Source organism: Macaca thibetana, chromosome 3, assembly GCF_024542745.1.
Source record: "Macaca thibetana thibetana isolate TM-01 chromosome 3, ASM2454274v1, whole genome shotgun sequence".
Lineage (NCBI taxonomy): Eukaryota > Metazoa > Chordata > Mammalia > Primates > Cercopithecidae > Macaca > Macaca thibetana.
In genome coordinates this window covers 117,605-405,962 of record NC_065580.1, presented here as the reverse complement: position 1 = coordinate 405,962, position 288,358 = coordinate 117,605, and the positions used below count along the sequence as shown (strand labels likewise).

The 288,358-nt window shown below is 48.0% G+C and overlaps 1 protein-coding gene across 2 annotated transcripts; it reads right to left on the bottom strand.

Annotated features, from left to right (window-relative positions):
* Positions 1–85,784: 85,784 nt before the first annotated feature.
* VIPR2 (vasoactive intestinal peptide receptor 2) lies at positions 85,785–201,792 on the bottom strand. Of its 2 annotated transcripts, XM_050784881.1 has the most exons (14): positions 201,789–201,792; positions 194,494–194,745; positions 192,208–192,307; positions 162,327–162,434; positions 157,125–157,222; positions 114,122–114,219; positions 98,429–98,570; positions 92,326–92,476; positions 91,527–91,587; positions 90,131–90,200; positions 89,762–89,853; positions 87,211–87,340; positions 87,101–87,142; positions 85,785–86,069 (listed from the first exon to the last, which is right to left on the bottom strand). In XM_050784881.1, the coding sequence occupies exons 2-14, from the start codon at positions 194,542–194,544 to the stop codon at positions 85,896–85,898; spliced, it is 1,317 nt and encodes a 438-aa protein (XP_050640838.1). In that variant the 5' UTR covers positions 194,545–194,745; positions 201,789–201,792; the 3' UTR covers positions 85,785–85,895. The 2 variants fall into 2 exon arrangements, with proteins under 2 accessions (XP_050640838.1, XP_050640837.1); XM_050784880.1 differs by lacking the exons at positions 192,208–192,307; positions 194,494–194,745; positions 201,789–201,792 and having other exon boundaries at positions 91,318–91,587; positions 162,327–162,423.
* Positions 201,793–288,358: the final 86,566 nt, after the last annotated feature.

Below are 288,358 nucleotides of genomic sequence, written 5' to 3'. Positions count from 1 at the left end.
AGTCATGTTTTTGTTATTTAGAAAACATTTTTCTTTCAACATTTGCCACATCAGTAGAAGTAAAATAAAACGTTCCTTTTCTCATGTGTGGTATTTGTGTAATGACGACGCCCTGCTTGCTGCGCTCTACTGAGCTCTCGAGGACGGAGGCACTTCTGTTTTCTCACGGTCGTCGCCCCTGGGGGCCTCGGACACAGAAGGTGGTCAGTGAACGGTGGCGTGGGGGACGGCTGAGTGGCAGTTGTGTCTGTGGGGCAGAGTCCTATCGGAATGTACAAGCATGACTGGATATGCAGACTTTTATTCCTGGAAGCTATAGTCTGGTCCCTCAATGACCCCATGCCCTCCACAATTATTTGCAAAATTCCATTTGATGTAAACTGGAGTCAAGAGGGGGTCTAGTCGCAGCTTACCCAGTGATATTCCCATTCCCAGGTATGGTAAAAGCCCAACTAGGAAATTCAAGTTTTGGGGCCTCACAATAAAATGGCAGATGGTTAACAGCACCAGCTCTTCCAAATCTCACTAAAACGCTCAGGAAGACGCAAAGAGGAGACACGGCCTCCTACTAAAGGTGGTTCCGCTCATCTCGGAGTGACTCCGAATGAACAGATGGCTGGTCCTGGACCAGAGAACAAGGCACAGAACCGGGCAGCCTCTGCGCCCTGAGGCCCACGTCTGCCCCCGAGAGAGCAGCTCCTCCAGGCAGTGGGTGCTGCCTTGGGCGACAGCACCCCCATCCATCCTCCCATCCTCTTGGCGACCCAACACCAGGAACACCACGCAGGAGGTGAAATGCTAAAATGTAACTTCGCCAGAAATAATCTCTGAAGATACAGAGATTAGCATAGTCACACACAGTGCTGACTGGGGAAGTAGCCTTTTTAAAATAGTTTATTTAGAATATCTGAGAGAGAGTGAAGCCCGGGAGAGAAGAGGCTGTTTTAGCTGAGCTGATCTGTCCTGGAAAAGCATCTGCCTGTGCAGGACTGTGGACAGTCTCCACTCGCTCCAGGGTGTAGACGAGAGGAAGGGTGCACCCGGCCCTGTCCCCACTCCAGTGTGTAGACGAGAGTGAGGGTCCACCCGGCCCTGCTTGTTGGCAACCAGTCTGGAGATGACCTCATGACAGCAGAGTCGGTGCCGCAGAACGAATCCAATCGGCGCCTAGTAAGCAAAGGCAGGAGGGGCGTGGCCAGAGCCGCACAGACGGCAGTTCGGCGGCGCAGGAGGCGCGGTTCGGCGGCGCAGGAGGCGCGGTTCGGCGGCGCAGGAGGCGCGCAGGAGGCGCGGTTCGGCGGCGCAGGAGGCGCGGTTCGGCGGCGCAGGAGGCGCGGTTCGGCGGCGCAGGAGGCGCGGCTTCTGGGAAGGGAGCGGAAAGCTAGAGGGCACGGGAGCAGCATCAAAGGCCGGGAGAACGGGGCAAAGCAAGACAAGGACGCTTAAGAACCAAGGAAATGCCTTTCATTTTTCCTTTTTTTTTTTTTTTTTTTTTTTTGCCTTTTGCGTAAGTTGAGCGTTTTTAAAAATTTATTTATTTTTGAGACAGAGTCTCACTCTGGTGTGATCTTGGCTCACTGCAGCCTCTGCCTCCTGGGTTCAAGTGATTCTGGTGCTCCAGCCTCCCAAGTAGCTGGGATGACAGGCGTGCACCACCACACTCGGCTGATTTTTGTATTTTTAATGGAGATAGGGTTTTGCCATGTTGGCCAGGCTGGTTCTTGAACTCCTGACCTCAAGTCATCTGCCCACCTTGGCCTCCCAAAGTGCTGGGATTCCAGGTATGAGCCACTGTGCCCGCCTCTCTCTGATTCCAGGTGTGATACACTGCACCTGGCCCAGCCGCTATATGATTCCAGGTGTGAGCCACCATGCCCGGCCTCTCTGTGATTCCAGGTGTGAGCACTGCGCCCAGCCTCTATAGGATTCCAGGTGTGAGCACCATGCCCGGCTGTATATGATTCCAGTCATGAGCTACTGCACCCGGCCCAGCCCATCTGATCTTGCATGTTGTCCATGTTTTCCATCACAGCCTTTAATGTGTCAGTCATAGTTATTTAAAATCCCCTGCCAAATAGTTCCAACATCTGAGTCATATCTGTGTCTTTTTCTGATGGTTGTTTTGTCTCTTGAAAATGTGATTTTATTCTTGCTTTTTTCTGTGCTACTTGAGCATTTTGGTTGAATGCTGGACCTGTTTTATGGACAGTAGAGAGGGAGGTAAATCATTGTGTTTTATTTTTTGGCCTGGAAGTGGCTGTGGCTTTCCTTCTATTTGGCAGGGACCCCGCCCCCATCATCAGGCACAGCCGGGATCCTGACATGTCCCTGGGTGATGGCACCAAGCCAGGTCTCAAAGGACAAGTGGGAGTGAAGCAAAGATGGGCAGGGAGTCTGCAAGAGGCACAGGGAGAGAGGATGCCCAGCCAGGCCTGGAGCTGCAGGTGCCGGAGTGTGAGCCGGAGGCCCAGGGCCACAAGGAGAGACTGGGCGTGTTCCCACCAGCCACAGGAGGGTGCCGGAGCCCCAGGGCATGCTGGCCTCTGTCCTGGTACCTGCATGGAAGGCGCACAGTTCGGGGAGCGCCTGGGTACTGAGAGGTGTCGGTGAGAGGGCAGGGAGCAGAGAAGTGAACTGGTGGTTCTTCCCAGGCTCCTCTGAGTCCTCACCTCCCTAACTGCCCCTGGGGGCTCACCTGGCATTGGGGCTGCCTGCGGTCGAGCTGGCACTGGTTCTGAGGAGCTGAAGGAGCGTGTTCTTCTCCAGTGGGAAGCTCCTCCTGCTCCCTCGTCCAGGGCCTGGCCTTCACCCTGGGTGCTGTGCCTCGGGGCACGTGAGGGTTTCCAGGGAGCTTTAGGGGGATGTGTTCTGGAGCCTCTGTGTTCACACCCCCTGGGAATAGAATTGCCCTGGGGTGAGGCATCCTCCAGACCTGCCTTTCCTGCTGCAAAGCTCTCACCACCACCAAACCTCACGGGGGTTCAACGCCCACGGTGGGTGTGAAACTCGCAGGGCCCAAAGCCATGGCACATGGCAAGGTCGCGGTGGAAATCCATGTGGCCCAGCAGAAGAGCCCCAAGGGGCTGGCGAGGAGGGCGCGGTAAACACGCATGCTGGCACCTGTGGGATGCGCTAGTCACACATTGTGGGGGATGGGAATCCTCCAGATGGGCAGGTTCCCCCGCCTGCCGTCCAGAGCAGTTTCTGAGGAAGTTCCTCAGCGAGCGTGGGAGGAGCAGCTCCCATCCCAGTGCGTCCAAAGGGTCCCCAGAAAAAGCGGACATCCCACCTACCTGAATTGGTATTTTTCGTTTTTCTTCTCCATGGCTAAGGGGGTGCAAGAAGCTTCCTAGGTCTGGGTTAGAGGAGGCCACTTCTGTGGCTGAGATGGGGTCTCCAATGCCAGTTGGATTTTTCACTCCTTAAGGAGGTGGTTTTGGTAGGCTCTTTACAGCCTATGACAGCAAAAGCAGAAAAATAAACTAGATACTTAAAATCCCAAGGGAATAAAAAGGAGCCTTGAACTGTGGACAGGGAGAAAAGGAGGGTGAACCCCCAGCCGCATCGTAAGACAGAATCCACACCTTCATATTGCACAGCGTGGGCTCAGCCTGAGGGGGCTGTCCTCAGCACCCTGCAGGACCCACCGCACCTTCCACCTCCCAGGCTATGCCCCCTTGAAACTCTGTGAGCCTCAGCGCCTCCTGCGCACGGTGGCGAGTCCAGGGGCCACCACCTCGGGCTCCTGCCCAGCCTCTGCCAGCATCACGCTTCCCTGTCCTTCCCTCCCACTTGTGCAATGCCAGCCCAGGTGGCATCCTCACCCATGGGCTGGCGGGACAGGGCACCCTGTGGCCAGACAGGCCCTGGTGGGAATTCTCAGCACCTGCAGCTGCTCCTACCCTCCTCGCCCTCCTCTCCTGAATCAAGTGACACTGAGCTGACCCCCATGTCTAAAGTCACCTGGCTTATTTTACTTATGCAGGTTAGAATAAAGTAATTCTCTTAAATATGATGGTATTATTTAAAAACTATGAAGTGAGATCATAGTACAAGGTTCCTGCTCGCATTGTACTTGGATACAAATAGAACCTATCATAATCCCAGCACTTTGGGAGGCCAGGATGGAGGGTTGCTTGAGCCCAGAGTTTGAGACCAGTCTGGGCAACATGGCAAGACCCCATCTCTCCAAAACATTTAGCTGGGGGTGGATGGTGGCACACACCTCTAGTCGCAGCTACTCAGAGGGCTGAGGTAGGAGAATGGCTTGAGCTGAAGAGGTCGAGGCTGCAGTGAGCCATGATCGTGCCACTGCGTTCCAGTGTAGGCAACAGAGCAACACCTAGTCTCAAAAATTAAAAAAAGAAACACACACACATATACATATGTGTGTGTAAATATATGTTACATATGTGTGTATGTCTCTCTATATGTTACATATATATGTGTAATAAGTACCTGATGCATGATAGGTTATATATATGCCTAAAAATTGGCTTGGGGAAGGTGATGAATGGCATATACACACAAGCATACATGTATATTTGTATAAAACCTATTGCTATGGTTTGGCTGTGTCCACCCAAATCTCATCTTGCAGCGTATCTTCTATAATCCCCACGTGTTTTCGGAGGCACCTGGTGGGAGGTAACTGAATCATGGCGGCAGCTTTTTCCTGTGCTGTTCTTGAGATAGTAAGTCTGACGTGATCTGGTGGTTTTACTAAGGGCAGTTCTCCTGCACACACACTCCTGTCTGTGCCGTGGAAGATGTGCTTGTGCTTTTCCTTTGCCTTTGGCCGTGATTGTGAGGCCTCCGCAGCCACATGGAACTGTGAGTCCATTAAACCTCTTTCCTTTATGAATTACCCCTCTCCAGTGTGTCTTTATTAGCAGTGTGAGAACAGACTAATACACCCATCATGCATCAGGTACTTATTAAGACCAGGGCATTGTACATATTCTTTTAAAAATTACATTTAGTCCGGGTGTAGTGGCTCATACCTGTAATCTCAGCACTTTGGGAGGCCAACATGGGCAGATTGCTTGAGTCTAGGAGTTCAAGACCAGCCTTTCGGGAAACATAGAGAAACCCCATCTCTCCTAAAAATATAAAAATTAGATGGGTATGGTGGTGTGTGCGTGTAGTCCTAGCTACTTGGGAGGCTGAGGTGGGAGAATCGCTTGAGCCCAGGAGGTGGAATTTGCAGTGAGCTGAGCTCGTGCCAGTGCCCTCCAGCCTGGGCGACAGAGTGAGACTCTCTCTCTAAAAAAATTACACTTATTTCCTAAATTCTAAAAGTAATATTTATATATTGAAGATAACTGAAAATATTAAAAATAAATAAGAAAAAAATTATAGTCTCACCATCCAGAGAGAATGCTCTGAATATGATAGCATTTCTAGAGTCTTTTTAAAGGTTTATACAAATCAGGACGTGCATAGTAAATCTGTTTACGACAGGAAAATTCAGCTCATTTCGTCCCTCCTGGTGGAAGGTGGTCCCTCCCCACACCCCCACCGTGCTCCGCCCCCCACAGGCCTAGACAAGCCCCACCTACTGTTAGTGTCTTTAGACAGCCTTCTCCTCCCTCCAGAGAAAGTGTCCATTCTAGCGGGACAGTAAGTTCTCCTTCACTGTTGGGTATTTTGGGGTGAATATGGAGAGTATGATTTTAAGATGTTTCCAAAGGCTCTGGTTTCTAATACAAATCACTGAGGATACCTGAAGAGGCATGTTGACATGTTGTTGCTTCCTTTGTTTTCTTTTTTTTTTTTAGACGGAGTCTCACTCTGTCGCCCAGGCTGGAGTGCAGTGGCCGGATCTCAGCTCACTGCAAGCTCCGCCTCCCGGGTTCACGCCATTCTCCTGCCTCAGCCTCCCGAGTAGCTGGGACTACAGGCGCCCGCCACCTCGCCCGGCTAGTTTTTTGTATTTTTTAGTAGAGACGGGGTTTCACCGTGTCAGCCAGGATGGTCTCGATCTCCTGACCTCGTGATCCGCCCGTCTCGGCCTCTCAAAGTGCTGGGATTACAGGCTTGAGCCACCGCGCCCGGCCCCTTTGTTTTCTTAAGAAAGAGACCGTCAAATAATGTCAGGGGAGCGTCCCTGGACGTACCACCTTACTCTGTGTTCATGCCGTCTCTGCCCACACTCGTGCAGGAGAGCTGCCGCCGGCTCTGGGCCATGCCTGCCCTTTGGCTCTTTCTCCACGAGCGCTGAAGGATCTGCACGGATCATAGCCCTGACCCTGCCGCACCTCTGCCGTCTGCTGGCCCTGAACCGAGGCTTCATTCTGGGTGGGGGCCAGAGCCTCCAACAGCTGAGTTAATCGGCCCCAGATTTGGAAAAAGGTCCCCTGGGTTCTCACAGAACACGTCTACTATTTCACAGTCTTGGGGTAACAGCCTATAATTCACCTCTGTTCAGTTCAACAAACACTGCCTCAGCATCCACTTACGAGCAGAGTCTGTGCTAAGTGCTAGGCGGTGGTTCTGGCCCTGCCCTGTGGGTGGGCAGAGAAGCCCAGCCCTAACATAAATCAGAGGTCCTGCCTGCAGGCGTATTTTGTTTGACCCTCGTGATGTTTTACTAGTGTTCGAACTTGCATATTTTCCGTGGGAAGGGGCCTGTGAGTTCCCCACAGCTCTCCCCACACACCGCTTTTTAATGTCCTGCCCAGTTCCTGTAAGCTCCAGAGCCTGTGACCTCCAAACTGTGCGGTGATCACAGAATAAACACAGCCCTGTGGGGAGCCACAGAGCTGGAGAAGCAGGAGGGGTGGGAAGGTCAAAGGCAGAGAGGGGAGAAGTAGAAACGTGTGTCCTCAGCCTGGTGTCGCCCTGGGGGTTGAGCGCTCTGGCAGGTACGGTGGAGCCTCGCCTCTAAACTGTCTTGCAGATTTTTCTGTAGTGTTGGAATAGGCCTTACTCACGGCTGTGCTTGCCCAATTTGGCCTGTCACTGGATTTGTGAAATGGCCTTGAGGCAATGGCTTAAATGATTTTTTAAGTCTGTTTTTCTCTCATGTGAGAGTCTAGACCTGGAGGCAGCCAGAAGTGGCGGCAGCTGCAGAGAGTTTTCCTGGGACACAGCCACGTGCCCTTGTCTCCGTCTTGTCTGTGGCTGTGGCTGTGGCTGTAGGATCCACAAGGCTAAATCCTCATAATCTGGCCCCGTGCAGAACACGTGTCCAGCACGACCCTGAATCAGGGACTGGCCGGGAGCGTGTGGTGTGGGGACCCAGGCCTCCTCCCTTCGTCTGGGAGCAGCTGTCCTCCGTGCATAGAGCTGATGCTGCGATACCCTAACTTGTATGAACTTGATTGACTCTGTCTTAGCTGAAAAACCTGGACGGACTCCATTCGGCTCCTTCATTTGCAAGACATTAAGGGTTCCTCACCCACCCCCTTCCTCAAGGACTTAACTCGTGCAAGCTGACGCTCAGCACATCACAGGGTGCAATTAACTGATGAGGCACCGGGCAAGCTAATCGCTTGGGCAATAGTACTGTAAAGGCCCCGCGTTTGTGTCCGGAGCCCCCACACCCATCACCTTGTGATGAATTTAAAGCCTCTGGACCTGGAACTGTTTGTTTTCCTGTAACCATTTGTCTTTTCAACTTTTTTTTTTTTTTTTTTTTTTTTGCCTGTTTTACTTCTGTAAGATTGCTTCAGCTCAATCCCCCCTCCCCTCTTTAAACCAAAGTATAAAAGAAAATCTAGCCCCTTCTTCAGAGCCGAGAGAATTTTGAGCTGTCTCTTGGTCGCCGGCTGATAAAGGACTCCTGAATTAGTCTCAAAGTGTGGCATTTCTCTATAAGTCTCCTGGTTACAACACCACCACCGTTCCTGGAGGGGCCACCTCTGGAAGGCCGCTGGCCGCCACGTCCACAGTTAAAGCAGCAGGCGGAGACAGCGTGGTGCTGAGGCTGCCAGGGAGGCTGGAAGTGGCTCTGTAAGCGCCGGGGCCTGCACTGTCGTGGGAGGGGACCTGTGTCGGGAACCTTCCGGCAAGCCAGGACGAGAGCGCTCCCATCCTGAGCAAACTGCTTTTTCCTTTTTGCTTAGGCTGTGATGCCACGAAGCAAATGAAGAGGCGAGAAGGTGACAGGGCTTGGAGCCAGAACCTCAGCTTGATGCCTAGATCTGTGGAGCAGCCCTGTCCCCAGGCAAGTTGCTGCTTCAGATCCCAGTGCCCGGTGGGGACTGTATGTGCCCTGCTTACCTCCCAGCCTGTGGTGTAGGTGAGACGGTGTGAGTGGAAAAGGCAACACAGATGTGAAGTTTTAGGAAAATGTTAGGCCTGACCCCTAGGGCTGTGGGCAGCTGCCCAGGCTCTTCCTCTGTGCAGCTGTGGGCTGAGCTGTCCCCCTCTGTGGCTTGAGCAAGTGTGGCTGGACCAGGACGGGCACGGGCAAGGCTCCCATGAGCTGCCGTCCTCACTCTCCCAGCATTGGGCTCCTTGGCGATGGCCAAGTTCTTTGTCGATCTCTGTCCTCTCCAGCCCTGAACTGGGTCCTGAACACCCTGTTGTCTGCTTATGTATTTTGCTACTGCTGCCGGCCTGCGTCCTACCTTGCTCTCCACCACTTTAATCACACTCAGTGAAGGGTTTTGCCATTTTCTCTGAATCTAAGAAATCAACGCTGTTGTAAATAGGCATCCAAAATGCATGTGCTTCTTGTCTTCCTCATGTTATCCAGACTCACCACACGTCATTTTGGAGGATGCCTTCCTTTCCGGATTCCGTCCTCTGCAGCGCTGGCCTCAGGCTCCAGGTCCCAGCTGCTGGGGCTGCTGTGGGGCCGATTCTCGCAGGACTGAACCCACTGCTGCCCGGTCCCTGGGAAGTCTTTTGTGGACAGACTACTTCTTAGTTTGTTTTGTTCCTATACATTAGAAATATAGACTCATATTCTTTGAGAATTAACCAAAAAACCTACCACATAGCTCCTGAACAGAATATGAAAGTGGGTAGCAGCTGGAGGAGCGTGTTTGTGGTCCCCAGCGCGGGGTCCGTGCCGGAGGACGCATCCCTCCCACGTGCCATGGGCCATGCGGAATCAGTCCCTCTTCCTCCCTAATCTCAGCTATTCCAGCTGGGCTGCAGCCGCACGGAGCTCACCAGAGGTCACTGGGTGAGCCTCTGCGATTACCTGCTGCAGACGCTGAGGCCTGGAGTCCCTGAGCCTTGAGCCTCCCAGGGGGCAAATGCACTCGGCACTGGTGAGGTCCACCGCTGACTCCGTAACAGCGCTCCCAGGGAAAGAGCAGTGCTGGGCATGTCACTTTTTACACAAGGGCGATTTAGCCACATGCTGTATCAGACACAGGGGACCCCTCCCTGCCTGGGGGCTTTAAATGCCACGCGCTCAGGCAGCCCTTCCTGGCATGTCAGCCACCGCCCGCCAGTGTCTGTGGGACCCTGAGGGCCCCTCAGCCTTCCGCTCCCAGGAGCACCTCAAGTGCCTCAATTTACTCACTATCTGGTGAGCCATGAGACAGCCCTCAAATCGACAGTGTCCGGCATTTAGTGATTCCAGTGACACTTTGGGAGGGGCCCATGGCCCTCACCGGCCTCCTGCCGTCTGCCCCCACTTCCCTCCCGTCTTCTCAGAAGCAAAGGCCTCCCTCCACTGGAGAGCCTTGCACCAGCAGGCCTCCGCGGCGCGGGCCTCGGTATCCTTCTCTTCACAGATTAACAGACAGAGCTGGCCCCTCCCTGAAGGGACCCTGAGCCCTTCTTCTCTGGGATCTTCCAAGTCACAACCAAAGCTCCTAAGCCGCCTCCACATCCCCAGTCTCTCCAACCTTCCTTAGTCTCTTCTCCAAAAGTCATTCCTGAAAACCTTGTCGTCCTTGGCACCCTCAGGACGGGGTGTAACGGGAGGAACGCCGGCCACCACCAGGCACCGTTGCGTTTCTGTTTCTCTTGCAGTTCCGCGTATTTCTTACAGGGAATTGCCCGGGAGTTAACAGCTCTTGTCCAAGTCAGCAGCAAGCTCTAGCAGCTGCTCGCGGTGGAAATGTGGTCTTTGCTTTCCGTGAACCTCTCACACAGCTTCTTCCATTCTGAGAATTTTGTGACGTGTTTTCAGAGATGTGGAAATTTTTACCCTCTTTATTTTTATTGTCTGGCACACGACAGGCAGTCAATTGCACGCCCAAAAACGTACTTTAATGCATCAGACTGAAGACGTTCTGAAGCCACTTAGTCATAACTGGGGATGGAGGTGGTGGTTAACGTTCCACTGTGTGCGGTGCCGGACATGCAAGAATTCCAGCAGCCAGACAAGGGGGCGGGTGTTCGCGGAGAGGCTGTGGTCTGCACCTGCCCGTCAGCCACAGCCACGCCCTAGGTCGCGGAGAGGGTGTGGTCTGCACCTGCCCGTCAGCCACAGCCACGCCCTAGGTCGCGGAGAGGGTGTGGTCTGCACCTGCCGGTCAGCCACGGCCACGCCCCCACGTGATTTTCCTTGGTGTTGCTTATGAGGTGCTTGTTGATGCCAGAAATATCAAAGCAGCAAAGCTGTGGCTGAAAAGCAGGCAGAAGTCTGTGCCGCGTGGGAGGCTCGGCAGCGCCCGCACCGACCCGAGATCTGAAGGGGCGCGTTCTCTCCTCCTCACCGTGGCCAGGGTCCTGTTCCGTGCGCGGATCCGCTGCTGGTGTCTGCGGGAACACGGGCCCCTGAGCCACTGCGGAGCAGAACTGATGCCCGTCCTGGCTTCTCCCCGTTTTTGTCTCTTGCTGACTTGTTCGGTATCTTGGCTTCACACACTAGAAAGCTCACAATAGTTCAGGGATGCGGTTTAAATACATCTGAATCCCACCTCTCCGCAAACTACACATTAGTTCAATAGAATGAGTTTCTAGTTTTCAGCCAGAAAGGCTACCTTTGCCTCTTGAATAAACTTTTACAGATAAAACTCCTCCTATAACACTTGCTCAGAATTTAATTTTCCCACAGCAGGAAAATTCAATCCTGCCGTCTGGGCACGTCCTCCCACGTGCCTGCCGAATCGTGCGGGGAGGTGACACTGCAGCCTCCGTGCCCTCCAGGAGAGCAACCCCCAGAGGAAGTGAGGCGGGGACACGCCGGGGAGCACAGGCTGCTGAGCCAGAGCCTGAGCACAGTGGGAGCCGAGAGCATCCGGTGGGCTTAAGGTTTCTTCGGACTCAACGCCTGTAACTTACAACTGCCCACACCAGGCACAACACAAACTTCTGGTCAACCCAGGAGAAGCCAGTGCAATGCTGGCGTACATGGGAGACGCAGTGAGGATGAATTAAGCCCTTTCCTCTGTGGCCGACCCCACCAGGCTCCTCCGCAGGGGACAGTGCCTTGAGCTGCAGCACAGCCCATTCCAGGGGGAGGGGCCCAAAGCTCCGTGCCCACAGGGCCCAACCTCAGCCAGAGCAGAAATTTGCTGGGAGAGCCCCTCCAGCTCCTGCAATAGCCCTGCGGCTGCCTTGTGCTTTGTTTGTTTGTTTTGAGAGAAGGTCTTGCTCTATTGCCCAGGCTGGAGTTCAGTGGCATGATCAAGGTTCACTGCAGCATCAGCCTCTTGGGCTCAAGCCATCCTCCTGCCCCAGCCTCCAGACTAGCTGGGACTACAGATACCAGCCACCATGTCTGCTAATTTTTAATTTTTTTTTTTTTTTTTTTTGTAGAGACAGGGTCTTGCTATGTTGCCCAAGCTGGTCTAGACCTTCTGGCCTCAAGCAATCCTCTGGCCTCAGCCTCCCAAGGCACAGCCACCTTGTTCTCTTAGGAGCCTTGAAGGCCTGGGTCTTGACGTTGGCCCTCAGAGGTGGCTGTTACCTTCCCTGCTTTACAAAGAACGGACACAGCTGATCGGGAGCACGTAACTGAGCAAGATCAGCCAGTGTGGCTCTTTCAAAAAGCCCAGCCTGCCTCTCTGATGTAAATCAGTACAAAAATGACTGTGTAATTTATGCAAATGCTGTTTGCAGAAGGGTTCCGTTCGAGTGCTGGGAGCACAGTGCTTTCTTCCAGGGCCACCCTGCACCAGGGACCCTGGACGCGTCACCTCCCTGGGATGCTCCTTCAGCAGCAGGAGCACTGGCTGGGCCCCTCTGAACGCTCCTGTGAGGACGTTCCTTGGGGAATCACTTGGAAGTGCTTTCATCTCAGCCTCCATAGCCCTGTAGACCTCAGTGAAGTGCAGGCTTAAGTGGTGAGACGCCAGCCACACACCTGACGTTTGGGGGCAATTTACAAACGCCTTGGAAAAGCGCCCTAGGGGAAAAGTAAAACTCAGATAAAGGAGGAGGAAAATAAAAATAAAGGGCCGAAATCTGACAAGTAGCTGTTTTTAAAAACCTCATTCACCATCACAGCAGGCAGAGTCATTTGTATTTACTTTGCTTCCCATTTATAGGCCAAGTAGCTAGCGCTGAATTGATTGCGGTTTCATTTCAGTGGGTTCTCTGTTAAGGCCTCTTGATGATGATGGTCCTTAAGGCTTAACACTACTGAAGCGTGGGAAGTAGGTAATGAGGACTGAAAGGCGTCATTTTCCAGCAGTTTTGTAGCCACAATAGAGTCAAATGGTTGGTTTCTTCATTTACTGCATAACCTTTTCTAGTTAACCAACGCCCGTTTTCAACTGTTTTGCAATAAATTATCCACAAAATGAATTTTTCCCCTGCAGAATCTCAGAGCCCCTGGTCTGTGATTTGTGAGCTCCCACAGGGCTGGAAGGGGAATTCCCAAAGCTCTGAGGAAAGATTCTTGCTCAAAAGGTGCTGAGGGAGAAGGAATCTCTAAGAGCACTTGTGTCTATTAATAATTATTTATAAAAACCGATTTTCCTCGTTATCCTTCTCAGGATTTTGGATCTGTCTGTGTCAGTAACATGCTCACTCTCAACAAGAAGCTGGACTCATTTTTTTGTGTGGTGTCTTAAAAAGTTCTTTTATTCTGTCAGCCTAATGCCAAATAATTGGATGACTGAAGTTTTCACTTTTTAGATTTTTTTTTTTTTAATGTGTCATGTTTTCTTAACTTTTTTTTTTGTAATCAGCTTTCTCAGGTTGAAATGTTTTTCTGTAAGTTCTAAGTCAAGATTTCGGTTCCAAACCATGCAGGCAAAGCCTAAATTATATCCTTAACAGCATCCAACTCAGATGCTCTCCCTAGTCAGACCAATGATTGCGTTTCATGACATGGTATGGGTGATTCTCATCAGTTCACATTATTTTTTTTTTTTCAGTTTCAGCTAAAAAACAAAACCAAACAAATTGCTTACCCCCCACATAAGGTGCTTGCATAGTTGATGGCCCTTGAGATAATGGCCAGTCAGCGTTGTCCTTGCAAACCAAGAAGCTCATCCAGGAAAGGATCCCCTACGACAGGGAGATATGGGCTGGAGTTCATGCAGATGAGAATGGGCCAAGACAGGCTGAGCACCGGCTTAAACCAGGCCCTGGCAGTGAGCCCAGCCAAACCAGGCCTTTCAGGTCCTTACATGGCAAAATGTGGTGATGGCTAATTTTCTGTCAGCTTGCCTGGGCTAAGAGGTGCCCAGGTAGCTGGCAAACGTGTCTCCGGGGTGTGTCTCAGGGCATATGGATGAGATGGGCGTCTGAATTGGACTGAATAGCATCTCACACTCCGGAACGGGAACGGGTACCATCCAACCCGCTGAGGGCTGGAACAGGACATGGCGGTGGAGAAAGGGAGACTGCTCTCTCCTCTTGAGCTGGGACATCATTTTCTCTTGCCCTTGAACATCTGAGTTCCAGGTTCTTGGGCCTTTGGGTTTGGACTGGAATGACACCACTGGCTCTCCAGGGTCTCTAGCCTGCAGATGGCAGATCATGGACTTCTCCATCATTGTGTGAGCCAATATCTGGGAAGAATCTCCCTCTAAATCTCTATATTCATCCCATCGGTTCAGTTTCTCTGAAGATCCCTGACAAACACAATTGCTGTCACGTGTCATGAGCACTTTGGGTTCCAAAAAAGATCCAAGTAATGCCCAGAATAGCACCCTGTGAACTGACCAAGGGAAAAGCCAAGCAACTTGCTTTGCCATCGCTAAATGCACAGAATATCTGAAGAATTAGGCCCCCTCACTGCACCAGTCAGCGGTGTGTGGTGCTGTGGTGCTACCAGCTCACTCCTGGGGCCTCTGAGAAACTTTGCTGAGGCACACATTTGAAGGTGTCACAGTGACATGAGGGACCTGTGGCCTGTCTTGAGCCTCATTCCCAATGTTCTGCCCAGAAGGTGCCAATAATTCTGTCCCCAGATGCTAAGTGACCAAGGTTATTTTGAGAAATGTCTTGTGCATCAAGAGAGAAGTCGGTATGTGTATGTATGTGTATGTGTGCATGTATATGTATTATGTACATTCATGTGTGCATGTGTATATGTGTACGTGTGCACGCATGCACATTGTGTGTGTATATGTGCATGTGTGTTATGTGCTTGTGTTTATGCACATGTGTGCATGTATGTGTATTATGTGCATGCATGTATGCACGTGTGTGCATTGTACATGTGCATGTATGTGTAGTGTGTGCGCACAAGTGCACATGTATGTGTGCATGTACGTGTATTATATACATGCATGTATGCGTGTATGTGTACGTGTGCATGTATATTATGTGCGTGCATGTGTGTTTGCATGTGTATTGTGTGTATGTATATATGTGCACACATGTGTTATGTGTGTGCGTTTGTGCACATGTGGGTGCATGTATTATTTGCATGCATGTATGCACGTGTATGTGTACATCTGCATGTATGTGTATTGTATGCATATGCATGTGTGTGCATGCATGTGTATTATACACGTGCATATATGCATGTGTGTATGTGTACGTGTGCATGTATACTATGTGCATGCGTGTATGCATGTTTGCGTGTGTGTATTATGTGTGTGTATGCCCGTGTGTGTGTGCATACACATGTGACTCTGTTTTTTCTGAAGCCTGTTGTCCTCTTAGGGGCAAAGTTGGACTCTTAATGGGGTCAAAATTGCTGACCACTAAATTCCTGTTAGTTTTTATGAACAAGATACTGTCTTACATATTCTGGCCCTTTTAGCAGATTTTCCTTCCAGACGGTGTGGGTGGGAGGTGACCTCCTAGGACAGGACTCAACTACCTTTCTCATGTGTGAACTCTCACAGCATTTCCTTTGTGTGGATTTGCACATGCAGACATTTATGTGTTTGTGTGTGCATGTCTTACTCAAGACTGGCTGTTGGAAATGTCCAGAGTTTTAAGTTCATTATGATGCATCTGACAAGTTTTCCTTCTTGCAGGGTGGAGGGGCATGTCATACAGCCCCAGGACTTTGACAAGCCACCCCAACCCCCACCATTTTTCTTTCTTTCTGATGTTTATGGACAGATAAACTTCTCTTCTTGTTACCCTTCCTGCAAACATAACATCCATTCATTTCTATTGGAATTCTACAGGGAAAGTGGCACTTGAGGAATTTGTGAATACCTGTTTTGCTCCAACTCTCCATTGCTCTAAAAATGATGGCATTAAAGGGCATTTAGACAGAACGCTGGTTAAGAGTGTAGGGTCTGGAGCTAGACAAGGGGGTTCAAGTCTCAGCTACCCTAGTCTGGCCGTGTAACCTGGGCGAGGTGTTAATGTCTCTGTGCCCCATGCCTGGGGCTCCGTCAGCAACTGGGACAACACGCCTCCTTCACAGAGTGGCTATGTAGGGTAAATGAAACAATCCACACAAAATGTTTGGCACAATTCCTGGCTTGGGGTAGGAAGGAAATAAACGCATGCCTTCATCTGTGTCAGTTCTGAAGAACAGTTAAGTACATGGTTAAATTATGGATGAATTGGTGGTTTAACTTGAAAAAAATCAAAGACCAAATCCATTAGCATGTTTTGGCTGATGAAATCCATTTATTAGTAAAAAAGAATCCAGGGTTTTGGTGTTTCCATAGCAACAGAACAACAAACAGTGACCCAGAAATAGGATAAAAGTCTAAAATAAAATTGTCCTTTTAAGGCATCTTTGGTTATCTTCTCCAGGCATGGGCAGAGCCAACGCCTCCTCCCAGCGGCCTGCCCCGGCCACTTGGCCTCTCTTCTGTCCACCCGGTACCTGCCCTCCATGGCACTGTCGCCTTCTGCATGCTGAAGACTCACTTGCTGGTGGATTTTGGTTTGTTTATGGTTCACCTTCCGCTGCTTCCTGCCTGGAACAGGGTCTGGCCCATGGGGGATGCTTGGTAAATAAACCAATGAACAGAGGTCAGTGGCCTTGGCCATGGCATTGACAGGCGCCAGCTGGTGTGCACAGACCTTGTAGACACAGCATCATCAGATGTCAGAACAAGGGGCTATTTGAGAAAAATCAGAAATGAAGGAAAGTTCTGTGTTTCCAGGGTGACCCCAGAGGGAAAGATTTGTAATTAATCACCTCTTGGCCTTGTGGAAATGTCTTAGTTATTTAGTGTAAGAATTAATAGTTTGTAAGGAATCCAGATGTTCTCCTAAATTAAAATAACATACCCTACTTTTGGGCGTAAAAGTAACTATTTTTCCTCAGAGGAAAAGTTGAATTTTAGATAGTTTCTGTGTAGGATTTCTAAAGGAACTACTTTGTAAAAATTGAGATTTACCACTTTTTGGTATGTTTGTGTAGTCTCTGGAATGTAGTACAAGGGCTCAAGAGAAGCCTGCATCCCACACTGGTGGCTGTCAACACAACTAAAAATGACTGTGTGCTTGGCATGTACACAGGCTGACGGCTTCAGCTGAGGAAGTGAGTGAGGGCAACAGTGTGATACGAGTGCCTCCAATCGTGGCTCATCTTACTTGAGAGCAGCAGCTGTGCCTGAGGGGACTGGTGTGGATAACCGGTCTTGGGGCTTGCGAACATATACACGTCCTAAGTTGTGAATAAAAATGGTCACAGCACCTGAGTTGTGGTGCTGTTCGTTCCTCTGGGATCTTTCATACAGGACTCACAAGAGTGCTATGTGAGAACAACCAGGAATGCTGCAGAAACACTCATGGGATTTCTTTCTCTCCTCCCCCCATCTTATTTTCTGCTTTTATTTCCTCAAGACACTTTGTGAGCATTTGTTATTGAAAATAGTGTTCTCCAAGATGGAGATGGTCAGCTGTGGACACTGGCGGGGGTGACGCACCCCATGTATTTTCCATATAATGTAAAAGTCTGAGCTTCCGACAGTCTCGTAAGATCTCCTGTGGACTGATGATTCTTTTTCAAAACTGAAGTATCAATACATTTGTTTGCAGTTTTAAGATAAAAAGATCATTGCCAAAAGGTGTTTTTCACTAATATTATCTGGAATGAACATTATGACCTGGCAGGGTAGGACAGCCACGTTGCATCCCTGGCTGCCTTGGGCTCACCTGTGCTGTAGGGGTGTGAAGGAGGTGGAGCTCCCATGAGCACCAGGGCTCACTCCGCACCTTTCCTTCCTGTGGATGCCTTTCCCTTCTTCTGGGGATGTACTCTACTGGTTTGTATAATGGTTTGCATGTGTAAGTGACGTTATAATATTTAATATGGGGACAGGGTAGGGTGGAAACTATATACCTACAATTATCTTTATGTTGCCTTCATTTTTGGGAGATATGTTCTTTAGACGTTGAATTCTAGATTGGCATTTTTCCTTTCAACTCTGTAGAGGTGCCTTCGGTGGTCTTCAGTGTCCATTGTTTCTGATAAGAGGTTTTGTAGAAAGTAAAAAGTTTCCTCTTCAAAGTTTCTCTTGTTGTTAAAGAATAAATCATAAATGTTAGAAGTAATAGTTTCTTTTAAAGACTAACTTCTTTCAAGCCTCCTTGCTTTGTGCTAATAACTCTTTGTTAAGCCCTATCCTATGTAGCTGTTGGACCTGCTCACAGGCATGTTCCAGCTGACAGCCTATGCCCTTTCCTTATTTGGAAATTTAATTGCTTTTTTAAAACTTTCCTAAGCAACTTCCTCTTTTCTTTGTGCTTCCTTGTGTTTACCTATTTAAGAAAGTTTTAGGTTGTTAGCAAATCAGGCAGCAGTTTAGACTGTGCGGTCCGGCTCCAGCCGATGGATGCAGGATACAGCAGTAAGGACCACCCAAATGCATAAGGGATACATATGTCTGCCTTTCTTTTGTTCAGTGTGCTCTCGTGGCAAAACTGCTGGTGAGAGTACCCTTTCTGCAGAAAGTAAAAATTGCCTTGCTCAGAGAATTAAATTTATGTTCAAGTGCTACTTCTTTGTGGCACTGGGGAGCAAGCATTTCTAACAGGTTTCCTGTTTGTCATTATTATTGTTTCCCTCTATGAAATGCATCTTTTTTTCTGGTTAATTGTAAGCTTTTGCTTTTTTAAAAAATTTTTATTTTCAGTGGTTTGACCATGATGAAGATGTTTTATTTTTTGTTGATTTGTCCTTGCTTGGGATTTTCTGAGCTTCTTAAATATGTTGGAAACCAAAGAGCATCTGAGACAGTCTCAATCCAATTAGAAGCTTATTTTGCCAAGGTTATAGGTCATGACCCATCACACAGCCTCAGGAGGTCCTGAGAACATGTGCCCAAGCTGTTCAGGGTATAGCTCGGTTTTATACATTTTAGGGAGACATGAGACATCAATCAATATATGTGAGGCATATGTTGGCTTGGACTGGAAAGGCAGGACAACTCCAAGGGAAGGGACTTCCAGATCACAGATGGATTCAAAGGTTTTCTGATTGACAGTTAGTCAAAAGAATTATTATCTAAGGACCTGGATTCAATAGAAAGGCGTGTCTGGGTCAAGATAAAGGGTGTGAGGACTCAGGTTCTTATTATGTAGATGTAGTCTTGTAGGTGGCCACCCAAGAGACAATAGATGGCAAATGGCTCCTATTCAGACCTTAAAAGGTGCTAGACTCTCAGTCATTCATTTCAGGATTGGAAAAAGATCTTGAAAAGGAAAGGGATTCTGTACAGAATGTAAAATTTCCCCACCAGAGACAGCTTTGCAGGGCCATTTCAAAATATGTCAAAGGGGCTAGGCATGGTGGCTCATGCCTGTAATCCCAGCACTTTGGGAGGCAGAGGCCGGTGGATCACCTCAGGTCAGGAGTTGGAGACCAGCCTGACCAACATGGTGAAACCCCGTCTCTCCAAAAATCCAAAAATTAACTCGATGTGGTGGCATGCTACTTGGGAAACTGAGGCTTGAAAATCATTTGGACCCAGGAGGTAGAGGATGCAGTGAGCTGAGATTGTGCCAGTGCACTCCAGCCTGGGAGACAGAGCGAGACTCTGTCTCAAAAACAAACAAAAACAAAAACAACACAACAAAAGCAAAATATGTCAAAGAAATACATTTTGGGGGTAAAATACTTTGATTTCCTTCAGGACCTGCCATCTGTCATGTGATGCTATACTTGAGTCGGTTGGGAATTTGGTATCTAATTGCTACAAAGCATCTGTTCTGTCAGTTTTAGGATCTCTGTTTTAATATGAATGCTGGTCAGTTGTGCCTGAACTTCAAAGGTTCAGAAAGTGAGTAAGAAGAGAGGGGCGCCAGCTGAGAACACTGTTCTGGCTGCAGTACCGGCTACTGCTGAGGTTATACTTGAATGACTGAGGGATAAAGGCAGATGAAAATTAGCCACACTGACAGAGGAGAAACAAACCCACTGGGGCCGGGCAAACTGTCCAAGGCAAACTGTCCAGAAGTAACAGCTCCTCGCTTGATCCCAGGAGTTCAGGACCAGCCTGGGCAACATGGTGAGACCTCCCTCTACAAAAAAATCTAAAATGAGCCATGTGTGGTGGTGCACGTCTGTGGTTCCAGCTACTCGGGGCTGAGGTGGGAGGATTGCCTGAGCCCAGGAGGTTGAGGCTGCAGTGAGCTGTAATTGCACCACTGCACTCCAGCCAGGGTGCAGTGCTCCAGACAGAGCAAAACCCTGTCTCAAAAAAATAAATACATAAAGAAGTAACAGTCCCCCCTGGACTTTAAGGATGTGACTTCTTTCCCATTCATCCCTTCTGACTGGCTTGGTAACTGGATCTAAGAAGGAAGTGATATATATGTATTTTCTTTTTTTTCAGACCTTCTTACTCTATCGCCCAGACTGGTGTGCAGTGGTGCGATCTCAGCTCATTGCTACCTCTGCCTCTCAGGTTCAAGCAATTCTTGTGCCTCAGCCTCCCAAGTAGCTGGGGTTACAGGTGTGCACCACCACTCCAGGCTAATTTTTGTATTTGTAGTAGAGTCAGAGTTTCGCTATGTTGGCCAGGCAGGTCTCAAACTCCTGGCTTCAAGTGATCTGCCTGCCTTGGCCTCCCAAAGTGTTGGGATTACAGGGGTGAGCCACTGCGCCCAGCCGATATTGCTGTTTTCAAGTTTGGCAGGCCAGAGGCTTGGGCTAAGGCACTCAGACAAGCCCCTTCCTTGCCCACCTGGTCACCAGCATTCATAGTGATCATTCATCTGTGGTGAGAGGTAGGCAGCAGAGGAATCTGTAATGGAAATACTTAATGCATAACTTTCTGGAGGTTTTTACAAAAGCAGACACTGTGGCCAGTGCATTCAACAAATTTTTTATTTCAGATACTGTATTTTTCATTTCTAGAATATCCTTTTTAAAGAAACGTTTCTAAATATCTTCTAAAATTTCTTAGCATTATATCTATCTTTTCCTGTAGAATCTTCAACATATTTATCATTGTTATTTCAAAGCTCTTTTCTACTAATTAGAACATCTTGGTCATTGGTGGGTCTCCTTCTATTGACTGATTTTTCCCTTATGTATAAGTCACATTTTTCTATTTGTTCAGGAATTTACATATTATATACTGTATATAGCGCTTAGGATATCATAGAGACTAGATTTAACTTCTTTTAACTTCATGTCTTGTTTTTTAGGTTTTAATATGTTTCTGGCATCAAAAATATTGTATCAGAATGTCAAGTTCCTACTAAAGACAGCTTTTTCTTGATTTTAAGCATCACCAGCCTAACTTAAACAGAAATGAATTTATACCGAGGACCTGGGCAGCCTGCAACATCCATGGGAGAGCTGCAGAGCAAGAGTGGTGCCAACAGGCGGGAGCCAAGGGGACTGGGAGGCAGGAAAACTTGACCAGTGCATTGCAACTCACTTCACATTTACAGACATCTCTTACTACCTCTGGACACTGACCACTACCAATGCCCCTGAATTCTGGACACAAGTGGTATAAGTGGAAACTTGCCACCCCTCTTCCACCTTTGAGCAATTTCCTAACTGTCCCCACAGAAGCATTCAATTGACAGCCCAAGTCATATGACAACCCCGAGTGCCAGAGGACAGGGAGCTGGATGGTCTGATTTCCACCTAACTGGCACTGCAACACAGGGAGGGCTTTCACGCACAATCCCCTTACCTAGGGAGGTGATCCGCCATATCCCGAGTCTGCATGTTTTTGGTGGGTGTGTCAAGGATTCAAGGCTCTGATGATCTTTACTTGGGCCATTTTTCTGGGGGCAGCATTTGTAGGGAACAACCCTGACGAAAGGGATAATATCTCCCTCTGGACAAAGAACAGGCCCACTTACTGCTCCCTGTAAGGGAGCAGATTCCCCAAGCCCACTGCCCCTCAGCTACAATGCTGACCTGTGTGTGTACAGCATCCCTGGGGGCCCTCCATGCCATGCTTTGGGCTGGGGCCTAGGGAACTGGTCAACACAGTGCTAATGCTGCCCATTGCGCTGTGGGGCATAATGAAGTCCTTTGTCTCTGATCCAGGAGTCTTGTGTCTTCTGCCAGTCTCTGTGGAACAGTGACAAGTGGACTGTGAGCTTGTGAGCAGGCAAAATGGAAGGCCCTGACATCTCTTTGTCCAATTGTCTCAGGTGTCAACAGCATTGCTAAATACATATCCATCTCATCTACTTCTCAGTACTGAAGATTCAGTCGTTCTCCAGGAGATTAATTTCTAAACTATAATGCATGAAATGTTAAGAGATGTCTTAGGAAATTTTTTTAAAGTTTGTGTGTGGAAAGATGACAGCGACAATCTCCCATCTGTCAGCTTGCCCCTTTGCAGTGCGACTTTGCCACTCTTCCCATCGAGTTTATTTCTTCACCCCTTGAGTCTGATGTGTCCCTGCAATTTGCTCTTAGCTAATGTGATGTTAGCAAATTTAACCCAAGCAAAGGAGTATACAAGCAAGTATAAAAACCCAAGCAAAGGAGTATACAAATACTGTATTTGGAAATACAGTATTTCCAAAACTGGATTTTATTGAGTTTAAGAAGCCATTGATTGAAAGACGTGTACTAAGAAAGAACAATAATCACTGCTAATAAAACTATGGCATGCCATGGAATTATAAAACACATCACGACTTTAAAAGCATTAATATGTTCAAATGAGCATCTTAGAATCCATTGAAATTTGTTAATTTACCTTGCGTGTATTATCCATTGCTGCAAAACACATGATACTAAGAGGAAGGGGCATAAAACAGCCACTTTATTTGCTCCTAAGTCTGTGGGTCAGCAATTTGGGTTGGGTTCAGCCATGTGGTTCATATGCTTTCTAGCTGGGACATTCTCACAACTGCAGATGTACCCAGCTGGGGATGGCTGGTTAGGGATGGTCTGGTGAGTGAGACTTGCAGGTGCTGGCAGGGGAGCCACAGCTCTCCAGGCCTCTGCAGCAGAGGAGATCATAACTGCTCACATCATGGTCTCAGGGCCCCACACAGAACAAAAGGAAGACAGCCTCAGTGTGCTGGCATTTTTCCAGCAGTGGTGAGTGCAGTGGTGAGACCATGGCCCACTGCAGCCTCGAACTCCTGGGCTCAGGTGATCCTCCCAGCTCAGCCTCCCAGACCACAAGCACTGCCACCATGCCCGGCTAATACTTTAATGAAAAGGTGGGTTTTTGTAGAGATCGGATCTGTTACGTTGTCCAGGCTGGTCTCAAACTCTTGGCCTTGGGCCTCCCACATTGGCCTCCCAAAGCCCTGGGATAACAGGGGTGAGCCACTGTGCCCAACTACCTACTATTATTTCTAAAGCACTCAAGATCTTTATGGTAATATAAAATATATTAAAATCTCAGAATATTAGTATTGGAAGGCGCCTGGTAGTCAGCTGGTTAATCTCTTCCACTAAAGCCCTAGTGGCCCTGGCCCCCGCCATGATGCGAGCCCCCCATTTCATGACATAACATGCCCTCTTTAGCGGATGTTTTGTTCCTAAGTGCAACTTACATTTTAAAAAGTTTACCGTTTTTCCATTTCTAAAGTAATCCATGGTCATTAGGGGTAGAAGCAGGAGGAAGAGACCTCCGGGCCGACTCCCCGAGGGCGCGGTACGTCCCTGGCTCAGGTGTCCCCGCGGGGCTGCACGCGGGGTAACCGCGCACCCATCACCTTCGCCATGGACGTCTGACGGGGCTTCCCGGTTACCGCCATCTCGCGCCACGCCTGCTCCTGCCCCGCTCCTCAGAGGCCTCCGAAGGAGCCTAGAAACCGTGAGCTCAGCGCCTGGGCAGAGTTCCCTTCCTCAGGCCGCGGCCCTCGCGCTGCACAGCAGGGGGCGGGCTGTTCCCTTCCTCTGGCCGGCCCTGGCGCTGCACAGCAGGGGGCGCGCTGTTCCCTTCCTCAGGCCGCGGCCCTCGCGCTGCACAGCAGGGGGCGGGCTGTTCCTTTCAGGCTCGAGGAGGCACCTGGCTTCCCGCGCCGACGTCTGACGTCTGGGAGGGACCCGGTTAGCGTTTCTCCATCTCAGGCCTCGCTCCTCTCCCCGTTTGCTGTGCAGACACCGTGGCTGGGGGGCCACGTGGTTGCCCGAGATCAGGCGCCTGGCGGGACCCTCGCTCAGGTCCAGCTCAGTCTCGGGCAGGCGCAGTCCCTCGCCCAGGCTCCCCGCCCGCCTCTCCGCGCCCCCCATCCGCGCCCAGGCCCCCCGCCCGCCTCTCCGCGCCCCCCACCCGCGCTCCTGGCGCTGCCCGCGGCGGCCTGACCTGGCTTCTGGAGCTCCGGGAGCGCCTGTCCTCCCAGGGGCAATGCCGGCGCCTGCCCTCCGCGTTCCCGGCGTTGAGAGCGTTCCCGGCGTTGAGGGCATGTCCAGGAGCGCAGGGCCCGTGGGTGCGGTCTGGGGACCCGGCCCTGCCCTTGCGCACCCTCCAGACCCGCTACTTCTTGGATAGAGAGCGGCCGCCTCCCCGCCCTCCTTCCAGCCATGAGCTGGGCGCAGCGGTAGGCTCTGCTGACTCTTCTGGAGGATTCTGGAAGGTTCCAGAGGGCGTGAGGCCGAGGCCTTGCCAGGGAACGTTCCTTGGGGAGAACATTCCAGAGCGAGGTAACATCCATAAATGGAAGCTGAAACGGCCTGAGACGTCCTGGCAGTAACGAAGACCGCAAGGCGGCCCCAACTGGAGCAGGGTGAGGTAGGAGAAATGGGAGGTGGTGGAGAGACGGGTAGACAAACGCGCTGCTTTTTGGGGACGGACGCTCCTTGGGGCCGCCGTGGAGGCCCCCAACGTGGAGATGGGGGAGGCCAAGCGGGTGGGGAGGAGCCCGCGGGGCAGTCAAGGGGGTCCAGGCAGGGAAGGCGGCCGTGGCCTCCGGGCTCTGCAGCACCCAGGTTTCTTTTTTTCTTTTTTTTTTTTTTTTTAATGGAATCTTGCTCTGTCGCCCAGGCTGGAGTGCAATGGCGCAATCTCGGCTCACTGCAACCTCCATCTCCCGGGTTCAAGTGATTCTCCTGCCTCAGCCTCCTGAGTAGCGGGGATTACAGGCGCTGCCATCACGCCTGGCTAATTTTTGTATTTTTAGTAGAGACAGGGTTTCACCATGTTGGCCAGGCTAGTCTCCAGCTCCTGACCTGAGCGGATCCACCTCCAATCAGCCTCCCAAAGTGCTGGGATTCCAGGTGTGAGCCCCCATGCCCGGCCGGCATCCCCATTCTGACGTTGCCTGGCCCCAGACCCTGTAGGTGGCCCCTTTGGAGACGGGACTCCACAGATCGTCGGGGTGGAGGAGGCGACTCCAGATGTTCCACTTGGCCGTGGGCACAGGTGGCGGGGCGTCCCGTCCTCCTGGCCACGTTCAGCTTCTCTCGAGTTTACTGCGCCTGCACTGCGTCCCTCCCAGCTCGGCGACTCCCAGTAGCGCACGGCACGGCCCACGCGCGAACAGCTGCGGGGAACGGCGGGGAAGAGCGGGGACACGGTGGAGGCGGCCGTGGGTCCTGTCTCCCTGACAGCTCGGGGTGCAAGGAAGCAGAACGCACTCCCCGCGCTGTTGGAGGGGGCCGGGGCAGGGGCGACCCCCGGGCCGCGAACCTGCGGCCGCTGCTGTTCCCCAACGCTTCGATTTGGGGCCTGCTCAGCTGTAGACATGCCGGGACCCCGTCAGTGGCCGTCAGTGGCTGTGCCGCGCCCCTGGGAGCTGAGAGCCAGGTGGCCACTGGACATTTCCCATCGGCGCCTCCGGCTTATCAGCCGCCTCCATCCACGGTGACCTCAGGGTCAGGACTGCAGGCAGAGGGGCGGCCCCTGCGACCCGGTCTCCAACCCCTGCCTGTCCTTCTAGGGCGAGCGTTTAATGTCTCCGTGCTTCGTCTCAGAAACTAAGGGTGAGAGGATCCCTGATTCATCGGATCGTGGCGAGGATTAAAGGAGTTAATGTAGAACGATTCCTGGCCCTTCCTGGCGAGTACCGAGGAAGGGGGCTCCAGGCAGCTTTTCACCGGGCTCCAGGCTCAGTAGGGGCCACTTACAAACGTTTACCTTACTTGCTTCTAGTAACTGTGCTGCACAGAAATCTGTCATCCCCCAAGTCACCATAGGCTGGGGTAGGCGCAGTTGCCACTCCATTCACCAGTGAGGAAACTGAGTCTAGGACCTCCCATCTAGCTCTGCCCGGCAGCCTGGTCCTCACACAGCCGCCTCACAACCTGGGCCCCAGTGCCCAGCCACACACATGGTGAAAAGTAGTCCACTGAGAAGTGGGCTGTGTTGCTTCAGGCAGTGAGCCAGCGTCAGCAAAGCGAGGGCAGGGGCGGGGCTGCGCTTACAGAGACAGGGGACACCTTTTCTCCAGTGCGGGCTCCCTCCCTGCTCTGGGCTTTTCCAGCCCCTCCCAACCTCTGGCCCACCTGGGATCTTTCCGCTGCATGGCAGCCAGGCTCTCCCGGAGCTCACGGGGTCATCTGCCTGGGGTCCTGAACGCTTCCGTCTCTATGTGAACCCACTTACTTTGGGCCACCTCTGACCACGCTGATCTGAGAACTTGAATCATCACGAAGGGACAAGTAACTTAATGAATTGATGTTTTAAACTTCAGGTTTGATTTTGTTCCTCCCTTGCCTGGACTAGCTTCCTGCTGTCTTTGGAAAAAACCCATTCCTTACTCACACAGACCGTTTTCCCACTCCTTGGGCATCCATACAGGGCCTTCCCACATGTCCTGTTCCCTCTGCTTGACGGCCCCTCAGCATGCACACACATGCACACGTGGACACACAGACACCCCCAGACACACATGGACACACAGGCACCCACATGCATGGACCAAGCTCCGAGAGTTTGGAGCTTGATGGATTTTTGTTGTTGACCCAGTACCTAGAAGAGCCTGGCACACGGGACATTCTCGATAACTATCTCCTGGCATGCAGTCAGTGCAGTTAAACCCACTACATTGAAGACTACAGGCCAGTAGGTAGTTACGTGCTCTGTTTTCACAGTGTGTCCTGGAAGCAGCGAAAACATGGTTCGGTTTCAGGGACCGTCATCTACAGAAGGAAACCATGGCCTTTATGCAACAGTTGGGACGAGCTGAAGCCCTGGCCCCTGCTCTGTTGAGAGCGGATGGTACTGACTCTTCACGGGCACTTGGTGCCAGCTACCCCCTTTTCAGAGGCATCTGATCTTTGTATTATAAATGTCTTTTCACGTGTGCATCCTTTAAACTCTAGATTAGTTGTAAATGTAAAACTTGGCTGTGTGCAAGTCTAAAGAGCCCTAGAGAATCCTAGAGGATGGAGATTTAGATTTAGTGAGAGTCATTGTTTCACGAGGTTTCCGTGATGTGATGCACGTTCTCTGGGGCAGGTGAGAGAGAAGTAGCTGGAGACTCCTGGGCTTGGCCGGTCCTCCAGCGCCCACAGACAGCACAGCCTCTTGTTGCTCATTTTGTTGATTAGGAGTCTCTTGCATGCTTTATTCTTTGAGAGGAAACAAGTTTATTTGGGGAATAAAACTATTTTTTTTCTGGCGTCTGGTGTCTTCTGCTATACACATTAGTACCACAGCAATGAATCATTCGTGGTTTAAATCATGCTTACTTAACCCAAGTGCCCCAGGCCTCCCCAGCCTTGAAATATGGCTCAACTTCCTTCTAGCCAGGCCTGGCCGACCACCAGAGCGCAACGGCTGCTGGCTCCCTTGCCTCTGTGAGAAGCCGGCTCTCTGCACCGGCCTTGGGCTGTCAGTGCCCTGATGGCTCCAGAACGCTCTCCCCAAGTGTCATGAGAACTCAGAGGCCTGAGGCCCAGCACAGGTGAGCTGGGGCTGGGGAGGGATGGAGCCGCCTTCCCACTCCCTGCAGGCCATGGGGCCTCCCAGAGCAGTGCCTCTTGTGCCTACAGCCTCTGTCTCTCTGGAATAGTTCCAGCGACTTCTGTCCATGTGAGGCCACCCCACCTCCACTCTCCTACGAAATTGTCAACAGGGTCTATGCTGCTCACCAGTCATTTTACACAAACAGTCACTGTGTAGAAATTGGGAAAGAGCCGTGCCCCGTGGCAGGGTAGGGATGGGAGGGAAGCTGGCGTCCGTGCGAGACATGGCAGTGCACTCATTTTGTTCCTCTCATCTCCTCATTTTATTCCCTGATTGGCAACTTAGGGTGACTGACCCCAGCGCCTCTAATGGTCCAAGCTGAATCCACATGGAGGACAGAGGAGGGTCGCCCACCACCCTGAGATGCACCTGTGGGTTACCAAGGGCACCTGCGCCCCTCACTTTGGCCTTCATGACAGTTCAGGTGACTGTCTGGAAGCGTGTTGGTCATGTGTTTGGAGGGATTAATTGGAAATGGCATTTTCTCTAAATTTTTCTCTCTCAAACCTTTTGTTAATGTGTGTGATTACATTGGGAGGATTCCATGGGGGAGGGATGTCTGGTCTCCAGGATGGGAAAATGCCTGCTTCTCTAAAAGAAAAGTCCATGCTTGGCTTATCAGGCTGCAGAGCTAATTAAGCAGAGGCCTCTCCCTCCCCTAGAGAGGGGATAATGGCCTGGCCCTGCCTTGGGCCCTCTCCTGTGGCTGACATAGGACCCTCCTCCTTGAGGGACGACTGCCTTTTCTCCATATTTCACAATAAAGCCCCGGCGGGAAGGGATTGTGTTTTACCCTGTGGTGCTATCTGAGCTACAGATGGAGTTTCCCTAAGGACTAAAGAGTGACTGGACTTAACATATGAACCAGAAGGTGAAGTTGGGAGTGCAGGGCATGGAGAGATGGTGGCAGGCGCTGGGCCCTAGCTGGAGGGAGACAAGCTCCTGGGAGACTCAGCATCAGGGAACTCTTGGGCCCCGCAGGAGGATCCATCCATAGTCTGACCCAAGAGAGATGGAAAGAACCCCATGCTGTGGTGTGTGGAGTCACAGCCACTCTGGAGTGAGGAGGGAGTTGGGGAACTCTGGCTGGAAGCACCTGCTGATTTTCACGGTGTAAATACTCCCACCACCAGCGTTCTGCTGCCGACTGCTTAGTTGGGAAGAGATGTGCGCAATTGACTTTCAATGATCAGAATCTGGAAATTAACATTGATTCAATGTCTTTATTTATCTACATGCCTTGAGTTTAGTTTGCCATCTCTTTTGCTCCTTTCTACCTGGAACAGTTTCTCAGTCATGTATGTATTCTTTCAGAAGAACTTAGAATTTATTTATTTATTTATTTATTCATTTATTTATTTATTTATTTTTTGAGACAGAGTCTTGCTCTGTTGGCCAGGCTAGAGTGCAGTGGCGCGATCTTGGCTCACTGCAAGCTCTGCCACCCGGGTTCCTGCCATTCTCCTGCCTCAGCCTCCTGTGAATTTATTTTTAAGTTCCCCGGGGGATGGAATAAGGACCTCTTTGGCCTTTTGTTTGGAATCATGTTAACTTAGTAGACTTCTTAGCTCTGTTGGACATTTTTAAAAGAGAAGAGACTGCCCAGCTGTGAATATTTCATTTCTTATGATGCTCATCCATAGTCAGAAGAACCAAGGCAGAAATTGAGGATGCCTGTTGTAAAGTTGGGCTAAGAATACACCCCAGAGCCATGGTAGACGTACACTCTGAAAGAAAAGCAGATCTAGAACCACCCCAGAGCCATGGTAGACATACACTCTGAAAGAAAAGCAGATCTGGAACTAATAAGCAATTATAGCAAGGTTGTAGGGTACAAGGCTAATATGTAAAAGTCAGTCACTTTCCTATATAGTAGAAATGAGCAAGTGGAATTTGAAAATAAAAATATACCATTTTCTGAAAATGAAATACTGAGGTATAAATCTAACAGAGTATGTACAAGAGCTATATGAGGAAAACTACAAAACTCTGATGAAATAAGACAAAGAAGGACTAAATAAAAGGAGAGAGATTCCATATTCATCGTCAAGAAGACTCACTATCATCAGAGGTCCGTTTCTCACAAATTCATCTGTAGATTTAATGCAACACCAACAACGATTCCAACAAGTTGTTCCCGAACACCAGGGGTTTTGTCCAGGTCATGTTGCCCACTGCACAAAAAGCCCCCAATCTCTGAGACAAAGAGAGCTGCCAGGGAAGAAGGCTTTGTTATATCACAGGTGGTGTCAGCTGGAGAGACGGGAGCCAAAACTCAAACCATCCCCACTTCCCGGCTAAAGTCAGGGGTTTACATAGCTGGGAAGGAAGACAGGAGGCGCAAGGAGGGGTGGTGCATGGGTGTAGCACAGGATATTTTTGGGACGGTGGAACGGCTCTATGATACCGTAATAGAGGATGCGTGTCATTACACATGTAACCAAACCTACATTCACGGCAGTGGCTACTGCCATCATGCTGGCTGTAGCAGGGAAGTGTGGCTGGGGCCACATACTCCATGGAGCCAGTGGGAGCCCCGCACCTTCTGCTCTCCATGCTCCCCATGCTGCTGCAGCTGCCCAAACCACAGCTGCAGACCCAGGCCTCCTGCTCTATGGAGCTGCATGGATATGGGCCTCCCTGTGCACTTGAGGGAGCTGGGAACATGCAAGATCTGCCTTCCCAGGTACAGCTGCAGCTGTGGCACCCATGGCTGCAAACCTGGGCCTCCTGCTCCAAAATGCAGGCAGGAGTCAGACATGAGTGGGACCCCTGTGCCTTCTGAGTTGGTGGGAGCTCCCAGGTACAGCTGTGGCCACCCTCCCAGGCACAGGACCCGTGTGTCTCTGCAGCCTACACCCTCAGGGGCCCCATGAAGGACCCCCCATGTCCCTGCAGGCTTGGGGGTGTCTTCTACTGCCTGGCCTCTCTCCACTCCCAGCACCTGCTCCAATCTCAGAGCTGGGGTTGGTGCCAATCCCAGGGGCCATGAATGGCAGCAGGAGGCAGATTGATTCCTGGGTGGAAGGGGGCAGGTCCCCAGGAAGGCCCCACCTTCGGGCCAGGGAGGGACTGAAGGCTAGGGGCTGGGCTGCCAGTCCTACAGACAGGAGTGGGGACTCTTGGTGCCTCTTCTGGGCCCACCCATGACCACTTATGGACCAATCGGCATGCACTTCCTCCCCTCAGAGGTCCATAAAAGCCCTGAGCTCAGCCAGAGCAGGGCAGAGAAGGGTCAGAAGATGGAGAGGGCTCAGAGCAGAGAGATGACTGGATGGGATGACCAGCTGCAGAGAGGAGTACCCTCTCCACTGACAGCAGCAGAAGGCAAGACAACTTGCCCACAGAGAGGAGCTACCCTCTCTGCTGAGAGTGTCAGAGAACTGCAGAGATGTCTGAATGACCTGCCTGCAGAAAGCCGCCACCCTCTCCAGGGCCTCCTCTCTGCTGAGAGCTGAACACTCGAAGGACTAACTGCCTACAGAGAGGAGCCACCCACTCCTCTGAGCTGTTCTGACACGAAATACAACTTTTCTTCTTCACCCTTCACTTGACTGCATACCTCATTCTTCCTGGATGCAGGACAAGAACTCGGGCAAAGGCACTATGGCCACAGAGGTTTCCAGCCAGAAAAACCAGCATCCCGGAGATCCCATGAGAACATCACCTACAATACTGAGACAGAGGCCTGATGGAAACCGTGGCTGTGGGTGACAATGACATATTACTTCCCATGAGAATGTCACGTACAGCACTGAGACGGAGCCCTAATGAAAACTGTGGCTCTGGGTGACAATGACGTGTGACTGTGGGTTCATCAACTGTAGCAAATTCACCCTCTGCTGGGGGTTGTTGGAAATGCAGAGGCTCTGAGGGGTCATGTATGTGGGAGCTCTCTGTGTACCTTTGTTATAATTTGATGAGAACTTAAAGCTGCTCTAAAAAAATAAGATCTTTAAGAAAAGCGTAGAAAAAAAAAAGGAAGAGAAGAAAAAATGACAGGCAGAAGGTCACGCCTAGCCCCTCCGGGCACGTCCTCAGGCCTCTGCTCCCAGCTGAGGGTAGCAGGTGGCACCCACCACAGCTTTCAAAGTTGGAAGGCAGGCAGGATGGAGGTGAAGTCCGGACAGAAAGGGGAGAATTAAGGGAGGGCGAGCCCTGACTTTGTTTCATTTTTCTGAGACAACATTCAGTGCTGCTTCCTGGGTCCCCAAGCCTGGCTCTGCTGCACCATGAACCACACGTCCACACCCTCACTGTCTCCCACTGATGACACCAGCTCACCCAAGACTGTCACCGAAGGCTCTTTAACATAAAATGAGTCATTTTAACTTTTTAAGTACATAGGTCTGTGGCATTAAGTGCATTCATTATGATGTGTGGCCATCACCATCGTCCACCCTAGAACTCCTTCATTTTCCCAAACTGAAATTCTGTCCCCTTAAGCGAGTGCTCACCACCCCCCATCCACTTCTACCTTTTGTCTCTGTGAGTCTGACCACTGTCGGTCCCTGAGCACAATCATACCATCGTAGGCCTTTTGTGTCTGGCTTATTTCACCGAGCATAATGTCCTCAGGGTTTATCCGCATTGTGGCATGTGTCAGAATTCCCTTCCTTTTTTAAAGGCTGAATAATGCTTTACTGTATGGATAGACCACAGTTTGTTTATGCGTTCATCTGTAACGGACACTTGGGTTGTGACCATGTTTAGTGGGTGTGAATAAGGCTGCCCTAAACACGGATGCACAGGCACTTGCCCAAGTCCCTGCTCTCAGTTCTTTTTGAGAAATACTCAGAAGTGAAATTGCTGGGTCATATGGCAGTTCTATTTTTAAGGTTTTAAGGAGCCGCCAAATTGTCTTCCCCAGCAGCTGCGCTGTTTTACATCCCCTCTAGCAATGTAAAGGCTCCCGGTGTTCCCACATCCTCCAGTTTCTCCACATCCATAGCACTTGCTGTCTTCTATTTTTGATACTTTTTACTCTGATGGCTGGGATGTGGCACTTCATTGTGGTTTTGATTTGAATTTCCCTAATGACCTGTGATGTTGAGCATCTTTTCATGGATTTATTGGCCATTTGTATGTCGTCTTTGAAGAAATTGTCTATTCAAGTCCTTTGACCATTTTTGAATCAAGCTGTTTGTTTTTTTGTTGTTGAGTTGTGGGGGTTCTTTATACATTACTGAAGGCTTATTTTTATGGTCCAATAATTCTTTACAGCACTGGGTGCGTGCTAGCCAGATGCCGCGATTATTTGTGGCCTGGGGCTGCGGGTACACATGTTTCCATTTGGCAGCTCAGCCAACGTTTCTAGGTCCGTTAACTTGAATTCATCTTTTAAAGTGACAAAAGATTTATTTTCCTCCTTACGGCAGTCAAATCTCTGCCTTTCATGTTTCCAGGGCCAAGTACTATCCGGGGGTAAAATGCTAAAGCTCAGTGAGAAATCTCTGGATACACGGAGGTTACATTTCAAAGGCCAGACCCCTGGTGAGGGCAGAATAATAGTGTCATAAATGGCGATGTTGTATTGTGCAGTCGATAAACTGAGTAAATATTTGCTAAAAGCCAGGAAACCGCCACAGCAATAAGGACAAATGATGTTCATCAAAATGGCAGCTGTTTACTCAAGAATTAGGCAGCACTTGCGGCGGGATGGACACTTGGACGTGCTCTCGGGACAGGGGCTGGCCAGGAAACCGGAGCTACAGATAGAGCTGGGAAGCTCGCCCTGAGCTGAAACCCACGGGAAAATCAGGCTCCGAGGCACCGGTTGCCCTAAACCACCACAGACGGGGTGTCCACCTTCCGAGGAATGAGTGGAATATGTCCCCGGGGGCCGCAGCTTCTCCTTCTGTGCAGCAAGGGGCAGCGCCGACGTTTCCCTGAGATTCTCAGCGAGAGACCCAGGGCGCGGCCACCAGCGTCCTCCTGCCTCCCTGGAGCTCTTACCTCCCACTCTCTCCATCCGGGAGCTTACATCTGGGAACTAATCACTCAGTTTATCTGATTTTTACTTTTAAATCCCTTTCAAACCGTTGGTGCCCTTACAGCTTATTGTAGCCACCTTCAGAGCCAGGCAGCAGAGGAAGAGGAGGCTTGGACTGTGGTGCAGAAACCCCATCCAGCCTTACTTGCCTTGGGAAGGCTTTGAAAAGATCATTTATACACTGGAGGATTCTATGATGACTTTTCTTGGCTACCATGAATGGTTCAAGGTTCACGCTGTCTTTGTGGCTCGGCCTTGCCTTCTTTCATCAAAAGAAAAACAGAAGCCAAGGCTGAGGCCTTGCGGACCAGTCCCTCCCGAGTCTCTTCCTGAGTGGAAATGGTGATTCAGTCCAGAACTTCGCCTGCTCAGTCCCTGCTGTAAACTTCGTGGCTCTCTTTAAGTGCTGCTCGATGCCAAGCCATGGAGAGAGCCTGTATCATTCAGTGCAATCGCCCTGGGATGACACCAGGGAGGATTATGTAAATTCTCATAAAACCCACAGGCAAGTTTTGCTGAGGCCAGGCCTCCAGAGTCCTCCTCATTTTAAGGGAAAGCACAAACTTGAGTGTGAAGTCTCCAAAGCAGAAAAACAGCAGAGCTAAGGAGGAAGCCCGCAGGGAAGGCCAAACCCTCCTGTGTGTGGAGCGGAGGTCAGGCTGGGGCCGGCCGCCAAAGCTCCTGTTCAGCTTGAGCGGGACTGGGTGTGGCCCTGGGCTATACCCCAGTCCGCAGATGACGGCAGCCCCCGCCAGCCCCACTGGGAGCAACATGCTTTGCCTGAAGCCGCTGGTGTCCACCGCCTGACAGATGCAGGCCCCACTGCACCTGACCGTGCCGTGCACGGATCGCCCACTCAGCAAAGACAAATAGGTGACATGCCGGCACCAGGCACCTTGGGCAACGCGTGGGGAGCACCGAGCAGGGCTACCTGCAGACAGCCTGGAAGCTCTCCTTGGGCCGACTGGCAACAGGTTACGTGGCCTCTCTTAATTAACCCAGTTTCCCACAAGGCAGCCAGGGGTTATCCCAGGCAACACCTGTATTCCTGTGTGGTACCTCAGGTGCCAACATCTGCCCGTGTAAGTGGTGTCCAGGCTGAGCCCGTGGAGCCCAGCCCTGGACCCCTTTGGGATGATGAGACCCTGGGCCTCACCCTTCTCACCTCTGAGTGAGGCTTCTCCCCTGAGCCTGTTCCTTGTACCCTACCTGGATGTTTTGGTATTTTTCTGTACCCATATCTCCACACACACAGTGGCGCTTCTCACCACCGACTTGTAATCACAGAAAGCGATGAACAGAGGCAGACGCAGCAAGAATGCTGGGAGCTGGCGGAGAAGATGATCCGGGCTGCGGGGGCACTGCAGAGCTGGTGACGTCACCTCAGGATCCAAGACGTGCTTCCTAGGGGCCCCCTGGTGGTCTCCAGGATGAGGGGTGAGCAGTGTGGGAGACTCCCAGGCAAAGAGGTCATGGGAAGGGAGGGGCAGACATTGACAGTGGAGGGTCTGCAGGGATATGGGGGAGGTGGGCCAGGTGGGGAGAGGCTGTGGGCAAGGCCACGGTGTCTGGATGGTCCTGTGGAGGAAGGGAGCCCCCAGACACACTCACGTAGGGCAGCGCTGTGGGCAGATGCGAATTTTCAGAACGTTCGCTGGAGATGGAGGGGGTGGGACCACCCCTGAGTCTCAGGAGATGTCATGGGGAGGAGACTCTGGGACTCTGGGTTCAGGTAAGGACTTTGGGTTTGGCACTGATGCTCCTTTCAGGACATCTGTAGACTGAGTGACGTCTGTCCCCCTGTCCACTCCCCTCCCACCCTCGTGATTATGCATCAGTATTTATGGGCCTGGCTGGTCATACCAGGCCGGCCACAGCACAGCATGGAGCTCTAGGCCTCTGTGCGTCTCTGGTGTTTGGATTCCCGGACCTGAGGGTCCAGGGAAGAAGTCGTCTGGGGGGTTGGGAGGCTCAGGAAAGAGGCTCTTCCTGCTGTGGACTTGATTAGTAGCCCCATGGACAGTCACTGGACTGTTAGCAAGGTAGGAGTCCGGCGGAGCCAGAGTGACACCATTTTAAAATCAGCGCCGTCTTAAACTAACAAGGCACACTCCTTGCCATGCACAAGACATGGTCCTAAGATGTTTATAGCTAAGGAAGCAGCTTGGTGACGCCTGCAAAAAACTCCAAGAACAGAAAGTCCAGACGTCCAATACCCATAATTAGGTCTATGCTTTCAAGATAGTAAGAGTCATGCTATGATGACTGACACGCTCAAATGTCAAGGATGATTTTCTTTAAATCAATAGAATGATACACTTTGTCATGCTGTCTGCTCAGCCGCACGTATGCACAGCTTCGCTTAGCTTTGCAGACGAGACTCCTGTGTAAGAAAAATGGAAAACGAAGTTGGTGTGTCCTCTGCTTGCTTTCTGCCCCGTGACAGAGTCGTTTCTAATAAATGTGCCTCTTTCACTGTGCTCTGTGACTGGCCTTGAATTCCCTCTTGTGTGAGATCCAAGAAGCCTCTCTTGGGGTAGAGACCCCCTCTTCCAGGAACAGGACCACCTCTCGCTTCCCCCAGACCCAAAGGGCAACCAAGGGACCGGCTCCAGGGCTCGTATGGGAAAGTCTTCTGTTTGAGTGAGCCTGGGAGTAAACGCTCCTGCTTGAGTGGCTCCCTCATGGGTTTCTGCAAGGAATGTCTTTGAAATATTTGGCAGATCTGAGGCTGAATACAGACCATTCACCAAAACACTTTCCAAAACCATCTACTTCAGATTTTGTGAATACATTTGAAATGGCGTTGCAGAGTCCTGACCACAGAATATTGTTTTAGAAGCGAGTTTTGAGCTTTGGTCTCGTGCTCATTTTTCCAGCAAGGACGTGGAAGCCACATTTGTGATGAACTCCGAGCCACGCCCACCCCTCTGGGGCCAGGCCAGCCTGAAGCCATCTCACTGGCTCTCCAGCTGCCAGAAATGTCAGCTAACTTCTGATTCCAAAGTTCCATGCCAGGATATTGACAGCGGCCCTGCTTACAGTAGTGAAAAATTAGGAGTTATGTGTCCCACACTGAGGAAAGAGGTGAACTCCAGCACGAGTGTATTAGTCTGTTTTCATGCTGCTGATAAAGACATACCTGAGACTGGGTGTTTTGGTGTTTTTCTTGTTATAAAGAAAAAGAGGTTTAATGGACTCACAGTTCCACGTGGCTGGGGAGGCTTCACAATCATGGTGGAAGGTGAAAGGCACATCTTACATGGCAGCAGACAAGAGAAAAAATGAGGGAACCAAGTGAAAGGGGTTTCCCTTTATAAAACCATCAGATCTTTGAGACTTACTATCACGAGAACAATATGGGGAAACCACCCCTGTGATTCTGTTGTCTCCCACTGGGTCCTTTCCACAACACATGGGAATTATGGGAGCTAAAATTCAAGCTGAGATTTTGGTGGAGACACAGCTGAACCATATAATTCCACCCCTGGCTCCTCCCAAATATCATCTCTTCACATTTTAAAGCCAATCATGCCTTCCCAACAGTCCCTAAAGTCTTAATTCAGCATTAACTCAAAAGTCCACAGTCCAAAGTCTCATCTGAGACAAGTCAAGTCCCTTCTGCCTATGAGCCTGTAAAATCAAAAGCAAGTTAGCTACTTTCTAGATACAATGGGGGTACAGGCATTGGGTAAATATATTCATTCCAAATGGGAGAAATTGGCCAAAACAAAGGAGCAACAGGCCCCATGAAAGTCCAAAATCCAGCGGGGCAGTCAAATCTTAAAGCTCCAAAGTGATCTTCTTTGACTCCGTGTCTCACATGCAGGTCACACTGATTCAAGAGGTGGTTCCCATGGTCTTGGGCAGCTCTGCTCCTGTGGCTTTGCAGGGTGCAGTCTCCCTCCTGGGCTTTCACAGGCTGATGTTGGGTGTCTGCAGCTTTTCCAGGTGCACAGAGCAAGTTGGTGACTACCATCCTGGGGTCTGGAGGATGGTGACCTTCTTCTCACAGCTCCCCTAGGTAGCACCTCAGTGGGGACTCTGTGTGTGTGGGTGCCTACCCCACATTTCCCTTCCACACTGCCCTAGCAGAGGTTCCCCATGAGGGCCCTGACCCTGCAGCAAACTTTTGCCTGGACATCCAGGCATTTCCATACATCCTTTGAAATCTAGGCGGAGGTTCCAAACCTCAGTTCTTGACTTCTCTGCCCCTGCAGGCTCAACACCAAGTGGAAGCTGCTAAGGCTTGGGGTTTGCACCCTCTGAAGCCATGACCTGAGCTGTACCTTGGCCCCTTTTAGTCATGGCTGGAGTGGCTGGGACACAGGGCACTAAGTCCCTAGACTGCACACAGCAGAGGGACCCTGGGCCCCACCCATGAAACCCTTTTTTCCTCCCAGGCCTCTGGATCTGTGATGGGAGGGGCTGCCATGAAGGCCTCTGACATGCCCCGGAGACATTTTCCCCATTGTCTTGGCAATTAACATTCAGCTCCTTGTTACTTATGCAAATTTCTTCAGCCAGCTTGAATTTCTCCTCAGAAAATGGGACTTTTGTTTCTATTGCATTGTCAGGCTGCAAATTTTCTGAACTTTTTTTCTCTGCTTCCCTTATAAAACTGAATGCCTTTAACAGCACCATAGTTACCTCTTGAATGCTTTGCCACTTAGAAATTTCTTCCACCAGATATCCTAAATAATCTCTCAAATTCAAAGTTCCACAAATTTCTAGGGCAGGGGCAAAATGCTGCCAGTCTCTTTGCTAAAACATAACAAGAGTGACCTTTGCTCTAGTTCCCAAAACAAATTCCTCATTTCCATCTGAGACCACCTCAGTCTGGATTTTATTGTCTATGTCATTATCAGCATGTTGGTCAAAGCCATTCAACAAGTCTCTAGGAAGTTCCAAACTGTCCTACATTTTCCTCTCTTCTTCTGAGCTCTCCAGACTGTTCCAACCTCTGCCTGTTACCCAGTTCCAAAGTCGCTACCACATTTTTGGGTATCTTTACAGCAGCACCCCACTGCACTGGTACCAATTTACTGTATGAGTCCGTTTTCATGCTGCTGATAAAGCCATACCCGAGACTGGGTAACTTATAAAGAAAAAGAGGTTTAACGGACTCACAGTTCCACATGACTGAGGAGGCCTCACAATCATGGTGGGAGGTGAAAGCCAGGTCTTATGTGGCAACAGACGAGAGAAAATGAGGGAACCAAGTAAAAGAGGTTTCCCCTTATAAACCCATCAGATCTCATGAGACTTACTCACTACCACAAGAACAGTATGGGGGAAACTGCCCCCATGATTCTGTTATCTCCCACCAGGTCCCTCCCACAATACATGGGAATTATGGGAGCTACAATTCAAGATGAGGTTGGGGTGGGGATACAGCCAAACCGTATCGATGAGTCTCTGTGGGGTGGGCATGCTTGGAGGTCAACGTGGGCCCTTCAGGATGAAGGTCCATTTTGTGTTTTGCTTGTTCACAGATATACCCTAAGTGCCTGATGCAGAGCCTGGCACATAAGAGCTGCTCAGTAAGTTTTTATTTCGGATAACATGGGGAGAAAGACTCTGGGTGGTGAATCTTTCCAGAACCTAAAGTGTGAAGCGTCAAAAAACAAGGGAGTGGACATGGTGTGGGTCCAAGTACCTTTTGTCTCCCTCTTTTCCTCTGTCTCGTCCACCTTGGCTGCATAGCCGCATTCCTGAACCTTGTCTGCTGCTCTCCAACAATAGGTCAAGAGAGGATGGAGGAGGTGCAGGGAGTGAGCTCATAGCTGACACATGGGAATGGGTTTTAGTCTCCAGGGAAAGCTGGGCTGCTCACTCAGTGCTTGTCCCTAAGTGCCTATGCTGCTCCCAGGCCATATGAATGGTCCATGCCCTCTTCAGAGCAGATTGTGATTCCAGCCCTTAGCTTGGGGGCCAGCCAGCTGCAGGGTCAGATCTTCCCAGGAAGAAGGTGCTAACTCCACTGGGTGGCACTGAAACCCACATGGCACTTTAGCAACGGTGGACACCTTTGCTCTTCTCACTGGGATAGCCCGGGGCTCATTGGTCAAGGGCGGTCAACAGCAGTTCCCTGTCCACACCTGCTCCAGACTGCCACTGGGGATCTTTACTGACATTTTCCTCTGCAAGGTAACTCTTGAGGGCAATTTTAACTTGATGTAATAGAAAGGATGATATTGGCAAAAAAAAAAAAAAAAGGTGTGATTTGTCCTGGGCCTCAAAAACTACTGTGGTCAGTACCAAGTAGAGGATGGGTTTGTTCAGGAGCCTGTGAGGGGTGGTGACCCCACTGGGAACTGCTCCCAGAGTCTACAAGCCAGAACACATCTCTTGCAGGCACAAAAATGTGTTGGTTCTCCTGTAAGCCAGTGTCACTCTCAGGACTTTCCTTTCCCATTTTTTTTCATCAAGGCAGGTCACAGATTGCACTTTGTCCTCTGAAATGAAGGCTGTGTTTTAATTACTCAGGGATTATGTCCACATGAATGCCCAGACACCAAAACTTTAATGTGCTCCTCTAATTGAAAATTAATGAGGCCGGGCGCGGTGGCTCAAGCCTGTAATCCCAGCACTTTGGGAGGCCGAGACGGACGGATCACTAGGTCAGGAGATCGAGACCATCCTGGCTAACACGGTGAAACCCCGTCTCTACTAAAAAATACAAAAAACTAGCCGGGCGAGGTGGCGGGCGCCTGTAGTCCCAGCTACTCAGGAGGCTGAGGCAGGAGAATGGCCCGAACCCGGGAGGCGGAGCTTGCAGTGAGCTGAGATCCGGCCACTGCACTCCAGCCTGGGCGACAGAGCGAGACTCCGTCTCAAAAAAAAAAAAAAAAAAAAAAAAAAAAAGAAAATTAATGTTACCAGTTTAATTATGTGTTCATAATGAACATGCAATTAGAAAAGCTCCTGCAGGCTTTGGGGAGCCTCTGCCTGAATTGCATGCTGTGTGCACTCACATTTTCTCCAAGAGATACAAAACAGGTAGTTCAGAGTTCAGGGTCATACTCAACATCTTCTTATCTTCCTGAATGCTGGTCAACTGCTCCAGTGTTTCCAGAAATGGCATCTTGCTATTTATTTAACAAATATTTATTGAATTTAGTGGTGTCATTTCAGAAGAAGAAATGTAATTATACTTGAGTAATGGTCTTTGCTAAGTGGATTAACTAGGCTTAAACTAAGTTGGTGACAGTTCAAAATTATTTGACTGCTAGTGATATTCTAATAGGTTATGGGAATTGTAGTTGGGGAAAGACATTGCCTTTAGTACACAAGGTAGATTAGAAGTGTACATCATCAATTTCCATAGAGGAGAGGAAAAGAGAACCATTCTGTCCTTCCATGCATCCATGCATCTATCCATCCATCCATCCATCCATCCATCCATCCATCCATCCATCAATTTATGCATGCATCCATCAATGCATCCATGTACCTATGTATGATTCATCTATCCATCCATCCATCCATGTGTTCATTCATCCATTCATCCATCCATCATTCCATGCATTCATCCATTATCCATGAATCTGTCCATTCATGCATCCATTAATCCATGCATGCATTCATCCATACATGCATTTATGAATCCACTCATACATCCACTCATGAGTCCATCCATTATCCTTGCATCTGTCCATCTATTCATCCATAAATCCATGTATTCATCCATCCATCTATGCATCCATCCATTATCCAGGCATTCATCCATGCACCCATCCATCCATCCATGCACACATCTATCCATTCATTCATCCATTCACCCATTATCCATGCATCCATCCATTATCAATGTTTCCATTCATTCATGCACATATCCATCTATTCATCTATCCATCAATACATTCATCCATCCATGCATCTATGCATCCATACACTATCCATGCATCCATCCATGTATCCATCCATCTATTCATCCATGTACCCATTCATCAATCCAACCATCCATAAATTCATGCACCCATGCATGCATTCATCCATCCATCTATGCACCATCCATCTATCTATGCATCCATTCATCCATCCATTCATGCATTCATCCATGTATGCATCCATTCATCTGTGCATCCATCCATCTATGCATCATCCATCTATTCATGCATGCATGCATCCATCCATCCATCCATCTGTGCATCCATCCACCTACCCATCCATCCATCCATCCATGCATGCATCATCCATCAATTCATGCATCCATCCATCTATGCGTCATCCATCTATTCATGCATCCATCCATCCATCTGTGCATCCATCCATCCATTCATCCATGCATCCATGCATCATCCATCCATCCATGCATCCATCCATCCATCCATCCATCCATCCATCCATCTATGCATCCATCCATCCATGCATCCATCCATCCATCCATGCATCATTCATCAATCCATCTATGCATCTGTTCCTCTATCCATGCATCCATCCATCTATCCATGCCTCCATCCATCCATCCATCCATCCATCCATCCAAGTATCCATCCATCCATCCATCCATGCACTCATCCACTCATCTATGCATTCATGTATCCATCCATGCATCCATCCATCCATGCATGCATCCATTCATCCATCCATGCATGCATCCATTCATCCATCCATCTATGCATTCATTCATCTATTCAGGTATCCATCCATCTATCTATGCATTCATCCATCCGTGCATCCATCCATCCATCCATCCATCTGTCCGTCCATCCAAGTATCCATCCATCCATCCATCCATCCATCCATCCATCCATCCATCCATCCATACACTCATCCACTCATCCATGCATTCATGTATCCATCCATGCATCCATGCATCCATCTATCCATCCATCCAACCATCCATCCAACCATCCATCCATCCATGCACCCATTCATCCATCCATCTATGCATCCATCCATTCATCCATCCATGCACTTATCCACTCATCCATGCATTCATGTATCCCTCCGTGCATCCATTCATCCATTCATTCACGCATGCATGCATCTATCCGTCCAGCTATCCATTAATAATGCATGCATTCGTTCATCCATTCATGGAGCCACCCATCCATTCATCCATTCATGAATCCTTCCATTCATGCATTTACCCATCTATCATCCATGCATCCTTTCATCCATCAATCCTTTCATGCATCCATCCATTCATCTGTGCATCGTTCATGCATGCATGCATCCAACCATCCCACATTTACTGAGGCAGCAGTAACCCAAGAGGATGGAATCCTGCTGTCATGGACCTTGCCTCTAGTGCTTAGAGTTATGTAAGAGTCAAGATAAATAAGTGAAATATAGAAGATGCCAGCTGGGGAAGGTAATGGGGAATGTAAATAGGGTGACTGGGGTCATAGAAGACCACTCAGGAAGACACCTGAGCCATGAACCTCAGGCAGTGGGGGTCTTCTTAGAGGAATGACTCTCCCTGGAGAAACGAATTAGAATCAAGAAAGGGAAAGCAGGCACTGGGCCCTCAGAAAAACTTCCTCACCTCAGAATTTGGTGTCAGATCACACTGAGCAGAGAACAGTCACACTGTCTCCAAATCCAAGGCACTGTCACGTGGGCTCTGCTCCTATCCATGACTCTGAGCAGCCACTCACCCTCCCTGCATCTCCAAGTATGATGCAGAGATTAGGCCGATGGACTCTGGAGCACAGAGTGTCCCAGCACGGGTCAGGACTTGGTGGTGATGATGAGACTTTGGGTCTGAAGGATCACGGAACTCATGAAATGGGGAGTGGGCCAGGACATTCCCACCGAGCAGTGTGAGCTCAGAAACGATAATATGTAGAAACTGATTGAGGAACAGAGTTGGCAGGTGGCTGGAACAGGGTTCACAAAGAAGAGTGGGAAATAGGCTGGGTGTGGTGGCTCATGCCTGAAATCCCAGCACTTTGGGAGGCCGAGGTGGGCGGATCACCAGAGGTAAGGAGTTTGAGACCAGCCTGGCCAACATGATGAAACCCCATCTCTACTAAAAATACAAAAATTAGCCAGGTGTGGTTGTGCACGCCTGTAGTTCCAGCTACTTGGGAGGCTGAGGCAGGAGAATCACTTGAACGCTGGAGGTGGAGGTTGCAGTGAGCCAAGATAGCACCATTGCACTCCAGCTTGGGCCACAGAGCCAGACTTCATCTAAAAAAGAAAATAGAGTGGGAAGAGAGAGGTAAAGGTCGATGTCAATTATAGGGCCTTGGAGGGCTTCATAAAGGGTTTAGAGTTCTTTTTATCAGCAAAGAGAGCCAGACAGGGTGGCTAGAAAGAGCTGTTGGTCTCGGCAAGTAGGGAGAGCCATGTGGTAAGACACACTGTTAGACTCTTTTTTGAAGTGATATGGCAACATCTGCCAAGATAAAGAATACGCATATTTTCAACATATCAGCTGCACTCCTGGGAATATGTGCCATGGATACAGGAGGGCCAGTGTGCCAGCTCAGGTGTCTGAGGTGTGTGTTTCAGCAGCATTTGTAGCAAATGTCCAGAAAAAAAGCCAGCGCCTCACGATCTAGAAGTGATTCAGTGAATGATGGTGCATTCACACGGTGGAGTTTCAAGCCGCCGTTAGGAAAATGAAGTCGGTCTATACCAGTTAACTTGCAGGGATTTCCTTGAGGCATCATTGAAGAAGAAAGATAAGATGCAAGGATGCATTTATAATGCGATTCTATCTTTATAAAGCAAAAATGGCAAAATACCCCCACATACATGTATTTAATTTTATATATGTCTATGTATATGTACATAGATACACATTTGTATATAATTCTCTGAACGTGGATACAGTGTGGAAAGATGCACAGGGTTGTGAACAGGTGGCGAAGAGGCAGTGGTGGAAAAGTGTGAAGCAGAGTTGAGTAGAAAAGAAGAAAACAAGGAACAAAGTTTTCATTCCTAAAACCCAGAATGCATCAAGAGAATGAGATGACAGGGAGAAAGTATTTGCAGAACACACATCTGATACAGGACTGGTATCCAAAATACATAAAGAACTCTTAAAACCTAACTATAAGAAAACAACAACCCTATTAAAAATGATGTAAAGACCCTAACAGATGCTTGCTGAAGATCTGCAGATGGCAAACAAGCACATGAAAAGATGCGCCAAATTGCATGTTCAAGGAAACACAAAACAACGAGATGCCCCTGTACACCTATTAGAATGGCCAAAGTCGGCCAGGTGCGGTGGCTCACACCTGTATCCCAGAACTTTGGTAACCAAGCAGGATGGATCACCTGAAGTCAGGAGTTCGAGACCAGCCTGGCCAACATGGTGAAACTCTGTCTCTACTAAAAATACAAAATTAGCCAGGCATGATCATGCACACCTGTAGTCCCAACTGCTCGGGAGGCTGAGGCAGGATTGTTGCTTGAACCTAGGAGGCGGAGGTTGCAGTGAGCCGAGATCGCACCACTGCACTCCAGCCTGGGTGACAGAATGAGACTTTGTCTCAAAAAATAAAAAATAGGCCGGGCACCGTGGCTCACGCCTATAATCCCAGCACTTTGGGAGGCTGAGGTGGGCAGGTCATGAGGTCAGGAGATCGAGACCATCCTGGCTAACACGGTGAAACCCCGTCTCTACTAAAAATGCAAAAAATTAGCCGGGCGTGGTGGTGGGCGCCTGTAGTCCCAGCTACTCGGGAGGCTGAGGCAGGAGAATGGCATGAACCCGGGAGCCAGAGGTTGCAGTGAGCCGAGATCATGCCACTGCACTCCAGCCTGGGCAACAGAGCGAGACTCTGACTTTAAATAAATAAATAAATAGAATGGCCAAAGTCTGGAACACTGACAACACCAAATGCAGGCCAGGACGTGGAGCAGCAGGAACTTTCATTCATTGCCGGTGGAATGCAAAATGCTACAACCACTGTGGAGGACGGCTTGGCGGCTTTTCCTGAAATTTAACCTCCTATTACCATATCATCCAGCAGCCACACTCCTTTGTATTTACCCAAAGAGCTGAAACCTTACGTTCCACAAGAGTCCGCACGTGCGTGTTTACAGCAGCTTCATTCACAGTTGCCCGAACTTGGAAGTAACTGAGATGCCCCTCAGTGGGTGAATGGGTGAGTGGACTGTGGTGCATCCAGACCAGGGAATATTCTTTGTTGCTGAAGAAAAACAGCTATTAAGCCATGAAAAGACCTGGAGGAACCTTAACTGTATATTACTAGGTGAAGGGGCCAATCTGAAAAGGCCACACGTTGTGTGATTCCAACTCTATGACATTGTGGAAAAGGTAAAACCATGGAGACAGTAACGAGTGCAGCGGCTGCCGGGGCTGAGGGAGGGAGGGGGGAGGGAGGGGGAGGGGAAATGCCCCCGGACACAGATTTAACTGCACCTTGATGAAGGGTTAATATGCGACCATCTGCCAGGAAGGCTCATCCGGCAGAGGGTAAGGGGCAGTCTTTGCAGCAGTTAAGCTGAGAGAAAGGAGGGAGACCCAGCGCTTTGCACAGGTCACAGAAGAGAGGCTGCCCATCCGTCCCTTCTGCTCGGGGTCCCACGTACCGGTCCCCAGCCCACGCCCCTCGGCCTTCCTGCGGTTAGCTCTGACAGGAAGACAGGGCTCTGCCCACCCTCGCTGCCAGCTGCACACCCACGGTCGAGCTTCTGCGTATCAGCCTCTCATGACTTGGATTTGGGGACCTCCTGAGGAGTGCGAAGGCTGGTGGATGAAGCTTGAAATGCGGACCCCAGATGGAAATCCCAGTGTGGGGACCCCCCTCCACACCCCCACCTTCATCCACACTCCCCTCTCCTAAGGGGGGATCCCCCTCCACACCCCCACCTTCATCCACACTCCCCTCTCCTAAGGGGGACCCCTCTCCACACCCCCACCTTCATCCACACTCCCCTCTCCTAAGGGGGGATCCCCCTCCACACCCCCACCTTCATCCACACTCCCCTCTCCTCAGTGGGGACCCCGGGACCCCGTCCACACTCCCGACCTGTGTCCACACTCCCCTCTCCTCAGGGTCTTGTTTTCTGCCCAGGGCCGTTTCCTACGGAGAGGGAACGTGTCAGGAATCAGTGATTCCACTCACGCTCCAGGTTTTCCTGACTCACCCAGACGCTTAACATCTTTTCCTTGGCTCTTATTTGTAGCATCTAACAATGTCCAGATCACCTGTAAAACGTGCAGCCTCCCCGCTGCCTTCAGGAGGCGGCTGAGGTCCTGTCTTGGGTCACTGTGTGGTTCTCACGAGGCCTCCAGGAGCCCCTCATGTTGAAGACACCCAGAGCTTCCTCCACGAACAGAAGATGTTTGTTTCCCCACATTTTCCCTAAGTTCTTATGAAAAATTTAATCCTTAAAACTTGGCTTTTTGCTAATAAAGAAAGAACAAACTCCCTAGGTATTTTAAGAGACAGTCGAAGCTACTTGCTTGCCAGTCTGAAATTCTTTCAACATATATACATAAAAAGAGAATTCTTCTTTGACCCAGGACCTTCTGAAGCCAGGCGGGTGTGGAAAGGTGTCCTCTGTCCTGACAGCGGCTCCTGCCCGGGCTTCTATGTCTGGAGTGCTCCTGGTTCATCTGCCTGCCCTCCGCAGCTCTGTGTGCTACGCGTGTCTTGAGGTGGAGAGACTTGGCATCTGCCTTCGTGTGTTCGTGCTGTATTTCCACGCACAGGTGGAAGAAGAAGAAGGGTGAGGCCGCACAGTGCTAAGATGCAGGCTCTGGGATCACAGTATCCAGACCCAACGTGCCAGGCTGCCCCTGGGGCTCTGTCCCATCTTCTCTCCTCAAACCACCCTGTGCTGGTTCCTCCCCTGGGCCTGTGAGGAGAACCCCTGGCCTAGCATTTCTGACCAACGCCAGAAACCAGTGGGTGGCCAGCTCCGTCCTACCCAGTGCTCCTGACTGACCGTCAGCAGCCACCGAAACCTGTTGTTGTCCTGGCTCAGTCTCGAGGGGATTGTTGCTGAGGTGATCACTTCACATTCTCATATAATATTTAAGAGTCCTCCGCTCCCCGCCCGGCAGCCTCGTGAGTCACATTGTCACAGAGAACACGACTGCTGGGAAGTCTCCTGCTGAGCTCAGATGTCTCACTTGGATTCTTGTTAGTTCTGATTTCCAATCTTCAGAGGTGGCATTTTCGATTTTTCCTTCATACAGTGTATTCTTTCATTTGGCAAATACTTGTTGAGTACTTACCATGTGACTGGCACCGTGGACAGACACAATAGGGAAGCAAGATGGAATTCCAGGTCCCAAGAGGGTGAAAGAATGGAGGACGGCCTGGCGATCATGATGCCATCCATGGTTAGGTCTTCTTAGCAGGGTCCGGGAACGGCTGGCTCCCTGAGCAGGGAAGAATGCCAGCGTAGCCAAGACGCTGAGAGTCCAAACCCCTCCGCAGACAGCGGGAGGAGGTGGGAACTGCTTTCTCTGAGACGAGGATGAAATGCCAACATCCACGCGGATGCACTGGAGGCAGCCGGAATCTCTGCCTGCCACCTGTGGGTTTTCTTTTCTCTCTTTAAAGCACTTTTATTTTTAATTTTTGTGGGTACACAGTCGGCATATATATTTATGGGGTACATGAGATGCTTTGTTACGGGCATGCAATGCATGCCGATCACATCACGGATAATGGGGTGTCCGTCCCCTCAAGCATTTATCTTTTGTGGAACAAGCAATATAATTACACTCTTTTAGTTATTTTAAAAGAGCTAGGGTCTTCTTCTGTTGCTCAGGCTGGTCTCAACCTCTAGGCTCAAGCAATCCTCCCACCTTGGCCTCCCAAAGTGCTGGGATTTCAGGTGTGAGCCACCATGTCCAGCCTCTTTATTTTATCTTTTTCCCCTTATTATGGGTTGAAGCTGCAAAGTCTTGTCAGTATCATGTGCTGGTCAGTGTGCAGGAAGTAACACCCCCAGGGAAACGTGGAGTCCTGCAACGGCCCTGCTGGCTTTTAGATCACGATGGGCTGCGTTTGGAATGAGTATAGTGGGGATTGCTAACCTGTGGTTTTCTCTCCTCTGACAGGGTCACCAGGAAACTTGGTACAAAAGGTAGGAGACAACTTCCAGCTGAGACCTTGTCAGGAGGAAAACGCAGGCATCGCTTCTCAGAGACCCCCCTAGAGCTCAGCAGAGTAAAATCGTCCATTACAGTTTCTCAAATTCGCCACCTACATGAAGACACAAAATGCAAACCCTAGAGACCCCGCCAGGCCCCCATTTCCTTCTCACCCCCAAGTTCGTCCCTCCAGGACATGCAGCCAGGAAAGCTGGCACTTGGAGCCTGGCTCACCCGCCGCGGAGCTGGGGACCTCGTGCATGTCACCGAGGCTCTCCGGGGCCGTTTCCTAATCTGTGAAATGCAGTTCTTCACTTGCAGGTCTGTTCTGAGAAGTGAATGACAGGATACCCCGACCCCTGACAGTGTTCGGCCACTCAGCAGATACAGCGTCCTTCCTGGCTCAGGGCCTCTGTTTCTTCTGGAAGGGGCTGTGCTTCTTGCCATATCCAATGAGGCCTGTGTTGTTCTTTCCTAACACACCTGCCTCACCTCTGAACAATATCATTTTTCTGTTTTGGAACTGATGTATTTTTGGCACGAGGAAAGTGAGAATGTTTACGACCTGTGCTGAGAGCCGGCCGGCCTGGCAGCGGCTGAGGATGCTGGAGAGAGCTGCTCTCAGCTCTGCTGCCTGGAGTGAGTGGAGTGAGACTTAGAATTTGGGCGGCTTTATGCAGGTTGGAGCCCACAGAGGCTGGTTCCTCCTCCTCACCTCCACTTGACACGTGCCTGTGGCTGTCCTGAACAACTGTCCTAACTTTGTCTGTGGAGTCAGAATTCACTTCTCCAGATGACGCTCTGTTCTCAGCACGAGACTCTGGGGTTTGCTCACTGAGGTGGTTGTCCTCTGTCCTGTGGCCTATGGCTGATGCCCTTGCAGGGTATCAGTCCCTGGTGCCTGTGAGCTCCCCAGGGTTCCAGGATTCCTCAGTCCTGAATCAGAAGGGGGTAGGAAAGCCCATGCGTGTGGGTGGCCTAGGCCCCAAGCCCCGACCTCCAGGGCTGCCCGTCCTCCGTGTGAGAAGGGGCGGCTCAAGGGGGTCCCTCGGTCTCTCCTGGTCAAGGTGCCTGTGCTCCCGTGACTGCAGCCGCTCGTCACTGAGTTCTGAGCGTCCACAGGCTCAGCCTCCACCACGGACCCTAGTGTCCCTTCTCTGTGGCACCACAATTCAGAACTTTTGTTTCAGAAAGATGAGAGACTGTACGACCTAGCACTGGGCGGATACTTCAGGTTTGTGAGCCGAGCGCACAGATTGTAAGTGACACCTCAGAGGCTGCCAAACTGAGACAGATAATTAGCTACACCAGTTACTTTTGAAAATTCAACGGTATGTGATTATCACGTGTTGGATTATCACTGGATGAATACCTTATTCACATGTATAAATGGCAGTTTATCTACAAGCCGATGGTTAAGTCAAACCACAGCCCACACAACAGTTCTAGACAGGTTCTCACCGGAAGCTTCTGGGGGGCTCATTTGACGGAACTCCACGTCTCTAAGCACACATGCCTGAAGGTCCAGACCCTGTGGCTGGAGAAGCATGTGGAGCAGGGCTCCTCCCTCGCCCCGTCTGCTAAGTGCAGTGGAGTCTTTCAGCTTTTCTTTATCCTCCAGAGGGGCTTGCTTTTGCCACCATGTTGTAGTTGTTTAAAACTCATACGCACACGCACACCGTGTTGTAGTTGTTTAAAACTCATACGTACACGCAGACCGTGTTGTAGTTGTTTAAAACTCATACGCACACGCACACCGTGTTGTAGTTGTTTAAAACTCATACGTACACGCACACCGTGTTGTAGTTGTTTAAAACTCATACGCACACGCACACCGTGTTGTAGTTGTTTAAAACTCATACGTACATGCACACCGTGTTGTAGTTGTTTAAAACTCATACGTACATGCACACCGTGTTGTAGTTGTTTAAAACTCATACATACACGCAGACACACGGTTGCTGAGGTAACTTGATTCCTGGTGGAGCCAGGAACCCCCTTCCTTGTGCAGTCAGGCAGGGTTCCCATTGCTTTGGTTTGGTCGGGTGACGCTTCTGTGCCAGATGCACTCTCGGAGGTGCCTGCAGGGCCACGGGATGCTGGTCAGTGCTCTAGAGAAGAGGTGAGGCGGCGTCTGTGTGCAAGTTATGCTCAGGCCTTCAGACAGCACAGCCACGAGGAGCAAACTTCTAGGGACAGGCCACAGGTAGGCACAGCTGGGGAACGTTGCAGGCTCACTTGCAGACCCCCGCAACAAAGCCAGACACACGCAGTTTTGGGTTTCCCGTTGCATATGGAGGTTACGTTTATACTGTACTGTTGTCTGTCTATTAAGTTTGCAACAGCATTATGTCTAAAAGACAACGTGCCTGTCTTTGTTGCTAAAAATGCTGATGATCATCTGAGCCCTCAGTGAGTCCTAATTTTCTTGCTGGTGGAGGGTTTTGCCTCAGTGTTGGTGGCTGCTGACTGATCAGAGTGGTGCTGCTGAAGGTTGGGGTGCCTGTGGCAATTTTAAAAAAACAAGACCACGATGAAGTATGCCACATTGATTCATAGAAGATTTCTCTGTAGCATGCCATGCTGTTTGATGGCATTTTACCCACAGTAGAACGTTTTTCAAAGTCAGAGTCATCCTCTCAGACCTTGCTACTCCTTTATCAGCTAAATTTATGTGATATTCTAAATTGCTTATTGTCATTTCAGCAATGTTTGCAGCATCTTCACCAGGAGTAGATTCCATCTCAGGAAACCACTTTCTTTGTTAGTCATAAGAAGCAATTTCTCATCCTTAAACTTTGATCCTGAGACTGCAGCAATTCAGTCCCCTCTTCAGGCTCCACTTCTAACTACAGTTCTCTCGCTATTTCCATTCCACCTGCACCTCCTTCTTCCACTGAAGTCCTGAACCCCTCAAAGTCATCCATGAGAGCTGGAATCAACTTCTTCCAAACTCCTGTTAATGTTCATATTTTGTCTCTTCTCACGAATCACTGGTGTTTTCAATGGCATCTAGGATGGTGAATCCTTTCCAGGAGGTTTTCGACTTACTTTGCCCAGATCCATCAGAGGAATCACTGTCTCTGGCAGCTATCGTCTCACAAAATGTAATTCTTAAATAATAAGACTTGAAAGTTGAAATTTCAGGCCGGGTGCGGTGGCTCAAGCCTGTAATCCCAGCACTTTGGGAGGCCGAGACGGGCGGATCACGAGGTCAGGAGATCGAGACCATCCTGGCTAACATGGTGAAACCCCGTCTCTACTAAAAAATACAAAAAACTAGCCGGGCGAGGTGGCGGGCGCCTGTAGTCCCAGCTACTCGGGAGGCTGAGGCAGGAGAATGGTCTAAACCCGGGAGGCGGAGCTTGCAGTGAGCTGAGATCCGGCCACTGCACCCCAGCCTGGGCGACAGAGCAAGACTCTGTCTCAAAAAAAAAAAAAAAAAAAAAAAAAAAAAAAAGAAAGTTGAAATTTCTCCTGGATCCCTGGGCTGGAGAATGGATGAGGTGTCAGCAGGCAAGAAAACAGCATTTATCTCCTTGTACAGCTGCATCAGAGCTCCTGGGTAATGAGCAGTAATTGTTTGAAAGAAATCTTCTTAGGTAATGAGCAGTAATATTTAGAAAGAAATCTTTTCTGAGCAGTATATCTCAACAGTGGGCTTAAAACAACAGGCCAAGTAACTTTAGCATCATTCTTAAGGGCCCGAAGGTTTTTGGCAAATGAGCACTGGCTTCATCTTTGTCACCAGCTCCACCAGCCCCTAATGAGAGCGCCAGCCTGTGCTTGGAAGCTTTGAAACCAAGCATTGGCTGCTCTTCTTCAGCTAGGAAAGTCCTAGATGGCATCTTCTTACAATAGAGGCTGTTTCGTCTACGTGGACAATCTGTTGTTTAGCGCAGTCACCTTCACTGATGATCTTAGCTGGATCTTACAGAGAGCCTGCCACAGCTTCCCCGTCAGCACTCTTCACGGCTGCACCTGCTCTCCGTGCTCCGCAGGCGACCTTTTCCCTTAAACCCCATGAACCAGTCTCTGGGCAGGGTTCCTGATGGAGGGTGGGAGGGACACCTGCTCTTTTTGTTCATACTCCTGCTTTAAAAGATGCACATATTCTATTATTTTAAAAAATTACCATTTTTGTTTTGAAGAGATTTGAATCTCCAAACAAAATTTAAAGCAAATGCAGAGGAAAAACCAGTCAGAGGCTTATGACTCTGAGGCCGGTACTGACAGGTTCCATTCAGGGCTCCCATGTCCTGTTCAACCAGATGACTGGAGCAAACACGAGCAGCAAGGAAACCAGGTTCTGCTTTTCAAAGTTTTCTTTATTTCTTCTTTTCAGCTGAGTCTATGGAGGAGTAGATAGTTAAAAACTTTGAAATAATGTCAGATTTACAGAAAAGTTGCAAAAAGAGTACAGAGTTCATGCACACCCTTCACCCGGCCTCCCAGAATGTTAACATCTTGCAGCACCATTGCACAATGGCCAAAACCAGGAAGTTAATATCGGTGCAACGGTATTAACAGAACGCTACACCTGTTTGAACCGCGCCATTTTTCTAGGTATCCTTTCCTGATACTGGTTCAACATTATTAACAGAATGCAACACCTGTTTGAACTGTGCCAGTTTTTCTGGGGACCCCTTTCCTCGTCCAGGAGCCGGTCCCAGATGCTGCCTGGCGTTGTCGTCCTGTCTCGATTCCTTGGTCTTGCCTTGTGTTTCATGACCCTGGTGCTTTGGAAAAGTACTGTTCCGGTGTTTTGCAGGTGTCTGTTTGAGTTTGTCTCATATTTTCTCATGCATAGACTAAATTAGTGTCCTTTAAAGTATCCAGCAGAGGCGACGCTGCTGCTTCCCACACCGAGCCCGTGTTCCTCCGTCTGCCTGGGCCCCACGTGGGAAAGCACACAGCTCCTTTGCAGTTCAAACAAGGCATCAGTGACGCATCCCATGCACGTGTATTTCTGTGTTCTTGGAGGTGTGTTTTCCAGAAGATTCTGAGAAGTGGGATTGCTGGGTCAACAGCAAGTGTGTGTAGTTGTATCAGGTGTTGACACAGCCCCGGCTGAAGGGTGGTCCCAGTTCCAATCCCCCCGTGCTGGTCTCCTCAACTTCACCAGGAGAAAGTGTCATCACACTGTAAAAAATATGACTGAGGACCATTTTAACGTCTTCTTGGTGAATTGTTTACCTTATTCCATGGTTCTGTTGGGGTTTTTCTGGCCCTTTGATCCTCCGTTTATAAGGATTCTTGCTATGTTGGCTATATTAGCTCTGCATCTGTGGGATGTGCTGTGACTGTTTTCTTCTGGTTTGTCAACTGCCTTTTAACTTTGTATATGGTGGTTTTTAGTGGTGTTAAACATTTTTTGTGGGCAGATTTGTAAATATTTTCTTTCATTGCCCTTGGATTTTGACCGTAGTTAGCCAGTTTCCCCGTGGTTAGAGGGATTCACCCAGGTCTTCTGGTACTTGAAAGATTTCTTTTTTCACACTGGGGTCTCTAATTGATTTGAAGTGTCTTCCCGCGTAGGGTGTGAATCTAAGTTCGTTTTCCACCCGGCTGACGCGTTGTTCCTGCACCGGTTACGAAAGAGTTGTGCTTAAGGGTGGAGGCGCCACTTTGTCATTTCGGAAGTAGCATTTTCACTTTGAATATGTTTGTTAGCACGCGCATTGCTGAAACGTACGGGACTCTACACCAAAATGTCAGTCTTACCATGTGATAATTTAAAAATTATTAAAAATCAGTTTTCAGAATGGTAGGTTTTTAAAGGACGTCAAAGCTTCCACAGGAATTTCCAGATGGCGCATGTTGGGGAATGAACCGAATTGTTGGTTGCGTGTGGTCATCTCTGCAGAGTGGCATTGTGAGCACCTGTACGTCTTATTCAAATGTTTATGTTTTTTAATTAAAAATGCATTGTGAGACCAGGTGCGGTGACTCACACCTGTAATCCCAGCACTTTGGGAGGCCGAGGCAGGCAGATCACTTGAGGTCAGGAGTTCAAGACCAGCCTGACCAACATGGTGAAACCCCGTCTCTAGCAAAAATACAAAAATTAGCCGGGTGTTGTGGGATGCCTGTCATCGCAGTTGCTTGGGAGGCTGAGGCATAAGAATCTCTTGAACCTGGGAGGCAGGGATTGCAGTGAGCCAAGATTGTGCCACTGCACTCCAGCCTGGACAACAGAGTGAGACCCTGTCTCAAAAAAAAAAAAAAAAAGCACTGGAACTAGACATGGACAAATAAGCTAAAACCTGACTAAGGGCAGGAACCGCAACATGATTGGATCCTTGGAGACCACGTCACCATCTGCCACCAGCAGGGTTTGAGCTGAGCCATTTCACTCCCACTGTTCCTGTGCGTTTGCATAAATCCCTCCAAGCCTCTCATATGCACCACCCCGTGGCACAGAAGAAAATATGGCTGGAGTTAAGGTTTGTAGCAAGATGTGGAATCATTTTTCTGGTGTGTGGAGTCCACAGGCCCTTGTGGCTGCAGGGTGGGACTAGGTCTGGTCCTGGGACCTGCGGTTTTCTAGGTGTGATTACCTGGGCTTTTAAACATGCAGGTTCACGTTTCCATCCACAAAGAGCCCACCTGTCCTTTGCAAATTCAAAAAGGACTTTAAAAACCTGAGTAACTGGCCGGGCGCGGTGGCTCAAGCCTGTAATCCCAGCACTTTGGGAGGCCGAGGTGGGCGGATCACAAGGTCAGGAGATCGAGACCACAGTGAAACCCCGTCTCTACTAAAAATACAAAAAAAAAATTAGCCGGGCGCGGTGGCAGGCGCCTGTAGTCCCAGCTACTCAGGAGGCTGAGGCAGGAGAATGGCGGGAACCCGGGAGGCGGAGCTTGCAGTGAGCCGAGATCGCGCCACTGCACTCCAGCCTGGGCAACAGCGTGAGACTCTGTCTCAAAAAAAAAAAAAAAAAAAAAAAAAAACGTGAGTAACCAGTGAAGTGTCTGCTGATTTGGGGGCAGGATGAAGAACTGAAAGCTGCCCTGGGCTCCTTCCTGGGAGAGGCACGCATTCCTGCCGGGTGGAACCCAGTGTGGACTTGCGCACTTTTCTGTGTGTGTTCTCTTTCACAAATCAGCCCGAGCAATTGCAGTCATATTTTGACCCTTGAATGCCAATCAATGAACAAAAACAGCAGTTGAAAATGTGCACTCAGATGTCATCCACGTGGCAGCTGGGCTTTGAGATAAGGGGATGGCCTTCTGCGCTCTGGTTCCTGCAGCCGAGAGAAGAGGACGGCTTTCTGCACGCTGCCTGCTTTGCTCTGGGCTCCTGAGACTCTCCTTTGAGTGTCATCACACAACCCTTGCGACTCCTTCCCGCCACGGAGGGAGATTGGTGGCGATGGGTTTTGTCTTCATTTTGCCCAGGAAGACATGGAAAAACCAAGTTAGATCAAACGGAGGAAAGCAGTCCTGCCACCTGGGTGGGCTGTGTGGCGTGGGCCAGGTGGTCCGGGCAGGCAGGGCTCCGGGCGTGTGTCTAGGGCTGTGGGCGTGTGTCTAGGGCTGTGGGCGTGTGTCTAGGGCTCCGGGTGTGTGTCCAGGGCTCCGGGTGTGTGTCTAGAGCTCCTGATGAGTCAGCCTCACACGTGGTCTGCTCGGGGGCCCGGGGAAATAGAGTCAGCGCCGCACAGTCAGGCACGAGGACCCTCGAGTGTGAGTCCACGACCTTCAGAGGGGTCAGGTGGGAGGACAGAGTTTGCTTCTGAATGACTTTGACCACCGAGGTGGATAGATTGTGTTCACTTAAATGTAAAATAGTGAAATTTAAATGTTTTAAGGAAAGAAAATGTTATTTGTATTTAAAATTGATTAACAGTGAAAGATAGATAAATGGTAAATGGAACAAACATCCAACAGACATGAGAAAGAGCGAAAGATGGGGATGACGAGATGAGCCAATGAGGAGCCTGAAAAGAGAAAGGGCCAGGCAGGTGCAGAGACAGAGGACCCAGCCACGCCAGGGAGGGCGGGTACAGAGGGGCCAGGTGAGAGGGCCAGGCAGGCACAGAGACAGAGGATGCAGCCTCACCAGGGAGGGTGGGTGCAGAGACAGAGGACCCAGCCATGCCAGGGAGGGTGGGTGCAGAGACAGAGGACCCAGCCATGCCAGGGAGGGCGGGTGCAGAGACAGAGGACCCAGCCATGCCAGGGAGGGCGGGTGCAGAGGGGCCAAGCGCTGACAGGGAGGGGGTCTTTCTAGTGGCTTCCCCTTCGGAGCTTGCACTCACACTCACTTTAGTCCTTATAAGGCCCTGTGAGGCAGGCACCGTAATAATTGCTGCATAACCAGCTGGTGAGAAAATCCAAGCTCGTAATTAGTAATCGTCACGAAACAGCTGCCTTGGCTAACAGCACAGAAACCAACACAGTAGATGGGCTGGTTCCGGCTGCTGGGGGCCGGGGTCTGCAGACCTGCCCCGTGAAGCTTACATGGCCTGCCAGACTTCACGCTCGGCAGGTCCTGTGGCCTCCTGGGGCTGTTTCTTTGAGGTAAAAAGAGGGTGGACCAGATGCAGTTGCTTCAAAGTATGTTCTGAGGGTCTCCCTGCTGGGATGGGCTGGACTAGGTCAGGGGCTTTCACCCTCCATCCGTCAGGCCAGCAAGTCTATTCTACAAACCACGATCCACATTCAGTTTTATTTGAACAAAATGTTCCATCAGCCTGAAAACTGCTGGGAAGGTCTCTAAGGCCATCTGGCTCTGAGCCTGCGATTCCAACGCTTGTTAGCGGATTTGTTTGTCTGGCTGTTGGTGTCTCTTCTTCCTGGCTTTGCTGCTCAGCTCTGGGCTTTCCAGAGCTTTCTAGGGGTCTCCTAAGAGGGCAAGCGGGTGGTACTTTCTGTATTTCAATTTTGTGTTAGAATCTGGGACATCCGATTGCTGAAATTGGATGTTAGTTGGCACAGGTGGGGGTTTCCAGGACCCACACGCCCTTGCGGAGTGCCTGCCGGAGGGAGCCGGTGGATTCAGGACGCCCTTGCGGAGTGCCTGCCGGAGGGAGCCGGTGTGTCAGCGAGATGGCTGTGCCCCTGGGCAGCTGTGTCGCAGGTTTCCTCAGTCTCTAACCCTTTGTTCTCACAGGGGATGGACTTTTGCTTCTTTTCCCAACTCCACCAAGAGGGACCGTCCCAGGACGTCCTTCCCCAGGCACCCGGCCCTGCGGCTGCCCGAGGTCTCCATCATCGTCAGTGCCGCCAGTCTGCTGTGCAGCCAACTCTTGGTTTCGAGAGCCTGAAGAACTGCAGCTCATGTCTCATCGAAAGGAGCTGAAATACTGCAGCTTTTTCTTTTGGTTGTGTGCAGCGAGAATCTGGGAGCTGAAACTGTTATCTGCGTGGTCTTCAGAAATCAGGCAAACTCGGAAAATGCCAACCCCATAAATGCTGGTGGGTGACAAAGTGTCTCAGGTGTGATGCATTAAAAATCTCAGGACTTTTGCTCACTGGATTTGAAAGGTCAAGCTTCACAGGAAAATGATGAAGTCCCAAAAGACCAGAAATATATTTCAGAAGACGCCAGTTACTGCTTTAAAATGTCAAACCAACATTTCAGAAACAACTTTCGATGGCGGCAGGAATGATTATTTCCTGCCAAGAAGGTGAACGCTGGAGACCGTCGTGGTGAAAGATGGCGTCTTTTCTTGCATTAAGCTGACAACTTGGCTTCTGTCTTGTGAGGACCTCATCCTACCTGGCGGCGAGGATGTCTGATGCCCTCAGTCACTGCAATTACACTTCCCAGCCTGGCGGTCAGTCTCCTGGGGTCTGTGTGTTAACAAACCATCCACTGGGCAATCCCAGTTTTCCTTACACAGGCTTACTTTAAAAAGCCTCTGGATTTTCAGAAGAGAAGTTGCTTTCCTCCCTGATTTAGACCCGTCCTAGTGGAGGAGAAGGGCTGATCATAGGAACTTGCCATTTCCTTGACCCCATCATATCTGGGGAAAAAACAACAGAAAGGTCGTTATATTGTGCCTGTATCCGTTTTCTTAAGCTGTAGGCTCACGATGTCAAGGGCTCTGTGTGACGACTCAAGTGGTTACAGACGTGCCACCAAGTGGGTGGGTCACAGTGAATTGGCAGCGGGGTTGAGATGACCCTGTTTTACAAAATCATGGGCAGGATGAATTCTTGAGATGATCTGGGTCTTCCGTGTGATACGTGGATGCTTGGCCTTCCGGGCTAATGCAGCAATACACCTGCCTCTGCCACCTAGTTTTGGCACCTCCAGTGATGGAGAGCTCACTTCTTCTTGAGCAGCCCATTTAGTTTTGTTCAGCTCTAATTGCAAGAAACAGCTTCTGTTTTCCACACTGAAACCTGTCTCCCTGCGGTTTGTATCCACAGGTCCTAATTCTTCCTCTGGGACAAGGACAATAATAATCTCTTCCTAGTAACAACTTTTCAACATACTTGAGTAGTTAATATGGTTGCTCCTCATTCTCTCTCCTGAAAACACAGGAAGGGCTTTTCTTTCCTCTTGAAACTTCCCCAATTCCATGAATAATCCTTTGGGGGAGTGGGGTTCCTGTCCCACAGCGTTCCGGATGCCCCCCTTTGCGGGAGTGGGGTTCCTGTCCCACAGCGTTCCGGATGCCCCCCTTTGGGGGAGTGGGGTTCCTGTCCCACAGCGTTCCGGATGCCCCCCTTTGCGGGAGTGGGGTTCCTGTCCCACAGCGTTCCGGATGCCCCCCTTTGGGGGAGTGGGGTTCCTGTCCCACACCGTTCCGGATGCCCCCCTTTGGGGGAGTGGGGTTCCTGTCCCACAGCGTTCCGGATGCCCCCCTTTGCGGGAGTGGGGTTCCTGTCCCACAGTGTTCCGGATGCCCCCCTTTGGGGGAGTGGGGTTCCTGTCCCACAGCGTTCCGGATGCCCCCCTTTGGAGGAGTGGGGTTCCTGTCCCACAGCGTTCCGGATGCCCCCCTTTGGGGGAGTGGGGTTCCTGTCCCACAGCGTTCCGGATGCCCCCCTTTGGGGGAGTGGGGTTCCTGTCCCACAGCGTTCCGGATGCCCCCCTTTGGGGGAGTGGGGGAGTGGGGTTCCTGTCCCACAGCGTTCCGGATGCCCCCCTTTGGGGGAGTGGGGTTCCTGTCCCACAGCGTTCCGGATGCCCCCCTTTGGGGGAGTGGGGTTCCTGTCCCACAGCATTCCAGATGCCCCCCTTTGCGGGAGTGGGGTTCCTGTCCCACACCGTTCCGGATGCCCCCCTTTGGGGGAGTGGGGTTCCTGTCCCACACCGTTCCGGATGCCCCCCTTTGCGGGAGTGGGGTTCCTGTCCCACACCGTTCCGGATGCCCCCCTTTGGGGGAGTGGGGTTCCTGTCCCACAGCGTTCCGGATGCCCCCTTTTGGGGGAGTGGGGTTCCTGTCCCACACCGTTCCGGATGTCCCCCTTTGCAGGAGTGGGGTTCCTGTCCCACACCATTCCGGATGCCCGCCTTTGCGGGAGTGGGGTTCCTGTCCCACACCGTTCCAGATGCTCCCCTTTGGGGGAGTGGGGTTCCTGTCCCACACTGTTTCAGATGCCCCCCTTTGGGGGAGTGGGGTTCCTGTCCCACACTGTTTCGGATGCCCCCCTTTGCGGGAGTGGGGTTCCTGTCCCACACTGTTCCAGATACCCGCTGATGTGGTTGTTGCAAGCGTCCTCACAGCACAAAACTGACACGTTCGAGACAGTGAGCCAGCCAGGCTCCCGGGAGGCCTCCTGCTTCCCTCGCCTGACCACACTTATGCCTTCTTGGAGACTGACTTCTCCTTTGCTTCTTACCACGAAGCTGCCTTATCCACCAGCTCAGTGATTCCTGTCTTCCAAATTTACAACTGTGTTATCCGCACTCTACACGAAAACCTTAATTAACAAAGTCTTAGATCACTTTTATATACAAACGCTGACCAAATCTCGCTGTGCCCACTACCAATGCCACAGTTTCTCACTGGATTACTGGGGTTGCGCCCGACTGCCTGCTTCAGCTACTCGCTGTCCTCAGGACAGCACTGGGATGATGAGCGCCACCAGCCAGGTCACTTCACGCCCCTGCCCTGCACTGCGCAGGGGAGTGGAGGCTGCAGCCCTCGATGCCTGCTCCCGCCTGCCACCCGCTCCACTGGCCCCCAATCCCCTGCCCTGTCGCCATGCCTGGACTTGCACCCCAACACCCACGTCTCTTCCCTGGGTCCTCTTGTTTTTCTTGGTGTGCGATGGTGTCACACTCAATTATGTCTCTTACTCACCACCCCCTATGGAGAGTGGGACCGTTGTCTGGTTGGGTCCCTGTTGTTTCTCCCGCACCCAGGACTGTGCCTAATGCACAGGAATAAAAAATATTGAATGAATAAGAAAATCCGTGTGTCAGCAAAGATGACAAAAATACTACTTATTTCTTGACTTGGTATTTAACTTTTCTTATATCTGCCCAGCAAGACAGACCTCTGTGGCTGAAAAGCTTTCTCCCTGAACACTCAGCACTCCTGGCCCAGGTCCCCCATGAAGATCTAATAACCTCATAACCTAATCCCACAAAAAGAGCAAAAGATGAGTGGAGGCTGTCAGTTCAACCGCAGTGAGAGGCAGATCAGGAAGAGGACGGAGAAGCAGACCTCTGCCGAGTCCAGATGAGTGGAACGTTCACAGTTGGTGACTAGGAAAATCTTCCTCAAGGAGAGGAGCGTTGGCCGAAATGCAGGGGAGGCGTAGGAGGGCGTTCTGGGTGTGGAGGGCACTGCGTGGAAGGCGCGGAGAAGGGGTTATGTATTAGGTGATAGAATTGCACCCAGGCTGTGAAAGACGGGCATCCACTCAGTGGAGACGGAGGAGAAACCCCAAGGTGGCTGCAGGGATGTAAAAGGTCACTTAAAGGAGAGGTGGGACCCAAGAGGGTGGATTGTTACAAATGCATGTTTAGGAAGTGATCGGAGAGGGGTTTGCTGTGAGGCTCGCTTGGCAGCTCTGCAGGAGGAGGAGGAAGGAACGGCCTAGGCCTTTGGAGTGTGTTTAGAGGCCCACAGCCAGGTCAGGGCAATCAATCCCAACAGGGCAGACGCAGAGGCTGCTGGTCGGTGCTGCTGGCTGGGCACGGAGGCGGGAAGAGCCAGGACCACACAGCAGAGGAAGGAGGTGAGGATTAACCCTGCATGGCCTGGGAGGAACCTTGGTAAGGAAGGAGCCCACTACCACTCCTGCTGCCCTCCTCCCCACCACCTTACCTAGTGCACAAGACAGGAGGAAAGAGAGAAAGCAAAAAATTGGAAAGAAACAAAAGTAAGATGAATAGCCGACAACCTCGGCACCACCACCGGCTCTAGGAGTTAAAAAAGTAATAATAATAACATCAACCCCTGACCTAAACTACTTGTGTTAGCTGTAAATTCCAGACGTTGTATGAAAAAACATTGTAAAACTTTCTGATCTGTTAGCCGATGCATGCAGCCGGCAGTCACGTTCCCCATGCTTGCTCGATTTATCACGACCCTTTCACGTGGACCCCTTGAAGTTGTAAACCTTTAAAAGGCTTTTCTTTTTCAGGGAGCTCGGCTCTGAAGATGCAAGTCTGCCGACTGAATACACTTCTTCCTTCTTTAATCCGGTGTCTGAGAAGTTGTGTCTGCAGCTCATCCTGCTACAGTGGTCAACCACTCCCAGGGCAAGAACAATGCAGGAGAGGAAGCTCTCAGCACCCACGCTGCACCAGCTTCGCCCACACAGCTCCTGAGCCAGGAGAAGAGTCCTGAGCGGAGGAGAGAAGGCACCGTGAGTGACGTGAAAGCTGAATTACAGACGGGGCAGACACAGTGTCAGGAAGTCAAACGCAGAGTCTTCAAAGGAGGAAGCTGCCTGTGAAGTGGTTTAGAACACGGCTCCTTTTAAAAATTGTCTTGTGTCCCCCATGAGCTCTGGTATCAGTCAAAGATAAGAGGCAGAGGATCTGTAATGCAGAAGGTTGTCCTTGAAGCTCTGTTTTGAAAGGAGAGTGGCCAGAACACGCTGCCTGCGCCCGGCGTCCCCGGTTTGTCGTAATGAGCGAGATCCCTGAGCATTGTCAATCTCTTTCTCTGCCCCAAGAAACTCAAGGTTGGTTAAAATAAGAAACATCTTCAAAAACATCTCTAGCTATCTCTTTCATAATTCACTTTCTTTATCATCATAATTAAGATTTATGGTGTGTTGGGAGTGCCTCTGGCTCTGGAAATTATGCTCATTGTTCATTACTATTAGCAAGCTGTGGTGTGTTTGCTTGCATACAAAACATCACCATTGCTACTGCCCAGAAAAGAGTCTGCTGCAAAATAAAGGGAAATCTGCATTTACAGTTTCTTAGATAATGTGCTTCTGTTACTTTCGGTCTCATGCAGAAATTCAAACTGATCCATTAATGTGAATCCTGGGGCATATCCTCAATATGATATCGAAAAGATTTCTGATTAGCAGGTCACATAAGTTACGTTCGACAAGTTTTGCCAGAACTCCATCAGTACCATGACACACACTAGATCTTACCACAGGCCACATTTTACCCCCGGAACACTGCTGTTTCTCAGCAAAACGGTCAGATCTTACAGTAAATATTAGCCTTATCCTCCATAAGTGATATTGTTCAGAGGTTTATGCTTGCAATTTTATTGATGCTGCTTATTTCTTAAACAAACTTTTATTTCAAAGAGAAACTTCAGCTGAGCCCGTCTATGTGTTACCCATTTCCAAATTAGTAGAGAGTCCAAAATCATGAGGTTTATGTTCCACACAGTGAAGTTTAATGAGGAAAGGCCAAGTTCATCTGCAACACATGTGGGCGAGTGCTGGGCTCCCTGGGGTTCCAGGCACCGGCATTTCCTATCGGCCCCAGCATCGGTCACAAGCACAAGCTGGCAGCAGCCAGGGGCCTCTTTAGAGAACAGAGCCCCACGGAACTCCCTTTTACCACTGTCCTCCGAATTCACCCACATTTAAAACCACAGAGGGCTCACGGCAGAAGGTGAGGAACGGGCTGTTCCCTGCGGTTACCATGAGGCTGCTTCTGAAAGGCACCGGCTGGGTTTTAGCAAATCCTCACCATGGCAGGATCTGCCTAATCGCCAGGAGCATTTGGAGGATGCTGCCGCTGGGGGCCCCAAGCTCTGCTGTGAGGAGGGCAACAGCCTCACCCTTCCCCGGGTCAGAGTCGAGGTCAGGGTTGGGGCTGGGGTCAGGGTCAGATTGGGATGGAAGTCGAGGTCGGGCTGGGGTCAGGGTCAGGGTTGGGGTCGGAGTTGAGGTTGGGTTGGGGATGGGTCTGGGTCAGGTCGGGTTGGGGTCAGGGTTGAGGTTGAGGTTGGGTTGGGGTCAGGGTTGATGTTAAGATCGGGTTGGGGGCCGGGCGCGGTGGCTCAAGCCTGTAATCCCAGCACTTTGGGAGGCCGAGGTGGGTGGATCACGAGGTCAGGAGATCAAGACCATCCCTGGCTAACATGGTGAAACCCCGTCTCTACTAAAAATACAAAAAACTAGCTGGGCGTGGTGGCGGCGCCTGTAGTCCCAGCTACTCGGAGGCTGAGGCAGGAGAATGGCGTGAACCCAGGAGGCGGAGCTTGCAGTGAGCCGAGATCGCGCCACTGCACCCCAGCCTGGGCGACAGAGCGAGACTCCGTCTCAAAAAAAAAAAAAAAAAAAAAAAGATCGGGTTGGGGTCAAGGTTGGGGTCAAGGTCAGCATTGGATCTGGGTCAGGTCAGGTGGGGGTCAGGGTTGAGGTTGAGGTTGGGTCGGGGTCAGGATTGAGGTTGAGGTCGGCTCAGGGTCAAGGTTGGGATTGGGACTGGGTCGGGTCGGGTCAGGATCAGGGTTGAGGTTGAGGTCGGGTTGGGGTCAAGGTTGGGGTCAGGGTCGAGGTCGGGTTGGGGTCAAGGGAGCTTGTGCACTTCTATATCTTTGCATTTGCTTTTTTAGGTCCGATTTGAAATGACTTAAAACATGTTACTTTGGCATTTTAAAAGCAACAATATGGTAAAATTTCTGGAGACGAGGTCTCCAGGCTCCCCTGAGCCATTAAATCTTCTTGGCCATGTCCCTCTTTTGGGTCTGCACAAGCCGTGGGCATGGCAGGGCCCTCGGCTGGTGTCCAGGGCACCAGCCTCAGTGGCACACCTGGTGTGGGGGGAGGAGGACACGCAGTGGCCACAGGAGATGCCCTGTCCAGGCCCTGCCCAGGCACTGCAGACCTCGGACCTACCCTGGGCCCTGGCACCACACACCCTCCTGCTCAGCACAGCCAGCTCGCTCCCCACACTCTGCTCGGATGAACGCACGGGACTCCATGGGAGACCGAGGTCAGAGTCACATCACATGTGGAAGTGTCTTGGGAAGGAGGAGCTGTGGAGGGAGGGGAGCAGCTGGGCTCCTCTGTGGCCCCGTAAGGCTGTAGAGGTCGGAGGGCGTGGGCAGGTACTGGCTTCACCGCGTGGGAGGCAGCCTTGGGGGCAGGACTTCTCCCTGGCCTGTGTCCCTGGTGTCCCCGCCCATGCCGGCCATGACAGCCTCCATGCTTTCTCCCAGCCAAATCTTCCTAACGCTGGGCTCCGGAACGGCTAATCTGGTGGATTTCCAGGCGTTTATAATTTGTGAGTTATTGTGACCGTTCCCAGGGGTGAGGGCGACGCCTCGTTGGTAAGCTGTCCTTTGTGGCCACGCCAACCTCAGGGAACCCTCCAAGGACGCTGTGTTCCTCAAGACACCCACAGTGAAGTGATGTCCTGTGTGGACACAAAGGCGGCTGTGGGCCTGGAGAGGCCCCGTCTGCACCTCTGCCGGGAGCTTTGCGCTCGGGGGTTTGTGTTAACAGAGGCCCAGGGTCAGAGCTCATCATTTCTACACATCTCTAAATCTACGAATGCCCCCACACTCTAGAACATAATTGATTGGGGCCAGGGTGGATCCAGAGGTGAGACAGGTCCGGCCACCTGAACTGGGCCAGCTCCCTATATGTGGGCTGTGGAAGGGTGAGCTGACAGCCTTGTCCCTCTCGTGTGTTCAGAGGGCTTCAGGCACCCAGAAAAAAGTGCACACGCTGTGCCATGCCTGCAGTGGGCACGGCAGACCATTGGTGGGGTCTGGGTTTCCACCAGGTGGTGCTGCTTATTCTCAGTGGATGAGATAATTCTAGACAGGAGACTCTCTAGCCCTAAACAGAAATGTTTTCAACAGAGAGTCCTTTAAAAAAATCCTTTTGAAATATTGCTGACAAAAGCTGACCATTCCTATTTTGAGTCTTTACCAACCAAAATAACACAACGGACAACCCTTGCAGACTTTTCACGTCTGTGAGACGCAGAAACCTGGGCACTAGTTGGCTGGCACTGCCCGGGGGGGGTCCCCAGGTCTGACCCCAGTGTGAGCTGGGCCTGAGCAGGGCCCTCTCAAATGCTCTGCGCCTTGGTGACCAGCCGTGCTCACGTGTGCATACACAGAATAGGTGTACACACGGTCTGCAATGACACTTTGCTTATTTTAGAGTCAGGAGATGACGTTAGACCTTTTTTCTAGGGAAACAGGCAAAGGGGAGTTGCCTGCGATGTTTAAATAGCACAGGCGGCCCCTGAGCCTCCGCACACCAGCCTTTCTGACTAGAAGCCCAGTGAGATGAGCTGACGGGTGTCGTTCACAGGCGTCCCTGGGGAGAGCGCCAGGCCCAAGGGCAGCAGCACCGGGGACCTGGGCTCTGACGCAGGCGCAGCCAGGGATGTGGTCTTTACAGAGCCCACAGGCTGCAGAAGGGGCTCCTTGGCAATGAAACTTGACCTCCTGCGGAGGGAGGGCGGCCCTGGAATGTCTCTGGCCTTTCTTTAGACACCGAAGACTGTAAATCGTCTCTGCCCCGGGGCCCGGCACGGCCAGTCTCTGACCTCAAGGTTTATTTTATTAAAAATAATTCTTGAAAACTCTCCATTCAAATCCTTCAGCCGAGCCATGTGTTGAGGATGACGGCATTGTGTTCTTTCTGCCCAGGGTGCGGAGGAGGGGCCGGCCCTGGGCGGTGGGGAGGGGGGCTGTCCCCAGACACCTCGAGGCCTGCGGAGCCAGCCCATGCGTGTGGACGCTGAAGCTCACAGTCCCTCCGAGGATCGAGGGGTTCATTTTGAGAGGGAGCAGGGACTCCCGTTTTAGAGGCCTGCAGCCCCCCAGCCCCCTGAAAGTTCCTGCAAGGGGACTCCAGCTCGCCCGTAATGAACAACTTGATAAGCAAGAAGGTACCGGCAGCTGAGTCAGCAGCCGAGCGGTGAGTCCAGAGACGCTTGTTTCTCTGTAGACTCTAAAGATCCCATCTTCACACTTGTCCCCGACCTGCCTTTCAGAAGCCCGGAGCCCACGGAGGACCCCCATGAAGAGACCTCAGATGAGGGGACAGGAGGCTGACTTCTGACCACCGCTCTTTGGGTCTAAATTTCTTCTTGAGGGGCTTGGAGGGAGCCACACCCCGAGCAGTTAACATTTTCTCTGCTGACCCCAATTTTTAAACAAAGCTGCTCCTCCTCAACCAACCGCAGATCAGGAAATCCTTGAATCCTCTGACGACCCGTAAGTCCTCACTTCGAGATCTCCCTCCCTTTTAGGTCAGAACCCACAGGAAACCCCAACGTCCTGATTGATGACTTTGCCTGTAGCTTCTGCTTTCCTGAAATTCGCTGCTGCCTTTAGAACCCTTGTCTGCAGCCAGTGGGGAGTTCAGGACTTAGGCGGAGTTGCCCCACCCTCCTGCTTGGCGCCCTGCAAATACACGCCCTCCCTTCCATCGCTGCAGACCTCAGAGTGGACGTCCGGCCTCCTGTGCGGGATGAGAATACACTCCTTCCCTTCAATTGCTGTAGACCTCAGAGTGGACGTCCAGTCTCCTGTGCGGGACGAGATACACTCCTTCCCTTCCATCGCTGCAGACCTCAGAGTGGACGTCCGGTCTCCTGTGCTGGACGAGATACACTCCTTCCCTTCCATCGCTGCAGACCTCAGAGTGGACGTCCGGTCTCCTGTGTGGGATGAGAATACACCCCTTCCCTTCCATCGCTGCAGACCTCAGAGTGGACATCGGTCACCTTTGCACGATGAGAATACATGTTCTCCCTTCCATCGCTGCAGACCTCAGAGTGGGCGTCCGGCCTCCTGTGCTGGACGAGATACACTCCTTCCCTTCCATCGCTGCAGACCTCAGAGTGGACATCGGTCACCTTTGCAGGATGAGAATACATGTCCTCCCTTCCATCGCTGCAGACCTCAGAGTGAATGTCCGGTCTCCTGTGTGGGATGAGAATACACGCCCTCCCTTCCATCGCTGCAGACCTCAGAGTGGATGTCCAGTCTCCTGTGAGAGCCGAGTGGACCAAGTTTTGTTCCATCACAGTTTCTATGTCAGGCCAGTGTGAGGTTTTTGAGCTGGTGCTGACTGAAAACTCCCAGCTGCCCAAGGATCTGGGAGCTCTGCTCCCCACTCCTGGTGGGCCAGCCTGCGCCTGGTCTCCCTGCGTGGGTTACTTGCAGCGGTCAGCCCCTTTGCTCCCACACCCCTGTGGGCTCTGGGATCCCCCCTTCCAGCCAGCCCAGGGTACATCCAGCTGTCTCAGGACCCGGCCATCTGTAAAAATGAGGCAGGTCCCTTTAGTATGCACCTGGTAGACAAAGAAAAACTTCAGTTTTGAGAATGGCATCTGTATTCCAAAATGTTCTCTCAGATGTTTGAATTCCACTAAGTAGGTAGGAAGTGGCAGTGTTGCTGCTTAATGGATTGGTAAACTGAGGCACATTTTGACCACTTGCTTAGGGTCTCCCTTGACACAAGGTCATGCCCTGGGCCAGAGTCCAGCTACAGTGACCTCATCTCCCAAACCAAACCAGCAGGACCCTAAAGAGTTCTGAAATTGCTTGCTCCCTGAATAGGTTTACTGTTTACAAGTTAAACATCCTCTGGTTGTGTATTTCACGATTTCCTGAGAGAAAGGGATCACACTGGTAACAGAATCCAAGCCTTCCGGCTTTCAGCCCAGCATTTTTTTCACTAAGCCCACAGTGGGCCCCACTCAGGAATTTGCAAAATGTGAGATGTCATCAGTTGTTCCTGTGGATGAGGACAGTGAAAACCCCAGGGAGGGACTGGCGAGGGACAGGCATCCTTGTGGGGTGCTGGTGGACCTCTTTCTAAAGAGCCGGGGTGCAAGTTCGCTGGACAGCTCCCTGCAAACCTTTCCCTCTCGGGGTCCATTTGTGCGAAGCTGCCCTCGGCAGTTTCTTCCTGGACCTCCTGTCCGCTCTGCTGAGTGTAGGTGCCGGTCACACAAATGTCAAGTCATTGTCTCCACGGACCCGCGATCAGGGACGCTCCCTCCCTTCTGCGCTGTGCACGTCCTGGGCATCTCCCTCGAGGCCAGTGCCTTGGTGTGGGAGGAAACTGCCCCCAGGAGGTGGGGCAGCCCCCCCTGCGGGAGGGCCTCGGGGCTGGACGTGGGAGAAGTGTGTCCAGTTTAAATGGACCCTCCTGCCTTCCCAAGAAGCCACTCTTCAGATGGAAAATGCCGTATGTCCTGTGAGATGAACAACACCACCAACGAAAAACCAGCCACCACCGCAGGTTTGGGAAGCTCTGGCACGCAGCCGGCTCCTCGTTCTAGACTCTTCTGTCATTCTAGACTCCTCTGTGTTCTTCTTGCAGCTCCCGCTGAAGCTGGAACGTCCTGGCGCATTTCCTTGGTTTTGTTTGAAATGATTTTGCAGTCTGGAATGTCTGCTTCCCCCTCTGCTAAGTGAAGAATTGACTAATTGACTTTTTGGGTTAATGATACATGGCTCTCATCTTTGAAGACCAAGGGGACATTCATCTGCATGCCTGCCCTGCAGGAGCTGGTGGCAGCTGCCTCGCCCCTGCAGTGGGCTGATACCCTCGCCAGGCTGGACACACGTGCTAGCTCGGGACAGCATCTGGGAGGACCACCTGCCCTGTTGGGTTCCACGCCTCATGGTGGCAGAGGCGAGCACATGACCCCTGAAAGCACAAACCCTGCGGAGGAAAATCTCTCTGTAAACCTCTTGGTCTTGATGAGGAGACTCGGAACAAGGTTCCCGCCACTCGCCTTCCAGCTTGGTTGTCTCCCCTTGAAGCCTGCAGGATGACGGGCGTGTGTGGGAGGTTTCATCCCGGGGTGCTTACGGCCTCCTCCGAAGGGAATTTGTGGGTGCATGGTCTGGAGCACCATTTGGGGACCTGGGATGAGACAGAGCATCATGTGGTTTCTCTAGGGCTGGTTTTCTTATTGGTTGGAGATTCAGGAGTTAGCCACAGTGGCAGGTGCCGTGCGTCGAAAGCTGTCCCTTGAATTTCTGGGATCTCGGGTCCCAGCATGTGAATCAACAGACCCCACTGTTCAGGGGTCTTTTCCCTCCCTTTGGAGCCTGAAGGAGATGGATCCTGCAGCCGACCTCCTCCTCCTCAGCAGCACACACCTGCCAGGTCCCCACAGTGGGCAGGGCTCTTGTGTTAGCCTCCTTCTTGCCTCAAGGAGCTCGGAATCTGCTGGGGAGGCTGAAGATGCATCAAACCCCGCAGCCATGGGATGCACAAGGAGTGGGGCTGGGGCTTGTACTTGGGGCTGGACTTCTGTGTGGAGGGCTGGTGGTGTGCCTGGGGGCTGGTGTGACTGGAGCCTGGACCTGCCCTTGTGGGAGGCTGTGTTGGGCCCGGGGTGCAGGGTCCCAGGCAGCAGGAGCTACGGGCTCTCAGCCTCTCCCGCAGTGGCGCTGATGCAGGTGAGCTGAGCACCTGGCCCACTGCCCGCGTGGGTTCCTGATGGAGCAGATCCGGGGTTCTGCTCTGCTGCGGGAATGCAAAGGACGCTTCTAGCGGTTAGGACTGGCTGTCTCCCTGAGAGTACTTTGGGGCAGACACGTGTGGCAGCCACTGGCCAGAGGCGCAGCTGGGGAGGCCCAGACTGAAGGGTGATTATGCTTCCAAACGGTTCCTTGATCCAGAAAAGGTAACTGGAAAAGAAGAAATACAAGGAAACAGAAAAGTCTCATGAAGTTTTTCAGACTGTTGACCGATTTGTCAAAGGGAACTGAGTGAGTTTGTTTCTTCATTTATTCATCTAAAGTCTATGTATTTTTGCAGCACACATGAGTGGGAACAGACACTGGAAGAATGGGATTTAAGGTGCACCCACTCGGTGGCCAAGGGCTCGCCTCACCCCTGCCTCTGACAGGAGAGGAGGAAGCGAGTTCGCCGGGTCGTCCCAGGGGTGGGGTGCACCTCCCGCCCTCAGCCATCTCCTGGTTTGAGGTGGTGGAGGCAGTGGGCCAAGGTGACCCAAGCCCGTTCCGCCTGCTGACACGGACGAGAGGCTGGGGGAAAACGCCACGCAGCTGGCGCTGGGGCTGGGTGTCATCTGACTCCAGGGTTCCGAGCTCAGTCAATGCAAAGTAAATCCAGTTATTCCGAGTGCTAAAGCAGAGATCATGAGATAATACTTTCTTTCTGGAGAGCTGGCGGTTAAAGTGGCCAGTGCAGCATCGGCTGGAGGTGGGGAGCTAGCCGGGCCTGTCTCGTTAGGGTGGGTCACGGCATACCTGGGGTGGAGGCTGCCTTCTGGGCCATCAGAGCACCTGCCTCCTGCCCAGAATGAACTGAGGCTTTCCTCAGGGGAGAATGTGGTCCTGACAGCGTCAAAGGCACCACATGGATGTGTCGACCGCTGTGTCCCTGTCGTGGGTTTTACCACCTGTGTTCCACTTCCCAGATTGAAACACAAACACGGGAAATCCTGTAGTGGGAGCAGCGTGGTGGAGGGAAACACAGATGACCCCAGAAACCAGAGGAATCAAAGCATCGAAGACCAGGGGGATTTGGGCGGGGCGCACCAGTCTTTGGGCATCAGATTTCTGGTCTGGAGTAGTCGGTCCCCAGGGCTCCCCTTGCCCTGAAACCGTGAGTCTATAACAGCATTACTGTCAAGTGAAATCATTTCTGTCCTGCGTGGTACAGCGTGGGTGGAAGGCTTTGTGTGTCAGGCGACACTGCCCGGCCGCTCAGCCAAACACCTGGGCCTCGGGTGCTGGGCAGGTGTGTGGTGGGTGTAGCTTGCACCTCTATCTGCTCATTTCAAGTGAAAGAGACATTCTCCATGAATACAGGTGGCCTCATCCAATCAGCAGAGGAACCTTAAACTCACACTGAGGTTTCCCTAAAGGTCAAGGAATTCGGCCTCAAGATGATAAACTAGATGTCTTGCCTTGGCGTCCAGCCTGTGGCCCAGTCCAAGAGTCTGGACTTGTCGGTGCTATAATTACATGAGCCAATTCCTTGAAAAAATTCATTCTCTCTCTCTCTCGCCTGTATCTCCTCCATGTCTACATCTATACCTGTGTAGCTGTAGCTCTCTCCCTCTTTCTAGCCTGTATCTATTCCATGTCTACATCTGCATCTGTGTATCTGTAGCTGTCTCGCTAGCCTGTATCTAATCTGTGTCTATATCTGCACCTGTGTACCTGTAGCTCTCTCTCTCTAGCCTGTATCTAATCCATGTCTATGTCAATACCTGTGTACCCATAGCTCATTCTCTCCCTCTCTCTAGCCTGTATGTAATCCATGTGTACATCTATGCCTGTGTATCTGTAGCTCTCTCTCTCTCCCTCTCTGTAGTCTGTATCTAATCCATGTCTTCATCTGCACCTGTGTATCCGTAGCTCTCTTCTCTCTAGCCTGTATCTAATCCATGTCTATGTCAATACCTGTGTACCCATAGCTCATTCTCTCCCTCTCTCTAGCCTGTATGTAATCCATGTGTACATCTATACCTGTGTATCTGTAGCTCTCTCTCTCTCCCTCTCTGTAGTCTGTATCTAATCCGTGTCTATATCTGCACCTGTGTACCTGTAGCTCTCTCTCTCTTTCTAGCCTGTATCTATTCCATGTCTACATCTGCATCTGTGTATCTGTAGCTGTCTCGCTAGCCTGTATCTAATCTGTGTCTATATCTGCACCTGTGTACCTGTAGCTCTCTCTCTCTAGCCTGTATCCATGTCTATGTCAATACCTGTGTACCCATAGCTCATTCTCTCCCTCTCTCTAGCCTGTATCTAATCCATGTGTGCATCTATACCTGTGTATCTGTAGCTCTCTCTCTCTCCCTCTCTGTAGTCTGTATCTAATCCATGTCTTCATCTGCACCTGTGTATCCGTAGCTCTCTTCTCTCTAGCCTGTATCTAATCCATGTCTACATCTGCACCTGCTTACCCATAGCTCTTTCTTTCTATCTCTATTGCTTACCACTTCTGTTTCTTGGGAGGACTGTGATGCATACACAGCAAACTGTGAAAATGAAGTAACTTTAAAAACGTTGTGTAGATAACGGGCAAGTAAACTGGAAGGATGCTTTTATGTAGGTATGCATTCTCTGTGTAAAACTAAAGGATTTACACCCTTTATTGTTTTGCTTTGATAAGCTGGACTTTCCCAGTACATCAGCAAAGAGGCCCTGCGGTCAGAGGAGTGACTGCTTGCTCAGGAGTGTGAAGCTGAGCTCTGGGTTGCGGCCTCCTCTCATGCCTATGTGACCTGGAGCCAGTCTTTTGACTTTTGGGGTTCACCTCATTTGTTAAGGTGGCAACTGGCCATTCAACTGCATTCGGAACAGCAACACAGAAGTAAAAGTGGTCACCCTTTCTATTGACCCTGCCTCTGGATACCCGAGAACTCAGCTCCGTGGGGGGAGGACCTGCGTCTCCCCTGCTCTGTGCTTCTGCGAAACAGGCTGTTCCAGAAAGTTTTCCACAGAGTCTGTGTTGAGTGATTGCACGGCCGTTAATACAGGCCAAACCCTGTGTGAGAAAAACGGTTTTGTAATTATTTCCTAGGATCAGCAATGATTTATCTTCCCAGAATGGGGCACATAAATCTGAAAATCAACAGCCCCGAGTTCTACGAAAGTGTTTACATAACATTTGAGCAGAATCGAGATTACTTACTTTAGGGCTAGGATTTCCTAAGATTAGAAGAAAGTGGGTTGGAATGAGGTTACCTAGGTCAGGATGGGCCGGGCACCTCCCTCGCTTCCCCGAAGCAGGGCAGTGGAGGGACGCGGCTTCCGTGGTGAACTTGGGTTTCGCACGGTTCCCTCAGGTGGACGTCTGTGTGTTCCACATGAGAGGTCGACATGAAGGACGGAGGAAGCTCGGGTGGTCCTGAGAGTGGCGGCCCGTGGAGCCTGGTTCTGACCACACATGACAGTCACCTGCAGAGCTTGGGAATTCTGATGCCAAGGCTGAGCCCAGCCCAACCAAGCAGGACATCCAGGGGCAGGGAGCTGGGCTTCCTCTTGCAAACCTGCAGGTGGTTCCAGTGCACGGCCAGTGCGAGGGCCCCTGTGCGGGACTGCGGGCTGTGCAGCTCCACAGTTGGCCGAGTTTGGTTCAGGGGCACACCCTGTGTTCTGCAGGGTGGGAGAAAACAGGACCAGGGGCAGGTGCTCCCCGGCTCTCTCCTTCCCCAGGCTGCGGGTCCTTCAGAACCTGGCAGGCCACAGAGGTGCCTGCTTGAGTCACAGGGATGTCCGTGGCAGATACAGGAGAGAGGCCTGAGGGCTTTCAGAGCGAGGCATTCAGGCAGGGGCGTCTGCCTTTCCTCTCTGCGCTTCAAATCCTCAAACGGGCAGTTAATTCATCAGACGTCCCAGAGCGTCTCCCGTGTGTCAGTGCTCACCACTGCGGGGTAAGGAGCAACTCCTTGCTCTCACAGAGCTCACGTTGTGGTGAGTTTACCGATAAAAACACAATGATTTTATGAGCGAGCCGAGGTTTTTTTTTAAATGAAGACCTTCCTTCCTTTCTCTCCCTTCTCCCTCCTCCCTGCTCTTGTCTCCCCCTCCTCCCTTTCTTCCTTTGTGCATTCCCTTTTCCTTCTATTCTTCTTTTGTAAATTGTGTTTATGGGAGGGGGCTGCTGTTGCGGGTGGGGGACCAGGGCCAGCCGTGCTCAGAGCCTTGGAGCTTCCTGGGGGCCGTCATCCTGAGATCTGCCCCTTGTTTAGTTGTGAGCAGTTTTTTAGGGAAACACAAAAAGGACGAAGCTGACTGTCAGTGGGAGATGAGGCCCGTAGCACAGAAGCCGCTTGGAGACCCTCCCGGAGGCCGGAGCCTCCACCTGTGCCGGCCCTGCTGTGCCACCAGCCGCTCACCAGATACTCAGAGTGAGGCAGAGCAGCCCTCTCCTTCCTCTCCCGCAGTTCTTCAGACCCCAGGAGTTGAACTTTGTCGTCTCAGGGAACGCAGAGCTGCAGCAGCTCACAGGAGAGCACGCGTTCTCCTGCCAGAGCCTTCTCTTTTCCGACGTGGCTCCGGTGTTTTGGTAAACGGGGCACACAGACTGAAGCTGTCATCCCTCCTGCTCCAAAAGCAGATGTCTGAGAAGCTACAGTTTATAATTTTTCAATAACAATAATCATTAGATGCTTAAGTGGAAAAATAAAACACCCATTGATTGAGTGTTCACTCAGAAACGTTTTCCGGCCTTTCCCGTTGGTGAGCGATGGCTGGGTTCTAACACTGTCAGCTGGTGACCTGGGGCAGGCTCTGCAGAAACCGACCCGTCATCCCTGCTGCTGGCGAGTCCTTTCTCTGGTGGCTGCACACAGCCCTTGGGTCTAACCACGTAGCTTGGATTAGTGCTCTGGGCGGGGATTAGTTTTATAAAGCACTTTGGGGTGGGCAGTGGTGTCTTACAGTAGAGAGAAGCTTCATAATGACGTCAGTCCACCACAAAAGGCAGGGGCTTCATTTCTCAGCAGCTGTATTCTTATAAGGGATTGTGTGTAGGCCAAGCTTTCAAACATTTCTATTTCCACTTTATTCATGGAATTTTTTCCTTTGTGTTGGGGGAACCTCCATTTTCCTCCTGGGAATGCCCTTGTGTCTCTAATTTCTACAGATATTTCCCTTTCTTTCCTGCATTACCGTATGTGTTCATTGATATTTTACTGCTTGTCTTCCCCGACTGGAGTGCAAGCTGCACAGAAGCAGGGGGTTTCTCTGTTCACTTTTGTGTGCCCAGTGCCCCAGGGGCCTGTCTGGGAGGAGATGGTGCTTAGCACTTGTTAGTTAGAGAAAGAAACAAAGAATTCATGAAAATGATGGAATAGTTCTTGCCCCCTACGAATAACCACTTTAATATTTTGTGTATTTTTAGTATTTTAATGCATTTTGTTTGAATAAAGGATTCTTGTATGAAATTTATGTGCTGGTTTTCACACTTAATCCCAGATGCATTATCTTTTATCATCACAAATTCATAAACATCTCCGTAATGGTCAAATTACATCCCAGGAAATGGACATACAGTGACGTAGCCATTCTCTGTCCTACTGCATTCAGCTTTTGCTAAGATGTGCATTCTTGTACATAGATACTTGTTTAAAAGTGGGATTATTTGCCTACGGTAAGTTCTTAGGTGAAATCATCTGGTAAAAAGTACATGAACATTTTTAAAGTTATTGCTGTTTTTTGCCAAGCTGCTTTCCTGAAATTTTGGGTCAATTTAACTTTGATTAGTAACATTCCACATATGGCTAGAATCCAATATTATTTAATTTTACAAATCATTTTAAGCATTGGAGAATGAAAATACAAATGCATTACCTATTTGTGAAGTTGAACAATTTTTGAATATTTCTTAGCATTTTTATTTGTGCTTTTTTTAGGATTGACCTTTTATGTAATTTGCCTATTATATGCTAGACTCTCGATGTTTCTCTTATTGAATGAACCATAGGAATACTGACTCCTTTTCATATTTCTTGCATATATTTTTCCATATTACTGTTTCTCTTTTGATTTAGCTTGTGGTTTCTGACATGGTTTCTCAGCCTCACCCTCCTGCACGTTGTGTCTAGTCTCAACCCCTCACCCCTTATGTCTCGGCTTCAGTCCCCTTTATGCTTCAGTCTCATCCCCTCCACTGAGTCTGTGTCATTACTACAGTGTGTCTCAGCCTTAGCTCCCCCATTGTGTCTGTCTCAACTCCCCCATGTGTCTCAGTCTCACCCCACCTTATGTCTGTCTCACCTCCACGTTGTGTCTCAGTCTCACCCCCCATTGTGTCTCAATCTCACCCCACATTGTGTCTCAGTCTCACTCCCTCATTGTGTCTCAGTCTCACTCCCCCATTGTGTCTTAGTCTCACTCCCCCATTGTGTCTCTCACCCCCTATTGTGTCTCAGTCTCACCCCCTATTTTGTCTGTCTCACCACCCCATTGTGTCTCTGTCTCAACCCTCATTTGTGTCTCTGTCTCACCCCCGCATTGTATCTCAGTCTCACCCCCCAGTGTGTCTGTCTCATTCCCCCCATTATGTCTCAATCTCATCCCCCCATTGTGTCTCTGTCTCACCCCCACATTGTTGTATCTCAGTCTCACCCCCACATTGTGTCTGTCTCTTCCCCCACATTGTGTCTCAGTCTCACCCCCTCATTGTGTCTCAGTCTCACCCCCTCATTGTGTCTCAGTCTCACCCCCTGCATTGTGTGTCTGTCTCATCCCCCTCATTGTGTCTCAGTCTAATTTCTCCGATTGTGTCTCTGTTTTGTTCCTCTTATTGTGGGGGTCTTGTCCCCCTTTTTGTGTCTCTGTCTTTCCTTTCCTAATATGTATTCAGGGACCTGGAATTGGTTTTTACTGACAAGGGCATCTGCAGAGCTGGGATTGGTTTTTACTGACAAGGGCCCATGAAGAAAGCATGCTACCCTGGGTCCCCACAGAACCCCAATCACCGTGGCACCACTGCGAAGATTTTGGGGGTCTGGTGCTGTTCCTCACTCGGGGGAATAGTGAGTCTATGTTCTCACCAACTGGGAGAGGAAGCGTGGGCAGATAGTGTGGATGGAAAATGTTTGCTTCATTTTACATTGGCATAAAACCTGATCTGTGTGCCATTTGAGAACAGAATGATCTGAATGAAAAGAGCTCCTAAAAACAAAACCTGAAAATTTTTCACTGTAGAAGAGCCCTCAGTTATTATTTCTCCTTCCCTAGTGGTTGCTACAGCAACAAGCATCTTGTGTGATGGCAGACAGAAAGAGCCCAGAGACCTGATTGAAGAACAGATCATTGCTTCACTTTAAATTAGGTTTTGCGGCCAGGTGTGGTGGCTCACGCCTGTAATCCCAGCACTTTGGGATCTGAGGCGGGTAGATCACTTGAGGTCAGGAGTTTGAGACTAGCCTGGCCAACATCATGAAACCCTGTCTCTACAAAAAATACAAAAATTAGCCAAGTGTGGTGACACGCACCTATAATCCCAGTTACTTGGGAGGCTGAGAGGGATGAGAAATCTCTTAAACCTGGGATGGGGAGGCTGCAGTGAGCTGAAATTGTGCTACTGCACTCCAGCCTGGGCAACAGAGTGAGACTTCCTGTAAAAAAAAAAAAAAATTAGGCTTTTTTTTTTTTCTCATGGAATTAAATATTTTCAAATGTATTTCCAACAAAATGTACTATTTTTTTCTAATCTTTTTTCCCTTCTAATATCTATATTTTAAGCTATAAATTTTCCTATAAGGATTCCTTTAGTTGCATCCTAAAAGTTTTGATGCGTTTTTCTTCGCATTCAGCTCAACATATTTTGAAATTTCTCTTGTGATTTCTTCTTTGATGTATTTAGACATGCATTGCTTAACTTCAAATATTTGGCATTTTTTTGTTACTAATTTCTAGGGCAATTTAATTATGGTCAGAGAGCCTACTCTGTATAATTTTATTCCTCTGGAATTTATCAAGACTTGCTTCATGGTCTAGTATATGGTCCATTTTGGTGAATGTTGCATGTGCACTTGAAAAAAAATACGGATTCTGCAGTCGTTGGGTGAAATGCTCTATGCTGATTAGGTCAAGTTGGTTAATATTGTTAGTTAATATTATTGTTTGAATGTTCTATATTCTTACAGATTTTCTTAGTCTGATTTATCAATTACACAGAGAGATGTGCATTAAAACATCAACCATGTGGATCTGCCTATTTATTTTCAGTTAATTTTGCTTCATGTATCTTGAAGCTCTGTTATCAGGTGCATGCACTTTTGGGATTGTTATGTTTCCCTGATAAACTGACCTTCTTTCATCATGCAAGGGGAAGAAGATGCTGCATACAGGATGGGATATCCAGGGTAAGATTTCTAAGGAGACACCCACCTGGGAATCATATGCAAGGGGAAGAAGATGCTGCATACAGGATGGGATATCCAGGAGAAGATTTCTAAGGAGAGATGCCCAGCTGGAAGTCAAGATGTGTCAGTTGTTTGTGTTATAATAAAACCTCCTATTCTAGATGAGCTGAACTTTCCTTTTTCCCCAGTTCTTATGATCAAGAAGTTGCTGTCCTAAATTTCAGCACTTAATATCCTTGCTAGGTGAGTAACTGGATCATATAATTTGTGCTGCATTATTGACAGTTTGCTTGGCAGAGTTAATTCCTGCCAGCAAGGCACAATGGATTCCAGGTTGCTTGCTCCAACAGCGTACATGCCTCTCAGATCACACCACATCGTTCTCGGTTTCTTGTGCTTGCGGTTCAGTCTTCCTCATCATTCACACGTCATTCAGTAACTCCTCGCTGCAGGCCGGTCATCTGTTCCTCTCCCTGAGTCTGGCTGAGTCCAGGGTGTTTATGGGCCTCAGCGGGGAGGGAGGAAGTGTGTGCGGATTGGTCTACAGGTGGCCATGGGTGGGTCCAGGAAAAAGAACAACCCCCCCCATGGTCCATGGGGCTGTCATCCCGCCCCCAGGCTTCCGGCCTTCCCCAGCCTGAAGGTGGGGCTTCACTGGGGAGCTACCCTTTTCTGCCCCAGCCTATCTGCCTCTTGCCTGAACTTGCTGAGTGGGTGCACCTTGTACAGCAATGACCAGGACATACCCTCTTTTAAAGGGCCCCTGCAAGCCAGTCTGCCTTCGTATTCCCAATTACTGTTTATTTAATCAGTCAATAATCAGATATTTTGCTTTTCAATTATTTGATATTACAAATAACACCATGATGACCATTCTCATACACAAATCACTGTGCATAATTCTGAATATTTAACTAGGAAAAGTTCCTAGCAATGAAATTACTGGGTTGAATCAAATGAACATTCTAAGTTTATAATATATTTAAAGCTTATAGAGTAAATAAATATGGCATAATAACAAGCTATATAAGTGAGTTTTTTTTTTTTTTTTTTTAACAGAGGCTTCCTCTGTCAGCCAGGCTGGAATGCAGTGGCGTAATCTTGGCTCACTGCAGCCTCCGTCTCCCTGGCTCAAGCAGTTCTTCTGCCTCAGCCTGCCGAATAGCTGGGATTACACGTATGTGCCACCAAGCTAGACTAATTTTTGTATTTCGGTAGAGACAAGGTTTCACCATGTTGGCCAGGCTGGTCTCGATCTCCTGACCTCAGGTAATCTGCCCACCTTGGCCTCCCAAAGTGCTGGGATTACAGACATGAGCCATCGCCCCCGGACATAAGTGAGTTTTATATTGTATTATAACACTATGATACAGTAAAACCATGAAATCCAAATTTGTATCACACTACATACTACAACTGTAACCTCACCACCCTATCCTGGGATGTGTGTATTTTTATAGCCAATTATGGTCCCCAGCTTTAGTTTTCTTTTGCTTATTGGAGAGTATATTTCTCCCTCATTCTTTTTGCTTTCTACAGTCTTGTGTACATTGGTTATCTGTTTGTGTCCGTTTGCCAGTGTTCTGTGCTATTTTTTGTATTGACTTAAGCTCATGTGGGGAGATTAGAATTTCTTCCCCTAAGAAGAAATAAGTAATAGTGGAGACCTGCTGGGTACTCGTGGCACCAGGCCTGGCTCCAGGGCTGCCCATCATCCATCCTCACAGCTCGGAATGCTTCGTGCTGTTTCTGCAATGCTCACGTGCGGTCACACAGTTAAGATGGCTGGCTGGATGATGGATGGACGAGGAGACGCAGTGCAGACTGGGCGTGGCTGACCGCCACATGTGCCCCTGGAGCCACAAGCTGTCTGCTTCATTTGCAGGGCAGCGTTACCATCAAAAGAATGAACACATCAAGAGTGATTTCAAGTCCAACCCCTTCCCTGTGTTTTCTGCACAGCTTGGAGGCCGTGCCCAGGTCCTGGACGCTCCTGGTGACCTTCCCCTTTGCCCTCTGCTCTCTTGCTTGGAGCTCCTTGCTGCTCCCTCCTGTTGTACTGAACCCGGCCCTTGTCACCCCTGACAAGGGAAGTCCCTGTCCTCTCACGGCTTCCTTCTTATCCCCGTCCCTCAGACTCTTCATAATAATTATACAATACTAATTCTAAACGGAAACTGGAGGCACAGAGCCTATGGCGGTGTCTCCAGCTTCTCCAGAGGTAGGACTGGACGCTCAGGTCTCCACTGCATGCCGACGGGTTTGAGAGAGCATAATCCATCCAAGCCTGCGAAAATCTGCACAACTGAGTCATGGGACAGTGGAGCTTCATGATATCGCGTGCTTTTAAATCTGAAAGAACAGTCATGATTTAATGATTTGAAAGTCACACATTTAACATCTGGATTCACAGTCCTAGGACTTAAACCATGACAGCTTGTGGTTCTGAGGTGCGCCGAATTCCTGTGTGGCTTTCCTCGACTTTATTCATGGAACCTTCATGCATGAGGCTACGTAGAACCCTGAGTCTCAAAGGGAGAGCTTGGTCCCACCAGGTCTCATTATTTTGTATTATATTTTGATAGTTTATTTTTCCTATTGCTTCTTCAGTTCCAGGTACTGAATAGAAGATTTACAAAAGATCTCGGTAATAGCCCTGGGGCGCCCGCTTCACGGGGCCTGCAGGGTGTCCTGGGAAGGGACTGTTTCCACAAGTGGAACACGTGGGACCCCCGCTGTCCTCGCAGCCTGCACCTTTCTCCTCATTAAACCTTCAGAGAACACAAAGGAGCTGACAGCCCCTTTTCTCTCCATCTTCCAAAGAAGACTTTTCAGTATAAAAGGCGCCCTAAATCCTTTGTGATGCCTGCCCACAAGCAGTGTGCGCTGACACAAAGCAACGCCGCTGGCCGCTGATGCCTGCAGACAAGAGGCTGACTCCTGTCCTCATCCTGGGTCCCGAGAACGGGAGTGACTTTGTGGACTGGCACGCGGACATGCGTGCGGGGCCCCTGGAGACACAGCAGCTGCGATGTGAGTGTGTCAGGCAGAGGTTCAGCTTTCCATCAGAGTTAAAGAAAAAACCTGTGAAGAAACTATTCAAGACATGCAAATGGAGGAGTTTCCCACACACCCAGGGCAGGATGCTTGGTGAGGGGTGGCGGAGCCGTACAGCAAACACCCTTTGAGAGCCAAACGTGCGTGCCCTTTAACCTTTCCCCTTCAGGAGCGTACAGTGAGGGAATACTCGGGTAAACACAGAAACACCTGCAAAAATAACTCACACATTTGCCAGCAGGGAATCGGTCCAACCAACCAGGCCCAGGCTGTGGAATGTTACGCAGCAGTAAAAAGCATGAGGTGCGCACCTTCCGATGGGAAAGATGGACACGACCTGTCTCAGCAGGAGAAAGACAGCTGCAGAAGCTTCACACAATTTAGCCCGATTCCCACAAATAAACAGAAGAAAGAGCAGGAGGCAGACAGGTTTGCACCGACGGAGGAAGGAGCAGGAGGCAGACGGGTTTGCACTGACGGAGGAAGGCACTGAGACCCTGCTTCAGTCGGGCACGAGTCTCCCCCAGAGAGTGGAGGAGGCAGGCAGAGGACTTCACTTTCTATGTAGTCTTTGCCCACAGAGTTTGATGTTTTATAATTTTCCTGTATATTTTCTGTCATCGGAAAGCCTGAAAAAAACAGCCAATTAAAAAGCTGCCATTGGTGATGAGAAAGAATGAACCTACTGCCATGGAGGAGGGGCGTCTTCAGAGTGGCCCCTGGCCCTGCACCTTCTGCCTCCGGTCAGGGCTGAGTCTCCTCAGCGGCTGAATATTTCCTACCTCAGGCAAACGGACACTAAGCTCCTGAGTCAGATAAAACAATGACTCCCTGGAGGGCTGTGTGCCCAGCCCCTTTCCCCCTTCCCACCTGCTTTGCTCTTAGGAAAGTCACCAGCAGCTGATTGGTCTGGCTCATTCTAAGTTTGACTATTTGGGAATGTGGCTTTTACCAGGGTGCTCTATCCCACCCGACAACACAGCCATTTGGTGGAGCGTGGAGTTCATTAGAAATATATTTTATTTGCTTGTAGCATAAATGTGGCTAAGGCTCAGCACACACAGAGATTCGCATATATGTGCACATGCAGGCACACACACGTGTGCACACCCACCCCCCCACGCACACACCCACACACGCGTGTGCGGCATGTGAACACACACACTCCTGCATGCAATCCTGCTCTATTAACAGGTTCTTGGGCTCTGCAGAGCTGACAGAGGCCGTGTTGGGTGCGGCAGGACAAGGCTGGGTGTGCAGGCACCTCCTCCCCAGGGCACTGCTCACACGTCACAGCTGCCAGACGGAGGCTCCCCAGCGGTGACCCTCTGACAGGGGACTGTCTTCAGGGAGGAGTGGCTGTTTCCAACGTCCTCCCTGGTGCCCTGTGGCTGGCGGGACCCTCTCCTTCCCCATCCAAGCTCTGTTTTCATTTGAACGCAGCAGCCACAGCTAACACGCCAAGCGTGTCCTCCATGCTCCAGGGCCTCAGGTCTCGTCAGAGCAAATTCTTACTCAGCGTGCAGATGTGAAGTCAGGTTTTATTGAAGTATTTACACAGCTCATTCCTGCCACATGGAGGACATTCCACACACAATGACAGTTAAAGACAACTGCTGACCTCGGGGTCCTACGTCCCCTGCTCACCAGGCATCTGTTAGAAACAGCTGGGAGCTTGCCCCTCTACGTCCTCGGCTCCGCTGAACAGTGGCACACACGTGGCTGAGGGGAGTGCATCCCCTGGGCACACCTGATCCAGGCAGGAGGAACCAGTCCTCGGCTCCGCTGGACACTGGCACATGTGCAGCTGAGGGGAGAACGTTCCCGGGCACACCTGATGACTGATGACCTCCCACACCCAACCACCGACTGTCAACCACACAACCAGTGCCTGGTAACCAGCTGACACGACCGCTGCCGCCCACTTCCTCAACGTCCCCTCTGGGTCACCGCTCAGTGTCTGCACCTGGCCACTGACCCAACACCTTCAGTTACCACAAATCTTTGTTTCCTCAAAACCCTGAGAGTGGGTGGGGGATGCTCCCTTTTGTCCTTTTAAAGCCAGGCAAGGCTGGGGGTGGGTCTGTCCAAACTCTACAGGGGAGGAGCAGCTGAGGGGCTGCACTGAACATGGGGTCTCCTGCGTCCACCTGCCTCCCTCTCGCTGCACTCCACACACTCAGCCGTCCTTTCCTGGGCACCTGGCCTGGGTCACTTGCTCCCCAGCATCAGTCTCTGATGGAACCTTTGCGGCCCCCAGAAATGGTGGGTGAGTTGTTCTCTAGATCCTCTGACCACCTCACCTGCGTCTCCAAACCAACCTCGGGTTCATTCTCCCAGAAGTCCAGGGATGAGCTTGCTGCAGCAGAGAAGTGTGGCCAGCGTGGCCCAGGGGGTGCAGGATAGGGCGTGGCTGGCAGGGCGTGCAGGACAGGCTGCAGACCGTTGGGGATTGAGGGGTCTCTGGACACTGCTGCTTTGCCGTCCTAACAGCCCCTCTGTCTGGCCTCATTTTACTGGGGACGTGGGTTTTGCAAACCAAGGTGATGCTGACAGGATGTGTGAGCTTCCCTGTGGCTGCCTCCTGGCATGGCTCTCCTGGCCTTTGGCACCGTGCTCCAGCTGGGGTCTGTGATGCCACCAATGCACAGAAACAAGACGTTCATTTTGAAGGGAAAAGCGGAGTCAAATGCACTCAGAACAACTGAGTCCTGCAGTCGAGGCACCTGGGCCAGGGCTGGGCAGCCTGCTGAGGTCCGTCGAGTGCTGTGGGGACCAGGGTTTGGCACAGGCGTGGAGACTGCGCCCTGATGTCCCCACCCTTCTGCAGCCAGCTCAGCAACGTCCCCAGACACCCTCCCCACGTCTGCAAATAACCCTTCGCCTGAAGGAACAGCCGCTAGGGCTGCTGAGCGCCAGCTCTGGGGAGGAGGGCTTGAAACAGTTTTGTATGTTGTTAAAATAATTCTCCATTTGGACAGAAATGATTCTAAGATTATTTTTGTTAAAAAGAGAATAGGTTTCCAGTTCCCACCCAGCTGTATCCTGCGCCCCACGTAACGCCATCACCAGGGACCTGCAGGCCTGGCTGCAGCTAGCCTGGGGCTGAGCGTCGGGCTCTGTGGCTCCCACAGGGCGGCAGGTGACCTCCTGAGGCAGAGCCAGGGCTGCTGAGGGTCCCACGAACACCTGTGTGGAGACGCCCCCTCCTGCATGACCTTGCTCTCCTGATCTGGTGGTCTCCTCAGCCCACCTTCCTTGGGGAGGCAGAACAGCCCTGTGGAAAAAGTTGGGTGGGGCAGGGCTTGGGCGGGTGGGGGCCCCTGGAGGGAGGAGGGCTGCCCTCCTGTTGATTTCTCCTGGTCCTAACGTCAGGGGGGCCCTGAGTGGCTTCCCCCTGTCCTGCAGATGAGGGGACTGCCCTTACGGGACCTGGGAGGCTGCCCTGATGTGGGACAGACCCCAGGCCCGTGCTGGACCACACAACTGCCATTTCCACATTTGCTCCTTGGCTCCCCTATTCTCTTGGGCCGGGTGCGGTGGCTCACGCCTGTAATCCTAGCACTTTGGGAGGCCGAGGCAGGTGGATCACGAGGTCAGGAGATCGAGACCATCCTGGCTAACACGGTGAAACCCCCTCTCTACCAAAACTACAAAACAATTAGCCGGGCGTGGTGGCGGCGCCCGCAGTCCCAGCTACTCGGGAGGCTGAGGCAGGAGAATGGCGTGAACCCCGGAGGCGGAGGTTCCAGTGAGCCGAGATCCGGCCACTGCCCTCCAGCCTGGGCGACAGAGTGAGGCTGTCTCAAAAAAAAAAAAAAAAAAAAAAAAAAAAGGATCCACTATTAGGCCGAAACACATTTTGAACAAGATTATCTAAATGCTGGAGTTTACATCGAGTCAGTGACAACACGACCCCCGTTCCAGGTGTGCGGCTTAGTGGACAAGCTCGATGCGCCAGGGCCGCGCTGGCCCGCCCGCCGGGGTGCTCGGGCTTCTGGAAGGAGGAAGCCCCCGATGGGCAAGGCGGGGCTAGATGACCGAGGTCTCCGTCTGCAGGAAGGACTGGGCGCGGGAGCCGCGGTGGAACTGCAGGGCGCCCTCCGAGCCGTTGCGGGAGATGGAGGAGCCGCAGACCCTGTAATCCCGGCTCGTGGACGGCGTCGGGCACCGGCTTCGCCATTTTCGCTTCAGCTCGCACTGCACCTGGGGAGGTGAGGGCACCGGGAACGCCTGAGCCTGGGCAGGGGCGTGCGGGTGCTCTGGGAGCCACGGAGCCTCCAGCTCTCCCTCCCGCCTGCTCCCGTGTGGAGGGTGGGGCGACATCTGTGTTCCCATCAGATGGACAGAAACAGAAACGGCTTCGGGGAAGAGGCTGGAGGGAGCGAGGGCGGGGACGCAGCCACGCTAAGGCTGTGCATGGGTGGTTCAGGCCTCCCCACTGCTACGGCAAGCGCTGTCCCACAGTCTGAGATAGTTAATTTGTTTTTTTCTGGAAAGATTGTCCTTAGCAGCCGGGGATGTGACAGTGCTGGGCCTCCATCCCCTTCCCTGTTCCCAGCGGGTAGGGAATGTTAGCCCTGGGAGGGGGTGGGGATGAGTGAGGGGTGCCCGGAAAGCAGAGGAGGGAGAAGGACAAGTGGCACCATACAGGCTCAGCTTTGCAGAAGCCGTGCTGGTGAAAGTTGCATGTCAAGCAAAGAAAGCGTCAGCGACCGCAGGGTGGGGCGGGAGGGTCAGGGGTCAGGGGACCGGGTGAGGCCGCTGGAGCAGCCCAGAGACAGCACCCCTGGCTGGGGATGAACGCAGGGCAGAGCTCGGTTCCTGGCTTCGTCCCTAGGGACTCACAGAATGCTCTGCAGCCCCACCCCCCAACCCAGGCCGGGCTTTCTGGGACTCACAAGCTATGGTCAGGAGCAAGCCGCTGTCCATGGGGAAAAACGGATTCTGTCTAGACCCGGCTGGGAGCTTTCCCAAGAGGGCTCTGAGAGGGATGGCAGTCGATGCTACTTGGGGTGCACAGAGGGACGGCAGGGTTTGGAAGCCGGGCCCAGAAGAGTGGGTTTGCCTGTGTCATTGTGGGTTCTCTGATGGGCACACAGAGAACTGTGGGGGCCTGGGCAGTGAGTCCAGCCCACAGAAGACAGGCGCGTGTGGGGGCCACGGCACCAGGCTGGGCAGCATTTCAGGAACCAACTGAGCACCTGCACATGGTTCCGAGGCGGCCATGAACTTACCTCACTGTTCAGGAAACAGTAGAGGACGGCCACCACCAGGCCCTGCAATGAGAAGGGAAGGTCAGGCAGGACCCACGCTTGGGGGAGGGCGGCCGCCTCTGCATACCTACCTGGAACGACCCAAGGCACAGTTCAAACAGTATCTGGTATTTGGAGGAGATGCTGATGGGAAACACGGCAAACACCATGTAGTGGACGCCAAACAGCGGGATGAGCAGGAGCGTGGACTTGGCCAGCCTCCTGCACGGAAGGAGAGAAGCCAGCTCAGCTGCGGGACCCGCGAACCCGCTGCACGCCTGGCATGGTCTTTCTCAGGACCAGGCAGCTGGGTGTGGGAGGGGCTCCACACTCCCTCTCCACCACTGGAATCGCCACCTAACAAGAAAATCCACTGCTTCTTTACGTGTATGTCTGAGGCCCCTGTGCAGATCCGGCACTCAGGGCCCGGGAACGTGCATTCCACAAAGTGTCTGTTTCTCCCAAATTCCCTCACAAGGACACACGCTGTGTTCTGGGGTTCCTGGCTGGCAGGGGCAAGATTCCCTGTGAGTGACCCAAAACCTGCACAGGCCCTGCCTGGGAGCCCAGCCCATCCTGAGGCAGGCACGGGACAAGAAGGCTGGCCTCCACCGTGGCCACGTGCACGTTTAAATGATGAGGCCCCTCCTGCTCCCGGACCAGCAGCTCACAACAGCTGGGCTCTGTGGGAGCCAGGCCCCTCAGTCAGCGGCAGGGACCCACCTCATTCCCTCTATTAATGCATCTGAAGTTCGCTGGAAAGGAGGCCTCCCCGTGGCTGAGCTCCTGGCCCCTGTCCAGGGAGGTTTTGCTACTTCTGTGACCAGAGAGTTACACAGAAAGGACCTCGTGTGGCCTCAAGGGTGTCTCGGCCTTTTCTGTTGTCCTGGAAAGCGAACCGATGTTATTGTCCTCACTTAATTTTGTTTCCAAAATAAAAGCATCCATCTCCGAGTCCTATTTAACAAACACTCCCCAAGAACCAATGCAAAGGTCAGCAAAGATGCTAAACAAGATTCACAGGAAATCCAAGTCCAACCTGAAGGGCAACCAAGAACGACTTATTCTGGGGTCTCTGCCACGCAGACACCACCAGCCTCCCCTGAGCAGGGACAAGGTCATGCTGCCATGCGGGGTCTGACGTGGGATCCCATCCCTCATGTGGGCAGGCAGAGTCGGATACTCCCTGGATTTAGATACCACACGGCAGAATTAGATTCTCTGGTTTACCAGACTCTTTTGCAATACTCTGGTGCCAGGCAGCAAATATCCTGCAAATATAGACTGCATTGATCCTCCTAACCTTAGTGACATTATTACTTCCATCCTACAGATGAGGAAGCCGAGGCATGGAGTGGCAAAGTGACTTCCCTCAGGGCACCGGCTGGTATCTGCACCCAGCTTTGGGGCTCTTGGCCATGCTCCTGTCTAACCACCCCTCCCCAAATCCACCCCTGTTTTCTAAGGTGGGAGAAAAGGGAAATGCAGGCCAGGCACCCTCCTAGGCCGGGTGGTGGGGTTCATGCGCCCTTCCATCCCGGCCAGTCTGAGCCCGAGGTGCCTTCTGGGCTGGGCCAACCATTTCCACACCAAGTCAGTGTTTAGTTTATACTTGAATTTTAGTTTTTACCTTTTTTTTTAAAAAAAAAATTCTTGATATAAATTTATGGAGTCTTTGCATTACTCTATAGATTCCCTGGATCATCATGAATTAGCTGGATGACTGGGGGTGACTGGCTGAACGTCTTCACCTACTGAAGGGAGGTCACGATGCCATCTTCATGTAATCACACGGGCAGGGAACGCTTTCTGAATTGTTATTAAGTACAAGGCCTGCCATTAGGGCTGGCAGTAGACACACGGCCATGGACCATGTGGTCTGAGGGGGGACAGAATTAAATGTAAAATAAAAATAATGTGTGGCCAAGGAGAAAAAGACAGGCTGCATAACATGCAAGTGGGCAGATGCTTAAACAAGCAAGCGCACTGAAGAGGACTTTCTTCTGGCCTTCAAATAAAAGAAATGTTGCCTGACTTTCACAGTCGCCAAGGCCAGAAGTGCCCCGGCTGAGTCCTCCCAGGTCGTCAGGTGCAGAATCACACCCTATCTAGACGGTGGGTGTTTTTTTTTTTTTTTTTGAGACGGAGTCTCGCTCTGTCACCCAGGCTGGAGTGCAGTGGCCGGATCTCAGCTCACTGCAAGCTCCGCCTCCCGGGTTCACGCCATTCTCCTGCCTCAGCCTCCCGAGTAGCTGGGACTACAGGCGCCGCCACCTCGCCCGGCTAAGTTTTTGTATTTTTAGTAGAGACGGGGTTTCACCGTGTTAGCCAGGATGGTCTCGATCTCCTGACCTCGTGATCCGCCCGTCTCGGCCTCCCAAAGTGCTGGGATTACAGGCTTGAGCCACCGCGCCCGGCCAATGGTGGGTGTTTTAAACCACCAAATTTTGGAGTGATTTGTTACTTAGCCAGGAAAATGCTGTCCAGTGCCTCTCTGAGCTTTGGGCAGGAACAGAGCCCTGGGGTCCAGCCTCGAGGCCTGACCCGAGTCGCCGCACCTCCAGGGCCTTCCTGGCAGCGCAGGGTTTCCTGTCTCCATACAGCATCCCCACGAGGGACGGCCAGGCCGGGACACACACTCACTTGTACTGAGACTGGTCGTTGCCGCCGACATCCGGGGATGTTAACTTCTGCAGCAAAATTCGTATAATACTAATGAAAAGGACAAAATTGACCTGCACGAAAGAGACAATAAGTTCGTGAAACGGTACATGGATCCTCGATTTGCCCTGAAGTCCACCTGATTTCGACCCTCCCCTCCACTCCCTCAGTCCCTCCCTCCTTCCCTGGGAACCGCCTGTGGGGTCCACACGCCTGAAGGGGCTCTTTTCCGGGAAGGCTGAGTGGATGAGTGGAATGGGGTCATTTCTGTTTAATAAAGGATGGCAGGCCTGCTGTCTGCCCAAGTGTGTGACTCCACAGGTAATTCACGCTTCAACAGGGGCGACTTACAATGATGGAAATTAAAATCGGTATTCGTATGACCCACCAGGGCACACTGTGGTCGTTTGTATCCCAGCAACTGTTGGAGAGAGACGGGAAATCAGGTTACCACCGACCACTTTCGCAAGACGGGCACAGGAGAATGAGCGCCTGCCTCGTGCCTGTGCCTGCCAGTGGGGCTGTCTGCCCCTCCCAACCTGCCTGCTCCCCTTACTGTGGAAGCACAATTTCTCTGCACTGACAGATCGTAAAGGAATCTGTCCCAGCGAGTGACTGTGTTTCGTTTTATGCTTCTCAAAACAATAGTCGGCTTGTGGGGAGGAGGAATGGAGGTGCGGCCCCAGAAGCTGGGACAAGGGCAGGACAGCTGCTGACACCCTCCACTCTGAGCATGAAAGCGTGTGTCGGCCCCATTCAGCCGACATCAGGAGAAAAGAACCTTCCTCCTGAAAATTAGCTTCCCCTCACCTCCCAAATGGTTTGCATGTGTATGGCAAAGGGTTTAAAACGTCCTTAGAGTGACTGAGGTGGGTGAGCCGCATTTCATTTTGATTTTCAGTGTGTGGGGTGTCTCCAGCAGGAAGCTATGACCCCTGGCTTGTTAAACGCCTCAGTGATTCTCCCCAGGGTCTACACCCTGCACTGGGAGTCTGCAGCCCTCCCATAAAGCAGAAACTCCATCACAGGCCTGGGTCCATGCAGGAACCTTCTGGCTGGTGCAGTCTCAGACTGGCCGAAGGGGACCAAGGGGGACCAGTCCTTAAGGCCAGAAGTGCCCCTGCTGAGTCCTCCCAGGTCGTCAGGTGCAGAATCACACCGTAACTACACAGTGGGTGTTTTAAATCACCAAATCTTGGAGTGATCTGTTACTTAGCAGTGGATAACCGATGCACACTGAGGCCCTTTAAAAGGCAGGATATTTGTGCTGGAACCACGTGTGCTCATGTCTGGACTGCGGTCTCACTTAGGGTGAGCACAGGGGAGAAGCGCTCCGGGCCACACAAGCCAAGACCGGTGCTTAGGGAGTGCTGGGGGGCCCTGCAGCCACCATCACCTGACCTTCCACTTTGCTACAGGTAAACAACGTGCAGGGCACTTGGTTTTCTTCTGTGGACATCGCTGTGCCCACCGAAGGGGCTGCCCCAGTCTCTGCCTGGTTTATCCCAATCTCAACTATGCTGCAAAACCTGGCTCACTTCCTGTCTCCTGCACGAGGCTTCCTCCAATACTCCAACCTCATAGGATTTCTCCCCATGAATCGCCCAGAAGCTTCCTGCGTGGCTGTCGGTTGGCCGCAAATGCTCCCTGTCCTTCCAACCAGGTAACCTCCTGGCTTCCAAAGGACTTCGTGTTGCCAGATGTTGCTGGGCCCGTTTTCGAGGTTGCGGTCTGGGCATGGACTCACCCGGTGTCTTCTAAGTAGAGCCTGGCTGCAGTCCACGCACCGATGCATACGGTGGGGAGGCCTACAGAGAGATGCCCGGTTACGCGGGTGGATCAGAGCGGTGCACACGCACACAGGTGGGTGCCTTCACCAGCAAAACCCTCAAGGACACTCCTTCTCACGGGAATATTAAGTGCAATCTCTTGTTTAAAGTCTTTGTAAATATTTACAAGTTTATGCTCATGCCTTAGTAAGCAGTGAAGATAATTAAACACATGCTTGAGAGCCGAGAATCTGAGACTTGCCATTCCACATGGGAATTGTTACGACTGAAGGCCACGGAGTTGAACGTGTGGAGGAGGAGATGTGTTCACTGATTCTGCGGCCACCCGCGGAGCTATCGGCTGCGTTTGCCTCATCCTGTCCATGAGGATGTCCCGAATCTGCACCCCTTTCCAACCCTGGGCAAGGCAAGGCTTCCGCTACCTGGTATGGCCTCAACCCCTCTCCTCTCTGATCCCCACCCTCAGTGAAAGGTGAACTGGGTAGAGGCGGGGAGGAGGACACTGTTAACAGCCCAGTTTGAATTGGGGTAAAAGGGGCCAGGAATGGGAGTATTTTAAACTAGGTTCCTGGTTACCAGAAATATTAACGTGTTGTTCGTAGGGGCCTCCAGTCATCCTAGAAAAGCTCTTCATGATATGACCCTGACATGCATTCTACAGGGGTGGCAAAGTGTTTTTCTGAGCTGAAAGTGATTGTGTTGTTTGGTCAGATGGGATGGGATGGAGGTTTTGTGGGTCGGAAGGGGCACGCTTACCCCATCCGATCAGGAGGTAGGCCAGGAAGCACCTTCCGGGGGGGACCACCGCCACCAGGAGGGTGTGGAGGTACAGCCCCTCCACCAGCAGCCAGAAGAAGTTGGCCATGATGCAGTACTGCAGGAAGACCAGGCTCAGCTTGCAGCCCACCTGGAAACCGCAAACAGAGGAGAGCATGACCTCATCCGGTAATAACAGCTCCAGCAGGCAGCGCCGCTGCAGGATACAGGGCACTTGGTATCTGTGCAAGGAAGGAGGAGACACCGGTGCCATCAGGAAGGAAAGTGATTAACACAGTGGCCAGGGTGCTGGCCAGGAATGCCTGCTGGTAGCACCGGGCCCTTTGTATCCGTGGCTCCAGGGGAAGATCACTGCAGAGGCAACGGTGAACAGCCCTCCCTGAGACGAGCTTACTCACTGTTGCGGGCCAGGAGCTCACTTAGTGCTGGGCGGTCTTAGACAGGCCGCACAGCTCCCTGGCCCTCCTGTTCTCGGCCCCTCCCCTCAGCTCCTCCACTTCCCCTTCTCTGACGTGCTTCCCCACAAGCACCCGCGCAGTGGTCCTGCCAGCCAGCAAAGAACCAGAAGAGCCAGCAGGAGGTCCCAGGGGCGAGGTGTGGGTGGCAGGGGCCCTGCAGCTGCCCAGGACTCTGGCCTCTGTCCCTTTGTGTGAACAGAGCACGAGTGCAGGTAGAGGGTGGGGCACCCGCCAGTTGCCCTCACTAGCAACTGTGCCTGGGAAGAGAAAACGATGGACCCACACCAGGCCCCCAGACTTTTCTTTTAAATTTTTGACAAGTATGTAAGTTCCTCAATTGTAAAAAACTGGTTTTAATATTGGGTAACTTAATAAAACATGAAAAAATAAACGGGAAAACAAGAGAAATCTAGCAAATAAAATATTTTCTGAGGAGATTTTAAAAGGATTTTCACTGGGAAAGAATTACATATTATATAAAATAAACCTATTTTAATCTCTCAGACCTTCATCTAACTAAATGTACCAGGCATTTCAGCTTCATGAGCAACCACGAAACTGCTACTTTTAATCACTAAGCTTATATAAAGTGTGCTGAAAAATAGTATTTTCATTTCCATTCTTATTTCTATATTTATGTTCATATATATCTATAGACATATGTAGGTAGATATACACATGTACAGGCAGATATAGGTATATCTGATACATATATCAGATGGATACACCTATACATATTTGTAGGTGGATATACTTATATATATGGGTGGATATACTATATACATATAGCAGATGGCTATCCCTATACATATACATGGGTGAATATATTTTTACACATGGGTAGATATATATGGGTGGACATACTTATACGTGTATATGGGTGGATATACTTATACTTTCACATGGTGGCCTTTCAATTTGGCCTCCAGGGTCCTGAGAGCCACTGAGCCCTGCAGGCTGCCCCTGACCTTCCCAGCGCTCTGGATCTGCCTTGCCTTCCTCTGCTTTTTCTTTTTCCTAAGAACAGCAGGGTAGGTGCTTCATTTTCTGAGGCACTGCACAGGTGAGAGTTACCCTTATTGTCCATCGTTGCCACCACAGCGAGCCGAGCGCCTGCACGCGGATCTCGTGTGTCAACACCTGCTGAATGGACACTCAGATCCCAGCAAGTTCTGCCCTGGGCATCAGGACAGAGCCTCTTACGTGGAAAGACACACATGATAACACAGCCATGAACACAGGAGAGTCACAGTAAGTCCATTTGTGGCTTATTGCCACTCATTTGAATAGTAAAGTGAAATAAATCAAGTTTTAAAATCTCTGGGAAGTGGGATTCTGGGAGTTGGTGACCCATCTGGATGCAATGTGCCTTCTTTTGTCTCTCGGTAAAAGACCGCGTCTTAAACACAAGGAGTAAATTGCAGATGAACCAAGACACAAATGAACAATCTCAGAATAGAAACCTCTTAACTAAGATGGGAAATCTGAAATGAAAACAAGAAGCGCTAAAAGGATAGAAGGCAATTTTGGTTATATAAACTTTAAAAGCTTTTGGATGGCAAAAATACCATAAAAATACAATTGACAAATGATGAATTTGGAAACATATTTACAATGGAAATGACAAACGTTTAATTTTTATGATACCAATATTACAGATGAATGTGGTGTTTTAGAGGGCTGGAACAGCTTGTGGAAAGATGCCAGTTCTCAGCAGGTGCCCTGCCCCGGAGTGTGCATGAGCGCCACAGAAGCAGTGCCAACACCACCAGACAGGCAAAACGGCAAAACCAGTCAGGTCTTTGGGCTCTGGTGTGATCCTACATGCAGCTGTCAGCTGTCTCAGCCTTTTGGAAGGCAACCTAGCAAGATAGATTTACTACAATTTACAAATACACAGGCAGCTGGGTGCGGTGGCTCACACCTATAATCCCAGCACTTTGGGAGGCCAAGGTGGGTGGATCACTTGAGGTCAGGAGTTCAAGACCAGCCTGGCCAACATAGTGAAACCCCGTCTCTACTAAAAATACAAATAAAATAAAATAAAATTAGCTGGGTGTGGTGACGCCTGCCTGTGATCCCAGCTACTCAGGAGGCTGAGACATGAGAATCGCCTGAACCTGGGAGGTGGAGGTTGCAATGAGCCGAGATCATGCCACTGCACTCAGCCTGGACAACAGAGTGAGAGTCTATGCCAAAAACAAAACAAACAAAACAAAACAAAACAAAACAAAACAATATGCATGCCCTTTGCAGTGGGTGGGAGGCTTCTTTATGCTGCCAGAATTCATGTGCTGAAGCCCACCCGCTGTGGGAGTGTTAGTGGGTGCAGCCTTGCCACAGGGGTGGAGTCTTGCGATGGGATTAGTGCCCCTCTAAAGGGACCCCAGCAACATCCCTTGCCCCTTCCACCACGTGAGGACACAGAGAAGTCAGACCCGAATCTGGTGGTGCCTTGGTCTCAGGCCTCCAGAACTGAGAAGTAAATGTCTGCAACAGCAGCACACGAGGACGGAGACACCCTCGGACCTGGCAGCCTCACTGGCGAGTTCCATCCGACAGAAATAAGAACACCTGTCCATAAGACACATGTCCAGTGATGCCCACAGTGGCAAAAGAGAAAAATAAAGGGCAGAGCAGACCCCACACCGGGGGACGGGCTACGTGGAGAACGCCACGCTACACGAGGGGCTGTGTGCCGCCTGAAAGCAGGTGCCGACCTGGTGGGGCCCTGGGACATCCTGCTGAAGGAGCAAAGAGGACGCAGAAGGAGTGTGCTGAAGACGATTCCATTTTCTTTTAAATGGTAACAAAAACATCTCTGCATTTTTTCCCATGTGCCCATTCACCAAACAAGCACACTGTGAGGAAGGGAGCTTTGGGGAATGACAAGGCCTCTACTGACTTCATTTTCTGCAGTGTGACCTTCACACCTCATTACACAGGCTCCAGAGCACCGCAGGAGGGGCCTCCAGGACCAGCTGCCACCCACAGGGTTGATGTGAGGACCCCCAGCCAGGAGACCCACCAAGGCCCAGTGCCCAATCAGCAGCTGGTCCCTCGTCAGCCTCGTGGCCTTGTCGGGGAGCCTCTGTGTGAGCGTGTGAGTACGTGCACACGTGCATGTGAGGCAGGCAGGACTCAGCTTAGGAAGCCTAGGGGTGTGCTTCTGGGAGTCCCACAGACCCGGGGGAACCTGCTGTGGCCGACAGCGAGAATAAAGGGCAGGTCTGCTCCATGTCCCGAGACAGCCCAGGGCCCCGGAAACTGTGCCTCTGTCTAGGCCGTGTGGAAGGGGCCAAGAAGAGAACTTTTCATGTTCTTGGCTGATCCTAATGTCATGAGAAAAAGACCCTGCACCTAGTTTGTGGGGGGCTGCCCCAGGTGCTCTGCTTGGGAGGATAATCTTGGTTTGGTGAAGTCAGTCGGGAACAAAAAATATACAAAAAAATGCAACTAGAAGGAAAGATATTTTTCCTGTTCCTTATGCTGAGGTCTGACTACATTTCTGGCTGACTTGTTTATTTAAAGCCTGAGCATTCTTTAGAGGACAGCAAGAGGGAAGACCCAGTTTGGCTCCTGTCTGGCCTCAGGCATCTCCCCTCCCTCCTGTCCTCTGTCCCCTCCCTCCTCCGTTGGTCACACGCTTTTCCCTTTGCCTCTGCTTTCCCCTTTCGGGTACTAGAGTCGCGGGGCATCTGGCACAAGGGGCAAAGCCGACTCCCTCTGTCCTCACAGAGCTCGACGCTGGGAACAGGCTCTGTGCTGCTGGGTGTCGTGGGGCCCCACCTGCACCTGGGCTTTGGATCCCGAGACTCCAGGCCAGTTGCTCGGTTTCCCTCAGCTCAGTTTCCTCGTCTGTGAAATGGGGCAACAGCTCTTTTAAAGGCGAATGAGTGTTCACCCACAGTGTCCACAGAAACAGCCTGGCATTTAGAGGAGGCTCTGTGCGATGTGAGGGAGGCCAGGCCCTCCCAGTGGGGCAGCCACACTGGCTCAAATCCACTCTGCCTCGGAGGTTCTGGGCACTCCTCTCGGATTGAAGCGGTGGGGGAGAGTAGAGAGCTGCTGCTCCAGGCCAGCACCCAGTCCTGAGGGCTACCACTTTCTATGTCGCAGGTCCTCCAGGGTCCGCCCGGGTCTACTGAGGGTCTGTTGTGTGTCCTGAGGGTCTGTCGAGGGTCCTAAAGGTCTATCGAGGGTCACTGCTTTCTATGTCTCGGGTCCTGAGGGTCTGTCATGGGTCATTGGTTTCTATATCACAGGTCCGTTGAGGGTCCGTCATGGGTCCTGAGAGTCAGTCATGGGTCTTGAGAGTCAGTCATGGGTCCTAAGGGTCTGTCTTGGGTCACTGCTTTTGATGTTATGGGTCCTTTGAGGGTCTGTCGTGGGTCCCAGTGGTCCTCTGAGTGTCTGTCAAGTGTCTGTCGAGGGTGACTACTTTCTTCATGAAGAGCTAAGGGCAGGGGGATCTGCAGAGTGAAGCCTGAAACCATCTTGGTGAGAGAGAATCTGACACTGTCCTCACACTTCTTATGGGCGTTGACCACCGTTATATATGTGGGGAGACCCTCTTCCCAGGCCAGGAACTCCAAGGGCCCAACTCCACCTGGGGACAGGGGCTTGCCAGGTGAAGAATCTTGTTAATTTTGTTATCACAGCAAATCTGATTCACAGGCATCACCACCAGCTTATCCCCAGAGGCACATTTCCTGCATGAAGACGATGACGGGCTATGAAACAGCTGACGTCTGTGCGGTTATAAACGGCATTACTACCTTAAAACTAAGCTAATTCAAATCTGTGCCAGCAGACGGACCTATCCAAGTCTAGTGCTCCTGGCTCCTTCAGAAGAACCTTGGTAGGGAGGGTGTCGGGTTGAGAGTGAGGTACCTGGGGCATGAATCCTTCCTAAAGATACTGAGCATGTGGAGTGCTCTGGGCCAGCAGGGATGTGCTTGGTAGAACGGCCTGCATGTAGGAGGCACTCAACAGCACTTGCTATGTTAAACTGACTTGATTAGGTGCTAGATAACCACCAATAACCACCACAAATACAGCCGAGGGAGAAGGGCGTAGGTGGAGTGAAACATCCTGTACTGCATTTGTAGGAACTAATAATTAAGATTATCCTCAAATCAAAGAGTTGGACCCAAGATATTCACAGACACGCAATTGGGTTCACAATCAGGCTTTGCATGGAATTTACCCATAGCACAGATCAAGTTCTTCCAGCAATCTGGAAGGAAGTCTTTACTGCTCAGAATCTAGGAGATTCAGATAGAAAGCAACAGAGTTGTGTGTGTTCATCTGTACCAAGATTTCTCAACCCAGATGTGTATGAGGAAGGGTGTGCCTTTCCTCAGTCTAGCTCCATGGGGGTCAGAGCTCAGGGCCCTTTCACTTCCCAGCCCTGACGGTGCCTGGGACTCCCACCCTCCCTGCCTCAGTGCCACCCCCATGTCTCAGTGCCAACTGGGCCTGCTCTGGCCCCAGCCTATCTGCCAGACTCTCTGTTTCTCAGCCAGGGACCCTGCACCAGCACTGAGACGTCCTCATCGTGAGAAGGGGGAACAGAGACAAAGGGACAAGACAGTGGGACCCTGTGGCGGGGACAGCCTTACCCAGGAGGACGGCTGGTTGGGACAGTGCAACGTGCCCGAACTGGAGTAGAGAACGTCGTCCTTGACCAGCACTGAGATGGCTCTCAGGATGAAGGACAGGAACAGGTTCAGATGGATGTAATTCCTGGTGCAGTGCAGCTTCCTGAGGTGGGGGAGTGGGGGAGAGAGGAATTGGTAGGGGAAGGAGAAGGAGAGAGAAGCAGACAGAGATGAGAAACTCATACTATGATCAGAGAAGCACAGAAAAATAAGAGTTGAGGGCATGAAGCAGATTTCACCATGAATGGCAACTGCAATTTGCTGTGGCAGAGAAAAATGAAAAAGCTCTGTTAAGAATTTTTTTGAGATAATAAAAGTGGATGAGATGAAGAAATGTTTTTAGCAAATACATATTGAATTTGATAACAAGTTTCCTATCAACAATTAAAAAACTGTTAAAATCCCAACAAAGGAGGTCAGTGAAAATGGTGGTGTAGGGACCATTCAAGAAACAACAACAACAACAACAAAGATACTCAAAGGCTTATGGCAACCAAGTGAACCCTTAGCTGGAGGGAAAGGCCCTGAACAGGCAGAGAGCATGCTGTATTTAGTTCACCTTTTGTCCACCCCACCCCAACATGGTGGTCATTTTGAAGACAGAAGCCCACGTTACTATTGTAGGTACTTGGTCCTGGAGGAATTTCATAAACCCAAGGAATTGTGTTTGTTTTGATCTTTCTGTGGGTTCTGGGCAAAAGACTCAGAATCCTCAGGCTGAGAAGTGGTTTTGCAGACATGCTGGAAGCTGAATGTATAAGCTCCTGCCACCTCAGGAAATACTTGGCAGTGGAGGCAAAAAACAGGCCCTCTGATAGCCTGAGAGGAAAAGCTGGGGAGTGAGAATCTTGGAGAATAAGGGCTTCAAGAAGCTCTCACATGAAGTGGGGAACCTAGAAATCCAGGTGCACGTTCAGGGCAGAAAGGACCAGAGAATCCCACAAGCTGTTATCTCAGGCTGCTCTTTAGGCTCAGCACAAGCAGGCAGCGAGGGCTAAGGCAGAGCTGCAAACAGGCTGGTTAAGCATTGAAGGAGTGCTCCCAACACAGAGCCAGCCTACAAAGGCCTAGAGAGGGCACTTTTTCTTTTCTTTCAGTTTTTTATCTCTTTGACTCCAGGTGTTTGTGGAAATCTCTGTCAAATAACTAGCTGATGACTGAGCTAAAAGTATATAGAGTCTTCAGAGACCACTAAAGACCAAGACTCTTTATAAAAATAGCTTAGAAAATCCCTAAATAAACAACTACAACCTGCAGCAAGAAACAACAAATCCTAGAGGGAGGAGAATGTGATTCCAGAGTCATCACATCAGAATATTCAAAATGCCCAGTTTCAACAAAAAATATAAAGCAAAAAAAAAAAAAAAAAAAAAGAGAGAGAGAAAATATGACCCATTTATAGGAGAAAGAAAATGAATCAACAAAAATTATCCCTGAGGCATCACATGAAATAGATTTACCTTAAGTTTCTGACTTAAGGTCGTAGGCAACAACTTTAAATAAAGTGTCTTAAATATGCTTAAAAAGCAAAAAAAAAAAAACAAACAAAACTCACAAAAAAACCACCAAAAAAAAAAAAAACCCAAAAAATAACCAAAAAAACAAAACAAAACAATACAAAACCTAAAACAAAAAACCATGGACAAATAAAGGAAACCATGAGAACAATATCTCAACACATATACAATACTGATAGACAGAAATTACAAAAAGTAACCATGTAGAAATTTTGGAGCTGAAATGCACAATTGAACTAAAAGATTCACTGGGGGAGGCCAAAGCAGTTTTTTTTTTTCTTTTTTTTCTTTTTTTGAGATGAAATCTCATTCTGTCACCCAGGCTGGAGTGCAATGGTGCAATCTCGGCTCACTGCAACCTCTGCCTCCCTGATTCAAGTGATTCTCCTGCCTCAGCCTTCTGAGTAGCTGGGATTACAGGCACCTGCCACCACGCCCAGCTAATTTTTGTATTTTTAGTAGAGATGGGGTTTCACAATATTGGCTAGGCCGGTCTCAAACCTCTGACCATATGTGATCCACCTGCCTTGGCCTCCCAAAGTGCTGGGATTACAGGCGTGAGCCACCGCACACGGTCTGGATTTGAGCAGGCAAAATAAGTCATCTGTGAACTTGCGGCGAGGTCAAATGAAATTATCCAGTCTGAGGAGCAGAAAGAAAACAAAGAATGAAGGAAAACGAGGAGAGCCCAAGAGCCTAAGAGACTTGTGGAATTCCGTCAAGTGCACCAGCAAACGCATCAGGGAGTGCCAAAATGATGATCCTGAAGTCATGCGGAATTACGAGGGATCCTGAACGGCCAAAACAATCTTAAAAAGAACAAAGCTGAAGAACTTACCATCTCAATTTCGAACTTACTACAGACTACCAAATAGTGTGGCATTGCATATAGATCAACGGCATAGAACTGAGAGTCCAGAATTAAACCTACACATCTATGGCCATTTGATTCTTGACAAGGGTGCCAAGGACATTCAATAGGGAAAGAATAGTCTTTTTAACGATTGGTGCTGTCATGACTAGATGTCCATATGTAAAATCATACAGCTGGACCCCTACCTCACAACATATTAAAAATTACTCAGAATGAATCAATGACCTAAACGTAAGAGCTAAAACCGTAAAACTCTTCTGAAAAAACATATGAGCAAATATTCATGACCTTTGGATTTCCTGTGTACTTGTACTGTCAGCCACAACAAGTCTATTAGGCTCTGTTGGATTTCTTATGTTCTTATGCATGATACCAAAAGCACAGCAAGAAAACAACAGAAAAAGTGGACTTCATCAACATTGAAAACTTTTATGTATTAAAGGACATTACTAAGAGAGTTCAAAGAAAACCTACAGAATGGGAGAAAATGTCTGGAAATTATATATCTGATAAGGATTAGTATCCAAAATACACAAATAACTCTTACAACTCAACAACAAAAACCCAATTAGAAAATAGGCAAAAACTTGACTATCGATTTCTCCAAAGAAGATACACGAATGGTCAATAAGCACATAAAACCATACTGTGACATCATTGCATACCACGAGGATGGCAATAGTAATAATAATAAAAAATTAAGAAAACAAAATAAAAAGTATTGGATGGATGTGAAGAAACTGGAACCCTCACATATTGCTAGTGGAAATGTAAAATGGTACAGTTGTTGTGGAAAGCAGTTTGGTGGTTTCTCAACACAGAATTACAATATGTCCCAGAATTTCGCTTGTAGGTATACACCCCAAAGAGCTGGAAACAAGTATTCAAACAAAACATGTACATGAATGTTCACAGCAGCTCTAACAGTTCAAATGTCCGTGAGCAGATGAATGGATAAACAAAATGTGGCATATCCACACAACTAAATACTATTCAACCATAAAGAGGCATGGACTACTGACGTGGATGGAACTTGAAAATATTCTGCTAAGTAAAGACACCAATCACAAAAGGCCACATACTGTATGATGCATCCAGAGGAGGCAATTCCATAGAGAAGGCAGATTCTGGTTTCCAGGAGCCGGGGGGGATGGGGAGTGACTGCCTAATGTATAGGAGGCTTCCTTTTGGGACAATAGGAAGTTCGGGAACTAGATAATGGTGATAGCTACACAACACTGTGAAGGTGCTTAATGCCAAGGAATTGTGTACCTTAAGATGGCACAAATGGTAAATTTTGTGTTATGGGTATTTTACCATAAATTTTGAAAATCCATCCTACCCCTCAAATTTTTAAACAATTATGGCCAGCTGTAAAACAATTTGGATTCTTGCATAAAAAAGAAAAATAATTTTTATCCAAAAGGATGTTAAATTTTTATTTCATTTATGGAAATTTTGTTAGAGAAATATAAAGAACAAACTAAGAAAGATATTTTACAAAAAGTGCAAATTTTCAATTAAGCCAAACTATTGCCCACAGAGTACAAGGCCTTTCTAATATTATTAGAGATCCTGGGCCAGGCACGGTGACTCATGCCTGTAATCCCAGCACTTTGGGAGGCCGAGGCACGTGGATCACCTGAGGTCAGGAGTTCAAGACCAGCCTGACAACATGGTGAAACCCTGTCTCTACTAAAAATACAAAAATTAGCCAGGCTTGGTGGTGGGTGCCTGTAATCCCTGCTACTTGGGAGGCTGATGCAGAAGAATCGCTTCAACCCGGGAGGCAGAGGTTGAGACTGAACCCAGGTGCTTGAACTCAGGAGCCAAGATTGCACCATTGCGCTCCAGCCTGGGCAACACGAGCGAAACTTTGTCTCAAAAAAAAAAAAAATTATAAAGTATCCTTTAATTTAAAACTTGAAAACTTGCAAGTACTTTTCTTTGGTTTTTGATGAGTTGTGTGGTTAAGAGACACTCACTGGACAATTAATAGTTTGAATTCTTTAATTTCAGAGGAATTCCAAATTTATAAACAAATGTCAATTGATGGCCTAAAAATTAGAAATTATGGTGTAAATATTTTTTCATAGTTTCCATTTGTCAAAGAATTCAGTTATATATGAAAAAACTAGTTTCTATTATGACAGACACTGCTCCAGCTATGGCAGGTCAAAAATCTGAATTTATTGCAATTCATTTGAAATTTAAAACAAGGGACAGATATTTCCATTATTGCTTCATTCCACTGTATAATACTGTTGAAAGTATTTGTGTTTCATTTTATGAAGCAGACTCTAGAAAAACCATCAAGAATGTAGTTGTTAAAATCTTTCAATATTTATGTGCAAAAGGTTTGAATCGCTGAGCATTTACACAACAGCTGAAAGAAACGAGACAATGAACTTAATGATCTAGTGTTCTTTACCAATGCTTGGGTGACTCATGGAAGAATTTTACAATATTCACTCTATTGGTAACTCCAAGTCAAGATTTTTCTCAAACAATAAGTGCTTCCCAAATATCCAATTATCAAAGGCAAAATGACAATATAATTTATGTTTTCTCACTGCTATCCTGTTGATTTAGAAACCTTGAAGAAAAGAGAGCTCATCTGTGACATAGCTAGGTATGAAAAATTATGTGGAAATAAAAACTTTCCATAATATAAATCAGAATTAGTGATTTAATATTTTTCTAACATGAATAAATATGCAGAATATTTTAATTACAATCAAGAGAACCATTTAAACTGGCAGAAAAACACCATATAAATTTAAGAAACACTTTTTCTAATCAATGAATTTAGAGTTGTATGCCAATATATGCATTGCACCTTGGAATTTGACATTAGTTATACTGAGCTGATATAAGGGTAAGCTTATTTAACTTGAGAAGACATAATTTGCAAACAAAGGTGCTTTTGCTTCAAAGTTAAATCAACTCTTTCTAAAAATGGTGACCTAGTTTTGTTAATGTGGATATGAATAGTAAAGGGAAATGACTCCTAGTACCCTAGTGACTTGCTGGAGAACTTTTACGTATGTTTGGACAGCTAGGTATGTTTGAACAACTTTTTCAACTGTAAATTTTAAAACTGTAAAGGCAGGTCAAGTATTTCCAATACAAACCACTGACCAAATTGAACTACGCTGTGTGAACTACAAACTGGATTTTGAAGACTTACTCTGAACACAAGAATGTAAATAGCTCATTAATATTCTTTTATATTGATTACATATTGAAGTAACATTTTGGATCTAACAACTTTAATAAAATGTATTATTAAAGTTAATTTCACTGGTTTCTTTTTATTTTTAAAAGAAAATGTTAAAATGAGGCTACTAGAACACTTACAATTATGCTACTGGCTTGCCTTATGTTTCTGTTGGACACTGCTGATCCCGACAGCTATGGGATCGTGCTTTTTCAGCTCTCTCTTTGGGCTGGCACCCGCCAAACTCCTCCACAGCCAGCATGCACTCAGCTTAGCCCTTCCCGATGTCCTACACAGCTCCAGGGGCTTTCTCTAGTTCTTCCACAAATCTCTGCTGGGTCCACTTGTTCAAGGTATGGAGGACCCTTCTCTCCCACTCAAAAGATTCCTCATTCTTAGCCTTCCGTTTCTTGAGCCTTATTTTTATTTTTTCTATCAACATGCCACCCCCGTTCCTGTACCCCTGGTGGACGCTGGGCATCTCTGTTCCTCTGCCAAGCACACACTCCCATAAAACTGTCTCTCTTGGAATTCTCTTCTTCCAGCAAGACCCTCATCAAATGTCAACATGAACCTTTCTTGCGGCTTAACTTTATGTGACATCTTGCTTTTCTAAAAAGTATTCAGAACATTTTGTTTATAACTCTCTTAGAACACTTAAATTCTGCTTCAGAGAAGACTTAGTTGGAACACACCCTAAAGAGGACCTCCACTTGTGGCCGTGAAGGGGAACCCCTCAGGAAAGGATCAGGGTGACCCTAAAAAGCTGCCCAAAGGCTTTGGGGACCAGCCGCAGCCACAGGGACCAAAGGGCCGGACTCTGGGGAGAAGGCAATGGCACTGTGGGGAGCGCCGGGGCCCTCCAGAGCCTCTGCGGGTGTCTGCTGGTTTAGTTCTCTGGTACGGAGGGTGTTCAGAAAGGACAAGCCCAAAGCCAGGGCCAGAGCGAGGGCAGCCTCACCCGCCGGAGCAGAAATGGGAGATAAGGGCTGTTGGGTGACCCTCGGGGAGCAACGACTCTGCAGGAAAGGAAATAGAGGCTGCATCCAAATCCTTTTGGTCTCTGAGATGGCTGTGTGTTAGGTGAGAGGCTGAGAAATAAAGCAGAAAGCAGTGGCCAAGGCTGAGTACTTGGGGGAAGTGCCTGCAGCCTCATGGGTACTGGGTGGCAAGTGGCAGGATTCAGGGCCTGAGGGAGGCGGGGTTCCCAGGCCTTCATGGGGGAGTCCCAAATAGCTGTGACCCAGAGTGATGACAAATCAGAGAGCACCCGGTTGCTTGAAGCCTGAAACGCAGGCCCAAACCCAGCCCCAAACACACGTGGCCTTGATGGCCCAGGCTGGTCTGCCCTTCCTACCATGAAAAATTCAAATCCTCTGCAGTAAGATAATCACCTGAAGCCTCTGCAATTTAAGTATTTGTAATTTCAGTAACAATTACTAGCTATGCCAGAAACAGGACTAAGTAATCAAAAGCCAAGTTAAAAAGAAAAAACACTGGCCGGGCACGGTGGCTCACGCGTGTAATCCTAGCACTTTGGGAGGCCGAGGTGGGTTGATCACTTGAGATCAGGAGCTCGAGACCAACCTGGCCAACAAGGTGAAACCCCGTCTCCACTAAAAATACAAAAATTAGCTGGGCATGGTGGTGCACGCCTGTAATCCTAGCTACTTGGGAGACTGAGGCAGGAGGATCGCTTGAACCTGGGAGGCAGAAGTTGCAGTGAGCAGAGATCACACCACTGCACTCCAGCCTGGGTGACAGAGACATACTCTGTCTCAAAACACACATGCACACACACACACACACACACAAAAACAAAAACAAAAACAGACAATAGAGATTCAGATGCTAGTGTTTTAAAACATGGGACTATAAAATTAATATATTTAAGAAAACAGATAAAGAGATGGATAATTTTATTAGATAATAAAATTAAGACAATCAAATAGAAAATTTAAAACTTAAAAAACCTTGAAATTAAGAGTTAAATAGAGGGGACTAACATTAACGTAACACAGCAGATGCGAGTACTATGAATTGGATCAGTAGTATGTCTAGATTAAAGTAGAAACCAAAAATATGAAAAATATAGGAAAAAATAGTAAGCTAATACATGGGAAATGGAGTTTTAGGAAGAGAGGAGAATGAGGAAGGAGCAGCATTTGAAGAGATGCTAGCCACAAAGTTTTTTGAAACTGATAAAAGACAATAACAGATTAAAGGAACTCTACAAACCCCAAGAAGGAGAAATACAAAGAAAACCACCTTAAGTCCTGTGAAAGTGTAACCGCTAAAAACCGAAAAAAGTCTTCAAAGCTTCAGAGAAAAAAAGACACACTGCCTCAAAGGAACAATGCTGCACTGGCAGCTGACTTTTCAGAAGAGGTCACGACGTACATCTTTAATGTGGTGAAAGAAAATAACTGCCAACAGAATTCAATCCTCTCCAAAATAGCCTCAAAAGTGAAGGCAAAATTAAAATGATTTCAAGCAACCAAAACTCGTAAGAATTCACTGCTGGTGGGACTGTGCTGAGAGAAATACTACAGGGAAATCTTCCTGCAGTAGGAAAATGATCCCAGATGGAAATACGAAATGCAGGAGAATGAAGAGCACCAGAAAGAAATGTTGGGGGAACGCTAAGTAAATGCGACTTTTAACACAACAACAATAGTATTTATATATGGAATTAAAATACATGACAAAAACATAAAACATCTTAGAGGTAAATGGAGCTAAAAGGTTGTAAAATTCTTGAATTGACTGGAAAGTGGTAAAAGTAGCTACTGGACGTGAACTCATGAGAAAATGATGCCTATTGTGAATCTGGGGTGACAACTAGAAGAATAACAACAATCCAAAAGGGGAGAAGAAAACTGGAATAATAAAAATACTTGATCAATTCAAAAGAAACAAGAATATGTGCAAAACCAACTAAGAACAGCTGAGACAATTAGAAAGCAAAGAAATGAAAGGTAGATTAGAACTCAGAGTTGTTATAAGTAGACTGTGTGTATGAAAATGCTGCATTTAAAAATAAAGATTGGAGACAAAAAGTAAATTCCAATTAAATGGAGCTTATAAAATATATACCTTTAATATAAAACACAGGGAAGTAGAAAATAAAAACACATAAAACCATACACTTGAAAACACAAAATAAAGCTAATATAATGATCTTCAATATCAGACAAAGCAGATTTTTAAGGTAGGGGACATTACTACATATTGGCAGTTTAAACTGATATACTCCTAATGACGCAGCCTTAAAATATAGATGGTAAACAGTGAAAGAATTAAAAGGACAAATAGACAAGCCCACAATTATAGTTGGAGATTTTAATACATGTCATTCAGTACTGGTAGAAAAATATATGTCTTTCAGTTCTGGTAGAAAAAGCAGTTAAAACAATCAGTAAAGATTTGGAATAATTAAATAACACTAAAAAAGGGTGTGAATGATATATGTAGCATATAACCAAGAACTGCATAATTTACTTTATTTTCAAATGAAAATGAAACTTTTACCAAAAGTTTTTTTACCAAAACAGATGGCATGCCAGATTAAAAAGCAAGCCTCAACGAACTTCAGAGGACTGAAAGTTGGTTCTTGGAAACCACTGATAAAATTGATAACACTTTATTCAGTAAGACACATCAAGATAAAAAGAAAGAAAACACAACCTGACAATACCAGGACTGAAGGAGCAGGGACCTGTATAGATGTTACATACATTAAAAATGTAACAGAACATTGAAAACATTGATGAAATGGGCAAATTCCTTGAAAAGCAGAACTAACATACAAAGAAACAGAGAGTCTGAATAGTCCTATATCTGGTTTAGAAATTTTGAACAGCCAAATAAAACCTTCTCACAAAAAAACTCTCTGCCCTGTTGGCTCTTCTGTTGACTTCTTCCAAACATTTAAAGAAGATATAACATCTTATCTAACCTAAACTACTCCAAAAAATAGAAAAGAGAAAACACTTTCCTCTTCACTTTATGGGCCAACACCAAACCTTACCAGATTGACTCATGGGAAAGGAAAACAATAGATCAATTTCATGAATGTAGATGCGAAAATTCTCAACAAAATGTTAGCAAGCTGAGTTCAGCTATATATTAAAAACATAATATATCAAAACCACATAGGGTTAATTTAGGAATGAGAAGTGGATTTAACATTAGAAAATCTATCCATGTAATATTTCAAATTAAATGAACAAATGATAAAAACCATATGTATATACATAAAAATCATGATAAAATTCAAAAGCCATTCATGACTACACACTCTCAGAAAACTGGGAATTAAGAGGAACTTTCTTAATTTGGTAAAACGTATCTTCAAAATATCTACAGCAAACATTATGCTTATAGGGAAGTATGGAAAGCTTTCACTCTGAGTTCAGAAATAAGAAAATGTTTGCTATCACCACTTCTATTCAACATTGTACTTCACAAACGGCACGAATGACACATAGAAAAATCCAAGAGAATTTACGGAATAATTAAAGAATTCATAAAGGAATTTAGCAAGGTTGCTGAAGCAAGAGTTTTTTTTTTTTTTTTTTTTCCTTCTGAGACAGGGTCTTACTCTGTCGCCCAGGCTGGTCTCAAATTCCTGGGCTCAAGCGATCCTCCTGCCTTGACCCAAAGTGCTGGGATTATAGGCATGAGCCACTGTACCTAGCCTTTGAAGCAAGATTAATATACTAAAATCAATTCTTTTTCAAGAAACAATTAGAAATGGAATTTAACAAAATATTTATAATAGCATAAACAAATACCTAAGAATGACTATTAAATTATGTATAAGACTTCCACTCAGAAAATCATAAAACACTGAGAGAAATTAAAGAAAACCAAAACAAATGGAAGGATCTACTATGATCACAGGTTGGATGATTCAAAATTAGAATGATGTCCTGTCTATCCAAGCTGATCTACAGATACAATGCAATACCAAATGAAATTGCAATAGAATTTTTGTTTGTTTGTTTGTTTGTTTGTTTTTTTGAGAGAAAGTGTCTTGCTCTGTTGCCCAGGCTGGAGTGCAGTGGTGTGATCATGGCTCACTGCAGCCTCAACCTGGGCTCAAGTGCCCACCACGGCCAGCTAATTTTAAATTTTGTTGTAGAGACTGTAGAGACGGGGTCTCTCTATGTTGTCCTGGCTTGTCTTGAACTCCTGAGCACAAGCAATCATCCTGCCTTGGCCTCCCAAAGTGCTGGGATCAGAGGCGTGAGCCACTGTATCCAGCCTGATTTTGCAAAATGGCAATTGACATTAAAGGTTCATTTTTAAGAGTTGATTTTTAAAATTCACATGTAAGTACAAATGGCCAAGCTCTTCCTAATTTAAAAAAAAAAAAAAAGAGTTGATGGACTCAGACTTGTAGGAATAAGCACTTATTAAAGGCAGGGAAATTATAATAAACAGAAACAGTGCAATGGTAGAAGGCCAAAGGAGCAGAACTGGGACTCGAGGCCCCCACACATGCCACTGCCTGCTCTGTGAAGAGAAGCATTGCAGGCCACAGAAGCCCCTTCCTGTATTCGCTCCTGGACAACGGGATACACATGCTGAAAGCCCTAAAGAAACTTCACCCTGCTTCACACCATAGCAGAAATAAATCCCAGGTGGATTATGGACAGAAACATGAAAAGTTAAAATAACAACATCTCTAGATGATTAAAAAAAAAAAAAAGAACATGGCAAAGATTTCTTAAGAGGACTCAAGAAACAATGACATAAAGAAAATGTTAAATGAGCTCCATTAACATTAAGAGCTTCTGTTTATCCAAAGACCATGAAGACAGCTTAAACCCAATCACAGAGCTGGAGACAAAATCCATAATACTCATACGTAATGAAAGGCTCTAAGACTCCTAAACATTGACTTAAATAGAGGGAGAGACCAAATATTTAAAATAAGCAAACTCATTTTGAAATGGCACTTCAAAAAAAGCAAGATTTTGAAATGTATGAACGCATTTCCACCAGGGAAATCAGGGAAATGTAAATTAAAACACCGTTCTATGTTATTATAGACCCACAAGAATGGCTAAAGGCTTAAAAATGGACAATACCAATCCACCAGGGAAATCAGGGAAATGTAAATTAAAACACCATTCTATGTTATGAAAGACCCACAAGAATGGCTGAAGGCTTAAAAATGGACAATACCAAATGGAGGCAAGGGTGTGATGCAAATGGAAGCCTCCTGCACTGTTGGTGGGTGTGTACACTGGTAACCACTTTGGAAATTACTTGGCAGCATTCATTTCTTTTTTATAAATTTATTTATTTTTAGTGGACACATAACTGTATATATTTATGGGGTATACTTTGATGCTTTGATACATATCTATGTGGTATGATGATCCCATCAGGCTATTAGCGTATCTACTGGCAGTGTTTAGGAAGACTGACTCTATGTATAGCCTACGACCAGTAAGTATAAAATAAACACAAATGTAAATATAAATGTGTGTACATATACACACACATATCCAAAGTAACATATGCATCTGTGCATGAGATGATGACTAAGAATATAATAGCAGCATTATTTGTTATGCCTCAAACTGAGTAACCTATATGTCCATGAACAGTTGATTGGATAAATATATTATTTTTTTGAGTGGAATACTATACGGCAAGAAAATAAAACATGGTAACTACATGCAACAACATGGATGAACCTCCTTGCAAAATGCTGAGTGAAAGAATCCAGAGACCAGGAGTTCCTTTCGCATGATTCCGAGGTAATGTTTTCAAAAAGAGAGAAAAGTTGTCTCTGGTGCCAGAACTGTGAATAACGACTGCTTTTCAGAAGGGAGGTGGGGTGGACATGGTGGCTTCTGGGTCCCTGGTGAGAGTCGTGTCCCACATCTCAATCTGGTGCTGTGTTCGCTTGGTAAACATGCATTCTGAATGTGTACTGCATTAGCAAATGTTTATTTTAGCATATGTAACACTGCCACAGAGCCTTAGTAAGCAAAGAATTGTAAACATGCTCTGAATTTTCTCAGTCTCTTGGGAGCAATTCCAAAGCTGCATGGCCACTGCACCAGGCTCACGCACCTGTGCTGCTCCCTCTGGCTTCTCTCCTCAACGCCCCTTCCTCAGACGGTAAATGTCCCCCACCAGTGCCATTTTGCTTCCCACTGATTATCTCATTGGCTGCGTTTATCTCTCCAAATCACCTTTTTCCCTCTCTTATTTTCTTTTTCTCCTTCCCTCTCTCTCCCACCATATGTGTTTCTGTGGAGTGGGGTTGGCACTCACAGCCATCGCTCAGAGATGAGCACGCTTTTGGTCCAGTTAGCAAGCCATCCAAATACATGTTTGCTGGGTTTCTCAGTGATATTCTTCATTACTCACTGTTCATTTTAAATTTTCACCTCCATGTATGGATCTGCCAATGGGCAATGGAGGTAGCGGAAGGTGTGGCTTCCGGAAAGGGGGAGGACAGGAGTCTGCTCATTAGCAATGGTGGGAAAGGATTTTGGAGGCCACGTCCATCTGACAGAGACAGAGGTGCAGGCTGCAGTGGTGAGAGCCTGGGTTGAAATCAGGGCTCTGCATGCACCAGCTCAGCAACCTGCAATGTCCAGTGACCTTCCTGGGGCTGCACTCTCCACCTGGAGAAACTGGGTCAGTGTCAGTACTTACCTGATGATGTTAACATCTGTAAAGTACTTGGCATGGTGCATGTTAGCAGTTACAGCTGTCCCTCGGTGTCTACAGGGGATTGGGTCCAATCCCCCTCCCCCAACCTGGCCCCCTTACCCCATGCCAAAATCCATGAATGTGCAACTCCCACATTTGGCCCTTCAGGACCCACGGATACATGAAGCTGGCCCTCCATATCTGCAGGCTTCTCATCCTGAGAATAGCCTATATTTCTGATCTGTGGTTGAATCCGTCGATACAGAGGGCTGACCGTATTGAAAAACATTCTCAGAGAAGTGGACCATGCAGTTCAAACCCGTGTTGTTTGAGAAGCAACTGTGCTGTGGTCCCTGCTGGACTGACATGGACTGGAGCTGTCTCTGTCAGTCCCTGGGTCATAGGGGCAGCTGTCACCATAGGATGACTCCCCCACAAAGCTGGTCATGTATTTGTTGTAAGAGTCAATGCTGTACTTTGGGACGTGTTATAAGAAATAAGTAGCTCCATTTCCCGTGTATAAAATAAGAACATGGCTACTGAAGGCTTTCTTGGCTTATGGGGCTATTTTAGAGAAGAAATGTTCAATGCCTGCAAAGCATTCTGCTTCCTGGGTATAATTACTGAGACAATGGAGCACGTTATTTTTATAATTCGGACTTTAGAATCGACAGACTCTCACAGCTCTCAAGAAGTGGCACTGGACCCTGCTTCTGACAGAAGGACGTGGGATGAGCCCCAAGTCGAGAGATACACACCAGCTCTGGATGCTTTTTCTGGCAAACATCACACACGTGGCCACCAGCAGAATGACATCCAACATAGACATCCACTTTTTTCAGCTCAGAAGTTCCACAGGCAGGTGACTAACGATGCCCACAGATGGAGGAGTGTGTTCTGTGCCCTAAAGGATCAGTGTTCATAGGCGGGATAATTCCCAATGCTCTTGGGTTGCCTAATTAAATATGTCACACTGTACATATGTGAAGGAAATGGATGTGTGTAAAAAATAAGGATTGTTCAATATAGGAAAATAAGATAAAATTTTCAGATTTAATTACCCTGGGTCAGCTTACCTCCTTAAAGTTTTCCTCTCTTTCTTTTTAGCAACTTGAAAATTTAAACATATATAGTAAAATATTATACTCTGTAAAATATAGAGTATAATAGAACAAATATTAATATTATACCAGCTTTTAAAAATAACTAGAATATGATAGGCCTTTCTCACACTTTTCAAAGTGCAGCCCTGTATTAAAGGTACACTTATTCTTTCTGAGAATTACCAACCATAATTGAGATGCCTGAACAATAAAAAGCATAACTCAATTACATTTGCTGGGTTTCTTAGCTGGATTCTCAACCACTCCTAACTTGTTTATTTTACTTCCAAGTATGGATCTCCTAATGGACTGTTGTTAGGGTCTAGAAACATTCCATTTGTTATATCATTGATTTTATCTGACATACTGGCAAACATTTGGATTACATTTTAGCAAAGAGAAATAAAATATGTAGTGATTGATATATAGAGTAAGCTGAATAGCCTTCATTTTATTTAGTGCTAATGATACATAAGGCAGATTTAATCCTAATTCACCAATGAGCTCTTCCTATAGAGAAACTACTGTTCTGGGACCAAACTCTCTACCCCCAACCCAAATCAAACAATGATTTGATTGGTCAAATCATCTGTACAATGTCATCATTAGTTACCAAGAGACCCACTAAAGATGCAGGTGGGCAGGGGCCATCTCACCTCACTGCCAGGGAAGAGTGGGAAGCATTTAATAAGCCCTCATCACAGCCTCACGTGCCATGCTAAGCCCTTCACATCTACCGACACATCAAGTTCTCACAACAGCCCTCTGAAGGGGGCTTCTTAGTTTCCACATGTTACAGAAGCACAGACAGGTTAAGTACTTTGTCCGAGGTCACACAGCTGCTAAGAGACTGACCCAGGATTTGAACCCAGACAGTCTGACTCCACCTTCATGCTCTTAAACACATCGCAGCATCTCTAATAGAGCACCTACAGCCAAAACACAGGAGCTTCTGGATGGCAAGGGCGAGATCATATTTCTTCTGTATTTTCCATGCATTTGCATAATGGCTAAGTATTTAATAAATGAGAGCTGAGCTGAATTCCTATCCAAGGTCAGCATTATCTCTTTACATAATAAATGCAGAGTATTTAAATTAAAATGTAAATGTTAACATCATATTTCATGTCAGCATTCTCCAAGGGAGTCTTATTGGCTTAGCACACAGAGGGCTCCAGGCTGGGTGGCGCCTAGAAGGCCTAAATGGAAACTGCTTGTCTTGTATTCTTTGCAGAATTACTAATTTCTGCTCCTTACCTGAAGAGGCACAGAATTATGCTTCCTGTTGCAAGAGACATCAGAGAGACACTGTAGCCCAGGGTGTAAATGGCCTTCACCAGAATATAAAACGTGATCTACAAAGAAAGAAAATGGATCTGTAAGCTGAGGGTGACCAGCAGCACCAGACAACAGGAACGGTTCCAACATCCAGCCCTGTGCTCTGGCCATGAAGGACTCTTGCCTGCCTGGAAGGCATAAGACAGTCTCACTTTATAATTCCACCTCCATTTTGAACCAAAAAATGACCCCTACCACTCAGAACCTCTACTTTTTTCTTATAGTTCATCATGAATGACTTTGCATGGTTCCCGTAAAGCACCTCTGTCTGAAGGGAACATGACCCGCCACCATCAGGGAAAGCAAAGGAAGGAAGCGCTGAGCTAAGTTCAGAAAGAGAGCTCAGTCTGTCCCTGAGGCAGCACATCTAGCTTTCTGACACTTCTGGATGAGCTCAAGTGGACACACAGGTCTGAGTACATTAAACACTATGACCTACAGGCACAGGGTGAGGTGCTCCAGACAGAGGTACTTGCCTAAGCCAGAGCCAGTTGCTGAGTTGCAGTATCTTGGGAATTTTATTTCCTTAACATTTCTTGGTTTAGCAAGGTTCATGGCTTGATACTTTTAATCTCCATGAAATCATCAGGCACAGGAGGGATTCATGATCATCACTGTGGCAGAATCACTGGGAGTTCTAGGACAACAGGGAATCCTACACAAAAAGAACTGGGTCCTCTAGAAGGAAAACCAGTGCTGGTCATGATAAAACCAGCAACACCTGCAGGGCATCATCATAGCTCGCCACTCCCAAAGGCTGCTTCCTGGTCTGCATTTTCTTGATAAAGCTAATTCATATAAAATAAAGAGGGAAACAATCCACGTGTGCTTACATGATGAATTTTATTTTTGCCAAGAGGTCCTAAGTAAGTACAACCGAACCTCACTGTTATTTTACAATACAAAATTTATGGCAAAACTCAAAAAGTTATGCTCTTGTTTATTAGTTTGGCTCTTACTTATAACTTTACTGTTTAATCATTATTTAGAACTTATTAACCCATTTACTTTGCATTACAGGAATCTCTTCTTAGGAACCTCGGCCCTGCTTACTTAGGACAGCTCAGAAAAGAGCACAGAGTAGTCCTGGCCAGATCCCTCTTCCTTGCTATTCCTCATCCTTCCTGACTCCACTCATGAGAAGATGTCATTAACTACCACCTAACCACCCTCTCACCTCACCTAACAATCACATCACTTTACCCAACCACCACCCTCACCTCACCTAACCACAAGTCTCATCTAACCCATACTCCATCTAACCATGACCCTCACCTCATCTAACCACCATTCTCAACCATATTTACCTCACTTAGCCATAATTCTTACCTCACCTAACTGCCACCCTCACATCACCTAACAACCACTTTCATCTCACCTAACCACTCTCCTCACCTTATCTAGCCACCACTCTCAACTCATCCAACCCACACTCACTTCACTTACCCACCATCCTCACTTCACGGAACCCATCTTCACCTCACCTAACCAATAACCTCACCTCACCTAATCACCACCTTCACCTCACCTTACAACCACCCTCACCTCACCTAACCACCACTCTCAACTTACCTAATCCATACTCACTTCACCTAACCACCACCCTCACCTCATCTAACCACCCCTTCACCTCATCTAACCACCACCCTCACCTCACCTAATCACAAGTCTCATCTAATCCATACTCTACCTAACCATGACCCTCAACTCATCTAACCACCATTCTCAACTCATCTAACCATCTCCTTCATCTAACCACCATCTCACTTCACTAACAATCAACTTCACTTCACCTAACCACTCTTCTCACCTCACCTAACCACCACTCTCAACTCATCTAACCCACACTCACTTCACTTACCCACCATATTCACCTCACTTAGCCGTAACTCTTTCCTCACCTAACTGCCACCCTCACATCACCTAACAACCACTTTCATCTCACCTAACCACTCTCCTCACCTTATCTAGCCACCACTCTCAATTCATCCAACCCATACTCACTTCACTTACCCACCACCCTCACCTCACAGAACCCATCTTCACCTCACCTAACCACTAACCTCACTTCACCTAACCACCACTCTGAACTCATCTAACCCATATTCACTTCACCTAACCACAGCCTGCACCTTACCTAACCCACACTCACCTCACCTATCAGCCACCCTCACATCATGTAACCACCACCTTCCCTTTGTTGTGGAAAGCAGTTTGCTGATTTCTCAAAGAACTTAGAACTACCATTCAACCTGGCAATACCATTACTGGGTATAAACCCAAAGGAACAGAAATCATTCTACCAAAAAGACACGCCCAGCACAGCCCTATTCACAAAGCAAAGACATGGAATCAATACGTCCCCATCAACAGTGAACTGCACTGGTACATATAGAGCATGGAATACTACACAGCCACAAAGACTGAAATCACATCCTTTGAAGCACCATGGAGGCAGCTGGAGGCCATCATCCTAAGCCAATTAGCACAGAAACAGAAAACCAAATACCACATGTTCTCATAAGTGAGAACAAAACATTGGGTACTCAGGGAGGAGAAACGGAGGGAGGGGGCAAGGGTTGAAAAACTAACTGTTGGGTACTATGCTCTGTACTTGGGTGGCGGGACCAGTCAGACTGCAAACCTTAGCATCATGAAATATATCCAGGTAATATATCCAGGTAACAAGCCTGCACATGTGTCCCCTGAATCTAAAATAAAAGTTGGAAAAAAAAAAAAAAAAAAAAAAAAAGGCTGGGCTTGGTGGTTCACACCTGCAATCCCAGCACTTTGGGAAACCGAGGTGGGAGGATTGCTTGCTCCCAGGAATTTGAGACCAGCCTGGGCAACAGAATGGGACCCTCGTCTCTAAAAAAATAGAAAAATAATTAGCTGGGTGTGGTGCGTGTGCCTGTGGTCCTCAGCTACTGGGGAGGCTGAGGTGGGAGGATCGCCTGAGCCGGGAAGGTGGAGGCTGCCTGAGCTGTGATCGCGCCACTGCCCTCCAGCCTGGGTGACACAGTGAGGACCTGCCGCAAAAAAAAAAAAAAAAAAAAAAAAAAAAAAGGAAAAAAGTGAAAAATAATCCATACTTCCACCCTTTCTCTCGTTCAGCTGGGCGCCCACCAGGGTTGAGAACGTGGGAGAAGCCGACAGCAGGAATGGCGGCCTTGGGGGTCTCACACTCAGCGGGAGGGCGAGCCGGGTGGAGTCCCGGGCCAAGCGCGGTGCGCTGCTGTGAGGAGAATACAGGCCGGGTCGGACGCGCTGCAGCGGGAGGCGCCGCGGCTCTGGGGCCCCCGTGGGAGGGAGCGGCGGCCGCGTCAGGAGCGGATGATGGCGGGAGGGCGGGAAGCCTGGAGCCTCTAGAGGAGCCCCGTCCTGAGGAGCCTGGTCTTGCGGAGCCGGGTCCTGAGGGCCCTGCAGTGGGGGAGGTGTGGGGTCTTCCGGCGGCAGTGCGGCCATGGGGCGCCGGCGGGTGTGAAGCAGGCGAGAACGGGTCAGATCCCAACAGTGACTTGATGGCGGGGCCCGCGGGCCTTCCCGACGGAGATGGGAGGAAAACGGCGAGGAAGCCCCGAAGGCTTCAGCCCGAGCCCCGGCAAGCGGCAGCCTCAGCGGCCGGGACGTGGGAGAGCAGCGCCAGCCTCGGGCTCGGGTCTGGGGGTCCTGGTGGGATCTGGGGTTCTGGCGGTATCTGGGGTTCCTGGCGGGTCTGAGGGCCTCGCGGGATCTGGGGGGCCTGATGGGGTTTGTGGGTCCTGGCGGGATGTGGGGCTCTGGTGGGATCTGGGGGGCCTGGCGGGGCCCGGGGGGCGCGGAGCACCAGGTGCCCACACCCGGCTGGGGTTCAAGAGGAAGGTCTGGGCCAGAGGCGTCCCCTGAGGCTTCCTCAGGCTGAGGCAGCACTGAGCCCCCTGCAGCACTGAGGCCGCGGGCATTCACGAAGAAATTCATCACAAAAACGGCTCAAGTGATTCTGGACGGAGAAGCCGCGCCCGGCGTGGGTGAGCGCGGATGGAGCAGAAAGGAGGCGGAGCGACACCTGCGGTGGGGGAGGGGCGGCCCCACGCGCGGGGCCAGGAGGGCGCCTTCCTCCCGCGTCTCACAGGAGGCCGGAGGGCGCCATCCTCCCGCGTCTCACAGGAGGCCGGAGGGCGCCTTCCTCCCGCGTCTCACAGGAGGCCGGAGGGCGCCTTCCTCCCGCGTCTCACAGGAGGCCGGAGGGCGCCATCCTCCCGCGTCTCACAGGAGGCCGGAGGGCGCCTTCCTCCCGCGTCTCACAGGAGGCCGGAGGGCGCCTTCCTCCCGCGTCTCACAGGAGGCCGGAGGGCGCCTTCTTCCCGCGTCTCACAGGATTCCGGGTCCCCTTCCCCGAAGCCGCTGGGGCCTGGCTGAGGCGACCCTGCACCTGGGCCCCGTGGGCTCCAGCGGGTCCACGGAGGACCCCTGGCTGCCCCTCTGTGCAGAGCCCTCCGGGACGGACCGTGGCAGGGAGGAATGCAGGAAGGGACGGAGACCGAGTGGAATAGGCGGCTTCTGAGTCAGCAGCGTCCGTGTTCGTTATGAGTGAGGATTCTGGCGGGGTGAAAATGGACGAGACCAGAATTGTGGTCTCAAGTGGGGGCGGCGAGCTGGGTGTTGGGCTGAAGGTGCCAGCAGCCACCCACTGTCGGGCGGGGCTTCGAGGTCGGCAGCAGCGGGAGCGCAGAGGCCTGGGTTTGGGTCCTGGGTGCAGTGGCACAGAGGCCGGCCAGGCTGCTCTCTCGCAGCCGAGCAGTTGGTGCTGAGTGAGTCCTGCTGGTCAGCGTCCAGTCCCGAGGCAGATCCAGGGCCCTCTGCTGGCCCGGCCTTCACCCCAGTCTGGCACCACGTGGCCCTGGGGCTGCCTGTGCACAGCTGTGTGCTGGGGCACCGACCCTCCTTCAGTCCCTGCAGAGGCCTCACCTGGAGGCCTAGGGTTCCATGCCTGGCAAGACAGGCTTTGATACGGTGTGGAGGAAGCTCCTGTCCCAGCTCTGCAGGGGCCTGATGTTCCCCGCGTAGACTCTGCATCTCCACCTATACTGAGAGCCTGCGGACCTTCCAGAAAGAAGCAGGCGGTGGGAACTCCGTGAGCCTTGGAGCCATGGCGGGCCCACTGCACGGCGCCCTGAAAGCTGGGAGGGCGGAAATCACAAAATGGTGTCGGAACTCCACACGATTCCTCCTGAACTAAGGCCTTCTTGGCTCTCCTAAAGGCCTGATCCCTGGGGGAATGGAAGATCTGAGAGCTGAAAGAAGTGTCTGGATGTGTCTGTGTTTCTGAGTTGTTCTAGGACCTCAACCCCTGGATTTAGAAAGCCTTGGACAGCGTCATGCTGCTGTTCCCTCTGCCTGACCATCTCCCTCCTTCCCCTCCCCTGCAGTGGCTGCTGCAGGAGGCACCTGCAGGAGAAGGGGGCAGGAGGGCGGTCACCCCAGGTTCTGCCCCCCACTCCAGGCTCTGGCCCTCCTTGGCTGCTCAAAATACCAATCTTGCCAAGCCCTGGTGTCTGGGGTCCCTTCCCTGCCCCTCTGGCCAGGGTTCTGGCTTCCTGTGGCTGGAGAGTAGAGGCTGCACAGTTCTCACAGGGCTCCTTGACTGCCCAGACCTCTGTAAGGATTCTCTGCATTTAAGCTCTTTTCAGTTTTATCCTTGGCATGTGCCAGCAGTGTCCTGTTTGAACCCCGAATCGACAGACTGTTCCTTGCATGTACAATAACATTTTTTATGAACTACAATCCCCATAAAAAGACCATCAGATTGACCAGGAAAATTTTTCAACACTAAAGTTTTAGAACTTGAGATCGCACAAGAAACGAGAAGACATCAGGGACACAGTTACTGAAAGCGCTTTGCTCGTCCTGTCTCAGAAACCCTCCGCCCAGAAAGTACCCTGGTTTCTCTGTGGTGCCCCTGGCCCACCTGTGGTTGCATTCTCGACCACAGTGTCCACTACAGAGTGCTCAGGGCTGACCCACACATTGCATTTAGGGAATGAAAGAAGCCACACACAGCACAGAGGTGTGAGGTTTGACCTCCCCGAGACAGAAAACGCGGGTGAAGCAAATTCATTTAACCCAACATGTGTTAGAGATTAAAAGAGGGCTGCTGGGGCAGGTTTTCCTTTAGGGGCCTGCTCCCACACTGTCTGTGGGATTCCACGATGCCTGCTCCAGCAGCGTCCGTGGGATTCCAGGATGCCTGCTCCCACACCGTCCATGGGATTGCAGGATGCCTGCTCCAGCAGCGTCCATGGGATTGCAGGATGTCTCCTCCAGCAGCGTCTGTGGGATTCCAGGATACCTGCTCCTGCAGTGTCCTTGGGATTCCAGGATGCCTGCTCCCGCACCATCTGTGGGATTGCAGGATGCCTGCTCCTGCACATTCTGTGGGATTCAGGTCACCATCCCGTGGATTCCAGGACAATTGCTCCCAAACCCTTCCATGGCATTCTGGGAGGCCACTCGGCCTAGTTGGACAGCCTCTGCTCTGGGATGGCTTGGTGGACCAAGCAGATTTGTCTGAATTGCTTCCACTCCCTGCATCTTTGTGGTGCGAGAACTAGAGCCCAGTGATGATGTTTCAAGGGAAGTTTCCCTATGCTCATTACTACTTACAAAGCCTCAATGGTGGGCTAACACATTTTAGAAAGACAATACTGATAAATACTTAGCAAGAAGACTAAATTCGTTAGTATAACTCCTTAAATTGTGCAGGTAATCAAGGTTGACATCAATTTTGATCTGGGAAACTAATGTAATTAATACAGTTTTAGAAGGGGAATTTTTTTTTTTTTTTTTTTTTTTTTTTTTTTTTTTTTTTTTTGCCTTGTTAAACCTCAGTAGGAAAACTGAGATCCAAACTGAGTGGAACTCTCCTGTGAGTGGGTACTGGCACTCTCCAACACGTGCCTGCCATGTGCGGATACTGAAAGCTAAGTTAATTACACTTACATAAAATTGACATGCCAGTGACTCAGTTGCACCAGCCATAGGCTGCTCAAGGCCACATGTGGCCAGTGGCTGCGACACTGGACAAAGCAGATAAAGAACATTCCCATCAGTGTAGACAGTTCTGTTGGCACAGAGACCATACGACCACCATTCACCCACATGAGCACCTTCACTCCGCTAATCAACATTTGCACGTGTGTATTCTCCAGTCTCACATAAAGGGCAGCCAAGCAGATGATCTGACCCATTTGAAAGTCATCGCTTCTGTTGTGCAGCTGTAGGATTTATTCCTAACACAGAGCTCTGGATTCCAGGTGTGTGGGGGCAGGTCCATGGGTAATGCCCAGAACTTATAAAGCATGATCTGTTTGAACAGCACTAACCTTTCCACCAGTGGCCCAGAACCTGGGTGCATGAGGAGCTGATGCCAGCCTGACACCTGGAAGCTACACGCATCCCATGAGCTCAATGCTTTCAAATTTTCTTGCAACAAGAAAATGCTCCACTCGATGTGGGTATTTTAAATCTCAAGAATGTACAATCGCTCTGATCATTACACGATTCTAAAAACACCATGATTTCCTACTAGAAAGAAAGAATAATCCAGCAGGAAGTGTTCCTGAGCAGAAAGGGCCTAAACTAACAGCTGCAACTCCAGGGAGCGGCGGGGTCACAGCAGAAGTTAATTCCAGCACTGATGTTGGAAAGAAGGATTTGCAAGACCTTCAAGTTATTTCCCTTGACCCAAGATCCGGTCAAGCCCAAGGAGAAGGGCAAAAGATAATCTCATAAATTCAAGGCTATCACTTGGGCTTGCCAAAAAGAAGCAGGTACTTTGCTGCTGTCACTTGCAACGGTTTGTGGCTGGGCAGAGCCATCATCAAGGCAGGAAGGGCAGGTGCTGCGGGGGCAGCTAGCCCCTCTCTGTAGAGGTCCTTGAGCAAGCCAGGCTGCGGCTCCTGCATACTAACCTCAGGGAGCTGCCCACAACCAACTTCAGAAGTGAACAGCAACTGGCTCAGAAATTTAAAAACACTGAGGCCAATGGTGTGCTTACTGAAAATATCAAGCACATTCTAGAACCTGGCCTTAGATGTGAGTATTACTAACCCCACCCCCCAGTGTGTAGACAGTGCACTAAGACCCGAAGCAGCAGGTCCTCACTTCCGAGAGGGGAGAGTCAGCCCAGCCCCAGGGTTCTTGCCCCTGGAACTCAAGGCCCTTTAAAAAAACAGCCCCTCTCTTTTCACATGTTTTTCCTTTAAGGGGAATAGAACTAATTAAAATCTGTCAGAGAAATCATGCACACTCAGCATTAACAGCAAAGCCATCTGACCTCAAACCCAGTGCTCTTTCCCCTAGAACACCGTCAGCAGCCGTGAGGAAGAGGGTTCCCACACAGCCAGCCTTCTGTGTTCCACAGCGTGTGTGTTCAGAAGTGGATTCTCTATTCTCTTGTTCAATTCTAAAGTCAGCACAGACAGCCCTGGCACCCACAACAAAGCCCGCCGGAGCCAGGGCAGGCCTGAGTGTGAGGGAGAAAGCAGATCCTGCCGTCGAAGGCTGTGATGTTCATTGCAAGAGTGGCGCTTCTGGACGGCGGGTACAACAGCATGGCCTCGGAAAGAAGGCGTCTCCACAGCTGTGACTGAGGCCACTGTCCCCTTTCCAGTTTCCTTTCTGAGACATTCCCACGGGGACCAGAGTGGAATGGCCACTCTTCACCAATTATCTTGTGATCAGAGTTCAGACTAAACAGTCAGAAAATGGTACGTTTCAAACCTACCAAAAGCATAGAAAACAATATAAGGAAGACAGGCAGCACTAACAAACAGCAGAAAGAGAACTGCAAAGGAATAAAATCTCAGCAAGTGCCGGCAGGCCCCTGTCTCTGGGCTGTACAGCACCATGGCCTTAGGGTTCGCTGAGCTGCGTGAACCGTTCTGGTTCCTGTACCTCACTGGGCAGCCTTAATCTGCAGGTACTCCTCGCGGGGTTTCCATCTTCCTGCCGGCTCCTGGCTGTGCGGTGTCCACTCCACCTGTCTCCAGTTTCACTACCGCCTCAGCAACTGTGCTCAGGGCTCATGGGGGCCTTTCTCCCTGCTCACTTTTTCTTCCTGAGTTTCAGTTCTTCCTCCTGTGTCCAGTTTCCCCTGAACTACCTTCTCCAGGTGCTCTGAGTGAGGGCTGCTGGCTGGGGACCCTGCTAGTCCCTGCTTTCTGGAATCCGCATGCAGTCTGGCCAAGTATGTACTCCTGGGAACGAGCGGCTGTAGGCCCTGGACAACAATGCACCTGCTGCACTCCTCCTTATGTGTGCGGAATCCATCTCTTGTCTCCAGAACTTCCCAGACCCACCACAATTGTCTGGCTGGATATTTCCTTTTATTCACCGTATTTAGGGTCTTCAGGCTTTCCGAATCTGAGGATTGGAGCCTCACAAAAACTCTGGAAAACCTCTACTAAGCCTGTGACTAGCCTTGGGCAGTCCTGGTCTCTGATCCTGTTGTTTTCTGTCCCTCTCTCTGCCTGGACCTGGGGTAATTTCTTTGTATAGATCCTTCCTGGTCCAGAACCCCCTTTGCATTGTGTCTAATGTGCTGTTTAATGCACCTGCTCCATTTTTCCCCCCAAATAAGGGAAACTTATCTAACCCATACTTTTTAGAGTATCTTGCTTCTGGTTCACACTTTCACCCCCAGTTCCCCCTTTTAAAAAACATTTTAAATGCATTTATTTCCTTTTGGTGCCTGATGATTTCCTGAGCTGAAGATTGGGTGTAATTTTACTGTCTGTTGTTGGCTGATTCTTGTTCATGGTGCTTTTTCCTTCTGTAGTTTGTCAACTTGGAATGTGAGCTCATGTTTGGAGTTTACCTATGGGAATTTTGTGAGGTCTAGCGGACTTTTCCTTCCAGACAGAACCTGTTTGCTCTGCCCAGTACCCCCCAGTGCTGTCCACTCAGCAACAGCCTATGCCAAAGCCTCAGCTCAGGGCTTCTGTGCCAAGGGTGAAAAGGAAGTTGCCCTTTAGGAGAGCATATCCATGGTGAGATTTCTGGGAAGGACTTTAAAAATCTTCGTGGAAAGCAAATGGATATAAGGCACTTTCCCTGCTGTCCTGGAATCAGATTCCAAGCAGCTGCCCCTGCATCCAGGACCGAACAGAGGACTCCGCACATGCCGCAGGGCCCAGCTACCACTGTCACTCTGGTTCTCCACTCTTTTTTTTGTTTTGTTTTGTTTTAAGATTTTTTTTACTTTCTTGAAATCCCAGCTTCACATTTTAAAGTATCATTGTTATCTTTTATTTAGCATTTTGGGATGATTTGTGGTGGGAGTTGTTTATCCCCAGTTTCTCATATAAGATTTGTGTTTCTTGCTGAACGTGTTTGGTATCCTTGGTTAACTTAATTCATTCTATCCAGGACATTCATGGACGCTTAATAGGATGCAGACACCATGTAAGGCATTGTGGGAAACATGGCAGTGACTGACAGAAGGTCCCCACAAGTCACTCGGCTCGTATTTAACCACAGGAACTTTTTCTGGGAACTGTCCCAGAAGACAATAAATGAGCTAGAAAATGAGATGAATATGAATTAAAATTTGTGTTTGTCTTCACTAGAAGAATAGAAAGGTCTACATTTCAAATTATGTTAGTTTGCTTAAAGCTGGTTTTGATTTTACACATCCCGTGCTTTCAATCATTTAAGAAGGCTTATTTGGTTTCTTGCAAAACTGCCTCCATTAAGGCCTTGGGGAAGCAAAGCAGACTGTGTGGTGAGTGCTGAAGCACACACAGGTGGGAAGGTCCTATCAGACCCTCGACAGTGTGGCCCAGCAGCATGCAAAACGGCGTGCCCAGAGACTGGCTGACTGTGGCTTTACCACACAGGTCATTACTAGCAAGAAATCCTTCCCGTAGTCAGTTTTTAAAAACATAAGGCAACTTACAAGAAAACCACCAGGTTACTGTGTTGCAGGAGGTGGGTCGAGCAACTTCTAAGGTTTTTCTGGGTTGCACAGACATTCATTCAACCTCCTGTAATAAGCACCAATTTTAGAACATGGTCATGAGTAACTGTGCACACTTCTCCATTTTCAATGTGAGGTTAAGTTTATCTTCATTAGAGGTGGCCAAGCCAGCTCAGCAGTTTCAAGAACTGCACAGAGGGTCTCTTCCTAGGAGGCCTCTACCTCTGGACTCCAGAACCTTCCCGGGCTCAGCCTCCCATCTTGGCTTCCTTCCTTCTGGGTCCCCAGGCAGACCCTTGGCCTTGGACCTCTCAGAGAGTGCCATCCCCATTTGGGGCCTTCAGAGAGAATCTTGACTCTGAGCGTCTCCCTGGCACTGGCTTTTCCATGGGCACTGCATTCTGCTCTTCATCGTTCCTCAGTTGTGCCTGGAGCTCGGACCCACAGCCCCACCAGCCTCATCCCAAGGCCCAGGCCTCCTCCTTGTCCAGAACAGGAGTTCAGTTCAGCAGTAATGAGTGAACCCGTCCATATTAGAAAGACTGTTCACAGTGGAGTGTTGAAGTCTCCCATTATTATTGTATGGGAGTGTAAGTCTCTTTGTAAGTCTCTAAGGACTTGCCTTATGAATCTGGGTGCTCCTGTATTGGGTGCATATATATTTAGGATAGTTAGCTCTTCCTGTTGAATTGATCCTTTTACCATTATGTAATGGCCTTCTTTGTCTCTTTTGGTCTTTGATGGTTTAAAGTCTGTTTTATCAGAGACTAGTATTGTAACCCCTGCTTTTTTTTGTTCTCCATTTGCTTGATAAATCTTCCTCCATCCCTTTATTTTGAGCCTATGTATGTCTCTGCGTGTGAGATGGGTCTCCTGAATACAGCAGACTGATGGGTCTTGACTCTTTATCCAGTTTGCCAGTCTGTGTCTTTTAATTGGAGCATTTAGTCCATTTACATTTAAGGTTAATATTGTTATGTGTGAACTTGATCCTGCCATTATGATATTAACTGGTTATTTTGCTCGTTAGTTGATGCAGTTTCTTCCTAGACTAAATGGTCTTTACATTTTGGCATGTTTTTGCAATGGCTGGTACCGGTTGTTCCTTTCCATGTTTAGTGCTTCTTTCAGGGTCTCTTGTAAGGCAGGCCTAGTGGTGACAAAATCTCTAAGCATTTGCTTAACTGTCAACATTAGACAGATCAACGAGACAGAAAGTTAACAAGGATATCCAGGAATTGAACTCATCTCTGCAGCAAGTAGACCTAATAGACATCTATAGAACTCTCCACCCCAAATCAACAGAATATACATTCTTCTCAGCACCACATCACACTTACTCCAAAATTGACCACATAATTGGAAGTAAAGCACTCCTCAGCAAATGTACAAGAACAGAAATTATAACAAACTGTCTCTCAGACCACAGTGCAATCAAACTAGAACTCAGGACTAAGAAACTCAATCAAAACCGCTCAACTACATGGAAACTGAACAACCTGCTCCTGAATGACTACTGGGTACATAACAAAATGAAGGCAGAAATAAAGATGTTCTTTGAAACCAATGAGAACAAAGATACAACATACCAGAATCTCTGGGACACATTTAAAGCAGTGTGTAGAGGGAAATTTATAGCACTAAAGGCCCACAAGAGAAAGCAGGAAAGATCTAAAATTGACACTCTAACATCACAATTAAAAGAACTAGAGAAGCAAGAGCAAACGCATTCAAAAGCTAGCAGAAGGCAAGAAATAACTAAGATCAGAGCAGAACTGAAGGAGATAGAGACACAAAAAACCCTCCAAAAAATCAATGAATCCAGGAGTTGGTTTTTTGAAAAGATCAACAAAATTGACAGACCGCTAGGAAGACTAATAAAGAAAAGAGAGAAGAATCAAATAGACGCAATAAAAAATGATAAAGGGGATATCACCACCGACTCCACAGAAATACAAACTACCATCAGAGAATACTATAAACACCTCTATGCAAATAAAATAGAAAATCTAGAAGAAATGGATAATTCCTGGACACTTACACTCTTCCAAGAGTAAACCAGGAAGAAGTTGAATCCCTGAATAGACCAATAGCAGGCACTGAAATTGAGGCAATAATTAATAGCCTGCCAACCAAAAAAAGTCCAGGACCAGATGGATTCACAGCTGAATTCTACCAGAGGTACAAGGAGGAGCTGGTACCATTCCTTCTGAAACTATTCCAATCAATAGAAAAAGAGGGAATCCTCCCTAACTCATTTTATGAGGCCAACATCATCCTGATACCAAAGCCTGGCAGAGATACAACAAAAAAAGAGAATTTTAGACCAATATCCCTGATGAACATCGATGCAAAAATCCTCAATAAAATACTGGCAAACCGGATCCAGCAGCACATCAAAAAGCTTATCCACCATGATCAAGTGGGCTTCATCCCTGGGATGCAAGGCTGGTTCAACATTCGCAAATCAATAAACATAATCCAGCATATAAACAGAACCAAAGACAAGAACCACATGATTATCTCAATAGATGCAGAAAAGGCTTTTGACAAAATTCAACAGCCCTTCATGCTAAAAACGCTCAATAAATTCGGTATTGATGGAATGTACCTCAAAATAATAACAGCTATTTATGACAAACATATCACAGACAATATCATACTCAATGGGTAAAAACTGGAAAAATTCCCTTTGAAAACTGGCACAAGACAGGGATGCCCTCTCTCACCACTCCTATTCAACATAGTGTTGGAAGTTCTGGCTAGGGCAATCAGGCAAGAGAAAGAAATCAAGGGTATTCAGTTAGGAAAAGAAGAAGTCAAATTATCCCTCTTTGCAGATGACATGATTGTATATTTAGAAAACCCCCTTGTCTCAGCCCAAAATCTCCTTAAGCTGATAAGCAACTTCAGCAAAGTCTCAGGATACAAAATTAATGTGCAAAAATCACAAGCATTCATATACACCAGTAACAGACAAACAGAGAGCCAAATCATGAATGAACTTCCATTCACAATTGCTTCAAAGAGAATAAAATACCTAGGAATCCAACTTACAAGGGATGTAAAGGACCTCTTCAAGGAGAACTACAAACCACTGCTCAGTGAAATAAAAGAGGACACAAACAAATGGAAGAACATACCATGCTCATGGATAGGAAGAATCAATATCGTGAAAATGGCCATACTGCCCAAGGTTATTTATAGATTCAATGCCATCCCCATCAAGCTACCAATGAGTTTCTTCACAGAATTGGAAAAAACTGCTTTAAAGTTCATATGGAACCAAAAAAGAGCCTGCATCTCCAAGACAATCCTAAGTCAAAAGAACAAAGCTGGAGGCATCACGCTACCTGACTTCAAACTATACTACAAGGCTACAGTAACCAAAACAGCATGGTACTGGTACCAAAACAGAGATATAGACCAATGGAACAGAACCTAGTCCTCAGAAATAATACCACACATCTACAGCCATCTGATCTTTGACAAACCTGAGAGAAACAAGAAATGGGGAAAGGATTTCCTGTTTAATAAATGGTGCTGGGAAAATTGGCTAGCCATAAGTAGAAAGCTGAAACTGGATCCTTTCCTTACTCCTTATACGAAAATTAATTCAAGATGGATTAGAGACTTAAATGTTAGACCTAATACCATAAAAACCCTAGAGGAAAACCTAGGTAGTACCATTCAGGACATAGGCATGGGCAAAGACTTCATGTCTAAAACACCAAAAGCAATTGCAGCAAAAGCCAAAATTGACAAATGGGATCTCATTAAACTAAAGAGCTTCTGCACAGCAAAAGAAACTACCATCAGAGTGAACAGGCAACCTACAGAATGGGAGAAAATTTTTGCAATCTACTCATCTGACAAAGGGCTAATATCCAGAACCTACAAAGAACTCAAACAAATTTACAAGAAAAAAACAACTCCATCAAAAAGTGGGCAAAGGATATGAACAGACATTTCTCAAAAGAAGACATTCATACAGCCAACAGACACATGAAAAAATGCTCATCATCACTGGTCATCAGAGAAATGCAAATCAAAACCACAATGAGATACCATCTCACACCAGTTAGAATGGCGATCATTAAAAAGTCAGGAAACCACAGGTGCTGGAGAGGATGTGGAGAAATAGGAACACTTTTACACTGTTGGTGGGATTGTAAACTAGTTCAACCATTATGGAAAACAGTATGGCGATTCCTCAAGGATCTAGAACTAGATGTACCATATGACCCAGCCATCCCATTACTGGGTATATACCCAAAGGATTATAAATCATGCTGCTATAAAGACACATGCACACGTATGTTTATTGCGGCACTATTCACAATAGCAAAGACTTGGAATCAACCCAAATGTCCATCAGTGACAGACTGGATTAAGAAAATGTGGCACATATACACCATGGAATACTATGCAGCCATAAAAAAGGATGAGTTTGTGTCCTTTGTAGGGACATGGATGCAGCTGGAAACCATCATTCTTAGCAAACTATCACAAGAACAGAAAACCAAACACCGCATGTTCTCACTCATAGGTGGGAACTGAACAATGAGATCACTTGGACTCGGGAAGGGGAACATCACACACCGGGGCCTATCATGGGGAGGGGGGAGGGGGGAGGGGGGAGGGATTGCATTGGGAGTTATACCTGATGTAAATGACGAGTTGATGGGTGCTGACGAGTTGATGGGTGCAGCACACCAACATGGCACAAGTACACATATGTAACAAACCTGCACGTTATGCCCATGTACCCTAGAACTTAAAGTATAATAATAATAATAATAAAAAAAAGAAAGACTGTTCACAGGAGAACAGGTGCAAACTTTAACTTTAGATCCAGAGGAGACTTTTGGTAAACTGGAATTCATAATATACAAAGTAGCCACAAAAAGTGCAGTCACACTGCACAGAGCACAGCCGGGAACCCTGCAGCACCTGCTGGATGAAGGCACAATGGCACTGGCAGGTAAGAAAACACACATTGCTAGACTCGCAACAAAATCCAGAGTCCCATGTCTCTAAAGCTTGCAGAATGACACCTATGATTATAAAATTTTAAAGAGCAAGAAAATTAACAGTCAACTTATTTTCCAAATAAACTCAAAAATAAAATTAAAACTAGAAAAACAGTAAACATCTGAAAAAGAGAAAATGGTAACATTTCAAAACATTGTCAAAACTGATCAGTGGCATAATAAAAGCCTTAAATACCTTTGTTAATTAAAAAATAAAGCATTCAACTAAAGAAGCCAGAAAAATGATAAAACAAGTCAAGGAAAGCAAGAAGAAGGAAATCATAATAATAAGAGCACAAAAACGAAAGACACAGAAAGTTACCTCCTTGGAAGAGAGGCCCATGAGGCCCCGGGCCTTGGTTATGTAATTATTGATGTGTATTCAAAATGCCCAGAACAGTGCTTGGCACGCAGGAATACTCAGGAAATATTTATTAAGGAGAGTAAATTTTAAAAAATGGTCAGATTTACAATAACCCACTTTTTGGGTATAGCCCAATAAAGTAGATATATTTATGAAATATTAAAACAAGAAAAATGAGAAACGTTATTTTACATAATTAAAGTGTGATGCACAACTCTGTGCTAACAAAGTCAAAGCTTCAACGAAATGGTAACATTCTGGGACTGTAAACATTTCCAGAACAGATTTAAGGAAAACCTAAAAACACCAATAACCAGAAGAGCTATTTTTAAAGAGTCTGTGAAATATAAGTTGTAAACATGTTAGTGAACCCAGGAGTTTTCACAAGTGAGTTCTTTTCATCTTCTAAGGTACACATTATTCCTAGGATATAAGAATTGTTCCAGAACATAGTAACAAATAAAAAGTTTAACATCTTATTTTTAAAGCTAGCATAAGTCTGATGTCAAAAGCAGACAATATACTGAAATAAATAGTGATAACTACAGACTAATTTCACTTATAAATACAAAAGGAAAAATCTCAAAATATCAAGGATAAAAGAAGATCAATTTAGGAGTATATTAAACACACACACCTCAATTAACTAGATTTCCCCCAGGATTCAAAGATGACACATGCTTGCAATTAGTACAATATATCGCATCCATATGTCAATGAAAAAAATGCTTATCCCAGTTGACATTCACTTGTCCTTGTTTATTTATTTATTTATTGGAGACAAGAGTCTTGCTCTGTCACCCAGGCTGGAGTGAAGTGGCGCCATCTTGGCTCACTGCAACCTCTGTCTCCCGGGTTCAAGTGATTCTCATGCCTCAGCCTCCCGAGTAGCTGGGATTACAGGTGTGTGCCACCCCGCCTGGCTACTTTTTGTAGAGACTGGGTTTCATCATGTTACTCAGGCTGGTCTTGAACTTCTGAGCTCAGGCAATCTACCCGCCTTGGCCTTCCAAGATGCTAGGATTACAGGCATGAGCCACTGGGCTCAGCCTATCCTTTTTTTTTTTTTTTTTAAATGAATAGAATTATAATTTCTTAGGTCTCATTAGAACAATTCCTTTCAGGCACAGGCAGTGCCACAGGGAGTGGTGGAGCCCCAGGGCAGAACTCTATGCCTCTTCTGGGCTGTGGAGCTGTCTGTCCATCTAAGGGAGATGTGGAACCTTTTTTCTACAGGAAGAAAATGCACACAGGCATGAGTGCACAGACAGAAAACTGCACAATTCCAGGGGCTGATGGAATCAGAGCCCTGACTAGAAATTTCTCATTAACATTAGCAAAGTCTACTCCTGCTTCTACCACAAAATGTTTTTCACATTTTAATCAATAAAATAAAACATGCAAAATGAAATTTTTTACACATTAGAAAAGAAGAAAACAAAACTGTTGCTTGTGGATCGTGTAAGTCCATACTCAGAAAAATCAAGAGAAGTCAACAATCAGTAAAACTATCAAGTAAATTTAATCAGGCCTCATTCAAAAGAGCTGCACAAAGGGTAAAATATCTAGGAATAAACTGAGCAGAAAATGTTCTGGGCCTAAAGTGAGGAAACTGAAGCACTTCCCCAAGCAACAGAAGAGAAATCCAAATAAAAGGGAGACAGATCCATTTCTGCATGAAAGACTCAGCTTGCTCAGGACGTCATTTCCTATGTTGAAACTTAACTTTTTTGGTGATGGTATCAAGAGGTGGGGCCTCTGGAAGGTGATCAGGTTGTGAGGGTGGAGCCCTCATGAACAGGGTTAGAACCCCGTGTCCCTCCACCGTGTGGGAGCATCCCGAGAGGAAATGTGGCCTCACCAGACAAGGAATTGGCTGCACCTCGATTTGGGACTTCGTAGCCTCCAAAGCTTGAAAAATAAATTTCCATTTTTCATAAGCTGTCTAGCCTATGGTATTTGGTTATTGTAACTTGAATAGACTAAGATAATATAATTTTAAAAATTGTTCTTATGACTAGAAATCTATAAGAACTTATTTTTCTGACTGGGAGCAGTGACTCGTGCCTGTAATCCCAACACTTTGGGAGGCTGAGGCAGGAAGATTGTTTGAGGTTAGCAGTTTGAGACCAGCCTGGTCAACACAGTGAGACTCTGTCACAACGAACAAACAAATAAAAACACAGATTGAAAAAAAACTCGTTTTTCTTAAGCCAGTAGAAAGGGACCAAAGAACATGTAGGAAAACCTGGGTACCCATTATGCTCGAGGTACCATGAGACAGATAACTTGGGATAGGAGCCTCTCTATGTCTATGAAAAGTGAACTCAATGAATACATTATTTAGTTGATATTTAAATAGCTTGGCTTTTGCAGTAAAGACAGGCTAAGAAGCCTCTTGTTCTGTGTTAGCCTTAGACTACACGACTACATGTGGCCTTTGCAAATCCTTTTGAAAAGTTTAGGATCTTTCCATTACCACTGTTAAATAAGAATAAAAATGGAGGCTGGAACTGACCTTTGCCTGTGAGCCAATGGCCTACCCTCAGCTCAGCTCAAAATCTACAGATGTCCATTTACCCACTTAAACTGTAAACCAATTTTGAGCTTTATTTCTTTGTTGAAACACCTCAGCACATTGTAGCCAATTAGTGACCCAAGTAATTCACTCAACCTAACCAATGAGAATTAAGCTTATGAACTTCCTCTTTCATAGCATATAAACCTTGCTGTAACCATGAGAAAAACTTCTTACCACTTTTGGCTTTGAAGTTTCCCTATTTGCAGTTTGCTTCTCACTCAATAAAATCCTCATATCAAGTAGAAGTTCTCTAAACTTTCTTTTGATAGCTTTTTGGTGTCAGGAGTGGGAACCAAAGAAGACCCCTGATGAGCCCTGAGGCCAGTGAGTAGCCCAGGGCCAGCACCACAGACCTACAGCATCAGTGCATAGCCCAGGGCCGGCACCCACAGACCTACAGCATCAGTGCGTAGCCCAGGGTCGGCACCCACAGACCTACAGCATCAGTGAGTAGCCCAGGGCCGGCACCCACAGACCTATTGCATTTACTGCTTCCTCATGGGCCATGGAGGTCCAGGATAAGTCTCTAGGATCTAATCTCTACACCCTTTGTGTTGAGCTTGCCCATTTTGTTGGGTAATCTTTGTTGAACCTTCTTGGTAGGTCACCCTGTTCTGTACAGAAGTGGAAGAAACAGCTGAACTGTTTTGGAACAGCTGTTCATGTCTGGGTAATTTAAGGCAAAGATGGGTTCCACCTGGTCCAAAATCCTCCGTGGGCCAGGATCTTGTGCCTTTTTGGAAAAATGGGTAAACTTAAAAAAGGATAATTTGGAACTGCCATGCCACTTTGGGGAACCTTTAACATTTACACATCAGAAAAGAAAAAAACAAGACTGTTGCTTGTGGATCATGTAAGTCCATAAGTAAGATAGATCAGCTTAGGGGTACCCTTGAAAACAGAGGATCTTCATCGTTTCAGAGACAGTGAAATGCATTCTTTGTTATGCAGAAGCTTCTAAAAGATGAAATGATTCTCCAAAAGAATCCTTATAGTACACAAATGAAAAATCTTTAGTAAAAGTCTTTAGCCATTTGAGCAAATAACTTTATCTGCCAGAAACACAATTTGGATCCAGCTATTCTTTTATAAACTAGCAAGTTTTGTATTATTGTACCAGACACATGACTAAAATTTTTAAATGGAAGCTATAAGCTGTCTCTCTGTATGTTTATGACATGTGTATTTTTTTTTTACCTCCAAATGGCATTTCCAAAATTAATTTATAAAAGAGCTCTATTTAATTAGCTTAAAGAAAAATAAGTACTTATAAAAGTAATCCTAAAACTTTCAGAAAAATAGGAATTTACTCAAATGCTTTTTAAGTTCACGTGACGTGGATAATCTTTGGTAAGAATATTGTTGGTTTAGTTTTTTAAAAATAGAAAAGGATATACCTTCAGAGTTGTCAATATTAGTTATAATGCAGATATACAACTTTTATTACTAGTTAAATTATCTCCATTTTACAAAATTTCCAGGCAAGAAAGATGAAAAACAAATTAATTAAACTGATGAAAATCGAAATAAGATAAAAATTAAAACATTAATTGCTCAACATAAGTTTATCTACTTTTAGACAGAGAAACTAAAGATATTTGGGTCTCTTAGTAAATATGTCTTGTGCCACATAGAAAAATTGTAATCATGGATTTGCCAATCTTCAAAATGCTGGTGTGACAGATGGTTAATCAATACATATAGAAAGTTGGCGAGAGCGAGAGAGAGAGAATCTTCTGTGGTCAAGCTGGCTGAAATTGAATGATAAAAGTTTTAAAAAATGGGCGTTAATGTTAAAAATACACAGATGCAAAGTTAGGATTTAGTCTTCTCTCTGTTAAAAGAACAAAGTTACCTTAAGAGTACTGATCTACTCTTGATAACAGATTGTGAAAGGCTTTTTGTGTTTTGAGTAATCTGCCTAGGAAACAAAGATTATGTGTTTCATCAAAATAATTTGACTACTTAAGCTTCTCTATCAAAAAATCTAACGCTTTTTAAAAATACAATGATGTAATTCTGTATTTGCCTTTGAAATCTTTGTCACCTTTGTTAAATGGATAATGTCTTAGTTCATTTTCTGTTGCTATATCTGAATACCTGGGACTGAGTGATTTATAAAGAAAAAATATATTTTTTATAATTCTGGGGGCTGGAAAAGTCCAAGGTCAAAGAGCTGCATCGTGTGGGCCTTCTCACTATGTCATAATATGGCAGAGGTCATCACATGGTGAGAGGGCACGCCAGTTCGTCTTTCTTCCTCTTATGAAGACACCAGTCCCATCATGGACATCCCATCCTAATGACCTTATCTAATCCTAATTACCTCCCAAAACTCCCATCTCCAAATGCCATCAACCATGCATATGGGGGTTACATTTCCAACACATGAGATTTGAGAGACACATTTAAGCCATAGCAGATAACTATCTGTGATCCTAATCAAGTGTTTTAAATCTTTTGATATTTTTTACAGACTTTTCAAAATCAAATTCTAAATGAGGTCTTTTTGGTCTCAAGCAAACTTTTGGATTTTCTAGAGGTCCTCTGGTAAAATAAAAAAAAAAAAAAGAAAAAGAAACAAACACTCTCTCCTTATAAAAAGAGAGACATTAAACTAATCAGGCTTATTTTCATGGGAAGAATTGTCAAAGGTACAACTATTCAGGTTTATTTTACATGTTAAATTGCATGAGAAGCATTGCCAAATAAAGGTGATGACTAACCTTTATGTTATATTTGTATGGATATATGTGATTGATGTAAGTGTTCCAAAAATTATATAAAATTAATGGAAATCTGATATGTCCTAGCATAATATTGTTAGTCATAATTTTAGTTACTATCTTAAAATGTTAACAATAAACTCTCATCAAATTTTTTATCTGTTAAAATTATTTTATTTTATTTTATTTATTTATTTATTTATTTATTTATTGAGACGGAGTCTCACTCTGTTGCTCATTTATTTATTTATTTATTTATTTATTTATTTATTTATTTATTGAGACGGAGTCTCACTCTGTTGCCCAGGCTGGAGCGCAGTGGCATGATCTCGGCTCACTGCAACCTTTGCCTCCTGGGGTCAAGTGATTCTCCTGCCTCAGCCTCCTGAGTAGCTGGGATTACAGGCGTGTGCCAACACACTCAGCTAATTTTTGTATTTTTAGTAGAGATATGGGTTTTACCATTTGGTCAGGCTGGTCTCGAACTCCTGACGTTGTGATCCACCCGCCTTGGCCTCCCAAAGTGCTGGGATTACAGGTGTGAGCCACCACGCCCGGCCTATTTATTTGTTTATTTATTTCTTTTTTTTTTTTTGAGATGGGGTCTCACTATGTTGCCCAGGTTGAACTCAAACTCCTGGGCTCAAGCGATCTGCCCACTTCGGCCTCCCAAAGTGCTAGGATTACAGGCTTGAGCACTGTGCCCAGTGGACACATGGATATTTTAAGTCTTTTGTCATCCATAGATCTTATTTTTATTCTGTTTTCCTGAAAACTTTTGCAAGCAGCTATAATACAAAATGGAAAGAATTCATGGAAAAGACTAACAGACAGAGCTCTCTGGTAACTTTAAGATCACACCATTGAACTGGGTAAGAATTTCCAAAACTCTAATGTCAAATTTATGGATTCATAAAACTGCTAACCCAAGATCAAGCAGAACAAGAATTAATTACATAAGACTGAACTGACGAGGATGATTATAATTTTTACGACTTTTTTGAAACTTTGCTGTTCTTTAATGTTTTGTTTTCCAGATTTAAAGAACCTCTTTTGGCTTTTTTCTCATGCTATCTATAACAAAGTAATTTGGTTAAGTATACTTTTGTAAACAAAAATGAAACATTCATTCTTTTTCTCTCTACCTGAACCCTCCAGAATTCAGAAACTCTTACTGCGTATTCTTTTCATGGCAATACGGGTGTTTATAAATTCAGTAAGAATCTGTTCTCCTTATTACAGGAAACAATTGTGCAAGTCCATGCCTTGGTTGCTTAGCCTGGAGTGCCTTTTAAAAGTCTAATCTGAAGCCGGGCGCGGTGGCTCACGCTTGTAATCCCAGCACTTTGGGAGGCCGAGGCGGGCGGATCACGAGGCCAGGAGATCGAGACCACAGTGAAACCCTGTCTCTACTAAAAATACAAAAAATTAGCCGGGCGTGGTGGCGGGCGCCTGTAGTCCCAGCTACTCAGGAGGCTGAGGCAGGAGAATGGCGTAGACCCGGGAGGCGGAGCTTGCAGTGAGCCGAGATGGCGCCACTGCACTCCAGCCTGGGCTACAGAGGGAGACTCTGTCTCAAAAAAAAAAAATAATAATAAAAATAAATAAATAAATAAAAGTCTAATCTGAGATTCCTTATTACCAGACAGTTTTAATGAGCAGAGATTGACTTTATGGAGCTAATAACCCCCTTGGTTATCACCAAAACTTTGACTGGAATGTCATATTTGAGAATGTGCATGGAACCACTATCCTTGATGCAGTTACAGAAATGATCAGTTCAAGTTTAAGGAGACTAGACTGATTTTGCATACAGATTAGTCTTAGAATGATTATCTTTGGTAGGAATGGGGGTGACTGAAGAGACAAAAGTTGTGTTCTCGTAGAAAACTACAGTGTACCTGTTATCAGATTCTACCCTGTTCAATGTCTTTGAGGTTTGCTGTGTACCTCTAACCTGGACTGGAACTTGAGTTTTTCCTTTTTCCCCCAGTGTCTGGCTATGACTTTCCAAATGAACATTTCCAATTTTCCCCACTCTTCTGACCTGGAATCACCAGAAATAAAACTGCCCTTTCCCTCACCCTACAAGTTGAAACTGGAAAATTTGATGTAAACTTCAGAGAAATCGCTGCCACAGTTCATATATGGACGACGTTCATGCCTGTTGCTGTGTGGGCCACTTAGAGAGCTCATTGGAACACCTGGTGATATCACATGGGACGTTCAAACTGCAAATCAGGAAAATCGTTCACATTGAAACTTCCCCCCCTCATTTTACCTTCCAGAGATAATTTCAGCTCAAATCTACAAATCTCAGCTGGCTTCCCTCTGAACTGAGAGACTGAGTTTATAATTTGTTCCAACTAGTAACCTTTTTTTTTTTTGTTTCCATAGAAATATCTCTTAACAAATACCTGATTGTTCACACCAAGTAGAAGCCTAATTTAGGAGGAAGCTCACCTGTAGCACTGCCTCCTGATATGAGACATCCCTATGTTTATCTTGTTCTAGGTGATCATGACACGGTTCAACACTGTAAGGCACTAATGCAATATTCAAAAGCTTATTTCCACCAGATCTAAGAAGTTTTCTGTGATCTGCTTCCAAAAGAAGACCATGTGCCCCATGCATTAGAACTTGGAGACTTAGTTTATTGGAAAAGATACCAATGAAAGACTGCATTTGAGTCTTGTTGGAAGGGGTCTTTTCTACGGCAGAATATTTACAGTTATAGCAAAGATCTGTCCACTGTTGAGCCAGATTTGCATTAGGCAACCACCCAGCCTCGGGCTATTCACGGCTGAGGAGGAGCACGTTGTTGCATTGCGTTGTGCCTACATAAGTATCTCAGGAAAAATGGAAACCCGATTACACATTATCCAGGAAAATGCAGGTGGGTTTGGAAGCATACAATCTGAATCAGACTGTGACCCATTTTATCTTTTGAGCTGGTTAAATCTGGACAGGTGGCCTTTTTGGATGCTAGGTGTTATCCTCCTGAGAGTAACATCCACCACCTCTCTCGGGCGTTGTATCCACTCCAGCGCCCACTGACTCAGCAAATGGCCTCCGTGAGAACCAAGCAACAACCTGGAGGGCCTGCTGAGCTCCCACTTTGAAGCCTTCAGTGTCCACGGAGGAAGGACGGGTGGTGACAGGAATGCTGAATGGCTGCACTCTCAGTTCCACTCAGAAAAAGACCACAAGGGAAGAACTGTCCAATAAACACAGAAATGCAGGTGGGGACTGACCTTTGCCCCAACCATGGCCCCACTCACTCAGTGAGATTCACAGAGCCCCACCCTCAGCTATGAAGTCAGCAGGCTCAGAACAGGGCAGAGTGGCACCAGAACCCGCCCACCCAGCCAGCAAGCAGGACGCTCTGTGCACTTCCTCCCTTACAGAATCTAAACCTTTCTGTAGCCTCCATGAGATGAGCTTCTTACCTCTTTTGGGTTTAAAGTCTTCCTGTTCAAGAAAAGTTTGTTTCCTGCTTGAGAAACTACTCGTATCAAGCAAATCTCTCTGACCTTTCTTCAGACACCCCTACCCTACTTACTGTATACATTTGGAGCGTGGTGTAACATTATGGGGTTAAAAAATGGAGGGAGTCAGCCGGGCGTGGTGGCTCACAACTGTAATCCCAGCACTTTGGGAGGCCAAGGTGGGCGGATCACGAGGTCAGGAGATCAAGACCATCCTTGCTAACACGGTGAAACCCCATCTCTACTAAAAATACAGAAAATTGACCAGGCGTGGTGGCGAGCACCTGTAGTCCCAGCTACTCAGGAGGCTGAAGCAGGAGAATGGCATGAACCCGGGAGGCGGAGCTTGCAGTGAGCTGAGATCTGGCCACTGCACTCCAGCCTGGGTGACAGAGCGAGACTCCGTCTCAAAAAAAAAAAAAAAAAAAAAAAAAAGGAGGGAGTCTGTTATTGGATGCACATTTTGCTTTTTCCCTGCAGTCCAAGTAAGTTTTTCACCATCATCTAACAGAAAACCTTTAACTGTTCGCCGAATTATAGTGTGCACAGGGTGATAGGAACCGGCTTCAGATTCAGTGAGTTCCACTCAGCCCTGGTGGAATTTCCTCTGGAACCGTCATATCAATTTTGGATATAAATTTTTAAAAATAATAAAACAACATAGGTTTAAATAATGTAAATGAAAACAAGTGCTTGCTGCATTTTTGATGCCACTTTTAAGAATGCTTCTATGAGACAGAAAACATTCTGAATTCATCCTAATTACCTGGTCACCCATTTCCTTTGGGTTTCTAAAGTAGAATAGGCTGTGCTGAAAACAGACAGTCAGACAGACAGACAGATAGATCTGCAGACAGATAGGCAGATAGGCAGAAAGCCAGACAGACTTGCAGACAGATAGACAGACTGGCAGACAGACAGGCAGGTAGACCGGCTCCCAGATGGACAGAGAGGCAGCTATCATGGAGTGTGGCTCAAGGCCATTCCCAGTGTATCAATGGGTCACCGAATGTGTGAACGACGATTAAATCCTCTCTGATTACATGCAAATGAGGCTAACCATCATCCTCATGTAATTACACATGGTGTTATATTTGTTTCAGTTGTGATTGGCTTTAAGAATAGAACAGAAGGGCAAGAGCTTCAGTGTTCTAATTCTGGATCTTGGTGGCCACACTCCCACGTCTTCCTGAAGCACCTATCCCTGCCTGTCCCTGGTCCCACCTGTCCTGCGTGCCCCTGCCCTGCCTCCACCTGCCTGTCACACACACTAATTCCATTGCCCGCCCTGGAGCAGCCTTGACACTCGGCAAGGATCCCAAGCTCTCCCCACTGCTCTGCAGAGCCCCTTCCCCTCATCTTTGTCTGGGCGAGGGAGTCTCCCCCAACTTCATCCAGAACCTTGTGGCCATGATGGAGAAAGTGCTTCTGTTCCAGTCCTATTTGCAAGGAACCTCAATTGGTGCCCAGCCCCCTTTCTTCCTTAAAGCAGTGACCTCAGGTAGTTCTTCTGGGAGCAGTTTCCTCATCCCTAAATGAGTGTGTTGGTGAAGGAGGTGTCTAAGTCTCTTCCAGCTCCATCTTTCCATAAATATCTGACCTGGAGTGACAATAGCAGAGTCCTTCACACAGCATGTGGGTTCAACAGCTTTCCAGCTTTCCAGCGAGCCACAGGAGCCACAACCCGGGCGGCTGCACCTGCTAGCTGGGCCAGGCCTGCTTCTCACCTGCTGTCCCGGGCAATCATGCACAGCCCCGTTCTCTCGAGAGAGGCCAGGTCTGGTGGACACATTTACTGTCACTCCATTCATAACCCAGCCGGGAGGTATGCAGTTTGGTGGGTGACCACCAACATTTGGAAGAGGACAGCACAGAACCTGTGGTTTTGTGCGGTGTCTGCACTGAATCACAATGTGAACTGTGTCCCTAACTGCAGGTCTCAGGCAAACGCGAAGCAAGCCTTTGGGCTAGGCCAAGGGGCTCCTGACTCCATGGCTGGCCATGCTGGAGCCTGCTTCTGCTGCCGGCAGTGGCTGGGCTGGTGCATGTGAACATTCTCAGGAAACCCTCTGATAGAAGCCTTCTTTACCCCTTAGCAGATGTGCCCTTGTGGGATGGGCTCTGACAAAGTCTCAGCTTTCCAGCCCACGTCAGCCCCCATCACGCACATCTCCGTCTGGGAAACTGCTTCTTCCAGACCCTTTGTGTAATGATGAACATCTTAACCAATGCCACCTCGCACAGGGTGCTGTGGGGTGCAGAAGGCAAAGCCGCATCAGCACGCAGACAGCTTCTGTCCTGTCCTTGGTAAACAAGACCAATGCGCACCAGGCCAGAGGGGCAAGGGCCGTGCCTCTGAGTTCTGCAGGCAGGCAGGAGACTCTTGGCAGGACCACATGAGGCGTGGGCGGGAGAAGGAGAGTGCTCGGGGCAGGAACTCTGGGAGCTCTTAGTGAGTGAAGAGAAATAACAAGTGATGGGGCAGGCAGCTGGGCACCCTGGAGGGCAGTGCTGCCAGGTGGGGCAGGAAAAGCATGGGGCACGAGACAGGATGTGGAGGCCACTGGGGCAGGATTTCATGCCAAGTGACAGCACCCACCCTTGGCCTCTCCCACCCAGAGTGGCAAAATGTGTCCCCTGTTCCTTCTGCCAGGCTTCAGGCTCCTGCAGAGAGGGAGCTGGGCACGGGATTCAGGGCACTCTGCCTGTGCAATGGCAAGCAAGGTCAGTGCCTGGTGAGTGTCTGCAGGGCCCCTGGCGGCGCAGCCTCACGCTGCAGAATGTGTGGGGTTTGCACCTCGCATGGGTCCCTGGAGCACGTGTGCTTGTTGGGGGGTCTCTGCCTTGTGCTGGCATGGAGTGGGACGCAGGGAGGATTTAGGGGCATGGACTCCACCCCTCACTGGAGGCCGCCAGTTGCCAGTCTCAGAGGTAGGACGTGCCTCTTCTTGCCTTGAAAGTCAAAGGCTGGAGCTTCCTTTTGCTTCTTAAATGTTTTAGACACCATCATAAACCACAGCCTATTTTTGTGGGAAATATTCTCCAAGATGCCACTGCAATATTTTCCAAGGGCATCATGGCCCATGGAAGCTTCTTCCCAAAACTGAGGTGCCATCTCAAGATTCAGGATGAGAACACTGCACTGCGTGAAAGCATTCGCAAGTCGAATTTTTCTTCTTTCAAGTTACTGGCAAAATATCCTTTGAGGACGTTTACTTTGAGGATATATCCTTTGGCAAATATCCTGGTGTGAAGCACCAGATTCTACAATTCACTCTGCTTAGGAGACTGTCACGACCATTATCATAACGGTACAGTGTTTTGCAGTTTACAAAATGAATTCATGCAGTTCTGGCAACAACCCTGTGAAGGCACCAGATTGAGTCTCACTGCTCCGTTCCCATTACACGAATGAGACAGGTGGAGAGTTTTGTTTGTTTGTTTGTTTTGAGACGGAGCCTGGCTCTGTCGCCCATGCTGGAGTGCAGTGGTGAGATCTTGGTTCACTTCAACCTCTGCCTCCCAGGTTCAAGCGATTCTTCTGCCTCAGCCTCCTGAGTAGCTGGAACTACAGGCACGTGCCACCGTGCCCAGCTAACTTTTGTATTTTTAGTAGAGACCAGGCTGGTCTCGAACTCCTGACCTCGTGATCTGCCTGCCTTGACTTCCCAAAGTGCTGGGATTACAGGCGTGAGCCACCATGCCTGGCCACATGGTGAGTTTAAGGACACGGCTGTCACGCTGAAACTGACACCAGGATCGAATCCCATGACACCGTCTCACTGGAGGAAGCCTCCCACTGCGAGAATCCAGTTACTCTTTTGTTTCAGGTTTTTTTTTCTTTAGGAGTAACCGGTGATTCCTTCTGAAAAGGCCACATGCTGCGGGATTCCAGCCCAGGACATTGTGGAAAGGCAGAACCATGGAGCCAGGGCAAAGGTCGGTGGTTGCCAGGGGCTGGGGAAGGAGGGACGAAGAGGCGGAGCAGGGGGAGTTTCAGGGCAGCGAGGATGACCCGTGCGATGCTGTGGTGGCGGGTCCTTGTCATTAGGCCTTTGTCCAAATCCACAGAATGCAAAGAACCAGGAGTGAACCCTAAGTAAACCAGGGACTCCAGTTAACAGTAAGGGGTCAATATTATACCAAAGCCGTCAGTTGTAACAAATGTACAACATTAACAAACATGTTAATAAGAGGCACTGGGCAGTGCGGACTGCACGAGAACCCCTGTACTTTCTGCTTAACGTTTACGTCACCATAAAACTGCTCTAAAAAGTCAATTAACTTGAAAAAGCAGGAGCTGCTAAGTCCAGTGGAGAACTCAGGGACGCCTAGGGTGGTTCCATCTTAAGAATGTGTGTTCTGGTGTGCACCGGGGAGGAGGGCTGAGAACTGCTTTTCCAACAGCAAGGTAAAGCACAGACATGATCTTGACTTGTTTTGCCCATGGAGGCCTGTGAAAATCAGACCGTGCTGAGCTGGGTTGTGGGGAGGTGCCCTGTTCTGACCTATGCTGGGGACTGTGATATCCCAGAATCCAGAATCCGAGGTGCGTTGAAGAGGCCTTCCAGAAGCAAAAGCTGTGACAGCCCAGATCCTGCGCCATGGCTGCGTGGCTGAGACTGCCACATGGGTTCTGCCCCCAGGAAGGGCTAAGGCTGGGGCCTGCATGGTTCTGCTGAGTCTTCAGGAAGGCGAGAGAGAAGCTGTCAACCTGGGGAATGTCAGTGTGAAGTTTCTTTCCAGGGATGCTCTTCCTCTTTACATGGGCCACCTGGCTGTTGCAGCTGCGCTGATTCTCCATGGTCAGGCGTCGTGCCCAGGAGCTAGTCCTGCTGGGTCTCAGCTCTGCCCACCTCCAAGTGCCTGGGCCAGGACCCTCGGCTCACGGTGCTTGCTTTGCACCCTGTGGGCTGGCACAAAGCCACCACTCCTCAGTGAGTAGCTGACACCCATGTAATAAACACAGAAGTGACACAATTCTCTGAAGCAGCAAAAGTGCATCTTGGAGGCTGGTTGTGACGCCAGCAGTTTGTCTTCAGGTTCTGTGAATAAAACATCAGCTCTCACCCCAAATGGTCGAGAGAAGACTCACACAACCTCATGTGAAGAAAACCACACTCTGCCAGGATCCCAATAGTGAGATACGGCTTCCCCAATAAACAATACCCAGGATCCTGACAGTGAGATACGGTTTCCCCAACAAACAATACCCAGGCGGGGGTGCTCCCTATCCTCTCCCTGCTGCCCCCATAATCCAGGCTGCAGCAAGTCCTGGGCAGTGACTGTGGCTGGCTGGGGGCCCCACTCGGTCCTTGCCCAACCCCTGAAGGCACTGAGCCTGAGGGTCTTTTACAGGGGAAGCCGGCAATGAGCTTGAGGTCTTCTGACCTCAAGAATGGTTCTTCCTCTACCTACTAGAGCACAGCATCCATCAGCCTTGACTGTTGCCCAATCCTGACAGAATCTACAGAGGAACTGGCATCTGCAGCAGCACACCGGTACATCTGCACACAGGCTGCAGCACAGCCATACACTTGCAGCAGTACACCTGAACACCTGCACACCTGCTGCGGCACACCTGTTCATCCACACACATGCTGCAGCACAGCTATACACCTGTGGCAGTATACCTGAACACCCGCATACCTGCTGCAGCACACCGGTACATCCGCACACATGCTGCAGCACACCTGTACACCTGCAGAAGTACACCTGAACACCTGCACACCCACTACAGCACACCCGTATACCACACACCTGCTGTAGCACACCTGTACACCTGCAAGGAGTCAGGACAGTCCCACCACATTATTCACATCACAGTGATTTTTGTTTGTGTTCACATCACGGTTTGTTGGGGAAGCTGTATCTGACTATCAGGATCCTTGGTATTGTTGAGTGGACAGGACAGTGTCTCCCAAGTTGGACTAAGTCCTGACCTGCGTAGGATTTCTTGGAGAAGCCATTGTCTGAGCTGGAGAGGGAATCACACAGTGGCAGCAGCACGGCCTGTACCACAGAGTGAAAGCAGTGAGCTCTGAAGTCCATTCAGCAACTCCGGTCACAACCTGGAAACACTGCTGGGAGAATAATCCTGGTGCCTCCAGGCCTCAGTTCCTCATCTGTGGAAGGGGAATAGTTCCTATCTGGCAGTGTTGTGCATTGAATTTAGAATTTCATGTAAAGTGCTTAGAACACAGTAAGCCCTTAATAACAACTATTATTAAAACTAATGTTATTGGCACATTCTAGATGTTCAATACATATTAGTGATTTTTGTCAGCAAGGAAACCTGAGACAAGTCTTTATGTGCTTTATAACTCAGGTTTCTCCACCTATAAAACAACAACAACAACAAAAACCTGTCCCACTGTCTCAAAAAGTACATGGGACCCTAACAATTATACCTCACTGGCTGTACACTGCATACAGGATGACAGTACGAGGCTGCATTTCTGTGAGAGCAAGGCATTGCACATCTAGAAGGTGCTGTGATTAGCAAGTATGGCTGTGGGGAAGGGAGAAGTTACTCATGGAGGGAAAGGAAGAGCAAATTAGGACTTAAAAAATTACTGTGGACGAAAGGGGACAGCAAATCAAAAACAAGGCAGGCATCAAAGGAGACTCCCAGCACAGACACACTGGGACCACGCACAGGGGCCAACCTCCCGCGACCATCGCTATCCCCAGTGACCCCAGCACAGACACGCTGGGACCACGCACAGAGGCCACTTCCTGTGACCATTTTGCCAAACTGGTAAAGCTTGGATTCCTTGGGAACCTACTTCGCCCCAGGAGCTCCGTAGAAGCATCAAATTGTGGTTTACGGAACTGGAGCAACACAAGTGAGGTGAATAGAGGGCTTTGCACACAAAGTGGAAGATAAGGGCCGATGTCTCGACTGCTCCTGCGAATCCCCTGCCCGCGGATGAGTCTGTGGCTGCCCCTTCTGAGCCGTGTCCCCTTATGGTAAAGTGTGGTCATGCAGCACTTATCCCATGGGATGGCTGGGGGTTGAATGAGCTGGTCCATGAAGAGTTCAGCATGGTGCCAGGTGCTCTGTGAACACTCAATAATTTATGCTATTTGGCATGATATGAGGATGACAAGAATTTTTATAACGGAAGGGATGTGAAAGGTTGTGTAATCCCACAACTGCAGCCCTCCTTGCTTCCTTTGCACACGCCTACCTCGCAGGGGGCCCAGGGTAAGCCCCGCCCTGCACATCACTCCTCACACACTCCCGTTCCCCCATCAGCATCAGCAGTGGGGGGACGAGGGGCCACGAGACCTGCCTGGCCTCCTCCCATGGTTCCTGGGATGCAAGCACTGGTCAGTGCCACAGGAGGAGGCTGGAACACTCAGAGCTGCGGCCGGGAGCCTGCCTGGCCCTGGAGGCTGCTTCTCAGTCAGCTGTCCTCCTTCCACGGGCCTAAGCAGTTAGAAAAGCCACCTGGGCTGGGGGCGGGGCTCATGCCTGTAATCCCAATACTTTGGGAGGCTGAGGCATGCGGATCATATGGGCCAGGAGTCTGTACTAAAAATACAAAAATTGGCCAGGCTGGTGGCGCACATCTGTGGTCCCAGCTACTTGGGAGGCTGAGGCACAAAAATCGCTTGAACCTGGGAGGCGGAGGTTGCAGTGAGCCGAGATTATGCCACTGAACTCCTGGGTAGCGGTTAGTCCCTCAGAAAACAGAGGTGAGAACCTCCCGGGGCTTTCCTGTGAAGATAGAGTCAGATGCTGATGTGAGGGTTTCCCACCTGCACAGCCTGCCTTCCACGTGGACTCTGCAGGTTGAGCCTGCTTTAAGCAAAAGGACACGGCAATAGACGGCTGGGGCCCAGAGTGAACTCGGCGAATCTGACACTCATGAAGCCAAGAGCGCCGGGTGCGACGGGAGCGGGTCTTACCCTGTCCCCTCCAGACAGGCCCAGCACCATGTTCTAATCTGAGGTCAGAAGGAGGAGACAGTGACCTGAGTACCCCATTTACCCTCTCCTCTGGGATTTTCTCCTCAAGATGACAGGGTGAGGAGGGTTTCTGGGTTCTGGTCTGCCACTGCCCTTTGAGCTATTTATCTTCAAATATTCATTTCCTTTCCCGTTTTAAACTGAAGAGTCTTGACTCATTCCAAATTGCATAGCCTCCGGCATCAAAATAACTTGAACCAAATCACCAAAATAACCTCCTTCCATGAGCAATTTTGGGATTTTTTTGGGAGGAGCCTGTTTTCTTTTCTTTTCTTTTCTTTTTTTTGAGACGGAGTCTCACTCTGTCGCCCAGGCTGGAGTGCAGTGGTGCGATCTCAGCTCACTGCAAGCTCCGCCTCCCGGGTTCTGCTGTTTTCACTGAGATTTGTGGTCTACCAGAGGGAGGTGGTTTGCAACCTGGCTTTCTGCTTGGAAGGTGTGGCTCGGCGTCTCGGAGTCCTGGGCCCTGGGCGTCTCATGGGCCTGGTGCGGGGCAGTGGCACGGGCTGCCAGCAAGAGCTGCCTCCCTTCTGCTCTCAAGAAAAGGCGTTGGGAGCACAGGCGGTGACTGTTGCCCGCACATGCGTGTGAGTGTGCAGCCTCTCCGGGAAGAGTGGGTGACCCGGGGAGTCAAGGCAGGTGGAACAAGCCAGACCCATTCAAGCAGCAGAGATGCTGAGAGATGTGGTCCTGCGGGGGCTGGTGGGGGCAGAAAACATTTCTTCAAGACACTGGCAGTTACTGGAGGAAGGTGAGAGGTAAACGTCATTATATTTCAAAAAACACTGTAGACTTTGAGAGCTTTGTGTGCTCATTTGCTTTTCCTTAGGTTGAGACTGAAAACGTCAACACAGGCGGCTGGTCTCGTCCGTCTTCTCAGAGGTCATCCTTGAGGGAATGGGAAACTCAGACCGTGTTTTAAGAAGCGCCCTTTAGTAGAAGTCAGGGCAGGCACCGCGGCTCCACACTCACTTTCGAGGGTGCTGGCGGGTGTGGCTGGGGCTCACTCTCACGGCCGGAAGAGAGGAGCCTCTCCACCTCGCTCGGGAGATTTTTTAAAAAATGTCTTATTTCTCACAAAAACAACCACTTCCCTGGGCTGAAAACTCCCCTGGAGTCTGTTATTGCAGAGCAGTGCCGGGCTCAGGATCCAAGATGGGAATGAGGAGCTGTTCCACCCACTACAAGCAGGTGCCCAGAGTGTCCCTGGGTCTGGAGGTGGGAGACCCCACAGCGTCCCTGGGTCCAGACATGGGAGACGGCCTGCAGTGTCCCTGGGTCTGGAGAGGGGAGACCCCACAGCGTCCCTGGGTCTGGAGGTGGGAGACCCTGCAGCGTCCCTGGGTCTGGAGGTGGGAGACCCTGCAGCGTCCCTGGGTCTGGAGGTGGGAGACCCTGCAGCGTCCCTGGGTCTGGACAGGGGAGACCCCGCAGTGTCCCTGGGTCTGGAGAGGGGAGACCCCACAGCGTCCCTGGGTCCAGACATGAGAGACCCCACAGCGTCCCTGGGTCTGGACACGGGAGACGGCCCGCAGCGTCCCTGGGTCAGAGAGGGGAGACCCCGCAGCGTCCCTGGGTCAGAGAGGGGAGACCCCGCAGCGTCCCTGGGTCAGAGAGGGGAGGCCCCGCAGCGTCCCTGGGTCAGAGAGGGGAGACCCCGCAGCGTCCCTGGGTCAGAGAGGGGAGACCCCGCAGCGTCCCTGGGTCAGAGAGGGGAGACCCCGCAGCGTCCCTGGGTCTGGAGAGGGGAGACCCCGCAGCGTCCCTGGGTCTGGAGAGGGGAGGCCCCGCAGCGTCCCTGGGTCTGGAGAGGGGAGACCCTGCAGCGTCCCTGGGTCTGGAGAGGGGAGGCCCCGCAGCGTCCCTGGGTCAGAGAGGGGAGACCCCGCAGCGTCCCTGGGTCTGGAGAGGGGAGACCCCGCAGCGTCCCTGGGTCAGAGAGGGGAGACCCCGCAGCGTCCCTGGGTCAGAGAGGGGAGACCCTGCAGCGTCCCTGGGTCTGGAGAGGGGAGGCCCCGCAGCGTCCCTGGGTCTCCTGGACAGCGGCCACCCCGTGCCCAGTACTGATGGGCGCCCCTCGTGACCCCCCTTTCAGGGCTGGTGGTCAGGTCTGAGTGACGGAAAGGGAGCAGGAAGCTGAAGGGTAGGATGGGGAGCAGGCTCACATCTGTGATGGGAAAGTCTGCTTTGACCTCTCAAGAAAAGGCTCAATTTTTAGGGAAATAATTTCCAAATCATTTAAGAGGCCCCAAGAGGAGAGATGCAGAGGAGAGGATGGTCTCTCACTGCAGCCCTGGTCTCATTCTCCACAGAGGAGGCTCCTCCCCTATGCTCCACCCCAGGGGATCCAGGGCCTCGCCTCTGCCATCTGGGACGAGAAACCTGTGGCTTCACTTCCAGACTCAGCAGAGGAAGAGGCCACGGGGTCTCCGATGAGCACGTGGAAACTCGCTCCTCCAATCTTGCTGTCTGAGGGACGGGGACATCGTTTAGACACAGGCCAGAGAGTGCCCAAGGCCCACGGAAAGTTGTACCCATGGCTGCTGCTGACATCAGCCACTAGCTAAGCTCAGGACTCAGGAGCCCTTGGAGCCCCTGACCCGTCAGCCAGGGCTGGCACTCAGGAGCCAGAGCTGGGGAGGCCCAGGCGTGGCCACGTGCACAGGCACCGCTCTCCCTGGGGGAGCAGCGGAGACATCCCTGGGTGGCGTCCTGTTCTTCCTCTGAATACGGGCTGGTTTCCCAGGGAAGAGTGTGCACTGCTGTTACCCCAAGTGAGCCTGCGGTGATAATTGCAGTGTGATTTCGCAGCTTCTTTGCAGGGTGGCATCCGGCTCTGGTGGTGAGATTTTAAAGAGGAAGATCCTGTGTGTACAGGGCTGTGAGGCAGACAGCCCGTAATCAGTGCGACTCCGTGCCATGCCACGCACCTTATTTTAAGCCACGTGTTTCCTTTGTGGTGTGCCCGAGTTAGACGGAGAACTGATTTTCCTTTAAAATCCAAACATGACGTTTCTGAAGTACAGAAACAGTCAGAGACATGTGGAGCTTTTTATCCCATTGGGACCTAGTTCATGCATAGAGTTTAGGATTTAAAAACGCAACTGACCTAGGAAGTGAGGGCCTTTGCTTTGCTACCAAATATTCATACTACTTTGCTTTAAAACATGTGCCTGGCAGATCTCCCGAACCTAGTCCCAAGGAGACATCAGACAGACCCCGGCAAAGCCGCTTCGTGGAATGAGAGGGCTGAGGTCTCTGAGGGTGTCACGGCCACAAAGACGGAGAGGGGCCGGGGAGCCACCACAACCACACACGGCGCGCTATCCCGGCCTGGGGTCTATGAAATCGGAGCCGAGGCAGCAAATCAGACGACAGCGTTAGTGAAAATGGACATTTCCTAAATCCGATGACACTACTGAAGTGACTTAAGAGACCAGCCCTGCTTTTAGGGGATTCCCTAACATTTAAGGGGCGAAAAGGCGTGTGTGTGCAGCCCACCCTCGAACGACTGTGTGCTACACACACCCAGTGTAAGGGCCGGGCAAATGCTCACAGCCGGTGACGGGGCTCGCAATCGGGGAACCTGGCCCTGTTCTTGCAACTAACTTCAAAACAGCTTTTAAGAATGATATGGCAGAGAGAAAGTGACAACTGAGTTTCCTCATTGTGCTGACAAAGTCTGGGCTTCAAAGGCAAAACTCGTATAAATTTAAGTGATATTTTTAGTACTTAAAATTTGATTTTTGTAAATATAAAATCAATATATTCTTATTTTTGAAAAAGCAGAAAATAGAGCAAAAGGGAGAGGAGAGAACAAGAGAGAGAACAAGAGTGTTACCGGGAGCCCCAGACTCAAGGCCCTGCTGTTCTGCCTGCTCGGCCGCTATCCCGCCCACAGTGGTCTCCACAAGCCCCCTGCTCCCATACAGGTTCCAAATCACGTTGACATGACAGGTGGTGCCTGACAGGCAGTAGGTGAATCCCTTCAAAACTCTTCCTTCTCTCTTTGTTTTTCTTTTAAGTCTTTCACAGACCTCCCTAGAACCCTGAATTGTGGGTTTCCACACTTTCTTCAATTCAGTTGTTTCTTAGGACCATAAATGCTGAGTCCTGGAGGGGTCGGTGCAGTGTGTCCTGGAGGGGCCCGTGCAGTGTGTCCTGGAGGGGCCAGTGCGGTGTGTCCTGGAGGGGCCAGTGTGGTGTGCGGTGGACAATCTGGAGGCTCTGCTGAATCCTGGAGCATGTGCTGTGTGTCCTGGAGGGGTCAGTGCTGTGTGTCCTGGAGGGGCCAGTGTGGTGTGCGGTGGACAATCTGGAGGCTCCCTGGGGGCTCCGGGCAACAAGCGGCAGGGCGCGCACCTTCTCGGAACCAGCGGCCCCACCCCACCCACCTGTGGGGCCCAGGAGCCAGCTGCTGGGTGCCCAAGCTGAACATCTGCCAGCCACATACAGACCTCCCCTTAAGGGGAGCAGCAGGGAGGCTGGACCCTTCCCCAGAGCAGAATGCCAGGGGTCCTGTCCAAGGCTGCCCAAGCCCAGAGACAGCCCTCCTATCCATCGAGGCTGGGCGAGTTTCAACCCCTGCCTGGGGCCACACACTCCTTCATGCAGAGCCTGGTGTGCAGACCCTGCTGCCTTGGATGGTCTGTCCTGTGCCAGGCACGTACCTCCCCTCCTCCGGCATCGGCCAGCTCCACGCCCAGAAGCGCCTGGTGCACCGTGGTGGCCCTGGTGCTGGTGTTTCCTGCAGGTCCCCGTCCGGCACTGCACATCATCCCGGTGTGCTCCTCCGTCCTTCCACCTTCCTGACCACGTGGGCCTCTAATTCCTTCGCCTTCATCTCCCTCCCATTAGGAGAATCTTCCCTAGCGGATTCCTTTAGAACTTAAAGAACTTGGAGACCCAGTCGCCGTCCCTGGGCACCAGCGTATCCGTGCATTTCCTTCTTAACCTCCTTCCCTGGTCCCGTATCTCCTTTGGCCCTGAAAAGACTCATCCATTTATTTGGAAAGTATTAAGCATCACATGCACAGATTAAAACTAAACAGCAGAAAAGTGCTCATAATCCTGTCTGGTTGTGCCAGGTGACTGGTGAATGATTTCTGCCTGTGGCCAGATTTCTGCCCCGGCCTGAGGTTAATCTCGTGGCCCCTGCAACAGCCACAGGTCCACCTCCCGTCCTGATCCACCTTGGGATGCTTCTGCAGTACTGTGTCCGTGGTCGAGTCCACCCTGTCTGTGGCTGCCTTGCTGTCCCCTTTCCCATCACTCGATGAGCCAGTGCCCTCGTGGCTGGCACCAGCTGGCCACCTGCTGGGCCTGAGGACCGTGAGGGGAGGCTTCCTTCGGAAACGCTGCTGCTCTCAGAGGTGGTTTGGGGCAGGCTGCTCTGGGGGTCTCTGCCAGGCCCCTCCTGGCACCGTGGGAGGCTGGTGTGTCCTTGCAGGGCTGCAGGAGGGTTGGCGGGATGACCAGATGGGGCCTCCCACAAAGGCGTCCGCAGTGCCAGCTGCTGTGATCTTTGTCGCCAGGGATGGGAGCCCTGGGGAGTGAGGTGTGCCATCAGTGGGACGAGTCACCACGGGGGCCTGAGTGCTGGAGGAGGGCACAGGCTTATTTTTAGGGATGTGGCGTAACATGGAAGAAATGCATGCACTTGAAGCACGGGAAGGCCGAAATGCCAAACAGTTCTCGTGGCTAAATTTAGCAGACGTGCTCTTTATGTAGGAATGGAGTTAACAAGTATGTGACACAGAAGACTTACGGGAGCCGGCCACCTCGCGTGCCCACCATGGTGTGCTGCTGGGGCCGTTCCCGGGAGCACCGCGCTCCGCCCCGGCCGCCTCCACCACAGAAGCAACGGCAGGGGCTGTGAGTGCTCAGGGTCTTAGAGGTTCGACTGCGTTACCCCTGCCTGACCCTGACTCAAGGAGGGAGGCCCCCACTCCGTGCTCTTTCATCGGTGCCTGAGATGAAATCCAAATCACCAAGAATTCCCACTCCCTTTGGGCTTTTGACACAAAGTGTGCTTTTCAGTGCCTTGTTTCAAGAAACACAGGCTTGAAGAGGCACCTTTCAGAAGCTGAGCAGCAATTCCAGCCCGTTGGGACGCACAGACCGAGATTTCTGGGTCTGATCCCAGGAGTGGGACAGGGCGGGCACAGGGCTTTGTGCAACATCACTCAGCCATCGGTGAGTGACAGCTGGGCGGATTCTCAGGCCTGGAATGACGAGGCCAAGGCTTCTGGCCTCTCGTGTAAGGATTCCAGGCTCTGACTCTGACTGGCATCAGCTGGGAACGTGCTGGAAAGGCAGGGTCTCAGGCCCCACCCAGACCCACTGGGCCAGAGCCCATACCACGATGAGTCCCAGGAGCTCCTCAGTGGCCTCTTGGAAGCCTGAGCCCCACCGGGGTGAGTGGAATCCCCAGCCTCACACCAGCCCTGCTGGCCGCTGCCGCTCCCATCTTCTGCCTGAGCCGTTTTCTGTTTTCCACACAATGGGAACCCCAGCCCCCAACCCATCAGCACAGAAGGGATGTGATGGGATGAAGGGCAGGGCAGGGTAGGGCGGTTGGGCCCCAGCACACGGCTTGGGGGAGCCTCCCACGTTTGGTGATCCCGAGCCCTCAGTCTGCTGGGAGAACTGTGGCTTACAGGGAAGTGCGGGTGGGAAAGGGGAGAGGAACAGCAGTGGAGGGCAAGGGCTGAGGCCGTTGCTCCTTGATACACCATGGGATGAAACCCTTTACTCAGTGAAGACCTAAGACTCCCTTAGGCCTGAAAGCTGGTCTTGGCAGGAGGAGGACACAGACGGGAAGACCTCGGATATGGAGACTGATCCCTGGCTGGCGAACCTGCTTCAGGATCTGACTGTAGCAGGTGAGACCCCAAATAAAGGCCCAGACCACAGCCAAGGCCCATACAGCCCAGCAGGCTCTGGGTCCGGATGAGATGCAGCTGCTCAGCAGTGCCCAGGGCTGCCCCAGAGCCCTCTGGTCCCCAGAGCCCTTCTCCTCCCAGGGGCTCCCACACCCACATCTCTGCTGATTCCCTCACACATGTAGACAAGTCTGTGGCTTCTGTGGAGGCTAATTTTTTTTCTCAAATTTAATTAATTTTGAAAACAATGAACAATAATGATTGCACACACAACACCCAGGGCAGACTTTGGCCCTGTGCAAGCAGGAAACACAACTAAAAATGTGAATCTGGGAAGCAAGTGGGCACTGATGGGACGAAGCATGAGCTCCGGGCAGGAGGAACTCTGTTCAGTTCCGCTCCCAGGCAGTCCTGTGCTCGCCGGAGGGCAGGGCCGGCCCAGGGCCGTACGTGTCCGCCCCGCGCCTGCCTGGGGCCTGTTTTGGCGCTTGCAGCCTCCAGAACGCCCTGCGCTATGTGCCGTCGCCTCATCTTGGAAACGAGTCCCTAAACCAACCAAGTATTCAAAGTATTCAAAGACCAGAAACTGCAACAGGAAGAAAAATTATTCATTTTGGTTTTGTGCCATCCTTTTCCTTGCTTTCTCACTTTAAAATATTTTGACTTTCTAATCCCTTAGCAGTGAATATGTACTTATAATATTTGCAGAATCTCTGAAATGTTTAATTAAGAAGAAAAATAGTCCTTCAGTCTAACAGCAAAGCATCAGGGGATCACAGAGTAACTGTGCTCACGCAGGCAGGGTTTAATTACAGGCCTTGATGAAGGACCAGTGGACCCAGAAGAGCCTGCCACGTGTCCCTGGGATGCCTCCCAGGGTGTGGCCGGGGGAGACGGGAGATAAGAAGCTTGGGCATGACTCTGGGAGCTGACATTGCCACGCAGGCGGTGGCTGTCACTGCCTCCCAGATCCACGTCACTCTCTATGACCCAGGGGCTCGGAACAGAGGTTCCCAGGGAATGCTTATTCATGGAGTGAATAAAGGAAGGAGAGAATGAACAAAGGAGCATCAGGCCCAGGCCTCCTGACGGAGCCTGCACATGTGGGGCTCTGGGTGATGCTGCTGGGGGTCTTGGTCTCTGCTCTTCACCAGCACCTCTGTCCTAATGTCTCCCAGGCACGGCTGCCGGCCAGGTGCAGACAAAGACGAAGACTCAGAGGTGGTGCCTCTAACACACCGGGGATCCCACCTGGACCTTGAAATCCCCCCCAGGCTACAGAAGCCCCCGAGACCCCTGGCTGCTCCCTTTCCTATGGAAGCCTGGGGCAGACGGTGTTGTCACTGCTGTGATTTCACACACCGGAGCCAGCTGTCAGCCACGGTGTGCGACGACAGAGGCCTCAACGTTCCCCCTCTCCCTGGCTGAGCTGGGTGTAGCCATGCGCCCCAGGACCTTCCTGAGGGCCTTCCTCAAGGGCTCACAGCCATGTGCACCGGAGCTGGGCCCCCAACACTCAACTCAGTCTTCTCTCAACTCCACTGGAAGCCATGGGCGACAGCGCATCTTAGACGGGCCCACAGGTCAATGCAGTCCCCAGCCGGGTGGCTCCTGCAGGTGCCTTCAACCCACTCAGGGAGGGCAGTGGGGCCAGGCGCTGTCCTGACCAGATGGCAACAAGCAGACTGCCTGGGAATCAGACTGACCGGGGCCTGGCTGTGGCTGCTCACCAGTGGGGAGCACACCTCACCACTCCCCTAAGCCTCAGCTTCTCCATCCATGCAGTGAGTTGTTTTCAAGCCTAACTGAAGTAACACAGACAGTGGGCTCACGGTAACACCCGCCAACATCAGCCGCCACCACCTTATCCACTGGTCACGCGATGTGGTTTGCCTGTGTCCCCACCCACATCTCATCTTGAATTGTAGCTCCCATGATTCCGACGTGTTGTGGGAGGGACTCAGTGGGAGGGAACTGAATGATGGGGGCGGCTCCCCCAGACTGTTCTTGTGGACGCGAATGGGTCTCACGAGGTCTGATGGTTTGATAAGGGGTTTCCCCTTTTGCTTGACTCTCATTCTGTCTTCTGCCTGCTGCCATGATTGTGAGGCCCCCTCAGCCACACGGAACTGTGAGTCCATCAAAGCTCTGTTTCTTATAAATTACCCAGTCTCAGGTACATCTTTACCAGCAGAGTGAAAATGAACTAATATACCAGGGTCAGGAGTTTTATCTTCCAGTTGTTGGGATATTGGTCACTGCATAAGATACTTCCTTTCCTAGGGTTTAATAATTTGGTGGAGAGAGAACTGGCTTAGAATTGTGAATCTTAGAGAAGTGAGCAGAGGAAGCCTCTGGGAGAAAGTTGGGCTCATTCTCCCAAGAGGCAGCCAGGCAGCATTGCCACCATCCCCTGGGGACCCCAAGGGCAGAAGCCACACCTCCAGGAGGGGCAGGTGGAGCACCCTAATTGTGGTCACATCTCCTGCTGCAGGCTCAGGGCTCAGGAAACCATGGCACTGGCTTCTCAATGCCCAGAATGTGGCAAAATCTTAAATGGGGCAAGAAATCCAAATGCGGAAAGGGTGTGCTCTCCAGGACCCATCTGAAAAGTTACTTTCGGGCAGGCGGGGCCACTCTTAGATCTTCCTCACCATCTCCCAGACATGCACACAGCAGGTCAGGAAAACCTGCCTTTCCCTGCCTGCAAAATGACGGAACAATCAAACAATCCCAAGTGCAGCAGCAGAATGGAAACAGGGACTCCGCTTAACTTGGACAGCGGGAAGTAGCGTCGGTACTCAGAGGATTATTTAGGGGAAAAATCTACATAATTCTTGCAGGGCAGGAGGGGGCTGCTGGTGCAGGGTCAGGAAGCGGAACCCACCACGTGGCAGCCCGTGGGAGCCTACCTTGCTCTCGTCCTCCGGGTCGCTGTAGCCACAGGCATCGATGAAATCTGGGAACGTCTCCGACCATCCGTCACTCGTACAGTTTTTGCTTATGTTTCCTGGAAAGTGAAGTTCAGATATTTTATCTGCAAGTCCATGAAAACTGGCCTTAGAAGGGACCTTAGTCTGTGCTGAGCCCGTGCGCTCTGAAAATGCTTCCCATGCCCAGGGCTCAGCTAGGAGACAGGGCTCCACTCAAAAAACCTTCCTTGGCCTCCCAGTCCACGTGACCTGGCCCGCAGGTCACCTCTCGGGGCTGGTGGGGCCTGAGATGAGAGTGAACGCGCTGTGTCGTAAGTCAGAATTACTACAACTGTAAATGTAGTTCTTCTGGGGCAGAACGAAAATTCTTAACAGACTCTTAGGTTCTGCCACCATAAGTGATATTTACAGCCAAGCCTTGGCCGTCCTGGAGCCGGTGCCTGGCCTGCTCCGTTCCTGACAGCACCCCCCCTCCTCCCGGCCAGGCCCTCACCACCGACCATGACCCAGCAGGGCAGGCTCCATCCAGTTCCTGACATCCAGTTCCTCCCTCCTCCCAGCCATGCCCTCACCACCAACGGTGACTGGGTGCTCGGCCTGCCCCAGTTCCTGACAGCACCCTCCCTCCTCCCAGCCAGGCCCTCACTACCGACCATGAACCTGCAGGGCAGGCTCCATCCAGTTCCTGACATCCAGTTCCTCCCTCCTCCTGGCCAGGCCCTCACCACTGATGGTGACTGGGTGCTCGGCCTGCCCCAGTTCCTGACAGCACCCTCCCTCCTCCCGGCCAGCACTCTTGCCACCAACAGTGACCAGGTGCCCGGCCTGCTCCGTTCCTGACAGCACCCTCCCTCCTCCCGGCCAGGCCCTCACCACTGACAGTGACTGGGTGCCTGGCCTGCCCCAGTTCCTGACAGCACCTTCCCTCCTCCCAGCCAGGCCCTCACCACCAACCGTGACCCAGTAGGGCAGGCTCCATTTGGCCACTGGTGTTGGAAGAAAGGATGGCGGAATTACAGTTTAATTGTAGGAAATTAAGGCAATTGTGCCCTTACAATCTCATCGTTTGCTCCTAAGGAACTAAAATCGTATGTAAGCTCAGAAATTCAATGTTCCTTGTATTTGTGTGTCCTTAGCAGACGGCCACACAGAACAGTAGGTGATAGAGCTCTCAAAGGTGTCTGAGCTGTAAGAATAAAACCAGGCACTGAACGCCGTGCCAGCCTTGCCCGGAGCATGGCTGCATGGCGTCAGGATCACCCCCACAGCAGAGCCCAGGAAGCCAGACCCCTCCATGCACTCCTGCACCTGGCATGGCCAGAGTGGGGCCCCTGTCTCCCTGCCCGGGGGACTGGAAGGGTCTGGGGCTTTGGATTTAGCAAATATTTTCACTCCCATGACTTTTTAATTTCAAGACAACCTTGCAAGACAGACTTGGTGGGCACTACAGTTCCCATTTTACAGAAGGGAAAACAAGGCTTCGAAGACTCGGTTTCTGAGTGGGGTGCATGCGTTATTCTTGTCATGCAGTGGTGAGAAGCAGAGGGAGGGCTGGCTGGGCCAGGCCCTGGCTCTACTGGGGAGCAGTGGGGTAGGAGACTGGTCTCAGCGAGGCCACAGGGCTGGCCCTGCCCACTGGCACCCCGACACCATCACCAATCAGGGGCTCTGACTACAAGGCCCACGCCTCACACAGGGAGCCCCAGTAGGGTCTGGGGGCCGCTTAGCTGCAGAGACCCCATACACAGTACAGGCAAAACAGAGCCCTAAAAGGGGCGAGACTCCTAGAGACCTGGTCCCACCGCCCCATTGTGCAGACAAGGAGACAGGTCTACAAAGATAAATGATGTGCCCACCACAGACTCAGGAACAGCACTCTTAATAGTTATTATCATAATAGTAGTCATGTGGCAGTGGCTGCTCCGACTCACTGAGCCCTCAGGAACGCCAGGCTCTGTGTCTGCATCAACCCAGTTAATCTTGACAGCCACAGGAGGCGGCTCTCCAATTAATCTCAGAGATGAGACGGCCAAGGCTGAGGAAGAAGTGTCACTTGCCCAAAGTCACACTGGGGAGTGATGGGCCAAGCGCCACACCTGACAGCCTGGCTCTCACCTGAGCAGGGCACCTACAGGCCCCGATCCTGAGTCTGGAAGCCAGGACCTCAGTGGGAGCTGAGGCTGTCACTCATCTTCTGCGAGGTGTGGCCTTTTTTCCTTCCTACAGATCAGTGTTTACCAATCCAAAGAAGATACTTAAATAAAACTCCAAAAACTCAGTCAGTCAGTCATTCTGTGAAGTGCAGATTCCCTCACAGGTTTTTTATCCTTTCTGACTTCTCACTCCTGAGACACACGGGGCAAATGTGGAAGGAGAGGAAATGCCTGAGGTGGCAAACTGCAGAGATCGGGGGGGGGCAGAGAGAGGCCAGGGAGGGGCAGAGAGAGGCCAGGGAGGTGCAGAGAGAGACCATCCAGGGGCAGAGAGGCCAGGGAGATGCAGAGAGAGGCCAGGGAGATGCAGAGAGAGGCCAGGGAGATGCAGAGAGGCCAGGGAGATGCAAAGAAAGGCTGTGGGGCACGGGGGCACGCTCTCGCCCACTTGCAAGATGACGAATACTTGAAGGCCTCCCTTAGGGCTTCAGTGCTCTCAGCGACTATTCCAAGCCCCATGAGGCTACATCATCCTCCACTGGGGGATGTGCTGATGCCCCTTTAAAGGCCCAGAACCACACCTGGCCCTACACCTGTGCTGGATGGGCGGCTGAGCTGCTGCCCTGGGTCTGGCTACAACAGTGCCATGCAGAATTGGCAGGTGGGCACCAGGAGCAACTGGAAACACAGAAAGTAAGTCAAGGGAGAGAGGCCAGCACACGGCCGTTGGAGCTGCCTCCTGGGCGCTGAGCATGGGGCTTGAACAGGAGCTGTCCACAGAAGGCTGTCCTCCCGGTGATGAGTCCTTGTGCCTCTCATCCCGGCTCCTGCTTCCTTTTTCCCCTCTATGCAGACAGCTGGCTCATTGCCTCCTGGAGGGGATGGGACAGGAAATGCCAGAAGCACCTGATCCTCACAGCTTTCCCCAAGCAGCAGCGGTAAAGTCCAGCCCGGGTGGGGAGAGCACCTGCATCCCGGGTCCCACTGCTGCAGAGCAGGGTTAGGACCTGCAGAAGGAGCTGCCCACTGCTTCTGGACACGGCCCAGGGTCCCGCCTGGCACAGAGATGTAGGGTGCCAGTGTGCTGGTCACTGTGACGATGAGCCGGGCACGCGTGATGATGCCCAGAGGCCACCTGCCTAGTGTAGGACAGACAGCCCCCAAACCTCCCACCTGCTGGAAGGATGAGAAATCAAAAGAGAAAACAACGCTTCGTTAGAATGGTGGCTTATTTCTGGAACACCTGGATTTGTGGGCGGAAATGATTCCGCGTGTGCTCTGTGACCCAGCTTTCCTTACAGGTCACGGGAGGAGCAGCCATCACATGTGTAGAGCGTTCTGTAGACCACAGAGCACCACGCAGATGTGAGCCTGACTTTCATTTCATTTCAAGACTCTCCAGTTATCCCTGCCGAATTTAGTCTCTGAAGCCTCAGCCCCTGTGGTACGATGCCAGGTGGTTTCACCCCAGTCCTGCTTGGCCCCCAGTCACATCCACATCTCTCTAAGTATTTGCAAAGGATGCCCATTGAATGCCCCAGGGATGAATTCCATGCGGACACTCCATGGGGACCATCCGTCCACAGTCTGTGCATGTCATCGCATAGCTCACGTTTTTCCAATGGGTTGAAAAAGTAGCAGCATATTTCCCCTGCATTTCAGACCATCTAGCTGCAACTACTCAGACTTGGGGAAACACCACAGGTTTCCTCACACTAGCAAGGTGGTGTCATGCTCCCCGCTTGGGAAAAAGGTGGAATAAGCATTTCACCCAAAACCGACTGGGAGTTTTCACACTTCCAGGGGGCGCGGGATGCTTCCGGGCAGGGCCAGAGCCTCACTGGCCTGGGCGCCTGGTGCCCAGATGGCTTCTGTCTGGCAGACGCCGGACTGTGTTTTGGTGTTTGCCAGTGTGCAAACTACCAGGCTGCTGGGTGCTTTCTGGAAGCCTCAGAACCATGCCATCGACTAGGAAAAGCCAGAGTCCATGCCAATTCTCTCCAGCTCTCCAGAAGAATGGATGCAGCCCAAGCTGCTCGGTAGAAATGCTACTGATTGGAGGGAACAGTTCTTAAAGTCCAGGTTCTCTAAAGTGACTTCGGTTCTAACTCAGGAGTGGGTAATGATGCTAACGCAAGTACGGTCCCCACCTTCAGGCTGCTCTGCTGGCAACTCGGGGTGAGAAAGTCAAAATCTTCCTTTCGGAATCTCCTTCTCCTCTGTCCCAATCTCTTTTCCAATAATCTGCTTTCAAACACTACAGCATTATTACTTCCCAAAGTCCTTACCCTTTAACCTCTGTCTAAGGTAAAAGCAAATTCTCCATAGTATTTCAAAGTATTATGCTTTCTGTTTCCAGATGTTTCTTATGTTTTCTATTTTTCTGAACAGATTTCTTCACACTGTGAAAATCTGAATCACTCACAAAAACAAATAAACCCTTCTCTCAGGACTCGGCCAAGAGATATTTGCCGCACACGGAGCATGCCCTGGGTGCCGAGGAGGAGCCTGGAAGCCCAGAGAAACTGCGAATTCCAGGCAGCATCAAGCCAGTGAGGCGGCAGGGAGGTCGGGGGAATGGGTTCGGTAAACTAGGTGCGTCCTGGGGCCTCTGCCCTGAGCATGGAGGCTCTGGGTGCCACACTTGTCACTTCCCAGAAACTTCCAGAGCGTGCTCTCCGGGGTCCACAGGCCGACTCCGCAGGAGGAGGAGAGCCTCCTTTATGCCCCCCTTGCCTCCCCTCCCCTCTCATGCATGTTTCCCATGCTTTGGTTCCCATGTGGCTCCTGTCTAACCTGGTTCTTTCCCTGCAGTTGCCCTGCTCTCTGCGGTTTGGCTGAAGGCAGGTGATGCCCTTCTGCACCCTAAGACGGGCACTCACCCCAGTATGCCACAGCCGTTCCCTGACCCCCAGGGTGGGAGGAGATGCCTGAAGGAAAGTGATGTTCCTGCTTCTTGGATGGAAAACATGGACGCTCAGATGCAAACACCCTGGAGGAGCTCAGGAACTCAACCCACGGACAGTACCTGCTTTGCTGTAAAAATTGCTGAAGACTTTTGGGCAGGGCACCGTGACCGTCTCTCCCACGTTGGCAGGCCGCCAGCATGTGATGTTGTCCCAGACGCCACTGCAGGCTGGAAGGAGAGAAACAGAGTGAGGCGGGTGCAAGGTGAAAGAAGCGTCACAAATAGAAATGCCATTCATGAGATAACTGCCTCGCAAACTCCTTTTCTGTGAAACATGCTTGCACCAACACAATTATTGAGACTATAGTTAGCTTGTGGGTTTATCTCAATGAGCTTTGGAGGAATAACCATATGGTGGTAGAAAGCATTTGAGTAATTCAGTGTATACCATGTACCTTCTGAATTTTAAGAGAATCATTACTTACTTCTTGTGATCAGCATTTCCCAGTGTGACAAAGTGGGCACCACTGGGTGTTAGTGCAAGGGCCGGTCGGGGAGGGCGACGCCCGGGGAAAGTGTGCTTGTGCTTCTGTGGAATCTGACTTCAATGATTATTTGCAAATTGAAGTATTTGATAATATTTGGTTGATTTTTCACTGTCAAGATGCCTTATTAGCAACAAAATCTTAGGTTACCTGCATGGAGTTATCAAATAATTTGCATAATGCATAGCTTAAACCTTTTTAGACCTCTTATTTGGTCTTAATAGCCACCTGGTGAAGGTAAGATATCAAAATATTGCATTAATTATCTTCCAGATGAAAAGCAGTAAGGTTCAAATCATTTAATGACTTCTCAATGTCACACAACAGTGATGGAATCCATGTTTAAATCCAGTACTTTTTCCTACTTGTCCATGGTATTTACACTATATTTGAGACCTCTAAAATTTTATCTTATACTTAAACCTCAATATCAGAAAAGCAATGTGCTGGCCTCGGTAAAAACTAACAAACAAACAAACAAGCAAACGTCAGTTTTCCTTTCAGCGTATGCCACCCAGACCTGTGCAATAACTGTAGGAATACATCCATGGGGAACACACGGCTTTGGTGTGAACACAGGAGTGTTTTACTTTCAAGAATACAGAAATGTCTCTGAAAAGTTGGCCATGAACTAAGTTTTGCAGATGAAAATAGTTTCTAAATACTTTCAATAAAAGTGAAAATATATTTATTATAAAATAAAATTACATACCAATACTTGAGTAAGTACATAAATTCATATTACATTAATGTTAACATATTTAAAGAAAATGTTGATTTTCTTTTAAAATGTTCAAAACAAGTGATCAAATACAAATGCATCACTAGAAACTCCAGATGTGCCTCAGGCCCACCAGGTATGAGCGCCCGTGTAAGGCTGCTTAGAGTCTAAGTAGTAGAGTTATTTAAGTGCTAAGTTCATAAACCAAGCACCTCTAACTCTGGTGTGTAGGGCAGGTGGTGGAGAGGTGTCAGGATGCGGTTCCTAGCCAAGAGTGAACAAGGTGGAGAGGAAAATGAAGATGTCTAGGCCTCTAAGTGAAGACTCTGCATGTGATCAGCCAAGTTCTGTCCATCTCCTATAAAACAGCAAGCTCTGGCAGTTTTGTGGCTGGTTATTTTGAAGATTCAGCTTTTTACCACAAAATGACAAATTTCTGCCTCGATGATAGTAATGGCTGGGTGCAGTGGCTCACGCCTGTAATCCCAGCACGTTGGGAGGCCGAGGTTGGTGGATCATTTGAGGTCAGGAGTGCGAGACCAGCCTGGCCAACATGGTGAAACCCTGTCTCTACTGAAAATACAAAAATTAGCTGGTTGTGGTGGTACATGCCTGTAATCCCAGCTACTCGGGAGGCTAAGGGAGGAGAATTGCTTGAACCCAGTAGGCAGAGGTCGCAGCGAGCCGAGATTGCACCATTGCACTCCAGCTTGGGTGACAAAGCAAAACTCAGTCACACAAAAACAAAGTAATAATTATATGATATTGCTATTTTAAAACAATGGGCTGGGTGCGGTGACTCATGTTTGTAATCTCAACACTTTGGCAGGCTGAGGCAGGATGATCCCTTGAGCCCAAGACCTCAAGACCAGCATGGGCAACATAGTGAGACCCCATCTCTACAGAAAATATTTAAAAATTCGCTGGAGGTAACAGAGCATGCCTATAGTCCCAGCTACTTGGGAGGCTGAAGTGGGAGGATCACTTGAGCCTGAGAGGTCGAGGTTGCAGTGAGTAAAGATCATGCCACTACACTCCAGCCCAAGTGACAGAGCAAGACCTTGCTTCAATAAATACACAATAAATAAGATAATATATAATAAGATAACTAATACATAATATAAATTATAATGCAATAATTATATATTGTATAATACTAATTGCTGCTTTAAATTGCAACAGAGATACTAAATTCATACCACATCAAACTGTCTTTGCATTACAGTAGGATTTGATTCAAATGTCTAGGGCTTGTCATCTGATCCCTTCAATGTCTAGGTAAAGCCTTCCGTTCATTTGTTCCTTTATTGAACCGCACGTGAGGGAACAGAGCTCGAAGCTGTCAGGATGTGAGGACGTGGACTGGAGGGTGTCAGGACCCCGAGGCTGAGCTAGCAGCCGGAAGTGCAGCCGGAAGTGCAGCGGGAAGCGCAGCCACAGTGCGGGGGCGCACGCGTGGCACAGGCTGCAACCTCCCGGCAACAGCCGCCAGGAGGGAATGTAGGAGTTTCTCCCTCAGCTTCTCAGCCTCACGGAAAGGACACCCAAAAATTTGAAAGGGCAGCACCAAGAGATGTCCCTACGGCCTTCCAGACAGAAGCAACTGTGTTAAACAGCCAGGCAGAGCACGGGGAGGTGCGAGAGACAGGCCATCGGTGTCCCCCGCACTGGCACGGGCGGAGGACGCTGCAGGGAACCGCGTCCAGGTGGAGTCCCGGGCTCTGAGACTGCAGCCTCCTGGAGGCTGGGCCACGCACCTACCTGGGACCGGCCCGGCCGAGAACCCCGACTGTGAGGAGGAGGCTCATGGGGCCTACCTGGGACTGGACCCCGCCGAGAGCCCCGACTGTGAGGAGGAGGCTCACAGCGCCTACCTGGGACCGGCGCGGCCGAGAGCCCTGACTGTGAGGAGGAGGCTCACAGCGCCTACCTGGGACCGGCGCGGCCGAGAGCCCTGACTGTGAGGAGGAGGCTCACAGCGCCTGCCTGGGACTGGCTCTGTCTGTGAGGAGGCGGCTCAAGGGACCTACCTGGGACCGGATCTCGACTGTGAGGAGGAGACTCACGGCACCTTCCTGGAGCCAGATCCCCGCCCGAGGACCCCGACTGTGTGAGCAGGCGGCTTACAGTGCCTGCCTGGGGCCAGACCCCAGCCCGAGGATCCCATCTGGGCAAGGAGGGGGACTCCAGAGGGAGTGGCTCTAGGAGACAAAAATGGAACCCTGAGACCACCTCATGAGTGCAGTGTCTTGAGAGTGTTTTGCTGTTGCTGTTCTGGCCCGAGGTTTGATGCCTAATTATTTACAGGTAGGTGAAAAACCCAGCAACAGAAAAACGAGGAAAAGCATAAAGTTCTGAAGAAAGGAAATGCGGAATATTATGTGGCTCAACTGTGATGGCAATAATGTACACCAGCAATGTGAGGTGAGTCCATCAGGAGGCTGGCGGGATGATAAATTATGCTTGGGTGATGAGAACGGCACAGGAGAGAGAGATCTTTATTCTTGTTAGAAATCTAATGGACACTGACGTAAATTGGGAGGAAGAAAGAAAAGAAACAGGAGCATAAGTATGTTGTTTAGAAATAAAATAAATACCAGAGAAGAGATGAAAGAGATGCTGCCATAGGGCTGAGAACTGGGGATGAGGAGGGGCTGAGGAGGGGCCAGAGACTATTATCTTTATTCAGCCTTGTAGTATCATTTGCCTTTTACAACTTTACAAATGCCCTGTTTGTTGAAAACTAGCATTTAAAGTGTATCATAATATTAAGATACCCATTTTTAAACGTTTACATTTTTAAGAAACATTGTGCAGGCCAAAGCAAAATAGCGCGTGAACAGGCCATCAATTCAGTGTCGGACATAAGTGATTCAAATTCAGCACAGCGAATTTGGGAGAGGCAGCGAAAATTCGGGAGAGGCAACAAGTCCTTCTGTAGGAGTGTGCGCGGAGTCACAGGATGGCATGGGAGGAGAAGGGGAGGCAGGCAGGGGACACCCCCGAGAGAAGCACAGCCACGTGGAGACGCCTGTTCGTTTGGAAAGCAGTGGGCAGCCGAGATTTCATGAAACAAAGAATTTGCGATGAAGGTAGTGAGAAACAAACAAAAGTGCTCAGATAAGGCAGTCAGGGAAATGGGACTTGTTAAGCTCTGGTGGCAACCTAGGTTTTCGAGATGGTGATCATAAAATCAAAGGTCGCTCTGAAAAGTGGAAAATGTTTGTATCAATAGACTCTGAAAAGTTACTTGGTGAAATTCAGTGACCATTTCTAACTTATTTAAAGCCCTAAATAAAAGAGTAAAGTAATGAGACTCCCTTAACATCACAGAGAATATTTGTTAAAAATAGCAAGCCCTAAGCCAGGCACCGTGGTAAGTGCCTGCAGTCCCAGCCACCCAGGAGGCTGAGGCAGGAGGATCGCTTGAGCCCAGGAGCTTGAGTTCAGCCTGGGTGACTGAGTGAGGCCCTGTCTCAAAGAAAAGAAAAGAGGAAAGAAAAAAAAAAAAAAGAGAGAGGGTGAGAGAGAAAGGAAGAAGAAGGGAGGGAAGGGGAGGGAAGAAGAAAGAGAAAGAAAGAAAGAGCAAATATTAGACATGTTTAAACACAATTGTACAACTGAGGAGCCAGGTTGGGTACTTGCAATCCATTATTCAACAGTGTGTTGTAAGTTTCAGCTAAAACAGCAGATAAAAGAAAATGAACTAAGAGGTACAAACTGGTAAAAAAGTAGAGAAAAAACCCTAGAACTGTACTTTCTGTATGGCAACCACTAGTCTCACATGGCCATTTAAATGAAAGCTAATTAAAATGAGATGCAGTTGAAGGTTTGGTTCCTCAGTTGCACCCTCCACATTTGAATGTTCCACAGCGGAACATGGCTGGTAGCCATCACACCGGCATTTCCACTACCATGGGAAATTCTACTCGAAAGCACTGTCTAGGGTCAGAGTTAGACAAATGCAACACAAACCCAGCAAACCTGTCTCACAAATCAGGAAGCAAAGAGAGAGAGAAAAGAGCAATGAAACCCTTTGGCTCGCACACCAAGGCAGAAGCTCAGAGGAGCCGCTTCTCTGGGTCATTGGTCTTCAGCTAAAATGTCCCACATAAATAATCCAAAACACTTATGAATCAATATAAATGATAAAGTTGTTTCACTTATCACCCCAATTTTCGTCTTTCAAAACTTGGCAGAGGGGTAGAGAAGGAGCCTCCTCTGATCTCAGCAGCCTCTCACCTGAAGTGATGACCAGGGCCTCGCGGGCAAGCCTGGCTGAAACAGGACTGCAGTCTGTCTGCTTTGGGCATCTCACCTTAATTAAAACACAGCAAAGTGTCACCACTAGTGCTTAGAATGCGTCACCAAAGCCCCTGAGCTCAGGCTTGCTGGCTGGGTCGCCCCTTTGCCTTTTCAGATCGTGCCCCTGACGTGCTGCCTGCAACCTCCAAGGTCAGGGTGCTGGGACTGGAGGAACTCAGGCTGGCAAAGCTGGTGTCCGAACTGCCCCACACCCTATAGCTGCCCTTCTTACCTCCGATTCTGCTGCTGCTTCCATTCTTTCCTGAGCACACAAGTCAGCTTCCTGGGGCCACGTGCTTCCTTTCATATACCAGCTTAGGCTGCGTTTAGCTAAGTAATCAGGCAGCAGGTGTGAGGCATCAATTCGTTTGTAAACAGCAAGATCTCCCAGGGCTGCTGTGAGCTCCTCCCATCCCATGCACACCAGCTCCACCCACTGGAGATGGGGTCTTGTCCCTACCCTGCTGTGTGGCCCCATGACCTGTGCTGACCACTCGGACTGACAGGCTCTGCTCCCTTCTGGAAGGTGGTCATCATGGAAGGGTCGGAGCCGTTGGTGGGAGCCCCAGTTGGAGAGGCTGCAGGGAGAAGGGAGGCTTAGGCACCTGCTGAATGTAGGGAAGGAACAGCTTGGGTGACGTGGGCAGAACCTTCTGGGCCAACCTCAGAGCCTTGGGAGGAGCCAACTACTAATTTTGAAGCCAAGTTTCAGGAGATTTGTGCCATAGCCACACGTAACCGGGAGCAAATCTTCCTGGGAAGTACACAGCTGGTGGAGTAGAGTCACATGGGCCCTCCAGAGGGCCCCGCAGTGGGTTGGCACCAGCATGGTCAGTGCCCGCATGGTCAATGCGTTCAGGGAAGCAAGTGGGCCGAGTGGGCAGTGACCGATGGTCAGTCACAGGGGCCGGTCAGGGGGCTGGAAGCTTTCAGGCCATGAATGACTTCTCGATGTCGACTGGCAGTGGTGGCTTCCTAACTTTTTGCTTGAAAATCAGCTTAGTCTCCTAAAAAAGACACTGTAGACTGAGTGGTTCCGAAAAACTGACCCTGCGACGGTGCAGCCTTCTGACTTTTCTGAGGCTTCACAGCATCTTCAACGAAATACACCGGCTTTGGGAAAGGCTGCTGCAAGAACAGGTTCTTACCAGTATGCTGGGAATTCCTCCAGGTGGAATTCTGAGGGACACAGCAGTAACTCAGTTATGTGACACTTTCCAGCCAAAGGGGAGAGTGCACCCAGTGGGGAGGAACCTACAGGAACCTGCAGTCCTGTCATATCAAAGACGCTGCCTTCTCTGCAGAGACTCCCTAGGAAGTCCTGGCTCTTACAGATGACGTTACAGGTGTTACTTTGAGTTCTGGATTTGGATTTATTTTCTCATTATTTCAATTTCAATGACAGAAACATCAATTAAATTTCAAGGGACTCTCACGACATGCTCCCCCTTACCTAGGAAATGACTTTTACATATATTCCATTTTGTCCTCCCAGCAACTCCCTGAAGAAGGCGAGAGCCCCAGTGTGATTGTCCCCTTTGTATGGCCTGTGAACAGACAGGATAACAGTGAGCACATCACACATGGTGCCGCACCACGCAAAGGCAATGCAGGGCGTCACATTGGAGGTGGGGCTGCACCTGCTGACCTGAGTCATGGACACAGACGGGTGCAACTCCAGTTGTCACCTACACCATGCTTGCCATGCAGCTTATGCTCTCTTTGGACAATGGGCAGCTCTGGGAGGTGGTGCCCTAGATCTTCTCATGGTTCCCCCACACCCTCCTTCCTTCTTCAGTCACCTGCCCCTACCCCACATGCAACTCCACAGAGGGTGGCAGCTGAGGGTGGGTGGCCCAGGAGGCCCGAGTCATGGGAGGCCCCACCCTACTGCTGTCATCAGTGACCACAAAGTGTCAGCAGGACTGGGAGGAGGGGCATGAGAGCTGAAGATGCTTCATCCCATCAGGAGTGGGGAGCAGTTCTAGGGAACAGCGAGTCAGAAAAGGAAAGCTGAGAAGCGAAGCCTCCTGAGACTGGCCATCGGCTCAGATCACAGCTTGCCTCCAACACATTGAGGAGCAAATAATTCGAATCACATCCTCCATTCAAGAAAGCTTGATTTATGTCTCAAGTGACAACAAATCTTCCTCCAGAATCTGGGCAGAGCAGGAAGTCCCAGCTGGTTCTCACGGGGAGCTCAGAGAGGCCGGGGGCATCACAGTCATCGAATACTCTCCTTGTACGGCAAATAACGGGCTGAAGGATGAGTCTCTCGCTTCCTGCAGGGGGCTGCTGAAGTCCTTGTGACCACTCCTTCCGAAAGTGGGTGTTTAAATACCTTCCCAGCCTCATGTCTGAGTGGCTGAGTTCTCTGCAATCCTCACCGCTTCTGCCCCAAACGGTAACAGTCAGGATTCTTCCTGGAGATAGCCGTGAGGAAAAGGCCCGCAGGAGGAACTCTGATTGCCTGGTTGTGATGGAGTGTGCTGCTGGATACCATTTTCTGTGTCTCAAGGAGCTGCATGTGAAAGCAGTCAGCCTGGTCCATCTCAGGGAATGAGCTTAAAACACGGGTCCCGATGAGCAAGACCAAGGTGGGAGAACAGCATCCACCTCCCCTGCCTCCTGATCCAGCCTCTTCTTGTGCAGTGCTTCCAGCTTCAGTGGGTGTTTACGGTGAATGAGATGGAGGGGAAGGAAGAGAGAAATGGAAACGTAGCTGTCATTCAATGGCAGGCGTGAACCGGGCTCCACTGGCCCCTCTCTTCCAGCCCAGACAGAGATGCATGATCAGGTCCAAGTTCTTTCATTATAGAAAGTGACTTTTCTTCTTACCTTAAGAGAAACCAGAAAAACAGTCCTTCTTGTACTGTGGTGATTCTTTGTATAAGATCTGCTGTGACCAGAACAACATGGTATTTTGGTCTGGGGTGGTTCAGTCCAGACTCATATTAAACATCCCTGAATGGGAAAACAATTTTGTGTTTTTCTCACTGTATTTGTCATTCTCCTCAGCTGTCTCTTAAATAAGGAGCAGCCTTCTACCAGGGAGAAGAGCAGGCAAGGATGCCTGGTGTGGAGGGTCGTCCAGGAGGCAGCAAAGCAAGGCTGGACGGTCCCCCGTGGAGTGCTCACCAAGGAGGGACTGCCCACCGCACCTGGACCCCTCCCAGGCCACGAAGGCGGGGATAGAGGGGGCCACCGCGAAGTCTCATCACACCAGGCTGCCCTGGGCCACCAGGATTCTTTTACAGGAAACAGCCTAGAACTTTTCATATCTAAGGTGACAGTACACATGCCTCACTTAAATATATCTTTAAGATTCCAAGCATTTTTCCAGATGTAAATTTTCAAATTAGGAAGGTAATCTCTGCCCGCTGGGAACATGTTCCAACACAACACAGCACAGGCAGAAGAGTGAAGGCCTCACGTCGGCGCCACTGAGTAGTAACAGGCTAGTGTGCAGCCTGGGCGGCAGGTGCAGCTGTGCAGGCTCCGTCTCTGCGTCCCACTGCAGCCATTTAGGACGGGTAAGAGGCTGGGCCTTGTCGCTTGTCACCTCCGTGAGCAGGTGCCTCTGTCCCTAGTATTTCTGGCTACTCTTTGAAAATTCATTTTCTAACCATCCTAGTTTAAGGTATGATTTGGTTTCCTTATTTAATACACTTAGCTCCAAACTTAAAACATTTGAGCTTAGATTTAAACAGGGGCCATCCAGCCCTACTTTGCTGCCTCCTGGCTGACCCTCTGCACCAGGCATCCTTGCCTGCTTTTTAAGTTTGGACTTAAACATTAAAGTTTGGAGCTAAACATATTAAATAAGCTTTGGGGCAGAAACCTGCATGGGAAGAGGGGAGGCCTCTCCTTCCTACGCCCAGGGTGTGAGGGGCTGGAGGGGAGGGTGGGAGACTGCCCCTGACCTGCTCCAGAGGCCTGGGTGGTCACCTCCCTCCCTCCCTCCCTCCCTCCAGGCTGCTGTTCTGATTCCTCCTTCCTTGTCCTGCTGGGCAGACTCTGACACAGCCCCAGGCCAGCTCCTTCTGAACGAGGCGTCTCCCAGGGCTCCATTTACCTAGGAGAGGTTTTCCTTCCAGTCCTCTCTCTCCACAGGGGACGGGGGAGAGGCACGGCATTCCGAGGGCAGAGGTAACTATCAGGACACCACTTCTGAGTCCAGCAACGTCAGGGACTTGCTTGGGAAAAGGACCTCCCTGCTTAGGGTCATAATGAATCTGAGACCCCAGGAGTTCATTTTGACACACTGTTACACATGCTTAGGTACACGTGCATGGGATACACAGAAGTTATGTATGATTTCTTTTTACAAAAATATGATATTATACATGTGGAAATCTTCCTTGCTTTCCCACTTAATATATCATGCATATTTTTCATGTTATTCATGTAGAATGCCATCATTTTTAATGGCTGTATAACATTCCACAGTACAACCATAACACAGTTAAATGCCCCATTTGTAATCCTCAATATCCACAATGTTTATGATACAAACAAATGGCAATGAAATAATTGTCTGATAGGAAATCTAGTTATTCAGTATTTAATAAGGGCCAAAAATGCTTGAAGTTTTATCCTGTCCTTTTAAAAGGAATTATGGTTCTTTCCCAGTCAATGAAGAAAAGCCCTTCTTTACTGCAAATGCTCATTAATGATGTGTAGAGAATTATTAGAATTGGAGAAGTCAACATGGTTTAACCTCCAAAGACAACTGATTGGATATGAATCATTGACAGATACGGAAGCCAAGACGTGACAAGTTGTTGAACCAGAGCTTAGACCACTGTGCTGGCAACTTCACAGGTGATCCTCCAGCCCCCCTTTGACTCCCTATGAAGGGAAAGAGATGCTTTTATGCGTGGAGTTCTGGAGGTCACTTCCTAACCAGGTGACAAAGAGCATAATAGGAGGTCAAGGGGCACGACGGATGGCAGGATCGTGAGGTCAAGGGGCATGACGGGCAGCAGGACTGCACACTCGGAGATGCACCGGCAGGCTCACAGTGTCCCCAGACGTCTTCCTCCCGAAAGCCTTGGACCTGAATCTAATCAAGCCTTTAGCATCAAATTCTAGTTCAAAGGAACCACAGGGAACAGAGGAAGAATTCAACACCAAAAGGAAATGCTGAGGCAGAATGTGAGCTGGTTAGGGGACAGACCTGCCTGTTAAAACGCCTCCATTGTCAGGAGCCTCGGGCATGGTTTCCCAAAATATGCCCTCTAGAGTCTGTAAACACAGTGGGACCAAATGCAGCAAAATGTTGCCGAATCCAGGCCATGGAATGTGAGTATTCCACATACTCTTCTAACACCACGATTATATAAACTTTCAAACATTCAGAACGGAGCCAGCATTACTGTTGGAAAAATGCTCGTTAAGGTGAGAACGAAGACCAGGGTTCCTTTACCTGCAGAGTCCTGTCTGGCTCTGGAAAAGCAGGAGCTCACGGAATCCTGAGCCCTCGAGTGAGCAAGGCACCTGGGGGGCTGTGATGGGAAGCTGCTGGCTCATCCAGCAGAGCTAGCCCGAGGTCATGCACCAAAGGCTACAAAAACAGAACTGAGGTGGTGCCTGGCTGGTGGCAGAGATGAGGCTCCAGGGGCAAGTGTGCTCCCACCGGCATCTCTCTTTGGGGTCTGGAAGTCATCTCCTGAACCACTGCTCTCTTGCTTCTGCGGAGCTCACCTGCTCTCCCGGGAAGAGACTGAACTGGATAAAAATAGGCCCGGCAACAAAGGAGAGTGAATGCTGTCACCTCACTTTCTGCCATTGGGTGGGTCCGGAGGGTGCTGGCTGTGTTTCTGAGTCCCTGAAACGATTGTGAAAGCACAGGTCACGTAAAGGTGCAGGGCACACCTGTGAGCCTTTGTGCCTTCTCTGGAAAGACAGCTGCTGAGCAAGGAGGTTTCCATCTGAGCTCTAAAATGCAGATGTAACGGAGTTTCTAGAAAAAACAATTATCTTCATTTTGGCCATCAAAGTCATTGATCCTCTACACCTATTATCAGTTTAAAGGACTAACAGCTTGATGGAATGATTCACCAGTTGAGGTGGGAAAATCTTTTTTTTAACTTTTATTTTAGGTTCTGGGGTACATGTCCAGATTTGTTATACAGGTAAACTCGTGTCATGGGAGTTTGTTGTACAGACTGTTTCATTGCCCAGGTATTAAACCCAGTATTCAGTAGTTATCTTTTCTGCTCCTCTCCCTCCAACTGGGGGAAGACCCCAGTGTTGACCGGGCACGGTGGCTCACACCTGTAATCCCAGTACTTTGGGAGGCCAAAGTGGGCAGATCACAAGGTCAAGAGATTGAGACCATCCTGGCTAACATGGTGAAACCCTGTCTGTCTCTACTAAAAATACAAAAATTAGCTGGGTGTGGTGGTATGCACTTGTGGTCCCAGCTACTCAGGAGGCTGAGGCAGGAGAACCGCTTGAACCCGGGAGGCAGAAGTTGCAGTGAGCCAAGGTCGCACCACTGCACTCCAGCCTGGCGACAGAGCAAGACTCTGTAAAAAAGAAAAAAAAAAAAGAAAAAGAAGAAGAAGAAGAAGACCCCAGTGTCTGTTTCCTTCTTTGTGTTCATGAGTTCTCATCATTTAGCTCCCACTTATAAGTGATAATGTGTAGTATTTGGTTTTCTGTTCCTGCGTTAGTTTGCTAAGCAAAATGGCCTCTAGCTCCATCTATGTTCCTACAAAAGACATGACCTGGTTCTTTTTTATGGCTGCATAGTATTCCATGGTGTATATGTACCACACTTTCTTTGTCCGGTCTGTTACCGATCAGCGTTAAGATTGATTTCATGTCTTTGCTATTGTGAATGGAGCTGCAGTGAACATTCATGTGTATGTGTCTTTATGGTAGAATGATTTATATTCCTCTTCATATATACCCTGTAATGGGATTGCTGGGTCAAATGGTAGTTCTGTTTTTACGTCTTTGAGGAATTGCCAGTCTTCCACAATGGTTGAACTAATTTACACTCCCTCCAACAGTGTATATGTATTCCCTTTTCTCTGCAATCTTGCCAGCATCTGTTATTTTTTTACTTTTTAGCAATAGCCATTCTGACTGGTGTGAGATGGTATCTCATTATGGTATGGATTTGCATTTCTCTAATGATCAGTGATGTTGACCTTTTTCCCATATGCTTGTTGGTTGCATGTATGTTTTCTTTTGAAAAATGTCTGTTCATGTCCTTTGCCCACTCTTTAATGAGTTGTTTTTCTCTTGTAAATTTGTTTGAGTTTCTTATAGATGCTGGATATTAGACCTTTGTCAGGTGCATAGTTGCAAATGTTCTCTCCCATTCTGGAGGTTGTCTGTTTACTCTGTTGATAGTTTCTTTTGCTGTGCAGAAGCTCTTTAGTTTAATTAGACTCCATTTGTCAATTTTTGCTTTTGTTGCAATTGCTTTTGGTGTCTTTGTTATGAAATCTTTTTCCATTCCTGTGTTCAGGATGCTATTGCCTAGGTTGTCTTCCAGGTCTTTTAATAGTTTGGGGTTTTACATTTAAGTCTTTAACCATCTTGAGTTGATTTTTGTATATGGTGTAAGGAATGAGTCCAGCTTCAGTCTTCTACATATGACTAGCCAGTTATCCCAGCACCATTTATTGAATAGGAAGTCTTTTCCCTATTGCTTATTTTTGTCAGGCTTGTTGAAGATCAGATGGTAATAGGTGTGCAGCCTTATTTCTGGGTTCTCTACTCTGTTCCATTGGTTTATGTGCCTGTTTTTCTACCACTACCATGCTGTTTTGGTTATGGTAGCCCTGTAGTATAGTTTCAGGTAGGGTAATGTGATGCCTCCAGCTTTCTTCTTTTTGCTTAGGATTGCCTTAGCTATGTGGGCTCTTTTTTGGTTCCATATGAATTTTAAAATAGTTTTTTTCTAGTTCTGTGAAGAATGCCGTTAGTAGTTTGATAGGAATAGCACTGAATCTATAAATTGCTTTGGGCAGTATGGCCATTTTAATGATATTGATTCTTTCTATCCATGAGCAGGGAAGGTTTTTCCATTTGTTTGTATCATCTCTGATTTATTTGAGCAATGTTTTATAATTCTCACTGTAGAGATCTTTCACCTCCCTGGTTAGCTGTATTTCTAAGTATTTTATTCTTTTTGTGGCAATTGTGAATGGGACTGCCTTCCTGATTTGGCTCTTAGTTTGGCTGTTGTTGGTGTATAGAAATGCTAGTGATTTCTGTTCATGGATTTTGTATCCTAAAACTTTGCTGAAGTGGTTTATCAGCTGAAGGAGCTTTTGGGCTGAGACTATAGGGTTTTCTAGATGTAGAATCATGTCGTCTGCAAACGGGGATACGTTGACTTCCTCTCTTCCTATTTGGATGCACTTTATTTTTTTCTCTTGCCTGACTGCCCTGGCTAGGACTTCCAATAGCATGTTGAATAGGAGTGATGAGAGAGGGCATCTGAAAATCATTTTTTAAAAAATGCTTTGTCCTCTGTGAACCATGGCCATTTGCTCTGACCTGAATCATCCCAGACCAAACAAACTGACCCCTACTTGCTGATCTTGCAAAGCCAATTGGCATCCATGCCTACGGGGAGGACACAGTCTTTCCTGCAGTGTAAGATGTTCTTGGCCAGTCCGCAGGGTCCCTGAGTGAGGAGGACACGTGGAACTGTGGTTCTTTCCTCACTTTAGACTGGACCAGTGGGTGCCCAGGACTGGAAAGGCCACAGAGCTGGTCCAAGGCAGCCTGACCCTCTGGTTACTCTCAGAGTCTCGGAAATCAGCCCCTCCTGCAGCAGCTGTCCACCTCAGTTCACCACCAAATTATCTAGTATATTCTAGGGCCAGAATCTGGCTACTTGTGATTTCTATCCCCAGCTCTAGTTCTGCTTTCTGGAGCCTTCAAGGGGCCACTGCAGTTATGATTGGCAGCAGTTTAGCATGATTTCTATCCCTGCCTTACTTTGACTTTCTGCTTAGAGACCCTTCAAAATAACACCATTCCTGGACACCTGGCATCAGCCTGGGCACTCAGGGTCATCATTTCCCAGCCACCCAGCTGACCATGCAGAGCAAAGGCCCCACGGTGTCCATCTTCAGAGCTCAGGGGCTCATAGTTGAGAGGTGGACGTTTCCTCGGAGCCACTGCCAGCATCCCTGCCCACCTCTTCAGGGAGCAGTCGTACAGAGACCCTCAGTGTTCTAGTAGCTCCATTCCAGGACCTTCTTGTCTTAGTGTTTACGGTTAAACAAAGCTCCAGAGTGAAGCTGATGAAACAATGCAGGAAGCTGGATGCGACACCACCCAGGTCCAGATTTCACAAACCTGTGGAACGTGAACTTGAGGGCTCTCGTAAACAAACCTTCCCTGCATCTGGAGATTCTGAAACGGTGGCCCACACTGCCAGACTCCTGAAATCTCCCTGTCAGTGAATGCTGCCTGTGCAGGTGGCCAATTACAAAATATCTTGTTACTCTCAGTCCTACAGGATCTCAGTTATTCTAACACAAACAGTGATTATACAAATCTACCAAATGAAGGCTTCTGTCTTTCTTTTTGTTCTGAGGATGCATGTTTACATATTTGTTCTTAAAATATTTGCAAGTGATATGAGGGCTACATCTATGCATTCGCTAAGCTGGGTATGATGCCAAATGCCATTTTAGAAATGCTGCAATTAAGAACGATGACAATAATTGCTTTTGGCAGAAATAGAGAGGGAAGAGCCTTTGGAGGGAAATACCCAAAGCAATTACCTGTCAAAACTAATAAAAGGGGCATGCCCTGGAATGCACGGAGCACAGAAATGAGAATGTACTCTTCTCAGGAGACAATTGGCAGAGGTGTGAGATGGCCACACGCTGGGAAGGGCATTAGCTGCAGCCGAGAACTGAGGGACTAACTGCAGAGATAATCTGAGAAGGGGCTCTGGGCACGACAGTAACCCTACCGTCCACAGAGGCAGAAACCAGGCAATACACCGTCCAACCAGCAGACTGCTCTTGATGATCCAGCACGGTTTTCAGGTAAGTTTCTTCTACTTGGTAGTAACGAGCATTCATTTCTCCAGCAAACGTTTACTGAACATCTGCTGCACTGCCATGCACTGTACTATGGGCGGGATCACCTGCCACTGTGCAGGGCTCCCTGACCAGGGCTTTTCTTGCCAGAAAGGATGGTAAAGCTTAACCCTGCAAACACAGCCTTGATGTGGAAATTTGCTCCTAACATCCCCCTGGCTGGCAAGAGTCGGCTTCTGGTCCCTGAGAGAAACAGCTAAGACAGGAGGAGACAATGCCCCACAGCACAGCGTGGCCTCCAAATGTGTTTAGAATGCTGCAGAGGACATTTTACAGCAAGCCGGGTTTTTTTCAGACGACTCAGATACGCTGACATTCTGTCTAATTAGTGCGCGGCACACATCCCACCCTCAACAGCCTGATGGTGAACTACAGACTGTGTCGGGAAACGCCATCTCCTGGGACACCGCCCTTAGGTGGCACCTGGAAATTGGATCACAGCAGAATTCTGAATTTCAGAAACAGCGGTTTGATTCTGGGTTGGGGTTCAGGTGGATTCCACAGGCGGGGGCCACATTCTGGTACCTGAACAAACATTAAACCCACGACTCCAAATCCAGAAATAACCAAAACTATTAAATGAACAAGAAGATTTTTCAAAGTAACGTATATAGGTCCAGACAGAACCTATGCATTTTTAAGAATGTGCTGAATCCAATACAACCCAAACATCCAAGTATGCTCCAAATGGAGCCTGAGTCAGTCCAATCCATGTGGTTGGGATCCCTGCTCAGCCATCTCTGCCTAAAGAGAAAGAATCATTGCAAATGCCTCAGAGGTGGGAGTCTCTCCCACACCTGCAGGGTCCTTGGGGCCCTCAGCTTCACACTGACAGCGGCACTGAGTAAACGCATGTGGGCATCAGGAAAACGGATGTGTGTGCTAATTCGTCTGCAAAATGCCTGAACTCTTCCCCTTCCAGATGTTTGCTGTTATTACCTTCATGGACAGCCAGTGTTTCCTTCCATGTCAAATATTCTCAAACCCTTCCCCCGAACTCCTGCCATGGCTCGGGATGCTGCTGGGGCCACAGGGGCTTAGGGCTGGGACCACACGAGACCTGCCTTAGGGTGAACATTCAAGGCCTCAAAGCATGGGGAGTCCTGCTGTGCTATTCCAAGGACAATCTTCCATAGATGTATGACCAGGACTTGCGTCTCCTCCCGGGTCATCCGAGAACACACATCCACAGCGCCAGGACAAATCGCCCACCTCCGCCTTGCAGCAAGGCCTGACCATGGGTCTCAGCATTGGGACTTGTGTCTCTTCCCGGGTCATCCCAGAACACACATCCACAGTGCCAGGACAAAACCGCCCGCCCCCACCTTGCAACAGGGCCTGACCATGGGTCTCAGCAGGAATGGAGCCAGGTGAGGACACCTGGTACTGGTCTCTCCTTCAGGCTCCTGCTGCCTCTGCCCCCGCGGGACCTGACGGGGATGAGGGGACACCATCCCAGCTTAGTCAGGGCCAGCAGCTGTGCCCAGGGGCCACAGAACAGCCGCCCGTGGTGTGGGACAGCTGCTGGGCCCTGGGACGTCTGCCTCATCCACACCCTGGGACCCAGCTCTCATGACCTCACAGTCCCATCCTCTCCCAACCCCTGACCACCCTGGAGCAGTTCTGAGCCTGCAGTGGTCTCCTCATGCCCCCAGGCACCTGTTGGCACCAGAACCCACCTTCTGTCCCCCAGATGACTGAGGTCCTAACAACTGTGCAAAAACCTCTGCGCACCCCTGGCCACTCCCCTCCTGCCTCGGGCCTCCCACCTGCGTGCTGGGACCCCTTCACCCTCTCTCCAGCAGCCTTGGCAGTCCCCACCAGAGGCACTTTCCTCGCCTCTGACCCCCCTTCTTTACTCTCCCTGAAATTTCAGGAGGAGATCCCCTGCCGTCCTGCAGCCTGGGTCCTGCCCTGAGGCCTGGCTCTGGCTCCACTGATCCTTGGAGGTGGCTCCTGGAGCTGCCCTTCCCACACTTACCACAAGGGCATCTCCGTCTCCCACCTGGAGGAACTCGATCAATGAGCTTCCTCATTTCCAGGAATGCCCTAATTCCTTCCAGAAATGACTGCTCCATGGACCTTCCTGAAACACAGCTCACACGCAAACCCCACTTCTCAGGAGCCTTCAGTGCTCTCAGCTCTGCAGGTTGGGCACGCTGACCGCTCTTCTCCCTCAACCGCTCCCTCCTTCCCTCCCTGCAGCTGAGCTCAGGCCTGACACAGGCTTCTTCCACCTGCTGCACACCAAAGCCCACCACCCTTCAAGCTCCAGGGCAAAGCCAGTCCGAGCCCTGGTGTAAATGCACCCCCTCCCTCCTGTGAGCTCCCACAGCACATTTTGGTGCCAGGAGACAGTGGTCTTGGGGGCGACGGCATGTCCGTCTGCAGCTGTAAGAAGAACCCCTGTCACCACCCACCTGCGGGGGACAGGGCCAGGTAACCAGCTTCACACTCCGTCCCCTCAAACTGGCCTCTGTCCTCCCCTCTTGAAACTACCTTCACAAAAATTATAACAGTGAGAAAATGATGGCAGTGAAAGAGACCTGATTTAACCACCCCCTATCTTGCCTTTAGATGCCCTCAATTATTCCTGGGCTTAGGTCAAGCTAACTTCAGGAGACTTCTAGGTTATGGTTTAAGTGATAAGAGCCCTTCCCCCAAACTCAACCATCTTTGTAAGGCTAATGAGAGACCACCGGGCTAGGGGGAGGACAGCAGCCTGAATTCCGCTAAGGCACAGATATAAATGATTGCCAGTCGTTATTCTGGAAGTCACAAGATATGCAACCTCCCCAATTAACCCTGCAGATGACTTCGCTATTGTGGAACGTAAGATTGGCCTTTTGAGATGTCTTTTCAGGGTTTCTGCATGTCTGACACCATGGCTCCACCTGAACTGGACAACCACTCCTGTAGCCTCACCCAGAAGTGATTCAGCCCACGGAGGACCATTTCCCACGCCCCTATGATGGCACCCCAGCCAATCAGCAGCAAGCACCATTGCCTAGCGCCCCCATCCCCAAACTACCTTTGAAAAACCCTAGTCTCTGAGCCTTTGATGAGGTTGATTTGAGTAACAACTTGGTCTCCCACATGGCGTGGCCAGCATCACATCAATTAAATTCTTTCTTTACTGCAATGCTGTGTATTGATTGATCTTGCTTGTGCAGTGGGCAGGAAGAACCCAGCGGGTGGTTACATTCTGCACTGGCAAGGAAAGAGCTACAGGTAAGTTACAGATCCTTTAAAAAGCTCTGTTAATAATCTCCTGGGAGGGGAGGAAGGTTGCCTTGAAATTAACTGTCAATTCTGAGCCACAGAAGCATGACCAATGGCAGGATACTTAAGCGGCTGCAGACATCTCAGCATGCTCTGGATGTGGCATCCAAGGCCCAGCATGGCAGTCTCCTCTTCCAGACAGAACACGCTGCCTCCGCCCAGTTCATCTACATGCAGAAACGGAGAGAATGGGGTGGTCTGTGCCAGGGGTGTGATAGGGGAGACTCTAGCCAGTGGAACGAGGAGGGGTCATCAAATCTTAGAAAGAAGAACATGGGGCCCTGCCCTCAAACTTCAGAGAATCGACATAGACCAGAGAAGAGAAAATGCTGATTTCACACAGTGGATGGTGAATAAATGGAAAACCTTATCTCCAGTGTAAAGGCAAACACAAAACTCTCAGGACCCTCAAACTCTTTATGCCAAAGGGAAAGTTGAGGATGGAGGCCAAGTTCATTTCACACTGATCGTGCCAATTACAAGCTTGTCTTCCCAGGTTCAGAATGACAAGATGAGATCAGCCATTTCCTCCACCTACCCAAGATACCTGCAAAACTGATGCTTCCTTTACCCCCTTTCTTTCTTCAAAAGTTCATCTGGTCTGATGTAAAATGCAGATTTACCAGGTACTAACTAAAGTCTCAGCGTGTGGCCATTTGCCTTACTACCTCCTCGCCCCTCTCCCCACAGGACTTTGCCCTTTAAGGACAAGTATAAATGCTAACCCTCCTGAAGACCTCTTCAGAAAAGATAGAGGTGTGTCTGTGACTCATGTTTTTTCTGGATGTGCTGTAAGACTGGCTTAATAAACCTCTTGAAACCTTCATTGAAATCCATGCCTCAGTCGCTGATTTTGGTTATCACCAGAGGTGGCTTAAGCTTCTCAAAGTCAAAATGGAGACAACACCTGAAAAATCCCTAAGCAGACACAACCAGTCACGTCTCATAAATTACCTCAACCTTGATTGATTTGCAAACATAAGGGACACTTAACCTGAGCCATTTCTTGTAAATTCCCATTTTAAAGAAGAATAGAACTTAAGCTTAACAACCAGAAGTAGCCAACAAACTTTTAATAACCATATCAATGAGGCACTTTCCAATGGGACAGAACAAATGAGGCAGCTGTGCAAGTGTAACCAAGCCAGCATTCTTTGCTTTACTTCTGTGTTCGTCTATTAAAAACCTCCCCCTCGCATTCCCTCAGGGGAGTTCCTGAACCACCTCGGGTTTGGAGCTGCCTGGTTCATGAACTGTTGCTTGCTCAAGTCAACTCTTTAAACATGTCACTGTGCCTCGGTTTACCTTTTTGACAGTCTGGTGTCAGAAGTGAGATCTGAAGGAGACCCTCGATGATCCCCAGGAGCAGTGAGTAACCAGGCATGGGCAGCCCCCAGGCCACTGCACTTACTGCTCTCCTGCTGCATTTGGTGGCCACAGGATGAGCCCCTCTAGGAGGTTGAGCTCCACAACTTGCATCCTGAGCTCTCTGACTCCATGGGAGCAGTTTTGTTCCAGAGCTCAGCCTGGGTCTGACAGGGACTGCACTGGAACCTGGATTGGGATCCAGAGTCAAACTGGGTGTTCTACAGGAACTGGCCTGGGTCTAGTTGGAGGCCTCAGGTAAGAAAAATGTGAGAAAAACAGGGAATTATAGGTTCATCAGAATCCATGGAGTCTGGGACTCCCCATCTGGAACTCCAGCTCATTTTATGTTCAGAAACTACAGACCCAGAACCCGTGGCTTTCTTGAGAAATGGGTGCAGCTCAGGAGGATGACTCAGAGTCACAGTGGCCACAGTGGGAAGTTTATTCCAGACTAAATCATTCACGTACTGGCACATTCAAGAGAAAGGAATCCTGAGTGCCTGCAAAACCACGCAATACATTTTTTGATTGGCATACAGACTGATTTTACACAGAATGACTCCAAAAACACAGCCTCCCTAGAAGAATCTCTACAACACTCGAACAAAACACTATTTTGAGTCTACTAACATTTGATTTCTTGCCTTTTCCATATGAAGATTCTGAAAACTTAACTTCCTTACAAATTAAATCCTCCACTGAGCCTGGGGCATCTGCAACAACTAACTCAGATTTTGGCCTTGCACACAACCCTGAGCTATTACAAAAGCAGCCACCTGAAGCTGAAGAGGAGGACTTGTCAACACACCAGTGTCTCCCGGCCACTCCCTAAACATGGCCTTCAGTCCCAATAAGGCTGACCCCGGACAACAGGCAACTATGCCCACAACTCCTCTCTGGAGAAAACTTAATGTCCTTTCTCCCTGCCTTAGAGATACTGAAATCTTTAAAATGCAGGCATCTGGGAAATGACTCATCAGAAGGGAGAAAAAATGGGAACACTGTAGAAAAAAACTGGCAAATGGAAAATCTTAAAGTCCTTTCCATATGTATTAACAAAAGACTTTGGCCATCCAAACAGGTAACTTTATCTGCCAAGAACACAATTTGGACTGACCACTGAGTTTTATATTATTGTACGTGGCACAGGGCTACAATTTGAGAACAGAAGCCAGGAATCTCTGCTTCTGTCTGTTTGGTTATGTACGTCTATATGTATGTATGTTATTTATATGTCACATTATCCTACCTCCCGATATTATTATTAGAAATAACATATAAAAGAGCTGTATTTTACTGGCCTAAAGAAAATTAGGTGCTTGTATAAATCAAATATTTTGTCAGAAAAAAAGGAACTAACCCAATGGTTTTCAAGTTCATATAACTTGAGTAATCTTTAATAAATAAGAGTATCAATGATTTAGTAGAAATGGACATTCTACCTAGCTGAGCTAGTCAAATAAGCTCATTATTCCTCTTAAAAAATTTGTCAACAAAAAAAGTAACCTGAGATGACAGGTAGTTTGATATTATCTGTTTAAAAACAGTTTCCAAAATCTTTTTGAAAACTTGAAATTCTGAAATTATACTGTTAAATTAAATGATATTTGCTACATATCTAGATCATACCCAAATAAGATAAACTACTAAAACACTAATTCCTAAAAAGAAGTTTAAGCTTAAGTATTTTTGGCTTATTATAGAGGAACTGGAGCTACCTGGGTCTGCCAGTAAGCGTGTCCTGTGCTAAGAAAGTACGTGCCATTTAATAACTATGATATCATGTACTTCCTAATTCACAGTGCATATTAATGTCACTAAGGATTAAGAATTTGAATTAACATGTGTAATTAAAACCACTAGAAATAAATATCAAAGCAAACAACTGTATATGAAAAATGTACACAGAAAGTAGGATGTGTTTTTAATAAGGAAAAGTATATGAGGTCTGTGTTTAAGGAAAAAGAGAGTACTTTTATCTTAAAGCAAGATGACTGATTGTTCCAGAATGGAAAAGAAGAAAATGAGTAAGACAAAAGCTGGTTGGGTATACACAGTTGCAGAAGGTCTGACAAAAGAAATTTTATGTGTGGTCAAACTTCTAAGATTAGAATGATTTTATTTATAAGTTTCTGTTAAAAAAAAAGCTTAGTAAAGTACTGACACAAAGTGAGTTTGTTTTCTCTCTATTAATAGGACAGTATTTTCTTGAATATTGGTCTTCTCTTAATTACAAAAGTGTTTTTTTTTATGTTTTAAATAATTCTCCTAGAAAACAATGATTTTGTGTTTTATCAGGATAACTTATTAAGCTTCATGCTGTCTTTATTTAGTCTCTGATTAGTTAAGAAAAATGAGTCTTTAATATTAAAAAAGGGCCAGCTGTCAGGGGCTCGCGCCTGTAATCTCAGCACTGTGGGAGGCCAAGGCAGGTGGATCACTTGAGTTTGAGATCAGCCTGGCCAACATGGTGAAACCCTGTCTCTGCCAAAAATACAAAAAATTAGTTGGGCTCAGTGGCACATGCCAGTAATCCCAGCTACTCGGGAGGCTGAGGCAGAAGAACTGCTTCAACCCAGGAGGCGAAAGTTGCAGTGAGCCGAGATCACACCCCTGCACTCCAATCTGGGCAACAGAGTGAGTGAGACTCCGTCTCAAAAAATAAATAAAATAAAATAATAAAAATTATATTTAAAAAGGAAAGTTATTTTTTACAATCTGGTGTCTGTTCCATAAAAACCTGCTGGAAAATATTAATAGGAGGAAGCTGGGTGCGGTGACTCACACCTGCAATCCCAGCTCTCTGGGAGGCCAAGGCGGGTGGATCACCTGAGGTCAGGAGTTCGACCAACCTGGCCAACATGGTGAAATCCCATCTCTACTAAAAATACAGAAATTAGCTGGGCTTGGTGACAGGCGCCTATAATCCTAGCTACTCAGGAGGCTGAGGCAAGAGAATTGCTTGAACCCAGGAGGCGGAGGTTGCAGTGAGCTGAGATCATGCTATTGCACTCCAGCCTGGGTGACAGAGCAAAACTCCATCTCAGAAAAAAAAAATAAATGAATAAATAAATGAGAGGATCAGCCAACGCATCAGCAAATGTCAACCTGATGGTTTAATTTCCACTCATCCCACGACACGAGGCAAGCCTCAAACATACAGGCCCTGGCCATGAAGCCTTTGGAGCATCACTGGAACTGGGTATTGACCCAGAAAACTCTACAAAGCTTTGTGACCAAAGAGGTTCAAGTCTCAAGTCCCCTTCAGGAAGAGCTGCAATCTGCTCAAGTGTCCAAGTTTGCCTCTGTTGCTCATAACAACATACCAGAAACTGGGTAAATTACAAAGGAAAGGCATTTATTTCTTACAGTTATGAGGCTGGACAAGTCAGGGTCGAGTGGCCACAATGGTGAGGGCTTTCCTGCTGGTTGGGACTCCTCATGGTCCCCAGGTGGCACAGGGCATTGTGTAGTGAGGGGGCTGAGCGTGTTGGCCCAGGTCTCTCTTCTTATAATAACACCTCTCTCATGAAAACCCACTAATCTATTAATGGATGAACCCACTTACGAGGGCAGAGCTTCCATGATCCAATCACCTCTTCAAGGCCTGTCTCTCAATACTACCACATTGAGGATCAACTTTCCACCTGAGTATTGAAGGAGATAAATATTCAAACCACAGCACATCAAAAACATGTGAAAGCCAAAGCCACCAAGAATCTGACAGGCCGCACAAAAGCACACATTAATGTCCATCCATAGTGGCCATGTACCCCAGACAAGCACTGCTGCCCAGGAAGAAGCTGAGAGGCCACTGGCCGCACTGAGGAGCTGTGTGTGTGGAGAGCTGCACACTGCCTGTGGGTCTGGTTTCCATTGAGCCAGCCCAGGTCTCTGAGCCTCTCGAGAACCCCTGCGCCAACACAGTCCTTGTGGAAGATCAGGCTGAGCCCAGGAAAAGGAGGAGGCCCGACAGACAACATGCCGTAAAAACCATGGCTCGTAAGTAAAGAATGTGAAATGGGTATATCAATATAAAATCATAAAAAATGAGGCCAGCAGGAATTGTTACTGCTGTGGCCACCTGGAGAAGGAGCAGCCACTCGTCACCAACCCCCACCAGCAGGACAGGAAGCAGCCAGGTTCTGAGGACGTACCTGGGAAGGAGGAGGCAGGTGTGAGAGCCCAAGGATGGAGGAGACAGAGATCAAGGGAGGGGAGTGGAGAGGGCAGAGAGGTGTGCACTGGGAGAGGCCATCGACAGGTGGGAGCTTGCTGCGTCTCGGGTCACCAGCACCAGACTGAGCCCTGACCTCAGAAGGAGGGGTGGGGAGGAAGCTGACTCTGACCCCATCAGCAGCAGCTCACCCCAAGGGGCCGGCCGCCCAGCCCAAATGGCTTCCTGTGACCCACTGTGGTCATGTAGGCAACAGCTCTGTTCTTCCCAGACAGGAGAAGCCACTGGTGCACCTCCGAGTGGCTCCTTCACCTGCCGGAAACTGACTTCTCAACCATAAATCCCTTTATGATGCTTAAGATAAGCATTTTATTCAGGGTAAAAATTAATTCAGTGAGAGTTGTTTCCTATAAAGACATTACTTTAAAAAAAAATAGAGACAGCTTCTTGCTCTGTTGTCCAGGCTGGAGTGCAGTGGTGCCATCACAGCTCACTGCAGCCTTGAACTCCTGGGCTCAAGTGATCCTCCTGCCTCGGCCTCCTGAGAAGTTGGGACTATAGTGTGTGCCACCACACCAGGTTAATTAAAAAGTTTTTCTGGTGTCTTGCTATGTGAATCAGGCTTGTCTTGAACTCCTGCCTTCAAGTTATCCTCCTGCCTCGATCTCCCAAAGTGCTGGGATTACAGGTGTGAGCCCATTGCACCAGGCCATAAAGACATTACTTTAAGACTATCTCAACCAATAAACAGTTATTAATTATTTAAATATCCAAGACGAGGAAATGACCTTAAGGAGTTTAGAAAATAGAAACAATCTAGTCAAAAAGATCCAAAAGAAAAAAGTGACCAGGCTGTTTATCTCACCAGTCCAAAGAGTAATTTGCACTAGGACAAGGACCTACTTATATCAGAGAGAAAACGGAAAGGAAAGAGATAGGCACCAATTAAGATGCAGCTGATGTCTACACCATCAATATTGACATCAGAGGAACCTACTTCTCTGCTCTCTGCCGTGGATTCCAAAACTGCTTGGTTCAGACCTCCCGGAGCATAAGACAGTGATTATTCATTTAGTTTCTTAGCACAGGTCTGACTGGAACGTCTGCTAAGGACCAGGAACAGCGAGCTCCCACCAGAGCTTCAGCTCTCACAGCAGAGACCAGCATCACAGGACAGCTGAGCCGAGACCACAGCGCGAGGTGGAATGCTGCTGTCAGCACAGGCCTTGGACCCCCCAAGGAGGGCCAGGCCCCACATGATGTTGTGGAACCCATTCTTGGACACTGTCCGGTTTCCTCTGACAAAGAGGAACAAGAAAGAAAAGACTAGGTGTAAAATGGGATGTGATTAAGTATATTCCATGTGACACAACCGTCACAGGAATGAGAAAGTAGGCAAAAATCATGTCATTTGGTCATAGGAGATGGTGATTCCAATTTTATATTAGTGGCTTGAAGTTAACCCTCAAATGCTGGTGAAATATTTTATTCCCACCAACAAAGCAGTCACTAGAACATTGTTTGTAGTAGCAAAGCACTGTCAACTACCTAAAAGTCCATGGACCTGGGAGAGACTAAAGAAACACATTAGAATACTATAGCAGCTCTTAAATAGAATATAAGGACAAATACAGAACAGTCACCAAATACATTGTCAAGTTAAAATACAAAACAGAAAAGAAAAGCAAGATGCCGAGTGCATGTGTGAAGAGTGTGCCAGCTTCCACGTGTCTGGAAGGAAAAGTGGGGTCTACCCATGTGTGGACTTGTGCGTGCCCCGACTCTCCAGGGGCAGCTTGGGGCTGGCAGCAGCAGAGTCTGTAGAGACATTTCCTATTACTTACATTCTGAACAGAATTTTTCTGTGTGTGTGTGTGTGTGTGTGTGTAATCACTTAATTTCTACTGTGAGAAGTTTCATTAATTTGTTCAGCAAAAGCTTTTAAAATATCTTTTTAGATGCTAAGTACCGTGTGAGACTCGGGAGAAGCAACAGAAACAAGATGCCATCTCCTCTGGGCACTGTAGGAGAAGGACCAAGAAATCACACGCTGAGTTACGATCACAAAAGTCTCAGGATACTATGGGACGTAAAGGAAACACATTTATATCCTACTCAGCAGCCACCAATCCTTACTTGAGATCATTTTCCCAAGTATAGAAAATATGTTTCTCTGACATAAGTCATCCTTCTTTCTGGGGATGTTTGTATAGCAAACAACCTAGGAGAGTTCGATAATTAAGATAATTAAGATATCATCTCTCTTTGTAACAACGGCTGGGGGTTTGCCAGCAGCCTCCTTTTGACATCGTGGGTTTCCTAAGCCAGTTCTCCTCAGCTATGACACAAATGCACTGCATCCGTGTGGGCCGCTCCCACTGCTCCTGGGGGACTTGGGAAGCAGAGGGAACCCGTGGGTACATGCAGCTCATGATGCCTGCTGTGTGTGAACAGCAAGTCTCTTGTCTCTGGCCCAGCATCTCACGTCTTCTGCAGCACCTGCAAAACTGTGACAGGCTACCTTGTTAGCCTGCAAGTGGGGAATGACTTCAAACCCTTCACAGTTCCTGACACGTAGATCGAAATAAGTTCAGCATCCATTGTTTAAAAGAAAAATCAAAGAAAAGTTAGTTTTTAAGCCTAGCACCTTCCATGGCCTGGTCTAAGCTGACATTCACCATCAGATCCATTTCAGCCATGTGCCTCTGAAGGATGGCTCAGAACAGGGAGCTCCCAGACACACAGAAACCACCCAGCTTCTCTGCAGCGCAGGTCACACCCCTCCAGACACAGGCGTTAAGAATGATTTGAAGTCACACGAAAGTTCCTATCCAGCCTGTGCCTAGGCAGGAAGCCTGGACAAAGCCCCCTGAGAGACCTGTCCTTTCCACCTGCAGGTTGGCATGGCCACAGGAAGAGGGCTGGATCTCGGCTCTGACGCCTGGAGTGCCTCACACACGTATCAGCAAGAGAAAGCTTGTCTTAGTGATGCATCAATGTTAAGTCACACAGCTCCAAATAACTCCTAAGCTTACAAAGCGAATCCCGTTAGAGAGTTTAGAATTGAAATTGGTTTCTGTCTGGATTTATGTGTTTTTTTTTTTTAGATTCAACATGTAATAAAGAGAAAAATTTCCAAATCAGACTTACACAAATTATGTCACTGGAATTGGAAGCTAGGTTTTTTTCACCTCATTTCTGGCACTCTTTCACACAAATTTCTTAATCGTACAGATTTAGAAGTGGCTGTTACAGACCCTCAGTGTCTCACCTCACCTGGCATCAGGTGCAAATGCACACTGTTGTCCTGTGGAGTCACTCAGCCCATCTAATCAGACGCCTTCCTCAGCCTCAGCCTGTGGATTCTGGTTCACATCGCTGATAGCATCTTTATTCTGGTAACTTACTTCTATTTACATCTCTGGCATTTGAGCCATGCATATTTCAAAGAGTACAAAAAAAAAAAAAAAAAAAAAAAAAAAAAAAAAAAAAAAAAAAAAAAAGAGTGGCCAGGCTGAGGCCCCGGCACGTTGCTGCTGCTTCTCTCCTAAAGGGCAGTGTTTTGTTACCAAGTACTTCATGCAAGTCAAAAAGGTAAAACAGATGAGATACAGATATTTTTCCTACAGAGCTGATACTGGAAATAAAAGCCTTCAATACAGGATGTCCAGGTAGACACCTGTTGCTACAAAAAAGCCCAGTGACAAGTTTCCCAACCAACACTGCCTACAAGGGGCCCTCAGGCCTGCATCTGAACCCACTCAAGCTGGTGTGGGGCTGAGTGACTGCCTGGGACCTGTGGCCCCTAGCGTCCGATGTGACTCACACACAGACTGCCCACTGAGGAGGAGCCCCTGTGAATAGTTTAAATGTGCTGACCTATCTTTGGGTGAAGGTACCCCAGGAAGCATCTCCAATCTTGGGTTAAGCTGGGGTCCAGCTACTGTGCAGTGAGCCATCAGATAGCTCCAGGCTCCCTCAAAATCTTGTTTTCTTAAAGTATTGCTTGCAAGCTTTTAAGAAAGTGGAATATTTTATATAAATCTGCATTTCTAATATCCCATGAAAACAAGAAACTGGACAATTTGGAACTTGGAGGTGAGGAGGGCTGCCCAGGTCCCCAGGCCCCCAGGTAACCAGGTAATCCTAAACGCCCGTCTCTCCTCAGGACTACCTTTCCTAACTCAGAATTTTCACTGGGAAGAAGGACCCTCCATGGCCATGCTGCTGCTTCTGCCGTGGTGACCTGGCTGCCTCCTCCATCCACATCTCCTTGGCTGCGTCAGCATTTCCCAGGACAGACTCTCAGCATGGCTTCAGCTTTATTTGCCTTTCTCTGGACAGAGTTCAAACAGACAATCTGGAAGATGGGCCAGAACCATGCGTGCACCACGGAATCACAGATCTTTAAAGCCGGAAGAAGTCTTGGAGGCAGAGCTTGCATGTTTCAGACTGGGAAATGGTGGCTCAGAGCGGGATGGGAATGGTGAGGGACACCAGTTTTAGTGGCAAGCTACAGCCCCATTGTCCAGCATGGAGACCACTGGCCGCCTGTGGCTACTGGACCTTGAAATGGGGTCCAAATTGTGTTGTGCTGTAAGCACAAAAAACACACTGGACTTCTACAACTTAGCATAAAATAAGAATGTAAAATTAATAATTTTAGGTTGATTATACGTCAAAATGTTAAAGATTCAGATTTATTCAGGTAAATAAATGATACTATTAAAATTAATCTCTCATGCTTCTTTTACTCATTGTAATGTGGCTTGTATTCTATTTCTGCTGGGCAGGGCTATTCTTGAATAAAGCCCACCATCTGAGGCCCTCTACAGGACACCAGACTGTTTTAACACAGATTTAATTTCTTTCTTGAAGAGGAGAAAATCATGACAAAGAGCAGAGAAAGCTGACGGACAAAGGCCTTGCTACTATTTATAGGCTGGGTGCTATCCCGGGGCAGAGTCTATAAACAGGTTGTTAGCAGGCCCAGTTGGGGCATGATGGCCCAGAACGCCTCTGTCGAACTGGAGAAGGCAATCTGCACGTTCACAGTGTGCATCGCAGGCCCGTCTTCAGCACAACCAAAGTCCCATTTTCCTATTTACTTTCTGCCAAAGGATCCATCATCCTTAACCAGATCAAACTCATCTGTCCTATAGCTAGGAATTTAAAATGCAAGAATTCAGATAAATGCTTTTATCCCCTGGAAAACTGAAGCTGCTTTTGCAAAGCATAACAAAGCCCGTGAAATTGTTTTAGTAACTGTTGCTATCATCTCAAACCATGGAAACTATTATTGTTAAGAATTAAGGTTTTCTTTTTGAAGGTGTGTGTGAAGACCCTACCTATCCAACACTCTATAGTTCATTAATAAACAGTGGGAAGTGGCCTTTCTTTTTCTTTTTTCTTTTTTTTAAAGATGCAGGTGATGACCCTGAACCACAGCTGAGTGAGGCATATTCCCGGATTAGAATGTCACTGGAGTTCTTACTCACCAAGCTCTCTGCCTTACCTTTGTATTGTTCTGTTGGAGACCTCAGAAGCTCTGCACATTTTGTTTCTTCCTCCTGTATTTCCAGATGAAATCGGCATTCTGGGTGAATGCTGTTCACCTGTTCAAGGTTAAAAGAAATATTAATAACTAAAAATTCCACAATAAGAGGAAAAGCAAGCAAAAGTTCTACAAAAACAACCCAAAACCTCACAGTTTTAAACTGCTTCCAAACGTAAATGCATTTAAAACCAATCACCTTAATTTTTCCGGCATTTTAAAAAAACTTCATTATTTACTTTGTAAAGGTAATAGAAAACAAATACAAAATCTAATAGAATATTTTTTTCTGAGCAGGAAAATGAACTTACTAACATAACACATCGGTACTAATTTGGAGGCAACAGAGCTCTTTACTCCATTAATCTCTCCATAGCCGGCTCCTCCATTTCGCAGCCTTTGGTTTGGTTTAAGTGGATGCCTGTGGACTGTGCAGCTTCCTCCGAGGACGGCCTCCACCCGGGGAAAGAGCCGTGAAAGAGGGGCTTTATTTTTAAAGGTGTTGGTACACGTTCAAAGCTTAACCCTCTAACTACAGATAAAACCGCAATCATTTTGACTAGAATTTGGGGTGGAAGAGATTTTCAAAAAGGTGAGCAAGATGAGGAGGGAGGCAGAGGCGGGGGAGTCGCCATTGTGGCCCCACAGAGACGAGGGGGCGATTTCCAGTCAGGCTCCATCAAGGGAGTGAAAGATGCTACAAAGATAGTAATTAGCAGTCTATTAACGTGAGAAGAAGACGGAACTACACAATGCTTCCTCTCCGAAGGCACCATTTCTACCTAGATCAACATTCTTGTTCTTCACGCCCACCCGCAAGTCAGCCCAGGGCCTGCCTAGCGGCCCTTAGGGGCTTACGGAGGGTTCCCTCCACCCATCCTTTTGGTCTTGATCTTCTCCCTCCCCGCCACTACCCAAAATTCTACTTGTACTAAAGTAATAACCACAGAGAATCATACTGTGGGGTGCATTATGGCCATCTATGTTTAGTTATCTTACTATTGAAATGGTCAGTAAGAGTTCCAACCAGGAACACAATTTCCTAACACAATTAAGGGGAAAACAATGCTGGAACTGCTGCCACCTTTAGCTCCATTTAAAAGAGCCCGGAGCTTGCTTCTGAGAGCTGGTGACTGAACCAGCACCAGGCACTGACTCCCGGCTCCAAGTCCTCTGTTTTCATGCAGGACAAGTGAGTGGCTTAAATTTCAGAATTAAGGAAATTATATTGATGTAAAAAGAAAAAACTTTGTTAACGTATAAAAGACATTATAATACCTGACATTCCTGGAATACGCAGAGCAATGACTTAGGACGTTTTTTAGCAATGAAAGCGGCATTAACCATGATAAAGCCTGGTAGTTTCCAAGGACCCGCTCCGCAAAGCGCCCACTCTGGAGGGAGGAAAGCCCGGCTGCGCCCCCGCGCAAGGCCAGGGAGTGTGGCTGGAGCCCCGCTGCAGACCGGGCGTCGCCGGTTAATCAATGACACCGTCCCGTCGGCAGCGCAGCCTCCCAGCGGCAGAGCGGCCGCGGATCGATCCAGGCCCACCTCGGCTGCCACGCGCACGAAAACCGCGCGCACCGCAAACCCGCTTCAGTCTCCGAGAGGAAAGCAAGAAACAACGCTCGGATTTTTTTCTTTCTTTCCTTTTTTTTAAAGGTTCACAAAGGGAATAATTCAGAACTCCATGCGCGAAGGCACTTATTCAACAAACTTATGCGCGGTTCTTTTCCTCCAGTGCTCTTGGGGAAAAAAGCAACTATTTTCAAAAGGAAACTTTACTTAACCGACGCCACGTCCCCCCGACACTAAAACAAACAAACAGTAAGTATAGGGAGGGGCCGAGAGGCATCTGCGGCCAACGCCTACCCCGATCTCCCCGTGAAACGTGCAGCCCGCGCAGGTGCCCGCAGCTCCCACTCCCGGGACGGCCCCGAACCAGCTCATCGTTGACGCGTCCAGGGAGAAACGATCCCGTTCCCAGCAAACCCCGGACGATGGGGCGCGGGGAAGGGCGCAGGCAGCCACCCAACCCGAGTCCCGAAACCCGGCGGGGCCGGAGCTTGGCGCTTCACGCTCCCCCGGAGGAAGCTCCGGACCCCGGGCGACCCCGCTCCCCCTCCCCGACCCCGCCCGCGCTCCAGCACCGGGGAGGAAGGCGAAGCCCGGCGGGAGCAGCGCTCTCATCGGAAGGGAAGACCCGGGTCCGGGGCGCCGTGGGGCGGGGGTCGCGGGCGCACTCACCGGGGCGAGCAGCCAGCAGGTCAACAGCGCGGGCGGCAACAGCGTCCGCATCCCGAGCTCAGCGTGCCGGGGGCCGCCCAGCGCCCGCCGCCTCCGTCCTGGGTCCCAGCGGTTCCGCCGCCTCCAGCATGGGCCGGGCGCGAGTGCGCGGAGACCTCGGGCCCCGCAGCTGCAGCCGAGCGGCCCGAGCGCGTGGGCCTCCCCCTCCGTCCCGGCAGCTGGAGCGCGCTCCCTGCTCGCCCGTCCCCGCCGCGCCCCGCCGCTCCGCCCCCCGCCCCTGTCCCCGCCCCGCGCTCCCCCAGTCCTCGTCTCCCTCCTCCCACGACAACCGCCGCTCCGCGCCCCTCCTCCCCGCCCCCCACCTCCTCCTCCCCTGCGCCCCGCGCCCTCCTCGCCCCTGGGCTCTCTGTCCCCACCGCGCGCTCCCTCTGGTCTCCGCGACCCCCCAGCCTCTCTCCCCGTCCCCTCCCCTCTTCTCTGCCCCGCGCCCCACTCCCAGCCGCGCCTCGCTGATTCTGTGGGCGGAGGGGCTGGGAACGGGGTGCTCAGTGCGCGCCCGGCTCCGAGTGGAGAGAACGGGGAAGAGCGGCCGGCGCGGGGCGGGGAGAGGAGGACCGGGCCAGGTGTGCGCTCGGAAGGGGCGGATGCCTTTGCCGCCGCCTGTACCCGCCTTTCTAAATAACTGCAGAAGCCCAAGAAAGCGACCAGCGACCCGTCCGGGGTGGGCGCGTCGTCTTTGTAGCCGGTGGGGCTCGGTTGGGGCGTCTGAAAATGGAGAAAATTAGAGTGCCTTTTGGTGGGGACCCCCACAGCCTCAAAAGAGGAAATCAGGTTGGACAGAAAGCTGGAGAAAAACGCAGACGGAGGTATAGGCGGGTACTGGCTTCAGCTCGGTGGCTGGTTTTGTGTCCTGCGTTTGCAAAACGGGGAGTCATTCTCTCCCCGCAAACGCAGTGGCGGGTGGGGAGCGCTGGGGGGACTCACGCGGTGCCGCTGGGGCCGTCCCGCCGCGCCCCACGCAGGACTCCACGCTCCTCCCGGGGCGCCCGCGGGACCAGCGCCGGAGAGCTCGGCGTTCCCCAGCAAGTGGAAAGCACTGGAATGAGAGATACAAGTTAATTTTGTGTTGTTTTAATTTTTTATTTGAAAATAATTTCAAACTTACACAAAAATTAGAAGAATAAGAATAGTACAAGTAACTCCTTTTTACCCTTTATCTGGATTCGGTCATTAACACTTACCTCATTGGGCTTATCATTTGCTTCTCTCTGATCCCCCACCCTCCGCATTCACAAATACCTAATTTTCTGTCACCTAATGTTTACCATCCACATCATCTGTCCTCTACCTATCCATCACCTACCTATCATCTATCATCTCTCCGTGTGTCATGTACCTATCGTCTATCCGTCATGCGCCTATCATCTGTCATCCACCTATCATCTATCAATTATCTATGATCTATCCATCTATCATGTACCATCTTTTATCTGTCATCTACCTATCTATAACCTATCATCTACCTATTTATCATCTACCATCTGCTGTCATTTATGATCTATCCATCTCTATGTACCTACCATCTCTATGTCATGTATCAATCAGCTATCACCTACCTATCATCTCTCTGCGATCTATCATCGAACATCTACTACCTACTATCTACCTATTTATCACCTATCATGTCCCTTTCTGTCGTTTATCTATGATCTATCCATCTATCATGTACCTGTCATCTATCATCTTCCTATTGATCATCTATCTGTAATGTATCATCTATTATCTTATCTATCATCTATCTTCTTCCTATTGATCATCTATCTGTAATTTATCGTCTATTATCTGTCATCTATCATCTGCCTATCCATCATCTGTGATCTATCATATCTGTGATCTACCTGCCTGTCGTCTATCAATCACCTGTCATCTGCCTATCATCTATCATCTGCCTATCATCTATCATCTGGCTGTCATCTATCAATCACCTATCATTTGCCTATCATCTATCATCTGCCTGTCATCTGTCAATCACCTATCATCTGCCTATCATCTATCATCTGCCCGTCATCTATCATCTGCCTGTCATCTATCGATCATCTATATCATCTGCCTATCTGTCATTTGCCTGTCATCTATCGATCACCTATCATCAGCCTATCTATCCTCTACCTGTCTGTTATCTATCTGGCTTCATCTGTGTGTATCTAGTGGGAAACGACAGAGAGGGAGACCTGGGCCTTTGGTGAGCTGCTTGGCTGGTGACTCTGGGCTCCTTCCATGAACACATCTTTTCCTCCCGGTTCCACCTGGGTGAGCCATGAACTTTGAGCTCTGTGCATCTGTACGAATCACAGCACCTGCCCTTCCACCGCAGAGGGTCTCTGTAAGAATCAAGGTAATTAATTCACACATCGTGGGGGGGGGGGGGGGGGGGGGGGGGGGGGGGGGGGGGGGGGGGGGGGGGGGGGGGGGGGGGGGGGGGGGGGGGGGGGGGGGGGGGGGGGGGGGGGGGGGGGGGGGGGGGGGGGGGGGGGGGGGGGGGGGGGGGGGGGGGGGGGGGGGGGGGGGGGGGGGGGGGGGGGGGGGGGGGGGGGGGGGGGGGGGGGGGGGGGGGGGGGGGGGGGGGGGGGGGGGGGGGGGGGGGGGGGGGGGGGGGGGGGGGGGGGGGGGGGGGGGGGGGGGGGGGGGGGGGGGGGGGGGGGGGGGGGGGGGGGGGGGGGGGGGGGGGGGGGGGGGGGGGGGGGGGGGGGGGGGGGGGGGGGGGGGGGGGGGGGGGGGGGGGGGGGGGGGGGGGGGGGGGGGGGGGGGGGGGGGGGGGGGGGGGGGGGGGGGGGGGGGGGGGGGGGGGGGGGGGGGGGGGGGGGGGGGGGGGGGGGGGGGGGGGGGGGGGGGGGGGGGGGGGGGGGGGGGGGGGGGGGGGGGGGGGGGGGGGGGGGGGGGGGGGGGGGGGGGGGGGGGGGGGGGGGGGGGGGGGGGGGGGGGGGGGGGGGGGGGGGGGGGGGGGGGGGGGGGGGGGGGGGGGGGGGGGGGGGGGGGGGGGGGGGGGGGGGGGGGGGGGGGGGGGGGGGGGGGGGGGGGGGGGGGGGGGGGGGGGGGGGGGGGGGGGGGGGGGGGGGGGGGGGGGGGGGGGGGGGGGGGGGGGGGGGGGGGGGGGGGGGGGGGGGGGGGGGGGGGGGGGGGGGGGGGGGGGGGGGGGGGGGGGGGGGGGGGGGGGGGGGGGGGGGGGGGGGGGGGGGGGGGGGGGGGGGGGGGGGGGGGGGGGGGGGGGGGGGGGGGGGGGGGGGGGGGGGGGGGGGGGGGGGGGGGGGGGGGGGGGGGGGGGGGGGGGGGGGGGGGGGGGGGGGGGGGGGGGGGGTCAGTCCTGCCTCCTGCTCCCGCCCAGGCCTCTTCTCACCATACCCGGGTCTCTTCTCACCATACCCGGGTCTCTTCTCACCATACCCTCCCTCCCTTGCACCCCCACCTGCCTCTGTCCTGGGGCACACTGGAGGGGCTGAGCCCCCTGAGGCACTTTTCCATTACTCTTCCTGCCCCCTGGACACCCCCTCCAAGGTCATTCCACTTCCCTGCTGCTTCCCACACTGGCAGCTGCCCTGGCTTTTCCAGGCTGAGCTCAGGGGAAAATCAAATCTCTGGCAGAAACTGGCGGACACTGGGCAGCTCCTTGCGTGTTAAGTGTGTTTTCCCATGAAGCAGAAGCCTGGAACCCAGTGACTCATCAGGGGGAATCCCTGGGGCTTCATGATGAGAACAGAGTGAAAGATGCACCCACTTAATCACTCTCTAAAGAGTACCATGCTGGTACTGCGTACTTTTCCAAAAGAGGAAGGAAGCTTCCCAGAAACGTGACTCTCTCAGATCCTTCTGATGTCCTGCCACACCCAGATGAGTACTTTGGGTTCTAGAGACCACATCTGCCTGGGTGGAGGAGAGGGGCACCCTGGAGACGATGGTGACCTCAGGTGTGCCCCAGCCAGACCATTTTAACTTGTACCTGTGAAGAAACTCATCCTTTGCCTATGTCCCTCTTTTTGTGTCTTTTAGAACCTAAATATTAGACTTAAAAAAATTACTTCCTCCACTCTCTTAACAAAAAGCCTAGGATGTTGGAGAACATTGTCAACCTTAATCCCTTTTCCACTCCAAGCTGTGGAATTCTGGGGAGGAACTGCAGGGGTCCGGGAGCTGCTGTTGAGGGTGGGCGGCCCTTCCGAGCCTGGACCCTGGTCCTCTCAGGTTCCTTGGAGCAGTGTGGCATGCAGCCGTCTGTGGCTGCGTCCAGCCCTTGGCCTCCCAGCTGGCAGGTGCATGGTCTCAGTCCCCTGGGCTGTGGAGCAGAATTCCTAATTGTGCTTGGCCTACATCTCAAGATGAGGAGGAAGATAAAATCAAAGGCCAGCCATGGGAAGCTTTCACCAATACTTTTTAAAGGGTGTAGACAAGAAGCACTGCCGTGCCTCTGTCAAGGTGGACCCGGACGCGTGTGGGGCTTTGACTGCAGGCCTGGTCGGCCCGTCTGCCCTGTGCAGTTTCCAGCCCTGCCTGTGTCCAGCCATAGCTGAATATTGAGTGAGACGAATTCAGGAGGGCAGACATTCCTGGGAGTGTGATCGCCGTGGCCTGGAAGGGCTGGCCGTCCTCGGCTGGTGCTAGAAAGCTCAGGAACGTGGGATAGCAGAGCTCTCATGTGATTTAAAAGTCCTCTTCCCCCAACTCAGTCCTGCCTCAGCGCTGGAGCCTCAGCCAGCAGCTGTAGCAGCGGTGGTTTTTGTCTCTTCAATTTTGATGCTGTGGTGTTAGGTACATATACTTTAACGATTCTTATATCAGCTTTGAGAACTGACCCTTTAATCATTAGGTAACACTTATCTTTATCCCTGATAATTGCTCTGAAGTCTGTTTTGTTTAAAATACAGCTATTGCCAATTTCTTGTATTTAGCGTTAGCAGGGTATACCGTTCCCAATACCTTTTTCTTTAATATATCTGTGTCTTAATATTTACAGTGGGATTCTTGTAGACAACATGTAGGTGAGGCTTATATTTTTATCCACCCTGACAGTGTCGTGTCTTTTAACTGGTGCATTTAGACCACTGATGTTTAAAGTAGTTATTGATATAGTTGGATTAATGTGATATCTACTATATTTCTTACTGTTTTCTATTCATTGTCTATTATTTGCTGCTGTTTCATTTTGAGTTTTGGTCTTTCACTCTTTTTTCTGCCTTCTCTGGTCTTAATTGAGCATCTTATGTGATTTCATTTTTCATCTCTTTGCATATCAATTATCCTTTTTGGTCTACTTTTTTGTACAAAATGATTGTCCTTCAGTTTGCAATATACTTTTATACGAATTCAAGTTCCCTTTCACATAACACCACAGCAATTCACAGGTGGTGCAAGTACCTTCTAACAGAGTGACTTCTTCCTGTGACTTCTTCCATCCCCGATAATTTGTCATCCAATGAACTTATCCATAAGCAGCAATTATTAACCAAATATTGTTGCTGCTATTATTTTGAGCAAACTGTTATCTGTTAGATAAATGAGGAATAAAAACATTTTAATTTACCTTCATTTATTTCTTCTCTAACACTTTTCATTTCTTTATGTAGTCCTGAGTTCCTGCCTTACATCATTTTCCTTCTTCTTTTTTTTTGAGATGGCATCTCACCCTGTCACCCAGGCTGCAGTGCAGTGGCATGATCTCGGCTCACTGCAACCTCTGCCTCCCAGGTTCAAGAGATTCTCCTGCCTCAGCCTACCAAGTAGCTGGGATTACAGGCATACACCACCATGCCAAGCTAATCTTTGTATTTTTAGTAGAGACAGAGTTTCACCATGTTGGCCAGGCTGGTCTGAATTCCTGTCCTCAAGTGATCCACCCACCTCGGCCTCCCGAGGATGGGATCACAGGCATGAGTCTGTGTGCTGGGATCACAGGCATGAGCCACTGAGCCTGGCCCCATTTTCCTTCTTTCGAAAGAACTTCTTTGAACAGTTCTTTCAGGGCAGGTCTACTGGCATCACATTTCCTCAATTTTTGTTTGAGAAAGTCTTTATTTCTTTTCATTTTTTAGGGTTAATTTTGCTGGATACAGATTTCTAAGTTGGTGAACTTTTCTCTCAATATTTTAAATATTTCACTCCACTCTCTTCTTGCTTGCATGGTTTTGAAGAGATGTGGTCTAATTCCTTTCTTCCTTATGAGTAGATTTTTCCCCTGTTGTCTGTCATTCCTTCCTTCCCTTCCTTCCCTTCTTTCTTTTGACAGGCAGGGCCTCATTCCATTGCCCAGGCTGGAGTGCAGTGGTGATCACGGCAGCCTCGATTTCCCTGGCTCAGGTGATCCTCCCACTTCAGTTATCTGAGTAGCTGGGACCACAGCCGCACACCACCATGCCCAGCTAATTCTTTTTTGTATTTTTGGTAGAGACAGGGTCCCAACATGTTGCCCAGGCTGGTCTCAAACTCCTGGGCTCAAGCAATCTACCTGCCTCAGCCTCCCACAGTGCTGGGATTACAGGCGTGAGCCACCGTGCCCAGCCAGTCCTTTCAATATTTTCTCTGTCTTTGACTTCATGCAGTTTGCATATGACATGCCTACACATAGATCTTTTAGTATTTATTCTGTTTATTCTCTGGGCTTCCTGGATCTGTAGTGTCTATCATAAATGTTGGAAACGTCTCAGTATTGTTTCAAATATTTCATCTATTCATTTATCTCTTTCTTCTTCTGGTATTCTCATTATATGTATGTTACACATTTTGAAATTGTCCTGCAGTTCTCGAATATTCTGTTTTAAATAGTTTGGATGTTTGTCCCTGCCCAAATCCCTTGAATTGAAATCCCCAATTCTGGAGGCGGGGCCTGGCAGAAGCTGATTGGATCATGGGTGCAGCTCTCTCATGACTTGGTGCCCACTTTGTGAGAGTGAGTCATGAGATCTGTTCACTTAAAAGTATGTGGCGTCCCTCCACGTTCGCTGTCCCCTCCACACTCGCTCTTCCCTCCACGCTTGCTCCCCACTCCCCTCTCGCTCTCCCCCTCCCCTCTCGCTCTCCCCCTCCTTCTCGCTCCCCCCACTCGCTCTGCCCCCCCACTCCCTCTTGCTCCCCGCTCCCCGCTCCCCTCTCGTTCCCCTCCACTCTCGCTCCCCCCTCCAGTCTTGCTCACCCCTCTACTCTCGCTCCCCCCTCCACTCTCGTTCCCCTTTCACTCTCACTCTCTCCCTCCCCTCTCGCTCTACCCCCTCGCTCCCACCTCCCCTCCCACTCCCCGCTCCCCTCTCGCTTCCCCCCCAACTCTCGCTCTCCCCTCCACTGTCGCTCCCGCTTCCACTCTCGCTCCCACTTCCACTCTCTCTTCCATCTCCACTCTCGCTTCCATCTCCACTCTCGCTCTCCCCCTCCACTCTCGCTCCCCCTCCACTCTTGCTCCCACTTCCACTCTCGCTCCCACTTCCACTCTGGTTCCCACTTCCACTCTTGCTCTCCCCTCCACTCTCACTCCCACCTCCACTCTCACTCTCTCACTTGCTCCTGTATTCACCATGTGACATGCCTCTCCCCCTTCACCTTCTGCCATAACTGTAAGTTTCCTAAGGCCTCTCTAGAAGCTGAGAAGATGCCGGCACCATGCTTCCTGTAAAGCCTGTAGAACCATGAGCCAGTTAAACTGCTTTACTTTATAAATTACTCAGCCTCAGATATTTATTTATAGTAATGCAAGAATGGCCTAATACAGAAAATTGGTACTAAGGAGTAGGGTATTGCTATAAAGATACCTGAAAATGTGGAAGCAGATTTGGAACTGAGTAGCAGGCAGAGGTTGGAAGAGTTTGGAGGGCTGAGAAGAAGACAGGAAGACGAGGGAAAGTTTAGAGCTTCTTATATACTGGTTAAATAATTGTGACCAAAGTGCTGATAGTGATATGGAGAGTGACGTCCAGGCCAACAAGGTCTCAGATGGAAATGAGGAATTTATTGGGAACTGGAGCAAAGGTCACACGTGTTACGCCTGAGCAAAGAGCTTGACTGCATTGTGTTCATGCCCTAGGGGTCTGTGGAAATTTGAGCTTGAGAGTGATGATCTAGGCTCTCTGGTGGGAGAAATTTCTAAGCAGCCATGTTCAACATGTGGCCTGACTGCATCTAACTGCCTACTTTCAGATGCAGGAACACACGAAAGACTTAAAGCTGGAACCTACATTTACGAGGGAAGCGGAATGTAAAAAGTTTGGGAAATGTGTAGCCTGGTCATGTGGTAGAAAATAAAAGCGTATTTTCAAGGGAAGAATTCAAGCAGAATTTGGAGCAATGACTTGCTAGAGATATTTGCATAACTGAAAAGGAGCCAAGTGTAACTAGCTGAGAAAATGGGGAAAAGGCCTTGAAGGCGTTTCAGAGACCTTCATGGCAGCCCCTCCTATCACAGGCCCAGAGGCCCAGGAGCGAAAATGGTTTCACAGGCCCAGGGCTCCATTACCTGGCACAGCCTGAAGACACTGCGCCCCATGTCCTGGCTGCTCTGGCTCCAGCCATGGCTCCAAGGGGCTCAGGTACAGCTTGAGCCGCCATTTTGGAGAATGATAAGCCTTGGTGGCTTATGGCTACCATATGGTGTTAAGCCTGTGGGTGCACAGAATGCCAGAGTCGTGGATTTTAGGGAGCCTCCACCTGGATTTCAGAGGTTGTATGGAAAAGTCTGGGTGTCCAGGCGGAAGCCTGCTGCAAGGGAAGAGCCCTCACAGAGAACTTCCGCTAGGGTTGTGCAGAGGGGAAATGTGGGTTGGGAGGCCCCACACAAGAGTCCTCATTGGGGCACTGCATAGTGGAACTGTGAGAAGGGGGCCACCATCCTCCAGACCCCAAAAAGCTGTCCACTGACAGCTTGCACCCCGCACCTGGAAAAACCACAGACACTCGACAACCTGTGAGAGCAGCCATGGGGGCTGTACTCTGCAAAGCCACCAGGGTGGTGCTGCCCAAAGCCTTGGGAGCCCATGCCTTGCACCAGTGCTCCCTGGATGTGGGACATGGAGTCAAAGAAGATTATTTCAGAGATTGATGATTTCATTGGAAAGACAGCACAGCTCTTGGACCAGACCCCACTTCTCTGAAGGTCCAGGATTTGTGTAGTCTTGGGCTTTGCTGAACACCCCTAAAACCATGCAATGCCCGATGCCCTTCTGCAGTTACCCGATACTCTTAGAAAAATGACCAAAGTCCTCAATATGCCTTTGTAAACGAAAGATAAAATTCTAAGCCCCCAACCAACTTAATGTATTCCCCTCTTGGCCAAGGGGATCCTAAAGAAACCTGGAAAATGAGTTCAGGCCATGACAGGGAGAGGGGATTGGGCAGACCTCACTATACACTCCTTTCCTTGGAGTTTGTGACCAACATTAACATAAAAACAGAGCTCCTAAGGCTGACCAAACAGACTCTTCATAGCAGTAAGATAGCAAATTCCCACCAGATGCTGGTAGAGCATCACATGACAGCTAGCAGGCCCTGAAGAAATATATTTCTTTGACAGATTTTGAAATGGCCCAGCAAAGCTGCCTCTTGGCGAATCTTGCACTCTGTGGAGAATCCCCGTCCCTCACTAGGTCTTTCTGGAGAGTCTGACACCTTTTAAGGTCCTGATAATAGAAATTCACGTTCACTCTCTCTCAAGCCTGCTACCTGGAGGCTTCATCCACAAGAACCTTGGCTTCCACAACCCCCTTTATCTTAACTCAAGCTGATTTCAAGTCTTCAGGCACAGCTTAACTCTGTTTTACCCAACTGCCAACCAGGAAATCCTGTAATCCACCTGTGACCTGGAAGGCCCCCACACCCCGCTTTGAGATGTCCCACCTTTCTGGACCAAATAAATGTTTACCTTCCAGATATTGCTTTATGTCTTTTCCTGTAACTTCAGTCTCCCTAAAATGTATAAAACCAAGCCATACCCTGTCACCCTGGGTGCGTGTTCTTGGGACCTCCTGAGGCTGCGCCCTGGCCCATGGTCCTTAACCTTGGCAAAATCAACCTCTAAGTTGATTGAGACCTGCCTCAAATACATTTTGGTTTACACCTTTGAACAGGCAACCACCTGCCATGCTGGGCCTGGCCTGGCTTTGCCCGTTGCCCCAGCGTAAGCATTACTCATGTCCCCTATTGGAAATGTCCTGGTTTGGACATATTATGTGAAGCACGTGGTCGCCCTACATGCAAGGCCACACCTGATCTGGGCCTGAGCCTCCTCCTGGATTCCTCTCGCAGCCTCCACTTTGCCTCTCTTGCCTCAGCCTTGCTGATGTCTGGAAGCCCCAGGCACACTCTGCCCCAGGCACACTCTGCCCCAGGCACATGCCTCACCTTCCTCCTGTCTTGGGTCGGGTGTCTGCCTTAGGAAAGCCCTCCCAGTCTGGAGAAGCATCCTGCTTTTCCTCGCTGGGGGAAAAGCAGAGACCCTTGGACCTATCTAAGCAGAGTTTAGTGCCAGGCCAGGGGGGGGCCCCTACTCAGCTCAGCGGGAGGCTCCACAATGGAGCCAGAGCAGCTGGAAGAACATCTCAGATGGTTTGTCCAAGAGCTGGGCACACACCAGTGCGGGGTGCAGCCCTGCCCGGGCCCCCTCTCCCACCTCCGGCAGGCACACACCAGCGCGGGGCGCAGCCCTGCCCGGGCCCCTCTCCCACCCTGGCAGGTGGGGCTCACAGAGAGGCCACCAGCCTCTCCCTCCTGATTCTGACTAGTTCTTCCAGGAGTTGTCTCTTTCTCCTCTCCTGGGGCCCTGACTGTTGCCATCCTCCAATTTCTCAGACCAACCAGGCTCAGAGTTCTTTAAACTCCCCTATACAAGGAGGTGTTGCCACTCTGTTGGAGAACTACTTTTAATAGAATATGATGCGATAGGATACAATATTTAGAGAGAGTATGGATGTCGGCCCCTCCAGTGAATGCTGCGCATGGTGGGTTCGTACAGCAGGTGTTGATGTTTGTTGATGAGCACGTGGGCAGATGTATGAGTGACTGCTGGTTCCGCTTACTCCGGTCTGGAGGCTTCAGCCAGCACCAGGACAGCAGGGCTCCTCCCTGAGCACTCGCCCTCAAGCCCAGCGCAGAGCCCACGCTTTGGCTCCACAGGCAGGGAGCAGGTCGGTGGGGCTGCCCTCCAGACCCTTCCGCTCTGCCAGGGCCTCCTCACTTTCCGGGTTATGCTCTCCCCTCTGATTCCCTTTCAGAGGAGAAGCAAGAGGTGTTAAATCGCTAACATTAGTGCGTGAATTGGTAAACCAGGACTTTCCTTTCTGAGAGGTGAGGCCTGGGTGGGGCCTGGTGGGAGGAGGGAGAAATCTGTCAGCTGAACCTCCCTGGTCATCACCTGTAGGCATCGGTCATGCATTTGTCACACGTCCAAAATGCGGAGGGTGTGGGCGATCCAGGGAGCATGGGGAAGGGGAGAGGGGGTGAAAGGAGGGTCCTGGGAGTGACGGGAGACCCTGCAGGCCCGGGAGGCCGGCGATTCCAAGCCAGAGGGTCCTGGACTTCAGAGAGAAGCAGGGTCTGGTTTGACAGCCATGCCAGCTTTCCAAGTGGCTTTTTAGGGAGAAGAGAAGAAAACAAACAACATTAAAGAAACAAAATGGGGAACTATTTTTAGCTGCATATGAAGCAGAAATAGAAATCTAATTGAGAAATAAATTGGCGAATGAGGCTAAGTTAAAAAGTTTGCTTAGAAATGAATAGGGAAGGATAATTAACGACTCAAGTGACCCTTTACATAATTAGTGATGTTCTCCTGGGAGTAATTAAAGCATCACATGAACGTGAGGCATTTTCTATGCCTAATTGTTCTCGGTTACTATTTTTACACACAAAACCAGAGTTTTTACAATATCAAGAATTTTTGTCCTTAATCTTTTTTGTTCTTAATCTTTTTTCCCATTTTCTGACCTATTTTACTAGGTCCTTTCCCCAGTTCTGAATGTCCTTTGGAAGAGGATGGGGACAGACAGATGAGGGTGACAGGATGGAGACATTCCCTCAACATAAGAGTTTTCAAAGTGTTATTTACTACCAATTACTAAGCAATGCTTTCCCGGGACAGAACGCTAACCGTGGCTAATTAACATCCCCCTCGCTGGCGTCCTGAGCGGCAGGGTCTTCTCTTTTATTTTCAACCCCGTGGCAATCAGAAGAGCCCTGAGCACCCGGATGCCAGGTGTGCCGGCTCTACCTGGAGGCGTTATCTGATCTCTCGGGACACAAGTCTCATTTGTAAGAGGAACCAGTTGAAGGGCTGGTAGACTATTTCAGTGACCCCCAGCACGCTCAAAGGCAAGCTAGAGTGACATTGAAAAACTGAATTTAGCTTCATTTTCATATTCACTTGGAGTCTTTAACAAAATAAACTGACATTATGAGGCGTTTTACCTCCTATGCTGTCAAAACCGGAAATAAAACCCCTTATAGTTCCTTTTGCATCTTTGGAAGACAGAAGCCCTGGAATGTTGGCACGCCTGGGATCAGGAGCACTCCTGTGGCCACGGCGGTGTCTCGGCTGCGCCGTGGGATTCTGTCCTTACCCCAGGGATCAGTTCCCATCTGAAGGACAAAGGTATTACAGTGACAGCTCACTCATGAAAAGATGACTTTTCCAGGAACGTCGCTGTCTAAAAATTGCCAAGACCAGGGACATTCGTAACAGCCCAGTTCTAGGAAAGCCAGGAGGAACCTGCTCTCTGACAGGGAGGGCGTAAATGCTCTGCTGCCCAGAGCTGAGGTCGGGCTTAGACCCTGAGCCCAGCCACCCCGGGCAGTGGGGATCCTGACTCTTCCAAAGGCTGTGGGCCCAGCTGACCGCATGACTGGCTCTGCTCACCCCCATCCCTCGGTCCTTTCGGACTCCACGGATGTGCCTGGAATTCCATCATCACAGTTGGAGCTTCTAGCCTCGGGCTGTGGTCAGTGTTTAAGCACAGGTGCCGCTGCGGAGCAGAGCCCTTCACATTGGAGAGCAGAGGACAGAAGTGTGGGGAAAGAGGGTGAATGAGCCACAGAAAAGGGGGGCAGGGGTAGAGATTCTCAGGGTAAGTTTGTCAACCACAGAATTTTTCTGCGACTTCAATTTCAATGAAGCTCAATTTCATGAAAGCTGATTGTTACTTCTAAATTCTTTAATAGAACAATGCATACCTGTGGAAATACATTTTCTTTCCATTTAACTGTTTCCGTAATCTCTATTTATAGTAAATATGATAAATAGCTACCTATTTTAGGGCACGTGCACCGTGCCAGGCACCAAGCCAGGTAGGTACTAGGAACTCTGAGTAACTTCCTGCCTGGTAGGGACTGATGCTCGGGGACTAGCGGAATCTTTTAGGAGAAGCCACACAGCCTGTGTTAGAGTTCTCCAGAGAGACAGAACCAACAGGATGAGATGTAGATGTGGGTATGTGAGTGGGGATTACTGGGGGCCTGAACCGGCTCACACAATGATGGAGGCTTCTGGCGAAGTGCCCTCTGCAAGCTGGAGCACCAGGGAGGCCCCAGAACCAGGGGTCCCATGGTGTAATTCTCAGTCCTGGGCTGAGGGCTTGTGAGTCCGGTGGCTGCCAGGGCAAATCCCCAAGCCCTGGGGCCCAAAAGCCGGGGAGTCTGGAGCTCTGAAGTCCACAGGCCGGAGGAACAGTGTCTCAGCTCTGGAAGAGAAAGAATTCTCCCTTCCTCCACCTTTGTTCCCTCTGGGTCCCCAGCTGATTGGGCAGTGCCAGCCCGCAGTGAGGGCAGATCTGCCCTGCTCCGTCCACCGACCCACTCGGTGATCTCCCCAGAGATGCCTAGAAATCATGCTTCACCAGCTATGCAGGTGTCCTGAATCCAGTCAAGTCGATGCCTAGAATTAACCATCACACATGCACACATGTACTGCATCTCGTTAAGAGGAGGGAAAATTCTATCCCCTGTATTTTGCTGAGATTTGTATAGGACTCTGGGATACGACATTTCCCATAGGCACGATGCTCTTCTCAGAGCCTTGAACTGTGTGACACACCAGGGACTTGCATGCTTTTACTGGAAGAGGGTTATAAACCATGCATTACAACCTGGAGGGCAAAACTCATTAAATCATGGATTATGGACTGGAGGGCAAAACTCGTTTTCGAAATATTAACTACTCCTTTCGTGACAAGTTTTGAATTTCAAAAGATCAGATGAAAAATTTTCTACACAAATAAATGGATAGGAGAAAACAAATGCATGCGATCGAACTGCATGGGATGTGAGGTTGTTTTCAAGAAACATCGTCCCGGGTGAGTCTGCCTCTGCCACCTCCCTGCCCCCTGCTCTGCCGCTCCCGCCTCTGCCACCCTGAGACAGCAGGACCAAGCCCTCCCTCCCCCCCACCTCAGCCCCTCCAGGTGGGGAAGAGGAGGGTGAAGGCCTGTAGCTCTGGAGAACAGAAGGCAAGCTTGAGGGGGGTTTGCAGTGCTGCCATCCTACTCACCGCTCCCCCTCACACCAGGAGGCAAGGCCTTCACGACACACACTTCCACTTCATGAACAGTAAACTTAGTGTCTCTTCTGATTTTCTTAATACCATTTTCTTTAACTTATTTTATTGTAAAAATACTGTATGTAATACATGTAGCATACAAAATATGTGTTACTTATCTATTCATGTCAGCGGTAAGGCTCCTGTCAACAGAAGGCTATGAGAACCTAAGTGTTTTGGGGAGTGAAAAGTTCTTTGCAGATTTTCAGCTGTGCAGGGGTGGGAGGCGTTGGGCCCCGAATCCCCTCTTTGTTCAAGGCCCACTGTATATGCTTTTCCATCTTTTCCATCAGGAAGCAAGTGGTGATGCACTTTCAAGAATCTTCTTTCTTTAACTGTCTTCTCCAGGCCACAATCATTCTACGTGGCAGATGATGCTTGATGTGCCAGAAATACAAGTTTCCAGACTCAACTAAATGTGTGCCTGGCTGTAGTTAAAATCATTGTCCTCTTTGATTTTGAAGTTGAGGTGTAAGTCACACACAGTGAAGGGCAAAGTTCCTAAGTGGGCGACCAGCGAGTTTCACAGTGGCCTGCACTTGCGGAGCCGCTCCTCTCATGAAGACCAGAACTTCGGAGGACGCAGGGGCTCCCTCGCTCCACCTCCCGGCCACGATGCCGCCTCGCTGCCTGGCTCAGCCGTGCCTTTCATTTCAAAACTGCAGCCAAGGCAGAGTCAGAGCGTGGGCGATGGATGACTCGGCCCAGGACTATGACGTGCTCCTGCTGCTCATTCTGACGGGTAACCACAGACCGATTTTCTGACTGTTGTGTGTTTCCACCTCTCAGCTAGGTTGCAGACTTGCGGAGTGCAGGCCTTGGACCTGCGTCTCTCGTCCCCAGTGGTGTCTAAGGAGGTGCTTTCCAAACGACGCTGTTTGCCGGCGTAGAACTTGCAACATTCCATCCACACCCCAACCGTCTTCAGATGGTCTCACAAGACAGAAAACGGAAACTCCCAACTGGTTAATCAATTATCGATAATTTATTTAGGACCCAGGCTGTGCAAGGTGCTTTGCTTGGCATTTGAGGAGAAACAGCGGTGAGACCACGGACCATGTCCTCTTTAGTACTTTGCTCTAATCAACTCAACTGACCACACAGATGGAATTTAGATAGACAGAAAATAAATGAAACAAGTATTGAGCTTTAACTCAAATTCCTTTATGAGTCAACGGAACAGCCAAACACATCAACTTGGACACATTGTAACGGCAGAAAATGAAGATCTGTTAAGCCTACAAATCAACCCACATTTCTCCTGAAGAATGCTCTTGTAATTCGGCACCTGAGCTGTATTAAAGTGCTTCACTCCTCCACGGTCATATTCTACTTTAATTTCCTTCTTGCAGCATATCCTCCCTCCAGGCCGTAAAAGACGTTGTGGTGAGGAAGTGACACAGAATGTGCGGAAAATGAAGAGGATACTCAAAAGCGAAATGCAGAAACGACAATTAGATTTACCCCGTGTTGATTTCCGCACTCCGTCGTGTGGAGCAGAGTGTGTTGGGAAAGGTGCTTTGTTTTGTTGCCCGGGTGGCGTTGTGTACGGGTTATGTGGGGTTGGTCCACGTCGTGACTTGTCCCCTGGAACCTGGTGGCAGTGGTGTTTTCATAAGCACCACCCGCATGTTGACAGCTGTGTGGAGTTCAGAGCCCACGGACCCTGGGGACCACTGACACCCCGTGCGCAGGTGACAGCACACCTGCTGAAGGCCACGCAGTCAGCTGAAGCCAGAGCCGGCTGCTGTGTCTATGCAGGACACTTCTGCTCCTCTGTCCCAGTGTGAGGTGCCATGACAAAGGTCAGGCCTCTCTCAGTGCCTCAGCAGCCAGCCCAGGGCTTGGAATGCTTTGTTGCATAGATCTGGAGACCACATCCAGGACAACACTGAATTACCAATTTCTGTCGTGTGTGCTGAAATTTCATTGCCGTAGCCTTGAGTCCAGGCCTTCTGTTCCGGCTGGGACAGGGGAGAGAAGTTCCGCCACCTCCATCAGAGCAGGCCCTGCCTTCCTTCATCCTGAGAAGCCTGTGGCTTACTTTACAGCAGGCACTTCACATGAATATTTGATTCAATCTCACTAATTGCTATGGAGTAAATGTTATTTGTACTCCTGTTTTAGTGACAAGGAAACTGAGATTGTGGTGGTAGAACCTGACAGGGAATCCCAGTGGTCTCATTTTAGGGCCCATAACCTTAACCTCTTCCGATGCTCCCTCCTTCTCACTCTAAGGCACAGAGGCAGGTCCTGTGATTTCGTGATGTGCCGGTGTCTCTGCCCTCTCACTGGCCAGCATGAAACTCTGGATCCCAGAGAGGAGCTGACCGTCGCAGCGGCTTCGGGTAAACGCTTGCGAATGAGCAGGGAAGGAGCGGCTGATGGTACCCAGCCTGGCACCTGCGACCAACAGGCCTGGTGCTCCTGTCTGCTGTGGAGGTGCAGGTCCCCCAGACTGTGGCTCTGAGACCCTTCTTAGCCCTGGAAGAAGCATCGGTTGCCAGAGACAGAACTGTTACACTTTAGCAAAATGTCGTTTGCTCACTTGGAGACAAAGTTCAGCCCAGCCACTGCTGCAGGCACTGTGGACCCATTTTTTTTTAATGGAAGGAAATGACTATTTTAAAACATCATTGATTTTATTACCGAAGTGTACGGAAACCCAAAAGGACAAGCTGGTGTGGAGCAAACCCCCTGGTTTCCCAATGGGGCGTTGGAGCTGCTGAGCCAGACTCCAGCTGGAGACCGGTGGCGCCCCCTGAAACCGACCGGCAGTTCTGTAGCTTCACAGCCTCACATGTTGCTTTGAATAAGAGAACATTCCTGTTAATGTTTCCATTTCCTTACAGTTCTGTTTACGAAATGCTCCTTTGAAATTACTACTTCAATGCAATCTAGGAATTTAATTCCTAAGAAAATGGAAAAATGAAGTGCTCTGAGTCACCAGCCAGAGATCACAGTGACGGGCTCCAGGGCGTTGCTGTGGGTGGTGGCTGGGGGCACCCTCAGGAAGCTGTGGTTGGTGTCCTTCTAAGAGGCTTCCCAGAGCTGCATCTCTTGGTGCAGGAACAGCCCTCTTGCCGGTGACATAGACTCTTCCTGACATCTCCACTAAATTGCTCGTTTTTGTCAACATCCAACCTAGACACTGCTCACACCGAGTGAGAACGGCTCACTCCCCACACAGTGACTCCTCAGAGCCATTTCCCACTGTGGGATCCTTCACCAGCTTTCTTGGCAGGTCTGTCTCTCCTTAGCGATACCACAAATCACCCTTCCAAGACCAAACCCACCCAAACAGATTGCTTCTGTTCCCTTCCCCACCTGCCAAACACGTAAAATTATAATTCCAGTGAAGTGACCCATTTAACAGGGGGTTTCAGTGGAAGAAGAAATGTCGTGGGAAATTTCACAAAACCAGTGAAATTGTTATTTACTTTTTTTGAGACAAAGCCTCACTCTGTTGCCCGAGCTGGAGTGCAGTGGCACGATCTTGGCTCACTGTAACCTCCGCTTCCCGAGTTCAAGTGATTCTCCTGCCTCCACCTTCCAAGTAGCTGGGATTACAGGCACCTGCCACCATGCCTGGCTAATTTTTGTATTTTTCGTAGAGATGGGTTTCACCATGTTGGCCAGGGATATGTGTGCCTGAGCCACGTGGCATCCAGCCTGGAGCTGGCCACGGCGACATGAATGGCTCCACGTGGGAACTGCCCAGCTGAACCCTTACCAAGGTTCTGACATACAACATTCTTTGTACGGGCAAAATAAAACTTATGTTTAAAGCCGCTAAATCCTGGAATGTTTGTTCCACAGCAGCAGCAGCTGAAGCAGGTCCCGGATGAGGTCAAACGTCTTGCAGCTATGCGGAGGGCACCATCAGTATTGCACCTTCCTCAGCTGACTCTCGGGCTGGAAAGCATCCCGATTAAATGGGGTCCTAAGGTGACGCCAGCCCTGGCCACAGTCACAAATGCTGAGAGCCTGTAGGTGAATTCGGGTCACAAAGTCTAACACCTTCCTTGCAGGCTTCACGTTAGCCTGTTTCTGGATGCAGCCTGGGAACAGTAAGGGTGGGTGCACTGTTCTAGGTGTGCCACTGTCTGGGTGTGGATGCTTTTCGCCCCCACAGGAGGTGAAGGCCACTTTGTCTTCGCTTTGAGGTGTGGAGAGTCACGAGTGCAGGAATGAGGAGAAGCAAAGCTGTGCGGCTCCATGGGGCAGGACTCACCCCAGCCCGTCTGGTCCAGCAGCTGCACTCTCAGCTAGACCCTTAGCAACTTTTCTGGGGTGAAGCTCGATGGCGTTGTGATAGGGTTTTTCGATGCTGCTTTCTTAGCCTAGAAAAGCACAGAGTGGGTGCCCTCCCTGCTCCATGGTACACCTTTTGATTGTCTACTGCTATATAACAAACTCTCACAAAAGTTAGTAGCTTCAAACACCTGTTTGATTTTGCACATGATTCCATGGGCAAGGGATCCTCTGATCCTCCGGGTGCTGGTGCAGCTGAGGTGGAGGGACCCACCTCTCACTGGGCTTTTCTGAGTGTGCCTGGCCTCTCTCTGTCTCTCCACGTGGGCTCTCTGTGCAGCTGGGGCTGCCCATGTGCGTGGAGCCAGCGTGGTGCTTCTCACATGGGGTGGCTTCCCGAAGCAGGTGACATCAGCTCCAGGCCAGGTCAGGGCTGTGCCTGCAGCCAACAGCTTCAAGCCTCCAACCCTCAGTCTGAACCGCAAGTCCTGCCCAGGTGTGAGGGGTAAAGAAACAAGAGCCTCTCCTGAGGGAGTGGCCAGAGCAGACTGCAGAGGAGAGTGTGGGGTGGGAGATGCTGGAAAATGCCATCTGCCACAGCAGGTGGGTAAGCAGGCGAGAGAAGGAGAAGATGTGGCACCTCCGTTTCCCGGGAGGTTTCACCCCGCCTCTGGGACAAAGACCCACCAGCTCCGCCTGGCCAGGAACCTGTTCTCACTTCTTCCTTTGCAATGGAGACAACGTCTGTTACACCTGACTCCAAGGCTCCTGCAAGTATAAAACCAAATGTGGTTGGGACTGGGTTAGAGACCAGAGCGCTCTGGAAATGCCCGTTGATGTTGTTTTCTGAAGAGCCGTTGGGCAGCATGAGAACAGAAGATGACGCACTGCCCTTTTGCCCCTGGAGACCCAGTTCCATCTGGAAAGCCAGCGCTCTAACCATGAGCTGTGGACTTTTGAACTTTGGAGACGCTGCATGTAGAAAGTTCCAGGACCTCGCCAAGCCACATAGTTAGCAAGCAGCAGAGCAAGAGACAAGCCAACATTGTACCATTCTCAACCAGCCCAGCCCATTCTGTGCCATTTTTACCAAACCCTCACCCACTGGAACTCAGTGATCCGATTAGGACCATTATGGTGTCAGCTTATTTCCAGGATGACATTTTAAAAACTTTTAGCTGTTAAAAATGTAAACCAAGGCCCAAATGTTTACTTTAACAGGTCTCAGCAAGCAGAGAGGGTGACCTGACAGTGCAGCCCTGCTCTCAGCTGCCATGACCCGCACAGTCACTGGGAGGGAGGGTCCCGTGGAGGATGCCTTGTCCATGGCTGCACTGCGAGGTGAGGTCTCGGAGCCATTGTTGTCCAAGGTTACCTGGGCATTGAAGGCTGGGGGAGCAGGATGTGGTTTCTCCATGTTCTCTGATCCTGATGGCAACCATTTGATGTGTGAGTGGCTGCTGGAAAGCGCTGGAATCCCCTAAGCAGATACAATACACTGGGGAGAAAAGGGCCACGAAGGTAAGAAAGTAATAGCCAAGGACTGACAAATTCCCTGGAGCAGAGACTCTGAGGAGCTGAGACTTAACTAATTAAATCCATCAGTGGAGGAGATAGCACCTGTAGATCAGAGACGTGTATTTGTTTCCTAAGCGCCTTTAAATTTTGGGTAACAATTTCTAATTTATTAACATAGAAACAATGTTTTTTTAGATCAATAAGAGCACAAACTCCTCCTTACTGACCTGTTAAGTCACAAGAATGTGTAATTTGGAGCACCATTGAGGCTAAATTGCTCATTTCAGATTGTATGGCTTGAAGGGAATTCAAGGTATTTTATGAAAACGAGAAAAGCGAAGGTTAATATCTGGAGCAAATTATGATCTTCGTGGCTGAGTCCAGAGGGCAGCTGTCGAGAAGATTTGCAGATTTGAGTCTGAAGCATCTTGAGATGGTTGAATGTGGCAGCAGGTGAGATCCGATGGACCTCTCTGGTTCGTAGCTGGCATGTCCCTGGTGATGTCACCAGCTGTTCTGGTGAACCCTGAGTGACCGCATGGCAGCGGGCATGAATGCTGTCCATCCTTGGTCTGCCGCAGAAAATTTATATAAGCACTTATTTTTCTTTAGGCTAGTAAAATAGAGCTCTTTTAATATTATTTCTAATGATACCATTCAGAGGTAGAATGATGTAACACATAAATAACATACATATATACAGCCAAACAGATGCAGAGATTCCTGACTTCTGTTCTCAAATTGTAGCCCTGTGCCAGGTACAAAACTCACTGGTCGGTCCAAATTGTGTTCTTGGCAGATAAAGTTACCTGTTTGGATGGCCAAAGTCTTTTGTTAATACATATGGAAGGGACTTTAAGATTTTCCACTTGCCAGTTTTTCTACAGTGTTCCCATTTTTTCTCCCTTCTGATGAGTCATTTCCCAGATGCCTGCATTTTAAAGATTTCAGTATCTCTAAGGCAGGGAGAAAGGACATTAAGTTTTCTCCAGAGAGGAGTTGTGGGCATAGTTGCCTGTTGTCCGGGGTCAGCCTTATTGGGACTGCAGGCCATGTTTAGGGAGTGGCCGGGAGACACTGGTGTGTTGACAAGTCCTCCTCTTCAGCTTCAGGTGGCTGCTTTTGTAATAGCTCAGGGTTGTGTGCAAGGCCAAAATCTGAGTTAGTTGTTGCAGATGCCCCAGGCTCAGTGGAGGATTTAATTTGTAAGGAAGTTGGTTTTCAGAATCTTCATATGGAAAAGGCAAGAAATCAAATGTTAGTAGACTCAAAATAGTGTTTTGTTCGAGTGCTGTAAAGATTCCTTTAGGAAGGCTGTATTTTTGGAGTCATTCTGTGTAAAATCAATCTGTATGCCAATCAAAAAATGTATTGCGTGGTTTTGCAGGCACTCAGGATTCCTTTTTCTTGAATGTGCCCGTATGTGGATTATTTTGTCTGGAATAAACTTCCCACTGTGGCCACTGTGACTCGGAGTCATCCTCCTGAGCTGCACCCATTTCTCGAGAAAGCCACGGGTTCTGGGTCTGTAGTTTCTGAACATAAAATGAGCTGGCGTTCCAGATGGGGAGTCCCAGACTCCATGGATTCTGATGAACCCATAATTTCCTGTTTTTCTCACATTTTTCTTACCTGAGGCCTCCAACTAGACCCAGACCAGTTCCTGTAGAACACCCAGTTTGACTCTGGATCCCAATCCAGGTTCCAGTGCAGTCCCTGTCAGACCCAGGCTGAGCTCTGGAACAAAACTGCTCCCATGGAGTCAGAGAGCTCAGGATGCAAGTTGTGGAGCTCAATCTCCTAGAGGGGCTCATCCTGTGGCCACCAAATGTAGCAGGAGAGCAGTAAGTGCAGTGGCCTGGGGGCTGCCCACGCCTGGTTATGCGCTGCTCCCGGGGGTCGTCGAGGGTCTCCTTCAGATCTCACTTCTGACACCAGACTGTCAAAAAGGTAAACCGAGGCACAGTGACATGTTTAAAGAGTTGACTTGAGCAAGCAACAGTTCATGAACCAGGCAGCTCCAAACCCGAGGTGGTTCAGGAACTCCCCTGAGGGAATGCGAGGGGGAGGTTTTTAATAGACGAACACAGAAGTAAAGCAAAGAATGCTGGCTTGGTTACACTTGCACAGCTGCCTCATTTGTTCTGTCCCATTGGAAAGTCCCTCATTGATATGGTTATTAAAAGTTTGTTGGCTACTTCTGGTTGTTTATTCTGATATGATCCTTGATATGATAATAACTGATATTATTGATATCAGTTATTGATAGATGGATTGATACTTGATATTACATGATATTCTGATATGATTACTAAAAGTTTGTTGGCTACTTCTGATTGTTTTGATAACTTAAATCCTATCCTTCTTTAAAATGGGAATTTACAAGAGATGGCTCAGGTTAACTGTCACTTATGTCTGCAGATCAATCAAGGTTGAGGTAATTTATGAGACCTGACTGGTTGTGTCTGCCCAGAGATTCTCGATATGTTTCCTTTTAAATTTACTTTAAAATAGCCAGTCTAACAATATAAGATGTGCTTCATGCATTTAACTTAAAACATTATGCTTTCTAAAGACTATCTTTGTTTATGGTATAATATTAGAAAATACTATTTTATTTTGAATTAAAAACATCTGTGTTTCAGGTAATATCAAAAGAGGATATCCGTGTGGCCTCTGAGAATATACACATGTGCTCAATGTAACTATTTATCATTATTTGTTTGGGAAGTGCATTAGACACTCAGTGCAGAGGCTAAAATTAAAAAGGCTGATTGTACCAACTCTTGGCAATGATATGGAGCAACAGCACTCACATTGTTGATCAGGGCATACATATGTGCACTCACTTTGGAAAACCGTTTGGCAGTAGGTACTACAAACTAGGCATATGTCTACTGATGACCTAACGATTCCTCTCTAGGTACAAACCCAGGACAAATGTGTGTGTCCACTAGCGCACACATACAAGAGCATAGGAGCCAATAAGTACAAACAACTCAGACATGCACTGACAGGACAGTGGCCAGTTAGCCTGTGCTGTGGTCACATCTTGGGTCCCTCTGTGGCAGGAGAGGACAGGTGCACACAGAACAACAACACATCACAGACATAATGAAGCAGAGGTAAGCCGGACACAGGAGTCTTCAAAGCAGGAGCCCAACCCTAGAGAGTTTGAGGGCAGACACACTTCTTTGTGCTGATAGAAGTCAGAACAGTGACCCTCTGGGGCTGGGGTGATGACTGGGAAGAGGCACTGGGGACACCTCCTGGGGGTTGGGAGTGTTCTATATGTTGATCATGAGGGTGTGTCATGTGTGTGTGTGTGTAGCGTGTGGTATGTCTGTGGTGTGTATGCTATGTGGAGTGTGTGTGTATGTGTGTGTATGTGGTGTATGTGTGGTCTATGTAGTGTGTATATGTGTGTGGTGTGTATATAGTGTGTGTGGTATATGTGGTATGTATATGTGTGGTGTGTGTATATGTGTATATATGTATATATGTGGTGTGTGTGTGGGGTGTGGCATGTGAGTAGTGTGAGGTATGTCTGATGTGTATGCTATGTGGTGTGGGTGTGGAGCATGTGTGTTTGGTGTGTGTGGTGTATGTGTGTGGTCTGCGTGTCATGTGTGCGTGGGTGTGTCTGTGTAGTGTGGTATGTCTGGTGTGTGTGCATATATGTGTATGTGTGGTGTGTGGTGTGTGTGTGATGTGTGCATGTATGTGTGTGGTGTGTGTGTGGTGTGTGTATATGTGTGTTGTGTAGTATGTAGTATGTGTGGTGTGTATGCTATGTGGTGTGTGTGTATGTGTGGTGTGTATGTGTGTTGTGTGTATGTGTGGTGTTTGTGGTGTGTGCAGTGTGTGTGGTATGTCTGTGTGCTGTGTTTGCTATGTGGTATGTATATGTGGTGTGTATGTGTGGTGTGTGTATGTGTGTTGTGTATGTGTGTGTGTGGTGTGTGTGTGGTCTGTGTGTGGGGTGTGGTGTGTGTGTGGAGTATGGTATGTCTGTGAGCTGTGTTTACTATGTGGGGTGTGTGTGGTGTGTATACGTGTGGTGTGTGTAGTATATGTGTGGTGTATGCTGTGTATGTTATGTAATGTGTGGTATGTCTGTGTAGTGTGTATGCTATGTGGTGTGTGTGTGGTGTGTGTGTTGTATGTGTGGTGTGTGGGGTGTGGTGTGTGTGTTGTGTAGTGTGTGGTATGTCTGGTGTGTTTGCTATGTGGTGTGTGTGGTGTGTGCATATGTGTGTGGTATGCATATGTGTGGTGTGCATATATGTGTGGTGTATGGTGTGTGTGTTGTGTAATGTGTAATATGTCTGTGTGGTGTGTATGCTATGTGGTGTGTGTGTATGTGTGTTGTGTGTATATGTGTGTTGTGTGTATATGGTGTATGTGTGTGGTGTGTGTTTGTGTGTAGCATGTGTGTTGTATGTGTGGTGTGTGTGATGTGTATGTGTATGTGTGGTGTGTGTGGTGTGTGTGGTATAGTGTGTGTGTATGTGTGTTGTGTGGTGTGTGTATATGTGTTGTGTGTGTTGTGTGTGTGGTGTGTATGTGTGGTGTGCGTGTGTGTGCTGTGTGTGTTGTATGTGTGGTGTGTGTGTGTTTTGTGTGTATGTGTGGTGTGTCTTTGTGTTGTATAGTGTAGTGTGAATGGTGTGTATATGTGTGTTGTGTGTATGTATGTGTTGTGTGGTGTGTGTATGGGTGGTATGTGTGTGTGGTGTGTGTATGGGTGTGGTGTGTGTTTTGTGTGTGGTGTGTGTATATGTGGTGTGTCTTTGTGTTGTGTAGTGTGTGTGGTGTGTGCATGTGTGTGGTGTGTGTCTTTGTGTTGTGTAGTGTAGTGTGCGTGGTGTGTGCATGTGTGTGGTGTGTGGTATGGGTGTTGTGTGTATGGGTGGTGTGTGTGTGGTGTGTGTGGTTGTGTGTGTGTGTTTGTGTTCTGTGGTATGGGTGGTGTGTGTGTGTGGTGTGTGTGTGGTATGTGCGTTGTGCGTGTAAAATCCATTGTGTTACATATGATCCGTTCAGGTTATGTGCGTCCATTTTCTCAGTATTCTCAGGTGCACGCAGGAAAACGCCTTCTTCACATAGAAGCACATAATGGTGGACGCTTTCTCCATTTGGAGAAAGACTGAGAACGCTAACGTTTAACTTCTTGGATTCTTCTCAGCCAGTTGGTGGATTTTCTTTTAAACTTTACACATTTATGTGGCTTCAAGGGATAGCAAAATGTTACAAAACTGAAAACCAAACAGAAATATGCCTTGAAGAAGTTGCAGACACTATTTTCGAAGAACACTGTTTTTGGTTCTTTCAGCAGGAAACTGCAGCTTTCCTTCTATGTCACAAACGATGGTGGCTCCTGGGGTCACCCAGTCAACAACAGCGGCCAAGACACCAGCTCCTCGAGACGCTGCCCTCCTGAGCCCTTGCCTCTACAAGGCCATTGGCCAACCATTTGAAGAGCGAATCACCAATGTACACGTGGAGGGCACCCAGGGCCACTGCTGGGACCCTGAGACCTAGGCTGGCTGCTGCCTCTGTCTCTGAGCAAGCGGCTTGGGAGAGGTGCCTCAATCGGCTGCTCATTGCTGTGGCAGCTATGCTCGCTCCTGCCGGCTTCTCAGGGAAACGATGTAAAACGTGCCCCAGAGCCGTCCCTTCTCCGGCTCTCGGGGGGCTCTGAGTCCTTTATCAAGGTTGTCCTGGGAGATGGGAGTTTAAACACCCAGCCCGCGAGGCCACAGCCATTCCCAGGCTTCTCTCTCCACACCCCCGGGCTTTGTCAGCCGGCGCAGTGACCGAGGGCATAACCGGGGCTCCATCCCAACGCTGCCTCGTCCCTCCAGTCACCCCGCGCAGGTAACGCAGGCGTCAGAGGGCTCTGGACCTTGCCTGAGGGTGAAGAAAATCATGGCGTCACTGAGGGGGCCGCCATGAGGATCCCGTGAGCAGAAACACACAGATAATCACAGAGTCACTGAGGGGGCCGCCATGAGGATCCCGTGAGCAGAAACAGGGATGATCGTGGCTCACTGAGGGGGCCGCCATGAGGATCCCGCGAGCAGAAACACACAGATAATCACAGAGTCACTGACGGGGCCGCTGTGAGGATCCCGTGAGCAGAAACAGATAATCACAGAGTCACTGACGCGGCCGCCATGAGGATCCCGCGAGCAGAAACACACAGATAATCACAGAGTCACTGACGGGGCCGCCATGAGGATCCCGCGAGCAGAAACACACAGATAATCACAGAGTTACTGACGGGGCCGCTGTGAGGATCCCGTGAGCAGAAACAGATAATCACAGAGTCACTGACGGGGCCGCCATGAGGATCCCGCGAGCAGAAACACACAGATAATCACAGAGTCACTGACGGGGCCGCTGTGAGGATCCCGTGAGCAGAAACAGATAATCACAGAGTCACTGACGAGGCCGCTGTGAGGATCCCGTGAGCAGAAACAGATAATCACAGAATCACTGACGAGGCCGCTGTGAGGATCCCGTGAGCAGAAACAGATAATCACAGAATCACTGACGAGGCCGCTGTGAGGATCCCGTGAGCAGAAACACACAGATAATCACAGAATCACTGACGAGGCCGCTGTGAGGATCCCGTGAGCAGAAACACACAGATAATCACAGAGTCACTGCTGAGGCGGCTCTGAGGATCGCGTGAGCAGAACATTGGTGTGTTACGCTTTAAAGCTTTTCCTTGATCTTGGTGATTTCACATCTCAGGAAACCTCCCTCACTAATCGGCCGACCCCGTGTGCAATGCGGCTTCTCCTGAAGCAAACACTTCAAGTTTCAGTCTTCGTGGCCACCGCCCCGCTCTTGGCTGGGGGCAGCCTCCTCCCTCCCCCTCGTGTAACGGACCATGGGACTGGACATCTGTCACGATGCCGTGTGAGAGGGAAAGGCACCAGGCCGGCGTCCGGAACCGGCCTCCAGGCCTCTGGTGAGCCTGGCAGGCTGCATTTGTCCCGGGCCTTGGTTTTTGCTTCTTCTTGTATAATTGGGAGTCCCTGAAAAGCACTATTTTCCTGGAATCCTCAGCTAAACCAGAAGCTCCTACACATCAAGCCAGAAGAACATGCTTCCGAATTTCCTGTGGGTGGATGGACCTGTAGGAACAGAATTTATTATTTTGTTTTCCAGACCGAAGAAATTCCAGTTTCTTAACATTTGCAAACTTTTAGTCCATGTGGAGGAATGATAATGTATTTCAGAGTTACTCATGGGTACAATTTTGAAGTAAGTCATGTGACTTTTAGCTTTTTCCTTTTTGAGCTGTCCAGGTCCCTCCTGTGAACACTCAGCTGCCCCCGGCCTCCACTACCAGGACTTGTGTCCCTGGGGGAGCCCCCGCCTGCACTTGGCAACTTTCCTCTCCGTCTGTGTGTGTCCCATCAAAACTCACCCATCAAAACAGCCATGACTGAGGTACAAACATCTGATAATGACAAAATATCATAAACACTGATTGATCCTCAGTTGGCACAGATCATAATGATTTAAAAGTGTCTGCCTACCTCAAGAACTTTGTTTTCAGGGTTTTTTTTGCAGGAATATATTACAGCCTCTTCTGTTGGCTATAAAATTCACCCATAGCTGAGTAACTGAAAAAAAAATTTCTGATTTTATAGACAGCTGGTGAGAAGCCCTGTTAGATATTTGAACTTTTTTCATGCAGGCATACCTTAGAGATAGCATGGATCTAGTTTCAGACCACCATAATCAAATGAATGTCACAATAAAGCAAGTCACACAATTTGGTTTTCTAATGCATATAAAAGTTATTTTTATGCTATATTGTAGTCTTTTAAGTGTGCAATAGCATTATGTCTAAGAAATATTGTATACACCTTAATTGAAAGACTATTGCTAAAAGTGCTAATGATGCCTGAGCTGTCAGCAAGTTGAAATCTTTTTGCTGATGAAGCGGTCTTTCCTTGATGTTGATGGCTGCTAACTGATCAGAGTGGGCGTTGCTGAAGGCTGGGATGGCTGTGGTAATTTCTTAAAACAATGACGAAGTTTGCTGTATTGATTGACTCTTCCTGTCACAAAACCTTTCTCTATCATGATGCTGTTTGATAACATGTTATCCACAGTAGAACTTCTTTCAAAATTGGAATCAACCTCCTAAACCCTGCCACTGCTTTATCGACTAGGTTTTTTAATATTCTAAATCTTCTGTTGTCTTTTCAACAATGTTCACAGCATTTTCACTGGGAGTAGATTCCATCTTAAGTCATTTTCTTTACTTACTCATAAGAAGCATCTTTTTATCTATGTAAGTTCGATGATGACATTGCAGCAGTTCAGTCCCATCTTCAGGTTCCACTTGTAACTCTGGTTCGCTTGCTATTTCCGCCACATCCGTAGTTCCTTCCTCCATTAAAGTCTTGAAACCCTCATGGTCATCCATGAGAGCTGGAATCAACTTCTTCCAAAGTCCTGTGAATGTTGATAGTTTGACCCCCTCTCATGAATCCCAAATGTTCTTAATGACATCTAGAGTGGTGAATTTTTTCTGAAAGATTTTCAATTTACTTTGCCCAGATCTATCTGAGGAATTACTGTCTATGGCAGTTATAGACTTATGAAATGTATTTCTTGAATGAGACTCAAAAGTTTAGATGACTTCATGGGCTGAAGAATGGTTGTTGTGTCAGCCGGCATGAGAACAACATTCATTCTCCATCAGAGCTCTTGGGTGATCAGGTGCATTGTCAATGAGCAGTAATATTTTGAAAGGAATATTTTTTGGGCAGTAGGTCTCAACAGTGGGCCTAAAATATTCAGTAAACCATGCTGTAAACAGATGTACTGTCATCCAGGCTTTGTTGTTCCATTTATAGAGTACAGGTAGAGTAGATTTAGTATAATTCTTAAAAGCCCTAGTATTTTTGGAATAGTAAATGAGCATTAACTTCAACTTCAAGTCACCAGCTGCATTAGCCCCTCACAAGAGAGTCAGCATGTCCTTTGAAGCTTTGAAACCAGGCATTGGCTTCTCTTCTCACCTATGAAGGTCTTAGGTGGCATCTTCTTTCAAAAGCAGACTGTTTCACCTACATTGAAAATCTGTTGTCTAGTGTAGCCTCCTTCATCACTGATCTTAGCTAGATCTTCTGGATAACTTACTGCAGCTTCACCTTGCACTTTATGTTATGGTGATGGCTTCTTTCCTTAAACCTTATGAACCAACCTCTGTGAGCTTCCAACTTTTCTTCTGCAGCTTCCTCTCCTCTCTTGGATTTCACAGAATTGAAGAGAGTTCAGTCTGTCACCTCAGGATTAGGCTGTTTTGTTTTCTCATCATTTATTTGTTCACTGGGGCACGTGTACTTTCCTTCACTAACTTTTCCTTTGCACTCTCAGCTTGGCTCATCGTTTTTCACAAGAGGCCTCAATTTCCGTCTTTCATGGCTTTCAGCATGGCTTCCTCACTAAGCTTAATCATTTCTAGCTTTTGATTTAAGTTGAGAGAGGTGCGGCTTTTTCTTTCATGTGAGCACTTAGAGGTCATTGTAGAGTTATTAACTCGCCAAATTTAAATATTCTTGAGTCTCGGGCAATAGGGAGGCCCAAGGAGTGGGAGAGAGATGGGGGGAAGGTTGATTGGTGGGGCCATTGGAATTTACAACATGTATTAAGTTGGCCACCTTATGTGGGCCCCCAAACCATTACAATAGTAACATTAAAGATCAACAGTCACAGATTACCATAACATTTGTAATAATGAAAAAGTTCGGAATATTATGGGAATTATCAAAATGTGACACAGAAACATGAAGTGAGAGCGTGCTGTTGGGAAAAATGGCACCTATAGTCTCACTCGACACAGGGTTGCAACAAACCTTCAGTTTGTGAGAAACTTAGCACCTGTGAACCACAATAAAGGGAAGTACAATAAAACGAGGCCTGTGGGTTCTCCTTCTGACCGCCACAGCAGGATTCCCGATATCCTTCATCTCCCCACACATCATCCATTTAGCTTCCAAATCTCACGTGCATCAAGCTCCAACTCCTCCAGGCCCTGCTGAATGTCTGTAATTCCTTAGCAGAACATCTCAGCTCTGTTCATGCCTCTACCTGCACGTCCGCCGCCCGCATCAACACACTGAGTGCTCTGCCAGGCCCAGGACTCGCCACGCTTCAGAATCAGTAAATTAATGCTTCTGAAGGGACTTTAGCTTTTCTGGCAGATAGCAAGTTGAATAAATGTACGTTTTTGTTAGGCTCTGTGTAATTAACCAAAAAATTATTTTAATAAGTAATACTGAGATTTGTTTTGGTCCCAGTACATTTTTTTGATACTTAAATGTCTCACATGGCCCACTGGAGAGGAGACATATTTTCAGCATGTATGACTATGAAACACTGTTTATGTTTCCTCGGGGGTAAGAAGTAGCAGGGCTTTGAAGGGAAATGAGAATATAACTGGGTGAAGATAACTGTCTGTTAAGAGAGAAAATTGGGACTGTAACTCACCCCCTAAGTGGGAATGAGCCGAGAGACCAACGAATGACAAGAATGACTCGGGTGAGTCCAGCCTGACAAGTAGGTACGTTTACTGGGACTCACTCGCAGGGCACTCCTGGATGGCTGCAAGACAGCTCTAGAGATCATACCACCTCCCAATTCCAAGCTGCTTTTAAGCTAATTTGCTAGGTCTCTGCCTGCTGTGTGTGTGCAATGGGGCTGTTTTCCTTGCTATATGTCCCCACACACAGCCCAGGATGTTGGGATTCTCAGGAACACCTGCTTCTCAGCTGGGTGCCATTGGCTTGTCTGGCCACTGGACCTTCAGCGTTCAGTGACATACACCCTTAAGTAACCTAGTGGGGCACCTGTCACACCACACTGCCTTGTGTCATCATGCGTCAGCCCATTTCAGATAGAGACAGCAGCCTTCACATCTAGATCATTTTATGAAGTTTGTAAAACACAAATCTATACTGCAGGAAAAATGGGCCAAAAAGGCATATTTAGTATTTTAAGTAACTTCTTTCCTGCCAATTTGGGGTAAAATTTTCAGTTTCTTTTCCTTAAGACTGGCTAATCCTAAACACTTCCTAAGGCAGTCATTATTGGATTGCTAAGCAAATGGGTATTCACTTGAAGAGAAGGAAACTTAATGAGGCTATAAAATTTAATCATAATAAAGGTCATGAAGTCTTGTTTCATAGCTAAAGAAATTGCCATATTGAAATATTCTACATCTCACTTTGATGAAACTGAGTTCAAAATTTAGATTTGATAATGAAAAAAACAAAGCTAAAACTTATTTTTGTGTTACCCTTGAGCTTACTCTGAAAACATGTAGAAGCAGAGAAGGCAGGAAATTTCTGTTGAGTTGAAAAAATAACACTTTTGCTGATGTGAAAAATGTATGGCTGAACCAGAAAATAGAGATATAACATAAATCCAATAAAGCAAGTTGTCGTAAAATTTTGTTTTGTTAACTCAGGACCTCTTGTTCTCTAATTATTTAAAACAAATAACTCATAAAGTCTGACTCAAGCTAGCATTGGCAAAATCGGAGACCTCAGTAAAAATTCCACACTTCCATGCAGGCAGGCGATGAAGACGTCACTAGAAGGGTGAGACTACCCAAGGCATCTCTTTGGCAATGAACTCCGTCTTTAAAGCAGACACGCTCTGACCACCAGTGCATTTTCCCTTGAGTAAAAATAGAATCATATTTAGCTGGAAAGGTAGAAGAAAAGTAGGAGTCTATCTATATTTAAACCATATGGTCTGAGGTGAAATGAGAACAAATCTCCTGACAGATTGATGTTAGGAAAATTGAATGAAACACAAGTGCTTTTCAGCAGATCTAATTCAGAAGGAGGTTACTTGGAGTCATTACACAGGTTCTGACTCTCCTTTCAGTGCCATGTTCACTGACATCTTCTGACATTTCTCCTCCTAAGTTGCATTCTGTACCTGGGGGTTGTCCAAGTTCCTTTCCTCTAAAAAGGGGTTCCAAGAGGAACACATTGAGCAAGAATTTATTTTTGAAATAGGAGATTCATAAATGTTTCATTTGTTTTTGAGTTTTTAAAAGCATAGCTAGACTGGGCGCAGTGGCTCACGTCTGTAATCCCAGCACTTTGGAAAGCCAAGACAGGCAGATCACCTGAGGTCGGGAGTTTGAGACCAGCCTGACCTGACCAACATGGAGAAACCCCATCTCTACTAAAAATATGTATATATATACACACACACACACACACACACACACACACACACACACACACACACAAAATTAGCCAGGCATGGTGGCACATGCCTGTAATCCCAGCCACTCAGGAGGCTGAGGCAGGAGAATTGCTTAAACCTGGGAGGCAGAAGTTGCAGTGAGCCGAGATTGAGCCATTGCACTCTAGCCTGGGCAACAAGAGTGAAACTCCGTCTAAAAAAAAAAAAAAAAAAAAAAGCATAGCTGATTTAGACTTAAACCACTCTTTGTTACCTGTGCTAACCTACTCCTACTCCAACTTATTGGCAGTGGAAACCACTGAAGAGATCAACAGATATCAAACTTGAAAGAGTACCTTTTTTATAGTTATTTTCACATTTTTAGAATTTTCAGAAGGGTTAAGAGTTTACAGGACTTATAGGTGGCTGGCTCATTGAATCCTCCAAAGAACTACAGAAGATTAAGAGTCCTCAGCTTCGGTAGGAGATCTTGACTTATCCCATAACCCCCCTGTTTCCTCTGGGACCCTTTCCATCTATTTACCCTTTTCTCTTAAGACTTCAACATTTCTTTCTCTGTTAGCTCTTTTCCGTGGGGTGGTAACATGCCCAAATCTTTCACATTCCAGGAGGGGAAAAAACAACTCAAATAAATGTAAAACATTCTCAAATGCCCTGTCAACCTAAGTGCTTAGCTGTCTCCTTAGTGTCCCAGCAAAGCTTTCTGAAGAGCAAATTAGGTTCACTGCCTTCTCTTCCTCGTCACACACCCACTTCTCCCCACACTGCAGTTCTGCTGGCCTCTTTGACGTGCCAAAGAGGCATGTCCACTTTGCCTCTTTGTGCAAAAGTGGACAAGGTCCACTGTGGACTCCGGGTTGTCCTATTGCAAGGGTCAGCCTTGGTCAGCCTGGCTTCTCGGTGGCGTTTGGCATGGGGCCAGCCCTGCTCGAGGCTCTCCTGTGTTGGCTTCTTTTGCCATCCACCCTTGGTTCCCCCTCTTTGCCTTGGACCAGTTTACTTGATCACATTTTATGTGGCCTGTTTTCCCTCTATCTCCTAAAGAGTCAAAGTTTCTGGAGTTCCCTCTTCTCTTTATTCTAAACTAGTTCGCTATACATTTATTTTACCTGTGTTTCTTTGAAACATATAAACATTTTATTTTGGTATTATCATGCTATAGTAGCATGGTTGTTTTCCCCAAAATCGAGTTGTTTGATGGGAACTATTTGGAGGAAGGTTGTGTCATGGCTCTGGGTCTTCAGTGGCAACTCAGGACCTTCCCTGTACATAGGCAGGTGCTCACTAAGAACTGGTTGGCCTGAGAGTAAGTTTTATGCACTCCTGTGACTATAGTGACCATTTATAACTCAGTGACTTTGGACTCTGAGTTGGGCTCAAATCTTTCACCTGAACTCCCGCCTGTGTCTGACAGATGCGCTGTGTGTAATAGTGATTGAGAACGCAGGCTCTGGAGCTCAGCAGTGTGTTCACATTCAGTTCTGCCTGGACACATTGCCCATCCTCATCAGCCTCTCCATCTGCAAAGCAGAGACAATAACATACCTGCGATGCGATGAAGGTGATGCACACACTGCACCAGGCAAAGACCGTATGTGACCTACGACTGCTACTATTTGTACATTCACCAGCATGATCCAGTTCTACCCTATTCAAAACTCAATGTGCAGGTGGATTCCCTGCCTTTGTTACCCGCACCACAGCCTGGAGGTCAGAAAACTGGAGTCTTCCCAGATCCATCTCTCTGAAAATTCTTCAATACAAAACCACTAGTGTAAGGTAACTTGGACTATATTTCATGGCTTTGATCAGTCCTTGGGTAACTTCAGTTCTTAGAATAATTAGATATTAATCAGCTTCACTCCTTGTTTATATGTTTTCAACAAATATAATCCAGTCATTTTGGCCTATTTTCAGGGCCTCTCCAATCATACACCAGCCAGCTCTTGTAGTCCCATTTCTGATTGTTCTTCCCCAGAGCCCTTTCGTTGGTTCCATCAGTTTGGTCAGCTACCTGGTCATGAACTTGCCTTTAGTTTTCTAAACCTCTGCTCATTGCTACATTCCCTCCTTTTTTTGTATAAGCCTGTCCTATCAATCTTTCAAGGTGAGACTCAAATTCTTCCTCTCTTTATTCGGTCTGTCTTTGATGGACATTTAAGTTGATTCCATGTCTTTGCTATTGGGAACTGTGTTGTAGTGAACAATTAGCTGGGTGTGGTGGCACATGCCTGTAATCCCAGCTACTTGGGAAGCTGAGGCAGCAGAATTACTTGAACCCAGGAGAGGGAGTTTGCAGTGAACTGAAATTGTGCCACTGCACTCCAGCCTGGGAGACAGGGCGAGACTCTGTCTCAACAAACAAACAAACAAACAAACAAACAACAACAACAAAAAATCAGATGCTGATGAGGTTGTGGAGAGAAAATAATGCTTATGCATTGTTGGTGGGAGTGTAAATTAGTTCAACCATTGTGGAAGACAGTGTGGTGATTCCTCAAAGACCTAAAGACAGAAATACCATCTGACCCAGCAATCTCGTTACTGGGTATATACATAAAGGAGTATAAATTGCTCTATTATAAAGAAACATGCAAGCAGATATACCATGGAATACTATGCAGCCATAAAAAAGAAGGAGATGTCCTCACCAGGGACATGGATGGAGCAAACTAATACAGAGACAGAAAACCAAATATCCCATGTTCTCATTTATAAGGGGAGCTTAATGATGAGAACACATGGACACATAGAGGGGAACAACACACTGGGGCCTCTCAGAGGGTGGAGAGTAAAAAGAGGGAGAGAATCAGGAAAAATAACTCATGGGTACTAGGCTTAAATACCTGGGTGATGAACTAATCTGTAAAACCCTGTGACACAAGTTTACCTATGTAACAAACCTGCACATGTACCCCTGAACTTAAATAAAAGTTTTTAAAAAGGAAAAAGAAACACTTAAAATATTTTTATTTATCTTCAGTTTTCAGCAGTTTATTTGTAACATCAAGATGCGATTTGTTTGTTTTTAGTTTTATCCTAGTTGGAGTTCACCGAACTTCTTCACTGTGCAAGTTTATGTGTCTAACCAAGTTTGAAACACAAGCTTTAAAGTTTCAGACACAATTTTCTCTATTTTTTTTGCTTCACCAATCTGTTTCTTTTCTCCTTTCAGGACTCCAATCACTTTGGCATTACACTTTTTGATATTGTCCAACAGCTACATCAGGCATTTATATTTTTTAAATATATTTTTTCTCTCTGTGGATAAATTCCATTGCTCTTCAAGTTCACTGACCCTTTCCCTTGTTATCTCCATTTTCCTACTGAGCCTATCCAATAAGGTTATCTTTTATTAATATGATTGTTATTATTATTATTATTGTTATTTCAAATTTTGTAGTTTTCAGTTCTAAAATATCCAGTTGGCTCTTTCTCATAATTTCTATTTCTCTGCTATGAATCTCCATACTTTCAAAAGTAAATTTCCATCATTTCAAAAGTGTTCATCTTTACTGCATAGAGCATGTTTACAACAGTTGCCTCTGAGTCTCTCTTATAATTCCAACATCTGAGTCATCTTAGGGGTGGCATCTGTTGATTATCAATTCCATTGAGAATTTGACGTATTTTTGGTTCCTACTATGTTGAGTAATTTCGAATGGTATCCTTAGCATATAGCCTATTCTGTTTTGAGAGTGTGGGTTCCGTCACATTCTCTGCAGATACTGACATTTTGTTTCATCAGGCAATCAACTTAATTAAGTTTAGACTAAAAATTTGATCTCACTTTATATAGGTGGTAATTACAATATCAGCTCAATTGTCAAAGCTTTTGCTATGCTTATTAGGTGTGCATATGAAATGTTTTCATAAATAGTATTTTCATTATTTTTCAGTTCCTAATATATTCTAATTTCTTTTGATTTGTTTTGATCTGTCACTTATTTAAAAGTGTTTTTACCTGTTATCACAGATATTTTGAGAAATATACAAAATGAGAGAAAATAGAACAGAAAGCCACCATACACCTTCACTCACCTCAGTAATTATTAACTTAGGATCAATTTTATCTGTATAGTCACACATTGTGCATCTCTAAAAAATAAGAACTATTTTGCAAACATAACCACAATTACATATTACACATTAAAAATTAAAATGACTCATTAAAATAAAAAAGTATCCAGTTAGTGCAGAAGTAAATTTCTTAATTTATAAACATAAAGGGATTTTCTAATTATGTCTTTCCTTCTTTTATTTTACCTAATTTATTTGAATTGTGATAAAAAATATTTTATACAATTTCAGCCCTTAAAATCTGTTCTGACATGCTTCATGACTCAATAGATATAATTTTTTGATTACTGTTTCTTGTGTACTCGAGAAATATGTATTTTGATGTTTTGGGGATGATTTTTCCATTATGTTAATTACTTCTAATTTACTTAATTGTATCCTGGTATGTTTTAATTGCTTGTTCTATCAGGTAGTGAGACAGAGAGCTAGCTTGCTTTGTTTTCATCATATGGAAGATAGAATGAGAAGTCAGTATCTCAGGTCTGCAACCTGAAAGAAAGCCCTCATTAGAACCGGACAATGCTGGAACCCAGATCTTGAACTTTCAGCCTCCAGAACTGTGAGAAATAAATTTCTGTTGTTGATAAGTCAACCAGTCCATGGTACATTGTTATAGCAGCCCAAACTGACTAAGATACTATTTTTATCATGTACATCTATTTTAAACCTCTCCAGACATTGTTGTTGTTGTTGTTACATAAAGTTCACCATTATTTGGATCTACCACAAACACTCGTTTCACTGTTATTTATTTCTCCCTGGATTTCTGAGATTCTATCATCCAGTATCACTGTCCTCTGATTTAAAGTATTTAAGCAGAATTTATGTATTTTCTTTAGCAAATTAGCCCTTCTTGTGACAAATTCTCTCAGTTTTATTTGTCAGAGATGTTTTAATGTTTGAATTTCCTCATCAATGAAGATTTTCACTAGATATAAAATTTCATGTTGTTCTTATTTCTTATAGCATTTAGCAATACCATTCTATTTTCTTTTGTTTTTCTCCTAAAAAAAAAATCCTGTTTTTCTCTGTAAAATATCTTCTAATTATGGATTTAATAATCATCTTTTCCTTTTTCCTACTTGAGAGATTTTTCTCTTTATTATCGCTTTCAGCAAGGTATACTATGGTGTGTTTTAATGTGACTTTAAATTTATTTTGTTTAGACTCCATAGTGACTCTTGAATCTGATATTTAATGTCTTTTACATTTTCAATTCACTATTTTTTCAAATAGTTTTTCTGCCTTATTCTCTCTTCCCTCTTCTGCAATTGCAGTTGTAGCCATGCCATACTTTTTCACTATATCCACTATGCCTCTTAATTTCTTTTTACTATATTCCTTTTGATCATTCTTTGTTCTGTACATTTTTTCTGAACTATCTTCCAATTCCACTAATTGTCTCTTTAGCTCTGTCTAAATTGCTATTAACCTTGTCCACTGGGTTCCTAGTTCCCTTTATTTTACTTTTCAGTTCTAGAATTTTTATTTTTTCTTATATCTTACCTCAATTTACCTGTCAAAAATTTCAGTCTTGTCTTTTATTGCCTTTATTATTAAAAATGTTTATTATGAAGTATTTTCTGATTTTTCACTGATCTTATAGATCTGTTTCTATTGTCTATCATTTAATTTTTTGAATCACATGTCTCCTTGACAAAAGGGATTTTTAAATTTAGGAATGTATATTTTATATGAAAAACATACAGGAATGTTTAAGGCCTAAGATGATGATATAGTTCTTCAGAGATAATTTATGTTTATATTTAACAGACAGCTAGGTTAATAGGATTAGCAATCCCAGATCACCTTAATTCATCCCTGAGGTTTGGGAGGATTTTAATCTGGCTTTGGCCTTTGCAAGGGCTGGTCTATTTCTGCATCATCCTTTATATTAAGCAAGTCACTCATTTTCTTGGCAGGCCCTAGGTTCCAGTTTTCATCCCAGAGGGATGAACAAAGGCTCATGACCAGAACAAAGGTTCTGCTAAGCTTCCCCATCTTTCATTTGTCTTTGCCTTTCCAGGAGTCAGAAAGCGTCTCTGTAGATGAGCATCCCTGGGCTTCTTTATTTTTCTGGATCTTGGCTCCATATCGTGGGTGTCTTTCTGAGACCTTCAAGTAAACCTTTTTCTTTTTGTCCAGATTTTCTAATTGTTCTCAAGAGACAAATTACCTAATTACCACTAACAAAAGTGAAATTCCCCCAAAATAACTTTTAGACTTAATTCAGGAAGTTTCTAAATGCATTACATACCGATTGTATTCGATAAAAAGATTGTGCACTAACCACACTGCAGTGGGGAAAAATCAAAATAGATCTTGCCCTTTGTGACAGAAATGGCCAACATTCCTTTTCCCTTCGTTTTCAGAAATTGGTTTTGTTTCAATTTGTTTTGTTTTTTTTTACTGGGCATATGGTCACCTAAGATACAGCCTTATTTTTCAACCTCTCTTATAGCTAGGTGTGGCTAAGTAAGGTCTGGTCAATGGTATATATGTGCAATTTCCAAGCAGTGTCCTTAAAAGGAAGAGCATATCTTTCCTCATTTCTTCTGCCATATTTCTTTCTGGAATGGAGACACGATGGCTGGACTCCAGCTCCTTATAGCCACCTTGGACAATGAGGATCTTGGCAATGGAAGCCCTGCATGACAATACAACAAAATGTGAGGGCCTGGCTCCTGGATGCTATGAATCATTCATTATACCAATGTTGGGATATTATAAGAAATAAAGGTCTATCTTGTTTAAGCCTCTACTTTTTTCTGCTACTTGGGGCCAAAATATCCCCAAATTGTTTATAAAGATGACACATGCATTGATTTAAAGGCTACCTAACATATGACAACACTTGGTAAGCGCCAAATGAATGACATAAATCATATGTAGCAGGCAGAGTCCTGTAAGTTCCTTGAGGAAAACTTAGCTAGTGGATCCTATTACCCTAGCGGGACTGAAAATCCCAGCCAGAAATGTTGATGCAGAGGAAAATTGTGATGATGCAAACATTTTAAAATCCTTCCAACAGGTTTTATTATTACAGTGTAAGATGGAAAAGGCATCTGTTTTTTTTTTTGTTTTGTTTTTTTTTTTTTTTTTTTTTTTGAGACAGAGTCTCACTTGGTCACCCTGGCTGGAGTGGAGTGGCGTGATATCAGCTCACTGCAACCTCCGTCTCCCGGGTTCAAGCAATTCTCCTGCCTCAGCCTCCTAAGCAGCTGGGGTTACAGGCATGTGCCACCACACCTGGCTAATTTTTTTTGTATTTTTAGTAGAGGTGGAGTTTCACAATGTTGGCCAGGCTGATCTCGAACTCCTGACCTCAGACAATCTGCCTGCCTTAGCCTCCCAAAGTGCTGTGATTACAGGCATGAGCCACCACACCCCATCCATCTGTTATTTTTTGACTTTTAAATAATAGAAGTTCTGACTGGTGTTAGATGGAGTCTTATTGCAGTTTTCATTTGCATTTCTCTAATGATCAGTAATGTTGAGATTTTTTTCATATGATTTCAAGGCCACCTGTATGTCTTCTTTTGAAAAGTGTCTGTTCATATCTTTTGCCCACTTCTTAATGGGGTTGTTTTTCTCATGTAAATTTGTTTAAGCTCTTTATCGATGCTGGATATTAGACCTCTGTCAGATGCATAGTTTGAAAATATTATCTGCCATTCTGCAGGTTGTCTGTTCACTGTGTTGATAGTTTCTTTTGCTGTGCAGAAGTTCTTTAGTTTAATTAGATCCCATTTGCCAATTTTTACTTTTGTTACAATTGTTTTTGGCATTTTCCTCATGGAATCTTTGCCTGTGCCTATGTCCTGAATGGTACCAGCTATGTTGTCTCCCAGGGTTTTTATAGTCTTGAATTTTACATTTAAGTCTTTAATCCATTTTGAGTCAATTTTTGTGAGGAAGGGATCCAGTTTAATTTTCTGCATATGGCTAGCCATTTATCCCAGCACCACTTATTGAATGGGGAATTCTTTCGCCATTGCTTGTTTTTGTTAGGTTTGTCAAAGATCATAGAGTTGTAGGTATGCAGTCTTATTTCTGAGTTCTCTATTCTGTTCTATTGGTCTATATTTTAGTGGTCTATGTGTCTGTTTTTGTACCAGTATCATGCTATTTTGGTTACTGTAGCCCTGTAATACATTAATAGTTCAGAGGTGAGTAGCATGATGCGTCCAGCTTTGTTCTTTCTGCTTAGGATTGCCTTGGCTATTTGGGCTCTTTTTTGATTCCATTTGAATTTTAAAACAGTTTTTTTTCTAGTTCTGTGAAGAATCTCAATGGTAGTTTTACAAGAATAGCATTGAATCTACAAGTTGCTTTGGGCAGAATGGCCATGTTAATGATCTTCCTATTCATGAGCATGGAATGTTTTACTGTTTCTTTGTGTCATCTCTGATTTCTTTGAGCAGTGGTTTGTAGTTCTCCTTGTAGAGATCTTTCGCCACCTGAGTTAGCTGTATTCCTTGGTATTTTATTCTTTTTGTGGCAGTTGCGGATGGGAGTTTATTCACGATTTGGCTCTTGGATTGACTGTTATTAGTGTATAGGAATGCTAGTGATTTTTGCCATTGATTGTGTATCCTGAGACTTTGCTGAAGCTGTTTATCTGCTTAAGAAGCTTAATAACCTAACATCAAATTAACAGCTTAACATCACAACTAAAAGAAATAGAGAGCCAAGAGCAAACAAATCCCAAAGCTAGCAGAAGACAATAAATAACCAAAATCAGAGCTTAACTGAAGGAGACTGAGACACAAAAAACCATTCAAAAGATCAATGAATTCAGGAGTTGTTCTTTTTTTGAAAACATTAATACAACAGACCGCTAGCCAGACTAATATAAAAGAGAGACGATTCAAATAAACACAGTCAGAAATGGCAAGAGGGACATTACCACTGACCCCACAGAAATACAAACAACCATCAGAGAATATTATGAGCACCTCTATGCACATAAACTAGAAAATCTAGAAGAAATGGATAAATTCCTGGACACATACACTACCTCATGGTTGAACCAGGAAGAAATTGAATCCCTGAACAGACCAATAATAAGCTCTGAAATTGAGGCAATAATAAATAGCCTACTAACCAAAAATTTAAAAATCCAGGACCAGATGGATTCACACCTGAATTCCACCAGATGTACGAAAAAGAGCTGGTACCATTCCTACAGAAACTGCTGCAAAAAATTGAGGAGGAGGGATTCTTTTCTAACTCATTCTGTGAGGCCAGTATCATCCTGACACAAAAACATGTCAGAGATACAACAAAAAAGAAAATTTCAAGCCAATATCCTTAATGAACATTGGTACAAAAATCCTCAGCAAAATACTGGCAAACTGAATCCGGAAGCACATCAAAAAGCTTATCCACCAAAGTCAAGTAGGCTTTATCTCTGGGATGCAAGGTTGGGTCAACATATGCAAATTAATAAATGTAGAAAATTTCATAACCTCAACCCAAAAGCTTCTTAAGCTGATAAGTAAAATTCTTGAAAGCAGCTGAGAAAACAAGTGACACCTTACATATAGAGGAATAACAATTTGAATGATTGTGAATTTCTCATCAGAAACTACAGAACCAAAGACTGTAGAACATCTTTAAAGAGCCAAAGGAAAAGACTGGCCACCTAGAATTTTATATTCATTGAAATACATATATGCTAAAAGAAGTTCTTCAGGCTGTAGAAAAGAAAAAGAAAACCTGGAACTTCATGAATAAACATGGGAAAATATAATAAACAATTTTTCCTAAGACCTTTAAAACATATATTGTTATTGAAAGTAAAATTTTAAAAATTTCAGGGAATGTGGGTATATGTAGATGTAATATATTTTTAAAATGTAATATAAATGGAGGAGGGTAAAAGGACATATATAGCTGCAATACTTCTACATTTTACTTGAAGTGGAGCAATATTAACTCTAAGTTGACTGTGTAGGGATTTAATAATCTCTAGGGCAACCAGTAAAAAAATAATATAAAGAGTTATAGCAAAAAAAGATAAGTTAAAGTAGAATACTAATAATATTTAAATGGCCCTATAGAATTCAGGAAGGGAAAGAGAGAGGAACAAAGAAGAAAATAATAAACTAATAGAAATAAATCCAAATATCTTAATGCTTACATTAAATGTAAATGATCTAAATATACCAATTAAAAGAGAAAGACTGTCAATTTGTATAAATAAATACTGCCTAACTACATGCTGGGTCATAATATGCCATGCAGACATTAATCAATCAAAAGAAAGCTGTAGTGACTATATTAATGACAGACAAAGTAGTCTGCAGAACAGGGTAAGCCAGAAGGTAAAATTGAGACATTACCTAATGATTAAAATGTCAATTCATCAAGAAAACATAATAATCCTAAGTGTTTATGCACCTAACAACAGAGCTTGAAAGTACATGAAGCAAATACTGATAGAAGTGAGATGTAATCTACAACTGTATTTGGAGATTTCAGTACTTCTTTCTCAGCAATCAATTGAAAAAGTAGAGAAAAAATCAGTAATGATCTACATGTCTGACCAACATAATCAAATGTTATGCCCAGACCGTTTATTCCCCGAAGAAGACCACCAGAGTCCAGAGTCAAAGCTAAGCAGCAAGGATCTTTATTACAGGTTTGAACCTGGAACTCTCCCTCGCTCGTGAAACGAGACGGGCAGGAGAGCTCCCCCACTGAGCTCCGAGCAGTGTTATATAGTCTAAGAAAAGTGGGCATAGAGTTATTATACAAATCAGATATATGATTGGCTAGTGTTTGAACAAGGCGATTTGGCTAACTATGATTGGTTCCCGCCATTTCTGATATTTTGGTTCATACTTTGAGGCGGGAGAGCAGGTTTATGGCAGCAAGAGTTTATCTTACTTAAACACATCTTGTGACCTTGACTCAGAACTTACAAAATCTCTGGTATGTGCAAAACAAAATCTCTGGTACGTGCAGAAAACCAGGTACTCACAGAACTTACGAAATCTCTGGTATGTGCAAAGATTAGAGAGCAGAACAAGGGTGTAGCGGGTGGGGGGCGGGTACACATCTATCTTTGTGTCCTTTCATTTCCCCCTTCTCATAAGTAACTGGATTTCCAATCTTGGATTTCCAGAGTCTTATAATATAGCCTCACTTTCTGGGTGCAGGAGAGGCTGGTGATGGCTACGGAGGACCATTAGTTGGATGGTATCAAACCTTTCTCTGACAAATTGTAAAATGTTATTTACCACACAGGGGCCTATAGTGAATAGAAGTAGTAAAGACATTAGGGGGCCTAAAAGGGGTGCCAGAAGGGAAAACATTGAAGAGCTCCACCAATTGTTAGCGGCTGTAGTGAATTGTTGCTTTTTCATTTCTAAGCTTAGTTCGTGTAGGCGTTGGACTCTTTCCTCAACTAACCCTGACTCATTTATATAGAAACAGCATTCTTCTTTGAGGAACATACAGGTACCTCCTTTCTCAGCCGTGAGTAAGTCTAAGGCTCTGCGGTTTTGAAGGGTGACCTGTGCTAGGGAGGTGAGCTGCCGCTGAAGGGAGGCTAGGGAATAGGCGGAGTCTTCCATAGCAACAGAGAACTGTTGTAACAGCTTGTCGTTTTCTATCATGGAGTGTTGTAGGGCCCCTCCTGCTAACCCCGCTGCGACGACAGAGGTGGTTAAGGATATTCCAGCAATTAGTGGTAGAAAAACTGCTCGTCTATGTCGCGCAGTTTCAGTTGGGGCAGTCCCTGCCCAGCCTATGAACTCTGCCGGGGTCAGCAGGGTCAGTCGGGGAACTAGTGTAACAGGGATGCACAACTGTCCGTCAGAGATGCTTTTGGACAGAGTTTTTAACAGAGTCATATTACATCAGAAGAACACACCAGGGGGAGCACGTATGGGGCTATTAGGGTATGTAGCCGTCTGGTTGCAGAGGCTGCTACTAAATGCTGAATAACAGTAGGGGTATTTCTCTTGGTATGGGTCACGGTACAGGGCTACATCAGGTATTGCAACTGTTGATGAATTAGAATCTGGCATATAGTTTGTGGGTGGGGAGGAAAGGGGAACAGCGGTTAATGGTGGTCTTCCTAAGGTTGCACACATAAAGCAAGAGGACAGGTCGCCTAAACCGGTGAGGTTGGCGAATGCTAGCCCTTCTTGTAATAGGGTTAGCCAGGAGAAGGGCTGCAAGTCTTGTGATAGCTTGGTTTCCTGTCTGTGGATTTGTGTATGGATTAAGGGTCGAATCTGGACTAGACTCCGCCACAAGTACAGGTGGCTACTAGGCCAGCTACTACTGGCATCGTAGTAGACTGCCCCATGTTGGGGCAATGTCCACCGGGAGTGCCCTGGATCTGTTATTATCCAAGTGAATATGTTGGGAGTCCCTGTTGGGTAGCGAGTCCTGAGGAGGTTAGACTTTCTCGGGTATTTGTCCCATACCCTGGCTGAGTGCATTTTACAATAGTGGTATGGGCAACCTGCATTCTGGTGCCACCAATAATTCTTACAATTATATTCAGTCTGATCATATTCAAAACAAATCATGGGTATCCCCGGTTGGGCAATTTGGAAATTAGTGAAATTGAGGTAAATTGGAGTATTGCACCCGGAGGGGGGGCAGTCTGCACTAGCTAGCAGTTTACCCGCTTGGGGGGGTTTCCCCGGGGTGAGTTTTGTTCTCATAGAGCCAGAACCTCCAGACATAGGGATTAGACGGTGCAGCAGTTAGGAGAGTCAGATGTATAAGGCATAAAAGCATAGGCAAGCTAGACATGGTTACGGCTATGTGGGTGACGGCGCAGGGTTAGCTTTAAGGGATTGTTCTTAGCTTTGTCTACAGTCCATGTAACCGGTGCTCCAGACGGCTCGAGAAGGTCGGATGTTGGGTCCACTGGTTTGACGTGTGTGTAGTGGATCCACGAAGCGATGCCTTCTACTTTGAGAGCGGTAGGAGTAGTCAGGAGTACTTGCAGTGGTCCTTTCCACCTGGGTTGAAGAGTTTCTTGCCGGTGGCGCTTGACTAGGACCCAGTCTCCCGGCTGGAACGGATGAGGCGTCGGCGGAGGTCCTGCCTCGTACAGTTCTCGTAGTCTGGGCCAAATTTCCTGGTGAATTTTCTGTAAGGCTTGTAAGGAGAACAGGAGCTCAGAGACATTTTCAGTTTCAGGTTTGAGTAAGTCATCTTTTAGACTGGGGACCAGGGGTGGGGGTCTGCCATACATGATTTCATATGGTGTGAGGCCCAGTCTGTAAGGGGTATTTCAGGCCCGGAACAGAGCGTAGGGGAGAAGTACTACCCAATTAGCGCCAGTCTCCATGGTCAATTTAGTTAAGGTCTCCTTCAGAGTCCGATTCATCCTTTCTACCTGTCCTGAGCTTTGGGGCCTATAAGCACAATGTAATTTCCAATTTGCCCCAAGAATGGAAGCCAAATCCTGACTTACCTTAGCAACGAAGGCTGGTCCATTGTCTGACCCTATTTGGACGGGAAAGCCATACCTGGGGAGGATTTCTTCCAAAATTTTCTTTGCTACAACCTGAGCAGTTTCTCTCTTAGTTGGGAACGCTTCTGTCCATCCTGAAAAAGTATCTCAGTCTCTGACGTTACAGCCGCTCCTGCATACCGCTGGCCTTGGTGGACGTAGCTGCTGCCATCAGTGAACCAGGTGAGTTCTGTGTCGGGGAGCGGACGATCTTGCAGGTCCTCCCGCACCCCATGCACCTGAGCCAGTATCTCAGTGCACTCATGGAACGGGGCGTCCAAGTCTGGATTTGGCAGCAGTGAAGCAGGGTTTAAAGAGGTTGGGGGCAGAAAAGTTATTCTGAGGGGGTTTAACAGCAGTCCTTGATAGTGGGTGAGCCGGGCGTTACTCATCCATCGGTCCGGCGGCTGCCGGAGGATGCCTTCAATGGCATGCGGGGTTATAACGCGCAACTCTTGCCCCATGATAAGTTTATCAGCGTCTCGGACCATTAGGGCGGTCGCCGCGATTATCCGCAGTCAGGGTGGCCAGCCAGCAGCCACTGAATCTAATTTTTTTGACAAATAGGCAACTGGCCTCTGCCAGGGGCCTAGGTACTGTGTTAACACGGCTTTTGCAACACCCTTACTTTTATCTACGTATAAGTGGAAGGGCTTGGAGACATCAGGGAGCCCCAGCGCGGGGGCTGATAACAAGGCAGTTTTGATTTGTTGAAAGGCCAGCTCAGCCTCTTCCGTCCAATTGAAGGGCTGCCGTTCCTTTGTTGCCTGGTATAGGGGCTTGGCTAACTCAGCAAATCCGGGTATCCATAACCTACAGAACCCTGCCGACCCCAGGAATTCTCTCACTTGCCGTGTCGACTGGGGTCTAGGGATGCGTAGGACTGTTTCCTTTCGGGCTTTGGTTAGCCAGTGTTGCCCCCCTTTTAATAGGTACCCCAGATAAGTTACCTCCGACTTGCAGATCTGAGCCTTTGTTGCTGAGGCTCGGTAGCCTAGCTCCCTCAGAGTCTTCAAGAGGTCCTCAGTCCCTTGAACACAAGTTTCCGGGGATCTGGCTGCTATTAAGAGATCATCAACATATTGCAAAAGAGTTATTTCAGAGTGTTGCCGCCGGTACTCACCCAAATCTTCATGAAGGGCTTCATCGAACAGGGTTGGCGAGTTCTTGAACCCTTGTGGCAGCCTGGTCCATGTTAGCTGACCGTTGATGCCCCTCTCAGGATCCGTCCATTGAAATGCAAAGAGTCCTTGACTTTTGGGAGCCAGAGGAAGGCTGAAGAAAGCATCTTTTAGATCAAGAACGGTATACCACTGTTTTTCGGGATGTAAAGCACTCAGAAGGGTGTATGGATTGGGCACAGTGGGATGTATGTCCATGACCCTTTTATTAACTTCTCTTAAATCCTGTACTGGCCTGTAGTCCGTACTGTTGGGTTTAAGAACAGGTAACAGTGGAGTATTCCAGGATGAGTGGCAAGCCCGTAGGACTCCCTGGTCTAGGAGTCGGTGGATATGGGGCGTAATTCCTTCTCTTGCCTCCAGGGGCATAGGATATTGCCGAACCCGAACCGGGTCCGTCCCTGGCTTAACTTCCACAAATATGGCAGGTCGATGTTTAGCTAGCCCTAAGCCCCCAGTTTCTGCCCACGCTTCAGGGAAACGCTGGAGCCAAGAGTCAATTTCCTGATCGGGGGGCTTTTGCTCTTGATGGAGTCTGTACTCATCTTCTAAGGTGACAGTCAGGATAGATATTGGCCTGTTTTGGGAATCAGTTATCTTGGGCCCTTCTGGCTCAAAGTGGATTTGGGCCCCCATTTTTGTCAGCAAGTCCCTCCCTAGTAGAGGGCAGGGGCTCTCTGGGATGACTAGGAAGGAATGGGAGACTTTTCCCGTTCCTAAGTCTACAGTCCTCTGGGTTGTCCAGGGGTATTTTTTGATGCCTGTGGCCCCGTGCACCCAGGATGTTTTCTTAGACATTTTTCCAGTTGGTTTGGTTAGGACTGAGCGTTCCGCCCCAGTATCGACCAAGAAGCGAACTGGGGACCCCTCCACTTGCAAAGTTACCCTGGGTTCGGGGAGGGGGTCCGAACCCCGTCTTCCCTAGTCAGAGTCCTGGGTAACAAGTACGGAGGTAGGGTTAGCTGGTCTCCGTTTCTTTGGGCAGTCTTTAATCCAGTGACCACATTCCTTGCAATAAGCACACTGATCCTTTTCTAATCCTTGCCTAGAGCCTTGCTTTGTCTGCTTTCTGCTTTGGCCATTCCCTGCCTGGGGGAAAGCTGCTACTAAAACTTTGGTCATTTCTTTGGTTGCCTTGAACTGTTTTTCTTCTGGAGTATCCCTATTATTATAAACTCGCTGGGCCATCTGAAGGAGGTCCTGAATCTGCTTTCCCTCTAAACCTTTTAATTTCTGGAGTTTTCTTCTAATATCTGATGCTGCCTGGTTTACAAAGGACATTACTACCGCAGCCTGATTTTCCGGTGCTTCCGGGTCCATAGGGGTATACTGTCTGAAAGCTTCCATTAATCTCTCTAAATACACAGCGGGGCTTTCTGTCTTACCTTGTAACACAGAATATACTTTAGCCAAATTGGTGGGCTTGCGAGCTGCAGCCCGGAGACCCGCCATTAGAGTCTGGCGATAAATGAGCTTCGTCCCCTACCTTCTGCCGTGTTGTAGTCCCATCTGGGCCGGGTCAAAGGAAAAGCCGCGTTAATGAGGTCAGGATTTGCAGTTGGCTGGCCGTCATCTCCTGGAACCAGCTTTCTGGCCTCAACTTGGATTCTTTCCTGCTCCTCCGTTGTGAACAGGATTCGGAGGAGCTGTTGACAGTCATCCCAGGTTGGCTGGTGAGTAAACATGACACTGTCTAACAACGAGGTTAGATCTTTGGGATTATCGGAGAACCGAGCATTTTGGGACTTCCAATTGTATAAATCACTAGTGGAAAAAGGCCAATACATGAGACGGGAGAGCCCGGTATCATCGAGCGATCCTATTTCTCTGAGAGGCAGGGCTACGGTGGAGTCAGGGAGTCGGGAAGCTTGGTCCTGCAGTACACGGCCTCGCGTTCGGCCGTCCGGCCCCCCGGGTTACTTTCGCTCTCGGCTGCTTCCGCTTCTCGGTTTCCCTCTACGGAAGCACCACCCTGGGGGACTGGGTCCTGCGGGATAAGGTGCAGATATGGTGGGGGAAGTGTGGGTTCTAACGTTAGGGGGTCCTGGCTGTCTGGCAGCACAGGGGCCGAGGGAGCAGAGGGAGTCCTTTGTCTTGTAGGTCGCATTACTAGGACCTTGCAAGGCTCAAGGATGAATGGAGTTATCCAGGGCGGTGGGTCTTCCACAAGATTTTGCCACACTAGAATATAAGGAATTTGATCAGGATGTCCTGACTGCCCTGGCAGGAAAATCTTAGTTTTTACCTTAGTAATAATAGAGAGACAGAAAGTTCCTTCGGAGGGCCACCCTACGCCGAAAGAGGGCCACTCCGAACGGCAGAAAGTAACTAGCTTTCCCTTCTTTAGTTCTACGCTTAAGTTACGTCCCCGAGCCTTCACATCCTTAAAATTGGTAACAAGGAGTGAGAGCGGCGTGCTCTGGTTGTTGCCCATCTTTGGACTGCTCCTACAAAGAGAAGGAGGGACGAAAATGAGTGTGAAGCAGAGGGGAGTATCCGACAGGTCCGGTCCTGGAAGGGGAAGAAAAGGTTTTATGTTTCGTTTTGGACTTACACTTAACACTTAACAATAACGGACAGACAGTGAGAAACGATGAGCCTTCGCGAGCGCGTGTCGGACTTCCGACCTGAGTCAGACGGGGCAACCAAGGATGGAGGCCCCCAGATGGGCACTGGGGGACGTCTCCCACCAGTCCCGAGTGGCTGTCTTTTAGCGCGTCCGCCAAGACCATGCCACTTATAAAACAGACCAATACAGATTACAGATTACGGATTTCACGAAATTTCAGGGAGACAGACAGAGACAAAGACAGAGACAGTGACAAAGCCGGCTTACCTACAGATTAAGATCCATTGACTTGGGGGTCTGGTGGGCTTGGGGGAAATCCCGGACGAGCCCCCATTTGTTATGCCCAGACCGTTTATTCCCCGAAGAAGACCACCAGAGTCCAGAGTCAAAGCTAAGCAGCAAGGATCTTTATTACAGGTTTGAACCTGTAACTCTCCCTCGCTCATGAAACGAGACGGGCAGGAGAGCTCCCCCACTGAGCTCCGAGCAGTGTTATATAGTCTAAGAAAAGTGGGCATAGAGTTATTATACAAATCAGATATATGATTGGCTAGTGTTTGAACAAGGCGATTTGGCTAACTATGATTGGTTCCCGCCATTTCTGATATTTTGGTTCAAACTTTGAGGCAGGAGAGCAGGTTTATGGCAGCAAGAGTTTATCTTACTTAAACACATCTTGTGACCTTGACTCAGAACTTACAAAATCTCTGGTATGTGCAAAACAAAATCTCTGGTACGTGCAGAAAACCAGGTACTCACAGAACTTACGAAATCTCTGGTATGTGCAAAGATTAGAGAGCAGAACAAGGGTGTAGCGGGTGGGGGGCGGGTACACATCTATCTTTGTGTCCTTTCACAAACAATATGACTTAACAGCAGAATAGGTATCTCAAGATATCTCCAGCACATATTCTAAAGCACAGATGGGACATTCATCAAGATAGGCCATATTCTGGGGCATAAAGCAATCCTTAATGAATTTAAAATGAATTTAATTGAAGTCACACAAAATGCATATGCTTTGACAATGAGGGAATTTAACTAGAGATGAATAATATTGAGATTGATGAAAAATCTTCAAATATTTAGAAATTAAACAACGTACCTTTGAGCTACCCATGGACCAATAAAGAACTATCAAGATAAATTAGTAAATATTTTGAACTAAATAAAAATAACAATGAAACACGTCAAAACTTGTGGGATCTAGCTAAAGCAATGACTGACTAGAAGGAAATTTTCTAGCATTAAATGTTTATATTAGAAAAGGAGAAATAACTTTACCTAAAGAGAGAAGAGGAAGACACAAAAGAAAATGAAGAAAAATAAAAAAGCATAAATCAATAATATTGAAAACAATAAAGAAAATCAATGAAATCAAAAACTTATACTTTGAAAAGGTCACTAAAATTAGTAAACCTCTAGCAATACCGGTCCATAAATAGTGAGGGAAGACACAAATTACCATTATCAGAGCTAAATAAAGGAATATCACTACAGGCCCTACATAAAGTAAAATAAGGGGTTACTATGAATAATTTATGCCCATGAATTTGATAATTAAGATTAAATAGATCAATTTCCTGAAAGATATAAATTACTGAATCTCATTCAGGAAAATAAAGATAATCTGAATAACTCTATATCACTAAGGAAATTGAATTTGTAGTCAATTTTCCAACAAAGAGAACTCTAGGCTCAGGTGATTATAGGAAATTCTACCACATATTCAAAGAAAAAAATATCAACTCTACACATTCTTTTCCTGAAATAGAAAAAGGAAAGAAAACCCTTCTAAATTCACTTTGTAAGGCCAGCATTCTCTTGATGCCAAAATCAGAAAAAGACAAGAAAATAAAGCTATAGGCCATATACCTCATGAATAGATGGGCAAATATCTTCAGCAAAATATTAGTAAATTGAATCTATATTTAAAAAGGGAGATGCATGAAAGCCAAGTTAGTTTTATCTCAGGAATATGAAGCTTATTCAAGTTGAAAATCAAACAATGTAATGTATCATATTGTGTTATAATCAAACACAGTAATGCTACAAATGGTGTAACATACCATATTACAGACAAAAAAGAAAAACCATGTGACCAATAGATGCTGAAATGCATTTGATAAAAATCAACATGCATTCATGATATGTGTCCATTTGTACTCTCCAATTTAACATTGTACTGGAAGTCTCAGTAAGTGCAAAAAGGAATAAAGATAAATAAAAGACATACATTGAACAGGAAAAAAACCTGGCACTACTTCTAGTAATCATAATGGTCTAGATAGAAAATACCACGGAATTTACAAGAGAAGCTACTAGAAATGGTAAAAGAGATTAACATGATAGTTTAAGTATAATGGACACATTACTGGAAATGTGCAACTAAGCAAATACAACCCAAGGAGAAATAGAAAGCCTGAGTAGCCCTAGGGTCCCTAAAGATATTTAATCTGTAATTAAAAACTGGAGGTGAACATGCTGGAGTTGTTAGGGAGAGCTCTTTAGATCAACACAAGTGGAAGGAGAGAAGGAGCAGGGTCGGGCAGAGAAGGAAGCAACATGGAGGTTATGTTACCTACCAAGAAAGTACATTCCAACTATACATTTAGGGACCTAGGAGATGATGAACAAGTGGCCTCTGCATCCAGTGGACTCACTGTGACCTGGACCTGGGTCAAGGTTCTATTAGCTGCTTAGCCTCAAAGTGCCCCCATTTTAACAGAAGAGCCAAGATGACATTTCGGACCATTGGATATAAATGTCCACTTCAGGGGTTGTGCTAAAGGGTCTTTGAAAAGTCCAGGTATTGGCTGGGTGCGGTGTCTCATGCCTGTAATCCCAGAACTTTGGGAGGCTGAGGCAGGCGGATCATGATGTCAGGAGATCAAGACCATCCTGGCTAACACGGTGAAACCCCGTATCTACTAAAAATACAGAAAATTATCTGGGCGTGGTGGCGGGCACCTGTAGTCCCAGCTACTCAGGAGGTTGAGGCAGGAGAATGGCATGAACCCGGGAGGCGGAGCTTGCAGTGAGCCGAGATCACACCACTGCACTCCAGCCTGAGTGACAGAGACTCCATCTCAAAAAAAAAAAAGAAAGAAAGAGAGAGAGAGAGAGAAGTCCGGGTATTATCCCTTTGCTCTGGTGCAATCACCTGCAGAAGGGAAGCACTGGGGAGTCAGCACCATGGGCACTCGCCATCCAGAGTCACGCTCCTTTCTCTTGTGGACCTGGCGACTCCTTCCAATCGTCCCCTCACTGGTGTGAGTCTGGAAACTGGGCGAGTCCCTGAGTTGTGCTGGAGTGACCATGACCTGTTTCATTATCTTCCTTGATTTATTTTCATTGCGTGCGCTGCGTAGTGCCTTTTTCTAGTGCCTCTTTTCACTGCCCATCTGTTTTGCATCCAGCGACACTATTCTGTTAACCCTCTGGGGGTCAGGTTCCCTCAAGGCCACTCCAGCCTTGTCAGGGATGAAGGTAACTGCATCCACCAGGCTCCTGAAGGCGAAGTGCAGCCATCTGGGCTGTATTGTTCAGGGTCCTTTTGCCCCACGGCTGTCAGAAAGCCTCCCTCGGTGACAGACTCTGCTGCTGGCAGCCCAGCCTGCATGGGCACGGGGAGCCACGTTTCTCTTGCCCCTGGGGCTTCCCATGTGCGGTGGCCTGGATGTCCCCAAATTCACAGATTGAAGCCCTAATCCCCAGCGTAAATGATATTTGGGGGTGGAGCTTTTCAGAGGTAATTAGGTTGAGATGAGATCATAAGCGTAAGGCCCCCATAATGAGATGAGCGCCCTTATAAGAAGAGGAGGAGACCAGCGTTCTTTCTGTCTCTCTCCCTCCTGCCGCGGGGAGAAGGCACCCACAGCAGGCACCACAGCTGCTGGCCTCCAGAACTGTGAGAAATAAATGTTTGTTGCGGAGGCCGCCGAGTCCATGGTGTCTGACAGCAGCCTTAGCTGATGGAGACGCTGGGGCTCACAGTTCTCCAGCTGCTTGTCTGCCCCAGCCCACTTCCCTGAGCCTGTGAACCCCTAACATCAGCACCCTCCAGGGAAGCGCTGGCACAGAGTTTCTGCCTCACTTGCTGCAGAGCTTCCCGCTTCCCGCATAGGGGCCAGCGCAGTGGGGTTTCCCTGTTGCCTGGGGTCCTCTCCTATATTCCACGCGAGTGCTTCCAAGCTGACAAATTCGCCCTCATCTCTGGGCCTGGCTTTGGCACAACAAACCCAGTGAGGTGGAGGGTTTGCCCTTCTTGGGAGCTGCAACTTTTGAGATCCGGTCCTGAGATGGCTCATGATTTCCACCTATAGGAGATGAGAGCTGTTTTTGTTTTTTAAATTGAGAGCCCTTTTACTGCTCCTGGGAGCCCTCTAGGGTTCACACTCAGCTTTTAGTTGCTGACTAATCACTTCCTTCAAAGGGTTCATCGAAGTTGACAGCAGCCATGAGATTCTGGGCCCTGCTAATTATTTCCCCATATTTCTCAAATGTCTTTTATATCACACCTGCTGGTCTGTGATCCCCACTGACCTCTGGTCCAAGTTTTGACACTGGCACGGCTCCTAGGGCCAGGGCCTGTCGCTGCTTCACCTTGCAGTAGGCACCTGTCACTGGTGGCAGGTGATTCAGCTCCAAGGTCACATCCCAGTATCTGTCCTCTTTTACCACTGCTGGCGTGGGCTTCACAGGCTGGGCTCCTGGGAAGACGGTGACATGGAAATGATTACGCTGGAGGTTCGTTTAGGAGTGCACCTGTGGGAGGGAGGGAAGCAGGGTTGGGCAAAGGAAGAATCTGCCTGGAATGCAGTCTCAACAGAGGCCTCAGCTGAACTATAGAAGATCTGAAGCCGTAATGATCCTCCAGAGTGGTCCTTAATGTGGGCCTTTCGCTCCCATCTAGAGTGGTCAATGGATGTAGGGAGCCCGGGAAAAAGAGTGTGGCCTTGGGTAAGGCAGCGTCTTCCTGCCAGGCAGTCCCCCAGGGCAGCTGGCAGTCGCAGGCCCTCTGCCGACCCACCATGCTTCCCGCAGCTGCAAGAACCCAGGGAGGTCTCAGTGGATCATTACAGCATCTGCAACGCGGGCTAACAAAGAAGCCACACCCCAAAGACACTGTTCCCTTCCGATCCATGAAGTTCAGAGCCAGGCAGAGCTAGACTACTGCTGGCATGGTGTTGGGTGGGTGGGCACACGCTCTGCCTGGAAAACGTCGCATGCTTTTACCAGGGTGGTGACCACGTGAGTGAGTGCCTTGTGTTTACTTTGGGCATTTTCTTATTTGTGTTAAACTTCAAAAAATGTGAAAACATTCGAAAGAAGGACAGTGTCTCCCGGGATCTGGGCAGCAGGCTGGGTCTGAACTCTCGCTTGCCTCTCGTGGATGTTAACACAGCCTGGAATTTCCTGGTTTGTTAGTCAAGGAACACTTTACCCAGGTGCAATCCATCTGCTTTCATTTTTTTAGTCAGTAAATTGGACTTCTTTCTTTTTGTCTGTTGGAAGTGACTAAAGCAGTGTGTGTGTTGTTTTTAGAATGGAAGGCTTTGCATGACTGACACCAACATTATTTCTTTCCAATCATAGTGCAAGTTGCCTGCATGTTGTATAAGCCAAAAAGAGTGCCTGACACGGGTCTCAATCAAATTAGAGGTTTATTTTGCCGAGGTTGAGGATGTACTCAGGAGAAAGAGATAGACTGCAGTAGGACCTGTGGCCCATACTTTTTCCAAAGAGGGTTTTGAGGGCCTCAATATCTAAAGGAGAAAAGCAGGCAGGAGGGGAAGGAGGAAAGGAAAAAAAGAGAGGTTCTGTGGAAAAAATCAGACAAGTAGTTGCATTCCTGTGAGGCTTTGATCAGTGCTCAGTGAATCCACAAGCTGCAGGTAAGAGGAGGGGAGAGGAACAGCCGCGTATGTGGCTGTCTCTCGGTGAATCTGCACTTTGCACCAGATGAAGTGTACACAGGGTGGAGGAAGAAGTCAAACAAGCATTCATCTCAGGGTGGGCGGTGGGACAATTTATTGTCCTGCACTCACAAAGAGAATGTGTTGATTTACACTGTTAGGATGAGAGAGGCCACCCGGGGAGGTCCCTGTTTAACAGAAGAAAAGGGAGTTGTTGTGGCTCCGTTTCCAAACTCAACTTTCCCTTTTGCCATGGTGAGTTTGGGGTCTGAGATTTTATTTTCCTCTCATGGTTGCAATATACTTATTATCGAAGTGAGGGCATCCATCTACTCCAGAGTAATTTTGCTTTTAGGATGAATCAGAATAATGCCTCGTATCTGATATTTTTAAAAGCTCTTCACAGCAAGAAGGAATTTTGCTGCTTTTGGAGCAAGAGCAGTCAGAGCAGGATGATCCCACGTCTTACCCTGTTTTAGTCCAAGAAAAGGTTTCTCATGGAAGAGGAATGAGTCTGTGCCAACAGTTCCTAAGACATCCTGTAGGAGCCCAGAGGGCCCTGGACATTTTGGGAGAACCCATTCCAAGGAACTGGGCACTTTCACCAAGTAAACAGAAAGACATTGGGAGGAGCTCTCCACGACATGTTTTCCACTTACGCTGATACCTTAAATCACACAACTGAGGATCCAGATCTTTCATTCCATGTTAGGTAAAAATCTTTAAAAGCATATGGCCTCCGTAAGGCATAGCAACTCCAAACTGCTGCCCAGTGCACCTTGAGAATGCAGCAGAAATTATGCACGCGTTGACACTGCTCGGTTTCATTAGGAAGAATGAAAACAGGAAATACAGGTGAAACTCTTCCACACTTTGATGTAGTCAAAGACGTCTTAAATAACAAGTGTTATCAATAACAGAAAATCAAATTACCTTAAAGAAATTGGAAACACATTACAAAATAAAAACAGATATGCTCAGCACAAAATGTACAAAGGCTTTGTGTCTATAATCCAAAGAGCTATTATAAATCAATAAGAAAAGGACTGATAATTCAATTACAAGTGTCCAAAAGGCAGCACACAGTTCACAAAAAATGGAGCATATAACCAACAAATATATGCAGAGGCCGAACATCCTTAGTGATCAGGAAAATGCAAGTCCAAATCACAGAGATACCATTTTACTCTCATTTAAGTGGAAAAAAGTAGTGACATCTGATGGCTCCAAGCAAAGGGGCAGATGCAGATTGCATGGACCCCATGCACATTCCTAGTGGGAAGAAAGCTGGAGCTGCTGCTGTGGACAGCAGCTTGTCCCTTCGCTGAGAGCTGCAGCGTTCGTGTTCCCTGTGAGTGCCAAAGGCATCAGCGAAAATGTTTCATTCACAGGAAGGCAAAAACCTGGAAACAATTCAAATCACTTCTAACAGAAAAATGGATAAATTGTTGCACATTCAAACCATACGTTGTTGTACAGCACTCCAAGTGAAGAAAACAGTGACATGCAATCAGATGCATAAATTTTAACAATTAGGCCGGGCGCGGTGGCTCACGCCTGTAATCCCAGCACTTTGGGAGGCTGAGGCGGGTGGATCACGGGGTCAGGAGATCGAGACCATCCTGGCTAACACGGTGAAACCCCATCTCTACTAAAAATACAAAAAATTAGCGGGGCATGGTGGCCGGCGCGTGTAGTCCCAGCTACTCAGGAGGCTGAGGCAGGAGAATGGCGTGAACCCGGGAGGTGGAGCTTGCAGTGAGCCGAGATCGCACCACTGTACTCCAGCCTGGGTGACAGAGCAAGACTCCGTCTCAAAAAAAAAAGAAAGAAAGAAAGAAAGAAAAACAATTTAACAATTTAATTTTGCCTGGCAAGTGAAAATCCTGAAATATTAAAAAAAACAACAACAACAAAAACTCACACAACTAAAACTGAAGCCACATGATTTTTAGAGACATACTTATGAGACAGACACATATGTGCAGGAAGCCCAGTCACAGACATCAGCCATCTAGGGAGGGGGAGGGATGAGGGCATTCAGGCAGATATGGGTTATTTTCCAATGTCCTACTTTTCGTTTGGGGTAACTTTCGTAGGTAGTTGCTGAATTGTTTAAATTAATTTTTTAAAGCAGGCTTTGCATGAACAATGATGAGAGTATGTAAAAAAACCGAAGTTTCAATTAAAAGAAATAAACAGGAAATGACCATGTGTTGAAGCCAGAAGCAGCTGAGTTGAGGAAATCTTATCAGAAAGTGAGAAAACTGTGACAAACAGCCACAAGAAGAGGGCTCATCTGTGTGAGTACAAACCTGGCCTGCTCTATCGCTTTGCTGAACCAGCCTTGACAAGGGCACTTTGTTCTGGTTAAATTCCAGAGAAGCAGTTTTTCTAAAACAACTTTGTCTCCTCTTTGGGGATCAAAGACAGAATGTGCCATTTTCTACGTCCTTGCGAGGGGACATATTTGAAATCCTCCAAGAGTTTGCATCTTGGCCACTTTCCCAGTGTATGTGCTTTAAAGAGGCCAGAAAATGGTGTTTTCAAAATACTTCCTGGAATCTTTTATAAGGTAATAAATCAGCAGGAAAGGTCACCCAGCCTGCTGCTCCTTACCACTTCTGTAATAAACGTAAGTTTCCATTAATATTAAATATTTCTTATGACAATTTTAGTCTAAACATATTATCAAATATCTTAGAAATGAACTAGGTCTCTAATAAAAATCATCATATTAATTTTCTATTTGGCTTTCAAATTTATAAAACCTTTATCATCTCATTTGATACAATGCTGTGGTAGTTTCATTACAAAGCAAATTGCATGTTGTAATCCTCGTGCTTAGTTTCTGTCACTTTTAAAAACCTGATTTGTCTGACTCCATGCTGGAATGTCAATGCCACTGGGACATCACCTGTCTCTCTTGCCACCGCCTGGCTCAGACCTGGCACGTGCTCAGTGAGTTTGCAAGACTGAAGGCAACCCCTGCCTCCACGTCAAATCCCAGGGGTCCCTCACAGCGCTGCATCTGGGAAGATGGAGGCTGAGCCCCAGGTTGCAAGCCGTGGTGCTGGCCCTCGGGTATGAAATACACCAGTGATTATAAAGGTAAGTGAAAAATCTAGTTATGAAATTGTACATAAACTACGATTAAATCTTTTTGTATATGGGAAAGGATATAAAGAAGTATATCTAAATGGCTATGTTTACTATGCTCAGTGATAAGATTAAAGGTACATCTTTTTCCCGTTTTATTTTCAACATTTTCTCAAATGTGCTTCTATTACTTTTACAAATTATCATAATCAGAGGCTCAATGCCCTGAGTCATCTGTTGTGTTTACTAAGACAACAAAGTGCTTTGGGGTTTCTTTGCTCCTTGCAGACAGGGTGGTGGAGCTGAGGGAGGCTGGAGCCAGCCCGGTCGTGCCCACCCGGGCTTGGGCTGGCTGTGAGTCCACAGAGTCACGGAGTTCATGGGCCTCAGGGGCTTCATGCATTCTGCCCCCTGCTTAGGGACAGGCTCCCCCAGGCCTCCCTCCTCCTTGGTGTGGCGGACTTCCTCCGGTCCTTTAGGGCTCAGCTCACTGGACTCCTCCCAGGAAAAGCTCCCCAGTTAGAGGCTCCTCTCCCGTGCTTTTATTTAGTTCCCTCAGCAGCTACTCTGCGTCTTTGTGACCTGTTTACCTCCTTGTTCCCCAGGGAAGACACAGGCTCCCTGAAGACAGGAGCCGTGTTTTGGCTACGGCCTCCCCACGCTGGCCTGCAGGAGAAGCTCCAGGGATATGCATTGGATACATGAACGGATAGATGAGTGAGAGGTTCTGGGTGCCCTGAGCTCATGAGTATGTGTTTTAAGGCAAGTCATACCACTTATCAGTCATATCACTCAGCCTTCTCACTCATTTCACTGCAGAATGAGAATGCTACATTCCTCTTTTTCTTACATCCTGTATTTGCACAGCACTTTTAAGTTATTGCATGTGACAGATGGAAGACAGCCTCAGCCTCCCAGCTCAACCACTGGGTCTGGTCCGTTGGTCACAAACACAAACCTGCAAGGTGCATGTGGCTCGGAGAGGGGCCGCTCAATGTCAGCAACAAGGGGGGACTTCAGAAGTTTCCGGTCTCCTTCTTACCTCCCTCTCTCCTTCTTTTTTTTTTTTTTATTATTATACTTTAAGTTCTAGGGTACCTGTGCACAACGTGCAGGTTTGTTACATATGTATACATGTGCCATGTTGGTGTGCTGCACCCATTAACTCGTCATTTACATTAGGTGTATCTCCTAATGCTATCCCTCCCCCCACCCTCCCCACAATAGGACCTGGTGTGTGATGTTCCCCTTCCTGTGTCCAAGTGATCTCATTGTTCAATTCCCACCTATGAGTGAGAACATGCGGTGTTTGGTTTTCTGTTCTTGTGATAGTTTGCTGAGAATGATGGTTTCCAGCTGCATCCATGTCCCTACAAAGGACACAAACTCATCCTTTTTTATGGCTGCATAGTATTCCATGGTGTACATGTGCCACATTTTCTTAATCCAGTCTGCCACTGATGGACATTTGGGTTGATTTCAAGTCTTTGCTATTGTAAATAGTGCTGCAATAAACATACATGTGCATGTGTCTTTATAGCAGCATGACTCATAATCCTTTGGGTATATCCCCAGTAATGGGATGGCTGGGTCAAATGGTATTTCTAGTTCTAGATCCTTGAGGAATCGCCACACTGTTTTCCACAATGGTTGAATAGTTTACAGTCCCACCAACAGCTTACCTCCCTCTCTCCTTCTTACCTTCCTTCTCTCCTTCTACCTTCCTTCCTTTATTTATTCCTCTTTTCCTTCCTTTTTCAAATATTTTGAGCTCCTGCTATTTCTATGCCAGAGAAGGAGGCAGGCCCCAGTGAGACTGAGAGAGCTGAGGGCCCACTGGCCTGGAGGCCTCCGGAGGGCAGCTCCTTCACCCACTTTCGATCCCCCTAAAATGTCAACAGACTTTAATCACTGATTATTTGTCATTTAGACCCAAGTGCTAATGAATCTGTCCTGGTGAAGTTCAGAATGGGCCCCTGGGAGGACCTCGGGCCTGGGGGAGCCGGTGTGGTGGGGTTCTCCCCAAGCATGGCTGAGCCTGGAGACAGTGGCCATAGCTGAGAGCAGGACACTCCCCAGCCTTCTCTCCTCACCTTCTAACTGAAAGAGGGATTCAAGCCCTGCTTGGTGAGGGACTTGAGAAGGTGGACGGAGGCTACCTCAGCAGGCGTGGGTCTCTCCTCCATCCACGCCTGTGCACCAAGCAGGTCGGCTTTTGTCTGATTCACACAGTGCATGTCTGTGGGCAGCTTTGTGTGAAAACACATCTGCTGCATGAGAAACAGTGGGTGTGGGTGAAAACTGCTGCCAAGGGAGCCGCAGAGTGGAGGCCATACAGCATCTACTGTGGGCCTCTTCAGCTTCACATGCCTGACACACACTTGTGTGCACGTGCACACATGCACACGTCACATGCACACGTCACATGCACACATCACATGCACACGTCACATGCACACATCACATGAACACGTCATATGCACACATCACATCCACACATGTCACATGCACACATCACATGCACACGTCACATGCACACGTCACATGCACACATCACATGCACATGTCACATGCACACGTCACATGCACACATCACATGAACACGTCATATGCACACATCACATGCACACATGTCACATGCACACATCACATGCACACATCGCATGCACACATCACATGCACACATCACATGAACACGTCATATGCACACATCACATGCACACATGTCACATGCACACATCACATGCACACATCACATGCACACACATCACATGCACACATCACATGCACACACGTCACAGCACACATCACATGCACACATCACAGCACACACGTCACATGCACATGTCACATGCACACATCACATGCACACACGTCACATGCACACATCACATGCACACGTCACATGCACACATCACTGCACACGTCACATGCACACATCACATGCACACATCACATGCACACATGTGCACACACAACACACTCACATGTGTGCACAGAAATCTCACACAGAGGACACTCCACCCATCAATACCATCCCAAACTCACTGAAGTGCTGGAGTGAAGGGGCCACCAGCCCTTTCCAGGTGAGTTCCAGGAGTGAAGAGGACTCGAGGCTGCTCAGAGCCTGGTGAGAGCCATCGACAGAACAGAAGCCTTGAAGGAGCTGTTAGAGGCTTTACAGCCATGAGGCAGCGGCCTCTAACTGTCTCCCAAGTGTGGGGTCCAAGCTCTGCTTCAGTGACCAGGCAGAGCCTGGCCTGGGTCCCGCAGGACTCACACGGTGAGTGGACACTGCTGCTACTGCTGTCCACACCTCCACTGGTGATGTTTCAGGACCAGCTTGTCAACTGTAACAGAAACATATATAAAACCAGAATCCATTTCTCTTCTTGAGAAATAATTAAAGATTAATTATAATTTCACAGAATGCATAGTTAGTATAATTGCAGATGAGGGACTGAAGGCATCACACCTTTCTTTCTTTCTTCCTTTCTTTTTTTGAGAGTCTTGCTCTGTTGCCCAGGCTAGAGTGCAGTGGCACTATCAGGGCTCACCGCAGCCTTGACCTCCCTGGCTCAAGCAATCCTCCCACCTCAGCCTCCTGTGTAGCTGGGACTATAGACAAACACCACAATGCCAGGCAAATTGAAATTTTTTTGTAGAGATGGGAGTCTCACTATGTTGCCCAGGCTGCTCTTGAACTCCAGGGCTCAAGGGATCCTCTCTTGGCCTCAAAAGGTGCTAGGATTACAGTGTGAGCCCCTACAGGCAGCACAAAACAAAATCTTAAGCCTGCTGAAATTATTCAACCTCTCCTGTGTCATCAACACACCTCTGTCAGGATGGTCTCTGAGCTTCCAAAGATGAAACATGGAAACAGGGGAACAGAGTGGGTGAGCTTCTCCCTGGGTGACGTGTCTCCAGCTTTCCTGCATGGATTAGACAAATGAGGAGAGAAGGAATATGTTGCATCAAAGACCCATTACTGCTGTTTGCAATATGCTTTCAAAGCATGACATGGACGTTTGCTGTTGTGTTCATAAGTTTTTATTTGGTTATTATTGTAAAGGAACCAAAAGTTATGCCTGTACTGGTGTGTACACTTTTAAGTAAACAGTTGTACATTTTTGATAATTTTTCTGTACTATATTCTATTTATTGAAACATGATTTTAGGTTTCGAATCTAATAAAAACCTAGGCTTGCTTTTGTATACCTTTTAAAATTACATTTTTCTAGTAATTTATTTTTGTTGTATTTTATTCGTATTAGTCTATAATGGCTTGGCAATTAAACACAGTCAAGCCTTCCGCACAGACGGACTAGGAAGCAGTCAGGAGGCCCCATCATGGGCATCTCTCCATGCAGTCAGTTCCCTGTATGGTGAACAGGTGCACAGGGCAGTTTGGAAGCTCTTGAGGCAAGACTTTTGAAAATACCCTTGGGGTATATAAGGAGAGTTAGGCCTAATATTTAGTAAATTTAGCTATCAAATAATACAGGGAAGTTCCTGTTTTTATCAGAGTCTAACTGTTCAACATTTTAAAGAAACGGGGCTTTACTTAACTTTTAAGAAAGAGACAGAACACATGAAATAAATTGCTGGCAGATAATTTCCAGAGACATGCAGAAGAATGGCTTTGAGCTTTGGGATTTCCGGGGTTCAGTGCAGATTGTATCTAATCTTCCACACTCTGATGAAACTGGACAGAAAGAATTGATGTTCGGAACCAGGCTGCCGTGACAGCGAGACACACCTGCATCTTCGGAACCATAGGAGGAGTCAAATGTTTTCAGCCAGAAACGTGACCCAATACATCTCAGAAAATGTTCAGCAGTGAGGGGTGACCCAGGAGGGGCTTCTGCGGCCACAGAGTTACCCTGACTCGTCTTGGTGAGCGCTCCCTTAATGCGGTTGCCCTCTGTGTGGCTTCCTCAATGTTTTCTCCTGTCCAAACGTGAGCCCCAAGCAGGAGAGAAGGAGCCCAGTCCCTCGCAAGGCTGGGCCTCATTGGTTTTACTGGTGCAAGAAGCTTGGTTGTTCTTCACTCACGTGGCGAACATCGTGGCAAACATCGTGGCCATCTTCTGTGAGGTCCTCTGGGGCTGTGAGAACAGACTGGATGTGGGTCCAGCAACTGCGAGTTGTGACACAGGGATGGAGGAAGCACCACTTATTCAGGAGCCCTCGCCCACTCAGTCTGGATCAGAAGGTCAGGTAGCCTCGAAAACCATACAAATGTTAGAGGCCCACCTTAAGCATGTTATTTTAACTCAAGACACAGAGCTACATTCTCTTGCCCGTATTTTAATGTTGCACCATAGCTTTTCCTTAAATATTTGTTTGACTGAAATTCTACACTACTTTTCTGGAATAAATCACATCCACAAAGCTTTATTTATACTATTCATTTTATTTTGTAAAAATAAAATAGAACTTAAGGACATTAAGGTAAAGCCATCTACAAACATTTTTTGTTAGCTTTATAATATTTTAAAATCTTTCACAGAAGTTTTCCCATATCTATTTCAACAAGCATTTTTTAAGGAATTTTCTTTTATTCTTTCCAAAGCATTCAGTTTTGTTTAATAAATAAATTAGTTATTAAACAAAAATTGTTTTATTTTTCCACTCGTATTTCTCCAGTGTTTGTGCTGTCAATACTGTAATTGTTTAGTAAACTCGGGCACACGCACAATTAGGAACTAGTGCAAGACTCTCGAGAGATGGCAGCCCCACCAGCGGGGGTCAGAGTTGCCACTGAGGCTGCTGGCCCTGGCGTTCTGCTTGCCTCAGACCTAGGTCCCATGAATTGGGCTTTAAAAGCTTCTGTTGTAAGGAAATGTATCATTATGGTGCTTCTAGTGGGGGCAAAAATGAGGAGATGGACGTCCCTGGCCAAGTCCAGTCTGAGCCAACAGCCAGTGTGTGCTGTGTACCCTGCAAGGACTTCCCAGTGAGCCCGGCCACAGGTGCAGGGCCTCAGAAGGAGAGCACAGAGCATGGGTCTTACCAACAGGGCCGGGGGCCCCAAAGGGTGTGGAGTCAAGGAGGGCCCTGATTTGATCCCTTTTATTTAAAAAAAAAAACCCAGCAGTTGGGTGCAGGTGGAGGAGAGACAGAGGCCAGTTAGAAGGGCCCAGATCCCTGCCAAGGGAGAGAAGGGTCTGTATCCAAACCACAGCCGCAGTGCGGGAGACGGAGGGATGACTCATGGCCACGGAGAGGTAAACCCTCCAAGCCTGGGCCCTGCTGGGCGTGAGAAGAGAGGGAGAGGGGAGGTGCCTGGTAGGTACCAGGTATCGGATCCAGCCAACGACTCAGCACTGATTCTGTCCACCAAGAGAGAAACAAGGGGCCCTGTACTGAGGATGCAAGTGAATGGCTGATTCTCCTGAGGGGCAGACACCGAGGGCACTTCATTCAGGCGTTTACTTTGTTATCACCATCAAGCTGTAAAAAGCCCCTAAAAAATATTTGTATGAGCAAAGAAACTAAGGCTGGAGGTGAGGTAACCCAGACTGCACCTCCAGGTAGGACCAGAGCCAGGACTGAGACTCAGCCTGTTGGACCCTGAAGTCCACAATTTCCTAGTTTGTGGTCTTCCCATGAGTGACCACAGGACACAGGCACAGCCATGGGAGCAAGGGGCCCTAAGAGACAGTGCTCAGGGAAGACACAAGGGACCCTACAGTCACTGTGCTCCTGGGAGGATGGCCTGGGGCCCAGGACACCCCACGCCTGAGGAGACAGCCTGGGACCAGGACATCCCACGCCTGAGGAGACGGCCTGGGACCAGGGCGCCCCAGGCCTGAGGAGACGGCCTGGGACCAGGACGCCCCAGGCCTGAGGAGACGGCCTGGGACCAGGGCGCCCCACGCCTGAGGAGACGGCCTGGGACCAGGGCGCCCCACGCCTGAGGAGACGGCCTGGGACCAGGGCGCCCCAGGCCTGAGGAGACGGCCTGGGACCAGGGCGCCCCAGGCCTGAGGAGACGGCCTGGGACCAGGGCGCCCCACGCCTGAGGAGACGGCCTGGGACCAGGGTGCCCCAGGCCTGAGGAGACGGCCTGGGACCAGGCCTGCTGAGTTTGTGGAGATGTGGGGAAACGCACAGGGAGGTGGAGTCTAAGGAGGCACGTAAAGAACATGATATCCCCCCAGGTCCTGACTACATCCTACAACATTTTCATGCTCAAATCAGTGTCCGTTTGACTAGTGTTAACTACCTTTATTTAGAAATTTGACCTCTGAAATGAGTGATGATCATTTAGTCCTGCAAAGAAACATGTGGAGATGTGTCAGCAGATGAAGCAACAGATAAGCTGCAAAGGGCGGCAGCTCCACAGAGAAAAGAATTCCAGTCACTCCTCACCTTGGGCGGAGGCTCCCAGTTCCTCTCTCTCCATCGTTTCTCCTGGGGAGACTGCATGGAGCTGTGGTTATCTGAGGGTTTATTTCATGGCCCTAACTGCTTGTTTTGCAGTGACAGCAAAACTGAAGAAAGTAATCTGTAATCAGAACTTCCATGAGGTCACGTTTGGATTCAGCTTTTAATGAGTGCTTAGAGGTAACAAATTAGAGTAGATGTTAAGAAGCACGTTTGATATGATTTTAGAAAAAGCAGCCATAGAATTCCAGCATTGTAAGCTGGGAAAGATTGTCTAGTCTTTAGAGTTGGGAGATATCTGCTGTGACCTAGTGAGCCCGGCATCTCACAGGTCGAGAGACTTTTTCAAGTTACACGGGTGGGATCAGAGCCGAAACTCCATCCAGGTCTCCAGCACCCAGAACTGTGTGTTCTCCGTTGAACTAAATTAGTTCATACAAATCTACCTTTTAAACACGATCATTAAAAGGCATTTCTCCATGTCCATTTCAGTGAGATTATCAATGGCCTTTCTCTGAGCAGCCATCCTTATAGCGACAAATTGTTCTCACATAGCAACAAATTTCTCCCTTGGAAGCCCCCCGACACTGAGGCCTGGGGGCAACCCTCCACTGTCCACGAGAGAACAGCAGCCTTAATGTGGGCCCTGGGTTCACACTCACTGCTGGAGCAGCTGGGGCCCCGCATCGGGCACAGGAAGCACGAGAGAGTGCGCCAAGTAGAAGCCAGGCCAGACGGGCCACATGTGTCCCACGGAGGCTGGGAGCTGTTGCTCAGCGTGGCCTGTCGGGCCAGTCCTTCTGAGGCCTCTGCCATGCCCAGAGGGCAGTGTTCACATTCAGCTCTACATAAACATGGTATAAGGTCAAGTGTCCCCGTGGAGCCTGGCACTGGCTGGCCCTTCCTGGTCGCTTATGATCAGATTTTCTCACTTTAATGCCTCCTGGCAGAGGACCTCAAGTTACCCACACTTTGGGTACATTTCCAAGGCTTTTTTCATTATTAGTGTTTTTCTTTGAGGTTTACAGAGATCCTGATATGGAGTGAATTGACAGAGAAACCTAGAATAATTGAATCATAAAAGCTGTATATTCCCGAGTCTTTCAATGTCCCCTTGAGTCTTGGGTCTAAAGGGTCTCAAGCCTGGCTGCTTAGATGTAGTTATAATTGTCTGTTTTTCTGGAAGATGATTACACAGGGAGCTGTGGAAACATGTTCAGCTCTGGGACTTCAGAGACAATGGGTAGGCCATGCATGTCCTGGATTTCCAAATTCCTATGACCATTTCACAAAGCTCTGTCAGATGTAGACTTTATCAGGGAATATGCGGGTTCCAAGGAAAGCAAAGGAGGAAGGATCACAGAATCCGTTCCAAGGCACCAAAGACCTCCACCCCGTCACCTAGATTGTCCAGTCCCGGATTCGAGATAGGCCATGGCAGAGAAGGGGGCTGCCGTGGATGGAGCCAGGACAAAGACGATTGTAGAAATATCTCCAGCAGAAGGAAAGGAGCCCAGTGGGAAGGAGGCAGCCCGCACAGCAGGTGACACACCACAGCACGCAGGGCATCCCTCGGACTCTGCTGGGGCCCAACTCAGAGACGCGATGGGAACACAAGGTGCACCTGCCCAAGGCCAGATGAGGCAATGGCAAACACGTGCATTTTTCTCTCTCTGGGTCCTGAAGAGCCTCTGAAGCCTGATCCAAACTACAACTTTCTGTGGTGGGAGCACACACAGCTATCCCCTCAGAGAGCTTATGGTTTACCCGCGAAGGTAAATAGGAAATCGTGTGGTCGGGCCACCACAGAGCCTGCTGCGTTTTTCAGGAGTTAGGAAAGGCTTTCTAGAGGAATCAACCTTCAAGCTGAGACCCAAGTCGTGACAGGGACTTAGGCAAAGATTGTTCGAGAAAGAAAAATTATACAACATGTGCTGAAGCCTGTAGGAGAAGAAGAATGTGTGCACTGACGCCCAAAATGTGGCCCTGGTGACTGGAACATGGTGCAAAGGAGAGCGAGGGGGGGAACAGCATGGTGCAAAGGAGAGGGGGGGGGAACAGCATGGTGCAAAGGAGAGGGAGGGGGGGAACAGCATGGTGCAAAGGAGAGCGAGGGGGGGAACAGCATGGTGCAAAGGAGAGGGAGGGGGGGAACAGCATGGTGCAAAGGAGAGGGAGGGGGGGAACAGCATGGTGCAAAGGAGAGCGAGGGGGGGAACAGCATGGTGCAAAGGAGAGCGAGGGGGGGGAACAGCATGGTGCAAAGGAGAGGGAGGGGGGGAACAGCATGGTGCAAAGGAGAGGGGGGGAACAGCATGGTGCAAAGGAAAGGGAGGGGGGAACAGCATGGTGCAAAGGAGAGGGAGGGGGGGAACAGCATGGTGCAAAGGAGAGACAGAGGGGACAGTCTTGGAGAACAAGATGCAGAATGTGGATTCCCTTCAGAGGGTGACCGGTGCGCTGAAGAAGGGGTACCAGGCAGGAGGAGGTAGTAGTTGTTAACCAAAACAAGTAGCTGAGGCCGGTGTCTCAGTTGAGATTTATCGTGCCAGCTTGAGAGTATGCCCAGGAAAAAACATGAGTCACAGATGCATCTATGGCTGTTTCTTCAGATCAGGATGTTTAATATTTGTACATTTTCCTTAAAAAATCGGGGGGAAGGCAGTGAGGCAAACAGTTACATTCTTGTGAAACTTTACTTAGTGCCCAGTAAATCTACATTTTACATACGCTGAACATTTGAGGAAAACAGAGTAAAGGAAGAATCGATTGTGCAGGTGTCTCTGTGTGGGTGGAGGAAGGACAGATCTCCTTGTGCCTTCGTTCTGCACGTGCGGAGGTAAACTAGCAATCTGCATCACCACTGTGGAGGCGAACAGGCTTTGGCTGTGTGAGCTACATTTAGATTGCAGATGTGGAACTACAATTGACAGGTTCATGTTTTATGGGAGGATATACATTTTTAAAGTCTACGGGCTGGCAAAGAATGTACTGAAAGCGATTTTGTGGGGGCAGAGTCATCCCAGGACGCCTGAGGCCTTTTGTCTTTCTGTGGGGGCCTGGCCAACGTATAATGTCTTGGCACAGGTTTTGAAGTGACAGCTATTCATCTGGGGAGAGGATGGCTGTGTGGCCAACTCAGTTCCAGGCTTAACTTTCCCTTTGGCGTAAGGAGTTTGAGGGTCCCGAGATTTTACTGTCCTTTACATAGTCCGGGAGGGAAATGAGGGTGGCTTGAGTGAGGGTGGTGGCAACGAGGATGGCAGGAAGTGGGTAGCTCAGTGTAGCATTTAGGAGACAGAGCCAAGAGAATCTGGTGAGTCGCTGCCTGTTGGATGGTAGGGAGAGGATCTACGAAAGCTGTTTTCCAGGTTTCTGGCATGAGTAACTAGACGAATGGTAGGTAGATTTGCCAGTTATTTTCTGTTCCACTCCAGGATCCATTTCACCTGATCTGTGCCCAAGAGGCTGCCCTGAGAGAGAGAATCTGAAAGCAGAGGAGGCTGGGAGATGAAGATGAGAAGTTTGGATGTGTCTACTCAGGTCCAAGTGAAGACGTTGAGAAAGCAGTTCTATTTACAGCTCAGGGGCCAAGGGAGAGTCCTTTGGAAATCCTTACCTTATATGTCCTTGAAACCAGGGGAATGTGTGGTAGAGAGGGCAGGGTCAGGAAGGAGCCGTGAAGAGCACCACCATGTACAGCCGTGTTCTCCACGTGTGGCCCCCAACACCACCATGTACAGCCGTGTTCTCCACGTGTGGCCCCCAACACCACCATGTACAGCCGTGTTCTCCACGTGTGGCCCCCAACACCACCATGTACAGCCGTGTTCTCCACGTGTGGCCCCCAACACCACCATGTACAGCCGTGTTCTCCACGTGTGGCCCCCAACACCATCATGTACAGCCGTGTTCTCCACGTGTGGCCCCCAACACCACTATGTACAGCCGTGTTCTCCACATGTGGCCCCCAGCACCACCATGTACAGCTGTGTTCTCCACGTGTGCCCCTGAATGGTTCCACGTGTGGCAGCATTCTTTCATGTGTGACCCCTGAGTCATGGCATCAGATCACTTGGGATCCTTGTTCAAATTCACGTTCTTGAGCTTCTGCTTTAAGGAGTGGGTAGAAGAGGAAGAGATAACAAGTGAGACTGAGCAGTGGTGGTCGGGAAGATGGTAAGAACAGCAGCAAAATGTAGTCATGGGAGCCTCAGGGATATGAATGTCTCAAGAGTCACCATGAGAGATCATTCAGCCTGAGGACTGACATGTGTCCACTGGATTGATTGACATGAAAATCGTGAATGACCTTGGCAAGGTCACACTCAGAGGAGTGGTCCACAGGCTGAGTGGTTTGTGAGGTGTGTTCAGGGTGAAATGACGCCGATTGCATCTAGACAACGCATACAGAAAGTGTGGCTGTAAGTGACAGGAGAAAGGCTGGCAGCTGAAGGAGATATGGGAAGTGCCAGGTTTTGGTTTATGCTTGTTTTTAAGAATGAGAAACCTACATCATAATGGGAGGAGATGATGGAGACATAGATATTGAAGCTGATTGGCTGATGGAGAAATAGATGTTGAAGCTGATTAGCTTATTTTCCTTTACATAGCCCAGGAGAGGAATGAGGGTGGTGGCAACAAGGATGGCAGGAAGTGGGTTGAAACTGATTGGCTGATCAAAATCCTGTGGAAGGACAGAGTCCCAGGCACAGGTGAAGAATTTAGTTTTGCATAGTAGGATTCTTTTCTTTCTTTCTTTTCTTTTTTTTTTTTTTTTTTTTTTTTTTGAGATGGAGTCTCGCTCTGTCACCCAGGCTGGAGTGCAGTGGCGCGATCTTGGCTCACTGCAAGCTCCACCTCCTGGGTTCAAGCAATTCTTCTGCCTCAGCCTCCTGAGTAGCTGGGACTACAGGCACCCGCCACCACGCCCGGCTAATTTTTTGTATTTTTAGTAGAGACGGGGTTTCACCGTGTTAACCAGGATGGTCTCGATCTCCTAACCTCGCGATCCGCCCACCTCGACCTCCCAAAGTGTTGGGATTACAGGCGTGGGCCACCGCACCCGGCAGTAGGATTCTTTTTAATAACAAGATTATTTTGTGATCATCCACATTCCTCTTGAGCACATTCAGGGCTAAGAAATCCCTCATGCTTTCAACCAAAGGCCAGCCAGAGCAGCTTTCAACAGTTCTGCATGAGCCAAAATCTCTTCCTGAGTTTTCTTTCCCTTGGTTGTCACTTTTCCTTGGGGGTCGTCTAGAACAGAGCAATCCCTCCTCCCCATCGTGGAATTGCAAGTGTCATTTTTCCTTTGAGTTCACGAGTTCCCTCGCGTGTTTAGTGAGCTCTATCCCTTTCCCATTGGCCACTCCAGACCTCTCAGTGGGCCTCTTAATTTACGGCGCCCAGAACCCAATGTCAAACGATATTTCACAGTCCTGAAGCAGACCAGACGCCTCCACTCATGGCCGCAATAGTCTGAGTCCACTGATTTGAGAGGTGTGTTGTTTTTGCTTCTGCATATGTAACTCTTAGTTTAATATTTGGCTACTATAAAATAACAAAGAAAATGAAGGAAAAATATGGCCTCTGCTCCAAGAGTTGAATAGTATCATGGGAACTCAGTGACTCTGGATTCACTAAGAATAAATCTTTCCAGGATAGTTTACTTATTTTTTTCAGATTTATGAAAATATAGCCATCATTGATATCTCTTATACAAACAAAACTTTAAAAAGTTCAACTACTGTATAAACTAGTATTAAAAGTCATTAGAAGGTCATTGAGTAATGGATTTGAGTATAATCCTGAGAGTAAATGATGTTGGCACACATGCCCATACAATGGCATGTATATGATACGTTATGATTTGATAGCAAAGCATTGCTGATGGTAAAAGCTAAATCCTGGCTGTGTGTTTTCATCCAGGGACACTTTAACAGTCCATTTCTTCTATGGCATATTTCCAGAGGTTAATCCCAGAAGAAATGATAAATTAATTTGGCCCAGAGTAAGTATATTCAGCTTGGTTTAAATCTGACTGGAAAACCAGGGGGTTGGAGGGAGGTGCAAGCATTGTGGAGGGCAGTCATTTCATTTATTCCTCTACTTCCAAGTCTGCAGGGAAACCATTTAAGAAAAATTACTATCTTCCTTTTCTTTGAACTCTCCAAAGCCCTTTACAAACTTTGAGTGGGGGGCCCAGCCTGGGTCATGAACCAGCACCCAGTGGGACCTGTGTTCACTGCACAGTCCATTTCTCCTGCAGTGAGCATCCCTCTCTCTCTGTCTGTCTGTCCGGCATCCAGTCATTCTTCCTAGGATGACAGCACCTGCGTTTTCCTTGGGGAATCACCCATTCTCCATATTCCCAGGAGTGGCCACAACACGGCCCTGGACCTCTGGGCTCTGCATCCCCTCTGGCTGCCACAGTTAGTTCAGGGATGGGCTTGTGGCCCTAGTGGAGCCAAGAAACACATAATTTCTGGGTTTGGACAGGATTCTAGGGAAGTGGAAATCCCTCCTTTCTGCGGGAGTTGCTGAGAGACCAGTGTGTGAACCTGGCCTTCTGATGACAGCCGTGTTCCCTGAGCAGGGAGCTGGGAGAGGGAGCACCCGAGCAGGGAGGAGGAGAGCCAGCCCTGTCTTCATGACGCCACGGCCCAGGACACTAGCACTGACCTTCCAGTGACTGTCAGTGAAGTCAACGTTTGTGTCACCTGCCACAGTGCGTCTCGACTGTGCATCTTGCTTTGTGCTCCTGGTGCCTGGACTTGGGTCTCACCGGCTTGCAGCTGCCCGCGGGCGTCGAGCCTGATGGCCGCGCTGCTCCTCTGATGCTGACCCTGGCCTCTCCCCAAGGCTACAACGTGTGCTCACCCGCGGACTGTGTCTAATTCTGGCTGTGCTGGGCACAGGCTTGGCTGGGTGTTGCTGCTGTGTTGCCCAGGGAACTGCGGCAGACAAGGGGAGCTCATAGCTCCTTTGGTCAAGGATTCTCATGTTTCCAAGAACCAACAGAGATTTTGTATAATTTCTTAACTAAATTAGTCATGGGGAGATAAATTCAAACATCAGTTAAAGGCAGCTATATTAAATCATTTTTTTCTAACCTACCAGGCCAACCGTTCTCACATTTGATTAGTCTCTCATAATACTGGTCTCTGTATCTTCCATCCCAGTCCCTTGCCTCCTGGCTTGGGTAAATCTAGGAAAAGTCATCATCGTTGTACCGGGCTGCTGTGAGAATTGCTTTCCCTCGTCTGTGTGCCACAGTCCCACACAGAAGACCCAGATGCCCCCATTAGCTACCAGCTACAGTGGGGGCACATCTGCTCACTTCCAGGGTCCCTTACATCTGGCCCCATTCTCACAGTTGCCTTTTATTAGCTCCTTCTCCTGTATTTTCCGCTCCTTTGCTCTCACAGTCCCATGCACTGGAACACGCTTGCTACAGCTTTCAACTGGCCAAATTTTACCCCAAATCCTCACTGCTCAGTTGGAATCTTACCACCTTTGTGAAACCATTTCCAGTCAATAGAGTTCATGAGTAGGGCCAACTCAATTCATCATTTATTGAAGACCTATTCTGTGTTTGGCAGATGCTGTGACTTGGGCGTTAAAAAATGAACAATTCCCACAATTATAAGTTTATATTCTGTTGGAGCAATAAGTTATAAAACAAAGGTATTTACAAAATGTGCTCAGAGAAGGGGAGGGAGTAAATCCCTCCGTGTGGGACAGTGGCAGGCACAGTGTGCTGGTGTGACTGGGCTCGGGGGACTCTGCATCAGCAGCATAAGGTGACCCAGGGCCTTAAGCCGTGGCTCTGGGCAGGGGCTGCCATGGGACTCACAGCCCACCCAACTTGCCTGGGCCTTCTGTGAACCTCCACATCGCTGTGAACTTATTACTTGCTGATTGAATTCCTGGTTGCTCTTTGCTCACTCTCTTACACATTCTTCCGGAAAGAGATTTGTTGTATGTACCTCTCAGTCCCAGCATAGCGATACTTCCCATAAAACAAGTTTTTAATAAGTACTGTTATTGACTGTCTTTTTAATTTACTTTTAAAGTAAGCTTAGGGAGGACAAAATTATGGTGTATATTTGCCAAAAAAAATATATCTCTAAGGAGATATAAGATTAATTGAAAGGAAATAATTTTTTAAAATCAAATGTCAGTCCTGAAGAGCAACAAATGACACATGAAAGTGATTTTAAGCTATAGGACTGCCCTGCGGAAGCCGAGCAGACAGGCAGGTGCTGTTTTCCCACCACTACCTCCCACCCACCCTGACCACAGCCCTTGAAAGCTGGATAACTATATTGGTTTAATTGTTCCTCCTGTAATGAGGCTAGAATGACATAAGCCTCAAAGAAAGAACCCCAAGATTGCAGTGCTGAGGACCTCCCTAATGCTGACGACTAGCAGGAGAAGGAATGGCTCAGATGGGTGGAGGCAGGCGCTGGTGGGGCCTGGGATGGAAGACTCTACCTTGGGAAGATCTGTGGGAATTCCCTGGAAGCCAGTGGAGTTAACCCGCCAAAGAGAGCCACGGGGTGGGCTGGTTGTATTAAGCCAAACTACCAATGGAATTTGAATTTACAGGGTGCAGATTAAAAATTGGCCCAACATGGAATTTTTATCAGTCTGTGTGAGGGAAGTGTCTCTGTGGGTGTCACACGGTGATGTGAATATAACTCACAAGGGTGTGTGCAGCTTGACACACAGATCCACGGAGGAGCCAACGTCCCATAGGCAGCCCAAGTTGCTATCTTATCCTAAAATGCCTCTTTTCAACCCAAAGATTAGGTTGGCCTTGAGACACTTTTCTTAAACCAGATGAGAAGCCAAGTGCAGAGACGGCTCAGCCTTGCAGTATGTTTTCTCTCCTCTGCATTCAATGTCTTTGCTTGAAAGGAAGCTGAGTGTAATTATTAGTAATTTAGGCATTGATACTCTTTTCAGACATTTAAAAGATGATTCCCATGGACTCTATAGTCCTTTGCCATTAGACCTGGATAAAGATCCGAGTTTGCTCAGAAGTGGTGATTGCCGAAAACAGAATTATTTTCGGTTCCTAAGCCCATGTGTCTTTGAGGATAGTCTCAATTTGAAGTTACATTAGGCCCAAAAAAGCAGTTAAGAGAGAGAGTTTCTACCCTTGAATTGGCCAAGTGCTGTATCTCTTTGAAGAATAAAAGTGGAAAGCTATTATTTCTACTTCTCAGCTAGTTTTAAAAATGAGGAGATAGTTTTTGCAGAACATATTTTCCATAGAGAGTTTAACGTCCACGGGGAGAAAAGACTGAAACGGAGCACGAGGGGATCTGCAGGCATGGCACTGGCCGTTTGTACGCTCTCTGAAGCGAGGAGCATAAAGCAAGCATGGGTGATGAACTGCAGACTGAGCGTGCAGAACTCTGCACTTTCCGAGGGGCCCTTTCTCGTCCACAGGTCCAGCCGTTCCAGCAGAGTGACAGGTAGGGCTGTTTCCCAGCAGGGAGCTGTAAAAGCTGGGTGTGGAGCCTGCCTGCTATAAAGGTAAGGAAATGGGACTGTTCAAAACCCAGCCGTCCACGAAGTAAGATACTCACAGTGATCAGGCCTGTGTTACCCTCCAGGCCCCTAACTGGCATTGTTGTTTGTACAAAACTGTCCTAGATCTGTAAAGGGAAAAGAAAGCTGGCTTTAGTCATAGGCAGTCGTAGACTTTTGGCCTATCCCTAATCCACCCCTCTTTTGAGCAGATAAGGAAACAAAAGTGCAGAGTTATCTATATCCTCTCTTCAAGAGGAGATAACATCAAGACCCCAACTGAGACCGATAGTTTTAAATCTTAGAAAAGTTTCATGGTCCATGCCTCTTCTTTTTGGAATTTCTCTGCCAGGCATCCAATGTTGCCAGTGGCTCACACCATCTGGAAACCTGCAAACTGTTCTGGAGCGACACTGCATGCTGACCTGCGAGCTGTGGGCAGCCACACACCCAACACCCACTGCTGGAACTGGAAATGGGAAAGGCAGAGGGCCTCAGGGCCCTCTGTGGGAGACCATGCCTCAGAGCAGTGGGGGTCGCAGCTGCCTCAGCTACTGACATGAGGGAACAGAAGTTTCTGTCTGCGATTCTACCTTAAGGGCGAAAATAATCTCCTGGCAAGTCCTCAAAGATACACATTTCCCTGCAATGCCTCAGACCCTGGTTACAGAATAATCTTGGCAATTGGAGAAACGCCATGTTCCATCATTTCAAATCTTCGCTTTCCCTTCTTATGCCCCATCTACTGCCCCAACAAGACTGACGATTTGTTCCTCAAAAGCAGAGGCTCCCGACTGATTAAAACGCGTATGTGGCAACGTCGCTCCCACTGATCTGGGTTAGCGCCTGTGCTCTGAAGTGACTTTATTTCTGCTCCTTCTTCACCCTGTTGCTGGCATTTCACATTCTAAAAAATTACAGTTGATAATACCTTTCATCCTTAATTCCAATGCAGGTGAATTTTAGGGTGACTTTCATCATATTCCTAGGCGAAGAATAAAGGGAATCCACAGTGAAACCACCAGGATGGCAAGATATTCACAGCACATTACCTCGGAGGCAACTGCACGCTCTCTGAAGCAGTCAACTCCTGCGGGAAAAATAATTCAAATGATTGTTCTTTACAGTATCCTACGGCCAACTGTTTTTAGTTGTCATGTTTTCCCCAAGTCAGTTCTTTGTTTTATAAATAAACATGCAGTTAGGCAGCCGTTTTGGAAGATGACTTCTCAAATAAAGTTATTGAAAAATTCTACCAGGAGGTTCCCTGCGGGATGCCCTGGGAGCCAGCTGCAGTGAGCACGCGGGACAGAGCACCACTGTCTGCAGTGGCCGCTGGCTCCCAACGCTGCCCCGCAGCCCTTTCCTGCTGTAAGGAAGAGCAGCTGGCAACTTGGTTGCACTTTGGAACTGAAGATAGCAGCTCAAGGACTTAGTTATACCACCCAAATATAATCAGTCTGAATCAATCTCCAAGACTATAAAATGTGCTTCACCAAGTAGCCAATTCTATTATTGAATTGAAAGCTCACCAACTTTAGGCTGCCAGCTATTCAGGTTTAAAATACAGAATACTAACCTAAATACAAATTCACACATTTGAAGAACCTACTGGATGAGCATAAGAAAATGTGAAAATCTACTAACAGGGTGAAGGCTTCCTGGATCAAATGGATTTGAGTCTTGATAAGACTAGACATCATTTGAATAAAGAACCTTCCATTTTGGGGATTCCTACAGATTGCTGGCTTCTGCATGGGTGGCAGAGGGGCTGGAGCTGGGTGCACTACAGAAGATGGCATTTCCATTATCAAGAGATGCAGTGCCCGTTATCAGTATACTGCCTTCATGCTCCACGTTCACTTTTCTTGGCTTTGTTTTGTGATGCTGGAGCTGGACAGTGTAAAGATCTGTTTTGCCAGCTGGTGATGTGAGGATTTGTCAATAATGGGTGCTGGAGGGACTGCAGGCACCATAGCAAGAAGAAGGGGCTTCACATCTGAGGTGCTTTCCGTGTGGCTTCCAGTGGGTGGCTGGGCAGAGGCACGGCCGTGCTCGCTTCTGACTCCCCCTGGTCTGCGCCCTCAGCAAGGGTCCTCGCCGCCTGGAGAAGCCACAGCCTCCCCGAGGGATCTGTATCTCAGCCTTGTCTTGGGAGGTTCTCTTTTAAGCTAATAGTTTCTGTCTTTTTCATTCCCCATCAGGCATTCTATATTTGCTACTTCTCTACCGATTTAGTAGTCCCTAACTACTAGACATTTTAGTAGTTATGCACTTTTTACTAGGTAAGTGCTCTTTGTTTTAAAGTGTCCACCTGCAGATTAAACACAGCATTTCTGGAATGGTGGAGTAAGGACCTCAAAAATATGTTCTTCCACGAGGCAGTACGAATACTGGAAAAATTGTAAGAATAAACCTTTTCAAGACTCTAGAAATTAACCACTTTTGCAACCACCCAAAGAACTTTTATTCAAGAAAAGTGCTGACTCTTCCTAAGAGCTTTGTGGCATTTTCACTTTTCCTACTGCAACACTCGTCCACCAGCTCTGCAGTAGCCTTGAAAACTGGCAGCCACACAATTACGATTGCTGTGGAAATTAGCAGCCTACCAGCCACTAGAGGGGGTAGCATGGGTCTGAGCTCCCCAACTCCTGTGCCCAGGTAACTCTCTGGGATTGGACATTGGATATGTAAACTAAAAAGTGTCTGAGGCAGATGTCAGTAGTTTTGAAGGTTTATTTTGCCAAAGTTGGGGAAATGCCTGGGAAAAAGGAGAACAAGTTACAGTAGGATCTGTGGCCTGTGCTTTTTCCAAACACTGTTTTTACGACTTCAGTATTTTGGGGGAAAGAGTGGTCGGGAGGGAAAGGAAGTAAGAAGAAAAGAGCAGGAGTTAGGCTGTGAGTCAACCAGTTGCATTCTTGTGAGGCTCCGATTAGTGCCTGCTGAATCCACATTTGACATGTGGAAAGAGAGGAGTGGGGGAAAGGTCAGCTATGCATTCATCTCATGGCCCGTAAGTCTACATTTTGCATAAGATGAAGTAAGCATAGTGTAAGGAAGATGTCAAATATGCATTTACCTCAGGGTGGGCGGAGGAATAATTTCTAGTCTTGACTTTGTCCCATACCTGTGAGACAAGCTGTTAATTTAGATTGTCAGGGTGAGATTCAACACAACTCTGCTTTACGGTTCATTTATAGGGCAAATATATATTATCAAAGATTTGGGGGCCTACAAGGAATTTCCTTGTGAGCAATTTGTGAGGGAGGCCCCCTGGGGAGCTATGCAGCCTTCGATGTTGCAGCCATCTGTTTGAGAACAAAAGGAAAGCAGTTTTCTTTTTTACATGACTCAGTACCCACGCTTAATGTTCCCTTTGGCATAGTGAGTTTGGGGTCCCAAGATTTTATTTTCCTTTCACAGACATGTCTGGAAGTTCCCTGGAAACCTCCACTCAAGGGCTTGTCTTTACTTGACCTGACTCAGAGCTCACTCAGTGAGGACAGCTTTTCCCCTGGGGTATTTATTGAAAAAAAAAAAAAAAAAAATCAGTGACAGCAGATGCTTGAGGCAACACTAGCATTAGGGGTAAACAAACAAAAAGGTTGACAAGAAAAAAAAAGGACAATCTGAGGTCTGAAGACTGAGATGCCCTGAAGGGGCTTTGAAAAGTTCCAAGCTAATGCCCGGAATAAAGTCCTGTACAGGTGCAGGGTTGTACAGGCCTACTAGAGTGCCGCAGGGTCCACGCCTCTTACCTCGTGATTGCCTCAGGCAGAAAGCGATGCGGAAGACAGGGTTGTAAACAGCCTGCCAGGCGGGTAAGGAAATAGAGCCCCACGGCAGCGGCAGGAAGACTCAACACATTTAAGGACATCTATGTTCAGTGATTAGCTGACCTCCAAACCAACTGAGACTCCAGTGGCCACTTACAACAGAGAACACAGGTTCCCCAGAATTAGCCCAGGAAGTCACAAAACAAATAGCAAACAGACAGAACAGCCTCTGTGAAGAAGGGAGTGTTCTGATTTCCAGAGTTGCTACATTATGTTATTTAAAATGCTTAGTTTTCAACAAAACTGAGGAGACTTCCAAATAAAAAGAAAATTTGGCCCAAAGCAGGAAAACATAGTCAACGGAAACTGTCTCTGAGGACATAAATATTGGAGTTAGTAGAGAAAGGCATTAAATCAGCTATTATAAATATGCCCAAGAATTAAGGTAAACCAGGTGTCAAGAACTAAAGAAAAGTACAGGAATTAAGTCTCATCAGAGAATATTAATAAACACATCGAAATTGTAAAATAGAGCCAAAGAAAACTTTTGAAATTAAAAAATAGAATGATAGAAATAAAAAATTCAGTATATTAGCTGTTGACCTGAAGGAAGAAGCTGAGGCAAAATTAATATAGAGAGTTAACCTGGGCCGTGGTTGAGGACAGCTGCCTGAGACACACTTCCAAGTTACCTTGGGGAGTGCTTCATTCAGTCTTTGTTACAAGCAGATTTTTAAAGACAAAAAGGGGGACAAGGGATGGGCTGATACAGTTTTTGTCAGGAATTCTTATTGGTTTGCAGAAATAACATTGATTAGTGATTGGTTATACATTGTTGAGCTATAGGATGTGGGTTATGGTGTCTGTTGTGGCATAGTTAGGTTAATTTATAGTTATATGTGGCAATACAAGCAGTTTAAAGAGACGATTACATAGCTCAAGGGTTGGGGGAAGTAGGACGTGACTGTTGTCTCATTTTAATGCCTCTTCAGGCCTAATAGTTTAAGAGGGCTCCAGTTCCTCAGATAAAAGGCATATTTGTACACATACACACACATATAAATATACACACACATATATACGCATACTTTCCACACACACACACACACACACACATTCTCATTTTCCCTCTTTGATCAAAAAGCTTTCTTCTTGAAAGCATCGATGATCAAAGTCTGAGTGTCAAGATGTCATTGTTTATGCAAAGGCTTATTCCCAAATAGCCTTGTCAACATTGAGAAGAAAGAGAATACATCTCGGTGAGGGATTTTAAGAGCACCCAAAAGCCAAATTGGGATGGCATCACAGAGTGGCCAAAAAAAATCAGCCCTCAACCAAGTCCTTCATCTATGTAGCTGCTGGCACTTGTTGAATCATCTGTAGTCTTTGAAATACCATGATTTTAGTTTTCTTAGAAGAAGCACACATAAGCATTATAGTCAAAAAGAGAATTTAAACAAACCTATTGTATAACCATGGCCTTTGTAATAGAATCAGCCAGAACTTATTATGAGGGATATATTTCTAACTATTACCTCATTTACTTTAAATCATGATAAAGGAGACTTAAAAATCATGCCCACCCAGAAAGAGGAAGGCCGCCTGGCAGTGCTGTTTTTGACGTCTGATGCAGATTAAGGGGAGAGGGCCAATGTTCTGATTCTGTCTGACTAGAGCAACAAAAGTACCATTAAAATTCCTAGCCTGCATTAGCCCTTCATCTTCCATCCACTGCGGCATAAGTTTGCCCATGTATAACGCTGGCCGTGAAATCCACCACAAATAAAAGTATACCCTGTGGGTGCACACAAGACCCCTTTCCAAGTTCTATTGTTCACAGAGGCATGAGAAAAAAAAGAGGGGTAAGTTTCCTGATGGTAGAGAAGTCTTGATCCATGAATTTGGGAAAGCTGCCCACATCTAGAATGCTGTCTGCTTCAGGGAGAAACTTCTCTGGTTGTCTTTACCATAAAATTAACAACGGGTGGACTGTTTCAAGAGTCTGGAGGGGACCTTCTGAGTTGTAAGATTACAGACCCAAGGTTTGACACCCCCAGTGCTTCCGCTTCAGTGTGGATGGCAAGTACAGTCTTTCTCTGACGTCATTATTTGAACACCCACTCTCCAGGTTGTAGATCGTGAGGATTTGATTGTTCTCCGTCAGTGGACCGTAGAAAGCTTCCTTCACCTGGTGAAAATATACTTTGGCATAATGCATGACAGTTTAATTGCATTTAGACAAATCAGAGTTTAGGAGCAAAAAATATGAGATTTATTACTGGGGCACAGGCCTTCCAGTGACTACTTCATAAGGGGTCAACTTGTGTTTTCCACTAGAAGTGGACCTGATTGTCGTCAATCTGTAATACCTTTAACCAAGGCAATCCAGTTGACTCAGTTAGCTTTGCCTGATATTATTGCATCTGTAATACCTTACCTAACTGTTTTACAACTCATCCATTGAAACAAGTACTTCTGTCATTAAATATTTATCCAGGAATGCCCCACGAAGGAAAAACGTTTACTAGTGTGTGTAGCTTTTAGCTACTGAAGTATCAGCCTTCTTGCATGCAAAGGTTTCTATACAACTAGTAAACCTGCACTGAAAATGGCAACTAAATGGAATCCCTCTATAAATGTTTAAATGGCATATCAGGTGGCAAAAATTTACCTAAATTTTTTATTGTCTTCTCAGGATTATGGATTTGACAAACCAAACATCAGTTAGAAACCATTTTAGGAATTTAGAAGTCACCACACTAATATATACGTGTATTTTCTATTTAGATTGCTTTATCTCTTCCATGACAAGTCATGGAGCACAGAGCTTTTAATAATAATACCTTTTAGGACTCAGGAAGAAGCAGGTGGCCACCCAGGTTCTACATGAGCCCATGCTAAATATTGGATTTATATTGTCTTAAGTACCAATTTTGTTACTCTAATGCAAATGCACAGTACTGTTTGTTACTTGGGTTATCATAGGTAATTTGATTTGGACCATGAAGTGTATTCAAATTGCATATTTTAACAATATCAGTACTGACTGATTTAGCATGAAAATCTGGCAAAGTATTTTCTTGGAATTCAATCATTTCTTGTCCTGCTTGGGTTAATAGTTTTATAAACCAGTTAGTTTCTTTATTAGAGTTCTGGGAATTCTTACCCATTCCAAATAATATTATTTTAAAGTTACCAGAAACTGGTATTCAAGAGTGCTTATCTTTTCCATCCTTTTTGTGAACTTCCTTGAAGACTCAACACTTTAGGATTATAATTGCTTAAAAAGAGTTTTCAGAAAAATACATGAGAATTAAGTAACTGACTGTGGACAAGACTTAATATGGTCATGGTTAAAGGCATAATTGACAATAAACTGTGGTTATTTCTGTGGCCTACAATAATTTAACATAACAACCATAATTGTAATTGATAACATATACTAAGACATCAGAAATTTAGGAATCTAATACAGTTCTGGAATGCATTAACAACACATTTATACAAATATAACTCAAAGAAAGTTAAACAACACTTGTTTGACAATATTTTCTGTATAATATAAATATACCAAGTATGTCTAATATGTCTCTCTTGGATTTCTAGGGCTCTAATGTTCAAAATGTAAGTTTGAAGTCAAAAAGGCTGAATTTAGAAATTTGATTTTGAGGTTTGTCAAATATCAAAGGTTTAAAATATCTGATATTAAAATAAGAAAGACTTACAATACTTGACCAAAGTGAGATCATAAGTCACTGCAAAATAATAGTCATTCATTTAGTCAAAGTGATAATTCAAAAAATTTAAAAAGCTGAAACTTTTACTCTTTGAGAGAGAGGTGATTCAGTTTTCTAAACAATCAAGAGAACTACTAAAGTCAATCTCTCCTTCCTGCCCTCTTAAAAATTTACTCAAAACATGGCACATGTATACATGTGTAACAAACCTGCACGTCGTGCACATGTACCCTAGAACTTAAAGTATAAAATTAATAATAAAAATCACGCTTCCCACAAAGAAAAAAACATTTTACTCAAAAGGTGAGTAAAAATCTTTTACTACATGAAAATCTCATTCAAAAGAGAAAACCAAATTTTACGATTGCATCAGTGTATTATTAATATTAAATTAATTTTAATAAAATCTTACAAACAAATCAATCCAATCCCAGCCAGCTTTTGAATACATAAAATTTTCATAAACCTTTTATAACCTCTTAAAAGTTTTTTCCCAAACTTTCTATATTTATTTAGTTTTAGCTATATCATTTCCCCTTCAATTTGAAACAACATTTAAATAACTTCTAAACTAGATAAAATTATTTTTTCTCAACAAACATCACAGTCTCATGCCTTTCTTTTAACCTTCCTTACCAAAAACACACCCAATTTTCCTTGTACACTTTGCTTACAAAAGGATTTCTCCTTTATGTAGTAGTTTTAATTATATATATTAATTACAATGTTAATGTTAGTAACCCTTATTTTTAGGATGTTGCTAATTTTAATTGTTATGTACCAGATGCAGAGCCTGGGAAAGAGGATAGGGCTATGAATTCCTGGAGGGTCTGACCTCTCCAGCAAGGCCAGTAGGCACAGTTAGGGCAGGGAGGATGGGGCCAGGCATTGTGGCCACGCTTAGGTTCCTGGTCCTCACCATGACCATTTGTCCAGACCCCAGAATCTAAAGGCTCGAACCAACGACACAAACTCTCAGTACAATGTGTGCAACACGTTGCAGGAGCCCCACAGCCAGACCTTAGAGCTTTAGCTTACAGACAAATCAGTATTTCTGCTTCTGTAAAAATACTACAAAAGCAACAGTTTTATGACCTCAAAACATCTATCAAAGACAGTATAAAGTAAAATAAAGCATAACACACCAGAACTTATGGAATGTAGCTAACACAGTGCTTAGATGGAAATTTATAACCGTTAAACATCTATGTTAAAAATGAAGAAAGTCAAGTGAATAAGCCCACATTTGACATTAAGAAATTATAAGAAAGAAGTGCAGAAAACAGAATAATTAATATTACAGCAAAAATAAATAGAGAAAAGAATAGCAATAGAGAAGACAAATGAAACCAACAGTTGGTTCTTTGAAATGATCAAGAAAATGGGTACATTTTTAGTAAGATGGAACAGGAGAAAAAGAAAGGAGACTCAAATTACCAGAATCAAGAATGAAATAGGATACATTACTACTAACTTTACAGAAATAAAAAAGGATTTAAAGTAAGACTAAAATAAACTGTATGTCAACAAATTTGATAACTTAGATGGAATGGAAAAGTACTTTTTGGAAAAAAACACAAACTACCAAAAATGACTTTAAAAGAAATAGAAAAATCTGCGTTAACCTACAATCAGAAATTGAGTTAGTAATCAAAACATTTTCCACAAAGAAAAGCACAAGCCCAGATGACTTTGCAGATAAATTCTTCCAAACATTCAAAGAGGAGTTAATATTAATCCTTTACACAGTCTTCCAGAAAACAGAAGAGGAAGGAAAACTTTCTAACTCTTTCTATGAGGCAGCATTACCCCAATACTAAAACCAGACAAAGACGTCGTAAGAAAACTATAGACCAAAGTGTATATATATATATATATTTGCATTTTTTTCTTTTTTTTTATTATACTTTAAGTTCTAGGGTACATGTGCACAACGTGCAGGTTTGTTACATATGTATACATGTGTGATGTTGGTGTGCTGCACCCATCAACTCATCAGCACCCATCAACTCGTCATATACATCAGTTATAACTCTCAATGCCATCCCACTCCCCTTCCCCCTCCCCATAATAGGCCCTGGTGTGTGATGTTCCCCTTCCCATGTCCAAGTGATCTCACTGTTCAATTCCCACCTATCAGTGAGAACATGCAGTGTTTGGTTTTCTGTTCTTGCAATAGTTTGCTGAGAATGATGGTTTCCAGCTGCATCCATGTCCCTACAAAGGACACAAACTCATCCTTTTTTATGGCTACATAATATTCCATGGTGTATATGCACAACATTTTCTTAATCCAGTCTGTCACTGATGGACATTTGGGTTGTTTCCAAGTGTTTGCTATTGTGAATAGTGGTGCAATAAACATATGTGTACATGTGTCTTTCTAGCAGCATGATTTATAATCCTTTGGGTATATACCCAGTAATGGGATGACTGGGTCATATGGTACTTCTACTTCTAGATCCTTGAGGAATCGCCATACTGTTTTCCACAATGGTTGAACTAGTTTACAATCCCACCAACAGTGTAAAAGTGTTTCTATTTCTCCACATCCTCTCCAGCACCTGTTGTTTCCTGACTTTTTAATGACTGCCATTCTAACTGGTGTGAGATGGTATCTCATTGAGGTTTTGATTTGCATTTCTCTGATGGCGAGTGATGATGAGCATTTTTTCATGTGTCTGTTGGCTGCATAAATGTCTTCTTTTGAGAAGTGTCTGTTCATATCATTTGCCCAGTTTTTGATGGGATTGTTTTTTTCTTGGAAATTTTTTTGAGTTCTTTGTAGGTTCTGGATATTAGCCCTTTGCCAGATGAGTAGATTGCAAAAATTTTCTCCCATTCTGTAGGTTGCCTGTTCACTCTGATGGTAGTTTCTTTTTCTGTGCAGAAGCTCATTAGTTTAATTAGATCCCATTTGTCAATTTTGGCTTTTGCTGTCATTGCTTTTGGTGTTTTAGACCCATGCCTTTGTCCTAAATGGTACCACCTAGGTTTTCTTCTAGGGTTTTTATGGTTTTAGGTCTAACATTTAAGTCTCTAATCCATTTTGAATTAATTTTCGTATAAGGTGTAAGGAAGGAATCCAGTTTCAGCTTTCTACATATGGCTAGCCAGTTTTCCCAGCACCATTTATTAAATAGGGAATCCTTTTCCCATTTCTTGTTTTTGTCAGGTTTGTCAAAGATCAGATGGCTGTAGATGTGTGGTATTATTTCTGAGGGCTCTGTTCTGTTCCATTGGTCTATATCTCTGTTTTGGTACCAGTACCATGCTGGTTTGGTTACTGTAGCCTTGTACTATAGTTATAAGTCAGGTAGCATGATGCCTCCAGCTTTGTTCTTTTGACTTAAGATTGTCTTGGTAAAGTATATATTAAAAGTATACATTAAGTGCATTCTATGTGGCAGTTATTTGGACAAAATAGGGAGTAAGACAAGCCGGGTGCTGTGGCTCATGCTTATGATCTCAGCTACACGGAAGGCTGAAGTGGGAGGATTACTTGAACCTAGGTGCTCAAGACCAGCCTTGGCAACATAGTGAGGCCCTAAATCTAAAACAAACAAACAAACAAACAAACAAAAACAAATAAAATTTTAAGGGATTAAGACAAGTAAAGTTCCTGCTTGGTACTAGCCCAAGATACAGAAAAGTGATTATGTTCTTTCTATCAAAGCATCCAGATGCCAGTATATTTTCATTCTCCCAGACAATGGCTAATAGAAATTTAAAAGCATGATGGTCACTTTTGGTCAGACCAATGGTGCATCTAGCCCAGCATCTTGTCTATATCAGTTTCCCCAAAAGACACACTGTGGACAGACAGATACTCTTCTTATAATAATTCTGAAGGCTAGACTAGTTGATGAAACATTCTAGAGTCCCTTACTATTCTGCTGGGAATCTGTCATTCATACGTGTATTCTAATTTTCTGAGTCTGTGTAGACAGTTAGCATGTGGTTTCTCTTGATGTAATTTGATAGGTTAACAGTCCTAAGGTCTTTATTTCCCCTGAATTTACCCCTTTCCAACTTCAAGGCATGAGTGGACAATGACTGGATAAATAAAATAGAATGTCCACTCACCTCTTCCAACCCTCTGTCCAGGCTGCTGAGTTGTGGGGACTTTCTCCAGAAAGCAGTTCAGGCTGGCCTCTGTCTGCAGCTGTGTCTTTGGTGTGGCTTGTCCTTTCTCAGTTTTCCCACCCACTTTCTACACAGCAGAGGTTTTCAAAGGGTGGTTCCCAGCTCAGCAGCATCAGCATCCCTTGGGACCTTGCCCAGGTTCTCCACCCTGACCTACCGAATCAGAAACTTGGGGTACTTTCTGAGCTGCCTGCATTTTAACTGGCCTTCCGGGGGAGTCTGGTCCTCTCTCCAGCTTGAGAGCCACTGTTCCACTTTGGAATGGTAATCGTTCCTGCCAAAACATCACATTATAAAATATTGTAAAGGATGCGGGTCTTTGAGAAGGAAGCACCGATCATTAATATTTTTGGTCCTGGCATCAAGAATTAGTTCTGGGCACACGATAACAGACGTTTCCCCACAGGCTTGACCAGGATAAGAGAAATGGCGTAGGAGAGAGGCACCCAGGTGCACAGGACGATCCAGCTACTCAGTAATATTTCTTACCCTGAGAGGTCATCGCCTGGTTGCTGTTGTTTTTATCTTTATGCTATTTTCTATGTTCTCATTACAAAATGTGTTAAGTGCCCACACATCATCCCAGCGCCTTGATTTGCACAACGGTTTTCTGCGAGGAGGAGGACGCTACTTCTTCTCCCTGTTGACCTAAAATTGTCAGCACCCCTGAGCTCCTCTCAGTTATCACAGAGGAAAACATGCTCCATCCCTATTTAACTGTTTTCTTGACTAAGTTTTAAACTCTTTCAAAATGTTCTCTTCAAACATAATTTACCACCCTAAAACTGTCTGCTATGATGTCAAGTGCCATATAGCATTCACTAATGGTTATTAAGAGCAAACTTAGAGAAATGAGAATGGTCTTTATTGCAATACATAGCAAGGGAGGCTCCATTTTGGTGTCTGACACTAATAATGACAGACTGTGAATTCTTGCAGCAAGCAAAACATCATAAAACTGTCATGACCAGCCCCATTTCCTGATCTGAAGGCCACACTTTGCACACAGCTGGCAGTCCTTGAGTTCACCTTCAGTCTGGGTTCTGCTCTGAGACCTGGGAAGGAGGCTGAGAGTTGGAGAACTTGAAGAACTCAAGAGTTTACCTTAGTTGACTCAGAGGTGAGCCAAGTAATCTTGACCAGCTCAGACCTCACTGGTGCTGGCAGCTTTACTCCTGGACTGAGTCTTCACCTCTATCCAGTTAGTGGGGCCCTGCCAGGAGGTTGGGTCCTCCCCAAGTCAATGGTTGACCTCTGCTACCTGTACTGAGAACTCCCAAGGCTTCGTGCCTCCGAGTCTCTGCTTCCCCGCTGGAATGCCTGATTTCAGTTACCTCTGACCTCTTCCTGGCTGAGCTTCCTCCCATCACCTGCAAATGGCGCCCCTGTCCCCTCATTTCATCTCTACAGGAGCCTCCGATTCCTGTTCCTAACCCCTCACACTTAGCTGCAGTTCATTTCCAATTCCAGATAAGTCATGAGATTACAAGAATGAGTCAGGTATAAAAATTTCTGCAAGACTTGTAAAGAGTTAGGACTTGGAATGTTTTAGAATTTGCATGTGCTTTCTTTCCTCCAGCTTCAGAAGGAGAAGATGGGATTTCTGCCTGCCTTAGGGCAACAGGGCAGGACGTTCTGAGGACAGCCAGGCAAGGGCTGGGCTGTGACTTGAGAAACGGGTGCCCTGGGAAGGGTAGAAGCCAGGAGGGAAGTGGCACCCATCCTGGAAGTGTCTGCTGTGAAGACACTCAATGTGTGTGTGTGAGACAGCTGCACAGGCATCTGCTAATGACTTGTGGTTTAATATGATTTAGGATTTTATATCTGTATACTATACACAGTACAGAATAACAGTTTATGTTAAGCATATGATGGATTGACTATTAGAGGGCTTTGAAGACACACAAATGCCTGCAGGAGGTTCAGAGCAGGCCTGGCCTAGAGCGAGGGGCTGTTTGCTGCTTTCTATGGGGCTCCCAGGCTCCCTCTTAATTTCTTTAAATTGGTTTAGTCACTATGGGAGCAGACAGGAAAGGAGTCAATTCCTCAGGTGTTTTGAGAGGACAGAGGTTAGCGCAGAGCTCCCTGCTCCCGATCAGCCGTGGGTAGCCCTGAGGAAGACACCCGGAGGAATCCCTCTGATGCCAGCCAGCGCTGAAAGAGGCCCAGGCTCATCATGCTGGGAGTAGTCTTCTCCTTCTCTCCTCCAGCTTCAAGATGTCACATTAATGCGGCTGTGCTGGTCGCCCTCCAAGGAGGCCTGGAATCCCCATCCCCACCTAAGGGCGTTGCAGGCCCAGGGTTTGCAATGGACTTCCATCCCACATCCTGGGCTGTGACAGAGACACGCCTGTGAGTCGCTTCTCAACCTGCCCATTTCTGAGGTAACTCAGGCTTCTGAACAGCAAGAGCGGCTGCTGAGCTTTTAGAATTGTGCTAGAGGCCCTGGTAAGAGAATCTGTGACCCCGAGGAAGTTTTCATGGGCTCCCTGGAGAAAGGGGCAGTTCTAATGATTCCTCAGGTGGACTCAGCATTGGGGGAGTCACCAGCCTTGGAATTCAGTCCCTAAATATAATTTGTTTGACTAACAAAAATTTCTAAAATGTGTCCAAGTGTTCCAAACATAGAATGTTAACTCAGATACAACACCAAATAAAGACAGTGCTCCATGTTAGCTGAACTTCTTGTACTCCTGGATTTGTATTGGACTGAGATGGATAAAGTCAATGAGATGGTTTGTTTCTGTGGAAGTGGAGCTCGACATGGGTTTCGGTCTTCAGTGGTTTATATAAAAGCTGTGGGAGCAGAGTCCAGGAAATTGCCCTGTGCTTCCCTCTATAAGAGCACTTAACTCTTGGAATTGCAAGTCTCTGTTTAGGATCAGAGGTGAGTGTTCCGGAGAAGAGGCTCTGTCTCACTCACCTTTGCATTCCTAGGGCACCGCCTGGCACCCACTCAAACACAGTGCACGTTGAGGTCATTAATTAAAGGATGACTAAACTGTCAGGTGGCCGCTGCACTTGAATGCTGATTAAGACTGTGCTTGAGACCTTTCTGAGTCTTCTTTTGTAGGAGTGCATTATGAGAGGAAGGTCAACATCAGGATTTGCCCACCCAAAGCCCCATCACCTACAAAACTTCAGTCTGTTTTTGAGAAGGGCTGACCACCTCTCACCAAGGAACCTAAATTCAGGCTCAGGCTGTGATAGTTAATGCTTTACAGATTATGATCTAATTTGGAAAGATGCTAATTTTAGTAACATAAATCTACTTCTTCAGAAACTTGAGCCTTGACTTTAGAGCATATTTTGGCCCAAATCTCTGTTTTGCTTGGGCATTAGAATTTCTGGCTTCTGTAGTGAGATGGGGTGCTGAGGGTGGGTCAGGCTCAGATGGACGCACCCATGACAGGGGGAAACACTTGGTTTTTGTGATAAACAAGGGACAGAGAGGCTCATTGTGACTCTTCAGTGTGGACCTCTCAGAACTGAAACATGCAGCCAATCCCTGGCAGACCCTAGACCTGGGGCGGGAAGTTCATAAACAGCAATCACGACGGAGAGAAGTATCCTCTCCCCAGCTGGCAGTGAACTTGCAGGATTGCCAACCCTGGTCCTCAGCCGCCACCCTCGTAGGATCTTTGCAGTGATTGGAGGATGGAGTCGGATCCTCTGCTGTCCTCGCTGGGCCCAGAGCACAGCCGTGGCTGACTTGGACAAAAGGCAAGACTGTCTTTAACATTTTTCTCCTCATTTTCAATTTCTTCAAGTAATTACTAACAATATTTATACTCCTTCTATTTTTACCAGCTTTATAATTTATAAAACACAGCCATATGTGTTATACATTGATATTTTGAAAATATTAAACTGATAGCTTTAAAAAAATTCTTTGCCTCTGTGAAGAGCATGTCCTCCAGTTGTCCTTCTGTCTTCTTGAAATCATGGAGGAGAGGGGGGCAAATCCATGTTGAAGAGAAAAGGCAGAGAAAGTGCCTCCTGCAGGTAGGGGAAGAAAAGAGAGCCCTTTGGCCTGGAGACTGGGAAGGAGGAGAAATGAGACATCAGAGCAATGTGTCTTGGCTTCCACTGCCGTTTACTGTCCAGACTGAAATGACAGAGCCCAGGGAGGCTGTTGGGCAGCCTAAGGATGATGCTGGATGCATAGGGATGCGTGCCCCATCCCCATTTAGAATTCTGGGAATAGGCCAGGTGCAGTGGCTCAGGCCTGTAATTCCAGTGCTTTGGGAGGCTGAGGTGGGAGGATTGCTTGAGCCCAGGAGTTAGAGACCAACCTGGGCAACATACAAGACCCTGTCTCTACCAAAAAGAAAAAAAAAAAAAGTGCATGCCTGTAGTCTGAGCTGCGCAGGAGGCTGAGGCAGGAGGATCACTTGAGCCAGGAGTTTGAGGCTGCAGTAAGCTATGATTGTACCATCACACTCCATCCTGGGCAACAGAGTGAAACTTTGTCTCTAAAGAAAAAAAAAAAAAAAAAAGAATTCTGGGAATATCCTTCATTTCCCAGCCAATATGTGTTATTCTAACAGAATAAAGATAGTGATTGGGCAAAGAAAGAAAATCATTAGTCTTAAGCTTCCACAGCTCCTGTGTGGCATGCTATGAAAGAAACCAGAAATATTCCATATCCTGGGTAGGGTACAAATAGGAGCTGAGCTAGAACACGGTGGGCCTGCCAAGGGCCTCCACAGAAGAGGGGCAGATTGCACAGTGGGACAGATGGAAGATATGATAGAATCTTTGAGATGTCTGCAGCCCCAGCAAGAGCAGACGTTAGGCTGAGTTACTGAGGAAGAGCTACCAGCCCCTGATGAGACAAAATAATCTCTACCAGTAGAAGTTCCCCAAAGTGCCATGAGTGGCCCCGACATTGAGTGACACATGAATCAGCAGAAAGACATTTCCTGGGTGATTGAGCTGCCAGGGGTCCTGTTAAGGATGAAGTGAAGAGGACCAGGCCTTTGAGTTAAGACAGAGCATTAAGTAACCCCAGAAACATAGAGATGATATTCCTTGGTCATGGAGGACACAGAAACACACGTGGAGGCTATACATAGCACATTCAAGGAACATAAGTAAAAGGGAATAATGAGATATAACATTGGAGCAGGAGATACAGGAGGTTTGCAGAAAACCTTCAATGTCAAACAAAAGGGTGTGGACTTTGTGCTATGAAAACATTCCCTATAGGGTGTTCTGTAAAACACTTGTTCATTGAGTTAGTAGTAAGTGTCCACCAAAAAAAGAAGGGAGGACCCATAGATTTAAAATTTTGGGAAACAATGAATTATATGCAGTGAAGCAGGTATCTCAGTATCTTCAATTTGTTACTGTGCATTCTGCGACTATGATGGGAGCATATAGAATTGATTAGAGGGAAGACCCAAGCAGGAGATCCTGTCACACACGTTTGAGTGGCGGGATTAGAGGACAAAGACTACATTGATGACTGAAAGAATGGGAATGAAAGAGACTGACTAGAGTTATTAACTAAGAAGAGTTGTCAGAGTGAGGTGTCTGCGCATGGGTAATCAGGGAAGGGATGGGAACAGCCTGACCAACAGGACGGAAGGTTGTAGCACTGTTTCCTGAAATGGGGTGTTCGGAGGGTGCGCTGCTTCTGGATGAGCTTTAGTGTTTGAATCATGACCGGATATGCAGGTGGAAACGGCCAGCAGGCAGTTACTGACTGAAGACGGAGGCTCAGGACAGAGGCTCAGGCAGAGCTAGAGGTGAGGATCTGTGCACTTGACCAGAACCTCAGCAGCACTGAGTCTCCAGGAGCGCCCTCGGCTCATGGTCTTGTCCCGAGGCACCTCGCTCATGCCTGTGCTCCTCAAATATCACTGGCTGTGCTGAGTACTTTCTATTTTTCTCCCCTTTAAAAATGTCCAGTCTCGTACCCCAATTCCTAGGACCCAACTTTCCACAAAACGAGTGATTTTTCAGCTGTGGTCCTAGGGAACATCGGCTCTCTGCCCAGAACATCGGCGACTCTGAGCAGTGATTGTCTCTTTGAACACATAGTCAGCAAGGGATTTGCATATTGCATCTCAATTTTATTTTTCTCTCACTATTTTTTCTTAAGCCTTTGGCGCTTGCTATTACCAGTGTGTGAGCAAGTGTGAGCAGATGAACAGTGAATGAGTGAATAAACATTAATTTAAATTAATTAGATTGACTAATTATGTTTGATTTGATTGCTTTTTAGTGGCTATGTAGGCTCATGATTGTAATTTCATAATAAAATCTATTACAGCAGTGCTCGGATTTTTCTGGGCCACCGGAGTGGAGCGACCGGGTTGGGCATAAACAGGCCGTCCAGGAGGATG

What these genes read in the sequence shown, in the direction of transcription:
- VIPR2 (XM_050784881.1), bottom strand. Translation starts at nt 194,544, where the DNA reads ATGCGGACGCTGTTGCCGCCCGCGCTGTTGACCTGCTGGCTGCTCGCC. An exon ending in ATAATTCTGTGCCTCTTCAG is followed by an intron (nt 98,571 to 114,121) that starts GTAAGGAGCAGA and finishes CCCCCACCTCAG; the next exon opens with GAAGCTGCACTGCACCAGGA. An exon ending in CTACCTCCTGATCGGATGGG is followed by an intron (nt 91,588 to 92,325) that starts GTAAGCGTGCCC and finishes ATCTCTCTGTAG; the next exon opens with GCCTCCCCACCGTATGCATC.